Genomic DNA, 288,358 nt, shown 5'->3' with positions numbered 1-288,358 from the left:
CGATGAGTGGAAGACCGCGTTTAACACCAGGACCGGTCATTACGAATCCTTGGTTATGCCCTTTGGGTTGTGCAATGCGCCCGCAGTCTTTCAGGAATTCATCAACGATGTTTTCCGTGACCTGTTGCAGCAGTGTGTGGTAGTCTATTTGGATGACATCTTGGTATATTCTGAATCCATGGAGGCCCACATTCTGGATGTCAGACGAGTGTTGCAACGGTTACGAGAGAACAAGCTGTTCGGTAAGCTTGAGAAATGCGAATTTCACCGATCCCAGGTAACCTTCTTAGGTTACATCATTTCCGCTGAGGGGTTCTCCATGGATCCTGAGAAGGTTTCGGCTGTCTTACAGTGGCCCCAGCCCAGTGGTCTTCGTTCCCTGCAGCGCTTTTTGGGCTTCGCCAATTATTATCGGAAGTTCATCAGGGACTTTTCCATGCTGGCCAAGCCTCTCACGGATCTGACCAGGAAGGGCAGTAATTCCCAGGTCTGGCCGCTCGAGGCCATCCGAGCTTTTGAGGCCCTAAAGTCCGCCTTTGTGTCGGCTCCGATTCTGTCGCATCCCAACCCTGGGTTGCCCTTTGTCCTCGAGGTGGACGCGTCTGAGACGGGAGTAGGCGCCCTTCTGTCTCAGCGTAGAACACCAGAGGGTCCTCTGTTTCCTTGTGGGTTTTACTCCCGGAAACTGTCTTCCGCGGAGTGCAACTATCAGATTGGTGACAGGGAGTTATTGGCCATCGTGCAGGCCCTTAAAGAATGGAGGCACTTGCTCGAGGGTTCGGTGGTTCCGGTTCTCATCCTGACGGACCACAAGAATCTGACCTACCTTTCTGAGGCCAAGAGATTGACACCACGTCAGGCCAGATGGGCTCTGTTCTTGTCACGTTTTAATTACGTGGTCTCCTACCTACCCGGTTCCAAGAACATCAGGGCGGATGCCTTATCACGGCAGTACTCCGAGCTGTCCAGGGAGGAGTCGATTCCGACTTCGGTCATACCTCCGAATCAGATCCTGGCCGCCATTCGCACCAGCCTGACCTCTCCCCTGGGTGAGCAGATTTTGGCGGCTCAATCTGGTGCTCCCTCTGGGAGACCCAACGGCAGATGTTTTGTGCCTGAGGAGTTGCGCACTCGGTTGTTGCGAACCTACCATAACTCCAAGACCGCGGGGCATCCTGGAAAGAATCAGCTGTCCTGGGCTGTTTCACGTCTGTTCTGGTGGCCTTCCCTACGTTCCGACATCGCCGCATATGTAGCTGCATGCTCCGTTTGTGCCCAGAGTAAGTCCCCTCGGCACCTTCCGTTGGGCCTTCTGCAACCCATAGCCACCGGGGAGCGTCCATGGTCACACCTGGGGATGGATTTCATTGTGGACCTCCCTGCATCCCGAGGCCATACGGTCATTCTCATGATTGTGGATCGGTTTTCCAAAATGTGCCACTGTGTTCCTCTCAAGAAGTTACCCTCTGCACAAGAGTTGGCCACGATTTTTGCCAGGGAGGTCTTCCGGTTGCACGGTTTGCCTAAGGAGATTGTGTCGGATCGGGGGAGTCAGTTTGTGTCCAGGTTCTGGCGCGCCTTTTGCTCCCAGTTGGGGATTCATCTCTCCTTCTCCTCGGCCTACCACCCTCAGTCCAATGGGGCCGCAGAACGATCCAATCAGGCCTTGGAGCAATTCCTTCGTTGCTATGTCTCCGATCACCAAGACAATTGGGTTGACCTCCTGCCTTGGGCTGAGTTTGCCAGGAACACGGCAGTGAACTCTTCCTCTGGGACGTCTCCCTTCATGGCCAATTATGGGTTCCAACCTGCCGTGTTACCGGAGGTATTCTCTCCCCAGGATATTCCGGCTGTGGAGGATCACCTTTCCGTCCTACGTGCTTCTTGGGTACAGATCCAGAAGTCCCTTGAGGTCTCTGCGCAGCGCCAGAGACTCCAGGCTGATCGCAGACGAGCGCCTGCTCCTTCCTACCAGGTCGGAGACCGTGTATGGTTGTCCACCCGCAACCTCAACCTTCGAGTGCCCACTCCCAAGCTGGCGCCTCGCTTTGTTGGTCCCTTCCGAGTGCTTCGCAGGGTAAACCCGGTAGCCTATGCCCTTGCGCTTCCTCCTGGCATGCGGATCTCCAACGCGTTTCATGTCTCCCTGTTGAAGCCACTGGTGTGTAATCGTTTCACTTCCTCGGTTCCTCGGCCTCGTCCGGTCCAAGTGGGCAATCGTGAGGAATATGAGGTGAGCAATATCCTGGACTCACGCCTGGTCCGCGGTCGGTTGCAGTTTTTGGTCCATTGGCGTGGTTATGGTCCAGAGGAGCGTTCCTGGGTTCCCTCCGCAGATGTCCATGCTCCTGCCTTGCTCCGAGCCTTCCACGCACGCTTCCCTCAGAAACCGTTTTGTGCTCCGCGGAGGAGGGGCCCTTGAGGGGGAGGTACTGTCATGGTCTTACCTGCTTGCTGCTCTCCTTCGTTTGACATGTGCTGGCGGCCATCTTGGTTTCTGGGTTTCTTGTAGCCTTCCACCCTGCAGCTCCTCCTTCCCCTGGGAGGAGCTGGATGCCTAGCTCATATATATAGGAGGTCTGTGGCTTCAGTTCCTTGCTTGGTCCTCTTGTGTTCACATGCTTCTAAGACTGCTGCTGCTTCTGGTTCCTGATCCTGGCTTCGTCTGACTACCCTTCTGGTTCCTGATCCTGGCTTCGTCTGACTACCCTGCTGGTTCCTGATCCTGGCTTCGTCTGACTACCCTGCTGGTTCCTGATCCTGGCTTCGTCTGACTACCCTGCTGGTTCCTGATCCTGGCTTCGTCTGACTACCCTTCTGGTTCCTGACCTCTGGCTTCGCAAAGACTCTGCTCGGTTTCACCATCCGTTTGGACTTTTGCTTTACAGCTTTATTTTCAATAAAGCCTTCTTATTTTCACTTATCTCTTGTTGTACGTCTGGTTCATGGTTCCGTGACAGGCACAAACAGTTTACCCGAGGGGCAGGAGGCCGGGGCGTCCCCCTGAGCTTCCAACACCTTCCCCTCCAAACCTGAGTGTAATGCAGAGACCAGAGACCACCAGCCCCTTTTGCAAAATGGGCTCTGGTACATCAACATCACCAACTCCAGGAAAACTTCGGGACAATGCATCCGCCTTAGTATTTTTTGCCCCCGGGCGATAGGTTATTACAAAATTAAACCTAGTAAAAAATAACGACCACCGAGCCTGTCTAGGGGTGAGACGTTTAGCAGACTCCAGATATAATAGGTTTTTGTGATCAGTAATCACCGTGACGGGATGAACCGCCCCCTCCAAAAAATGACGCCACTTCTCAAAGGCCAACTTAATAGCCAAAAGTTCCCTGTTGCCAATATCATAGTTCCTTTCTGCAGTAGACAATTTCTTCGAAAAGAAAGCACACGGACGCCATTCACCAGGGGACGGGCCCTGAGATAGTACCGCTCCCACCCCCACCTCTGATGCGTCAACCTCTACAATAAAAGGAAGCGAGACATCTGGCTGTACGAGAATAGGGGCCGAGGTGAATCTCTCCTTCAGAGATGTAAAGGCAGTTTTGGCTGCATGTGACCATTTGGAAAAATCGGATCCCTTTCGGGTCATGTCCGTCAGTGGTTTGACCACCAAGGAATAGTTATTTATAAACTTTCTATAAAAATTGGCAAACCCCAGGAAGCGTTGTAATGCCTTCAGGTTCTCAGGCAGATCCCAGTCCATAATCGCCCGGACTTTCTCTGGATCCATGCGGAAACCTGAATCTGACAACACATACACCAGAAATGGCAGTTCTTTTACGGCGAACACACATTTCTCTAATTTAGCAAACAATTTGTTGGCCCTTAATATCTGCAGCACTTGTCTCACATGGATCTTATGTGTATCCAGATCCGGGGAATAGACCAGGATGTCATCAAGATATATCACAACAAATCTCCCGTTAAGGTGACTAAAAATATCGTTGACAAAATGTTGGAACACCGCAGGCGCATTAGTAAGACCAAATGGCATGACCAGATTTTCATAATGCCCTTCCGGAGTATTAAAAACCTTTTTCCACTCATCCCCCTCTTTGATGCAAACCAGGTTATAGGCTCCTCTAAGATCCATTTTGGAGAACCATTTAGCACCAGCAACCTGATTAAAGAGGTCGGGAATGAGAGGAAGAGGATAGGGATCTCGGATAGTTATCCGGTTTAATTCCCGGAAATCCAGGCAAGGACGCAGGCCCCCATCTTTCTTTTTAACGAAAAAGAACCCTGCAGCCACGGATGAAGAAGAGGGTCTGATGTGTCCTTTAGCCAAACTCTCCGAAATATAATCTTGCATAGCCTTCCTCTCCGGGCCGGAAAGATTGTATAACCGGGTTTTAGGTAGTTTTGCCCCAGGTAATAGATTAATCGGGCAATCATATGGGCGATGAGGTGGTAACCCCTGACAACCCTTCTCAGAGAACACATCCGTAAAATCTGACAGAAAGGCAGGTAAAGATGTTACAGAGAGTGTAGAGCACCTACTACTCAAGCAGTTGTCCTTACAATGTTCACTCCACTCCACAATCTCCCCGGCCTGCCAATCCACCACTGGATTGTGAGTCACCAGCCAGGGAAGCCCCAATACCATAGGAGCCGGAAGACCGTCCAGGACATAACAAGAGATATGCTCTTTATGGAGGTCCCCTACCTGCAGATGGATATTATGGATGATCTGAGTTAACTCTCTCTGAGTAAGAGGGGAGGAGTCAATGGCAAAAACAGGAATAGTTCTGCGTATCGGTTCCGGAGTAAAACCCAGAGCCTGAGCAAACCGTGAATCCACCAAGTTGACCCCCGCCCCACTGTCCAAAAAGACGGAACAGATCTCAGTCTTATTGCCCGCCTCAACGGTAGCGGACAACAAAAACTGAGACATGCTTATGGAGGAAACGAATACGCCCAGACTGTTATCCTCCGCACAATCTGGGGACTCTAGTTTTCCGGCGGCTCCTTTGTTTGTGGTCTCTTGGGTTCTGAGGGACAAACCTTTACAAAATGACCCCTCCTCCCACAACGAAAACAAACCTCTGACCTACGGCGGAACTTAGGAGGATTCACCCGTCTAGTGGCGCCCCCTATTTGCATTGGTTCGACTGGATCATAACAAACCGATCCCTGCCCTATAGAGGCCTCCGTAAAATGTAATAGTCTCTCCCTGAGTCGTCTGTCGATTCTTATGGACAGAGACATAGCAGCCTCAAGAGACCCAGGGACCTCGTATACCACCAGCGCGTCTTTTAATTTTTCAGACAACCCCTGGCAGAACTGACTCCTAAGGGCCGAGTCGTTCCATAACGTATCAGTAGCCCACCTACGGAATTCGGAACAATATAGTTCAGCAGACCGGTTCTCTTGCCGAAGTCTACATAACTTAGACTCAGCCAGTGAGACCCTGTCCGGGTCATCATATACGACCCAGGGCTTCAAAAAACTCCTCCACAGATCGTAAGGCTGGAGAGTCTGATGGTAGGGAGAAAGCCCAAGCCTGCGGATCTCCTTGCAGGAGAGAAATTACAATGCCCACCCGTTGTTCCTCACCACCGGAGGTTCTAGGGCGTAACCTGAAGAACAATTTGCAAGCTTCTCTGAAGGTTACAAATTGGTCTCTCCCTCCTGAGAACCTATCAGGTAAAGCCACTTTTGGCTCAGGAGTACCTTGGTTTCCCGTAGTAACGGTGGAACCCAAGGATTGCTGCTGCTGCAGCACTGTTGCTTTCAATCCTGCCACTTCAAGGGATAACCCCTGTAATTGTTTTCACCAAAACCGTAACTGGATCCATAGTGGAACAGAAAAAATACAAAGCAAAACAGGAAGCAAAAAAAAAAAGAAACGTCACTTTTTTTTTTTTTTTTTTTAAAAGGCCAGATATACTGTCACGACCGCTATCCCAGCAGCAGTCGTGTCGCACCAGACGGAGGGGAAGGGGGACCCTTATCTACGGATGGGAAATAGAATGGCCACCCCTGACTAACCCTAAGCTGGCACCTGTCTGCCCTGATACCCTAGACGGGGTGTGAACCCATGCGGCGAGCAGGATGCCTAAACCCTCAGTCGCCCTAACAAGACTAGATTGGGGAAAGGCAGATGGAAGCACTAGTCACCATCACTCACGTCTAGGAGAACAACAGGGGAAGACAGCAACAAACAAACAATCTATAGCAGAGATAGACTTATCCAGTCACGAGCAGAGAAGGTGATCCCAAACACGACAGTCCACGCCGGACAAGAGCTCCACAGCAACACCGTCAAACGATCTCCTTCAAAGGTCAGAGTAGCACTGGAAGTAAGGACTATATCTGGCAATGACTGCAAGTGAAACTGAAACTAATATAGTATCTGGGAGTGGCAGACAGGACTCACCTGAGAAGGATGCCTACAAACTCCCAGTCAGGACAAAAAGGTTCACAAGGCAAAACCCGGATGATATACCCTGAACCACGGAGCAAACTCACAAGCTATCGCGAGTAGCAAGTCGCTGCGACCTTCTCCTCCCAGACCTGTCTGGATCAGTCACAGTCGTGACACCCTGGTACCAATGACAGGGATGAGACATCCTGTTCTTCGTGACAGGCTCTGACCCAGACTGAAGCTCTGAGGCCTCTATTTAATCCCCAGTAAAGATCCCAATGACTAACGTAACTTTATTCTTTCATGAGTTATTTACAAGTTTCTGACCACTTACAAAATGTGTTCAATGTGCTGCCCATTGTGTTGGATTGTCATTGCAACCCTCTTCTCCCACTCTTCACACACTGATAGCAACACCGCAGGAGAAATGCTAGCACAGGCTTCCAGTATCCGTAGTTTCAGGTGCTGCACATCTCGTATCATCTGAAGACAATCGTCTATGCTGTGAAGATACAAGATGTGCAGCAACTGAAACTACGGATTCTGGAAGCCTGTGCTAGCATTTCTCTTGCGGTGTTGCTATCAGTGGGGGAGAAGAGGGTTGCATTGACAATCCAACACAATGGGCAGCACATTGAACACATTTTATAAGTGGTCAGAAACTTGTAAATAACTCATGAAAGAATAAAGTTACGTTAAAGCCAAGCACACCATTGTTTTTCTTGTGAAATTACCAATAAGTTTGATGTCACATGACCCTCTTCCTATTGAAAAAACAAAAGTTGGATTCAAAATGGCCGACTTCAAAATGGCCACCATGGTCACCACCCATCTTGAAAAGTTTCCCCCCTCACATATACTAATGTGCCACAAACAGGAAGTTAATATCACCAACATTCCCATTTTATTAAGGTGTATCCATATAAATGGCCCACCCTGTACTTACCTGGCTCCCTGCGCCGCTCCTGGCCCCCACACCGCCGCTGCTGCTTCTCCCCGTGCGCAAATGAAAACATCCGGTGTCGGGGGAGCAGCCAATGGCAGTGACGGGGGGAGCCTCCCTAGCATTGGGGGTGTCGCAAACAGGGATTTTTGTGACACATTGTATTACATCTTTCCTTCACTACTCTAAAACAACATCACAGAAGTAGACACATTTACCTATCCAAATGACAAACTGATAAATTTGACGTGAATGAAAAATGATGCAGGCACAATATTCTGGCGCAAAATATATATCTTAATATATTTGCCCCACTACATGCAGCATTCTTCTGTCTGGGTATGGAAGCACACAGTGCAGATAAATGTCATAAGTCTGTGTCTGGCTCAGGCATAGAAAAACATTGGCCAGACACAACTATGTGAATCCAAGATTAGACTTACTAGAAGTCAGATATCACAATAGTGTGTGTACAATGCATTTGGAAAGTTTTCAGACCCTTTAACCTTTTTTCACATTTTGTTATGTTGTGGCCTTGAGCTATAATAAAAATAAAATTCAACTTTCCCCACATCAATCTGCATTCAATACCCCATAATAAAAAAAAAAAGTGAACACAGAATTTTAAAAAGGTTTGCAAATTTATTAAAAAGGAAAAAACTAAACTTTTCCATGGACATAAGCATTCAGACCCTTTACTTAGTTTAGTTGGAGCACCTTTGGCAGCGATAACAGCCTCCAGTTGTAACCTGCTGCTTAGCTTCGGGAGCGAGGATCTGTGTTCGGCCTCGTTCCCAGGGCGGCTTTGCTAGCTGGGAGGCTCCCTGCTCCTAGGTCTGCCTTGAGCGCCGAGCTGATCACTCGGTGCTCGACTTGTCTGTCTATCGGTCATGTGACGCTGGCCACATCACATGACCCTCACTCCCCACTCTAAATACAGGCAACCTGCTGGCTACAGGTTGCCTGTGATACTGGTCCATTGGTGCTTCCTTGTTCCTTGGTTCTAGTCTGCAGCTGCTTGTTCTGATTGACCTCCTGACCTCGGCTCGTTCTTTGACCTCGTCTTCGTCTCATCCTTTGTACGTATTGCTCTCCTGGATTGACCTCGGCTCTGACTGTTGACTTTACATTTGCCCGCTCCATTTGTACTCCCTCTTCTCCTGGTTCTGACTCTTGGCTTGTTGACCTTCCGTATCTTTCCTCTGTGCACTTACGTAAGTAAGGGACCGTCGCCCAGTTACGCCCCGTCGCCTAGGGCGGGTAGTGTAAGTAGGCAGGGACAGGGGTTGAGGGTGGAGTCAGAGTGCACCCTCTTTCCTTCCTCTCTGTTCCCTGACAGAATCACAGGCCTAAAAAGTTTTTTACTATGGATCCCTTACAGAGCCTGACTGACCACGTGCAGAATCTGGCCCATATAGTTCAGGAATTGGGGGAGAGATTACAGGCACAAGAGATTGCTCGTGATCTTCCTGCGCCTCCCGTCACTGCCCAAGCGGCACCTGTTTTTTGGAACCCCACGTTAAGCTTCCTGACTGATTTTCAGGAGACCGTAGAAGCTTTTTGGCTTTTCAGGAAAGCTGTAAGCTTTATTTTCGCTTACGTCCCTATTCCTCTGGATCTGAGCAACAGAGGGTGGGGATCATTATTTCCTTATTTCAGGGGGATCCCCAGGACTGGGCATTCTCCTTGCCTTCCGATTCGCAATGCCTTAGATCCGTTGATGCATTTTTTCAGGCGCTAGGTGTGTTATATGACGAACCTGACTGTGCCATGGTAGCAGAGACCCAGCTGAAATCCCTCAGACAGGGTGACCATCCGGTTGAGGAGTACTGTACCTTATTCCGTAGATGGTGCGTTCCCTCCGAGTGGAACGAACCGGCCCTCAAGAGTCAATTTAAGTCCGGTTTGTCTAACACCATCAAGGATATGCTAGTGTGTTATCCACCCCCCGAAACCTTAGAACAAACCATGACGTTAGCCATTAGGATAGACCGACGGGTTAGGGAACGACAGCGAGAACACCTTCTTGTTCCACAGATGGTTCCCAAGATGGAGATGGGTCCGGTGATAGCAAAATCCGAAGGCTTCTTTGATGAACCCATGCAGCTGGGCATGACCAGGAAGGAGCAGCGTCGTCGTCGTGGAGTGTGCTTCTACTGTGGCGGTTCCAATCACTGGGTCCGACAGTGCCCTAAGATCCCTTCTTCTAGAGGTCCACCCAAACCAGAGGGCTCAACAGACAAGGTACTCCCTGGGGTGGTAAGAAAAAAGCTGCTGGTTCCTATTACTGTGTCTCTGGGGGGAATCATGGGTTTCGGTGACGCCTTTATTGATTCCGGGTCAGCATCTAATTTTATTGACCGTAAATTCGTTATCCAAATAGGAATTCCGATTTTAGCCCTTCCTCACCCAGTGAACATTGTAGCCATTGATTTCACTCCGCTGTCGGGTGGTACGGTCAAATTTTGTACCCCGGAGATCTCTCTTTCGGTAGGGGTGTGCCACACTGAGAGATGCTCATTCCTAATTCTTGAGAATCTACCCGTAAATGTAGTATTAGGTATGCCCTGGCTCCAATTACATAATCCGGTTATTAAATGGGCTACTGGAGAGATTGAAAGATGGGGTTCTCAGTGTAAGTCCTGTTTATCGGTCGTTTTAGCAGGGGTTCATACTGTATCCCAAACCCTTCCGCCATATATTAGAGATTATGCTGATGTGTTTTCATTATCCGAGCTGAATTACCACCCTATAGACCGTTTGATTGTGCTATTGAATTAGTATCCAGTTCCCGATATCCCAAAGGAAGAATTTATAATCTATCTGGTCCTGAACGAAATTCCATGAGGGAATATATTAAAGAGCGTTTGAACAAGGGGCACATTAGGCCTCCAATGGGTGCGGGTTTCTTTTTTGTTAAGAAAAAGGACGGAGGACTCAGACCATGTATTGATTACCGTGAATTAAATAAGATCACTGTTAAATAGCAATATTCCCTCCCTTTAGTTCCCGACCTGTTCAATCAGGTTTTAGGAGCTGCCTGGTTTTCCAAACTCGACTTGAGGGGAGCCTACAATTTAATCCGAAATAAGTAGGGGGATGAATGGAAGACGGCATTTAATACTGCTGAGGGACATTTTGAATACCTAGTTATGCCTTTTGGGTTTAGTAATGCCTCAGCCGTCTTCCAAAATTTCATGAACAACATTTTCAGGGAATTCATTGGGAAGTTTTTAATCGTCTATCTTGATATTCAGATTTTTTATCCCACCTGGGACTCGCATGTGAGACACATAAGACTAGTACTAGACATTTTAAAAGTTAAACAATTATCAGTTAAACTTGAGAAATGCATTTTTGGAGTACAGGAGATTCTGTATCTTGGTACACTCCTGATTCTTACAGCGCTTTTTGGGTTTTTCCAATTATTATCGTAAGTTTATTAAAAAAATTCCATTATCGCCAAACTGTTAACAGATCTTACCAAGAAAGGGGCGTATCTAGTCAATTGGTCTGAGGAAGCCATTGAAGCCTTCGAAAACCTTAAAAGAAGTTTTAGTAGTGCCCCAGTCTTAATTCAACCAAATCTGGAGGAACCTTTTATGGTGGGGATAGATGCCTCTGAGGATGGAGTAGGGGCAGTATTGTCCCAAGGACCTTCAAACTTCTCTAACCTCAGACCCTGTGCCTTTTTCTCCAGAAAATTTTCTCCTACAGAAAGGAATTATGATATTGGGAACCGTGAGTTGCTAGCTATTAAGTGGGCATTTAACCACCTCAGCCCCCAGTGCTTAAACACCCTGAAAGACCAGGCCACTTTTTACACTTCTGACCTACACTACTTTCACCGTTTATTGCTCGGTCATGCAACTTACCACCCAAATGAATTTTACCTCCTTTTCTTCTCACTAATAGAGCTTTCATTTGGTGGTATTTCATTGCTGCTGACATTTTTACTTTTTTTGTTATTAATCGAAATTTAACGATTTTTTTGCAAAAAAATGACATTTTTCACTTTCAGTAGTAAAATTTTGCAAAAAAAACGACATCCATATAGAAATTTTGCTCTAAATTTATAGTTCTACATGTCTTTGATAAAAAAAAAAATGTTTGGGTAAAAAAAAAAATGGTTTGGGTAAAAGTTATAGCGTTTACAAACTATGGTACAAAAATGTGAATTTCCGCTTTTTGAAGCAGCTCTGACTTTCTGAGCACCTGTCATGTTTCCTGAGGTTCTACAATGCCCAGACAGTACAAACACCCCACAAATGACCCCATTTCTGAAAGTACACACCCTAAGGTATTCGCTGATGGGCATAGTGAGTTCATAGAACTTTTTATTTTTTGTCACAAGTTAGCGGAAAATTATGATTTTTTTTTTTTTTTTTTTTTTCTTACAAAGTCTCATATTCCACTAACTTGTGACAAAAAATAAAAAGTTCTATGAACTCACTATGCCCATCAGCGAATACCTTGGGGTCTCTTCTTTCCAAAATGGGGTCACTTGTGGGGTAGTTATACTGCCCTGGCATTCTAGGGGCCCAAATGTGTGGTAAGGAGTTTGAAATCAAATTCTGTAAAAAATGACCTGTGAAATCCGAAAGGTGCTCTTTGGAATATGGGCCCCTTTGCCCACCTAGGCTGCAAAAAAGTGTCACACATCTGGTATCTCCGTACTCAGGAGAAGGTGGGGAATGTGTTTTGGGGTGTCATTTTATATATACCCATGCTGGGTGAGAGAAATATCTTGGCAAAAGACAACTTTTCCCATTTTTTTATACAAAGTTGTCATTTGACCAAGATATTTATCTCACCCAGCATGGGTATATGTAAAAAGACACCCCAAAACACATTCCTCAACTTCTCCTGAGTACGGGGATACCAGATGTGTGACACTTTTTTGCAGCCTAGGTGGGCAAAGGGGCCCATATTCCAAAGAGCACCTTTCGGATTTCACTCCTCATTTTTTCCTGAATTTGATTTCAAACTCCTTACCACACATTTGGGCCCCTAGAATACCAGGGCAGTATAACTACCCCACAAGTGACCCCATTTTGGAAAGAAGACACCCCAAGGTATTCCGTGAGGGGCATGGCGAGTTCCTAGAATTTTTTATTTTTTGTCACAAGTTAGTGGAAAATGATGATTTTTTTAAAAAAAATTTTTTTCATACAAAGTCTCATATTCCACAAACTTGTGACATAAAATAAAAACTTCCATGAACTCACTATGCCCATCAGCGAATACCTTGGGGTCTCTTCTTTCCAAAATGGGGTCACTTGTGGGGTAGTTATACTGCCCTGGCATTCTAGGGGCCCAAATGTGTGGTAAGTAGGTAAATGACCTGTGAAATCCGAAAGGTGCTCTTTGGAATGTGGGCCCCTTTGCCCACCTAGGCTGCAAAAAAGTGTCACACATCTGGTATCTCTGTATTCAGGAGAAGTTGAGGAATGTGTTTTGGGGTGTCTTTTTACATATACCCATGCTGGGTGAGATAAATATCTTGGTCAAATGCCAACTTTGTATAAAAAAATGGGAAAAGTTGTCTTTTGCCAAGATATTTCTCTCACCCAGCATGGGTATATGTAAAATGACACCCCAAAACACATTCCCCAACTTCTCCCGATTACGGAGATACCAGATGTGTGACACTTTTTTGCAGCCTAGGTGGGCAAAGGGGCCCATATTCAAAAGAGCACCTTTCGGATTTCACAGGTCATTTTTTACAGAATTTGATTTCAAACTCCTTACCACACATTTGGGCCCCTAGAATGCCAGGGCAGTATAACTACCCCACAAGTGACCCCATTTTGGAAAGAAGAGACCCCAAGGTATTCGCTGATGGGCATAGTGAGTTCATGGAACTTTTTATTTTTTGTCACAAGTTAGTGGAATATGAGACTTTGTATGAAAAAAAAAATAAAAAAAAAAATAAGCATTTTCCACTAACTTGTGACAAAAAATAAAAAATTCTAGGAACTCGCCATGCCCCTCACGGAATACCTTGGGGTGTCTTCTTTCCAAAATGGGGTCACTTGTGGGGTAGTTATACTGCCCTGGCATTTTCCAGGGGCCCTAATGTGTGGTAAGTAGGTAAATGACCTGTGAAATCCTAAAGGTGCTCTTTGGAATATGGGCCCCTTTGCCCACCTAGGCTGCAAAAAAGTGTCACACATGTGGTATCGCCGTATTCAGGAGAAGTTGGGGAATGTGTTTTGGGGTGTCATTTTACATATACCCATGCTGGGTGAGAGAAATATCTTGGCAAAAGACAACTTTTCCCATTTTTTTATACAAAGTTGGCATTTGACCAAGATATTTCTCTCACCCAGCATGGGTATATGTAAAATGACACCCCAAAACACATTCCCCAACTTCTCCTGAGTACGGCGATACCAGATGTGTGACACTTTTTTGCAGCCTAGATGCGCAAAGGTGCCCAAATTCCTTTTAGGAGGGCATTTTTAGACATTTGGATACCAGACTTCTTCTCACGCTTTGGGGCCCCTAGAATGCCAGAGCAGTATAAATACCCCACATGTGACCCCATTTTGGAAAGAAGACACCCCAAGGTATTCAATGAGGGGCATGGCGAGTTCATAGAAATTTTTTTTTTTTGGCACAAGTTAGCGGAAATTGATATTTTTAATTTTTTTCTCACAAAGTCTCCCGTTCCGCTAACTTGGGACAAAAAATTCAATCTTTCATGGACTCAATATGCCCCTCACGGAATACCTGGGGGTGTCTTCTTTCCGAAATGGGGTCACATGTGGGGTATTTATACTGCCCTGGCATTCTAGGGGCCCTAAAGCGTGAGAAGAAGTCTGGAATATAAATGTCTAAAAAATTTTACGCATTTGGATTCCGTGAGGGGTATGGTGAGTTCATGTGAGATTTTATTTTTTGACACAAGTTAGTGGAATATGAGACTTTGTAAGAAAAGAAAAAAAAAATTCTGCTAACTTGGGCCAAAAAAATATCTGAATGGAGCCTTACAGAGGGGGGGGGGGGGGGATCAATGACAGGGGGGTGATCAATGACAGGGGGGGTGATCAATGACAGGGGGGTTGATCAATGACAGGGGGGTTGATCAATGACAGGGGGGTGATCAGGGAGTCTATATGGGGTGATCACCACAGTCATTGATCACGCCCCTGTAAGGCTTCATTCAGACGTCCGGATGCGTTTTGCGGATCCGATCCATCTATCAGTGCATCCGTAAAAATCATGCGGACATCTGAATGGAGCTTTACAGGGGGGTAATCAATGACAGGGGGGTGATCAGGGAGTCTATATGGGGTGATCACCACAGTCATTGATCATGCCCCTGTAAGGCTTCATTCAGACGTCCGGATGCGTTTTGCGGATCGGATCCATCTATCAGTGCATCCGTAAAAATCATGCGGACATCTGAATGGAGCTTTACAGGGGGGTAATCAATGACAGGGGGGTGATCAGGGAGTCTATATGGGGTGATCACCACAGTCATTGATCATGCCCCTGTAAGGCTTCATTCAGACGTCCGGATGCGTTTTGCGGATCGGATCCATCTATCAGTGCATCCGTAAAAATCATGCGGACATCTGAATGGAGCTTTACAGGGGGGTGATCAATGACAGGGGGGTGATCAGGGAGTCTATATGGGGTGATCACCACAGTCATTGATCATGCCCCTGTAAGGCTTCATTCAGACGTCCGGATGCGTTTTGCGGATCGGATCCATCTATCAGTGCATCCGTAAAAATCATGCGGACATCTGAATGGAGCTTTACAGGGGGGTGATCAGGGAGTCTATATGGGGTGATCACCACAGTCATTGATCATGCCCCTGTAAGGCTTCATTCAGACGTCCGGATGCGTTTTGAGGATCGGATCCATCTATCAGTGCATCCGTAAAAATCATGCGGACATCTGAATGGAGCTTTACAGGGGGGTGATCAGGGAGTCTATATGGGGTGATCACCACAGTCATTGATCATGCCCCTGTAAGGCTTCATTCAGACGTCCGGATGCGTTTTGCGGATCGGATCCATCTATCAGTGCATCCGTAAAAATCATGCGGACATCTGAATGGAGCTTTACAGGGGGGTGATCAGGGAGTCTATATGGGGTGATCACCACAGTCATTGATCATGCCCCTGTAAGGCTTCATTCAGACGTCCGGATGCGTTTTGAGGATCGGATCCATCTATCAGTGCATCCGTAAAAATCATGCGGACGTCTGAATGGAGCTTTACAGGGGGTTGATCAATGACAGGGGTGTAATCAATGACAGGGGGGGTGATCAGGGAGTCTATATGGGGTGATAACCACAGTCATTGATCACGCCCCTGTAAGGCTTCATTCAGACGTCCGGATGCGTTTTGCGGATCTGATCCATCTATCAGTGGATCCGTAAAAATCATGCGGACATCTGAATGGAGCTTTACAGGGGGGTAATCAATGACAGGGGGGTGATCAATGACAGGGGGGTGATCAGGGAGTCTATATGGGGTGATCAGGGGTGATCAGGGGCTAATAAGGGGTTAATAAGTGACGGGGGGGGGGTGTAGTGTAGTGTAGTGGTGCTTGGTGGGACTTTACTGAGCTACCTGTGTCCTCTGGTGGTCGATCCAAACAAATGGGACCACCAGAGGACCAGGTAGCAGGTATATTAGACGCTGTTATCAAAACAGCGTCTAATATACCTGTTAGGGGTTAAAAAAAACACATCTCCAGCCTGCCAGCGAACGATCGCCGCTGGCAGGCTGGAGATCAACTCTCTTACCTTCCGTTCCTGTGAGCGCGCGCGCCTGTGTGCGCGCGTTCACAGGAAATCTCGCCCATCGCGAGATGACGCATATATGCGTGACTCTGCGCAGGGCTGCCACCTCCGGAACGCGATCCTGCGTTAGGCGGTCCGGAGGTGGTTAAGGAATGGAGACATTTTTTGGAGGGTGCAAAACAGAATTACCGTTCTTACTGATCATAAGAATTTGTTATTTCTTGAGTCCACTAAGTGTCTAAACCCTCGTCCAGCCAGATGGGCATTATTCTTTACTCGATGAAATTTTTCCATTACTTACAGGACAGGAAGTAAGAACATAAAGGCCGATGCCTTGTCAAGAAGTTTTTCTGCCTTTCAGTCTTCCGATACCCCTACGGAACCCATCCTTCCAGCCAATATCATCATGGCATCAGTATCCTCTAATTTGGCCTCTGATATCGAATCAGCTCAACATCTAGCGCCTGCACATACACCTTCAGATAAGTTATTCGTTCCCGCGCATTTTCTCCAGTTCCAGTTATTGGGTGAGTGTCATGATACAGTTTTATGTGGTCACCCTGGCATGGAAGGCACTCGTGAGTTGGTTTCCAGATCATACTGGTGGCCTACTTTGTTAAGAGACGTCAATGCATATGTATCTGCTTGTGAAGTGTACGCCAGATCCAAAACTCCTAGGACACGTCCTGCCGGAGAGTTACAACCACTACCCATTCCCAGTAAGCCCTGGTTTCACATTTCTATGGATTTTATTACTGACCTGCCGTCTTCTGAGGGTTTGGGTAGTGGTTGACAGATTTAGTAAGATGGCACATTTCGTTCCTTTGGGTAAACTTCCTAGTGCTAAGAGTCTAGCTACTGTTTTTATTGATCACGTTGTACAGCTTCACGGGATCCTGGAAAATATTGTTTCTGACAGAGGCGTTCAATTTGTTTCTAAATTCTGGAGAGTTTTCTGTCAGAAAATTGGGATTTCTTTGGCCTTTTCGTCTGCTTTTCACCCCGAAACTAATGGTCAGACGGAACGACTAAATCAAACTCTTGAGCAATTTTTAAGATCCTACATCTCTGAAAATCAACATGTGTGGGTAAAATATCTTTCGCTGGCAGAATTTGCTATATATAACCGTGTGAATTCTTCTACTGGGGTTTCCCCTTTCTTTTGTAACCTTGGAATACATCCTCGATTTAACTCTAGCTCGTTGTTACCTTCATCTAATCCTGAGGCTGATAGAGTAACTTCTGAGCTGTGCACAGTTTGGGCACGGGTCCAAGTGAACCTGCAAAAAGCCCAAGAACAACAAAAACGGATGGCTAATAGGAAGCGTTCTAAGGGGGTTCATTTTGAGCTTGGTGACAGGGTCTGGTTGTCTACTCAGAATCTACCACTAAAGGTGTCTTCTAGGAAACCCGGAGCCACGGTTTTTTGGGCCGTATGAGATTATTGGCGTTATTAATCCTGTATCTCTTAGATTGAGATTGCCGGACTCATTTCGTGCTTAAGAAATATATTCCACCCATTGTTCCGTCGCAGTCAGCTCCTCCTCCCCTACAAATTGACGATAAAGAGGAGTTTGTAGTCTCCAGAATTGTGGATGTTAGAAAGTTCCGAAACTCCTGGCAGTACCTTGTCCACTGGAAGGGCTATGGACCCGAGGAGAAGTCTTGGGTCCCAGCTACTGAGATCCACGCCCTGAGGCTCATCAAGAAGTTTCATGATGAGTATCCTCGGAGATTTGTTCCCAAGGGCTTGGGTCCGGTGGCCCCTCGTAAAAGGAAGGGGGGGGGGGTACTGTAACCTGCTGCTTAGCTTCGGGAGCGAGGATCTGTGTTCGGCCTCGTTCCCAGGGCGGCTTTGCTAGCTGGGAGGCTCCCTGCTCCTAGGTCTGCCTTGAGAGCCGAGCTGATCACTCGGTGCTCGACTTGTCTGTCTGTCGGTCATGTGACGCTGGCCACGTCACATGACCCTCATTCTTCACTATAAATACAGGCAACCTGCTGGCTACAGGTTGCCTGTGATACTGGTCCATTGGTGCTTCCTTATTCCTTGGTTCTAGTCTGCGGCTGCTTGTTCTGATTGACCTCCTGACCTTGTGACCTCGGCTCGTTCTTTGACCTCGTCTTCGTCTCATCCTTTGTATGTATTGCTCTCCTGGATTGACCTCGGCTCTGACTGTTGACTTTACATTTGCCCGCTCCATTTGTACTCCCGCTTCTCCTGGTTCTGACCCTTGGCTTGTTGACCTTCCGTATCTTTCCTCTGTGCACTTACGTAAGTAAGGGACCGTCGCCCAGTTACGCCCCGTCACCTAGGGTGGGAAGTGTAAGTAGGCAGGGACAGGGGTTGAGGGTGGAGTCAGAGTGCACCCTCTTTCCTTCCTCTCTGTTCCCTGACACCAGTCTTCTTGGGTATGATGCCTCTGGGCTCTACAGGCAGGTCTTTTCTTCTCATGGCTTGGTTTTTGCTCTTATATGAACCGTCAGCTGAGAGACCTCACAAGGTGTAGAAACATCTCAAAGATGGTGAAGAAAAATGGGTGGACCCCAGAGATAAATTTCAAGTGTCATAGCAAAGGGTCTGAATATTTATTTCCATGCAAAATTTTAGATTCTCCTTTTTGATACATTTGCAATCATTTCTAAAATGATCTTTTCACTTTCTCATTATGGGGTATTGAGTGCAGATTGATAGGAGACAACTTTTTTTAAAATTTTAGTACAAGGCCACAATATAACAAAATGTAAAAGGGTCTGAAAACTAATATATATATATATATATATATATATATACAGTACAGACCAAAAGTTTGGACACACCTTCTCATTCAAAGAGTTTTCTTTATTTTCATGACTATGAAGGCATCAAAACTATGAATTAACACATGTGGAATTATATACATAACAAACAAGTGTGAAACAACTGAAAATATGTCATATTCTAGGTTCTTCAAAGTAGCCACCTTTTGCAATGATTACTGCTTTGCACACACTTGGCATTCTCTTGATGAGCTTCAAGAGGTAGTCACCTGAAATGGTCTTCCAACAGTCTTGAAGGAGTTCCCAGAGATGCTTAGCACTTGTTGGCCCTTTTGCCTTCACTCTGCGGTCCAGCCCACCCCAAACCATCTCGATTGGGTTCAGGTCCGGTGACTGTGGAGGCCAGGTCATCTGGCTTTGCACCCCATCACTCTCCTTCATGGTCAAATAGCCCTTACTTTCAAAGTTTTCCCAATTTTCCGGCTGACTGACTGACCTTCATTTCTTAAAGTAATGATGGCCACTCGTTTTTCTTTACTTAGCTGCTTTTTTCTTGCCATAATACAAATTCTAACAGTCTATTCAGTAGGACTATCACCTGTGTATCCACCTGACTTCTCCTCAACGCAACTGATGGTCCCAACCCCATTTATAAGGCAAGAAATCCCACTTATTAAACCTGACAGGGCACACCTGTGAAGTGAAAACCATTTCAGGGGACTACCTCTTGAAGCTCATCAAGAGAATGCCAAGAGTGTGCAAAGCAGTAATCAAAGCAAAAGGTGGCTACTTTGAAGAACCTAGAATATGATATATTTTCTGGTGTTTCACACTTGTTTGTTATGTATATAATTCCACATGTGTTAATTCATAGTTTTGATGCCTTCAGTGTGAATCGACAATTTTCATAGTCATGAAAATAAAGAAAACTCTTTGAATGAGAAGGTGTGTCCAAACTTTTGGTCTGTACTGTATATATATATATATATATATATATATATACACACACTGCTCAAAAAAGGGAACACAAAAATAACACATCCTAGATCTGAATTAATTAAATATTCTTCTGAAATACTTTGTTCTTTACATAGTTGAATGTGCTGACAACAAAATCACACAAAAATAAAAAAATGGAAATCACATTTTTCAACCCATGGAGGTCTGGATTTGGAGTCACACTCAAAATTAAAGTGGAAAAACACACTACAGGCTGATCCAACTTTGATGTAATGTCCTTAAAACAAGTCAAAATGAGGCTCAGTAGTGTGTGTGGCCTCCACAAGCCTGTATGACCTCCCTACAACGCCTGTGTATGCTCCTGATGAGGTGGCGGACGGTCTCCTGAGGGATCTCCTCCCAGACCTGGACTAAAGCATCTGCCAACTCCTGGACAGTCTATGGTGCGTTGGTGGATAGAGCGAGACATGATGTCCCAGATGTGCTCAATTGGATTCAGGTCTGGGGAACGGGCGGGCCAGTCCATAGCATCAATGCCTTCGTCTTGCAGGAACTGCTGACACACTCCAGCCACATGAGGTCTAGCATTGTCTTGCATTAGGAGGAACCCAGGGCCAACCGCACCAGCATATGGTCTCACAAGGGGTCTGAGGATCTCATCTCGGTACCTAATGGCAGTCAGGCTACCTCTGGCGAGCACATGGAGGGCTGTGCGGCCCTCCAAAGAAATGCCACCCGACACCATTACTGACCCAATGCCAAACCGGTCATGCTGGAGGATGTTGCAGGCAGCAGAACGTTCTCCACAGCGTCTCAAGACTCTGTCACGTCTGTCACATATGCTCAGTGTGAACCTGCTTTGATCTGTGAAGAGCACAGGGCGCCAGTGGCGAATTTGCCAATCTTGCTGTTCTCTGGCAAATGCCAAACGTCCTGCACGGTGTTGGGCTGTAAGCACAACCCCCACCTGTGGACGTCGGGCCCTCATATCACCCTCATGGAGTCTGTTTCTGACCGTTTGAGCAGACACATGCACATTTGTGGCCTGCTGGAGGTCATTTTGCAGGGCTCTGGCAGTGCTCCTCCTGTTCTTCCTTGCACAAAGGCGGAGGTAGCTGTCCTGCTGCTGGGTTGTTGCCCTCCTACGGCCTCCTCCACGTCTCCTGATGTACTGGCCTGTCTCCTGGTAGCGCCTCCATGCTCTGGACACTACGCTGACAGACACAGCAAACCTTCTTGCCACAGCTCGCATTGATGTGCCATCCTGGATAAGTTGCACTACCTGAGCCACTTGTGTGGGTTGTAGACTCAGTCTCATGCTACCACTAGAGTGAAAGCACCGCCAGCATTCAAAAGTGACCAAAACATCAGCCAGGAAGCATAGGAACTGAGAAGTGGTCTGTGCTCACCACCTGCAGAACCACTCCTTTATTGGGGGTGTCTTGCTAATTGCCTATAATTTCCACCTGTTGTCTATCCCATTTGCACAACAGCATTTGAAATTGATTGTCACTCAGTGTTGCTTCCTAAGTGGACAGTTTGATTTCACAGAAGTGTGATTGACTTGGAGTTACATTGTGTTGTTTAAGTGTTCCCTTTATTTTTTTGAGCAGTGTATATATAGTATTCTCTTATTTGTCCATTTTTGGATTATGAATTGTGCTGTTGAGGGGGAAAGGCTGTTTGCATTTTTAGTGGCTGCTAGTTTATTTAGGAGCTATTGTATTCAAATGGTTATAATCAAAATAAATAATAGAATTTCCCAGTCTGGAAGCATAATAATAAAAATGTATATTGTTTTAGTGGTTTACTGTATCGGCCTTAACCCCCCTTCCAACACCTGGTGTACATTTGCAGCACATGTCGGGTCTTTAAAAATGCCATAGCTGTCAGGTGTTTAAAAACTGCCAAAGCTTGCTATGATCACTCTGATTCTCCCATATGCTGAAATGGGAAATCATTAAATGCATATAACAATTCAAATTACTGCTTGTCTCCATTTTAAAAAGAAACAATAAAAAATGTAAATCATTGGTAGCGCTGCATCCCAAGCTGACTGAGCTATTGAAATACAAAAGTATTTATAAAAATATTTACCATATTTTTCGCACTATAAGAATCACCTGCATATAAGATGCAACTAGGTTTTAGAGAAGGACAATAGGAAAAAATGTTTTTTCATTAGACCCCAATGTAAATAAGACCCTCAATCAGACAGACCTAATATCAGACTTCCAATGTTAATAAAACCTCAGATCAGAACAAACAGACCTCAGCTCAGACCCCAGTGTGAATGACCCCTATTCAGACCTCAAAAAAGAGCCCTCAGATCAGATCTCAGCCTCAGATCACATAAAATAAAAAATAAAAAAACGTACCTCTCCTGCTCCGGATACTCACCTCCAGTGCTCTTCTTCTTCCTGTCGCGGCTGTGCTGTGATCCGACATGCAGAGCGTGAGGTCAGAAAGCATCCTCACGCTGTGCGCAGTCACAGCACAGCCAACGGCAGAGGACTAGTAAGTGGTGAGGACCGAGCCCGGGGAGCGCTGCGTTCACCGCTTCCCTGTCCCCTGGTACTAATGAGCGCTTCCATAATGCAAGCACTCATTAGTATTCGTCCCATAAGACGCAGTGACATTTTCCCCCCACTTTTGGGGGGAAAAAGTGAGTTTTATGGGGCGAAAAATACAGTATCTCCGTATGGTGAATGGTATAACAGAAAAGAAATATCAAAATGGCTGATTCACTGTTTTTTGGTCATTTCAGCTCCCAAAAAATGTGTCAGTTATCAAAAAGTCATAACGCCCCAAAATGGTATAAATTAAAAATATAAATTACCATGCTAAAAAATTTGCCCCCACACAGCTCCATACTGGTAGTGCACAGATCTCATAGAGCTCCATAGCAAAATTCATAGCATTGCTAAGAGCTGAGCGCTGCGATTGGCCAGCGCTACAGCATAGGAGAAGGAGACGCCGGCAGGCTCAAATGGGTGGAGCCTAACTATGACTTTACCGGAGGCTATCACCGGAGAACGGAGCGGCGCCCGGGGATAATAGTAAGTGCAGGGGGGTCCCTGGGCGCCGCTCTCCATGTATGTATATTCAGTTTACATACTTGATTCTGATGAAAGGTCCTCTTTAAGGTCACAACTGGCTTCTCCCACTTTATTGGACTTCTATGTAAAAAAAAAAGTGGAACAGGTGCTTCATAAATTCTGGACACCATATATCTCAATGTAGTCATTGAAAAATCTTATACTTTACATTTATTACAAAGCTGGCTGCCACCACTAGGGGGAGCTCAGTGCATGGGAATGTATGCAGCTACAATTCACTGAATTAGAAGCTGTAATAATCTGTTTGCCCTGAGCTCCGTCTAGTGGTGGCTGCATATGACTGCAGGGGTTTTAAATCGGGAAGTGAAGGCATTTGGGCAATGCAAAGAAGAATACATTTTTTTAAAGTTTTTATCTTTTAAAAGTACTACAATAAGAGAAAAGCTATAAAAATGTGGTATTGCTGTATATGTACTAACTAGGAGAATGAGGTTAATATGTCAGTTTTACAGAATAGGGAATGCAGTGAAAACAAAACCTATATAAATATTGTGGAATTGCATTTTTTATCTAATACTACCCCAAATAGAATTTTTTTCCAGCTTCCCAACATATTGTACTGGTTCTGGTATTTTGTACACTAAAATAGTGTAGTTTGCAGTGCCATTCTTATGATCAAAAATACTGGAAATCTGACAGACTTTATTAGGATACATTTCTTCAGGGTACATTTGGATATTTTTTGAATGAATGAATGTCATGACAGTAGTCTGAAAAGAGCCTAATTCTCTGAATACATTTTACCTTGTTTTAATGTCGATCATGATAACCTTTATTCCTTATTATTCTGTTTTGTTTCTATTATAATGTACTAGTTTATCTTTTATTATATAAGTATTTTGATGTACTGTGCTTTATTGTGTTGTTTAACAGGGTTTAAAGGCTCACTAACTTTTTTAAAAACTTTTGATATGTCTCTATGATCATGAATGTCTGAGCACTAAGACCCCCACCGATCCCTAGAAAGAGGGTAGAGAAGCACAGCATAGTTCTCTCTCCTTGCTGCACAAGACGAGCTCCATAGAAGTCTATGGGCCTGTCTTGATTCTGTCCTCAGGATAGAGAGTGTGATATGCGCATGCTTCCCCTCGTTCTAGGGATCAGGGGGATCTCAGCGATCAAACTCCCACCGATCTTAACTTATAATATGTCTCTATGACAGGGTTTCTCCTGTCCTCGGAACCGACCTACCAGTCAGGATTTGAGAATATCCCACAGAATGAATACCTGTGGTAAGTCCTGATGTATGGACACTAATTATATCACCTGCTCAATACTAAGGAAATCCTGAAAACATGACCGTCAGGAGGGTCCCGAGGACCGGAGTTGAGAAACCCTGCTCTATGACATATGAAAAGTTAGTGACCCTTTAATGCAATACAGCAAAGATACTGTGAATATTTGTGTAAGTTGGAGTACAACATCTGGGATATACACTAAACCTAAGTACAGTAATTAGTCTCCATTATGGAACATTTATGGTATAGTTGTAATAGAAATCCACATAATGGTGTCCACTCATTTGGAACAAAATACCAAAAGCTTTCCACTTGTGCACAGCAGCCTCTGCTGGACACTTTATAATCTGCATAAACTGAAATGAGAATATGTTGTAAAGTCCTAACTTGTATTCGCTCAACTTTGTTATATATTAAAAATTATATTACGTTATTCTAAACCCCTATGACCTGTTTTCAGAATGAATGCTAACCGATTACAATATGCACCGTCCGAGTGGATCTGTTGCTGTTTTCCAAGTCAACTCCAAGAAGGTTGGACAGTACAAAGGCAATGTGTGGAAGACAGTCAGTGCCCTCTGTATTTTATATGCGCAAACAATAATGTGCTGGAAAAGGAAGATATAATACATTATACTACTTAGATCTTATTCAAACGTGATAAGTTTGTTGTACAAAAGTACATTACTGTAGGCTTCTGATTACTTCTGGACATACTATGAATTTCAAGTCCATCAACAAATTAAAAGTAGGCAGCACAACAGACAAGCTTTCGCAGTGGATGCACTAATGCAGTGGAGTTGATCTTTGTTCTCCAATATGTATCTATAGAACAGGCACAAGGCATCAGCATCCAGTTCCAATGTTTCCTTTATTCAAAGGCTTTGGACACCTTTGAGGGCATGTTTTATTATTGCATTCTACTTATTTGGGTCTAAAAAACTTTTTTTTTTCAGTTTGTTTTTATTGAAGCTTTTTTAACAGTTTGTCAATTATTTTAGTACCACCACCAATCAATGGAAATGAACGGAGCAGCAGGTCGGGCATGCAAAATGCCACTCCATTCATCTTTATGGGAGTTCCATAGAGAGCCAAGTAGCCAAGAGCTAAATTATTTGTGGACATTGATGAGTGGCTGTGTTTGACTGTATTGTGTGCTGGGATAACACTTTTTTTCCCCTTCTCCAGGGGTTACACAGGTGAGTAATTAGGGTGTGGCTGTTTAATTAGGGTGTGGCTGTCTAATTAGGAGACTATAATAATTCTGCAGTGAGAGCAGCACAGCCTTTTTGAATAAAGAGGGAAAACAAACCAGGCTGGTGTAGTGAGCTGCATTTATATTTATATAAGCAGATATATAACGCGAGTTTGACCGCGACGCGTGGTTGATTAAGTGTGGTTGCGTAAGTGTGTGACTGAAGATTAAGTGACTTTAGATTCAGGGACTTCAGTGGGGGACTGCAATTAGCCAGTTTCTTAGTACTACATTATATAGTATTTTTCGCTTTTGTGGCATAATCCCCATTTAGTATGTGTTGCACAATTGACAACGCAGTCCAGTGCACATCTTGCATGATGTATGCAGTCCTGGAACAGCCGTTCAAGATGTGAGCAAATTGCCCGTTTGGAATCGCAAATCGAGTCTCTAAATGGGCAAGTTGCAACACTGAGAGGCATTGACAATTTGCTAAAGAGTTTGCTTCTCACCGAGCAAGCACTCTTTGGGGTAGATGAGGGGGAGGGTGACAGAGAGGAGGCTGAGGAAAGTGAGGTAGCTAGCTGGGTAACAGTTAGAAAGCGGGGTAGAGGGAAGAGTGCCAGGGAGGCTAGCCCTGATCTGACATGCAGCATACGGGTAGGTTACCCGACACTGCTAGATTGTAATGTGTATTTCCCTTTAAGCCAGTTAGGCCTGTTGCAGGCAATCCTTATTCCAGCCAGCAGAGGGAGCCCCCAGTTCAGTATAAATAGGCTAGGGCCTAGCCTAGGAAGTTAGTTAGAAGTTTCTAGAGTCAGTTCTGGAAGATTCAGGGCTCAGTCAAGAGTGCAGAGATTGCACTACTGGTGTGGAGGGTCATACCCACCCAGCTTTCCAGGTTAATTTTACCTGAAGAACTTCAAAGATAGAGCCTGCCATCAGGAGGGAAGAAGACCTCTACCAAGTCCTTGCTCAAGGGTTATCACCAGGATTTAGGTGTCTGGACCTTGAGGGTATTGCTGCAAGTAGCATAAGAGGGAATCCCTGAACCTAGAAGGCCTGTCTCGAAGTTAACCTTGTTGTAAGTAAAAGCCTGAACCACTACTGTTAACTGTATGGTAAAGTGTGGAATAACTCTGGAACTGTATTCTCTGGCTGTTCATCCTGCTACCAATCCGTGCAGTAAAGTTGACCTGTTATATGAATATCTGGACTGCTCTATTATTCCACCTATCACTACACGGTGTGCCACCGTTTAATTGGCACTGGCGTCACGACATTTATCAACTGCCTGTTCCAGTATTGACCCGGATTGAAGACGACAGTGAATCCCAGGTTAGTGGGTTGCCCTGCACTACGACTCCCCGCATACCTAAAACTGTTCTATTGACCCCCTGGGATACTGCATCGCTCTTTTTGGCGTCACGAACAGGATACGCATGCTTCTGGAGTGCAGAGAAGTGTGAACTGTGTGCTTTAACTATTCCACCACCGTATTGCAAGGACTGTACCCTTTATTCCCAAGTCGGTGGATTACAATTGTGCCTGGGAGGAATCGGAGGCGCTGTGCTGTGTTGCGCTACCCCCAGGAAAAGAAAATCGTGTTTGTGGATTACAATTTATTCACTCGTCAACAACCCTGCTTGCTGTCAGGGAATGGTGACCAAGATGGCCGCCGGCCGCCTGGAGTAAAGTTTCCCGCGCTGCTGAGGACCTTCGTGGGCGGATCCCTTCAAAGACACAGAGGATGCCGCCCCTTTTCATCATCGCACCGCCGCGGCCCTGCTTCTTCTACGTCACCGCATACTCAGGACGTCCGGAGTCTCTCGAGATTTGGCCTGCGCAAACCCGGCGATACCGGTAAGGACTTGTAACCGGAGGGAAGGGGATTGTTCCGGCCCCTTTAGTCACCAGTGGCCACATCGTAATAAGCTAACATGTCAGAACCGGGAGTTCCCGAGCAGCCGGCCCCGGGAGAGCTTGCGGCTCCTAATCATCCTATAGCCCCCAGCATGATGCCCTTTACCATGCCTTACTATTTTGGGGCCCCATGGTTTCCCCGCTATAAAGGAGAGACCCATACCCTAAGAGAATTTAAAGAAAAGTTGCTGGCATTATTCAAACTGTACCCCATAAATGCCGACCAGCAAATGGAAATCCTGCTAGCACAACTGGAGGGAGCTGCCCGCAGAGAGGTATTATCCTGGCCTGCTGCTGAGCGGAGTACTCTAGAGCAGATATTCACCCGCCTCAGGGCCACTTTTGAAACAAGGACTGCCTCAGAGATAAAGATGCACTTCTTTGGCAAGAAACAGAAGTCCGGTGAGTCCCTCCGTGACTATGCCCTATCACTTCAGGAGGCTTTAGGGGCTGTAATCCAGATAGATCCCAAGGAGGCTGATAATCAAGACCAGACCCTGAGGGAACAATTTATCACCGGGGTGTCTAGTGAGCAAATAAGGACCCAATTAAAGATGCTGTCCGCCCAGCACCCCAACAGTGCCTTTCTGGACTTTAAAGAACTGGCTATAAAAATTCTGGGGTCAGCAGTATCTACGGAGTTGAGCACCCCACCTGAGTCATCAGCCTGCAGGCCAAAATCACTTATCACTAACCAAGCTGAGGCCGGTCAAGCTGTTCAAGCTTCAGCTACCGATACTATCGCCATGCTGACAGAGCAAGTAAATCACCTCACTAAAAGCCTAGAGAGAGTGTGCAGAAAAATAGAGGAATGGGAAAAACCCATAATGTCAGAGGAAGAGTTCCTGTCACCTCCTAGGCCGTTCCCACCTCCATACCAAGAGACTCACCCCAGGGATCCTGGGAGGCGTAATAGAGATCGCAAGCGGCCCGTGTGTAAATACTGTAAAAAGGTGGGACACACAGAATCCACTTGCTGGCAGTTAAACGGGCTACCCTCGAGGCTGAGGACCACCCCTCGGGAGGTAGAACAATAGGTCCAAAGGATCCAAATTGGATGCCCCGGTATGTAGGATCCCATCCTAAAATCAATATAGAGATCAATGGGGTCCCCTTTGAAGCCCTATTAGATACTGGGTCTCAGGTCACTACTATTCAGCTGCCCGCCTTTGAAAGATTCTGGGACACCAACCAGTTAACCCAGCCGCCTGAATCCTGGGTAGAGATTATCGCCAGCAACGGCAAACCGGTAAAGATTCATGGATACTGGGAACCCACCCTGCAGGTGGGAGAAGTAACCTTACCGCAACAAGAGGTGATAGTAGTACAGGCCGGCGACAGAGGAGGACACCCTGTCATTCTAGGCACCAACGTCTTCAAAAACTGTTATTCGGAAATACTGTCCGTATTACACCAGACTTTGCCCACTGCTTCCTCTGCATCCAAGAGGGTGATTCAGAAGACTATTACTGTATTAAGTGCCCAGCAGAGGTTTGCTAATGGGAAAGGAGAAATTTGTACTGCCAAAATTCGTGATATTAAGCCTGTGACTTTGCCTCCTAATTCTCAAACTCTTTTATGGTGTCGTGCTGTCCTGGGAGTCCAAGGCCGGGATTATCCAGCCCTGGTGGAACCAATCCAGATGGAGAACTACCCTTATGTGAGAGCTGCCAAGTGCCTGGTGAATGTCTCCCAAGGTAAAGTACCTGTCCGTCTGATTAACCTGAGTGATCATCCTGTTGCGCTTACTAAGCATTACCCTGTTGCTCAGCTGTCCCAGGTGTCCTTCCAAGACATCATTCGTCTTCCAGTGACAGAAAAGCTGCCAGCTGCAGTCAGCGGATGTTCGCCGGTGACCCAGCCACAAGTGCCCTGGTGGGAAGAGCTCCATGTAGGGGACGAGACTACCCCCCAACATCAACAAGAAGGGATTCTACAGCTTGTCAAAGAGTACCACCAGGCCTTCAGTAAGCATGCTACTGATTATGGAGAGGTTAGTGCCATACAACACACCATACCTACTGGCTCTCATCCTCCTATCAAGGAGAGATACAGACCTTTACCGCCTACTTCATATCAGACTGTAAAAGAAATGATCCAAGAGATGAAAGACTCTAATGTAATCCGGGACAGCCGTAGTCCGTGGGCTGCACCCCTGGTCCTTGTAAAGAAAAAGGATGGTGGTATCCGTTTCTGTGTGGATTATAGGAAAATTAACCAAATAACCCACAAGGATGCATACCCACTGCCCCGCATTGAGGAGTCACTAACTGCTCTGGGCTCCTCTGCCTATTTCTCCACTTTGGACTTGACCAGTGGCTACTGGCAAGTACCCATGGCCCCTGCAGATAGGGAAAAGACTGCTTTCACTACTCCCATGGGCCTGTTCGAATTCAATTGTATGCCGTTCGGGCTATGTAATGCCCCAGGAACTTTCCAGAGACTAATGGAGCGGTGTTTGGGTCACAAAAACTTCGAAACAGTGCTGCTGTATCTAGATGACGTCATTGTGTACTCAAAAACATATGAAGACCATCTGAAACATTTAGCAGAAGTATTTGAAATCCTTATCAAATATGGCTTGAAGGTAAAGCCATCCAAGTGTCACTTGCTCAAACCTGCAGTAAAATACCTGGGGCATGTGGTAAGCGGAGAGGGCGTGCAACCTGACCCTGATAAGCTAGCGGCTGTCCGTAATTGGCCGGTTCCTACTACCGTCAAGGAAGTGAGGGGTTTCCTTGGTTTTGCAGGCTACTATAGACGTTTTATCCCCCATTTTGCTCAAATAGCTGATCCTATCCAGGAACTCTTGAGAGGGCAACCCAAGAAAAGTCCTAGAACTCCTGTACCCATTGAGTGGAATGAGGAAAGAGAGATAGCGTTCCAATTGTTAAAAAAGAAACTGACCGAGCCTCCTGTGTTAGGTTATCCAGACTACAGCAAGCCCTTCCATCTGTATACCGATGCTAGCAAGCGAGGCCTGGGAGCTGTGTTAGCCCAGATCCAAGAGGGAAAAGAAAGAGTGATAGCTTATGCAAGCCGCTCCCTGAAAGGGGCTGAGAAAAATGACCAGAATTATAGTTCCTTCAAACTAGAGTTCCTGGCATTAGTGTGGGCAGTGACGGAGAAATTCAAAGACTATCTAGCCGCCACCCGTTCATTGCATTCACTGACAATAACCCTCTGGCGCATCTAAATACAGCTAAATTGGGGGCCTTGGAGCAGAGATGGGCCTCTCGCCTCGCCAACTATGATTTCTCTGTAAAATACCGTGCTGGACGTACTAATGACAATGCTGATGCTTTATCCAGGCTTCCCACAGAGACAGCTCCTGATGATGGGCGAGATGCTTGGGAAGATGTAGAAATGCCGGCTTTCTATAACAAATTTGCTCAACAGGATCAGGCTCGAGCTACCAATGACAGAGCTGCAGTTCCTTCACCCTCCAGTAAGCCTGAACCTAAAGAAGAAAGGTGGGTGAAACTACAGTCTGAAAGTAGAGTGCTGGGTGAGTTGTTGGACTTCATTACTAGTGGCAGAGCCCCTGAGAGGATTCGGCGTAAGAGTGCAGATCCCGAGCTCATCAAACTGTGGAGACAGCGCCATCAGCTCTTCATACAAAAGGGCCTATTGCTACGGAGAAGCCTAGACCCAGTGTCCAACGAGAGAGTGCACCAGATTCTCATACCCCGACGAGATGCAGGTATGGTGTTGGAGATGTACCACAATCAATCCGGTCACTTCGGGGTCCAAAAGACTGAGGCTAATATCCGCCAGCGGTTTTACTGGGTGGGCATGAGAGAAGACATTGAGAAGTGGTGTCGGGAGTGTGTAGCCTGTGCCTTAAAACGAAGTGAGCACCATGATCAGAGGGCACCACTGAGACCCATTGTAAGTACCCGTCCTCTTGAACTTGTCGCCATCGACCATGTGAAGCTGGAGCCTAGTCGCTCAGGGTATGCTTATGCCATGACTATTATTGACCATTTCACTAAGTTTGTTGTAGCGGTACCTGTGAGAGACCAGACAGCCAAGACTACAGCCGAACTGTTCTGGAAGCACTTCCTCCTGCCCTACGGATGTCCAGAAAAGATCCTCACCGATCAAGGACCTGCTTTTGAGTCCCATCTGTTCCATGAACTGTGCCGCTTACACAACTGTAAGAAGATCCGGACAACGGCCTACCATCCTCAAGGTAATGGATTGTGTGAAAAAATGAATCAGACCTTAATAGAGATGCTGAGGGCCGTACCTCCTGAAACCAGAGGAGATTGGCCTAATCTGTTGCCACAGCTCATGTTCACGTACAATCATACCATCCATTGTTCCACTGGATATACCCCTTTTTATTTGATGTTTGGGCGCCAAGGGACATTGCCTGCTGATCACTCCTTGGACATACACGTACCTGATTGCATCAACCCATTACCTAATACCGACTGGGTTGCTGAGCACCAAAGGCGATTGAATACGGCCAAAGCCATTGTTCAGGAACGTATGGATTATGCTAGAGACCGACAGCAGAGAGACTATGATCAAGCAGCCCATGCAGAACCCTTGACAATAGGGGCTGTGGTGTGGTTAAAAAATAACCGCCGTGCAAGTAAACTAGACAGTAAATGGGAGCAAAGTCCCTATGTTGTCACTGCAATCCCAAATGTTGGGACTCACACTTATGAGATCGCCCGGGAAGGCAGGGGATCCCAAATTGTACACCGAAACCGGTTAAAGCTCTGCCTGACACCAGAACCCAGTGCCGAGAGTTCTAGATCTGAATCCCCTGTGTCAGAGTCAGCAATACAGCCCGAGGATCCTATGCAGGCTGTCAGTAATCTAAGGTATGACTCTGATCCCATGCATTGGCTTCTGACACCATGGTTGAATTTGTTGGTGCCCGCTCCGGCACCTACTGTATCTTCACCTCCAAAAGAGCCGGTTCAAGATGCCACGGATCCAGTTCCCCCTCTAGTGGATCTAGTTGTTCCTGTTGTTCCTGTTGTTCTTGACCAAGGTCTCACTGATGGAGACCCTCTTGTTGCTCCTCTCTCTTCTACCTCGTTGCTAAGGGAAGAGGAGACCCCTGTGTTGAGAAGGTCCACCCAGGTGACCAGGGGACGTCCGCCAGTCCGTTTAGGAGACTTTGACTATGCTGGTGGTGTCTCCTCTCGAGCAGTTGCTACTGGTAATACCTTGCTTGACATTTGTGCGCAAGAATGGACTCCTCCACGTGAGCCCTTGCCTGTGATACACCCGCAGGAAACCCCTGGGTAGTTCCGTTATTATACTGCAACCAAAGAAAAATAGACTAACCTGGTTCCCCTTAAGTCCGCTGTGCCAGGTCAGCGGCCGTGTCTAAGAAGTAAGAAGACGCCCCTTTCCCTTGCGTCATTTGTTCATGAAGTTACCAATGTTATGTTTTTCTGTGTGAAATAATTATTTATCATATTTATAATGTAATGCTTAAGTTATGTACCATGTTATGCCGGTTCAGGAAGGTGTGTGTGAGTACGAGGCCTTACTCACGTTAAAGTCTGGGGGTGTGCAGCATACGGGTAGGTTACCCGACACTGCTAGATTGTAATGTGTATTTCCCTTTAAGCCAGTTAGGCCTGTTGCAGGCAATCCTTATTCCAGCCAGCAGAGGGAGCCCCCAGTTCAGTATAAATAGGCTAGGGCCTAGCCTAGGAAGTTAGTTAGAAGTTTCTAGAGTCAGTTCTGGAAGATTCAGGGCTCAGTCAAGAGTGCAGAGATTGCACTACTGGTGTGGAGGGTCATACCCACCCAGCTTTCCAGGTTAATTTTACCTGAAGAACTTCAAAGATAGAGCCTGCCATCAGGAGGGAAGAAGACCTCTACCAAGTCCTTGCTCAAGGGTTATCACCAGGATTTAGGTGTCTGGACCTTGAGGGTATTGCTGCAAGTAGCATAAGAGGGAATCCCTGAACCTAGAAGGCCTGTCTCGAAGTTAACCTTGTTGTAAGTAAAAGCCTGAACCACTACTGTTAACTGTATGGTAAAGTGTAGAATAACTCTGGAACTGTATTCTCTGGCTGTTCATCCTGCTACCAATCCGTGCAGTAAAGTTGACCTGTTATATGAATATCTGGACTGCTCTATTATTCCACCTATCACTACACGGTGTGCCACCGTTTAATTGGCACTGGCGTCACGACATTTATCAACTGCCTGTTCCAGTATTGACCCGGATTGAAGACGACAGTGAATCCCAGGTTAGTGGGTTGCCCTGCACTACGACTCCCCGCATACCTAAAACTGTTCTATTGACCCCCTGGGATACTGCAGACACACCCCAACAAGTTTACACGTTTGGCAGATGAGGGGGATGTCAGTCCAGGGACGGCACTGCTGCAGCCGGACACTTCCTTTGCCAGTCAGGGGAATGTCAGCTCCAGTAAGCAGGGGACCAGGAGAGCAGGGCAGGCCAGACAGGTGCTGGTAGTGGGAGACTCCATTATTAGGGGAACAGATAGGGAACCGTGATCGCCGAACAGTGTGCTGTCTTCCTGGCGCTAGAGTTCGACACATCGCGGATCGGGTTGACAGATTACTGGGGGGGGGGGGAATGGAGAAGATCCAGCGGTCATGGTCCATATCGGAACCAATGACAAAGTTAGGGGTAGGTGGAGAGTCCTTAAAAATGATTTAAGGGATTTAGGTCAAAAGCTTAGGGCAAGGACCTCAAAGGTAGTATTTTCTAAAATACTACCTGTACCACGGGCCACACAAGAAAGGCAGCGGGAGATTAGGGAGATTAACAAGTGGCTCAAGAACTGGTGTAGGAAGGAGGGGTCTGGGTTCCTGGAGAACTGGGCCGACTTCTTTATCGGCTACAGGCTCTATCGTAGGGACGGGCTGCACCTCAATGGGTAAGGGGCAGCTGTGTTGGGGAAGAAGGTGGCTAGAAGGTTGGAGGAGTGTTTAAACTAGGGACTGGGGGGGGGGGGAAATTACATTATAGGAGGGGAAGATAGTGCAGATAGAGACCGGGGGCAAGGTAGTGGGACTGGGGGAGGAATGGAAGGAGGGACTAGAACAGTTCAGAAGGAAAAGTGTAGGGTAAAAAATATACATAAACCTCAATGTATGTATACTAATGCCAGAAGCCTGACAAATAAAACTGGGGAGCTGGAATTAGTGATGTGTGAGGAGGACTATGACATAGTGGGAATAACTGAGACATGGCTGGATGATATCTATGACTGAGCAGTTAATGTACAAGGTTACAGTCTGTTTAGAAAGGATCGTCAAAACCGGAGAGGTGGAGGGGTTTGCCTTTATGTAAAGTCTTGTCTAAAGCCCACACTCCGTGAAGATATAAGTGAGAGACATGAACATGTGGAGTCACTGTGGGTAGAGATACATGGAGCTAAAAACAACAATAAATTACTAATAGGTGTTTACTATAAACCACCTAATTGTAACAGAACAGCCTGGATCGCAGCGGCTCCCTGTGACTCCGCCCACTTACCTCCGGGCCTTAAATAGAAGACAGGTGCTAAGCAGGGTGTTCCACTAATGGAGTGCGCACCCTGCTAGCTCCATTGCATCTGAGGACTCTGTCCACATATCCAGACCTGGATCCCTAACAACATTGTGAAGGACTGCCTACCTTCTTGCCACTGGCTTCCCCACTGTTGGCTTCCTAGCCAGGACCAACTAACTGCAAGTATATGCCTGTTACCTGCTCTGATTAAAGGGACACTGACAGGCGGAATCAGCATATATAGTTAGATATATCACATTACAGGTCTTATAGAGTCTTTTAAAAGGATATAACTATCCCCCCTGTCCACCTTATAAAGAGCGAAATATAAAGTTTTATAACCTGCATCTGCAGGTCAGCAATCTGCCCAAGGGGCGGCGTTTCATGTGAAAATGCGCCCAGCCAGCCTTCCCAACTGCCGTTCTTAAGCCCCGCCCAGCTCATCATTATTCACTTCGCTGGGCGGGGCTAGAACTCTCCCCAGTCCCGATCCTGCGCAATTCAATCCTCCGGGCATCGTTCATGCCCAATCTTCTGTGCCTGCGCCCCGCCGTGCCGTCGGACGCACTATAATTAACCCCTTATATGATGTGAGTGAGCAGCGCTCTGAAGCGCTGCTCTGAACAGTGCATGGCTGAGGCTGCAGCTGCCTCAGCCATGCACTGTTCAGAGCAGCGCTTCAGAGCGCTGCTCACTCACATCATATAAGGGGTTAATTATAGTGCGTCCGACGGCACGGCGGGGCGCAGGCGCAGAAGATTGGGCATGAGCGATGCCGGGAGGATTGAATTGCGCAGGCGCAGGATCGGGACTGGGGAGAGTTCTAGCCCCGCCCAGCGAAGTGAATAATGATGAGCTGGGCGGGGCTTAAGAACAGCAGTTGGGAAGGCTGGCTGGGCGCATTTTCACATGAAACGCCGCCCCTTGGGCAGATTGCTGAACGGAGAAGCAGGTTATAAAACTTTATATTTCGCTCTTTATAAGGTGGACAGGGGGGATAGTTATATGCTTTTAAAAGACTCTATAAGACCTGTAATGTGATATATCTAACTATATATGCTGATTTCGCCTGTCAGTGTCCCTTTAAGGTCCTGAAACTCAGAGTGGGGTGGTTCCTGCTGGTGTGAGGCGACATTCCCAAACCAACACTAAACTAACTCTGAACCTACTGCATATTATATACTAAACTGAGGACATGCTATACTAACTCTGAACCTGCTGCATATTATATACTAAACTGAGGACATGCTATACTAACTCTGAACCTGCTGCATATTATATACTAAACTGAGGACATGCTATACTAACTCTGAACCTACTGCATATTATATACTAAACTGAGGACATGCTATACTAACTCTGAACCTGCTGCTTATTATATACTAAACTGAGGACATGCTATACTAACTCTGAACCTGCTGCATATTATATACAAAACTGAGGACATGCTATATACTAACCCTGAACCTATGGCATACTATAGACTAAACTGAGGGCATACAATATACTAACTCTGAACTGTGCACAAGCTTATACTAACTTGTGACTCCTGTAATACTGGGGGACCTTCCTTTCAAGCAGTAACTAATTAGATGGATAGCGGTAAATGATTTTGTTACCCCAAACTCTCCGCCCAAGACTGAGAGAGACGCCTGGGGTACATACTGAGTAACCGCGAATCCCACAGCCAAAAACAAGGGCGGTGGGATAATAGTGGATGTCCATTGCTTCCGCAGTTGAGATCCTAACTGATCAACTAGGTGCGTTACACTAATATACCAGAGTCCACAGAAAATCTACTACTAAATGAGATAGACAAGGCAGCAAATCATAATGAGGTGGTTATTATGGGGGACTTCAACTACCCAGATATAGACTGGGAAACTGAAACTTGTATATCTCATAAAGGAAACAGGTTCTTGGCAATAACCAAAGACAATTACCTCTCCCAACTGGTTCAGGACCCGACTAGAGGGACGGCCATACTGGACTTAGTATTAACCAATAGGCCTGACAGAACAACAGATGTGCAGGTTTGGGGACACCTGGGAAATAGTGACCATAAAGTAATAACCTTCCAATTATCATTCAAAAGAGCGTTTTTTACGGGGAGGAACAAAAATACCAAACTTCAAAAAAGCTAAATTTAGCCAACTAAGAGAGGCCATAGGCCTAAGTAACTGGGACAAAGTCCTCAAAAATAAAAATACAGCCACAAAATGGGATATCTTTAAAAGCATCCTAAAATCTCATTGTGAGAGGTACATAGTGTATGGGAATAAAAGGTTAAGGAACAAAAAGAAACCAATGTGGGTAAATAGAACTGTAAAGAAAGCAATAAATGACAAAAAGAAAGCATATTGTCACGACTGTGACTGATCCAGACAGGTCTGGGAGGAGAAGGTCGCAGCGACTTGCTACTCGCGATAGCTTGTGAGTTTGCTCCATGGTTCAGGGTATGTCATCCGGGTTTTGCCTTGTGAACCTTTTTGTCCTGACTGGGAGTTTGTAGGCATCCTTCTCAGGTGAGTCCTGTCTGCCACTCCCAGCTACTATATTAGTTTCAGTTTCACTTGCAGTCATTGCCAGATATAGTCCTTACTTCCAGTTCTATTCTGACCTTTGAAGGAGATCGTTTGATGGTGTTGCTGTGGAGCTCTTGTCCGGCGTGGACTGTCGTGATTGGGATCGCCTTCTCTGCTCGTGACTGGATAAGTCTATCTCTGCTATAGTTTATTTGTTGCTGTCTTCCCCTGCTGTTCTCCTAGACATGAGTGATGGTGACTAGTGCTCCCATCAGCCTTTCCCCACTCTAGGCTTGTTAGGGTGACTGAGGGTTTAGGCATCCTGCTCGCCGCACGGGTTCACACCCCGTCTAGGGTATCAGGGCAGACAGGTGCCAGCTTAGGGTTAGTCAGGGGTGGCCATACTATTCCCATCCGTAGATAAGGGTCCCCCTTCCCCTCCGTCTGGTGCGACACGACTGCTGCTGGGATAGCGGTCGTGACACATATAAAACACTAAAACAGGAGGGTAGCGAGGAAGCACTGAAAAACTATAAGGAAAAAATGGAACATGCAAAAAACAAATAAAAGCGGCCAAACTAGAGACCGAGAGATTAATTGCCAAAGAGAGTAAAACTAACTCTAAAATGTTCTTCAATTATATAAATGTTAAAAAGTATAAATCTGAAGGTGTCGGCCCTTTAAAGAGTAATGAGGGGGGAGTCGCAGAGAGCGACGAGGAGAAAGCAAAGCTGTTAAATATTTTTTTCTCCAATGTATTCACTGAGGAAAATAAACTGTCAGATGAAATGCTAAATGTAAAAATAAATTCCCCATTAAAAGTGTCCTGTCTGACCCAGGAAGAAGTACAACACCGACTTAAAAAGATTAAAATAGACAAATCGCCAGGACCGGATGGCATACACCCCCGTATCCTAAGTGAATTAAGTAATGTCATAGCCAGACCCTTATTTTTGATATTTGCAGACTCTATACTGACAGGGAATGTCCCACAGGATTGGCGCATAGCAAATGTGGTGCCAATATTCAAAAAGGGTCCAAAAACAGAGCCTGGAAACTATAGGCCGGTAAGTTTAACATCTGTTGTGGGTAAACTGTTTGAAGGTTTTCTGAGAGATGCTATCTTAGAGCATCTGAACGGAAATAAGCAAATAACGCCATATCAGCATGGCTTCATGAGGGATCGGTCATGCCAAACTAATTTAATCAGTTTCTATGAGGAGGTAAGTTCTAGACTTGACAGTGGCGAATCAATGGATGTCGTATATCTGGACTTCTCCAAACCATTTGACACTGTACCACGTAAAAGGTTAGTATATAAAATGAGAATGCTCGGACTGGGAGAAAACGTCTGTATGTGGGTAAGTAACTGGCTGAGGGATAGAAAACAGAGGGTGGTTATTAGTGGTACACACTCAGATTGGGTCACTGTCACTAGTGGAGTACCTCAGGGGTCAGTATTGGGCCATATTCTCTTCAATATATTTATTAATGATCTTGTAGAAGGCTTGCATTGTAAAGTATCAATTTTCACAGATTACACTAAACTGTGTAAAGTAATTAACACTGAAGAGGACAGTATACTACTAAAGAGAGATCTGGATAGACTGGAAGCTTGGGGACATAAGTGGCAGATGAGGTTTAACACTGACAAATGTAAATTTATGCACATGGGAAGGAATAATGCAAGTCACCCGTACATACTAAATGGTAAAACACTCGGTAACACTGACATGGAAAAGGATCTAGGAATTTTAATAAACAGCAAACTAAGCTGCAAAAACCAGTGTCAGGAAGCTGCTGCCAAGGCCAATAAAATAATGGGTTTCATCAAAAGGAGCATAGATGCCCGTGATGAGAACATAGTCCTACCACTTTACAAATCATTAGTCAGACCACACATGGAGTACTGTGTACAATTCTGGGCTCCTGTGAACAAGGCAGACATAGCAGAGCTGGAGAGGGTCCAGATGAGGGCAACTAAAGTAATAACTGGAATGGGGCAACTACAGTACCCTGAAAGATTATCAAAATTAGGGTTATTCACGTTAGAAAAAAGACGGCTGAGGGGGAGATCTAATTACTATGTATAAATATATCAGGGGTCAGTACAGAGATCTATCCCATCATCTATTTATCCCCAGGACTGTAACTGTGACGAGGGGACATCCTCTGCGTCTGGAGGAAAGAAGGTTTTTACACAAACATAGAAGAGGATTCTTTACGGTAAGAGCAGTGAGACTATGGAACTCTCTGCCTGAGGAGGTGGTGATGGTGAGTACAATAAAGGAATTCAAGAGGGGCCTGGATGTATTTCTGGAGTGTAATAATATTACAGGCTATAGCTACTAGAGAGGGGTCGTTGATCCAGAGAGTTATTCTGATTGCCTGATTGGAGTCGGGAAGGAATTTCTTATTCCCCTAAAATGAAGAAAATTGGCTTCTACCTCACAGGTTTTTTTTGCCTTCTTCTGGATCAACTTGCAGGATGACAGGCCGAACTGGATGGACAAATGTCTTTTTTCGGCCTTATGTACTATGTTACTATGTTATTATGTGCTGCAGACAAATGCAAACTGAATGTGGACAAATGATACAAATGATCATATTAACATTCACTCGCCCCCATACACTTTGTATGCTAACAGTGTGTTACAAGCCACTGGTCTCTCGTGTGTGTTTCTCACTAAATTTGTTTGAGGCAGCAGAGGCATCTGAATTTGGTTCAGTGGTGTTTGCTGAGGTTTTTTTTGATTGTTATGCCTTTAAATACCTTTAGTTTCTGCATCTCTTTGCCAGGTATAGTGAACACTCACATTTTTTTTCCAGTACATGTTTCTCATCTGTTGCGTCCTTTATCCAGTTTTCAGTCATCTATTCTTGAGTTTATGGTTCTCAGTTGTTGCCTATCTGATACATGCTTTACATATCTTTAATGGTGACTGTCTGGTTGTTATGTAATTTTGCTCTAGTCAGGTCCTAGGGGGTATCTGAGTATCATGAGCTATAGTTAGGGATTGGGAAAGGCGACATCTATAGGTGAAGTTTAGTTCTGCAGCCTTGCAAACAAGCCATTACACAATAATTGGAATGTTTTAAAACAGTGCTTAAGCAAATGTCGATTGCCATGGTGTACTGTTGATCACAGGTTTTGCCCGTGTAAAAACTGCCTTTTGTCTACAGAAGAGTAACAGATGTAAGATATAAAAGTTAAACTTATTTTTTTAAATGCTTACAGTGTAGGCTGAAGCCTGTACCTGCTCTGTACTCATTACATTTTCTGTCACTTTCCTTTTCTGCCATTAACATAGTAACATAGTTTATAAGGCTGAAAAAAGACATCTGTCCATCCAATTTCGTATATAGTTTTGTATTGTTTTATATTGTTATGTATTTTGCCTTGTATTATATGGCCGTGTCTACTAGTAAGATATGGATGGCAAGGGTTAACCAGGAAAAGGGCTGTCCTCCCTGTTCCTCCCCTCCTGGTAGGAGCGGGTTGGTCCTACTGAGAGGGATAATTCCTGTGAGGATGTAGTGTAGAGAGGAAGCACAAGTCAGAGCTGCTGTTCCTGGAAAAGGTTCTCCAGAGAGATCAAGTATTATTCTGCCTTAAGTGAAGCCTTGAGAAATTAGATGGCAGAATGAACTGCTACAATCAGCATCTACAGACTCTGCTGTGAGGTGAGAGACTACGGCTAAGACACCCATCGCCAGACTGCTACTAGGCCAGTACTATATAGTGCTAAACTGCAGCTATCTAACCTGCTTCCATATCCTTACTGGTGCTACAGAACTGCACTTGGAATTTGCCGCTATTGAATGTATTAGAAGTTCTACGTTGGTGGTTTATCTTGATATATGAAATTGAAAAATTATTAGCGTCTGTTATATCTTGAATATTGGTGTTACATTTTGCTCTGACGATGAATGCAACATTTGAACGGATCTTCCATTATGTCGATCTGTTTTTGTAGTGTGCCCTACATATTATGTACTGTATATCTATTTATCGTTGTTTGAAATCGAGCATGTATTGTTAGTGCAACATTGATCGTAATTATATGCACATTGGCAATTGCTGTAGGGTTACCTTGGAGATGATTGCAGCACATGCGTGAATACACATAATTCGCCATCTTATCTGGTTACATCACCATGGCAACAATTGTGGTCCTTCTACACATGCACGGCAATGGAACTTGTGGAATACATCTTGCTTTTGTGATGGCTACGATATATGAGCACATGCCCGACATCTCTCTTAATCTTCTATCATGTCGATCGAATAGTATATTGTGCCCTACATATTATGTATATTTGCCTATCATTATTATTGGTGTTTAGTGCATTATTGACCGGAATTGTATGCATATTGACTTATATTACAGAGTTACTTTGGAGATGCTTGCAGCGCATGCGCTTATGCGTAAACTTCGCTGCCTTATCTAGTTATATTACCTTGACAATAATCGCGGTGCCTTTGTGCACGCGAGGCAATGAAACTCGCTGAATCACTACTCAAGCCTTGTTGTGAATGATACTCAAACCTCTCTTTCAGCATGTGTAGTGCGACTTAGTGCACGCCATTGCCATGTGCCTCTCTGGTATTTATATCCCCCCATGGTCAGTCGCAACCCCTGACGAATCTGCAGGCAGCGGTGATACGCGTAGGGCTTTGTTCTTTCCACTTCGGCTGACATGTGAGACCAGCACCTTTGCTAATAATAAGGCCTCATGCACACGGCCGTTGTTTTGGTCCGCATCCGAGCTGCAGTTTTTGCGGCTCGGATGCGGACCTATTCACGTAATGGGGCCGCAAAAGATGTGGACAGCACTCCGTGTGCTGTCCGCATCCGTTGCTCCGTTCCGTGGCGCCGCAAAAAAAATATAACATGTCTTATTCTTGAATAGGCAGTTATATCAATGGCTGTCCATGCCGTTCTGCAAATTGCGGAACGCACACAGACGCCATCCGTGTTTTGCGGATCCACAATTTGCGGACCGCAAAACACACAACGGTCGCGTGCTTGTGGCCTAAATTGTATGTTTTCTACACTATTTCTTCCAACGCTAATTTTTGCACTTGTTATTATATTTTTTTAGATAATCAGCATTGGACACTTGATATGGTGGTTGTTATAGTCATTTGTTCACTCGCACTTTATCTGCACTGGTCACTTAAGTCATATCTTTTTGTATAATCAGTTTACTTGGTACTTGGTCTCACTGAGATTCATTACCTTATCAGGGGCAGAGCGTGTGAAAAGAGAGAAGGGGAGGGTTATTCATTATTTTTACCATACACCTCCCATGTAATACTTTTTTTAATGGTTTTTAACATTGCTTGTGATCATGTTTTGGACATTAATATATTTTGAGATTTGATTATGTGACTTTTTAGTGCGCGCCATTTTCTTGCATGTGCTCTTTGTTGGAATTGAGTATAGTACGTTTGCACATAGGCAGCACCCTCTATCTTAAATTGATTTTGTGGTACCCGCTCTAGATCATTGTTGCACTTAGTAAAAAAGAGTTTGGGAGTCATTTATTAAGAGCAGTGTTTTAGATGCTGGTCTTAATATTCCCTATAGCTGGCAGTGGATCTGCCTGACTTATGTAGAGGCGCTGGCCTCTGCACCTACTCCTTTGGGGCTCTCTGGAAATACATTTTGTAAGATATTGGAATAATATAGTACCATGCATAATGACACGATGGGCTTGTGGTCACCCAGGAGGTAGTGGCTGGAGACCAAAATAGAATTAAAGTACCATATTTTGCAAAGCTTTTTTTTTGTTTGTTTTTTCGGGAGCTTGAGGAAATATTGTCAGAATAGATTATGTTCATGTCTTGTTTTTCTTATGTTCAAGCCTTTTGCCGTAAGTCAGCATACAGTAAAAAAAAAATATGAATATGGTAATAGACTAAGGTTATATTTTCTTTTTACTAAACTAGATACTCTTGCCTAAGCTGCAGTTATCAGCATTAAAATATATGCTTTACAGCACACACGACCATAGGAACCTGTGAACTGGAGATGTGTTATACGGCTTTCTGTGTGATCTGTACGCATTCACTATGAAGGGGAGGGGAGGAGATGGGCTCAGGCCAAAATAGATAATTTCCCATAGCTTTGTAAATTTATTCCAGGGCTAAATGTTCCCTTCTGTGATATCTTCTTCCTTGTATATCTGAATGAGCAAATACAGTTTCAGTAGGGCTTCACCATGAGTGCCAAGCATTATATTAGACATCTGAATGAGCAGTGACTTGTAGTTTTCCAGCATATTTGAAATCAATTAATTACCTATATTTACTAATTAAAAACAGATACTGATAATTATTTTGTTTTTATTTTCCTATGGATAGTTCTTTTTTTCTATTCTTGTACATGATTATGAGGGAAGCCATCTTGCTTAAGCAGATTTCTAAGGTATGCTTTACAGAAGCCACATGGATTATAGGAACCTGTGTACTGGGGAGGATTCATTGGGTTGGGGTGTAGTAAGAATAGCTTTTCCTATACCAGTCTTAATAGTAAACCCCATTGGCATGCAATGTGCCGCAATAACTAAGAGGTAATAATTCCGGTGCATGTTAGGAGTTGTGTGCCAGAAAAATAAATCTATGCCATCTATGAAGTCGACGGGGATTTCTGGCCTAATGTGCCAGTTTTCTCACTCACATATTGTTAAATAAGTTGTCCCTCCCACTGTCCAGCTCCCCTTGCCCACCCCTTTTTTTTGTAAACATGGTAAGGGAGGTGAATAGGTCAAAAAGTCACATTTTGTCCCCATTCATTGTCAATGGAGACAAAACAGAACGGAATGCTACAAAATGCATTCCGTTCCGTTAGGCTGCGTTCCCATACCGGACAGAAAACCACTATTGACTTACAATGCTTTTAGTGCCGGATTCGTCTTGGTCATTTTAGAGATAATGCAACCGGAAGATCCGTTCAGAACGGATGCAGCCGGTTGTATTATCATAACGGAAGCGTTTTTGTTGATCCTTGCCAGATCCAGCAAAAAACGCAGATATGAAAGTAGCCTTATATGGCAGAGTGTTCTAGGCATGCTATTGCTATTGGGCAAGGAGGAGGAGGTAAACTATGGCCATCACCTATTGTAAATGGTGGGATATTGGGTTATCTATATACAAGTGACACCGTTATGTTAATTCTGCCTATGATGATAATGTCATAAATGCTGAAAAGTGATCTCTACAGAACAGCTTATTATGATGCTTAGGATCGTCAGGTTGAAAACTGATTTCACAATTTTTGTTAAATACAGTACATAATTACACATTATAAAAACATAAAAAATGTGGAGATTTTTTTTTAACATGAAATTTAACTATAATAGGTCAATTTTTTTTTACAAATGTCCTTTAAATGATTATGGATAATGTAAGGGCTAGTCTTAGGGCTTGCATTCCTATCAGCTCCACCAGTGTGAAGGCAGCCAAAAAAATATAGTGGGTATTTGAGATAAAGAAGAAAATGAGCTATGGGTGTGGTACTTACTTAACCAGACTGACTGGTTTCACACAAGTACTTTATAAGAATAAAAGGACTGTGAACAAATGTGCATCACCCAGAAAGTTAGTTTAACCAATGAAGCTTTTAATGTTAGTCAGGGGGATGGTGAGGACTGGAATAATATTAAAAAATGATTACCTAAGGCTGCTTTCACATGTTAGTGTTTTGGTCAGTGTTTGATCAGTGATTATCTTCAGTGTTTATGAGGCAAAACCAGGAATGGAGATTACAGAGTGATATGGTATAATAGAAAGATTTTCACCTGTTCTGTGGTTTTGACTCGCACCTAACTACCATATTTTTCATTTTATAAGACACACTTTCCCCCCCTCCAAAGTGGAGGGAAAAAGCCACTGCGTCTTATAAAACAAATGCAGGAATATAGGAAGAATTGGACCAGTACTCGCAGATTTAATGCAATTCTTGGGTATTTATTGCCACATCGGAAGAATTGACACGTTTCGACTCACACTTGAGTCTTTTTCAAACAAGTTTGTTCTGTAATTGGCATGTGTTTATATTAAATATGACTATAATCCCCCTAATCCATAGGAATCTACCCATATACTGCAGTGTATGAGTGGATTCCTATGGGTGAGGGGGGTTATAGTTATTTAATATAAACACTGTTCAGGGACTGTTCTGTAATTGGCATGTGTTTATATTAAATATGACTATAACCCCCCCTCATCCATAGGAATCCACCCATGTACTACAGTATATGAGTGGATTCCTATGGATAAGGGGGTTTATAGTCATATTTCATATAAACACATGCCAATTACAGAACAGAGCCTGGATAGTGTTCATATTTAATCGGACTATAACTCCCCTCATCCTTGAGAATACACCAATGTACAGTACTTACAGTACATCAATGTATTCTTTATGATGATGGGTGTTATAATCACATAAGTGTCATCCACAGATCCCTCATAACAGTGCGTCATCCACAGATCCCCCATGACAGTGTCATCCACAGATCCCCATAATAGTGTCATCCACAGATCCCCATAAGTGTGTCATCCACAGATCCCCCATAAGTGTGTCATCCACAGATCCCCCATAAGTGTGTCATCCACAGATATCCTCCATAACAGGGTCATCCACAGATCCCCCATAATAATGTCATCCACAGACCACCATTAGTTCAAAACCCACCAAAAGCACACCTTTTGGTTCTAATTTTTTCTTTTCTTATTTTCCTCCTCAAAAACCTAGGTGCGTCTTATCATCAGGTGTGTCTTATAAAGCGAAAAATACGGTATGTGAAAGGCTGCTTTCACACCAGCGAGTTGTACACTCCAGACTCGGAGCGTGAGTATAACACAGCTCCCGTTCTAAACTCCTAGCACTGCCGGGGTGCATAGCATTATATTGATTTATGAAGCTATGTAACCCTTACCAAGGGCGTTGCTAGGGTCTCAAAAGATCTGGGGCTAAGCCCTAATGAATATGGCCCAGTTCTCTAAGTCATGCACACCGCATTTTACTGTACTTGCTATACAGCAGCACATACCTGTCACATTCAGTGTCTCCCAGGTGATGTCTCCTCTGATGTAGATCTTCTCTGTCATTATCTTCTCCATTAGGTTCGTATAACTTCTTTCAGCCGCCTCGTCTCTGCAGAGTGTGACACACAGACATCTTATCTTCCTCACATTTCTATCATCATCCCCCACTGCATATTACAGCTCTGACTGAATCAACTGTAAGAAAGTCAGATGATTAAAGACAGTGCAGTAAAGAAATCAAATACCGAAAACACCACTTAAAACATAGATTTAAACTGTATGCAAAAATCTTGGCTCTGAGGTAGGCGGAGATTCTTCCGGACATAGTCTATAAAGATCAGATGGGCTTTGTGAGGGGGAGACAATCAGTGGATGGTACTAGACGCTTTTTGGACTTGGTGGGTGAGGTAGAGGTTTGTCGAACTCCTACTCTGCTCCTATCTCTGGATGCAGAGAAGGCGTTCGACAGAGTTCATTGGGGTTACCTGGATAAGGTCTTAGAAAAATCTGGCATCCTTGGTGCAGCTAAATTAGCTATTATGGCCCTGTACACTGTGCCATCTGCTAAAGTATTATCTTCGGGTTTTATGTCTCAGTCGTTCCTGATAACGAATGGGACTCATCAGGGTTGCCCCTTGTCACCCTTGATCTTCACCCTGGTGATGGATCCATTAGCAGCAGCCATACAGGAGGCAGTAGACATTAAAGGTGTGGTAGTAGGGGGTACAGAGCACAAGATTGTTTTATTTGCAGACGACGTGATCATAGCAATGTCTGAACCTCGTTGCCGGCTGTGATGTCAAAATTAAAGGAGTTTAGTGCAGTCTCTTATTATAAACTGAACACCAATAAATCGGTTATTCTAAATATGGGAGTCAATCCAGTCGTGACTGCTCATATTGCGTCCCAATATCCGTTTAAATGGGCGACAGAGGGGATCTCGTATCTGGGGATCCAAGTGACATTCCCCACTAAAGATCTCTTTAAAAGGAATTACTTACCTCTACTCGACACAGTATCAGAGGATCTTAAAGCCTACTCATCCCTAGAAATCTCCTGGACAGGGAGGATAGCAACCATTAAAATGATGGTGCTGCCTAAAATACTGTACCTTTTTCGAAATGTGCCAATCCGTATCTCTAAAAAGTATATAATGAAGCTGCAAACACTTTTACTGAGATTTGTGTGGAAAAACTCCAGACATAGAGTAGCGGCCTTTACACTATACAAACCCATGGCAAATAGGGGATTTAGCTTTCCAAACTTGTTAGTTTATTACAATGCCACGCTCCTTGATCAGATGCGCAATAGGTTCAACACAGCGGACCCTCCTCATTGGGTATATATGGAATCTGAAACCATGGGGATTGGGGATCTTAAAAACCTCTTACAATGCCCTTTTATTGACCTTGTTAGTCAGCAGTTTAGATCTAAACTTGAACCCATTTCAGCCAGTTTTCCCTTACGGAAAGAAATTTTTTCCAAAAAAGTGGTTAGTGTGAAGATCCCTCAAATCTCCTTGGGAACTATAAAATATATGATCCCTGATATCTCCTTTACAGACTGGATAAGAAAGGGGATTTTGACAGTAGGCAATATCTGGGATGGATCGGGTTTAGTATCTTTCTCTACTATAGTATATAAATACAACATATCCAATAAGGAATTCTTTAAATATCTCAGATTAAGATCCTTATTGGGTTCCTTCCCCAAAAACCAGAGTTCGACCAAATCTCCCTTTAAATTATATTTCTTTGGTGCTGCAGGACAAAGTAAGGGTTTGTCTAGGTTATACAAATTATTATTGGAAATATACACTATAGCAAATATCTCTGGGGTAGAAAAATGTGATTATCTAGAATATACCACGAAGTCTCAGCACAATGCTGGAGATGTGATCAACATCTAGGTACTATCTTACATGATTTCCTGACCTCTTTCTTTCTGTGTACAATACCCTTTACACCAGCTATGTACTTACTTCTTACTGAATTAGACTCCTTCCCGAAACTATTCCGTACCATTATATTCCATGTCTTAACTGCCTGTAAGATACTTGTAGCCAAACACTGGAGGTCCACTACGATTCCCCAGCTTTTAGATGTAATTTGTAGAGTCAGCTATAACTGTGAAATGGAAGGTACTATGGTTTCATGCAAAGGTACCTTTGCGGTGTATTTAAGACTGTGGGAGAGTTGGAGGGACAAGTTTCCTCTTCTACCTGGTTCATAATCATTCTGAGGGCTCTAGTTGTTATTTTGGTATACAAATGCAGGGGGCGGCTACAACATGAGATCAGAGAGCTACTCAGACTTTTGGGGGAACTTTTACCTCATCACTTACCTGCACGTGTGTACTATTGCACTACTCTATAGCTAGCCACATCACACAGCAGTAGGTCTGTCGCTATCTGCTACTGAATCTCAACTTATTATTTGATAGGTATTAACAGTCTTCTGTATCCACTTTGTTTCCCTGAGTTAAAGGAGAGGACATGATAATATACTTATCCCCTGGCTCAAGTTTTAAATAGTACTAACTAGTTGTTGTTGTTGCTGATTTTACTCTATGTCCCTCTTCCCTAATTTTATAGCCAACATTTTTTTGTTTTGGACGGGATCTGTCAAGGAATTTCAACAATTTATGGCAACCAATTGTTTATTGAGGTGGGAGAGCTTCCATCCTAAACCATTGAGGAGGGGCATCCCTAAAGGTCAGTTTTTGAGAGTTATGCAAAATTGTTCCAGGAATTTGATCAGGAAGCGCCAAAATTGTTTTTCAGATTAGAACGGAGAGGGTATACGGATCAGTGTCTAAAAGAGGCGTGGAAATATGCACATGAAAGTAACCGTGTGGCACTTTTTCAACCGCAAAATAAAAAAGATGATAAGTTACTGAGCATAATTTGACACAAGGCATAATCAAGTTAGGGATATCCTGAGTCGTTATTGGTCCCTCGTAAAGACAGACCCTAATCTTATGGATTATCTATCTGACACCCCTTCTATTACTTTTCACAGAGGCCGGAATATTGGTGATACTCTTGTAATCATAGTCATTTTGAACCACCTAGGAAAGAAACCTGGCTCCAAAATCGCAAGAATGGTACCTTTAAATGTGAACATTGCAAAGTCTGTCCTTTGATTAGCACCGGTGATGCTCAGGAACGAAACTTTACCGGGTCCGACACTTTGTGAATTGTAATACCAGGGGTGTAATATACTTGATGCAATGTCATTGTGGGTCCCTGTATGTGGGGAAAACATGTACAGAGTTCAAAATACAAATTGTGGAACATTTAGGGGACATTAGAAATAGACGTGATAAACCAATTGTGAGACACATTCAGTCACAACACAATGGTGACTCGGGTGGCATTTCCTTCTCTATGATTGAGGTAGTTTGTGCATCAAATAGGGGAGGAGATATTGATCAGATATTAAAACAGAAGGAAACACGGTGGATTTTCCATCTCAACACGGTTTCACCAATGGGGTTAAATGAGAACATGGATTTTATTTGCTTCATTTAAAAACTGGTCCATATTCATTATATTTTGGGGAGGATTTGGGCGGCCTTTTATCAGGTGACTTTCATTTTTATTGATAGAGGGAGTGGCCTATTGGCCATTCCTTTATATCTACATTCAATAGTTTATATACGTACAGGATGTGAATTTTCCCCTTCAGATTAGATCATGTATTGTTTAGTCCTTAATAAATATTTATGGGACTATATATTAAAATGAAACCTACGGTATCTAAATTTTTTATTTTTTCTTGCACATATATTCTATTTGTAGCATTGCCCTTTTGCACTAATAGAGAATGTATGTGGTGGCACATTATTTCTACCTTAGTGTACTTTCACACTTGTGTCAAAGTTTTCCGGTATTGAGTTCCGTCCTAGGGGCTCAATACCGGAAGAAAACTGATCAGTTTTATCCTAATGCATTCTGAATGGAAAGCAATCCATTTAGGATGCATCAGGATGTCTTCAGTTCAGTCCTTTTACGGTATTTGGACGGAGAAAAAACCTTAGCATGCTGCATTTTTCTCTCCGGTCAAAAATCCTGAACACTTGCCGGAATGCCGAATCCAGCATTTTTTCCAATGGAATGTATTAAAATTGCCGCATTGATGTATCCGGTCTTCCGATCTGCGCATCCGCAGACCTTTAAAAATTTTAAAAAAATAAATACTGGACCAGTTTTTCCAGACACCGGAGAGACGGATCCAGTATTGCAATGCATTTGTGAGACGGAGCCGCATCCGTCTACAAATGGTTTCCGATTGCATACAGATTGCCGGAATCCAGCAGCGCAAGTGTGAAAGTACCCTTATATTAATGATGCTGACCTGTAATGGCACTAGGATTGTTTGTTTTAAATAAAGTTATTGCCTATACAAAGGATGGCAGAGCGGTGGAACGCACGCGCCGTGCGTCATGACGTCGGCGCTAACACGCGCTGAGGTCACGGCCGAAATCTTGCGATGGAAGCATCCATCTTACCTTTAAAAAGCACGCGATCTATGTGATATGCCGCTCCACACCGCGGATCGGCAGCTGCACGATCTTACAGCACAACAACTCCTACCACATTATCTACCATAATGCAACCACCCCTATCATCTATCCTCCCTTTAGAAAACATATGAATTTGATGATTTGTCTACAGAAGTGCAAGTATTGGACCCTGTGGGTCAACTGAGTGAATTACTTTTGGTGTCATTGCACTGGATATTTTATATGCACTTTGTGTGGGGGGTGGTCCCTGATTAAATTTAAACTATTGATTCATAGGGTGTTGCAAGATCCTTAATAACAGGGTATATAGGTCATTACTATACCTGACACAATTCAGGTTGTTACTATAAATGCAGGTCACCATTATATCTGATATAATTTAGGCTGCCACTATATATATATATATATATATATACACTGCTCAAAAAAATAAAGGGAACACTTAAACAACACAATGTAACTCCAAGTCAATCACACTTCTGTGAAATCAAACTGTCCACTTAGGAAGTAACACTTAGTGACAATCAATTTCACATGCTGTTGTGCAAATGGGATAGACAACAGGTGGAAATTATAGGCAATTAGCAAGACACCCCCAATAAAGGAGTGGTTCTGCAGGTGGTAACCACAGACCACTTCTCAGTTCCTATGCTTCCTGGCTGATGTTTTGGTCACTTTTGAATGCTGGCGGTGCTTTCACTCTAGTGGTAGCATGAGACGGAGTCTACAACCCACACAAGTGGCTCAGGTAGTGCAGCTTATCCAGGATGGCACATCAATGCGAGCTGTGGCAAGAAGGTTTGCTGTGTCTGTCAGCGTAGTGTCCAGAGCATGGAGGCGCTACCAGGAGACAGGCCAGTACATCAGGAGACGTGGCGGAGGCCGTAGGAGGGCTACAACCCAGCAGCAGGACCGCTACCTCCGCCTTTGTGCAAGGAGAAACCGGAGGAGCACTGCCAGAGCCCTGCAAAATGACCTCCAGCAGGCCACAAATGTGCATGTGTCTGCTCAAACGGTCAGAAACAGACTCCATGAGGGCGATATGAGGGCCCAACATCCACAGGTGGGGGTTGTGCTTACAGCCCAACACCGTGCAGGAGGTTTGGCATTTGCCAGAGAACACCAAGATTGGCAAATTCGCCACTGGCGCCCTGTGCTCTTCACAGATGAAAGCAGGTTCACACTGAGCACATGTGACAGACGTGACAGAGTCTGGAGACGCCGTGGAGAACGTTCTGCTGCCTACAACATCCTCCAGCATGACCGGTTTGGCATTGGGTCAGTAATGGTGTGGGGTGGCATTTCTTTGGAGGGCCGCACAGCCCTCCATGTGCTCGCCAGAGGTAGCCTGACTGCCATTAGGTACCGAGATGAGATCCTCAGACCCCTTGTGAGACCATATGCTGGTGCAGTTGGCCCTGGGTTCCTCCTAATGCAAGACAATGCTAGACCTCATGTGGCTGGAGTGTGTCAGCAGTTCCTGCAAGACAAGGCATTGATGCTATGGACTGGCCCGCCCATTCCCCAGACCTGAATCCAATTGAGCACATCTGGGACATCATGTCTTGCTCTATCCACCAACGTCACGTTGCCCCACAGACTGTCCAGGAGTTGGCAGATGCTTTAGTCCAGGTCTGGGAGGAGATCCCTCAGGAGACCGTCCGCCACCTCATCAGGAGCATGCACAGGCGTTGTAGGGAGGTCATACAGGCACGTGGAGGCCACACACACTACTGAGCCTCATTTTGACTTGTTTTAAGGACATTACATCAAAGTTGGATCAGCCTGTAGTGTGTTTTTCCACTTTAATTTTGAGTGTGACTCCAAATCCAGACCTCCATGGGTTGAAAAATTTGATTTCCATTTTTTAATTTTTGTGTGATTTTGTTGTCAGCACATTCAACTATGTAAAGAACAAAGTATTTCAGAAGAATATTTAATTAACTCAGATCTAGGATGTGTTATTTTTGTGTTCCCTTTATTTTTTTGAGCAGTGTATATATATATATATATATATATATATATATAAAAAGTAATTTGGGATTTACCTGGCCTGTCCAGACTGCCACAACATGTAATTGATATAATTACCTGACACAATTCAGGTGCCATTATATATATATCTGAGGCATTTGTGATTAACCTGGCCTGTCTAGACTGCCGCAACATGTAATTGATATAATTACCTGACACAATTCAGGTGCCAATATATATACACTCACCTAAAGAATTATTAGGAACACCTGTTCTATTTCTCATTAATGCAATTATCTAGTCAACCAATCACATGGCAGTTGCTTCAATGCATTTAGGGGTGTGGTCCTGGTCAAGACAATCTCCTGAACTCCAAACTGAATGTCAGAATGGGAAAGAAAGGTGATTTAAGCAATTTTGAGCGTGTCATGGTTGTTGGTGCCAGACGGGCCGGTCTGAGTATTTCACAATCTGCTCAGTTACTGGGATTTTCACGCACAACCATTTCTAGGGTTTACAAAGAATGGTGTGAAAAGGGAAAAACATCCAGTATGCGGCAGTCCTGTGGGCAAAAATGCCTTGTGGATGCTAGAGTTCAGAGGAGAATGGGCCGACTGATTCAAGCTGATAGAAGAGCAACGTTGACTGAAATAACCACTCGTTACAACCGAGGTATGCAGCAAAGCATTTGTGAAGCCACAACACGCACAACCTTGAGGCGGTTGGGCTACAACAGCAGAAGACCCCACCGGGTACCACTCATCTCCACTACAAATAGGAAAAAGAGTCTACAATTTGCACGAGCTCACCAAAATTGGACTGTTGAAGACTGGAAAAATGTTGCCTGGTCTGATGAGTCTCGATTTCTGTTGAGACATTCAAATGGTAGAGTCCGAATTTGGCGTAAACAGAATGAGAACATGTATCCATCCTCTGATGGCTACTTCCAGCAGGATAATGCACCATGTCACAAAGCTCGAATCATTTCAAATTGGTTTCTTTGAACATGACAATGAGTTCACTGTTATCAGCACCTTGTCGAATCAATGCCACGTAGAATTAAGGCAGTTCTGAAGGCAAAAGAGGGTCCAACACCGTTTTAGTATGGTGTTCCTAATAATTCTTTAGGTGAGTGTATATCTGAGGCATTTGTGATTTACCTGGCCTGTCCAGAGTGCCACAATATGTAATTAATATTTTTGTGTAGGTCATATTATTATTTTTTTGTTTCAATAATTTTTATTGATTTTCATATTATAAGTACAGGTTGAAATGATACAGTATATAACGTGTTTCAGAATACTTGAATCAGAGTTTTACAATGTAAAGCTAATAAGGAATATAATAGCTTGTCAGCAAGGTTATACAGATGCATACAGTTACATTGAAAAACAGCCAGTTTAACAGAATAAAAAAAAAAAAGGGTAACCAAAATCGGTAAACACATAACTTAGTAAATAGGTCTCAGATGGAAACTTGATTCACAATTGGAATTGGGCTATTCGGTATGGGTACAAATTTAAGCCAGGCTTGACACTGTTGGTAGAATTTGTCAGGTTTATGGTCTTTATAGGCCATCATCTTTTCATAATTGCAGTTTTGCTGTTCATGAGCAATAATTTCTCCCACAGTCGGGATTTTCATGGACTTCCAGTATCTGGTGATGAAAAGTTTAGTGACTATGAATAGGTGAGCAATAGGGATCCTATATGATATGGGAATGTCCTGCATATCCATAAAGAATAGAGCTCTGTGGGGGGAGGATTCTAGGGGTGTGCCACAGAATCTGGAGGCTAAGTTAAAGACACTATTCCATAAGCCTGTCAAACACTAAGACAGGACCAAAGGATGTTTAGCAGTGCACCTTTGGCTCCACATTCGCACCAACATAGATGGGAGGAACCAGGATATATTTTACTTAGCCTATCTGGGGTAAAATACCATCTAAGGCTGGTTTTAATGGCAGCCTCGTAGAGGGAGACACTAAAAAAGGTATTTGAAATGAAATGGAAATAGATGTATTCATTTCTTTGTCCCAGGTTGGGAAGGGGGTTGTTTTATGGAAAGATTGTTTGTCACCAAGACTCATGTATAGAGGTCTGAGAGTAGGTGAGTGTGCTGATTGTATGGGGGAAATCCACATCTCTAATTCTTGTCTATTAGCAATAATTTCACAAGGTTTGTAGACCTGTAAGAGGTGGCGGATTTGTAGATATTTATAAAAGTCCCTGCTGGGTAAGTCGTACCGTTGTTGGAGCTCTCGAAAGGACCAAAGTTGTCCTCTATCATATAACTGGGAGATCCACTGGATGCCTTTCAGTCTACAATTAGAAAGGTCTATGTCAGGGATTTTCCACTCTAATAATTGTAGAGGGGAGACGGATGGGATACTCATGTTTGTATGGATGCATCTGCGGTGGAAGGTGTGCCAGTGATGTAAGACCCCATGTAGAAGGTAGGGCAATTGCATGTGTGTTATAGTAGAGGGGTTTAAGCTATCAATAAGTAAGGCTGTTACTTATTGAGGTGAGGTGTTTTGAGGGGGCAAGGGAGGTCTTAATTTGGATCCATGGGATGGAGGTGTCTCCTCTCCACCAGTTGAAAAGTAGGTTAATTTGTGTTGCCAAAAAATAGGTTTGGGAGGCCTAGGCCTCCACCTCTTTTGGTTTTACATAGTAGCGTGAAAGATATCTGTGGTTTGCGACCTGCCCAAATAAAAGAGTTGAGAAGGTTTTGAGCTTTAGGGAAGAAATGTGAGGGCACTTTAATTGGGACTGTGCGGAAAATGAATATAAGTTTAGGCAATGTCATCATTTGGAAGGTGGCTATACAACCCACCCACGATATTTCAAATTTCCCGTAGTTGGAAATATCCTGCTTAATAGTGTCCAGGAGGGGAAGGTAGTTATACTGGAACAAGAGGTGAGTAGATGAAGTTAGATTGATACCTAAGTATTTAAAGTGGGTGAATTGCCAGTCGAAAGGAAATCTGGACTTTAAATCTGGTATTTGTTGGGGAGGTATGTGGAAGGGCAGGAGCTGAGATTTACTTTTGTTAACTTTGTAGTAGGATATACGGCCAAATTCAGCTAGGAGTGGTAGGATTATTTCTAATGAAGTCTGTGGGGAAGATAAAGTTAGCAGGATATCATCTGCATATAATGATATGCGGTGTTGTTTATTACCTATATTGATCCCTGATATATCAAGTTGCTGTCTGATGGCTTCGGCTAAGAGTTCTATAGCTAATACAAAAATGAGGGGAGAAAGTGGGCACCCTTGACGGGTTCCGTTATTGATTGGGAAGGTTGACGATAATGCACCATTTACAAATACACTTGTGGAAGGGACTGAATATAGGGCTTGGATGGCTGTAATGAGGTCATATCCAAGGCCTAATCTCCCAAGGACCGAGAAGGCGAAGGACCAGTTCAATCGGTCAAACGCCTTCTCAGCATCCAGCGTAACCAGGCAGGCAGGGATCTTTTGGCGATTGATATGGTCAATGGTTTAGTGCCCTTCTCGTGTTGTCAGTGAGTTGTCTCCCCTTGACAAAGCCCACTTGATCTATTCCAACTAGTGTTGGGAGAATTTTTGCTAGTCTATTCGCTAATTCTTTTGCATAGATCTTAACATCTGTGTTTAAGAGGGAGATGGGTCTAAAGTTTGGGGGTGTGTCTTGAGGTTTGCCAGGCTTAGGGATTGTCACTATTGTGGCCATCAACATCTCTTGTGGGAAGGAGCCATCAACAAAGGCCTGTTAGTACATTGGTAGTATGTATGGGACCAGGCTAGTAACAAAAGTTTTTTAGTAGGTATTTGAGAGGCTATCAGGTCCAGGGAATATATGTAGGGGCAGGGATTATATGATTTGTGATATCTCTATGTCAGAGACACTATTCCATAAGCCTGTCAAACACTAAGACAGGACCAGAGGATGTGTAGCAGTGCACCTTTGGCTCCACATTCGTGCCAGCATAGATGGGAGGAACCAGGATATACTTTACTTAGCCTATCTTGGGTAAAATACCATCTCAGGCTGGTTTTAATGGCAGCCTCGTAGAGGGAGACACTAAAAAAAGGTATTTGAAATGAAGGGGAGAGATAGCCATTGTTGATGTTAAGGTGTTAGGGAGGGGAGATTTAGGGAGGATAAGCTGGATTTTATCTCGGGGGGGGGAGGGGGGGGCTTGATAATAGGTATGTTGGGAATTGTTTAAGTTGTAGAGAGAGGAGTAGTACTCCATAAATTGGTTCGCAATGTCTTTCGGGTTGTATAGTTTGCTCTTTTTATCTGGGTGCAGTAGAAAGGGGATTCTGGATTTAGCTAGTCGTGTTTTAATTCAGTTAGCGAGCAGTTTCCCTGCTTTGTTATTTTGGGAGTAATAGCGAGCCTTCACTGAGTGTAGGTGTTTCTCATAGCGATGTAGTAGACAGTCTTTGAGTTGTACCCTCAGAGAGTTGATTAGTATTTTGCGCTCTTCAGTGAAGAAGGTTTTGTTTATGGATTCTAAGGTGGATAGCTTGGAAATAATGGAATCAATCTGTTTTTCTCTTTCTTTCTTTGCACGGTGTCCCAGTTTTATAAAGATTCCCCTTATAAAGGCTTTGTGTGCGTTCCAAAGACTAAATGGGCTAGACACAGACTCATTATTTAGAGATAAGTATTCAGTCAGATCCTTCTCCATCTCGGATTTATAGCTGGGATTTGATAGTAGGAAGTCATTGCAACACAGGCAATAGGTTGGTATGCTATTGAAGATTTAAAAGCAAGCATTACCCCTCTTTGTTTTTTGTGATAATGGGATTGTACAATATTTGGGAAGAGGTGGTGGTTCAATCTGTGGGCATCCTGCAGCACCACATGCGATTCCTGGACACAAAAAACGTGACAAAAAAATGGAGCTGTATTGCCTCCCTCCACATATAAGAGCGTTTTTGGGGGCTATTGAGGCCCTTAGCGTTTTAAGACACAAATTTAAGTACCATGGTGTGCTATGACTGAATGCCTTGTCTAAAGGAGCTAACGTTATGAGGGTATAAGACAGAATTGAAGGTGTAATTCTCTGTACTAAGACAAATAATGCACCATAGCAGAAGACCTATAAATTAACAAAAACATAAAAAAGAGATTCAAACATAAATCTTAACTGTGCTGATATCCAGAGCTAGGATGACATATCCAGTCCAATTTTCCTTTGGAAGGATGAGTAGGATTTAGGGGGTCAAAGTTTGTGCTGAAGTCACTAGTAAAGGTGACACTCCGTGGCACATAACCCTCGGTGGGCGTTGACTGTGGGCCATTCTGGTTCCAGGTGTTGTGGAAAGTTATTTTGGTTATTGGGGAGATCCTCGACCGCGATGTTCCAGGATTGCAGTAGTCGGCGGCCTTCTTCCACTGAAGAGATGATATAATGCTTCCCACTGTGCATGAGTAAGATTTTCACTGGGAATCCCCATTTGTAAGCGATTTTTTGATCTCTGAGAGCTAAGGTAATTGGGGCAAGATCTGGGCGCTGACGCATATTTGCAGCTGAGAGGTCTGCATACAGTTTAACCGTGTTATAAGGTGCAGGTAACTCAGGTTTTTGGCTCGCGTTGGCCAGGGCTGCTTCTTTTACGTGATAAAAGTGCAGTCTTGCTAAGTTATCACGTGGCGCTGTTTCTGGGAGATGTCGGGGCTTAGGAATCCTGTATGCCCTATCTATAGTAAAGTCCATGTCTGAACTGTTGGGGAGAAGCTGTTTCAAAAGAGCTTGCAAGTAGGTTTTCAGAGCAGATAGGATTATGTCTTCAGGGATTCCTCTGAATTTGATGTTGTTTCGCCTGGAGCAATCCTCCAGGTCAGTAAGTTTAGCTTTGATGTTATCAATATCAGTAGCCATTTCCTCGTGGGAATCTATAAGGAGGTTGTGGGATGATGCGAATTTTATTTTCCACGTGGGAGATGTGTGTCTCTACTGCCGCAATGGAGGAGCGGAGCGGGGTGAGTAATGCACAGAAATCTTTGTGCAGGGCCAAACTAAAGGCTACAAGCATATCTTTCATGAGGTTACCAGATGCTGGCTGGTCGGATGTGGGAAGGTCTTGGAGTATGTCGGCTAAGTGCTTAGCTGGGGTTTGCTCAGGGACTACGCCTACCTCATGCGTTGCTTCTCCCTGGAGCCATGGCCTCTGCTTTGCCGGGCTTCCCCTGGCTGAAGATGGCGGTGACTTTAGATGTGCCTGGGTTTCGGTAGGCGCTGAGAAGTCTGCCTTCTCCTGACGATCAGATGTAGGGGAGATCGCAGGTGAGTTGGCATCTCTAGCAGGAGAGGGAGATTTTGTGGGAGAGGAGCAGAGAGATGTCAGAGCCTGATGGCAAGATGGCGGCCGCGCGCCGGGGCTCGCGCTTTCAGCATCTTTGTCGAAATAGAACTCCAACTTGCCTTGCTTTGGCGGGAGTCTTTTTCCTCTAGGCATCTTATCTGGGTCTCCCAAGATGTTTCGGTGGGTACTTTGTAAGATTAAGCCGAGACATTTCGCTAATTATAGTGCTGTGTGCCGGAGCTGATAAATCAGGCAGCCATACCGCTAGGCAGCCAAGCCACGCTCCCCCTGTGTAGGTCATCTTTCACCATTGTGAATTTTTCTTTTCTTTGTATAATTTGTACTTATGTGGATATATTTCCATCTTTAAATTGTCCCCTGATGGGCTGGTGCCTGGTTGGCATGGTGAAACGCGTTAGGATTAAGTGTTATATTTTATCCATGGGTAATTTTTTATATCTTTTGTTTTTGTTTACATATTTAGTTTGGTGTGAAATTACCTACATTTGTGACGTGGCTACTGGACTGAATTTCATATCCTTGACACTATGGTGATAGGGCTTTTCTCTGTGTTAGGGACTTCTTAGGGTCACCAAGAGGTTCCTGACACGGGATCGCCCCTATCGGGGAAGCCATTCCGTTTTTAGGTAGGGATTAAATTGCAATAGGGAAAGGAGTAGGGAAAGATTTCTTCTCATTATTAACCCTACAATATATATGAACTAAAGGTGGTGATTAATAACTATTTTAGTGACTATTATAAAAAACTATGTTTAAGTGGTGTTTTTGGTGATATATCATAATCCCCCAACCTGGAGCCTCCACAGTGTTATCCTGCTGCTCGCTGTGCCCCCAAATACTATCCTGAAGAAAAATGAATGTCCCCGTAGTAATAGTGCTCCTCATAGTCCCACTAATAGTAATTCCCTTTTAGAATGCCCTCATTAGTAATACTGTCCCCTATAGTGCACCCAACAGTGATAACGCTCCCCAAGAATGCCCTCATTAGTAATACTGCCCCCTACAGTGCCCCAACCGTGATAACGCTCCCCAAGAGTGCCCCCATAAGTAGAAGAGCCCTCCAGTATTAATAATACCCTCACAGAGCCCAAAGTAGAAATAAGGCCCCCTATTGTTCCCCCATGGATAATAATAGTGTTCTTAGTAGAAATAAGGCAGATCTATAAGTCCCTCCTATAGAGCCCCCAGTAGTAATAAGAACATCTAATGTCCCCTGGATTTATAATACCCCTACAGTGCCCCCAGTATTTATACTGCCCCTTACTGTTATAATGCTCACCCTGAAGTGCCCCCAGTATTTATAATGCCCCTGCAGTGTCCCCTGTAGTTATATTCATCCCTCCACCATACAGTCCTATGTAAATAACATCACACCATCTCTCCTGCCCCCTCCAAAATACAGTCCTATGTAATTTCTCCCCTCCCTTCAGCCCCTCCAATATATAGTCCCATGTAAATAACATCCCTCTCTATCTACTGACCCCTCCAAAATACAGTCCCAAGTAAATAATATCACCCCCTTCCCAGCTGCCTCCAACATGCAATCCCATGTAAACATCCCCCACTCAACATTCAGTCCCATATAAATAACATCATTCCACCCCACCGGCCACCTTCAACATACTGTCCAATGTAAATAACATCACCCCCTCATCATTCAGTCCCATGTAAATAAGATCACTCCCTCAGACCCCTGTAACATTCAGTCCCATGTAAATAACATCACTCCCTCCCACAGCCGCCATCAACACACAGTTCCATGTAAATAGCATCCCTCCCTTCAGCTCTAACATAAATCCCAGTTAAATAACCACAACTCCCAGCATTGCTCTGCCTCTCCCTTCACTTACCTCTCCTCATGTAGCAGACATCACCACAGCTTCTTCCCCCAGGACTTCTCCTCTCCACTGCCGCCCTCTCCTGCACTGGTCACATGATGTTGACATCATCGCAGGTCCTTCCCAACCACTGCCTATTTTACTGGTCACATGACCTGTGATGTCATCACAGGTCCTTCAGCTCTTCCAGTGCATTAGATTCAATACAGTTGTATCTATCTGGCAGACAGGACATTCGGGGCCTGGGACAAAACATCAGGGACCTAGGCCCCAAATGTTTCAACCTAGCAACGCCCCTGACCCTTACAGTTCTAGAATACAGTGGATAACACTGACAGCATTATGTCACTGTTATGTAATACATTCTTGAACTTTAAGGGTTACATAGCATCATAAACCAATATAATGCTATGTGACCCTGGCAGTTCTAGAAGTTCAGGATGGGAGCTGTGTTATACTCACACTTCGAATCTGGAGTGTACAACTTGCTTGTGTGAAAGCAGCCAAAGCGGCCTAACAGAAATACAACTCATGATAACTGAATGATAATGGATATTTTCATTTAGACGTAATATTAAAAAAATATTTGCACATTTTTAATTTGTAGATATATTTTAAAATAAAGATTAAGGGCAAAAGCTACAGTTCCATACTATTGTTTATTCACATCTTGCAGTCATATCGTAATGCTAGCTGCAGTCTTTTCAAAATTGCACAAAGCGCCAGAGTTTTACAGCAATTTTACAGAAAATCACTGACAATAAAAAAAAAACTCCAAAACTCTCAGCACTTAAAAGAGTTGACTAGTGCCATGTATGCCACTCACTGCACAAATGGATAGAATGCCATTGGAAGGGGTTATTCTGCTTTCCACACTTTAACACAAGGCTGCAAATGAATTAAAGAGAATCAGTCACCTCTGCTGTTTTAGTAATCACCCACCTTGTAATAATAATTCTGGATTATTTATTATTTTGAATCTATGTTGTACAATTGCTAGCAGTTTGCATTGAAGGTCCATCTGTACCCAGTTGGGGAGGGGTGTTCCTGCACAGTCTGATACTATCCATTCAGCAGCGGCGTAGCGTGTGTGTGTGTGTGTGGGAGGGGGGGGGGGGGGACAGAGGGGCGGCTGTCCAGGGTGCCAAACTGGCGCAAATTCGCTGTATACAGAAGACCGGTACTAGTGATAAACCGCATAGGCAATATTAAAATTTGCGATATTTTGCAAATTTTTAGCTGAATATTCACCCTAAATTTGCAAATGTGAGAATTCGCGATTGCAAAAATCGGCAATGTAATATGCGCGCGCAATTTCATTACCTATAACAAACAATCACACAAAAGCTATAAGCTAAAAGCCAGACATGTGCAAGCCAACAACCTATCCATAAGACAGGTACAGTCAGCATACCTTACAATGGCAGCCTTGTGCACTATGAGACATAAAAAAACAGCTCTCTGTCCAAAAGGAGAGAGCCAGCAAGTCTCAATGTTGCCTGATTTGAGTTGGATGGCTTGGGGAACCTGCGCACCTAGATCGTCATCATTAGGGTGACAAAAATTGAAAATTTTATTTTGCATGCCAGCTAACTCTTCTCTCACGACTTAGGAGGGCTGCATTAAAATTTTCAGTTTTCTAATTGTTCTAACATTATATTTGAAACAATAAATTCTAAATATAAGTGAGGGACATGAACATGTGGAGTCACTGTGGGTAGAGATACATGGAGCTAAAAACAACAATAAATTACTAATAGGAGTTTACTATAAACCACCTAATATACCAGAGTCCACAGAAAATCTACTACTAAACGAGATAGACGAGGCGGCAAATCATAATGAGGTGGTTATTATGGGGGACTTCAACTACCCAGACATAGACTGGGAAACTGAAACTTGTATATCGCATAAGGGAAACAGGTTCTTGACAATAACCAAAGACAATTACCTCTCCCAACTGGTTCAGGACCCGAATAGAGGGACAGCCATACTGGACTTAATATTAACCAATGGGCCTGACAGAACAACAGTCGTGGAGGTTGGTGGACACCTGGGAAATAGTGACCATAAAGTAATAACCTTCCAATTATCATTCAAAAGAGTGTTTCTACAGGGAGGAACAAAAATACCAAACTTCAAAAAAGCTAAATTTAGCCAACTAAGAGAGGCCATAGGCCTAACTAACTGGGACAAAGTCCTCAAAAATAAAAATACAGCCACAAAATGGGATATCTTTAAAAGCATCCTAAAATCTCATTGAGAGAGGTACATAGTGTATGGGAATAAAAGGTTAAGGAACAAAAAGAAACCAATGTGGATAAACAGAACTGTAAATAAAGCAATAAATGACAAAAAGAAAGCATATAAAACACTAAAACAGGAGGGTAGCACGGAAGCACTGAAAAACTATAAGGAAAAAAATAGAACATGTAAAAAACAAATAAAAGCGGCCAAACTAGAGACCGAGAGATTAATTGCCAAAGAGAGTAAAACTAACCCTAAAATGTTCTTCAATTATATAAATGTTAAAAAGTATAAATCTGAAGGTGTCGGCCCTTTAAAGAGTAATGAGGGGGGAGTCGCAGAGAGCGACGAGGAGAAAGCAAAGCTGTTAAATTTTTTTCTCTCCAATGTATTCACTGAGGAAAATAAACTGTCAGATGACATGCAGAATGTAAAAATAAATTCCCCATTAACCACCTCCGGACCGCCTAACGCAGGATCGCGTTCCGGAGGTGGCAGCCCTGCGCAGAGTCACGCATATATGCGTCATCTCGCGATGGGCGAGATTTCCTGTGAACGCGCGCACACAGGCGCGCGCGCTCACAGGAACGGAAGGTAAGAGAGTTGATCTCCAGCCTGCCAGCGGCGATCGTTCGCTGGCAGGCTGGAGATGTGTTTTTTTGAACCCCTAACAGGTATATTAGACGCTGTTTTGATAACAGCGTCTAATATACCTGCTACCTGGTCCTCTGGTGGTCCCATTTGTTTGGATCGACCACCAGAGGACACAGGTAGCTCAGTAAAGTCCCACCAAGCACCACTACACTACACTACACCCCCCCCCGTCACTTATTAACCCCTTATTAGCCCCTGATCACCCCTGATCACCCCATATAGACTCCCTGATCACCCCCCTGTCATTGATCACCCCCCTGTCATTGATTACCCCCCTGTAAAGCTCCATTCAGATGTCCGCATGATTTTTACGGATCCACTGATAGATAGATCGGATCCGCAAAACGCATCCGGACGTCTGAATGAAGCCTTACAGGGGCGTGATCAATGACTGTGGTTATCACCCCATATAGACTCCCTGATCACCCCCCCTGTCATTGATTACACCCCTGTCATTGATCAACCCCCTGTAAAGCTCCATTCAGACGTCCGCATGATTTTTACGGATCCACTGATGGATAGATCGGATCCGCAAAACGCATCCGGACTTCTGAATGAAGCCTTACAGGGGCGTGATCAATGACTGTGGTGATCACCCCATATAGACTCCCTGATCACCCCCCTGTAAAGCTCCATTCAGATGTCCGCATGATTTTTACGGATGCACTGATAGATGGATCCGATCCGCAAAACGCATCCGGACGTCTGAATGAAGCCTTACAGGGGCATGATCAATGACTGTGGTGATCACCCCATATAGACTCCCTGATCACCCCCCTGTCATTGATCACCCCCCTGTAAAGCTCCATTCAGATGTCCGCATGATTTTTACGGATGCACTGATAGATGGATCCGATCCGCAAAACGCATCCGGACGTCTGAATGAAGCCTTACAGGGGCATGATCAATGACTGTGGTGATCACCCCATATAGACTCCCTGATCACCCCCCTGTCATTGATCACCCCCCTGTCATTGATTACCCCCCTGTAAAGCTCCATTCAGATGTCCGCATGATTTTTACGGATGCACTGATAGATGGATCGGATCCGCAAAACGCATCCGGACGTCTGAATGAAGCCTTACAGGGGAGTGATCAATGACTGTGGTGATCACCCCATATAGACTCCCTGATCACCCCCCTGTCATTGATTACCCCCCTGTAAAGCTCCATTCAGATGTCCGCATGATTTTTACGGATGCACTGATAGATGGATCGGATCCGCAAAACGCATCCGGACGTCTGAATGAAGCCTTACAGGGGCGTGATCAATGACTGTGGTGATCACCCCATATAGACTCCCTGATCAACCCCCCTGTCATTGATCAACCCCCCTGTCATTGATCAACCCCCCTGTCATTGATCAACCCCCCTGTCATTGATCACCCCCCTGTCATTGATCACCCCTCTGTAAGGCTCCATTCAGATATTTTTTTGGCCCAAGTTAGCAGAATTTTTTTTTTTTTTTTTCTTACAAAGTCTCATATTCCACTAACTTGTGTCAAAAAATAAAATCTCACATGAACTCACCATACCCCTCACGGAATCCAAATGCGTAAAATTTTTTAGACATTTATATTCCAGACTTCTTCTCACGCTTTAGGGCCCCTAGAATGCCAGGGCAGTATAAATACCCCACATGTGACCCCATTTCGGAAAGAAGACACCCCCAGGTATTCCGTGAGGGGCATATTGAGTCCATGAAAGATTGAAATTTTTGTCCCAAGTTAGCGGAACGGGAGACTTTGTGAGAAAAAAATTAAAAATATCAATTTCCGCTAACTTGTGCCAAAAAAAAAAAAATTTCTATGAACTCGCCATGCCCCTCATTGAATACCTTGGGGTGTCTTCTTTCCAAAATGGGGTCACATGTGGGGTATTTATACTGCTCTGGCATTCTAGGGGCCCCAAAGCGTGAGAAGAAGTCTGGTATCCAAATGTCTAAAAATGCCCTCCTAAAAGGAATTTGGGCACCTTTGCGCATCTAGGCTGCAAAAAAGTGTCACACATCTGGTATCGCCGTACTCAGGAGAAGTTGGGGAATGTGTTTTGGGGTGTCATTTTACATATACCCATGCTGGGTGAGAGAAATATCTTGGTCAAATGCCAACTTTGTATAAAAAAATGGGAAAAGTTGTCTTTTGCCAAGATATTTCTCTCACCCAGCATGGGTATATGTAAAATGATACCCCAAAACACATTCCCCAACTTCTCCTGAATACGGCGATACCACATGTGTGACACTTTTTTGCAGCCTAGGTGGGCAAAGGGGCCCATATTCCAAAGAGCACCTTTAGGATTTCACAGGTCATTTACCTACTTACCACACATTAGGGCCCCTGGAAAATGCCAGGGCAGTATAACTACCCCACAAGTGACCCCATTTTGGAAAGAAGACACCCCAAGGTATTCCGTGAGGGGCATGGCGAGTTCCTAGAATTTTTTATTTTTTGTCACAAGTTAGTGGAAAATGCTTATTTTTTTTTCTTTTTTTTTTTTCATACAAAGTCTCATATTCCACTAACTTGTGACAAAAAATAAAAAGTTCCATGAACTCACTATGCCCATCAGCGAATACCTTGGGGTCTCTTCTTTCCAAAATGGGGTCACTTGTGGGGTAGTTATACTGCCCTGGCATTCTAGGGGCCCAAATGTGTGGTAAGGAGTTTGAAATCAAATTCTGTAAAAAATGACCTGTGAAATCCGAAAGGTGCTCTTTTGAATATGGGCCCCTTTGCCCACCTAGGCTGCAAAAAAGTGTCACACATCTGGTATCTCCGTAATCGGGAGAAGTTGGGGAATGTGTTTTGGGGTGTCATTTTACATATACCCATGCTGGGTGAGAGAAATATCTTGGCAAAAGACAACTTTTCCCATTTTTTTATACAAAGTTGGCATTTGACCAAGATATTTATCTCACCCAGCATGGGTATATGTAAAAAGACACCCCAAAACACATTCCTCAACTTCTCCTGAATACAGAGATACCAGATGTGTGACACTTTTTTGCAGCCTAGGTGGGCAAAGGGGCCCACATTCCAAAGAGCACCTTTCGGATTTCACAGGTCATTTACCTACTTACCACACATTTGGGCCCCTAGAATGCCAGGGCAGTATAACTACCCCACAAGTGACCCCATTTTGGAAAGAAGAGACCCCAAGGTATTCGCTGATGGGCATAGTGAGTTCATGGAAGTTTTTATTTTTTGTCACAAGTTTGTGGAATATGAGACTTTGTATGAAAAAAAAAATAAAAAAAAAAATCATCATTTTCCACTAACTTGTGACAAAAAATAAAAAATTCTAGGAACTCGCCATGCCCCTCACGGAATACCTTGGGGTGTCTTCTTTCCAAAATGGGGTCACTTGTGGGGTAGTTATACTGCCCTGGTATTCTAGGGGCCCAAATGTGTGGTAAGGAGTTTGAAATCAAATTCAGGAAAAAATGAGGAGTGAAATCCGAAAGGTGCTCTTTGGAATATGGGCCCCTTTGCCCACCTAGGCTGCAAAAAAGTGTCACACATCTGGTATCCCCGTACTCAGGAGAAGTTGAGGAATGTGTTTTGGGGTGTCTTTTTACATATACCCATGCTGGGTGAGATAAATATCTTGGTCAAATGACAACTTTGTATAAAAAAATGGGAAAAGTTGTCTTTTGCCAAGATATTTCTCTCACCCAGCATGGGTATATATAAAATGACACCCCAAAACACATTCCCCACCTTCTCCTGAGTACGGAGATACCAGATGTGTGACACTTTTTTGCAGCCTAGGTGGGCAAAGGGGCCCATATTCCAAAGAGCACCTTTCGGATTTCACAGGTCATTTTTTACAGAATTTGATTTCAAACTCCTTACCACACATTTGGGCCCCTAGAATGCCAGGGAAGTATAACTACCCCACAAGTGACCCCATTTTGGAAAGAAGAGACCCCAAGTTATTCGCTGATGGGCATAGTGAGTTCATAGAACTTTTTATTTTTTGTCACAAGTTAGTGGAATATGAGACTTTGTAAGAAAAAAAAAAAAAAAAAAAAATCATAATTTTCCGCTAACTTGTGACAAAAAATAAAAAGTTCTATGAACTCACTATGCCCATCAGCGAATACCTTAGGGTGTGTACTTTCAGAAATGGGGTCATTTGTGGGGTGTTTGTACTGTCTGGGCATTGTAGAACCTCAGGAAACATGACAGGTGCTCAGAAAGTCAGAGCTGCTTCAAAAAGCGGAAATTCACATTTTTGTACCATAGTTTGTAAACGCTATAACTTTTACCCAAACCATTTTTTTTTTACCCAAACATTTTTTTTTTATCAAAGACATGTAGAACTATAAATTTAGAGCAAAATTTCTATATGGATGTCGTTTTTTTTGCAAAATTTTACAACTGAAAGTGAAAAATGTCATTTTTTTGCAAAAAAATCGTTAAATTTCGATTAATAACAAAAAAAGTAAAAATGTCAGCAGCAATGAAATACCACCAAATGAAAGCTCTATTAGTGAGAAGAAAAGGAGGTAAAATTCATTTGGGTGGTAAGTTGCATGACCGAGCAATAAACGGTGAAAGTAGTGTAGGTCAGAAGTGTAAAAAGTGGCCTGGTCTTTCAGGGTGTTTAAGCACTGGGGGCTGAAGTGGTTAAAAGTGTCCTGTCTGACCCAGGAAGAAGTACATCAGCGACTTAAAAAGATTAAAATAGACAAATCGCCAGGACCGGATGGCATACACCCCCGTATCCTAAGGGAATTAAATAATTTCATAGCCAGACCCTTATTTTTGATATTTGCGGACTCTATACTGACAGGGAATGTCCCACAGGATTGGCGCATGGCAAATGTGGTGACAATATTCAAAAAGGGTCCAAAAACAGAGTCTGGAAACTATAGGCCGGTAAGTTTAACATCTGTTGTGGGTAAACTGTTTGAAGGTTTTCTAAGAGATGCTATCTAGAGCATCTCAACGGAAATAAGCAAATAACGCCATATCAGCATGGCTTCATGAGGGATCAGTCATGCCAAACTAATTTAATCAGTTTCTATGAGGAGGTAAGTTCTAGACTTGACAAAGGTTAGTATATAAAATGAGAATGCTCGGACTAGGAGAAAACATCTGTATGTGGGTAAGTAACTAGCTGAGGGATAGAAAACAGAGGGTGGTTATTAATGGTACACACTCAGATTGGGTCACTCTCACTAGTGGGGTACCTCAGGGGTCAGTATTGGGCCCTATTCTCTTCAATATATTTATTAATGATCTTGTAGAAGGCTTGCATAGTAAAGTATCATTTTTTCGCAGATGACACTAAACTGTGTAAAGTAATTTACACTGATGAGGACAGTATACTACTACAGAGCGATCTGGATAGATTGGAGGCTTGGGCAGAGAAGTGGCAGATGAGGTTTAACTCTGACAAATGTAAAGTTATGCACATGGGAAGGAATAATGCAAGTCATCCGTACATACTAAATGATAAAACACTCGGTAACACTGACATGGAAAAGGATCTAGGAATTTTAATAAACAGCAAACTAAGCTGCAAAAACCAGTGTCAGGAAGCTGCTACCAAGGCCAATAAGATAATGGGTTGCATCAGAAGGGGCATAGATGCCCGTGATAAGAACATAGTCCTACCACTTTACAAATCGCTAGTCAGACCACACATGGAGTACTGTGTACAGTTCTGGGCTCCTGTAAACAAGGCAGACATAGCAGAGCTGGAGAAGGTCCAGAGGAGGGCAACTAAAGTAATAACTGGAATGGGGCAACTGCAGTACCCTGAAAGATTATCAAAATTAGGGTTATTCACTTTAGAAAAAAGACGACTGAGGGGAGATCTAATTAATATGTATAAATATATCAGGGGTCAGTACAGAGATCTATCCCATCATCTATTTATCCCCAGGACTGTGACTGTGATGAGGGGACATCCTCTGCGTCTGGAGGAAAGAAGGTATGTACACAAACATAGAAAAGGATTCTTTACGGTAAGAGCAGTGAGACTATGGAACTCTCTGCCTGAGGAGGTGGTGATGGTGAGTACAATAAAGGAATTCAAGAGGGGCCTGGATGTATTTCTGGAGCGTAATAATATTACAGGCTATAGCTACTAGAGAGGGGTCGTTGATCCAGGGAGTTATTCTGATTGCCTGATTGGAGTCGGGAAGGAAGTTTTTTATTCCCCTAAAGTGGGGAAAATTGGCTTCTACCTCACATGTTTTTTTTTTTGCCTTCCTTTGGATCAACTTGCAGGATAACAGGACGAACTGGATGGACAGATGTCTTTTTTCGGCCTTATGTACTATGTATGTTACTATGTATGTTACTATGTATATTCATTAAGCTTTCTGTACAATTTTGTCATGCAAACTCATTTGCATAAACTTGGGCATATGGGAAAGACATGCATAAATGGAAAATACTTAGAATAAAAGTTTATTAATGATAGGTAAAATAATAAATATAAAGAAAGGTATGGATCATAGATAGCATAAGGCCTCATGCACACGACCGTTGTGTGCACCCGTGGCCGTTGTGCCGTTTTCCGTTTTTTTTCGCGGACCCGTTGACTTTCAATGGGTCCGTGGAAAAATCGGAAAATGCACCGTTTGGCAGCCGCATCCGTGAGCCGTGTTTCCTGGCCGTGAAAAAAATATGACCTGTCCTATTTTTTTCACGGTCAACGGTTCGCGGACCCATTCAAGTCAATGGGTCCGTGAAAAATCACGGATGCACACAAGATTGTCATCCGCGTCCGTGATCCGTGTCCGTTTTTTCCTATCATTTCAATGGCAAACTTGACTTAGTTTTTTTTTTCATTTTTGATGTCCGTGGATCCTCCAAAAATCAAGGAAGACCCACGGAAGAAAAAACGGTCACGGATCACGGAACAACGGAAATCCGTTTTGCGGACCGCAAAAAAAAAACGGTCGTGTGCATGAGGCCTAATAAGGATTAAGAGAAGCTATATATACCTGTAATAAGTGACAAAAGATTATAGGTTTATCTGCTGATAATAAAAAAAATTCGCTATTACGAAGATATAGCATTATATTCTAGATCTTTGAAAATTCGCAATCACGATAAAAATTTGCAATTAGAATATTCGCACTCAACACTAGTACTCGCTTCATGGAGGATTATTACTGTGGGGACCGAAATAGAGTCTGCTTGGCAGGCCCATGGGAATTTTACTAGTACTACTCAGAGTCCATTTTGGTCCCCACAATAATAATCCTACTTATTAACACAGTTGCGTAACTACAATTGACTAGGCCCCACAGCAATTGTTTTTAAACGCGCTCCCCCCAGCAACTTCTTTGCAACCCCTAACTCATGTGCAAACCCCACTCCTGTGGTTAATCAATTCTGAGCTCTCAGACAAGGCCCAGTAGCCGCTCCGTCCGTTTCCTACAGTGTCCTCTGTATATAATGTCATTGTATAATACTGTTGAGGGGAGCCAGACAATAAAATCTTTAAGTCTTCCTCCTGAGGGTGTCCCTTGTGGGTCTGGGCCCCAAAGCAGCCGCTTCCCATGCTAACCTTATATCTATTCCACTGCACACAACAAAAAAGTACAACCACATTGCATGTGTCGCACCAATGTAGCATGATATTTTTGTAATGGTAGTCAATGGTGTCGCACTGCAACATGCGACATGCTGTGACTGCGAAACGACAGTCGCACAGAAATCCATGGATCCATATCCTAGCAGTACGCCATAAATGTCCCTGATGGCAATATCCCTTTAATAAATTTCCTCTCTGGAGTTTATTGGTTACCCATCCTTCAAGGGTTCAGCCCTGGACCCGTTCAATACACCACTGGGATATCTAGGCACAGGAGAAATGGCGCAATTTAGTATTTAAGAAAAAACAAAACACAAGAATCATTTTTTAAAGAAACACACACAAAAACCTTTATTTATTATAAAATGGTCTTGGATTTCTGTGGCTCTGACCCTTGAACAGAGGTGGAGGGTGGACGCTCCTTCTTCACTTTCTCCTGGGGTTCTTCCATAGGAGTGGGTTGAGTGTCGCACCTTAGGCAGATTTTCGGAGGTCAGAGAGGGTCACATGCAGCTCTCACATTTCATGTAAGAGAAAGATAATTAAGATCAGCAAAACAATTCCCAAACACGAGGAGAAAAGGTGCCAAACTTACCCAATCTGGTCCTGTGCTGCACGTCAGAGGACCCCTAATCGTAAGAGCCAGCCCAGGAGACTGAGGCTTGTGTCAGTGCGTCACCTCACTTTATACCCCATTATGACATCACAAGTAGGTGAGTCATCTGCCAGGATTCTAATGATGACATCACAAGCCCAACTAACGTGCAAACCCCATTCCTGTGGCTTGTCAGGACTGAGCTGTCAGACAAGGCCCAGTAGCCACTTTGTCCGTTTCCTACAGTGTCTCTGTATATAATGTCATTGTATAATACTGTTGAGCGGGCCCCAGCCTTGACAATAACATCTTTTAGTCTTCCTCCTGAGGGGGCCCCTTGTGGGTCTAGGCCCCAAAGCAGCCACTTCCCCTGCTTCCCCTATAGCTACGCCCCTGTATTAACATAATAATGACTAGGGCCTAATGCACATGACCATATGTATTTTGAGGTCCGCAAAAAACGGATCCGCAAAAAATACGGATGACATCCGTGTGCATTCCGTATTTTGGGGAACGGAACAGCTGGCCCTTCATAGAACAGTACTATCCTTGTCCGTAATGCGGGCAATAATAGAACATGTTCTATTTTTTTGCGGAACATAAATACGAACATACGGAAATGGAATGCACACGGAGTAACTTCTGTTTTTTTTGGGCGGACCCATTGAAATGAATGGTTCCGCATAGGGTCCGCAAAAAAATCAGAACGGACACGGAAAGAAAATACGTTTTGTATGCTTGAGCCCTAACTGTCAGGCATGTTTAGCCCTTGGTGTTGGGCTTTAATCCAGAAACTGACAGGACTCTAATAGCTTTAGCTAGGACTCCCAATGCCCTATTGAAGCCAGCAATGTAGAAGACTTGACGGTTCACTCTTATAGGTGACAAGCAGTTGTGGGGGAGGACTCGGGGCTCGAGCCCTGGTTGCGGCTGAGACCTTCATGCAATATGATTCTCAGCTTGGAAATACATTATGTTTTTCAAAGTGCTCCGAGTGAACCTATCACCTGCTGTGAGAAGCTGACCATATTACAGAGGCTACACCATTGGATAAAAGCAAAGATGGTTGGATTAAGTGACAGTGTTGTGCAGAATAATAATTGGGTGATATGGCCTAGAATTAAAAGCTCATTTTTTTCCAACTTTAGGATGAATCTCGATATTATTCTCAGCGTTCTTTTTTCTTTTTTGTTGCTCTCCAGCCATCCCATATACCTGTATAATGAATGGAGTGGCAGGGCACATGCTTGACCTGCCACTCCATTAGGATAGTGCAATGGGACCATTGTTCTCTGGACTTGTGGGGGACTTCGTTCAACAAAGTCAGCAATCAGTTAGTTATTCCGTATCCTGTGGATATGGGTTACCTTTAACCCCTGAAGTACCAATCCTATTTTGGCATTAAAAGGGTTTTCCAAGCTCCTGATATTTATAACCTGTCCTCAGGATAGGTCATTAATATCCAATTGATCAGGGTCTGACACCACGTATCCTCACCAAATAGCTGTTTTCTGCAACCTCCGATGCTGGAACTAGCTCTTTGAATGTAACAGGAAGCACTGCTCCATTCAAAGTGTAGTGGTCATGCTGGGGTACTGCAGATCAGCTCCAATTGAAGTGAATGGGACATCAGGAATTTAAAAGGAGCCTGTCATCAACTTTATGCTGACCATACTGAGGGCAGTATAAAGTAGTGACATAAATGCTTATTTCAGCGGTGTGTCACACATCAGCTAAAAGCAAAAGGTTGCCGAGAACCAGCATCATAATTATTGCAGCCCAGGCCTTGAAAAGAGTCAAATCTACCTGAGAAGAGTCATGATTATTCCTAATCTCCTGCTCTCCCGCCCACCTGCTGATGATTGGCAGTTCTCTCCTAGAGAGATAGGGAGAAAACTAGGTAGAAGACTGTCAGTCATCAGCAGGTGGGCAGGGAGAGCAGGAGATTAGGAATAACCATGACTCTTCTCAGGTAGATTTTACTCTTTTCCAGGCCTGGGCTGCAATGATGATGATGCTGGTTCTCGGCAACCACTTACTTTTAGCTGATGTGTGACACACTGCTGACATCAGCATTTCTGTCAGTACTTTATACTGCCCTCAGTACGGTCAGCACAAAGTTGATGACAGGTTCCCTTTAAGGAAAAAAATAAGGGGTTGGGTCAGCACAACCTGCCTGTAGGTGCAGATCACTATGGCGAAATACATATATAAATGGAAAATGCAAATGTGATCGCACACTACATCCAGCACTCTGCCCTCCATGCTGGATGAGACATTGGTTTATATTTTGGCCAAAGCATAGTAAGCCACTCACCGCGTCAAGGTCGTCTCATGAGTGGTCCCTAACTCTTGTTCCTACCTGTTCATGGGCCATGACAGCCACATAAAATCCAGGGAATGCAGGTCAGCATGCAAGCCAAGTACACTTTGCTTGTAACCCCGTCCGGTGCCATTACAGCTTTCATCGGATCCAGGGATGCAAGTACCAACATGCATGCTGAACCCACCATATACTTCTCCTGGAGCCAGATGGCTAATGGTAGGTTCTATACAAGCAGACTCAGTTTTATACTGACTTTAAAACCAGCCTCAAGGACAGATTAACTGGTCAGGTGTGCAATGACTCCAAGGAGATCGCCACGCCTCCAATATATACTACAAAGAAAAAAAAAGAAAAGAAAAAAAATAAAAAAAAATAAAAAAAATAAGGGGTTGGGTCAGCACAACCTGCCTGTAGGTGCAGATCACTATGGCGAAATACATATATAAACGGAAAATGCAAATGTGATCGCACACTACATCCAGCACTCTGCCCTCCATGCTGGATGAGACATTGGTTTATATTTTGGCCAAAGCATAGTAAGCCACTCACCGCGTCAAGGTCGTCCCTAACTCTTGTTCCTACCTGTTCATGGGCCATGACAGCCACATAAAATCCAGGGAATGCAGGTCAGCATGCAAGCCAAGTACACTTTGCTTGTAACCCCGTCCGGTGCCATTACAGCTTTCATCGGATCCAGGGATGCAAGTACCAACATGCATGCTGAACCCACCATATACTTCTCCTGGAGCCAGATGGCTAATGGTAGGTTCTATACAAGAAGACTCAGTTTTATACTGACTTTAAAACCAGCCTCAAGGACAGATTAACTGGTCAGGTGTGCAATGACTCCAAGGAGATCGCCACGCCTCCAATATATACTACAAAGAAAAAAATAAGGGGTTGGGTCAGCACAACCTGCCTGTAGGTGCAGATCACTATGGCGAAATACATATATAAACGGAAAATGCAAATGTGATCGCACACTACATCCAGCACTCTGCCCTCCATGCTGGATGAGACATTGGTTTATATTTTGGCCAAAGCATAGTAAGCCATAGTAAGTCAAGGTCGTCTCATGAGTGGTCCCTAACTCTTGTTCCTACCTGTTCATGGGCCATGACAGCCACATAAAATCCAGGGAATGCAGGTCAGCATGCAAGCCAAGTACACTTTGCTTGTAACCCCGTCCGGTGCCATTACAGCTTTCATCGGATCCAGGGATGCAAGTACCAACATGCATGCTGAACCCACCATATACTTCTCCTGGAGCCAGATGGCTAATGGTAGGTTCTATACAAGCAGACTCAGTTTTATACTGACTTTAAAACCAGCCTCAAGGACAGATTAACTGGTCAGGTGTGCAATGACTCCAAGGAGATCGCCACGCCTTCAATATATACTACAAAGAAAAAAATAAGGGGTTGGGTCAGCACAACCTGCCTGTAGGTGCAGATCACTATGGCGAAATACATATATAAACGGAAAATGCAAATATGATCGCACACTACATCCAGCACTCTGCCCTCCATGCTGGATGAGACATTGGTTTATATTTTGGCCAAAGCATAGTAAGCCACTCACCGTGTCAAGGTCGTCTCATGAGTGGTCCCTAACTCTTGTTCCTACCTGTTCATGGGCCATGACAGCCACATAAAATCCAGGGAATGCAGGTCAGCATGCAAGCCAAGTACACTTTGCTTGTAACCCCGTCCGGTGCCATTACAGCTTTCATCGGATCCAGGGATGCAAGTACCAACATGCATGCTGAACCCACCATATACTTCTCCTGGAGCCAGATGGCTAATGGTAGGTTCTATACAAGCAGACTCAGTTTTATACTGACTTTAAAACCAGCCTCAAGGACAGATTAACTGGTCAGGTGTGCAATGACTCCAAGGAGATCGCCATGCCTCCAATATATACTACAAAGAAAAAAATAAGGGGTTGGGTCAGCACAACCTGCCTGTAGGTGCAGATCACTATGGCGAAATACATATATAAACGGAAAATGCAAATGTGATCGCACACTACATCCAGCACTCTGCCCTCCATGCTGGATGAGACATTGGTTTATATTTTGGCCAAAGCATAGTAAGCCACTCACCGCGTCAAGGTCGTCTCATGAGTGGTCCCTAACTCTTGTTCCTACCTGTTCATGGGCCATGACAGCCACATAAAATCCAGGGAATGCAGGTCAGCATGCAAGCCAAGTACACTTTGCTTGTAACCCCGTCCGGTGCCATTACAGCTTTCATCGGATCCAGGGATGCAAGTACCAACATGCATGCTGAACCCACCATATACTTTTCCTGGAGCCAGATGGCTAATGGTAGGCTCCTTGGAGTCATTGCACACCTGACCAGTTAATCTGTCCTTGAGGCTGGTTTTAAAGTCAGTATAAAACTGAGTCTGCTTGTATAGAACCTACCATTAGCCATCTGGCTCCAGGAGAAGTATATGGTGGGTTCAGCATGCATGTTGGTACTTGCATCCCTGGATCCGATGAAAGCTGTAATGGCACCGGACGGGGTTACAAGCAAAGTGTACTTGGCTTGCATGCTGACCTGCATTCCCTGGATTTTATGTGGCTGTCATGGCCCATGAACAGGTAGGAACAAGAGTTAGGGACCACTCATGAGACGACCTTGACGCGGTGAGTGGCTTACTATGCTTTGGCCAAAATATAAACCAATGTCTCATCCAGCATGGAGGGCAGAGTGCTGGATGTAGTGTGCGATCACATTTGCATTTTCCGTTTATATATGTATTTCGCCATAGTGATCTGCACCTACAGGCAGGTTGTGCTGACCCAACCCCTTATTTTTTTCTTTGTAGTATATATTGGAGGCGTGGCGATCTCCTTGGAGTCATTGCACACCTGACCAGTTAATCTGTCCTTGAGGCTGGTTTTAAAGTCAGTATAAAACTGAGTCTGCTTGTATAGAACCTACCATTAGCCATCTGGCTCCAGGAGAAGTATATGGTGGGTTCAGCATGCATGTTGGTACTTGCATCCCTGGATCCGATGAAAGCTGTAATGGCACCGGACGGGGTTACAAGCAAAGTGTACTTGGCTTGCATGCTGACCTGCATTCCCTGGATTTTTTGTGGCTGTCATGGCCCATGAACAGGTAGGAACAAGAGTTAGGGACCACTCATGAGACGACCTTGACGCGGTGAGTGGCTTACTATGCTTTGGCCAAAATATAAACCAATGTCTCATCCAGCATGGAGGGCAGAGTGCTGGATGTAGTGTGCGATCACATTTGCATTTTCAGGTTCCCTTTAAGGCCACAGGAATTTTTATTTTTATTTTTTTGCATCGTCATATTCAGACAGCCAAACTGTTTATTTTTTTTATTTTTTACATTGCCAGTATGAGGGCTAGTTTTGCTGAATTTGTTGTATTTTCAACTGCACCATTTTGGAGTACAAATAACTTATTGATTACGGTAACATTTACTAACTCTTTCTCAGCAATTTCATGTTTTAAATTTTGTGCCATTCGTTTGTGTCCCACTAGGAATGTCCTGGCTCCTGCTCCTCAGGATGTGAAGGAAACATCAAGACCAGAGTATAACATGACATTGAATCATATTGTTTACGTCTGTAAATACCTCCTGACAACAGAGGATGCAAAGATTGCTGTTCTAAAAATCACATCAGGACCCAGAACCGAGACAGGCAAGCCTAGAGGTGCCTAAGAGCCGAGGAAGACTGAAACAAGAAAAACTGCCTCAACTTAACTTCACACCTGTCAGCCATCACTGTTCCATTAAATTGACAGGTGTGAGTGGCACATCTTCATGTCATTCCACCTATGCCCACAGCATGGCCAGACCTTCTATTATGATTACTGCAGCTTAATAAAATATCATAAAGCAGTAAAGTATTGAGTCACTTATTATAAAGCTGTAGAAAGTAGAATACAGTATGTAGTTAGGCGCATAAGACAACTAACAGGAAACATCTACATTACATAGACATCTATACATACTATACCTAGATGTTTTCAGGGGAATTGTTGTTACACTCTCTACATACATCCCAACTACCATTCCAGTGCTTGGCCAAGAGTGACATTAAAGGGATTTTCCAAGAGTGTTTTCTACTGATGACCTATCTTCTGGATAGGTCATCTGTATCTGATCGGTGGGCTTTTCCTAGGCCGTGTGACATCACGTTCATTGGTCACATGGCCTAGGCCAGTGATGGTGAACCTTTTAGAGACCGAGTGCCCAAACTGCAACCCACTTATTTATTGCAAAGTGCCAACACGGCAATTTAACCTGAATAGTACACTCCAATATAGTGTATCGTCCATGTACTTTATCCTTTATATATATAAGAGTCGGCCTTCATTCAGTTCACTGCTCATGCCGTTAATAGCGCGCCCTACGCTGATGAATGGTGGGAAAAGTCTAAGGCATATTGGTACATCATAGACTTTTTCCAGGGTGCGGGTGCCCACAGGGAGGGCTGTGAGTGCCGCCTCTGGCACCCGTGCCATAGGTTCGCCACCACTGGCCTAGGCGCAGCTCAGCCCCAATGTACAACGCTGTAAGCAAAGAGAAGGCCGTGGCACTATTGCAAGCATGGCTGCCTCCTCAAACAGCTGATCGTGGGGGTCTCGGGTGTCGGACCCCCACCGATCAGATACTGATGACCTATCCGGAAAATAGGTCAGTAAACTATACAATCTCTAATGATGCCCCTGTTATAATGGGAGAAATACTGGTTAGGGCGGGTTCAAATCCCCATTATGGATTCCGTTTTTGTTTTAGTTATAACTGAAAATAATGGAATCCATAAGACGGAAGAAGTCAAAACGGAAGCCTTTAAGAGGCATTCCGTTTTGATCCTTCATAATGCAAGTTTATAGGCAGCATAACGGATCCGTCATGGTTTCGATTATGCAGGAGTCCAGTCCTGCATAACGGAAACCAGGGCGAATACGTTATGCTGCCCATAGACTTCTATGATGACGGAATGCAAAACGGAAGCGTTTAAAAGGCATTCTGTTTTGCTTTCCGTCATAATAAAAGTCTATGGGCAGCAAGGGTGTTGCTAGGTTAAAATATTCGGGGCCTGATGTTTTGTCCAAGGCCCCGAATGTCCTACCTGCCAGATAGATACAACTGTATTGCCATCCTCAGGACGGCAATACATTTGAATCTAATGCCCTGCAAGAGCTGAAGGATCTGTGATGACATCACAGGTTATGTGTTCAGTGCTAAACGCAGTAGCTGAAAAGGACCTGCGATGATGTCACCATCATGTGATCAGTACAGAAGAGGACTGCTCAGCAGTGAAGAGAAGTTCTGGGAAGAAGCTATAGTGAGGTCTGCTACATGAGGATAGGTAAGTGAAGGGGTAGATTACTCAGTGTGAAAGGCAGAGCAATGTTGGGAGTTGTAGTTATTTAACTGGGACAGTATGTTAGGGCTGAAGGGAGGGAAGTTATTTACATGGGAGAGTGGGGTGGGGTGATGTTATTTACATGGGACTGAAAGTTGAGGGGGTGATGTTATATACATGGGAATGTATGTTGGAGGTAGCTGGGGCAGGGTGATGTTATGTACATGGGACTATATGTTGAAGGCGGCTGTGGGAGGGAGTGATATTTACATGGGACTGAATGTTCAGGGGTATTGTTAATTACATGGGACTGCATGTTGGAGGTGGCTGGGGAGGGGGTGATTTTATTTACATGGGACTGTATGTTGAAGGTGTCTGGGGGAGGGAGTGATGTTATTTACATGGGACTGAATATTGAGGGGGTGATGTTATTTACATGGGACTGTACGTTGAAGGCACCTGGGGAGGGAGTTATGTTCTTTATATGGGACTGTATGTTGAAGGCGGCTGGGGAGGGAGTAATGTTATTTCCGTGGGACTGTATATTGGAGGGGGCAGGAGAGATGGTGTGATGTTATTTACATGGGACTGTATTTGGGGGGGGGGCTGTAGATAGAAAGATATGTTATTTACGTGGGACTGTATATTGGAGGGGGCTGGAGAGATGGTGTGATGGTATTTACATGGGACTCTATGGTGGAGAAGAGAAATGTTATTCACATGGGACTGTATGGTGGATGAGTTAAGGAATTATGATTTCTGAGGACAGTAAACGGAGGAATATAACTACAGGGGTCATTATAAATACTGGGGGCGCTTCAGGGAGAGCATTATAACAGTAGGGGGTGCGATATAAATACTGGGGGCACTGTGGGAGCATTATAACAGGGGGTGATATAATAACTGTGGCACTTCAGGGTGAGCATTATAACAGTAGGGGGCATTATAAATACTGGGGGAACTGTGGGGGCATTTTAAATCCAGGGGACATTAGGAGTTCTTATTACTACTGGAGGCTCTATAGGAGGGACTTATAGATCCACATTATTTCTACTAAGAGCATTATGGGGGGACTTATTACTACTGAGGGGTCAGTAGAAAGCTTTATTACAATTGGGGGAACAGTAGGGGGCCTTATTTCTACTGGGGGCTCTGTAAGGGCACTTTTAATACTGGAGGGCTCTTTGTCATGGACGTTTCCGTGGCAGGTACCAGGAGATCGGAGAGACTGGCAACTCGTGGGTTTTCATCCTCAGTCGAACGGACAGACGGAGCGCACTAATCAGAGTCTGGAGACTTACTTGAGATGTTTTGTATCTGAGAACCAGGAGGAGTGGTCTTCCTTTTTGTCTTTGGCAGAGTTTGCCATAAACAATCGTAGTCAGGAGTCCACTGGTGAGTCACCATTTTTTGGGGCCTATGGATTTCACCCGCAGTTTGGCACATTTTCTGGTTCTAATACTTCTGGTATCCCTGAGGAAGAACGTTTTTCGTCATCATTGTCATCGATATGGTGAAAAATTCTAAATAACTTGAAAAATATGGGCAACAAATATAAACGTGGGGCTGATAGGAAACGTATGAATGGTCCAGACCTAAGTGTGGGTGATTCTGTGTGGCTGTCCACAAGAAACATTAAGTGATAATGTGTTCCATAGGTCTTTGTTAAAAAAATATGTGGAACCTTTACAGCCATCTTCCTTGCCACCCGCTCCGGTCATGGTGGACGGTAATTTGGAATTCGAGATCATGAAAATAGTTGACTCTCAAGTTCTCCGTGGATCCCTTCAATATCTTGTCCACTGGAGAGAGAGGTTGTGGACCGGAGGAGAGGATGTGGGTGCCGGCATCCGACATTAATGGCAATCGTTTAGTGAATGCCTTTCATAGATCTCACCCAGATAAGGTCGGTCCTGGGTGCACGGAGGTCACCCGTAGAAGGAGGGGAGGTACTGTCAAGGACATTACCGTGGTAGGTACCAGGAGATCGGAGAGACTGGCAACTCGTGGGTTAAATTGACAAGTTCACTGTGGATCTTATTGTGCCTGTATTTTGGTGAATGCCACACCCCTTGTTTCAGGTGTTGCTTGTTGGTAATTTACCTTTCCCATAAGTAGCCGCTTCTCACTCTTGGAGGTGCAGTTTATAGATTTTCTTCCTGCCTTCTAACTAGCTGGTCGGTTGTACTCTGTGGTGCTTCTGGAGTTGCCAGTTTTCTACTTTCAGATAAGTCTTGTCTTTTCTTATTGTTTTGTATTTGTTATATTCCCTGTTGTCTGTATCTGGGCCTGAGACAGAGACTTCCATTCGTCCATCCGGGGAGGAATGGGTTGTCTCTGGTCCTAACCTCATTCCAGGGCCTTATAGGGATATAAAGGCCTAGGTATACAGCATATGAATATTCCTACCTTCAAGGTCTATTCATATTGATAGGTAGTTAGGACCCGGATTAGGATTGTTTAGGAGGTGACCTGTTCCTTCCCTAGTTTCCAGGCCCAGTTACTGTTCCCCTTCCCTCCTGTGTTTAGTGTGGAGTTTTTCCCCCACACTGATCGTGACACTCTTCTACTAATGGAGGCACTCTTGGGGAGCATTATCACTGTTGGGGGCACTGTAAGGGGCAGTATTACTAATGAGGCAATTACTATTGGTGGGACTATGAGGAGTACTATTACTATGGGGTCACTTACTTTTCAGCAGGATAATATTTGGAGGTACAGAAAAGTGAGGAAGCTAAGATGTCTGTGTGTCACACTCTGCGGAGACAATGCATGGCTGAGAGAAGTTGTCCGGACGGAATGGAGAAGATGATGACAGAGAAGATCTACATCAGAGGAGACGTCACCTGGGAGGCACTGGATGTGAGAGGTATGTGGTGCTGTATAACTGTATAGCAAGCACAGCAAAATGTCTTCAGTGCTAGTGTTTGCGGGGGTTGGGGGTGGGGGGGGGAGTTAGGGGTTGGTTGGTCGACTTAGAGAATTGGGCCATATGCATTGGGGCTCGGACCCCAGATCTTTTGAGACCTTAGCAACGCCCCTTATGGGCAGGCATAACGGATCCATCTGTTTTCCGCTATGCAGAACAGAAAAAAAGTCCTGTCTTGCATAAGACCAGACGGATCCGTTATGCCTGCCCATAGACTTCTATTATGACGGATCAAAATGGAATGCCTCTCAAAGGCTTCTGTTTGAACTTCCGACTTATGGATTCCATTATAACCATGTTATAATGGAAAACAAAAAATGGAATCCATAACGATGATGTGAACCTGCCCTTACATAGCCAAACTAAAAGCTTGTGGAGTTTGGGGAAGAGATGGGTGGGGTCCCAAATTCCAACTCACATGGTGGAGATACTGCAATTTACCCCTTCCGGACCAAGCAATTTTCATTTTTTTGGGGGTCCGGCTACACTGTTTGCAGCCAGGATCACAGAGTGGTGGTGATCCCATAGAAATGAATGAGATTGCCGTGTGACTCGCAAGAAATCCAACACTGCTGGATTTCTTGCTACTGGAGTGGAGATCCCATTTACCGTATATCTATGGAATAACAGCTACACTGCGATCTGGCTGCGACAGCTGTCGCACAACCAGTGTCTCCGTGAATCCAGACCCCTACTCCTGGCCTTCCCAGAGCTATACCATTTACTTTTCTGTCCACATAGTTGTATGGGACTTATTTCTTGCGAGACAATTTGTACTTTCTAATGGCACTAATTAATACTGCATACAATTTAGTAGGAAGCTGGAAAAAAATTCTAAATGGGGTGGAATAAGAAAAGAATTCCACAATAGTTTTATGGATTTAGTTTTTACAGTGTTCCCTATGTGGTAAAAATGACCTGTTAACTTTATTTTCCGTATCAGTATGATTATAGTGATAACATATTTGGAATGTGCATGACTTTTTGATCACTTTACGTCATTCACCATAGGCTACTTTCACACCTCCGTTTCTGGGTCCGCCTGTGAGATCCGTTTCAAGGCTCTCACAAGTGGCCCCAAACGGATCAGTTTAGCCCCAATACATTCTGAATGGATAAGGATCCGTTCAGAATGCATCAGTTTGGCTCCGTTCAGCCTCCATTCCGCTCTGGAGGCAGACACCAAAACGCTGCAAGCAGCGTTTTGGTGTCCGCCTGGCGATGCGGAGCCAAACGGATCCGTCCTGACTAGAGATGAGCGAACTTCTGTTTTAAGTTCGGCGTCTAAAGTTCGGCTTCCGGTTAGCGGAGGATCCCGATTTCGATTCCGAATTCCGTTGTGGTCCGTGGTAGTGGAATCAATAATGGCCGATTATTGATTCCACTACCATGGACCACAACGGAATTCGGAATCCATATCGGGATCCTCCGCTAACCGGAAGCCGAACTTTAGACGCCGAACTTAAAACAGAAGTTCGCTCATCTCTAGTCCTGACTTACAATGTAAGTCAATGGGGACGGATCCGTTTACATTGACACAATATGGTGCAATTGTAAACGGATCCGTCCCCCATTGACTTTCAATGTAAGTCAGGACAGATCTGTTTGACTTACACTTAGACTTAGATTTATTTTGGACAGAATAATGCAGACGGATCTGTTCTGAACAGATACCAGCGTTTGCATTTAAAGGTGCGGATCCGTCTGTGCAGATACCAGACGGATCCGCACCTAACGCAGGTGTGAAAGTAGCCATACGTGATAAATACTTTTATATTTTATATTCTGACATAAAGAAAAAAGTGTACAGTCGTGGCCAAAAGTTTTGAGAATGACAAAAACATTAGTTTTCACAAAGTTTGCTGCTAAACTGCTTTTAGATCTTTGTTTCAGTTGTTTCTGTGATGTAGTAAAATATAATTACACGCACTTCATATGTTTCAAAGGCTTTTATCGACAATTACATTACATTTATGCAAAGAGTCAGTATTTGCAGTGTTGGCCCTTCTTTTTCAGGACCTCTGCAATTCGACTGGGCATGCTCTCAATCAACTTCTGGGCCAATTCCTGACTGATAGCAACCCATTCTTTCATAATCACTTCTTGGAGTTTGTCAGAATTAGTGGGTTTTTGTTTGTCCACCCGCCTCTTGAGGATTGACCACAAGTTCTCAATGGGATTAAGATCTGGGGAGTTTCCAGGCCATGGACCCAAAATGTCAACGTTTTGGTCCCCGAGCCACTTAGTTATCACTTTTGCCTTATGGCACGGTGCTCCATCGTGCTGGAAAATGCATTGTTCTTCACCAAACTGTTGTTGGATTGTTGGAAGAAGTTGCTGTTGGAGGGTGTTTTGTTACCATTCTTTATTCATGGCTGTGTTTTTGGGCAAAATTGTGAGTAAGCCCACTCCCTTGGATGAGAAGCAACCCCACACATGAATGGTCTCAGGATGCTTTACTTTTGGCATTACACAGGACTGATGGTAGCGTTCACCTTTTCTTCACCGGACAAGCCTTTTTCCAGATGCCCCAAACAATCGGAAAGAGGCTTCATCAGAGAATAGGACTTTGCCCCAGTCCTCAGCAGTCCATTCACCATACTTTCTGCAGAAGATCAATCTGTCCCTGATGTTTTTTTTGGAGAGAAGTGGCTTCTTTGCTGGCCTTCTTGACACCAGGCCATCTTCCAAAAGTCTTTGCCTCACTGTGCGTGCAGATGAGCTCACACCTGCCTGCTGCCATTCCTGAGCAAGCTCTGCACTGGTGGCACTCCGACCCCGCAGCTGAATCCTCTTTAGGAGACTATCCTGGCGCTTGCTGGACTTTCTTGGACGCCCTGAAGCCTTCTTAACAAGAATTGAACCTCTTTCCTTGAAGTTCTTGATGATCCTATAAATTGTTGATTGAGGTGCTATCTTAGTAGCCACAATATCCTTGCCTGTGAAGCCATTTTTATGCAACGCAATGATGGCTGCACGCGTTTCTTTGCAGGTCACCATGGTTAACAATGGAAGAACAATGATTTCAAGCATCACCCTCCTTTTAACATGTCAAGTCTGACATTTTAACCCAATCAGCCTGACCTAATGTTTTCCAGCCTTGTGCTCGTCAACATTCTCACCTGAGTTAACAAGACGATTACTGAAATGATCTCAGCAGGTCCTTTAATGACAGCAATGAAATGCAGTGGAAAGTTTTTTTTGGGATTAAGTTAATTTTCATGGCAAAGAAGGACTATGCAATTCATCTGATCACTCTTCATAACATTCTGGAGTATATGCAAATTGCTATTATAAAAACTTAAGCAGCAACTCTTCCAATTTCCAATATTTATGTAATTCTCAAAACTTTTGGCCACAACTGTACATTGCACATCCACGTGTGTGTCAGCACTCCTCCCATTTGGCTAAGAGTACAGCCACACAGACTTCTGCATGCAGTTTTGGAAGCCGAAATCAGGAGTGGATCATAAAAGGAGAGAATGCATCGCTACCCTGAAGTGTAGCAGCGCATGCACAGTTGTTGCTCTGGCAGCAACAGCACTCAGAGCAACTGCACAGGTGTGAGATTGTCAGAACTGGGAGAGATGTCCTGCCGTGTCAATCCAGTGGCAGGGGGCTCTCTTGGGCAGGGGGAACTCTGCTTGATGAATGAATCAATTCGTACAAATCGATTTGCTCATCTCTAGTCTGGGGACAATAAACAGGGGAGAATTTGGTCTATATACAGGGGGGGTCCAACCTGGGTCTGTATACAGGGCTGAGGTCAGGGCTGGGAGAGCTCGTCACCAGATAATACACAGCAGGTGGCGGCACGAATAGTAGCGGCCTTTTTAAGGGGTGTGTCTTACAAAATAGAGCATCAGTCTATTTATAATATAGTAGTAGGATAGATATGGTAACCTGGTTACGAGTAAGGACTAACAAGTCCGAAACATGTCAACCTAGCGGTGGAGGGAGAAGCTGCCCATGTATGTGAATTGTGACCATTGTGAATAAAGAAAACATCTAGGTTTTATCCTGAATGCTGGAACTTCTCTTTTTCTTCGTGTTTCAAGTGAGCATTGGTCGGGTCTGTTTCGTGCATGGGAAAAGATATGGTGAGCTGGAAAAACATGCTTGTATATGCTTAATAACATATATACAGCACCAGAACCAATCTACTTGTAATAACATAAAAACGGCAGCATAGCCAAGATCAGTACATATATAAAGCACCAGAACCAAGCATGGTCCATAAACTGATCCACACAGGTACAATTTGCCTAGTCAGGTTTTTCCCTTCCATATAAGTTTGGACAGTGGGAAACTACAGATCCCAGTATTACCTGAACAGTTGTTTCACAAAAGAGAATACTGCCACCCAGAATCATGCTGTAGCCCATGCAAGTGACCGCACCACTGATTAGACGCAGTCAGTGGCAGAATACTGACTTGCAGTTGACGTATCATGCACAGTTGTTCCCTTTATTTTTCTTTCCATCCAGTTCAGACCACCATGATCACATCTCTCGGCCACTACTTATCTTTGCCAGTCTTCACTTTTCCACTGCACCTTCACCCCCTGTTTACTAACACAAACTCCTCTTAGTGCCACAAACTGTGACCTGACTATCATAGCAGCATACAATGTGCCTGAGATTACAATTATGTGAAATATTATGCCCACACTCTGTGCCCCCTGCCAAGCTCCTGGTACATGTTCTGTGCCCTCTGTTTATAGTGCCACATGCTCGTTGTCCATTGTATATAGTGCCATACGTTCAATGCCCCGTGTATATAGTGCCAAATATTCTTTGCCCCTGTATATAGTGCCAGATCCTGTGCCTCCCTGTATGTAGTGCCAGGTTCTGTGCCTTTTGTATATAGCGCCCAGTATATATAATGTCAGTTATGTGCCCCCTTGTACATAGTACCAGCGCCTGTGTCCCTGTATGTAGCGCCAGGTTATATGCCCCGGTATATATAGTGTCAGTTCTGTGCCCCCTGTATGTAGCGCCAGGTTCAGTGACTCTTGTATATAGCGCCAGGGTTTGTGCCTTGGTATAGTGTCAGTTCTGTGCCCCCTGTATATAGTGCTCACACACTCTATACTCTCCAGTGATGTCACCCAATCATGCAGGCCTGGCCTCTTCTGGACGGGCCTACTCATCAATACATTGCAGGTGGCATGATGATGTAATTGTACCTCTTACATCACAAAAAAGCTCCAAATGGTGGAAAAAGGAGCTGGGTTCCCTTGTCTTGCCAGTACTGAGGCAGTTGTATCTGCATGGGGTCCAAAACTAGGTGTCCCCGAAGACTGGGAGTGCCTGGGAGAGGGTGCTCAAAACCTGGGTGAGTCCTGGGAAAACCAGGATAGTTGACATATCTGAGGTGTTCAAATGCACTACTTGTGATGAAAATGCCTTATGTTGTGCACATGTCCTATATAAGGGTACGGCTACGCTTTTTATTTTTTTTTGCCGCGTGAAATCTTTTGTAATTGAAGTCTATGGTGTTGCACTGCGACTGCTACACGACAGTCGCACAAGAATCCATTCAAGTTGTAGCATTACAGTGTAGTGCATGTCGCAGTGGAACACCATAGACTATCATTACAAAAAATGTTGCGCGACAGTACTGCAACAAATGTCGTTCTCAGGGGCGTAGCTATAGGGGGTGCAGAGGTAGCAGTCTGAGGAGCCCAAAGACCATTGTGCTGTATAAGAAGACACTGCTTTTATAGAAAGTGCATGCTGGTCAAATTACACCTCTGGATGGAGGAAAGGGGTTAGGCCAAGAATTTGGCATGGGGGGAGGTGCCGTTTCAATTTTAGCCTCAGGCAGCATGAAGGCTATGTGCTCCCCTGCCCCTGGCCACAAAGCACTGAGGGAAGGGGGGACCAAGCTCATGGGCGTAGGAAGCGGGGGGGACGGATCCCCCCCAGGAAATAATGCGGGGGGGACAGGTTTGGTCAAATCCCCCCCAGCGGCAGTGTGTGCGGCGGCGGGGCAGGCACTGAGATGAGCGCTTCCATTGTGGAAGCGAAGCGCTCATCTCCATAGTGATCTGTTTGTATCGCCGTCCTCAGGACATCGATACAAACAGAAGGCTGCGGAGGAGCAGGGCAGGGAGGTGTGTCCCTTTCCTGTTCCTCTGATAGGCTGCCGGCACTACTAGGCCGGCAGCCTATCAGAGGCCGGCGCAGGCGGCGCGATGACGTCATCGCGCCGCCTGAGCCGTACAGCGCTGGAGTCGGGACACAGGCCGGAAGAGGCCTGCATCGCATCGCTCCAAAGAGGTAAGTATAAGTGTTAATAATTTTTTTACTGGCACATAATGGGGGGGCCCTATTACTGGCACATGATTGGGGGGGGCGGCCTGTTATTACTGGCACATAATGGGGGGGCCTGGTTATTACTGGCACATAATGGGGGGGCCTGGTTATTACTGGCACATAATGGGGGGGCCTGGTTATTACTGGTACATAATGGGGGGGGCCTGATTATTACTGGCACATAATGGGGGGACCTGGTTATTACTGGCACATAATGGGGGGGGGCCCTGTTATTGCTGGCACATGATTGGGGGGGGGGCCCGTTATTACTGGCACATGATTGGGGGGGGGGCCTGTTATTACTGGCACATGATTGGGGGGGGGGGGCTGTTATTACTGGCACATGATTGGGGGGGGGGGGTCCTGTTATTACTGGCACATGATTGGGGGGGGCCCTGTTATTACTGGCACATGATTGGGGGGGGGGCTGTTATTACTGGCACATGATTGGGGGGGGGGCCTGTTATTACTGGCACATGATTGGGGGGGGGGCCCTGTTATTACTGGCACATGTTTGTCATGAGGAAGGACCCACATATCCAAGAGGTCTGAAACGCGTCGATTTACACTTGTGTACGGATTTTACTACGCTGGAATAAAGTTACAATACTTCACCTGAACTGAGCCGGATTTTTCTTCATTATTTTCTGGATCTTTACCGCATCCAGGAGAGGCATCCATGCACAACAGGTGATCTAACCACCGCAGGTGAGAGCTGCCTTACAACTTTACTATGATTGGGGGGGGGGGGGGGGGGGGGCACATACTGGCACATGATTGGCGGGGCCCTGTTATTACTGGCACTTGATTGAGGGGGGGCTGTTATTACTGGCTGATGAGAGGCGCTGGGGGGCTGATGAGAGGCACTGGGGGCTGCTGGAGAGGCACTGGGGGCTGCTATGAGGCATGGGGCTCTTATCTGAGGTCTGATTGGGGGTCATTCATATTGGGGTCTGAGCTGAGGTGTGATCTGAGGTCCTATTAACATTGGGGCTTTTAGCTGAGGTCTGATTGGTGGTCTGACCTGAGGTGTAATACAAAATATTTTTTTCTTATTGTGCCCACTTCCAGCCCGGAGCCCAGAGCACTGATCCGGAGCAGCTTGGAGAAAAAGGCCTCACAGTCTCCCACACTCCTTCTGCTTGGCCAAGCCAGCACCCCTGAGTCTTCAGAACTGTAAGTTTATACACGGCGAGCAAAAATGCTGTCCCCCCCCCCAGATTTTTGTGGGTTCCTACACCCATGACCAAGCTGAACTCTTGCACCAGGGCCCATGAGCCTTTAGCTACGCCCCTGGTCCTCGTGTAGGCCTAGCCTAAATGGGCAGGGCATAAAAATAAAACTTTGTTAGGGTACTTTCACATTAGCATGTTTTGCAAAACCGTCATGGATCTGCAAAAACGCTTCCGTTACCATAATACAACCGCCTGCATCCGTCATGAATGGATCCAGTTGTATTATGTCTTCTATAGCCATGACCGATCCGTCATGAACACCATTGAAAGTCAATGGGGGACGGATCCGTTTTCTATTGTGTCAGAGAAAACGGATCCGTCCCTATTGACTTACATTGTGTGTCGGGACGGATCTGTCTTGCTCCGCACCACATCGCAGACAGAAAAACGCTGCTTGCAGAGTTATTCTGTCCGCGAAGGGAGGGAACCAAATAGAACGGAATGCATTTTGGTGCATTCCGTTTCGTTCAGTTCAGTTTTGTCACTATTGACAATGAATGGGGACAAAACTGAAGCGTTTTCTTCTGCTATTGAGATCCTATGACTGATCTCAATAGCGGAATTGAAAACGCTAATGTGAAAGTAGCCTAAGGCTACGTCTACACGACGACATTTGTCGCTCAACAATAAGTCGCGCGACAGATAGGGCACAACTACACTGCAACATGCTGCGACTGCGACGCAACAGTCACGGAAAAATCTATCTCAAATGGATTTTCTGCGACTGTTGCGTCGCAGCATGTTGCAGTGCGGCACCATAGACTGCCATTATAAAAATTGTTGCGCGACATTAGTGCAACAAAATGTCGCGCGACAAATGTCGTCGTGTAGACGTAGCCTAAGGCTACTTTCACACTAGCGGCACGGACCTCCGGCAGGCTGTACTGTCGGGTGAACAGCCTGTCGGATCCGTCCTGCCGCTAGTGACCATGTGCCTCCGGACTGCCGCTCCGTCCCCATTGACTATAATGGGGGCGGAGTTCCGGTGAGAGGCTGCCGGAATAAAACTACGACATGTCCGACATTTATTCCGCCAGCCTCTCGCCGTGCCTCCGCCGGAACTCTGCCCCGCCCCATTATAGTCAATGGGGACAGAGCGGCAGTCCGGGGGCACACATTCACTAGCGGCAGGACGGATCCAACAGGCTGTTCACCCGACAGAACAGCCTGCCGGAGGTCCGTGCCTCTAGTGTTAGAGTAGCCTAAGGTGTGCTATGCACCTTATTTCTTCAAACTCTCCCTAATCTCCCTTCTCAAAATGAATCAAGCCGCCCAAGCCCCCATCTCTGCTGCTGGCTGGGTACATAATGTGGTAATTAACGCTGTGAGAACCAAGGACTCATGTACCCCACCAGTGACTGCACATGCCCTCCTGAATTCAACTGGTGCGGCCCACATCTCACCTGCTAAGCCCTCTGCTCCATATCTTAATCAGAGACAACTGGAGGAGGAGAAGAACAGAAAATGGCAGCTACCGATGGCCAACACACAGGGAAAGCCTTTGGGGCAATATATTGGGCTGCAGTGTGGTATCTGCTATTTTGCGCTATGGTCTTGCTGTCCCCTCCTACCTATGTTGCTCTGCCTCCTGTCAATTTAGACCAGGGGTGCACAACCTGCAGTCCAGGGGCCACATGCGGCCCTCAATACTATTCTGTGCGGCCCCCAACCATCTGGTAACAGACATGTATGTCTATGTCTTGTGACTGCTCACATGCATTCTAAATGTATTCTCTCATTAGATGGGAGTACTAGAAGTGTAACTAGACATTTATGATATATACTGTATGTTCAATATGCCATAAAAATAGTATTTCAGTTGAATACCCCTTTAAGTTTTATTTTCGGCCCTTGGAATTGCTTCAGGCTGACAATGTGGCCCCTAACCAGAAAAGCTTGTGCCTCCCTGATTTAGACCCTCCGACAGCATAGGGACACTTTTAGTTGTTTTTTTTCCCAGGGCCATTTTAAGTTCCCAATCCGCCCCTGATCAAGTTAACTATAGCCCACCACAAGTAACTTCCAGAAAATGTTTTATTACATCTGAGGGACCCCATAGGTCCCATTAACTGGCCCCCTCCAGAAATCCAGTCACAGTAAAGTACAGCAGTAATAACCCGCTCGGAATCTTGTGTCACGTGACTTTCCCAAGTCAGAAAGTCAAAGGGGAACTACACTACAGTACCGGGACTGGCCGGTAGGCGTCAATAGGGAGGCGGTCACCGAAGCCAAGCCCGGAAGTATTCTCCGGTCTGAAGCGAAGATCATGGCGCCAGTCGTTCGGGTGACGGCCGTGGTGTCAGGGACAACTAGCTGGGAGATGTTGTAATGTAAACTGCGGCCATTAAGACTTTTCCTACTTGTGTTTTGCCCGCTGGCCCAGGTAAGTGAAGCGAAGGGGCGGACTGGGCTTGAACCTGGGTCTGTGGGAGTGGGCTGTGGTAGTCTTTCCATTACATATGAGCTGTCTCCAGCCCTTCTCAGCAGTTACTGCTTATCTGAGTGCAACAAGTGGCACCTGCCCACTGCATGTAGCAGAGCCGACTGTGTATGTGAACTTTTGTTTGTGCACTGATACCTTTGGGCAGTTTACCTGCAGTCCTATGTAAAATCACTAAAAGGACTTGTGCCAGCAGTTGTAATGTTGTGGCGGTCCATTTTACCTTGTGCTCTTTGTCAGCAGGTAATGCAATGTGGCTGGGCGGTTTGTTTGTGGGGATTAGGTTACCTGACATTGCACTCAGCAACCAGTGTCCTCTTACACCCAGGATGGAGCTGGCACATGACGTTTACTCACAGCCGGCCATGTACAGTATGTACACAGCGTGACACCAGTCTGAGGTGCCAGCCCTGTCCGCTGTGCAGGGGCGCATACTGATCAGCACCTTGTGGCCTTAAAAGCTGCTGTTATTTGCACATAGAAGGCTGCAGGTGACACAAGTGACATCAGGCGTCGCCTCAAGCTACTGGTGTGTTCCTGTATCTCCCATACACTTCTGGTTGTAAGAAATGATCAGGATAGGGGATAACTAGTGCTGAGCGAACTTGTGTTTCAAGTTCGGCGTACAAGGTTCAGGAGATCTAGTAATCCCATTATGGATTCCGCTACCACGGACCATAACTTATGGTCCATGGTAACGGAATTCTTAGATAACCCGAACCTTATACGCCGAACTTGAAACCACAAGTTTGCTTAACACTAGGAATAACTATTAGATCTTTGGGGGTCCTACCACCCACGATCATGAGAATGGGGACCCCTTACTCCTCAGGGCCCCCTGAAATGAATGGAGTGGTAGGCGTGCCATGCGCGCGGAGGCTCCATTTATTTCTGGGAGAGTTCTGGAAATAGCTGAGCCCTGTACTGAACTATCTCCGGAACTCCTGTACAGATAAGTGCGCATTCACACGACTGTGCCGTGTTTTGGGCTCCACAAATTGCGTGTCCGCAAAACACAGATGGCACCCATGTGCGTTCTGCAATTTGTGGAACTCAACGGGCGGCCCGTTATGGAAATGCCTATTCTTGTCCGGAGAAGAATAGGACATGCTCTATATTTTTTGTGTGGCCGTGGAACGAAACAACAGATGCGGACAGCACACAGTGTTTTGTCCGCATCTTTTGCAGAAAAAATGCAGAACGCATGCGGACCTATTAATACGGTTGTGTGAATGAGCCCTAAATGGAGCAGCAGTGCTCGTGCCTTACCTGCCGCTCCATTCATTTTAGGACCCCAAAGCTTATGGGGTCCCACTTTTCTTGATCACTTGAATGATAAGCAACTTTGTTTTTTTTGGGATGCGGAGACATTGACAGTATTTTTTCTTGATTAAAATTGTGAAAGGGAGTGATTTGAATGTTAATATTTTTACACTTTTTTTATATTTTTAGAAACTTTTTTTTTTTTTCTTGACTGTCATTTTTTTTTTTTGTATACTTAGGGTCCCTATTTTTGTTGCGGAATAGATGTTTTTTTTCCACAGATATCCCCCTTTATTGGAAAAGGGTGAACGCAGCTAAAACTGCAAACCTAATTCACAGGCTGTGGATTTGAAAGTCCACACAGCAGGTCAATTTCCACACACCGATTTCTGTGCGTTTCTGCACCAAAACCATGGTTTACTTGCATTTTATTTTTTTTTTTACAGATCTCACTCTTCCATTGAAAAGGGTAAAACCCGCACAAGCAATTAGGCCCCTTTTACAAGGGCGAGTTTTCCGCGTGGGTGCAATGCGTGAGGTGAACGCATTGCACCCGCACTGAATCCGGACCCATTCACTTCAATGGGGCTGTTGAGATGAGCGGTGATTTTCACGCATCACTTGTGCGTTGCGTGAAAATCGCAGCATTTTCTATATTCAGCGTTTTTCATGCAACGCAGGCCCCATAGAAATTAATGGGTTTGCGTGAAAATCGCAAGCATCCGCAAGCAAGTGCGGATGCGGTGCGATTTTCACGCATGGTTGCAAGGAGATGATAGGGATGAAAGCAACCCCGGACCCCATTAAAGTCTATTCACTGTATTATTTTCCCTTATAACATGGTTATAAGGGAAAATAATAGCATTCTGAATACAGAATGCTTACTAAAATGTGGATTGAGGGGTTAAAAAAATAAAATAAATTAACTCTCCTCATCCAATTGATTGCGCAGGGAAAATAATAAAATGAACAGAACACCTAACCCAAACTTCAGTGAAGTAGTTCGGGTCTGGGTACCACATTCAGTTTTTTCTCACATGCGTGCACAACGCGCGGACAAAACTGAACATTGGAGCGCAATCGCAGTCAAAACTGACTGCAATTGCGTGCCTACTTGCGCGGGTTTTCCGCAATGCACCCACGACGCATCCGGAGCAAATCCGGAACGACCGTGTGAAAGAGGCCTTAACATGCTGTGGATTTCAAAATCCGCACAGAAGAAATAAGTAAAGTCTACGCAAGATTTGTTCAATCTCATAAACTGTATTACGCTTTTCTGTGTGGAAAAACCACGCATATTCCGCAACGTGTGCAGGTGTTTTTAGGGGCTTTGATCATCTTTTCACCTAATTACTTGTACCATAGGCAGCACCAGAATACTATTGCAATCTAGGGTTGTTTCGGGTATCGAATTTTCGATACACAATCGATACTTTTGCCTGGTATCAACCTCGATACCAGGATTTGCCTTTTTTTCGATACTAGGCTTTGCTATTGCGCAGTCTAGTATCAGAGAACAAGGAGCGCGCGCTGTGTTCTCCTCAGCAGCACGGGGAGAAGGAGTCACCGTCTCCCTCCCCCCTGTGCTGCTGCTGCCACCAAGAAAAAAACCTGGGAGAAGGAGACGCCCAGGAGAACAAGGGCAGTCTCCGAAGATGCCGAACGGAGCGGCGCCCAGGGATAATAGTAAGTGCAGTGAGATCCCTGGGCGCCGCTGTGCATATCATGATACTTAGTTCAGAATTTTTTGCCAGATGAAAGGTCCTCTTTAATTCAAATCCCGGAGGCGGGTGCTGGCGGGGAGCTGCAATTAGCAGCAGTTAACCCCTCAGGTGCCACACCCGCCTCCTGTATTAAATGTTAATTTATATTATCATTGGTGGCGCAGTGCGCCCCCCTCCTCCCCAGTATTAAAATCATTGGTGGCAGTGGCCACAGGGTCCCTTCCCCTCCTCCTCAGTGGCAGTTCTGATTGGAGGCCCCAGCAGTGTAATCCTGGGGCTCCGATCAGTTACCATGGCAGCCTGGCTGCGACTGAAGCCCTGCTGCTGTGTGCACAGAGCACAGACCAGCAGGGACAGTGTGAAGTCCTATTCACCCTGATAGAGCTCTATTAGGGTGAATAGGACAAGGGATTAAAACAGTGGTCCCCAACCTTTTTTGCACTAAGGACCAGTTTCATGCAAGACAATTTTCTGAGGGACCGGGTGGGGGTTCTGGGGCGGGGCTTAGGGGGTGCTAGTCGGCGCTGACTGATTCACGCGCATAACAAAACACAAGGTGCATATTAAAATATATAACGACTATATAAACTGACTAGGGTCTCTGCTGCACCTGGTCTCTGCTGCACTGTACTGTATTTTTTGCCCTATAAGACGCACCTAGGTTTTAGAGTAGAACAATAAGAAAAAATATTTTTCATTACACCTCAGGTCAGACCAGCAATCAGACCTCCAATCAACCCCCAAACTTTAGCCATCTATCAGCCCCCCATGTCAGCCATCAGCCATATGTGAGCCATCAGCCCTTATGTCAGCCCCCAGGGCAAATAAAATGAAAAAAAAAATAAAACACTTACCTCTCCTGCTCCTGGTCACCATCGCGATCCTCTTCATCCTGCTGTCGGCTGTGTATCGCGGCGCACAGTGTGAGGTCACAGAGCGACCTCACGCTGTGCGCAGCCCTGCACAGCCGATAGCCGTGCCAAGGAAGCGGTGAGTACAGATCCTTCACCGCTTCCTTGTCCTCCTCTACTAATGAAGCGCTTCCATAATGGAAGCGCTTCATTAGTACTGCGTTAGTACTGTTTTGCGGACAAGAATAGGCATTTCTACAATGGGCCGCCCGTTCCGTTCTGCAAATTGCGGAAGGCACACGGGCGGCTTCCGTTTTTTGCGGATCCGTGGTTTGTGGACCGCAAAAAACGGCATGGTTGTGTGCATGTAGCCTAAAACGGATCAGTTCCTTTCTGGTATAGAGCCCCTAGGACGGAACTCAGTGCCGGAAAAGGATAACGCAAGTGTGAAAGTACCCTTAAATTTTTTTTTTTTTTTTACTGATGACCTAACCTCTGGATATGTTATCAGTATCTGATCGGTGGGGATCTGACACCAGAGACCCCGCTGATCAGATGTTTGAGAAGGCACCAGCGCTCCTGTGAACGCCGCTGCCTTCTCTGAGCTTTCACTAGGCCGAGTGACGACATGTTCATCAGCTCAGCACTATAGAAGTGACTGGGGCCGAGTGCAATACCAGGTACAGCTGCTATACAATGTACGGCGCTGTGCTTGGTGAGCACAGAGAAGGCAGAGATGCTCACAGGAGCGCTGCTGCCTTCTCAAACAGCTGATAGGTGGTGGTCCCGGGTGTCAGACCTCCACCGATCAGAGGATAGGTCATCAGTATAAAAACCCCTTTAAACAGATCTGACAACCCCTACAATGTCTTAACCCTCATCAGTCAGCAGATTTGTAGCTATGACACTGGCTGACCTGTTACATGTACACTTGGCAGCTGAACACATATGTGTTGGTCCCATGTTCATATGTGCCTGCACTGCTGAGAAACATGAAGTTTCTATATATATGAAAATGAGCCTCTAGGAGCAACGTGGGCATTACCTTTACACCTATAGCAGTGGTGGTGAACCTATGGCACGGGTGCCAGAGGCGGCGCTCAGAGCCCTCTCTGTGGGCACCCGCACCCTGGAAAAGGTCTATGGTGTACCAATATGCCTTAGACTTTGCCATTCATCAGCACAGAGCGCACTATGAAGAGCACAGGTAGCACAATGAATGTAGGCAGGTTATTATAGCTAAATGATAAAGTATGTGGAAGATATACTATATTGGACTGTAGTATTCAGGTTAAATTGCCGTGTTGTCATTTTGCGATAAATAAGTGGGTTTTGGGTTGCCATCACTGACCTAGAGGCTGTGCTCTCTCTTCAACTGCCGTGCCCTCTCCACTTTGACAGGGCCAGGAATGATGGCGTTTTCCCTGCTTGGCCCTCAGAATGGAGAGGGCGCAGCAGTTGCAGAGAGAGCAGAGCCTCTAGGTGTAATGACAACGCCCCCATTGCTCCTAGAGGCTCATTTGCATATATAGAAACTTCATTTCATCAGCAGTGCGGGCACATATGAACATGGGACCAACACAGATGTCTTCAGCTGCCAAGTGCACATGTAACGGGTCAGCCAGTGTCATAGGAACAAATCTGCTGACAAATACCCATTAACATTAAAAAAACATTATAAACTCCCCCCTCAGCGGCTTACAGCTGATGACAGTGATCGGCTGCAGCGGTGCTGGATCTAGGCACGTCACCGCTGGTCTTGGCAATCAAACAGCGACTGGAGTACTGGTGCTGGAGAAAGGGGTGAACTTATTGTGGTTTATTTACATTGTAGTGGGTATCTTCCCATTAAAGAGGTTGGGTCATCCAAGATGAGTAAAAATCTCAGACATCCCCTTTAATGGAAAGTTGCCCTCTTCTTCACTGGAAACTGAGAACGAGGCCTACAACTAATGGGAGTATCACAGATCTGACCTTTATGGTACATCAGATTGTTATGCCGTAACTCAGGCTGGAGAAAAGTTTCTAGTGAGTTTAATATCATCCTTGATGATGCCACTTTTGATCTCCGTATTGGGAGGCTGTCAGCCTGTGCGCTCAGTATCCACCTCTAGCTCTTCCTCCACACACTGGCTGTAGTATAAAGGACGGGACTTCTGAGAGAAAGGCAGCTTATGTGATTTCTTGGGGAGTAAAGATTGGCTGTAATGATTAGGGAAGTGAAGGAAAAAGTAGGGCACACCGTTTTCTACAAAAGGGGAAATAGAGGGGGCACACAAGTGTAGCAGTTCTGATTACCGCAGGTAAGGCCAGACTTATGCATCCTAGGCTGCTGGATTGTGCAGAACCGGTCCTGAAGCTTTTTGTTGCTGGCTCCTATATCTGGATAAGATTTGTCCAGGCCTGCTGTACCCTCTTGTCATGGGAAAATCAATTTAAACCGTACTTGTTTTGCCTGCAACGCCAAAAGGATATTTGTTTTGATGACAGTCCAAAAAGAATATTTTCACAACCATTCTCACCTTGGAGAGCATTTCTGATAATATATTAAAGATGCACTCTAGCAAAACCCATTTTTTGCCTCTGTTGTGCAGGGTATATTTTTCATCTTGGGCTTTGCTGAGACAGAGGAGGTGGAGATTCTTCACATGAAGTGCAGCAAGTGATCCATGACATAGAACTGCTGTCCCATATTCATACTGCAGTCTCGGTGTACTTCTATGTGATGCAGCTTTAGCCCGTCCCTCCTGCTTATGATTGATACTGTCAGGAGGAGCAATGTGAAGCTTTATCTCATAGCAGTACACTGTAGACTCTGCACACAATGAACAGTATAGACCAGGGGTGGGCAATTATTTTTTCGATGGGGCCACATGAGAAACTGAAAATATTTTGGAGGGCCGGGCCAAAAGGCTAAACTCAATACTGCATAAAATCACCGCGTCCTGGCACAGGCGGGCGTGATGACATCATCATGCCTGCCTGCGCTGGGATTTCACTACCAAATAGACCTCAGGCCTGTAGCCTATGACAAGTCTTGTCGCCATCTGCAAATTTTAAGGCGCATTGGCGACCATTTTGGTTGCCATCTGGAGCGCTGTATTGCATCAGTGACATGAACACTCTCCACATAGAATGTTATATTACATCAGTGACATCACCGCTCTCCACATATAAGTGATATTTTACATCAGTGACATCACCGCTCTCCACATATAATGTTATATTACATCAGTGACATCACCGCTGTCCACATATAGGCGATATATTACATCAGTGACATCACCGCTCTCCACATATATGTGATGAGCGGTGATGTCACTGATGTAATGTATTACTTACCGGTATATGTGGACAGCAGTGATGTCACTGATGTAATATATTACTTATGTGTGGAGAGTGGTGATGTCACTGATGTAATATATCACTTATAAGTAATATATTACATCTGTGACATCACCGCTCTCCACATATAAGAGGCATATTACATCAGTGACGTCATCCCTTGGCGCTGGGGTGCGCAGCCAGGGCCGGCCTTAGGTGTTCAGGCGCCCTGTGTGAGCTAACCTTGTGGTAGTGTTACCTGCAGTCCTATGTAAAACCACAGATAACACTAGTGCTAAATAATGTAGTAGTGTTACCTGCAGTCCTATGTAAAACCACAGATAACACTAGTGTAGATCATGTGGAAGTGTTACCTTCGTCCTTAGTGTGCCTCCCTGTGTCTATCGCACAGACTCCATGCTGGCGCTGCCTCCTCTTCCATCTTCTTCCCCGCACAGAACGTTCTGAAGCAGCTGCGTCAAGACATAGGAACACTGTGGGCAAGGTGATACACACAGGGAGAGACATACACACAGGGACGGGGACACACACAAAGGGACAGACACACTCACACACACACAAAGGGACGGACACACACAAAGGGACAGACACACACGGACGGACACACACAGGGACGGGGACACACACACAAAGGGACAAACACACACACACAGGGATGGACACACACACACACACACAAAGGGACAAACACACACACACAGGGATAGACACACACACACAAAGGGACAGACACACACACAGGGACGGACACACACAAAGGGACAGACACACACACACAGGGACGGACACACACACACTGGCACACTCAACATCAGCAGCAAGTCCAACCCTTAATGACCCCCACAACCCCGGGGGGGGGGGGGGGGGTGATGTAGTAGCAGGCAGGAAAGCACACACTGTCCCCCTGTCCTATATGAGCCCCCCCCACCCCCACCAAATACCTGTAAGTTCTGTTAGTTGCTTGGCTCAGGCTGTGTCTGTTGTGGCTGCCGGCTGGTGCTCCGCCTCCTTCCTCTTTCTGCCTGTGCGGCAGCTGCATCACGCTCCAGCAGCCACTGGTCTGCTCTGTTAAAGAGACAGGCAGGCCAGGCAGCAGAGCGGAGCGCAGAGCGGCCGCGGGCCCCGCCCCCTCCTCACTCCGGACAGTGACTCCGTGCTGTTACAGGGCCGGCGGCGGCGGCAACAAAAATGCCGGGGGCCGGATTAAAAGGTCCGCCGGGCCGTATACGGCCCGCGGGCCGTAGTTTGCCCAGGTCTGGTATAGACGGTAGTGTAAGGATTTACCCACTATATAACTGCACTATATGGCTGCCTCACTCTGTGTATGGAGGAACATACAGTGGAACAAGTGGGAGATGTCTTAGAGCAGTGCGGCCTGACAGTTAGTGATGAGCTGCATGCAGATTCCGCATTGTGTGTGGGCAGCCGTACACAGAACGATTTGGAGATTTGATAATTGGCTTGTGTACGGTTATGTTCACACAGTGTTGTGTTTTTTTGTTGTTGTAGATTCTGACATGGATTCCATAGCAAAAAAGGCATGCAGCTCTTCCCTAGCGATATGCCATCAAGCTCCCAGATGAGCCCACTCCTTTAAGGCCGGGTTTGCATGTTGCTTTCTAAAAATGCAGAAAAAAACTGGTAAAAACGTGTGCATTTTTTTGATGCAGTTTTGTAATGCATTGTAAAAAGCAACGGACAGGAGTGGATTAAAAAAAGAGAAGTAGTATCTGTCCTTGCTTTTAGCTTCTAAACTGCATCAAAAACCTGAACATGTAAGCCTACTGCTTAATTTCCCTTGTGGTGGCCATGCAGGGAACAGGATGACAGCTTATCACCTATCCAAGTGTATGATCCGTAGGGCTCTGAGCAGTGGGGCCTCCTCTGATCACAAAATGGCACACTGCCACTCCAGTCACTTCAGCTAAGTACAGCACTCGGCTATGTCAGCAGTCCCATAGCGTTTAAATGGAGCAGCATTGTGTGTGCTCTAAAGACAAGGGACCCCACGTATCCTGTGGAGACTATCCAAAATGTGATATATTAGGGCTCATGCACACAACCGTATGTATCTTGCGGTCTGCAAAAAAAAACTGATGACATCTGTGTGACATCCGTATTGCATTGTTTTTTTTTTTTGCGGATTCATTATAACAATGCCTGTCCTCCGCAAAACGGAGAAGAATAGGACATGTTCTATTTCTTTGTGGAACGGACATACGGAAACGGAATGCACACAGAGTCATTTTTTGCGGACCCATTGAAGTGAATCGTTCTGCATAAGGACCTGTAAAAAAACGGAACGGAAACGGAAAAAAAATACGTTCGTGTTCATGAGCCCTTATGGAGACATATTTCGGTGGCGAGTGGTGAGGCCCCCAGAGATCGCTAGAATGAGGAGAGAGAAGTGCTCACTTAGGCCTCATGCACACGACCGTTGTTTTGCGGCTTGGATGCGGACCCATTCACTTCAATGGGGCCGCAAAAGATGCGGACAGCACTCGGTGTGCTGTCCGCATCCGTTGCTCCGTTCCGTGGTCCGCAAAAAAAATATAACCTGTCCTATTCTTGTCCGTTTTGCAGACAAGAATAGGCAGTTATATTAATAGCTGTCCGCGCCGCTCCGCAAATTCCGGAATGCACACGGACGCCATCTGTGTTTTGCGGATCCGCAATTTGCGGACCGCAAAACACACAACAGTCGTGTGCATGAGGCCTTGGGGTGTTGTTTCTCTTTGTTGCAGGAGATGGGCTCAATAAAAAGTCAGTTTTGGTTCTGTCTTCAGCAGCGAGGGGAGGGAGCGCTCTGTGCTAGCACTTCTGTCTTTGTTCTAGTTTTGGTGGGGGCTCAGCACTAGGGTTGTTTTGATACCAAAATTTTGATTCGGTTTTGATACCATAAAAAAGTATTGCGATACTCTATACCATTCGATACCACGCGTGCATTCCGCATTTTATGGAACGTCCGGCCCATAATAGAACAGCCCTATCCTATTTTTTGGGGGGACAAGGTGACCAAAAAAAAAAAGTAGAATTGCGCAGTCTTTCTTTTCTTAAACCGAATTTTTTTTTTCTATATTTCGGACTTTTCGGACGTGGCGATATGTAATATTTTATTTATTTATTGTTTATATATTTTATATGTAAAATTGGGAAAGGGGGTGATTTATACTATTTTGGTGTAATTTTTTAAACTTTTTTATTTTATTTTTTATACAGTTTATTTAATAACTACTTCCCCCCTTAGGGGTAGAACCTGGGATCTTTTAATCCCTTGTCCTATTTATTCTAATAGATCTCTATTAGGGCTCGTTCAAATGAATGTTTTTTGCGTTCCGTATATGGGCTGTTTTTTGCGTTCCGTTCACGGAACCATTCATTTCAATGGTTATGCAAAAAAAACGGAATGTACTCCGTATGCATTCTGTTTACGTTTTTCCGTTCCATTGAAAGGTAGAACATCTCCTATTATTGCCCGCAAATCACGTTCCGTGGCTCCATTCAAGTCAAAAGGGTCAGTCTTCCGTATCCGTTCCGTTTTTGCGGAACCATCTATTGAAAATTTTATGCCCAGTCCAATTTTTTCTATGTAATTACTGTATACTGTATATGCCAGGGCTCGACAAATCCCAGGCGCCAGGTCGCCATGGCGACCAGGAATGTAGTCCTGGCGCTTGGGTATTTGTCAGCCCGTTTTCAAAGGTGCCCGGGCGATGGGTGCGGAGCTGCCGTTCTGTCCAGAGGCAGCACCGTGTGAAACAGCTCCGTCACAGCACACAATAGCAGAGACGCTGGCAGCAGGGAGGGGAGGGGCTCGGGAGGAGTGTAATCTGATCCTAGAGTGGAAGCTGCTTCTGCCAGCCCCTCCCCTCCCCGCCCACCAACCAATCAGAGCTGAGGCAAGGCAAGCTCCAGCAGCTCTGAGCCGTCTGTACAGGGAGTTAGAATAGAAATGAATCGAATGAGTCACAAGTTAAAAGAATCTAAAGATCCGATAGAGACTCATTCGATTCATTGAGTTAAAAGAACAGACAGTCAGTCAGACTCTAGAACAGTTTACACTGAGGCTGTGGCTGATGCTTTTGCAGCAGTGATGTGACAGTGACAGGACACAGTTCAGATTACAGTGTGAATTAACCCTTTAGGATCAAATTGGCTTCTCAAGGAGATCTATATGTTAAAGGCATCCCTTCTTCTGTCTCATTCAGTAGCTATAGAACTAAGGGTACTTTCACACTTGCGGCAGGATGGATCCGGCAGGCTGTTCACCCTGTCGGATCCGTCCTTCCGATGTTTCGCCGGACCGCAGCTTTGTCCCCATTGACTATAATGGGGGCAGAGCTCTGGCGCAGCACGGCAGTGCATGGTAAAAGTCCTGCATGTCCAACTTTTTAGTCCGGCGGCCTCTCACCGCGAACTGCCATGCTGCGCCGGAGCTCCACCCCCGTCCCCATTATAGTCAATAGGGTCCGGGGACGGAGCGGCAGTATATGTAACATGGTATACAGCATTATTGGGGGGGCTCTATGGAGAAGTGGGGGGGGGGGGCACTATGCGGGCACCTACTGGGGGCTTTATGACACGGCTCCGCCTGGCTCCTAACTTTTTTAGCTGGCTCCTAGATTCCAAGGTAATTTGTCAAGCCCTGGTATATGCCATACGGAAAAACGGAACAGAAAAGTGTAATGGAACCGGAAAGACTACTGAAAAAACCCCCCCCTGAAAAACGGATCCAGGAAAAATGGCCCGCAAAACACTGAAAAAGACATACGGTCTGTGAACGAGCCCTTAGGGTGAATAGGATCTTACACTGTCCCTGCTGCACTGTGTTCTGGGCACACAGCAGCAGGGAGCTGACCATGGCAGCCAGGGCTTCAGTAGCGTCCTGGCTGCCATGGTAACCGATCGGAGCCCCAGGATTACACTGCTGGAGCTCCGATTACAACTGCCACCAATGAGAGGAGGTGACGGGACTCTGTGGCCACTGCCACCAATAAGAGGAGGTGACGGGACTCTGTGGCCACTGCCACCAATAAGAGGAGGTGACGGGACTCTGTGGCCACTGCCACCAATGGGGGGAGGGCTCACTGCACCACCAATGATAATTAACGTTTAATATACAAATACAGCCGGCGGCAGAAACACATTGCCGGCAGCCGACCTCTGACAAGGCGATGCGATCATCGGCAGTTAACCCTTCAGGTGCGGCACCTGATGGGTTAATTTTCGCGGATCACAGCGCCCTGTCAGAGGCAGGGTGCCGGCAATGTGTTTCTGCCGCCGGCTGTATTTGTAATGTATTAAATGTTATCATTGGTGGCGCAGTGGCCACAGCTCCTCCCTTCCTCCGCCCCTCTGTTCTCTCATTGGTGGCAGCCGCACAGGGGGGAGGGAGAGACTGCTTCCTTCTCCCCGTGCTGCTGAGGGAACATGGCTGCGCTGAGAGTTCGATACCTGAAACAACCCTACTCAGCACTCAGACCCCCACCAATCAAAACCTTTGATATATCAAACACTGCAGGCTTAGCTCAGACGACACCCGGCACCCCTGCCAATCTGCTGTTTGAGAAGGCACAGGTGCTCACAGTAGCGCCACGGCCTTCTCTCAGCTTATCAAATACAGTTCCGTACATTGAACAGCGGCTGTGCTTGGTTTTGCTCTCAGCTCCATTCACTTCTATGGGACTGAGCTGCTCCGAGGCCACGTGACTGATGAATAAGACATCACATGGCCTAAGCAAAGCTGCGAGAAGACCGCTGTGCCTTCTCAAACAGCTGATCGGCAGGGGTACCAGGTTTTGGACCCCCACCAGAGCATAGGTCATCAGTAAAAAAGTTTTGGAGAACCCCTTTAAGGCCTCTTTCACACGGGCGAGTTTTCCGCGCGGGTGCAATGCGTGACGTGAACGCATTGAATCCGGACCCATTCATTTCTATGGGGCTGTGCACACGAGCGGTGATTTTCACACATCACTTGTGCGTTATGTGAAAATCGCAGCATGTTCTATATTCTGCGTTTTTTCACGCAACGCAAGCCCCATAGAAGTGAATAGGACTGCGTGAAAATCGCAAGCATCCGCAAGCAAGTGCGGATGCGGTGCGATTTTCACGCATAGTTGCTATGAGACGATCGGGACCCGATCATTATTATTTTCCCTTATAACATGGTTATAAGGGAAAGTAATAGCATTAATACAGAATGCTTAGTACAATAGGGCTGGAGGGGTAAAAAAAAAATAAAAAATTATTTAACTCCCCTTAATCCACTTGATCTTTCAGCCCGGCTTCTCTTCTGTCTTGCTGTGCAGAGGAAAAGGACCTTTGATGACGTTACTGCGCTCATCACATGGTCTGTCACATGATCCATCACCATGGTAAAAGATCATGTGATGGACCATGTGATGAGCGCAGTGACGTCATCAAAGGTCCTATTCCTCAAAGAAGAAGACGGAAGAGAAGCCGGGCTGCGCGATCAAGTGGATTAAGGTGAGTTAAATAATTTATTTATTTTTTACCCCTCCAGCCCTATTGTACTTTGCATTCTGTATTAAGAATGCTATTATTTTCCCTTTATAACCATGTTATAAGGGAAAATAATAAAATCTACACAACCCCTAACCCAAACCTGAACTTCTATGAAGAAGTCCGGGTTCGGGTCTGGGTACCAAACATGCCGATTTTTCTCACGCGCGTTCAAAATGCATTACAATGTTTTTGCACCCGCGTGGAAAAAAACGCAAACGTGGAATGCAATCGCAGTGAAAACCGACTTGTTTTAGTGTCAAAATCGCACCATTTTCCCTGAACGCATCCGGCCCCAATCCGCAACACCCGTGTGAAAGAGGCCTAAGATTCACAGAGAACACTGAAGCAGACTGAAGGAAAACATCTTTCCTGACAGAACTCGCACAAGTTTAAAATGGTTCATGTGCATGAGCCCTTAGGCCTCTTGCACACGACCGTATGGCTTTTTCAGTATTTTGCGTTCTGCAAAAAACGGATCCGCAAAGAATACGGATGACGTCCGTGTGCATTCCGTTTTTTGCGGAACAGAACAGCTGGCCCCTAATAGAACAGTACTATCCTTGTCCGTTATACGGACAATAATATGACATGTTCTATCTTTCAACGGAAATACGGAAACGGAAGGCATACAGAGTACCTTCCGTTTTTTTTGGCGGATCCATTGAAATGAAGGGTTCTGTAGACGGAACGCAAAAAACGCAACGTAAACGAGGCTTTAGACTGTGTAGGCTTCACCCCCAACCAGACACCACTTTTTCCCGACAGGTTGCTTTCACATATAGGTGTTTTTTCTTTTCTTTCAAATCTTTGTTTATTAAGGCAAGGTTATACAGGGTAAACATTCAAGTTGGCGTACAATACAGCACATCTATATATCATCTTCCTTAACATTGTTACTTCCCTATACAACATCTACCTGACATATCTTGAAAGGCAATAATAACCATAAAAGACATACAGACAAACAAACATACATACATACATACATAACCTGGATCACAGATAGGTGCGCAAAGCAGTATCACTGTATCTGGCAGGGTGAAGCTAGATGAGCAATGTTACTAAGACAAATAGAGTTAAGGCCGGGTTATCATTATAAAGGGGCTATTGGCTAGAACTATCAAAAGACCATAGCAGTTGGAGAGGTCTAGGTGAGAGTGCAAAGGAAGCAAGTAATTTTAAGGTAATTTAAGGTGCGGGAGTCAACCCATTAGAAACACACCAAGTAAACCAGGGAGCCCATTGTTTGAGATACCTATCATGAGTGAAAGTTTCCCAGCTGGATAGCTCCTACATATGGGTGTTTTCTGACCCAATGAAAGGACAGACTTGTGTGTCTGATCTCTTTTGTATCCACTCCTGTGTTTGGCTACAAAAAATTGCATAAAAATGCTCAATCCATACAATAGAAGTGCATTAGTTTGCTGCAAGTGGTGACTGACTCTTTACACTGCACAGTTATGAGAACTATGGGAGTCCACGAATAGCTACTCTGTATGGTACACACTTGTGTGAATATAAGCAAATTAAAGCACACAGAGCAGCAGATTTTCTAATACTCTGCAACTGTGCACTGTCTTAAAGGGAACCTGTCACCGGGATTTTGTGTATAGAGCTGAGGACATGGGTTGCTAGATGGCCGCTAGCACATCCGCAATACCCAGTCCCCATAGCTCTGTGTGCTTTTATTGTGTGAAAAAAACGATTTGATACATATGCAAATTAACCTGAGATGAGTCCTGTATGTGAGAGGAGTCAGGGACAGGACTCATCTCAGGTTAATTTGCATATGTATCAAATCGTTTTTTTCACACAATAAAAGCACACAGAGCTATGGGGACTGGATATTGCGGATGTGCTAGCGGCCATCTAGCAACCCATGTCGTTAGCTCTATACCCAAAATCCCGGTGACAGGTTCCCTTTAGGCCTCATTCACACGTCAGTGTTAAAATCAGTCAGCAGGTGGTCGTTGATGCATCCGTGAAGGATCCGTGTTGGGTCCGTGTGTCCGTTTTTTGCTGTCTGTGTTGCATCCGTGTTTCACTGACACTAAGGCTCCATTCACACGTCCGTGGTGTGTTGCGGACCCGCAACACACCCGCCCGGCACCCCGATAGAAATGCCTATTCTTGTCCGCAAGCTGCGGACAAGAATAGGACATGTTCTATCTTTTGCGGAGCTGCTGCGGACCTGAAGATCGGGGGCCGCGCTCCGCAAATGCGGATGCTGACAGCACACTGTGTGCTGTCCGCATCCATTCCGTCCCCATAGAAAATTAATGGGTCCGCACCCGTTCCGCAAAATTGCGGAACGAATGCGGACCCATTTGCGGATGTGTAAATGGAGCCTTAACAGCTGAAAAATAATTTTCAAAGCACCTCTTATTAATGATCCGTGAAACATGAATGGCATCCGTGGTTTTCACGGACCCATTGACTATGATGGACGTGATGGATCCGTGAACACGGACAAAATAGAGCATGCATCCGTGCTAAAAACACTGACCCACGGACCGTGCTAAACCACTGATGTCTGAATACAAACATTAAAATGAATAGGGACGAGTGCTGTCCGTGGAGAATACATACAGCACACGTCCGTGAAACACTGACGTGTGAATGAGGCTTTACAGTAAGAATCCCAGTCAATATAAGACAAAATTACGATTCCAGTGCACAGATCTTTATAGATTTGGCGTTTCAGAATTCCCATGCCAGATTTATAGCAGAATTCTGTTTGTGAGCTAAAAATTTGTCTGTGCACCAAAATGTGTTTCAAAACCGTGGTACTTTTGCCTCCAACTGAGGAGACAGCAGGGAAGCTGACAGAGTGAAATGTTTCACCACAATAAACCATACGGCGCCATTAAATAGGGTTTCCTTAGGCCTCTTTCACACTTGCGTTGTCCGGATCCGGCGTGTACTCCACTTGCCGGAATTACACTCCGGATCCGGAAAAACGCAAGTGTACTGAAAGCATTTGAAGACGGAACCGTCTTCCAAATGCTTTCAGTGTTACTATGGCAGCCAGGACGCTATTAAAGTCCTGGTTGCCATAGTAGGAGCGGGGAGCGGGGGAGCGGTATACTTACCGTCCGTGCGGCTCCCGGGGCGCTCCAGAATGACGTCAGAGCGCCCCATGCGCATGGATGACGTGATCCATGCGATCACGTGATCCATGCGCTTGGGGCGCCCTGACGTCACTCTGGAGCGCCCGGGGAGCCGCACGGACGGTAAGTACACTGCTCCCCCGCTCCCCGCTACACTTACCATGGCTGTCAGGACTTTAGCGTCCCGGCAGCCATGGTAACCACTCTGAAAAAGCTAAATGTCGGCTCCGGCAATGCGCCGAAACGACGTTTAGCTTAAGGCCGGATCCGGATCAATGCCTTCCAATGGGCATTAATTCCGGATCCGGCCTTGCGGCAAGTGTTCCGGATTTTTGGCCGGAGCAAAAAGCGCAGCATGCTGCGGTATTTTCTCCGGCCAACAAACGTTCCGTACCGGAACTGAAGACATCCTGATGCATCCTGAACGGATTACTCTCCATTCAGAATGCATTAGGATAATCCTGATCAGGATTCTTCCGGCATAGAGCCCCGACGACGGAACTCTATGCCGGAAGACAATAACGCAGGTGTGAAAGAGCCCTTACTACATGGATCTGCTTCAGGTATTGTAAATGGTAAGGATGACAGAGTCAAGGGCAGGCTCTGAAGAAGGGTACATAATAGAACAAAAAAAAATACGGACAAACGCTCGTTAGCGATATTCTGCCCGATTTTCAGACACTGTAAAAAAGCCTTTAGACTAGACCCTCTTAAACTGTACCAGATTTATCACAGTTGCTGATGCTGGCTACTAAATGTCACATCTTTAGACTGTCTAGTCTATACCCCCTTTAAGTTGACTTGGCTTTACTTAGAAAATGTGCCAAAATTGTGGGGCATTTTTTGTTGCATTGATATGTAGTTGTCATGCGCAAAATGGCCAATGATCGGCTTATCATGCCATACATTTATATTCTTGGCGGTTCTGTAGACATAAGTCTTCCGTGGTTAGTATTAGATTTTTGTACAATGGTCCACTGAAGTGGCCATTCTGAACCATTACAGTGGACTTATATCTCATAGAAACATAGAATGTGTCGGCAGATAAGAACCATTTGGCCCATCTAGTCTGCCCAATATATCCCAATATATCATGTATGGGTTGCTTTAGTTCTAGGTACATTTTCAAGAATTTGGAGCTGCTGCAGCTTCTAGTAAGTTTTCTATCTCACCCTAGTACTGGGTTAGGCCTCTTTCACACGGGCGTTGCGGGAAAATATGCGGGTGCGTTGCGGGAACACGCACGATTTTTCCGCTAGAGTGCAAAACATTCTAATGCGTTTTGCACTTGCGTGAGAAAAATCACGCATGTTTGGTACCCAAACCCGAACTTCTTCACAGAAGTTCGGGCTTGGGATCGGTGTTCTGTAGATTGTATTATTTTCCCTTATAACATGGTTATAAGGGAAAATAATAGCATTCTGAATACAGAATGCATAGTAAAATAGCGCTGGAGGGGTTAAAAAATAAAATAAAATAAATTTAACTCCCCTTAAAGGGTTTCTATCACTTTGTTTCACCTATTTAGCTTTCAGACACTAGCGATCCGCTAGTGTCTGCTTTATCTAACCATCCTAATATAAGAGCTTATTGTCCTGCCGTTTTGCTAAAAAAATAACTTATATAGATATGCAAATGAGCCTCTAGGTGCTATGGGGGCGTCATTAGCACCTAGAGGCTCCGTCTACCTTAACAAACTGCCGCCGCCCAGCGCGTCCCTCCAGCCCGCCCATCTCCAGCTGAAGCGATCCTCTCCGTGCGCGTCTCTGTTCTGCGCATGCGCAGTGAATGTCTGATCGCTTCCCTGCTCAGACATCTCCACTGCGCCTGTTCCTCGGAGCACTATGACGTCATCGGCGCAGGCGCAGTGGAGATGTCTGAGCAGGGAAGCGATCAGACATTCACTGCGCATGCGCCGAATACGAGGAGCATCGCATTCCGGAGGAGATGGGCGGGCTGGAGGGACGCGCTGGGCGGCGGCAGTTTGTTAAGGTAGACGGAGCCTCTAGGTGCTAATCACGCCCCCATAGCACCTAGAGGCTCATTTGCATATCTATATAAGTTATTTTTTTAGCTAAACGGCAGGACAATAAGCTCTTATATTAGGATGGTTAGATAAAGCAGACACTAGCGGATCGCTAGTGTCTGAAAGCTAAATAGGTGAAACGAAGTGATAGAAACCCTTTAATCCACTTGATCGCGGAGCCGGCATCTCCTTCTGTCTTCATCTTAGCTGTGTGGAGGAACAGGACCTGTGGTGACGTCACTCCGGTCATCACATGGTCCATCACATGATCTTTTACCATGGTGATGGATCATGTGATGACCGAAGTGACGTCACCACAGGTCCTGTTCAGCAAAGGAGACAGAAGGAGATGCCGGGCTGCGCGATCAAGTGGATTAGGCTACATTCACACGTCCGTGGTGTGTTGCGGACCCGCAAATTGCAGGTCCGCAACACACCAGCCCGTCACCCCCATAGAAATGCCTATTCATGTCCGCAAGCTGCGGACAAGAATAGGACATGCTCTATCTTTTTGCGGAGCTGCGGACCCAAAATCGGGGCCGCGCTCCGCAATTGCGGCTGCAGACAGCACACTGTGTGCTGTCCACACCCATTCCGTCCCCATAGAGAATGAATGGGTCCGCACCTGTTCCGCAAAATTGCGGAACGGATGCGGACCCATTTTGCGGACGTGTGAATGGAGCCTTAAGGCGAGTTAAATTATTATTATTATTTTTTTAACCCCTCCAGCGCTATTTTACTATGCATTCTGTATTCAGAATGCTATTATTTTCCCTTATAACCATGTTATAAGGGGAAATAATAATGATCGGGTCTCCATCCCGATCGTCTCATAGCAACCGTGCGTGAAAATTGCACCGCATTGCACTTGCTTGCGGATGCTTGCGATTTTCACACAACCCCATTCATTTCTATGGGGCCTGTGTTACGTGAAAAACGCACAAAGAGGAGCATGCTGCGATTTTCACGCAACGCACAAGTGATGCGTGAAAATCACCGCTCGTGTGCATAGCCCCATAGAAATGAATGGGTCAGGATTCAGTGCGGGTGCAATGTGTTCACCTCACGCATTGCACTGTGCGGAATACTCGCCCGTGTGAAAGGGGCCTTAGGCTACTTTCACACTGGCGTTTTGGTTTCTGTTTGTGAGATCCGTTCAGGGCTCTCACAAGCGGTCCAAAACGGATCAGTTTTGCCCTTAATGCATTCTGAATGGATAAGGATCCGCTCAGAATGCATCAGTTTGGCTCTGTTCCGCTTTGGAGGGTCATCAAAAAGCAGCGTTTTGGTGTCCGTCTGACGAAACTAAGCCAAACCGGATCCGTCCTGACACACAATGTAAGTCAATAGGGACTCAGTTTTCACTGACACAATCTGGCACAATAAAAAACGGATCCGTCCCCCATTGACTTTCAGTGGTGTTCAAGAGGGATCTGTTTTGGCAATGTTAGGCTGGGTTCACACGGGCGTTGTTGGAAAATGTGCGGGTGCGTTGTGGGAACACCCGCGATTTTTCCGCGCAAGTGCAAAACATTGTAATGCGTTTTGCACTCGCGTGAGAAAAATCACACATGTTTGGTACCCAAACCCGAACTTCTTCACAGAAGTTCGGGCTTGGGATCGGTGTTCTGTAGATTGTATTATTTCCCCTTATAACATAGTTATAAGGGAAAATAATAGCATTCTGAATACAGAATGCATAGTAAACTAGCGCTGGAGGGGTTAAAAAAAATAATTTAACTCACCTTAGTCCACTTGATCGCGTAGCCCGGCATCTCCTTCTGTCTCCTTTGCTGAACAGGACCTGTGGTGAGCATTAATTACAGGTAAAGGACCTTTGGTGACGTCACTCCGGTCATCACATAATCCATCACCATGGTAAAAGATCATGTGATGGATCATGTGATGACCGGAGTGATGTCACCAAAGGTCCTTTACCTGTAATTAATGCTCACCACAGGTCCTGTTCAGCAAAGGAGACAGGAGGAGATGCCGGGCCGCGATCAAGTGGACTAAGGTGAGTTAAATTATTTTTGATTTTTTTTTTAACCCCTCCAGCGCTAGTTTACTATGCATTCTGTATTCAGAATGCTATTATTTTCCCTTATAACCATGTTATAAGGGAAAATAATAATGATCGGGTCTCCATCCCGATCGTCTCCTAGGAACCGTGCAAATCGCATCGCATCGCATCCGCACTTACTTGCGATTTTCACGCAGCCCCATTCACTTCTATGGGGCCTGTGTTGCGTGAAAAACGCAGACTATAGAGCATGCTGCGATTTTCACGCAACGCACAAGTGATGCGTGAAAATCACCGCTCATGTGAACAGCCCCATAGAAATGAATGGGTCAGGATTCAGTGCGGGTGCATTGCGTTCACCTCGCGCATCCCATCTGTGCGGAATACTCGCCTGTGTGAAAGGGGCCTTACAGATAATACAAACAAATCCGTTCTGAACGGATGCATGCGGTTGTATTATCTGAACGGATGCGTTTGTGCAGATCCATGATGGATCCGCACCAAACGCGAGTGTGAAAGTAGCCTTACACTGCGCATTATTGCTGTATAATATCAGCCATACTGCTGCTGCTTCTGAGAGTGCTACACGGAGATTGGGAGAGTAGTATCCAATACGAGAGACCTCATAGCAGCTAGTCTCCACCTACTAGCTCAGGTAAAACTGACAGAAATGGAGCCTGCAGAGAGAAAAAATGGTGGAAAAACTTATAGCAACTGTTCAACCCACCAATTTTTGCCAGTGGTTTCAATGGTTTTTCCAGGATTTTCATATTGATGGCCTATGCTCAGGATAGGTCATCAGTATGAGATCGACAGGGGTTTGTCTCCCGGCACCCCTGCCGACCAGCTGTTTGAGCACCTTGGCCTCCTTGCAGCTTACCAAGCACAGCGCCATCTATTGGATAGCGGCTTTGCTTGGTATTGCAGCTCAGTCCCATTCTCTTAAATAGGTCTGAGCCGCTCCTAGGCCTTGTGATGTAATGTTCATCGGTCACTAAGCGCACACTGAGCACCACGACCTCTTCAAACAGCTGATCAGCGGGGGAATTGGCCATCACTATCAAAATCCCGGACCCCTCTAATAATAGTCATGTGTAAAGCTTTAAGAGCTACACATAACACGTGCTTAGATCCTTATCTGGGTCTCTGCAGTTAATAGAGATATGGGAAGTGATTCTAATCACTCATAAATTCCATTCTACAGAGTTGAGGCTGGTCATTTGACCTAAGTTTTTTCATTATTTTACTGTACTGTAGAAACCATTCAAGTTGATCTGGGTGTGTCCTAGCTAGATAAATGCATAGTAACATAACATGAATACTTTGAGGTAGGGAATAAGATAATATTGTGTTAAAGGGGTGGCCTAGTGGTGGTCATTTTCATATATGGCTCACAGTGGGTTAAAAATAAAAAAGAAGCCATAATTGCCCTCACCGATCTCCCACCACAGGCTTGTTATTACCCATATTGCTTCCTTTTCTGGCTGGATTAATTCTTCTATCACATTATACACTGCTCTTTTCTATGGTTACGACCACCCTGCAATCCATCAGTGGTGGTCGTGCTTACACACTGTATGAAAATGTGCCGGCCTTTCTGGTGGCCAGGACAGTGGGAGCACACATAGGCCAGTGCTTTTTTCTACAGTGTGCAAGCACGGCCACTGCTGCTGGATTGCAGGGTGGTCATAACCATGGAAACAAGCAGTGTATAATGTGATAGAAAAATAAATCCAGCCAGCAAGGAGGCAATATGTGCAATCACAATATATTAGTAAGTGCCTTGTATTAACTACATAATAAATGCTATTTGCTGAAGTGAGACAACCCCTTTAAAGTGTTCTTTTACCCAGGTTAATTTCAGCCTGGAATGAACATTGATCAACAAAATACCAAATTGGTCGGCGCTCATTTAACCCCTTAGGGACCCATGATGTACCGGTACGGCATGGTTCCCGAGTCCTTAAGGACCCATGACATACCGGTACGTCATGTATTGTTCCGATCACCGGCGGGCGGTGATCGGAACCCGGTGCCTGCTCAAATCATTGTCGGCGATCGCCGCAAACCGCAGGTCAATTCAGACTTGCGGTTTGCGGCTTTTACCTGGTGCGGCGGCGGTGGTGCCATCGGGTCCCCATGGAGCTGTGGGGGGGACCCGATGGCATGGAAGGCAGCGCGATGCCTTCCTGAGGCATCTGCGCTGCCTTCCGGTGACGAGCCTGTGAGATCCAGCCCCCTGGATCTCACAGGCCGGAAGCTGCACTGTATGAGTAAGGCCTCATGCACACGACCGTTGTTGTGTTCCATGTCCGTTGTTCAGTTTTCCGTGATTTTCTGCGGACCCATTGACTTTCAATGGGTCCGTTGAAAACTCGGAAAATGCACCGTTTGTCATCCGTGTCCGTGATCCGTGTTTCCAGTCCGTCAAAAAAATATGACCTGTCCTATTTTTTTCACGGACAACGGTTCGCGGACCCTTTCAAGTCCATGGGTCCGTGTCCGTTTTTTTCCTATCATTTTCAAGGCAAACTTGACTTAGATTTTTATTTCACTTTTTATGTCTGGTGATCCTCCAAAAATCAAGGAAACACACTGAAACAAAAACGGATCACGGAACAACGGAACCCCGTTTTGCGGACGTGAAAAAATACTGTCGTGTGCATGAGGCCTTATACACACAGTATTACTCATACAGCCAATGCATTCCAATACAGAAGTATTGGAATGCATTGTAAAGGATTAGACCCCCCAAAAGTTCAAGTCCCAAAGTGGGACAAAAAATAAAGTTAAATTTTTAAAAAAAAAATAAGGTTCCCCCCCCCAAAAAATTAAGTTTCAAGTAAAAATAAACAAAAACGTTATTTTCCCCAAATAAAGTAAAAAAAAAATTGGTAAAAGATAGAAGGAAAAAAAAGTATACATATTAGGTATCGCCGCGTCCGTATCGACCGGCTCTATAAAAATATCACATGACCTAACCCCTCAGATGAACACCATAAAAATTTTTAAATAAAAACTGTGCTAAATAAACCATTTTTTTGTCACCTTACATCACAAAAAGTGTAATAGCAAGCGATCAAAAGTCACACGCACCCCAAAATAGTGCCAATAAAACCGTCATCTCATCCAGCAGAAATCATACCCTACCCAAGGTAATCGCCCAAAAACTGAAAAAATTATGGCTCTCAGACTATTGAAACACTAAAACATGATTTTCTTTGCTTCAAAAAGTACGGCATGGTTCCCGAGTCCTTAAGGACGCATGACATACCGGTACGTCATGTGTTGTTCCGATAAAAAGTATACATATTAGGTATCGCCGGATCCGTGACAACCTGGTCTATAAAAATATCACATGATCTAACCTGTCAGATGAATGTTGTAAATAACAAAAAATAAAAATGGTGCCAAAACAGCTATTTCTGGTTATCTTGCCTCACAAAAAGTTTAATATAGAGCAACCAAAAATCATATGTACCCTAAACTAGTACCAACAATACTGCCACCCTATCCCGTAGTTTCTAAAATAGGGCCACTTTTATGGAGTTTCTACTCTAGGGGTCCATCAGGGGGGCTTCAAATGGGACATGGTGTCAAAAAAAACAGTCCAGTAAAATCTGCTTTCCAAAAACCGTATGGCATTCCTTTCCTTCTGCGCCCTGCCGTGTGCCCGTACAGTAGTTTACGACCACATATGGGGTGTTTCTGTAAACTACAGAATCAGGCCAAAAATGTTGAGTTTGGTTTGGCTGTTAACCCTTGCTTTGTAACTGGATAATCTGCCAAAAAAGGAAATTTTGAAATTGTATTTCTATTCCATTAATTCTTGTGGAACACCTAAAGGGTTAACAAAGTTTGTAAAATCAGTTTTAAATACCTTGAGGGGTGTAGTTTCTAGAAGGGGGTCATTTTTAGGTGGTTTCTATTATGTAAGCCTCGCAAAGTGACTTCAGACTTGAACTGGTCCCTAAAAATTGGGTTTTTGAAAATTTCTGAAACATTTCAAGATTTGCTTCTAAACTTCTAAGCCTTGTAACATTCTCAAAATGATCCAAACATGAAGTAGACATATGGGGAATGTAAAGTAATAACTATTTTTGGAGGTATTACTATGTATTATAGAAGTAGAGAAATTGAAACTTGGAAATTTGCAATTTTTTACAAATATTTGGTAAATTTGGTATTTATTTATTTTTTTAACTTCATTTTACCAGTGTCATGAAGTACAATATGTGACGAAAAAACAGTCTCAGAACGGCCTGGATAAGTCAAAGCGTTTTAAAGTTATCAGCACTTAAAGTGACACTGGTCAGATTTGCAAAAAATGGCCAAGTCCAGAAGGTGAAATAGGGCCGAGTCCTTAAGGGGTTAAAGGGCCTATGCAAACTATGGGGCATGAATGATCACTAATGCAAAACAGCTGGAGCAAGTAAAAAAGTGACCCACCATTTTGCTAAGGTGATCTGTCACTAGTTTATGTTGCTTTTAGTTAGGACACCATAAAACTGCTGACAGATTCCCTATAGTAGAAATATGGTGCACTTATTGATTGTTTGCTTGCACTTGTATTATAGGCGGCCATCTGAAGATATGATGGAAGATAAAGGTCCCCGAGTAGCAGATTACTTTGTGGTGGCTGGATTGACAGAAACCTCTAAACTTCTGGACCATGATGCGGCTCGCTTGGAGACCAAAGCAGATCGCCCCAAAGCTCCAATTACAGATATTGCCATCATCAATCGGACAGCTGGTGAGGCAGTACCAGAGGGTTACACAAGTATCGAGCTCACACCAAGTGGCCTTCAGGCAAATCTCAATCATGGGAGTCTAAAGAGTCCAGAGCTGTTCATTTGTTACAAACGAGAGAAAGGGAAGGCACCACTGATCGATATTGGGTGAGTCATGTTAAAGTAGAAACACAGAAGAACATTCTTATACCATTGAGGAGTTTAAAGGGGTTGTCCGCTTTATTTATATTGATGACCTATCCTCAGTATCAGGTCATCAATATCAGATTGGAGGTGGGCCGACACCCGGTATGTGCGCTGCCTTCTCTTCGTTGTTTACCAGCTCGCTGTTGCAACCACATCGGTGAGCAGGTGTAATTACATGTCATCTGTCCCATTCACTTCAATGAGAAGGCTCTTTCCTATCCACTTGAACAGTAGCAGTAAATGACATGGCTTAGGTGTAATTACACCTGCTCACTGCTGCGGTTGTGTTTGTGAGCAGGTACGAGCACTGCCTTCTCTTCAAACATCTGATCATCGGGTGTGTTGGGAGTCGGCCCTTGCCAATGTGATATTGAAGACCTATCCTGAGGACAACCCCTTTTCAGGATATTGAGATACTGAAATGTGTGGTGGTATACCTTATAGTTCACTTTTGGAAAAAAGTGATTGTGTACTATGAAGCACTTGCTTTATGTTATCGTCCTGGAAACCTTTAGTACTACATTTGTAATGTATTTGCTTGAAAAATTAAGAGGGAAATGTGTTCTGATAAAGCTACAGGCCTGAGGCTGCCTGACTGCACAAGCGCAGCGCTCGCCCGGTAAGTAAAAAAAAAAAAAAGAATCGTAATGTTCTTCTTGTAAGACTTGCCAGAGATGTGATAAAAACAAAACCTAATAACCCCTTTAATCACATGCAATAATCAAGTGCCAGAATCTCTCAGGATGCATTTCAGTCAGCTCTTGTTAACACCTTCCTCACCTGCATAGAAAATAGGCCCTCACATGCAGTCCCTGTGATTCCACCAATAAATGGCACTATAGTATATAATGAGCCCCCCCCCCGAGCTACAGTTTGCTTCTCCACTGTCTAAAGAGATATTTAGCGGTCTATTTCTATGAATTTATAAGTAGAGAGGAATGAATGAATGAAATGTCTGGGCTGCTTCATTAGGGTACTTTCACACCAGCGTTTTTGTTTTCTGGTATTGAGTTCCGTCCTAAGGGCTCTATACCGGAAAAAACTGATCAGTTTTATCCTAATGCATTCTAAATGGAGAGCATTCCGTTCAGGATGCATCAGGATGTCATCAGTTCAGTCCCTCTTACGTTTTTTGGCCGGAGAAAATACCGCAGCATGCTGCAGTTTTCTCTCCGGCCAAAAATACTGAACACTTGCCGGAATGCTGGCAATAATTTACATTGAAGTGTATTAGTGCCGGATCTGGCATTAAGTGTTCCTGATCCGGCACTAATACACTGCATGCGCAGACCTTTAAAAATGCAAAAAAATGTATACTAGATCCGTTTTTCCAGATGACACCGGAGAGACGGATCCGGTATTTCAATGCATTTCTCAGACTGATCCACATCCGGATCCGTCTGACAAATGCCATCAGTTTGCGTTTGGATTGCCGGATCTGCCTGCTGGAATCCTCTGCCGCAAGTGTGAAAGTACCCTTATGAGATCACTGTGCTGGCATTGAGAGGAGGAAGAGAGCAGGGAAAATACTGACCATATTCTACCACTGATTGCAGAAGAAGATGAACCAGAATGTGGGTGGAAGGAGAGACCTTTAGGCCTCTTTCACACGGGCGTTGCGGGAAAATGTGCGGGTGCGTTATGGGAACACCCGCGATTTTTCCGCACGGGTGCAAAACATTGTAATGCATTTTGCACTCGCGTGAGAAAAATCGCGCGTGTTTGGTACCCAAACCCGAACTTCTTCACAGAGGTTATAAGGGAAAATAATAACATTCTGAATACAGAATGCATAGTAAAACAGCGCTGGAGGGGTTAAAAAAATAATAATAATAATTTAACTTACCTTAATCCACTTGATCGCGTAGCCGGCATCTCCTTCTGTCTTCATCTGATCTCTGTGCAGCAACAGGACCTTTGGTGACGTCATTCCGGTCATCACATGATCCATCACCATGGTAAAAGATCATGTGATCCGCTACCTCCAGTTGAGACACACTTGTGAAAAGCAATTTAAATCCCTGTCTTTGAACTTAGATTGCGGCCCACTGGAATCAGTAGCCAGGAGGGAGCAACCGTATAAACCAATGTCTTCCTTTTATGTAGAAATTGTAAAGATGCAAGAGTCTCCTATTCGGCGATCCTTTGTCAGATGGTCGGCGGATATCCCTGAGTTGGAAGACTCTCATCTGGAGGAGTGGCGTTTAGGGTGGAGGACGTCTGTTATAAGCGCTCGTGACCAGCTCATTCAGGTTAAATGGATGCATAGGGTATATTTGACCCTGCTGCGTCTTTATCATATGCGGCAAATATCGGATCCGGGGTGTGGCAGGCTAGGGGTTCCTTCTTCCATATGGTTTGGCTATGCCCGGTAATGCAGGTATATTCATTAACATAATGTTGGGGCATCCAGGGATTTGTGATCCTATGGTATGTGTGCTGGGGCTGGTTTCTGAAGCGACTCCTTCCAAGTATAGTAGAGCACTGTTGCGACTGTTAATGTTCTATGGGAGGAAGAACATACTTTTGAACTGGAAACCGCCTTAATGTCCTACCGTGAACCAGTGGTTACACCTTATAAACAAGGACCTTCAGATGTACAAGTTGACATGAAGCAAGGGGGTACCGGATCGATTCGACAAAATTTGGGGCCTGTGGGTGCAGGCTGAGGGCACGGCTTGAGGGATTGTTGGAGGTGGAGACTGTACTACCTAAGCGTCTATATGGGTGTGTGTATGTGGAATGAGTGGGTTCTGGTGTCAATCTTATGACGACAGTGATGTTTTGCATTAAAGTCACTTTTATGTTTCCTACTGTCAAGGAATATTTAAACAATGGACCTGACCAGAATTGCTTATACTGGTGATTGTGCTATGTTAATTGATCCCTTTCCCTTTGGGAATGTTGTACTTAATGCAAAAGTGTTAAATAAACGCTATTAAAAAAAAAAAGATCATGTGATGACCGGAATGACGTCACCACAGGTCCTATTGCTGCACAGAGATCAGATGAAGACAGAAGGAGATGCCGGCTACGCGATCAAGTGGACGAAGGTGAGTTAAATTTATTTTTTTATTATTTTTTAACCCCTCCAGCGATGTTTTACTATGCATTCTGTATTCAGAATGCTATTATTTTCCCTTATAACCATGTTATAAGGGAAAATAATAATGATCGGGTCTCCATCACGATCGTCTCCTAGCAACCGTGCGTGAAAATCGCACCGCATCCGCACTTGCTTGCGGATGTTTGCGATTTTCACGCAACCCCATTAATTTCTATGGGGCCTGTGTTACGTGAAAAACGCACAAAGAGGAGCATGCTGCGATTTTCACGCAACGCACAAGTGATGCGTGAAAATCACCGCTCATGTGAACAGCCCCATAGAAATGAATGGGTCGGTATTCAGTGCGGGTGCAATGCGTTCAACTCGCGCATCGCATCCGCGCGGAATACTCGCTCGTGTGAAAGGGGCCTTAGGGTCAATTCACACGTCCGTACCATTCATTCTCTATGGGCCCGGACGTGAAGCGGAGAGCACACTATGTGCTCTCCGCTTCCGCATTTGCGGAGCGCGGCCCCGATCTTCCGGGTTTCGGCCCCGAACTTCGGGTCCGCAGCTCCGCAAAAGATAGAACATGTCCTATTCTTGTCCGCAGCTGCGGACAAGAATAGGCATTTCTATAGCGGGTGCCGGCCAGGTGTGTTGCGGATCCGCAATTTGCGGGTCCGCAACACACCACGGACGTGTGAATGGACCCTTAGGGGGTTATGTATGTTAAAAACCCAACAGTATTTTATTTTATTTACATTTCATGGGATAACCCCTGTGAGTTGTAGGCCTGAGAAATGTTAATAAGGCCTCTTTCACACGACCATATGGGTTTTTCAGTGTTAAGCGGTCCGTTGTTCTGTTTTTTGTTTCTGTTCCGTTTTTCCGTATGGCATATACAGTATACAGTAATTACATAGAAAAAATTGGGCTGGACATAACATTTTCAATAGATGGTTCCGCAAAAACTGAACGGATACGGAAGACATACGGATGCATTTCCGTATGTGTTCCGCTTTTGTTTTTTTTGCGGACCCATTGACTTGAAGGGAGCCTTGGAACGTGATTTGCGGGCAATAATAGGACATGTTCTATCTTTCAATGGAAATATGGAAACGGAATGCATACGGAGTACATTCTGTATTTTTGGCAGAACCATTGAAATGAATGGTTCCGTATACGTAACACAAAAAAAGGCCCGTAAACTGAAAAAAAATAAAAACGGCCGTGTGAAAGAGGCCTAAGAACGGTTTCTAGAGACATACTTCCTGACGACCCCATTAAACATTGGCCCAAATGTACTAATGCTAAAGATGGTGTAAGCTTAGGCTAGTTTCATGCTAGCGCTAGAGATCAGAAAACACAGAGGTAGTGTTGAGCGAACTTGTGTTTTAAGTTCTGCGTCTAAAGTTAGGGTTCGGGTTATCGAAGAATCCCGTTATGGATTCCGCTACCACGGACCATAACGGAATTTAGAATCCATAATAGGATTCTTCGATAACCTGAACTTTAGACACCGAACTTAAAAAAACAAGTTCCCTCAACACTACACAGAGGCTACACAGAGGCTCAGGCTGGATGAGAAATCTGGTGCAGGGATAGACGCTTTACCAGCTATTCGATTTTTACGCCAGCAATGTGGTGCATCTTTGGACACGCCCCCTATCTTCTAAGCGCCTCCATCAAGCATGTTGGAAAAAGTGTAGAAACCCTAGATGCTACAAATTGGGCCCGTTTGAGCCCCTTCTTAGACAGATGTTTGGCACAGACACATAAGTAAATCTGGGCCATTGTCTTGTTGTTAGGAAGTGTATACAGTGGTGGCCAAAAGTTTTGAGAATTACATAAATATTGGAAATTGGAAAAGTTGCTGCTTAAGTTTTTATAATAGCAATTTGCATATACTCCAGAATGTTATGAAGAGTGATCAGATGAATTGCATAGTCCTTCTTTGCCATGAAAATTAACTTAATCCCAAAAAAACCTTTCCACTGCATTTCATTGCTGTCATTAAAGGACCTGCTGAGATCATTTCAGTAATCGTCTTGTTAACTCAGGTGAGAATGTTGACGAGCACAAGGCTGGAGATCATTATGTCAGGCTGATTGGGTTAAGGCCTCTTTCACACTTGCGTTGTCCGGATCCGGCGTGTACTCCACTTGCCGGAATTACACTCCGGATCCGGAAAAACGCAAGTGTACTGAAAGCATTTGAAGACGGAACCGTCTTCCAAATGTGTTCAGTGTTACTATGGCACCCAGGACGCTATTAAAGTCCTGGTTGCCATAGTAGGAGCGGGGAGCGGGGGAGCGGTATACTTACAGTCCGTGCGGCTCCCGGGGCGCTCCAGAATGACGTCAGAGCGCCCCATGCGCATGGATGACGTGATCCATGCGATCACATGATCCATGCGCTTGGGGCGCCCTGACGTCACTCTGGAGCGCCCCGGGAGGCGCACGGACGGTAAGTATGCTGCTCCCCCGCTCCCCGCTACACTTTACCATGGCTGCCAGGACTTTAGCGTCCCGGCAGCCATGGTAACCATTCAGAAAAAGCTAAATGTCGGGTCCGGCAATGCGCCGAAACGACGTTTAGCTTAAGGCCGGATCCGGATCAATGCCTTTCAATGGGCATTAATTCTGGATCCGGCCTTGCGGCAAGTGTTCCGGATTTTTGGCCGGAGCAAAAAGCGCAGCATGCTGCGGTATTTTCTCCGGCCAAAAAACGTTCCGTTCCGGAACTGAAGACATCCTGATGCATCCTGAACGGATTTCTCTCCATTCAGAATGCATTAGGATAATCCTGATCAGGATTCTTCCGGCATAGAGCCCCGACGACGGAACTCTATGCCGGAAGACAAGAACGCAAGTGTGAAAGAGCCCTAAAATGGCAGACTTGACATGTTAAAAGGAGGGTGATGCTTGAAATCATTGTTCTTCCATTGTTAACCATGGTGACCTGCAAAGAAACACGTGCAGCCATCATTGCGTTGCATAAAAATGGCTTCACAGGCAAGGATATTGTGGCTACTAAGATTGCACCTCAATCAACAATTTATAGGATCATCAAGAACTTCAAGGAAAGAGGTTAAATTCTTGTTAAGAATGCTTCAGGGCGTCCAAGAAAGTCCAGCAAGCGCCAGGATCGTCTCCTAAAGAGGATTCAGCTGCGGGATCGGAGTGCCACCAATGCAGAGCTTGCTCAGGAATGGCAGCAGGCAGGTGTTAGCACATCTGCACGCACAGTGAGGCGAAGACTTTTGGAAGATGGCCTGGTGTCAAGAAGGGCAGCAAAGAAGCCACTTCTCTCCAAAAAAAACATCAGGGACAGATTGATCTTCTGCAGAAAGTATGGTGAATGAAGTCATATTCTCCGATGAAGCCTCTTTCCGATTGTTTGGGGCATCTGGAAAAAGGCTTGTCCGGAGAAGAAAAGGTGAGTGCTACCATCAGTCCTGTGTCATGCCAACAGTAAAGCATCCTGAGACCATTCATGTGTGGGGTTGCTTCTCATCCAAGGGAGTGGGCTCACTCACAATTTTGCCCAAAAACACAGCCATGAATAAAGAATGGTACCAAAACACCCTCCAACAGCAACTTCTTCCAACAATCCAACAACAGTTTGGTGAAGAACAATGCATTTTCCAGCAGGATGGAGCACCGTGCCATAAGGCAAAAGTGATAACTAAGTGGCTCGGGGACCAAAACGTTGACATTTTGGGTCCATGGCCTGGAAACTCCCCAGATCTTAATCCCATTGAGAACTTGTGGTCAATCCTCAAGAGGCGGGTGGACAAACAAAAACCCACTAATTCTGACAAACTCCAAGAAGTGATTATGAAAGAATGGGTTGCTATCAGTCAGGAATTGGCCCAGAAGTTGATTGAGAGCATGCCCAGTCGAATTGCAGAGGTCCTGAAAAAGAAGGGCCAACACTGCAAATACTGACTCTTTGCATAAATGTCATGTAATTGTCGATAAAAGCCTTTGAAACGTATGAAGTGCGTGTAATTATATTTCACTACATCACAGAAACAACTGAAACAAAGATCTAAAAGCAGTTTAGCAGCAAACTTAGTGAAAACTAATATTTGTGTCATTCTCAAAACTTTTGGCCACGACTGTACAGAGGACTAAATTCAAATGTGATTCAGCTGTTCAACCCCCACACCACTACCTGACATAAATAAAAGGGTGGGTTCACACACACAGGTTTTTGTAGCAGTTTTTTAACCAAAGAAAGTGGATTGGAAGGGAAAGAACAATATAAAGGAAGGACTTACACTTCTCCTTCCTGCTGGATCCATTTCTGACTGTGGCTCAAGACCTGCCTCAACCTATGTATGAACCCATCCTTATCCGCCAAAAAGTAAAGGATGGATTGTGTCCTGTAAAGACGTCTGCTCAGTGCTGGGACTGCCTTGAGGACTGTGCAGGGAGTTGCTTGCTACGTATCCTAGCCTATTTAATGTTTTGGTAGCTGTCTGATAAGACTAGTACCATGCTTCAGTATTGCATTCCTCAAGGCAGATGTAATCTAGTAAGATTTGTCATTAGCTCTTCACAGCATGCACTTCCAAGTCAGAGGAAGAGTTCAGTTTATCCTGCTCCTAATAGACCAGGAGGAAATCGGGCCAAATTCCTTTAAAAGCACAGCCAAGTATTTATACCAGCAAAGCCCTAAATTTCCGTATTTCTGTGCATATTTCAGAACAAAGGTTTGTAAACTCACAGTTCATCTGACAGTATTTTATAAGACTCCGAAGAAACAATAAAGTGAAACATATAAGACAGAGGGGGAAATTTATCTCATCACAGACGATGGGTGCATATCGCTAGGATATGCCCCCATGATCTGATAGGTGCCGGTCCCAGCAACCCGGAGCCCCGAAAGTGGCGGATTGTGCACTCAACTTGCTCAGCTATTTCCATCGGGCCCATAGAAGTGAATGGAAGCGGTGGCTGGTCATGCGCGGTGCGCTCCCATTCACTTCTATAGGGAGAGTACTTGGTGGTGACCAGACCGGAGTCCTCCAGTCACCACTGGAAATAGGTGCTGGTCCCAGCGGTGGACACCCCACCTATAAGACAATAGGGGCATATCCTAGCGATATGCCCCCACTGTCTGTGATGAGACAACCCCTTTAAGGTTACTCATACTTGCTGTAAAGGTCACACAAACTTACAGAGTAATATGAAAAGAGACTTATAGTCTGCAAATATTGACAGCACATCACTGCCTTTGATAAATACTGTGTTACCGGACAACTTATGTCAAGGAAAAATGAAAACCAGTCATGAGAAACAAAAAGAAAGTCTTACCACGTTTTTAGTGTCTAGCCTCTAATAGCTGTATTTGCAGATTACTACTTTGTTACACCAGTGGTTGTATTTTCAGTTGTCAGTGTACAAAAAAAGTGATCTAAAAAGGATAAGAAATAACACTAAGTTGAAGAGAGAGAGAGAGATAGCAGGCCTCAGATTTTCATCCAGTGGTATCCCATTCACTAACCTTCCTCTGGATTAAAGGGGTTGGCCACTTTCTGGCCCATATGCATGCAAGATGATTAAATGGCTAATATAGCCTGGGCTATATTCAGGACTATTTTCTATATTTCATAAGGTATGTTCTCTTGTTGGACAAATAGTAGGGTCATGTTTCCTCCATTCACACACCCTGCACTAACGCCCAACTGTGCAAGTGCAGTTGGCAGGTACAGTGTATGTGAATGGAGGAGGCTGAGTGATTTGCCTGGTGACATGACCCTCCATCAGCAACCATTCTGTGGAGCGGACCTCTGTGTGGACAGCACAAAAAACTTGGCCAACAAGAGAACATACCTGGTGCAGAATTTCAAGTGAAGGCTACAATATTAAGGGCCGTATAATCATCTTACAAATACATTGTTCAGCAGTGGCCAGCCTCTTTAACATATTTATCAAGCCCTGCACTCCAGAATTCTGTCTCCAAAAAGTTGCAAAATATGGCTTTGCGACTTTTTAGGCTTAATTGTGCAAACATTTACCCCACTCCAGTTTTGAAAAGAAGTGAGAAAGTCGACTGGTTAGACTAATTTTACATCTGCGACAGCGATTCTCCGGATACGGCACTGCCATATGCAACCGCAATGCCCGCCGGGCAGAGATCCTTGCGCATTCCAGCAAAAATGCTGAGATTCTTGCCATTTTTGCCAGATCAGGCAGCTGGATCTCCGTGCTGCAGATGTGAAAGTAGCCTTAGCCTGCTAAGCTGATTAGATCCAGATTTATCAACTGCGACTTAAAAAAAATAATAATCGGTAGCGATTGTTGCATTCTTATTCCCCTAAAGGAGTAGTGTAGAAAGTGGAGTAACCTCTTAAGACAGAAGTGTTAAAATTTAAAGGGGTTGTCCAGCTTTTTGGAAATTTTTAACTAATGAGAGCACCTTGCTCTCTACCTATTGGGGAAACAAAATCATACTTGCCTGGTTCCCACCGCTCCATTCCAGCTCCCTGGCTCTCTTCACTGGCCTTCCGGGGCACATATGTAAACTTCCAGATGGACACGGTTATGTGCCCCTCTATGGACAATGACTGGCCTCAGCAGTGACCTGTGCCCAAGCGGCTGTGACGTACTGCTTGAGGACATGTCACTACTGAGGCTAGTAATTGGCTGTAGCGGTACATGCAATCCCTTGAATCCATAGTTTACACCTGGGTACCAGAAGACCGGTGAAGATGGCAAAGGAGCTATGTTGGTTGCCTCCCCCGATGACATCACATATACAACTGAGACATGGCAAGGCTTGTAAGGCTGTGTACTGTAGACACATCATCAGTAACCTTGCCTCTCAGGACGGTGTTCTGCACATTCTCCTGGACCCTGCCCTGTAGACATGATATTAGCAATCGCTCCAGTTTTTATTCACAGTTTACCAGTCACCTTAAGTAATATATGTTCACTATATTGTACGGGTCATTATGATTACAAGGATAACAAATAACAAATATAAAAAATAAAAATAAAAGTTAAACTATAAGAAATAATCCCACCTTCACAGTAGAGCTTGAGTAAAGGGTACAACAGCTGTTCACTGTACAGATGGTCTGGGCTTCAAATCTCACTGAACCTAAAACACTAAAATAACCTTTAATGTAAGAGTTTTATGGTAAAAGTTACAATTTTCTGCAACGTTATTGTTACAAAATTTTTTATGGTTTTTGCTTCGAGATTTTTTTTTGTAGCATTCTTAGTATGTAATATAACAAAACAATATTTGGTAACCCTGTGATCATAATAAGCTGTACAATATAGTGAACAGATTTTATTTATGGTGATAGGAAAAAAATGAGCCATCTACCATTCATTTCAGTAATATACTATATATTTGGTGTTGTGCCTGTGAAGAGAATTGCTTTTTAAGAACAGAAAATGCAGCCCTTCCAAAAGAGCAGGTCTGTAGTCTAATGGTAACTCTTTGTTCTGTCTGACATACAGAAGGTCTGGAGTTCAAATCCTGATGAACTATTAAATAATTTCTTTAGTAATGGTCTATGTGCTGGAAGAGGGCCCCTCCCCAACCCATATCCAGCACAGCTTTATTAGTATTCACTGCATTGAAGTGAATACTAATGAGGCTGCCCACCCTGCTTGGATCTGTGATGTGCCAGCTGGGAGGGGAAGGAGAGGCAGAGACCTAATGCTTCAGAAACACCCCGTGAGTCTTGCACTGGGATGTAAACACAGGGTGTGGGTGACAGATCTCAATTATGCTGGATGAGTCAAAATGCATTCAGAATGTTATCTGTAGTGAGGTTTACTGCTGGTGTGTTTTTTTTTTTTTTTTGTGTAACGAGAAAACCCCTTTAACAAATAATAAATAATGGAAACCCCCTTAAAGGGAGTCATTGTAGAGTCACCATGAAATTCACCAAATGCTGGGTTTAAGGGCAATTTCAGACAAGCGTATTCAATGCAGGAAATACGCTCACTCCAGGTGACAGCAATATTTTCTGGATTGAACACTGCACCTGTGACACGAACTCACAATGCTGTGTGTTTTTCTCTGACTTCATCTGTGCTGAACTGTACTCGCATAATGCTGTCAGTACAATTCAGTACAGGCAAGGTTGGGAACACACAGCATTATAAATCATTATCAGTTTGCTTCTGTAGAGTCTGTACAACTCCTGTATATATCTGCCTGCTTCTGCACATAGCTCCTGACTGTGTGGGCTTTCTCTTTTCTCCCCCTTCTCTCAGTGGCCATACAAATAAGGGCTTATGCGCACAAATGTGTGTAGCCCGTGGTCGTACTCAAACAGCGGGTCCGCAATGTACGGTCTCCGGCCGTGTGCAGTCCATATCATGGATGCAGACTCTCTTCACTGGAGCAGAAGCACTACGGAGCACTTCCGTTGGATTTCGGTCCGTGTTTCCGCACTGCAAAGAAATAGAACAAAAATAGAATATGTTTCTTTCGGTATGTACGGCTTCTTTTGTTAGGCTACTTTCACACTGGTGTTTTGGTTTCCGTTTGTGAGATCTGTCATGGGCTCTCACAAGCGGTCCAAAAACAGATCAGTTTTGCCCTAATGCATTCTGAATGGATAAGGATCCGTTCAGAATGCATCAGTTTGCCTCCGTTCAGTCACCATTCCGCTCTGGAGGCTAACACCAAAACGCTGCTTGCAGCGTTTTGGTGTCCGCCTGATGATGCGGAGGCAAGCGGATCCGTCCTGACACACAATGTAAGTCAATGGGATCTGTTTTCTATGACACAATAGAAAACTGATCCGTCCCCCATTGACTTTCAGTGGTATTCAAGACGGATCTGTCTTGGCTATGTTAGGCTACTTTCACACTCACATTTGGTGCGGATCCGTCATGGATCTGCACAGACGGATCCGTTCAGATAATACAACCGTGTGCATGCGTTCAGAACGGATCTGTTTGTATTATCTTTAACATAGCCAAGACGGATCCGTCTTGAACACTATTGAAAAGTTAATGGAGGACGGACCCGTTTTTGTATTGTCATTTGGCTAAGTTTCGTTAGACGGATGCCAACACGCTGCAAGCAGCGTTTTGGTGTCCACATCCAAAGCGGAATGGAGACGGAACGGAGGCAAACTGATGCATTCTGAGCGGATCCTTTTCTATTCAGAATGCATTAGGGCTAAACTGATCCGTTTTGGACCGCTTGTGAGAGCCCTGAACGGATTTCACAAACGGAAACCAAAACACCAGTGTGAAAGTAGCTTTACAGATAATACAAACGGATCCGTTCTGAACAGATGCAGATGGTTGTATTAGGGTACTTTCACACTTGCGGCAGGACGGATCCGACATGCTGTTCACCATGTCGGATCCGTCCTGCGGCTATTCCGCCGTGCCCCCGGGCCGCCGCTCCGTCCCCATTGACTATAATGGAGACGGGGCGGAGCTCCGGCGCAGCACGGCGGTGCACGGCTTAAGGCCGCCGGACTTAGGCTGGTTTCACACTTGCGTTGTCCGGATCCGGCGTGTACTCCATTTGCCGGAATTACACGCCGGATCCGGAAAAACGCAAGTGAACTGAAAGCATTTGAAAACGGATCCGTCTTCAAAATGCGTTCAGTGTTACTATGGCACCCAGGACGCTATTAAAGTCCTGGTTGCCATAGTAGTAGTGGGGAGCGGGGGAGCAGTATACTTACAGTCCGTGCGGCTCCCGGGGCGCCCCATGCGCATGGATGACGTGTCCATGCGATCACGTCATCCATGAGCATGGGGCGCCCTGACGTCACTCTGGAGCGCCCGGGGAGCCGCACGGACGGTAAGTATACTGCTCCCCCGCTCCCCACTACACTTTACCATGGCTGACAGGACTTTAGCGTCTTGGCAGCCATGGTAACCATTCAAAAAAAGCTAAACGTCGGATCCGGCAATGCGCCGAAACGACGTTTAGCTTAAGGCCGGATCCGGATTAATGCCTTTCAATGGGCATTAATTCTGGATCCGGCCTTGCGGCAAGTGTTCCGGATTTTTGGCCGGAGCAAAAAGCGCAGCATGCTGCTGTATTTTCTACGGCCAAAAAACGTTCCGTTCCGGAACTGAAGACATCCTGATGCATCCTGAACGGATTTCTCTCCATTCAGAATGCATGGGGATAATCCTGATCAGGATTCTTCCGGCATAGAGCCCCGACGACGGAACTCTATGCCGGAAGAAAAGAACGCAAGTGTGAAAGAGCCCTAAAATTACTGCATGTCAGGTTTTTTAGTCCGGTGGCTTTCTCCGTGCTGCGCCGGAGCTCCGCCCCCGTCCCCATTATAGTCAATGGGGACGGAGCGGCGGCCCGGGGGGACGGAGCGGCGGCCCGGGGGCACGGCGAAATAGCCGCAGGACGGATCCGACATGGTGAACAGCATGTCGGATCCGTCCTGCCGCAAGTGTGAAACTAGCCTTATCGGTGCGGATCCATGACGGATCTGCACCAAACGCGAGTGTAAAAGTAGCCTTAAGGCCTCTTTCACACGAGCATGTCCGGATAAGGTCTGGATGCGTTGCGGCAAGCCAGCGCGAGTAGGTACCCAATTGCAGTCAGTTTTGACTGCGATTGCGTTCTGTTGTTCAGTTTTTATCGCGCGGGTGCAATGTGTTTTGCACGCGCGTGATAAAAAACTGACTGTGGTACCCAGACCCGAACTTCTTCACAGAAGTTCAGGTTTGGGTTCAAGGTTGTGTAGATTGTATTATTTTCCCTCATAACATGGTTATAAGGGAAAATTATAGCATTCTGAATACAGAATGCATAGTATAATAGGGCTGGAGGGGTTAAAAATAAATAAATAATAATTTAACTCTCCTTAATCAACTTGTTCGCGCAGCCGGCATCTCTTCTGTCTTCTTCTTTGAGGAATAGGACCTTTGATGACGGACCATGTGATAAGCGCAGTGACATCACATGATCTTTTACCATGGCGATGGATCATGTGACGGACCATGTGATGAGCGTAGTGACGTCATCAAAGGTCCTATTCCTCAAAGAAGACAGAAGAGATTCCGGCTGCGCGAAAAAGTGGATTAAGGTGAGTTAAATTTTTTTTTTTTTTTTTTAACCCCTCCAGCCCTATTGTACTATGCATTCTGTATTCAGAATGCTATTATTTTCCCTTATAACCATGTTATAAGAGGAAATAAAGATCGGGTCCCCATCCCGATCGTCTCCTAGCAACCGTGCGTGAAAATCGCACCGCATCTGCACTTGCTTGCGATTTTCACGCAGTCCCATTCACTTCTATGGGGCCTGCGTTGCGTGAAAAACGCACAATATAGAACATGCTGCGATTTTCACGTAACGCAAAAGTAATGCGTGAAAATCACCGCTCATGTGCACAGCCCCATAGAAATTAATGGGTCCGGATTCAGTGCGGGTGCAATGCGTTCACCTCACGCATTGCACCCGCGCGGAAATCTCGCCCGTGTGAAAGAGGCCTGACTGTTTTAAAACAATAAAACTTTTCTGATTTAAAAACAAACCAATATTAGCACTAGTGACATCCTGAACACATGAGCCTCACATTCTGCATGTCTTACTTGGGATACTTTCACACTAGCGTTATTCTTTTCCGGCACCGAGTTCCAACCTAGGGGCTCAATACTGGAAAAGAACTGATCAGTTTTATCCCCATGCATTCTGAATGGAGAACAATCCGTTCAGGATGCATCAGGATGTCTTCAGTTCAGTCTTTTTGACTGTTCAGGATGGAGATAATACCGCAGCATGCTACGGTTTTATCTCCGGCCAACAAAACTGAAGACTTGCCTGAATGCCAGCATTTTTTTTCCATAGGAATGTATTAGTGCCGAAATGCCGGATCCGTCCTTCTGGATCCATTTTTCCGGATGACACCGGAAAGACGGATCCGGCATTTCAATGTATGTTTCTGACTGATCAGGCATTTTTAAGATTGATCCGGATCCTGATCAGTCTTATAAATGCCATCAGTTGGCATACGTTTTGCCGGATGCGGCAAGTGTGAAAGTAGCCTTAGAGGGACACCTCCACCTGAGAAAAGTGTAAAACTAGTATAAGGTTTAAAACTGCATCTGAAAATGGATGAAGGAATGAAGATTGCAGACTGAAGCATAACATGTAAGTATCATTTTTCCACATGTCAAAGGTATCTATATCCTTGAATTTCCACAGGGATACTGTATAGTGGGGCCAAAACATTTTATATTAAATAGCATTATATGCTACATGAAAATCAGTTCGATGTGTATTCCATTGTGCACAATCTTCTGATCGTTAAAAAGCTGAAAATAAAGCAGAGTTTCCTGTGGAACAAACACCAGGCCTTTTCTGCATGCTGTAATGTTTAGAGAGGAAGCTTTCAATTTGTTCCATCGCAAGACTTCCTCTGTCAGACTAGAGCTGTTTTTGGCTTATTATCACGTACGGCATCTTAGCCAGTGTAACTGTCAGAGCCCTATCAGCTGTATCATCTGTATCATCTGAGTTTGTTTGATACATTTTTGTAAATATTTTTTTTTGCCACAGCTTGTGTATACTGCACTATGATAATTAATATTACATTAAAGGGGTCTCTAAGGGAATTAAATAAATGAAAATACTTAAATATTACTTAATTACAAATATATTCCCAAATACCTTTTATTAGTTATAATGTCCCGTTTTATCCGGGGAGCAATCATCAGGAGAAATAAAATGGCCGCCATCCTATTTACAAAACCTGTCCTAATCATACAGCATGACAAGGTACTTCACAACACTGAGCTAAAGAGCTGCCTCATCCTCCTCTCTGCTTGTCAAGGATCATGATCCTGAATACATGAGACATGAAGTACAGAAAGGATTGACAGGACAGACAGTGGTAATGTGGGGATGTGGTAATGGAGACTGCATACAAGTGCTGCTGCCCATTAGCCAGATCGCCTCGTCCTCTCTTTACTTCATGTCTTCTTATGAACTCTTTTCCTACAGAATTTCAGCTAAAGTCCTTATCTGTATTCAGGATCATAATCCTTGACAAGTAGAGCAGAGAGGAGGATGAGGAAGCTCTTTAGCTCAGTGCTCTGAAGTAACTTGTCCTGCTGTGTGATTAAGACAGGTTTTGTGTATACTAATAGGATGGTGGCCAGTGGTAATCAATATTAAAATCCCAGACAACCACTTTAAGACAGCTTATTTCCTATCCACAGGGGAACAATCTATAATGGCTGCCAGCAACCTGTCCTAGAATGTAAGCAGGACTGGTTGCCACCACTTGCAGAGATGCTTAGAGGAGTGAGGGGACGAGGCCTCGCTGCACAATACACTCTGACACTTGCATATACTACACATTGGTGAGTTTTCCTGTCAGTTTGCTTAGCCATGATGGCATAACATAGGCAGGATCACATCATTACCATCTATTGTAGAGCAGTGTAGTGAGGTGCCACTCCATCACCCCCTTAGATGGTCTGCAAGTGAAGGCAAGCAGTCCTATTCACATTCTATAACGGTTGCTGACGACCATTTTAAATCGCTCCTGGAGAACCCCTTTAAGCATCAATATCTGATCAGTGGGGACCTGATTGCTTGTCGAGCACCAGCTGATCGGTGGCAGGAGTCGGACTCTCTCCCATATGATATTGATGACCTAAGTATTGGACAACCTCTTTAACCACCTCAGCCCCCAGTGCTTAAACACCCTGAAAGACCAGGCCACTTTTTACACTTCTGACCTACACTACTTTCACCGTTTATTGCTCGGTCATGCAACTTACCACCCAAATGAATTTTACCTCCTTTTCTTCTCACTAATAGAGCTTTCATTTGGTGGTATTTCTTTGCTGCTGACATTTTTACTTTTTTTGTTATTAATCGAAATTTAACGATTTTTTTGCAAAAAAATGACATTTTTCACTTTCAGGTGTAAAATTTTGCAAAAAAAACGACATCCATATAGAAATTTTGCTCTAAATTTATAGTTCTACATGTCTTTGATAAAAAAAAAATGTTTGGGTAAAAAAAAAATGGTTTGGGTAAAAGTTATAGCGTTTACAAACTATGGTACAAAAATGTGAATTTCCGCTTTTTGAAGCAGCTCTGACTTTCTGAGCACCTGTCATGTTTCCTGAGGTTCTACAATGCCCAGACAGTACAAACACCCCACAAATGACCCCATTTCTGAAAGTAGACACCCTAAGGTATTCACTGATGGGCATAGTGAGTTCATAGAACTTTTTATTTTTTGTCACAAGTTAGCGGTAAATGATGATTTTTTTTTTTTTTTTCTTACAAAGTCTCATATTCCACTAACTTGTGACAAAAAATAAAAAGTTCTATGAACTCACTATGCCCATCAGCGAATACCTTGGGGTCTCTTCTTTCCAAAATGGGGTCACTTGTGGGGTAGTTATACTGCCCTGGCATTCTAGGGGCCCAAATGTGTGGTAAGGAGTTTGAAATCAAATTCTGTAAAAATTGACCTGTGAAATCCGAAAGGTGCTCTTTGGAATATGGGCCCCTTTGCCCACCTAGGCTGCAAAAAAGTGTCACACATCTGGTATCTCCGTACTCAGGAGAAGGTGGGGAATGTGTTTTGGGGTGTCATTTTATATATACCCATGCTGGGTGAGAGAAATATCTTGGCAAAAGACAACTTTTCCCATTTTTTTATACAAAGTTGGCATTTGACCAAGATATTTATCTCACCCAGCATGGGTATATGTAAAAAGACACCCCAAAACACATTCCTCAACTTCTCCTGAGTACGGAGATACCAGATGTGTGACACTTTTTTGCAGCCTAGGTGGGCAAAGGGGCCCATATTCCAAAGAGCACCTTTCGGATTTCACAGGTCAATTTTTACAGAATTTGATTTCAAACTCCTTACCACACATTTGGGCCCCTAGAATGCCAGGGCAGTATAACTACCCCACAAGTGACCCCATTTTGGAAAGAAGAGACCCCAAGGTATTCGCTGATGGGCATAGTGAGTTCATGGAAGTTTTTATTTTTTGTCACAAGTTAGTGGAATATGAGACTTTGTATGAAAAAAAAATCAAAAAAAAAAATCATCATTTTCCACTAACTTGTGACAAAAAATAAAAAATTCTAGGAACTCGCCATGCCCCTCACGGAATACCTTGGGGTGTCTTCTTTCCAAAATGGGGTCACTTGTGGGGTAGTTATACTGCCCTGGCATTCTAGGGGCCCAAATGTGTGGTAAGGAGTTTGAAATCAAATTCAGTAAAAAAATGACCTGTGAAATCCGAAAGGTGCTCTTTGGAATGTGGGCCCCTTTGCCCACCTAGGCTGCAAAAAAGTGTCACACATCTGGTATCTCCGTACTCAGGAGAAGTTGAGGAATGTGTTTTGGGGTGTCTTTTTACATATACCCATGCTGGGTGAGATAAATATCTTGGTCAAATGCCAACTTTGTATAAAAAAATGGGAAAAGTTGTCTTTTGCCAAGATATTTCTCTCACCCAGCATGGGTATATATAAAATGACACCCCAAAACACATTCCCCACCTTCTCCTGAGTACGGAGATACCAGATGTGTGACACTTTTTTGCAGCCTAGGTAAGCAAAGGGGCCCATATTCCAAAGAGCACCTTTCGGATTTCACAGGTCATTTTTTACTGAATTTGATTTCAAACTCCTTACCACACATTTGGGCCCCTAGAATGCCAGGGCAGTATAACTACCCCACAAGTGACCCCATTTTGGAAAGAAGAGACCCCAAGGTATTCGCTGATGGGCATAGTGAGTTCATGGAAGTTTTTATTTTTTGTCACAAGTTAGTGGAATATGAGACTTTGTATGAAAAAAAAAAAAAAAAAAAAAAAATCATCATTTTCCACTAACTTGTGACTAAAAATTAAAAATTCTAGGAACTTGCCATGCCCCTCACGGAATACCTTGGGGTGTCTTCTTTCCAAAATGGGGTCACTTGTGGGGTAGTTATACTGCCCTGGCATTTTACAGGGGCCCTAATGTGTGGTAAGTAGGTAAATGACCTGTGAAATCCGAAAGGTGCTCTTTGGAATGTGGGCCCCTTTGCCCACCTAGGCTGCAAAAAAGTGTCACACATCTGGTATCTCCGTACTCAGGAGAAGGTGGGGAATGTGTTTTGGGGTGTCATTTTACATATACCCATGCTGGGTGAGAGAAATATCTTGGCAAAGACAACTTTTCCCATTTTTTTTTATACAAAGTTTGCATTTGACCAAGATATTTATCTCGCCCAGCATGGGTATATGTAAAAAGACACCCCAAAACACATTCCTCGACTTCTCCTGAGTACGGAGATACCAGATGTGTGACACTTTTTTGCAGCCTAGGTGGGCAAAGGGGCCCAAATTCCTTTTAGCAGGGCATTTTTAGACATTTGGGTACCAGACTTCTTCTCACGCTTTGGGGCCCCTAAAATGCCAGGGCAGTATAAATACCCCACATGTGACCCCATTTTGGAAAGAAGACACCCCAAGGTATTCAATGAGGGGCATGGCGAGTTCATTGAAAAAAAAAAAATTTGGCACAAGTTAGCGGAAATTGATTTTTTTGATTTTGTTCTCACAAAGTCTCCCTTTCCGCTAACTTGGGACAAAAATTTCAATCTTTCATGGACTCAATATGCCCCTCAGCGAATACCTTGGGGTGTCTTCTTTCCAAAATAGTGTTATTTGTGGGGTGTTTGTACTGCCCTGGCATTTGAGGGTCTCCGCAATCATTACATGTATGCCCAGCATTAGGAGTTTCTGCTATTCTCCTTATATTGAGCATACGGGTAATGAGATTTTTTTTTTCCGTTCAGCCTCTGGGCTGAAAGAAAAAAATGAACGGCACAGATTTCTTCATTCGCATCGATCAATGTGGATGAAAAAATCTCTGCCAAAAAAAGAAAAAAGGAGGGGAAAGGCGTCTGCCAGGACATAGGAGCTCCGCCCAACATCCATACCCACTTCAGCTCGTATGCCCTGGCAAACCAGATTTCTCCATTCACATCAATCGATGTGGATGAATAAATCATTGCCGGGATTTTTTTTTTTATATATACAAAGTGTTTGCCAAAGTATATGAACACCGCCACCTCCTCAGCTCATATGCCTTGGCAAACATATCTTTTACTGCAGAGGAGAAATCTCGTCTTGCAGCGCCGCATACACCGACTTGCGTGTAATCTGACAGCAGCGCAATGCTTCTGTCCGAATGCACATCAGTGCTGCAGCTGGTCGATCGGATGGTCCACCTGGAAGGTAAAAAAAACAAAACAAAAAAGAAAAAACCAGGCCGCAAAGCAATAACTTTATTAACTTTAGAACAGAACATATTAACTTTTTTAAACTTTTTTAACTTTTTTACTTACCGGTAATTTTTTTTTTGTTTTGTTTTTTTTACCTTTATAGAACAAACCTCTCCTTCCCCATGGGACAATGTGCAAAGCGCAAATCGCCCAAAGATGTGGCGAAGTACGTTATGCACTTTATCCCAGGTGAAAGGAGAGGTTTGCAGCAGCTGTGAGAGAAAGGGCCCTAATAGCCCTGTGTGCCTGTCCTGGTGAGATGTGATCCCTATGCTAGGTGTACCTGTGTGTGGTACTTCCGGAAACACTCTCCTAAGCATAGGGCAGGGTGGTCCGGACAGTCAGGACAGAAATAGCGGGTGTCACGCCTTATTCCACTCCTGCTACAGACACGACATTTTTTTCGGGGTGGCGGTTGGGTTGAGGTACCAGCAACGACACTGGGGAAATGTCGCTCGTGTAGACGGCTAACTACACTGGTGGATGGGGCCACGGAACCTCCTGGGTAAAGGAGGTTCTCGATGATCTCTTCCTGGAATTTGAGGAAGGATCGTGTTCTCCCAGCCTTACTGTAGAGAACAAAACTATTGTAGAGCGCCAATTGAATTAAATATACAGACACCTTCTTATACCAGCGTCTGGTTCTGCGGGAAACTAAATAGGGAGCCAACATCTGGTCATTGAAGTCCACCCCTCCCATGAGCGCATTATAGTCGTGGACTGAGAGGGGCTTTTCAATGACACGGGTTGCCATTTGAATTTGTATTGTCGTGTCTGCGTGAATGGAGGAGAGCATGTAAACGTCACGCTTGTCTCTCCATTTCACCGCGAGCAGTTCTTCGTTACACAAGGCAGCCCTCTCCCCCCTTGCAAGACGGGTGGTTACAAGCCGTTGGGGGAAGCCCACGCGACTAGTTCGCGCGGTGCCACAGGCGCAAATCCGTTCTAGAAACAAATGCCTAAAGAGGGCCACACTTGTGTAAAAATTGTCCACATAAAGATGGTACCCCTTGCCGAATAAGGGTGACACCAAGTCCCAGACTGTCTTCCCACTGCTCCCCAGGTAGTCAGGGCAACCGACCGGCTCCAGGGTCTGATCTTTTCCCTCATAGATCCGAAATTTGTGGGTATAGCCTGTGGCCCTTTCACAGAGCTTATACAATTTGACCCCATACCGGGCACGCTTGCTTGGGATGTACTGTTTGAAGCCAAGGCGCCCGGTAAAATGTATTAGGGACTCGTCTACGCAGATGTTTTGCTCAGGGGTATACAAATCTGCAAATTTCTGGTTGAAATGGTCTATGAGGGGCCGAATTTTGTGGAGCCGGTCAAAAGCTGGGTGGCCTCTGGGACGGGAGGTGGTGTTGTCGCTAAAGTGCAGGAAACGCAGGATGGCCTCAAATCGTGTCCTGGACATAGCAGCAGAGAACATGGGCATGTGATGAATTGGGTGCGTTGACCAATATGACCGCAATTCATGCTTTTTTGTCAGGCCCATGTTGAGGAGAAGGCCCAGAAAAATTTTAAGTTCGGAAACTTGGACTGGTTTCCACCGGAAAGGCTGGGCATAAAAGCTTCCCGGGTTTGCGGTTATAAATTGTGTGGCATATTGGTTGGTCTCTGCCACGACTAAGTCCAAGAGCTCCGCAGTCAAGAACAGCTCAAAAAATCCCAGGGCCGTACTGATCTGAGCCGTCTCAACCCGAACTCCAGACTGGGCGGTGAAAGGGGGAACTACTGGTGCGGCTGAAGTTGGTGACTGCCAATCAGGGTTTGCCAGCACCTCAGGGATTCTAGGGGCTCTACGGGCCTGTCTGTGCGGTGGCTGCGACGGGGTAACTAGTGCACGTGCCACCGTACCAGCTTCAACTGCCCTTCTGGTGCTCGCTACTTCACCATGTTGTACGGCAGTGCTGGTACTAGGTCCAGGAAGGGCTGCGCTGCTGGTGTATGCCTCACCACGTGATCCGGCAGCGACAGCCCCACTCTGCTGCTCTTGAAGCGGATCCTGCATAACCTGTGGTCTAGCGACACGGGGCCGGGTACGCCTGGTGCTGCCAGGGACCTCAACCTCCTCGTCCAACTTTGGGTCAGAGAGCCACTGCTTTCTACAGGTTCATATTCTGACCCGCTAGATTCATCAGATGAGGGTTCCCACTCCTCATCCGACTGGGTCAGAATCCTGTAGGCCTCTTCAGAAGAATACCCCCTGTTTGACATTTGGACTACTAAATTTAGGGGTATTCCCTGAGACTACCCAAGAAAAAAAGCAAGCCTGTCTTACAAAGGGGAGGCTAGCGAAGTACCGGAGGCCGCTGCGGTTGATAAAAAATATCAAAACTGATTTTTTTATCGCCGCAGAGCGTGTAAAGTGAATGTGCAGTGATCAAAAAAAAAAATTTTTTTGTCACTGCGGTGGGGCGGGCGTGGGTGAACGCACGTGTGGGCGACCGATCAGGCCTGATCGGGCAAACACTGCGTTTTGGGTGGAGGGCGAACTAAAGTGACACTAATACTATTATAGATCTGACCGTGATCAGTTTTGATCACTTACAGATACTATAAAAGTACAAATGCTGATTAGCGATACGCTAAACAGCGAATAAAAGTGACTGCGGTGCGGTGGGGTGGGCGCTAACTGACGCTAACTACCTAACCAAGGGGCCTAAACTATCCCTAAAACCTAACAGCCAATACTAGTGAAAAAAAAAAGTGTCAGTTTACACTGATCACTTTTTGTCTTTCACTAAGTGATTGACAGGGGGCGATCAAGGGGTTAATTTGGATGATGGGGGTGATGGATGGTGATCAGGGGCTAAGGGCAGTGTTTGGTGTGTACTCACAGTGATGTCTGCTTCTCTGCTGGATCCAACCGACGAAAAGGACCAGCAGAGAAGCAGAGAAGCCATATAACAGATCATATTTACTAATATGATCTGTCATCTGGCTTGTGATTCGATTTTTTAAAAATCAGCAACCTGCCAGCGACGATCATTGGCTGGCAGGTTGCTGATGAAATACTCCTCTAACTTTTGCCGGCCCGCGATGCGCATGCGCGGGCCGGCTGTGACCGAAATATCGCGTCTCGCGAGAGGACACGCCGGCGCGTCCAGGAGGAATGAATCAACCACCTCCAGGACGCGTCTGTGCGTACAGCGGTCCGGAGGTGGTTAATATCCCGTATATCGGTAAAAATGCATTTCTTAATTTGAAAACAAGTCTCTGCCAAGCCACCACAGAGAAGGGACATAGGAGCACAAAGCATAGTGGGGAGCAGAGAAGCCACACTGATATCAGGAGGTGAACTACAGTATATTTTTTGTTATACTGCTATTATCTCTTTCCCCTCAGTGTGCAGCTGACTACAGCTGAAATTGTATTGTCCGTTTCCTTGTCCTCTGCTCCACATATTGCTGCAAAGGCTCAAACGGCGAAGACTGGAGATTGCTGAGCACTAGATTAAGATCCCAAGGATTCAATGGAGGACAGAAATGGGGCGCAGCGTGCACAATCCCCTGCTCAAAGGTCAGAACCGCAGAAAGCGAAGCCAAGTTCCGCTGAAAAAGAATGGAAAAACCCAAAACTTGCCCTTTGAGGGAGCGGAGAGCCAGCACCAAGTCCATGCCCGACTGCAGGAAAGACTAGAGTTGCGGCAACGAGAAACGAATGGGAGACAGCTGGTGACACTTCACCAACTAAGGTAGGACTTCCAGGTCCGGTGCTATATTCGGGAAGACGAAGGCTTTCTGGCACGAATCATGGTCTGGACAACAGCATCTGAGAAACCCAGAGACCTTATTACTGCGGCTTTAACAGACATGCTGTTAAATGTGGAGATCCTAAATTCGGGTGGTATATCGGTCCCTGCGACGAGAGGTCCTCCCGAAGAGGAAGACGCCAGGGTTCATCGGCAAGGAGGGTGACTAGAGATGCGTGACCAATCGGGGTCTACGAGAATGACGGGCAGACCTTCGGACCTGATCTTCCAGAGGAGGCGCGGAAATGAGAGGAAGAGGAGGGAACACGTAATCAAATGTGAAGTGATTCCACTGAATCATTAGGGCGTCGCACGCCAGGGCCATCGGAACCCTGGACCGCGCGACAAAGTTCTCGACCTTGTAGTTCCATGAGATCCACGTCTGGCCGATCACAGATGGCTAGAATCAGAGCTGTTTTCACCATGACTGCCGGGCTCCGGGTGCCGCCCTGGTGATTGAGGTACGCCACAGCCGTGGAGTTGTCGGACTGAACTCGAACCGGACATCACTGAAGATGGTCGGTCCAATGCAGCAGAGAGAGACGAATCTCTCTCAATTCCAGAATGTTGATTAGGAGGGAGCGCTCCTCGCGTGACCACACGCCTTGATGGATAGATTTCCCAACAGTCGTCGTCCCCCCCCCAACCCTGGAGGCTTGCGTCCGTTGTCGGCACCATCCAACGGAGAGGATGGAAAGAGCGGCTTTGACGTCCGCATCGGGGAAACTAACCACCATCTGAAGGCTTGGCAGGTCGGGGCAGAGAGACGTATGGTCCGATCCAGGGAGGCTCGGGAACGGTCCTGATTGGTTAGAATGGCTCACTGAAAAGTCCTGGTATGGAACTGAGCATAGGGAACTGCTTCAAAGGCAGAGACCATGTGACCTAGAGCCTGCATGCAGTAACAAATGTGAAGAAGACGGGGCCGCAATAAGGGGAATATCTGAAGACTGAGAGTGGATAGCTTCCCCGGGGGCAAGAGTACCTTGGCCTGAAAGGTGTCGAACATGCTCAGAAAGGTTAGCCGCTAAGATGGATAAAGACATGACTTCTGCAGGTTCAGTATCCATCCGAAGCGTTCCAGGGTGTCTAGGACTATGACCAGAATGATGGACCCTTTATCAGGATATCGTCTAAGTAAGGGATCACCACTATACCCCTGGCATGGAGCAGGGCCATGACTGCCGCCAGAACCTACGTACAGACTCTGGGAGCTGTGGCCAGGCAGAGCGGGAGAGCCACAAACTGGTAGTGAAAGGGACCCACTGCGAACCGTAGAAGTTTTTGGTGACTGACGTAGATGGGAACATGAAGATAAGCGTCCTTGATGTCTATCGAGGACAGGTACTTCCCCGGTTCCATGGATGCAATGGCAGATCTCAGGGACTCCATCCGGAAGTGGCAGAGCCGAAGGAAGCGGTTGAGTGCCTTGAGGTCCAGAACGGGACGGAACGTCCCCTCCTTTTAGGGGACCACAAAGAGATTGGAGTAGAACCTGGGAAAACAGTCTTGCGCAGGAACCGGGACGATCACTCCCTGCTGCAGAAGTGTGTGAATAGCCTGGAAAAAAGGAATTTGCAGGCAGAGGGAGAGGTCGCAGGAGATGAGCGAAAAAATCAGGACGAGGGGAGGACCTGAATTCCAGCTTGCAACCCTCTGCGATGACCTCTCTCACCCAGGTATCCGAGACGGGAGCCAGCCAAACATGGTGAAACAGATGAAGCCGGCTGCCCACTCGATCGGAGGGCGCTGGAAGCTGCATGTCATGCAGAGGAGGTCTTGGGGTTATAGGACTTGGAGCCCTGTTGAAGGGGACGCCAAGAAGGGCAAAGTTTGAAGGAAGGCTTGCGCTTCTGATCCGGTGCAGACTTGTCGGTTGGCCACTTTGGGCTGGAAAAACTCTGAAAAGGGCGAAAAAGAGGTTTAAGCTTTTTTGACGTGGTAAATGAGTGCTTTTACCACCTGTAGCATCAGAAATAATCTCGTCCAGGCGTTTTCCAAAAAGTTTGCTGCCGGTAAAGGGGAGGGCCATCGGGGTCCGCTTTGAAGCATTATCTGCCACCCAGTTGGAGAGCCATAGGGTACGGCGAATAGCCACCAAAAGGGCTGACAAGGGGGCCTTAAGCCTGGCCGCGTCCAGAGAGGCTTCACAAATATTCGCACTGGCATGGGAGAGCTGCAGGGAAATATCTGAGAGTTCCCCCGAGGAGAGACCCTGACGTAGATTATTTGCCCACTCGCCCATAGCTTTGGCCACCCATGTATAGGCAAAAACCGATCGCAGTGCTGTGCCCACTGCTTAAAAGGAAGATTTAGCTAAAGATTTCAATTTTTTATCCCTGATATCGGAGAAAGAAGCCCCATCGGCAAAGTGGTATGTTTTGCCAAGCGGGATACTGGTGGGTCAACTATAGGTGAGGACAACCACTTCTTAGCCCAATCCTCAGGAAATGGATAAAGAACGTCTAAGCATTTTGGCAAGGCAAAATGTCTATCAGGAAAATTCCACTCCTTGGAAAGAGAAATCAAAATCCTGGTGGTTGGGGAAACATTTGGGCGAGCAACGGGACCTCGGGATAAACCTGAGCCGGCCGATGAGGGTGTGGGGTCCTCAACCTGTAAGGTCTCTATAACCGCTGTAATGAGATTGTCCACCATGGAAGACCGCTTTGAAGACTGATCCTCATTTAAAAACCTCTCCTCAGAACATGCCTCTTTTAAGGAGGATACGTCGAAGTGAGGCTCTCTGGGAGCTGGCGGTGAGGCAGAGGAAACAGGAGACGCAGACACCCTTTTGGGGGAGGATGGTCTGGCACATTTAGCCAGACGGCCATGATTGGAATGAGCCCCAGGATCCCGAGTCAGATTGATCAGAGGACGGCCTTGCGGACAAATGCCCCAGTATTTCCATAATGGCTTTGTTGGTATGGGAGACGACCTGTACCATCTTTGACAGGGAGTGCCCCCACTCCGGCTCTACCATAGGCTGGGCAGTAGGGGCGACTGGGACAGGGGAAGAGCCACTTGGCTGATGGAGCAGAGCACGAAGAGCAGAGGGAATCTAACTAACTGACCGGATGGAAATTTTGAGTGACAAGAAGCACAAGCAAAATGGTGCACACCTCTGGGATTGAAGTCATCTCCGATCCCAGTTATTGCAACAGGTCGTCAGCAGTGTTACACCGCCAGAATCTGCCATGTATGGAGCAGACTTCGCTCCATACTTCCCCTACATGCAAATGCTGTAAGACACCCTGCACTCCTGACAATCAGCTGTTCCACTGTGGCTCCAGAACCCCAACTGAAGTGAATGAAAGCAGCACTGCTGAAAACAGCTTTGTCCACAACACGCCAAGCTATGGCAAAACAGCTGATTGGTAACCACTGTGTCAGAATATATCATAAGCGCAATTTCACACAAACCTAATCAGTGCAGGAAATATGCTGTGTGACAGCAGTATTTCCCAGACTGAATACTGAACACTGCTCTTGTGACACAAACTCACTGCATTATAATGATTTTTAATACTGTCTGTTCCTGCAGACCTCAGGTGTACTAAACTGTACTTGCATAATGCCGTCAGTACAATTCGGTACAGCTGCAGTTTGGCAGGAACACACAGCATTATAATTCATTATAATGCAGTGAGTTTGTGTCACAGAAGCAGTGTTCAGTCCGGGAACCACTGCTGTCACACAGAGCATATTTCCTGCACTGAATAAGCTCGAGTGATATTACCCTAAGGGTTCCTATTAAATGAATGTGAGCAGAAATCTTGAGAACTGCAAATAATTCCATCTAACCTGTTCCTGCAAAGCCAAGTCAATGGCTAATCTGCAGCACAATGGTCTCCAGGGTTATACACTGCAAAAATAACCCACAAATGAGGAGGATGACTTACAGCAAAGCAATCCCTGTCCAATGCTTGGTTTCCAGGAAACAGGGGTTAAAGGGTCTGCACACAGCAGGTGCACACCCAATTACTCTGGATCCCAGCCGTGTGACATGGGAGGATGAGGAAAATGACTCTGTGAGCTGTAGAATTGCGATAAGAGAGCTTTTTGGGTGGGATTATGTAGTGAAGTAACTGAAAAGCAATAATACTAGTCTTTTATGTGACCGTAGAGTATATTATGTTGGATATTTGCAAACAGGAATCTTTACGCCAGGATCAATACACACCATAGATCAGGAGTAAGCTTTCCAAATGTCTCATTCACCAAAGTGGAGAAATATGTGACACTTGATGTTATACTATGTTGGTACAAATAATCCAGAGACAATATTAATGTTGTGAAATGGTATAACATTTATGGCATATCCACAGGATATGCTATTAAAGGGGTTCTCTGGGAATTAGGAAAATGAAAATGCTTTAAATATTACTTTATTTTAAATATATTCCAAAATACTTTTCATTAGTTATAATGGCTCGTTTTGTCTGTGGACATTTGCAGGACGCGTTTCGCCCCCCCCCCCCCCCCCCCCCCCCCCCCCTTCCCCCAGCCTTTCTTAACAGCAGTTGAGAAAGGCTGGACGGGCCGAAACGCGTCCTGTAAATTTTGTAGTTTAAATAAAGAGCATAACCTGCTGAAAACAAGAACGCTTGCTGGGATTTTTTCGTTGAACTAATCACACAGCAGGACAAGTTACTTCAGAACACTGACCTAAAGAGCTGCCTCATCCTCCTTTCTGCTATACTTGTCAGGGATTATAATCCTGAATACAGATAAGGCCTTCAGCTGAATCTCTGTAAGAATGTTCATGAGGAGACAAAGTACAGAGAGGAGGTGGGGATGTGACTGAGCAGCAGCATTGCATGTAGTCTCCATTAGCACAGCCCCACATTACCACAGTCTGTCCTGTCCATCCTCTCTGTACTTCATGTCTCCTCATGATCTCCATTCCTACAGAGATTCATCTAAAAGATCTTATCAACTGTATTCAGGATTATAATCTCTGGCAAGTATGAGAGGAGGATGAGGCAGCTCTATAGCTCACTGTTCTGAAGTAATGTGTCCTCCTGTGTGATTAGGACAGGTTTTGTGTGTACTAATAGGATGGCGGCCATTTTATTTCTCCTAATGATTGCACCCTAGACAAAACAAGCCATTATAACTAATGAAAGGTATTTGGGAATATATTTATAATAACGTAATATTTAACCCCTTAGGGACCCATGATGTATCGGTACGGCATGGTTCACGAGTCCTTAATGACCCATGAAGTACCGGTGTCAAATCATTGTGCAGACACCTCGGCTAAATGCGCGGGGGGGTCCCGTGACCCCCCCCGTGTCGGCGATCGCCGCAAACCGCAGGTCAATTCAGACCTGCGGCTTTTCTAAGTTGCGGCGGCGGTGGTGCCATCGGGTCCCCATGGGGCTGTGGGGGGGACCTGATGGCATGGAAGGCAGCGCGATGTCTAAGGAAGGCATCGCGCTGCCTTCCGTTGACGAGCCTGTGAGATCCAGCCCCCTGGATCTCACAGGCCGGAAGCTGTATGAGTAATACACACAGTATTACTCATACAGCCAATACATTCCAATACAGAAGTATTGGAATGCATTGTAAAGGATTAGACCCCCAAAAGTTCAAGTCCCAAAGTAGGACAAAAAATAGTGGAAAAAATAAAGTTTCCCCCCCCCCCAAAAAATTAAATTTCAAGTAAAAATAAACAAAAACGTCATTTTCCCTAAATAAAGTTACAAAAAATTTGGTAAAAAATAGGGGGAAAAAAAAGTATACATATTAGGTATCGCCGCATCCGTATCGATCTGCTCTATAAACATATCACATGACCTAACCCCTCAGATGAACACCGTAAAAGATAAAAACTGTGCTAAATAAACCATTTTTTTTGTCACCTTACATCACATAAAGTACAACAGCAAGCGATCAAAAAGTCGTTTGCCCACCAAAATGGTACCGATCTAACCGTCACCTCATCCCGCAAAAAATGAGCCCCTACCTGAGACAATCGCCCAAAAAAAATAAAAAATATGGCTCAGAATATGGAGACACTAAAACATGATTATTTTTTTTTTTGTTTCAAAAATGATATTGTGTAAAACTTACATAAAAAAAAAATACATACATATTAGGTATCGCCGCGTCCGTATCGACCGGCTCTATAAAAATATCACATGACCTAACCCCTCAGATGAACACCGTAAAAAATTTAAAATAAAAACTGTGCTAAATAAACCATTTTTTGTCACCTTACATCACAAAAAGTGTAATAGCAAGCGATCAAAAAGTCACACGCACCACAAAATAGTGCCAATAAATCCGTCATCTCATCCCGCAAAAGTCATACCCTACCCAAGGTAATCGCCCTAAAACTGAAAAAATTATGGCTCTCAGACTATGGAAACACTAAAACATGATTTTTTTTTGCTTCAAAAATGAAATCATTGTGTAAAACTTACAGAAATAAAAAAAAAGTATACATATTAGGTATCGCCGCATCCGTGACAACCTGGTCTATAAAAATATCACATGATCTAACCTGTCAGATGAATGTTGTAAATAACAAAAAATAAAAACGGTGCCAAAACAGCTATTTCTTATCTTGCCTCACAAAAAGTGTAATATAGAGCAACCAAAAATCATATGTACCCTAAACTAGTACCAACAAAACTGCCACCCTATCCCGTAGTTTCTAAAATGGGGTCACTTTTTTGGAGTTTCTACTCTAGGGGTGCATCAGGGGGGCTTCAAATGGGACATGGTGTCCAAAAAACTAGTCCAGCAAAATCTGCCTTCCAAAAACCGTATGGGATTCCTTTCCTTCTGCGCCCTGCCGTGTACCCGTACAGCAGTTTACGACCACATGGGGTGTTTCTGTAAATGACAGAATCAGGGCTATAAATATTGAGTTTGGTTTGGCTGTTAACCCTTGCTTTGTAACTGGAATAAAAATATTAAAATGGAAAATCTGCCAAAAAAGTGAAATTTTGAAATTGTATCTCTATTTTCCATTAATTCTTGTGGAACACCTAAAGGGTTAACTACGTTTGTAAAATCAGTTTTGAATACCTTGAGGGGTGTAGTTTATAGAATGGGGTCATTTTTGGGTGGTTTATATTATGTAAGCCTCACAAAGTGACTTCAGACCTGAACTGGTCCCTAAAAATTGGGTTTTTGAAAATTTCTGAAAAATGTCAAGATTTGCTTCTAAACTTCTAAGCCTTGTAACATCCCCAAAAATAAAATATCATTCCCAAAATGATCCAAACATGAAGTAGACATATGGGGAATGTAAAGTAATAACTATTTTTGGAGGTATTACTATGTATTATAGAAGTAGAGAAATTGAAACTTGGAAATTTGCAATTATTTACAAATATTTGGTAAATTTGGTATTTATTTATTTTTATTATTTTTTTTTTTTACTTCATTTTACCAGTGTCATGAAGTACAATATGTGACGAAATAACAATCTGAGAATGGCCCGGATAAGTCAAAGCGTTTTAAAGTTATCAGCACTTAAAATAACACTGGTCAGATTTGCAAAAAATGGCCAAGTCCTTAAGGTGAAATAGGGCTGAGTCCTTAAGGGGTTAAGTATTTTCATTTTCTTAATTCCTGGAGAACCCCTTTAATGTCTGAGACACGCGGTTCCCACACTCACTGCATGTCTAGAACAGGACCACCACCAGTCGGATGCTTTTACCCTATCCTGGGGCTGTCTGATAAGTTTATATCTTGAAACAAAAAACTTTCAAGGACCACTAATACATTTTATCAAATACTGTAAGTTACAAAGTATTACATAGAAAACAAAAAATCACTAGTGAATTGGCTAATGTAATAAAACATGTACTTTCAGTAAACCACTAACTTGTATGTTGCAGGTAGGTCCTGGAATGATCTGAGGTTTCCTTATGCATATGGATAAACCAGATGCACTTGTCCTCAAAAACAGCCTGCAGCTAGGCTAGTTTCAGATGAGCGAGTTCATGCTGGGAAACATGCTCTCTGTGTGTAAGCGTTATTTCTTGGCCTAAACACTGACATTATAATACTTTATAATGCTGTGAGTTCCTGCCTGACCTTGCTGTAATGAACTGTACTGATAGCTTTATGTAAGTACCCTTTTTTACAGCGGCGGTCAGGTAGGAACCAACAGCATTATAATGCCGTGAGTCCGGTCATAGGAGCAGCATTCAGGACGGGCAATAATGCTCACACAGAGTTGTGGCAGGTCATCTTTATTCCACAGCAGAGAATGAGCATGTACTTGTACAGCGTAGACGGCTCGGATAAGTAATTGCGGTGTTGGGAGGGACGGGAGATGACAAGTATGTGGAAATGTTAGGGAAAAAGTGGAGAATGGTTGAAGCATCAATTCCATGGTCTGTAGGTGCTCGGAGGTATCCCAGTGACTTCAGCTACACCACCTGGGTCCTGCAGGATTTGTGAAAATGATTTTGTCTCAGACATAGATCAGTAGAGAAACTATGGGGGTCATTTATCAAACTGGTGTAAAGTAGAACTGGTTTTGTTGCCCAAAGCAACCAATCGGATTCCTCATTTTCCTAAGGAGCTGTAAAAAAAAAAAAAAAAGATAGGTGGAATCTGATTGGTTGCTATGGGCACCTTTACACCAGTTTGATAAACGACCCCCTATATCTTGGAAGACAACTGGGTCTAAAGTGAATTCATCAAGATTCAATGAACATTTATTTGCTGCTGTTGTTGGTTTATGGCAAACTGTGTGCATAAACAACATGATGCCTTCCGTCCCCTCTACAGGCTCGATTTGTGTCCCAGATTATTTGTATTCTATAGATTTGCTTTGTATAACTATCCTTATTCTTTCTAGAGTGCTGAATGAGGGAAAAGAACGCCTTATGTCTGGCTGTGAAACCATTCAGGCAACTCCATACGGACGCTGTGCTAACGTCAATAATAGCTCAGCCAGCTCGTCCCGAATATTCATCACTTATCGCCGGGCACCGCCAGATCGCACTCAGAACTCTTTAGCAGTTACAGACATCTGTGTGATCATCACTAACAAGGGAGAAACTCCCCCTCATACCTTCTGTAAGGTTGACAAGAACCTCAACGGTGGAATGGTAAGAAAGCAAATAGAACTGGGCATGCTATACCGGCTGTCATTAAATGTAATCACATCAATGTCTATGCTACATTCTGAATATAGCAAAACTAAGGCGGGAAAGTGGTTGCGCAGGGGTTTTATATTGATGACCTATCCTCATGATAGGTCATCAATGTCTGATCGGTGGTGGTCTGATTCCCGGCACCCTTGGCAATCAGCTGTTTCAAGAGAAGGCCGCGCTCCATGCATGCACTGCTTTCTCTTCAGTACACTTCACGTTGTCTCGGAAGTTCAGTGTAATGACAATTACTCGCTCTATTCACTTGAATGGAGCAATTACACTACATTACCGCTACAGGGTAGATGATGTGTATTGTAATGAAGAGGTAGCAGCGCTTGCATAGTGGCCACCTCCTCTTCAAACAGCTGATTGGCAGGGATGCAGGTGTCAAGACTCCCATCGATCACATATTGATTGATATCCTCAGGGGGAAAAAAACCTGGACAACCCCTTTAAGTGCTTTACAGTCACCACTCCAGGAGGTGCCTGGTAATTTCACACGTGTGTGGACAGATCATTGTTACATGCTTTAGTACTTTGCCTCTTTTCTAAAGACTTTTGTGCCCCAAAACAACTGATTAGTTGGTGCTCCTAGATAGTTCTACTTTCTAAAATGATCACAGCTCTAGCATGATAGAAATGAGGCAAACTGACTTGTCTGACAATTGAATATGTACAGTGATTACGTTATTTAGCAGTTCCTGTAGCTGACATGACTCCCAGTCCAAATGTTGTGGCCAAAATGTCCACAAAATAAGTAAAAAAATGTAACATGGGTGTGGCAGGTCTTGAGTTTTGTAAAAAGGTGAATGGGACTATTTTGCCTAAACTTGTCTTTGGTATTGTACTTCATGTTTTACTACATATTTTTTATTTATTTTTTTGCCTATTTTTTATCTGTGATGAAATGTTATCATGGAAATGTTCATGCCATATTAACCCCTTTGCGACTTGCGTGTTCTGCGGGCGCTATAGCCGCTGGGTTTCTGCTGTTTCAAATATCAGAGACCCACAGCACATGTATGCGATTAACCATAAGACTGATACCATACATTACACCCCTCAAATGCCGTGGTCAAATGTGACCATGGCATCCGAGCAATCCGGAAGCGGGAGCCGTGCCCTCCTGCTACTGAAACGACATGGGAGGCACATATGCAAACTGTTGTAATTCCTACACCGTTCACCTGATTTCGATGTATACCCTCAAATTAAAGCTGACAGTCTGCAATTAAAGCACATCTTGTTCGTTTCATTTCAAATCCATTGTGCTGGTGTATAGAGCCAAAAATGTTAGAATTGTGTCGATGTCCCAATATTAATGGACCTGACTGTAACTTACAAAAAAGTCAACATTCAACACTATTCTCTACTAATCTTGATTTTACAGTATGTTTAAACGGGTTGTCTCACTTCATCAAATGGTATGTAGAGAAATTTATACAAGACACTTACTAATGTATTGTGATTGTACATATTGCCTTCTTTGCTGGCTGGATTCATCTTTCTATCGCATTATACACTCCTTGTTTCCATGGTTACAGACCACCATGCAATCCAGCCCCTGGATAAGAGCCGTGTATATTATGATGGAAAATGAATTCAGGCAGCAATGTGGACAATCACAATACATTAGTAAGTGCCCTGTATTAACTTTCTCTTCATGATAAATGCCGGTTGCTGAAGTGAGACAACCTCTTTTCATATCTGTGTGATGGTTTCTGGCGCAGTGCCGCATCCATCACATGAAGGACACCAAACAGCAACCGATGGCACCAACAGACAGACCTCATTGACATATAATGGGGGCTCTTGGGGTTCTGTAATGATGTTCATTATTTTGACAGGAGGAGTAGTTCTGCGTGCTGTACTGTTCTTCCTGTCAAACACAAGGAACCTGTGGTGGAGGCCACTGGCAATGCCACTTGTAGTTGTGAACACAGCTTTACTGTAGTCTTGCACAGAACTACATTGTTACAGTGCTGCGGGCCACTAAGCTCACATCTTTCAACAACCCCTCATGTTTCAAAGTGTGTTTTGCTGATATGCATTCAGCAACTTGTAGTCCTTGCATAAAATAAAATGTAAAATTAAGCATATAAACATTTGGGGCAAATTTAATATTTACATTTTTAAATGCATTTTCCTATTTCAGTGGGGATCTAGTGTATTCCTGTGTTACAAGAAGTCTGTCCCAGTATCAAATGCCATAGCGTATAAAGCTGGTAAGTATTCTCCAGTGCCCATCTCCATAAGACCATGTCAGAAATGGAAGGTATTTTGAATATTCCACATTTGCCTGTATATTAGAAAGATTTTTTTTTTTTAGCATGTTGTCAAAGAGTAAAAGTGGAAGGCAGCAGAGGAAAGTATTATATAAATAGGTTTTCCAGTTTCAGCGATTAAAACTTGATAAGTGTACACTGTATAATCATAAGTGATATGTTTTCTTACTTATTTGGTATATTAAATCCTTATGGTTTTCAAGCTCTCTGCTGTTATTCAGCAGGAACCGTCATTGTTAACCTCCGGTATGTAGTGAACACTCAAGTGCACGTCTCATTAGAGTAGTTGTGTAAGGAGCGTGTACCAGGGTGTCCATCACATGTTCAGGAGATATTTGCATGCCCTGGAAGTAAATTATAATTATAAAAATGACTATACATACTGGTAGTTACAATTTCTGTATTCATAATGAACATAAAATAAAGTTTAATTATTTATTACCGCACAGTAAATAGCTGGAAAAAAAAGAACACAGATAATTAGGCTACATTCACACGTCCGTGGTGTGTTGCGGACCCGCAAATTGCGGGTCTGCAACACACCATTCCGTCAACCCCATAGAAATGCCTATTCTTGTCCGCAAGCTGCGGACAAGAATAGGACATGCTCTATCTTTTTGCGGAGCTGCGGACCCAAAATCGGGGCCGCGCTCCGCAATTGCGGCTGCAGACAGCACACTGTGTGCTGTCCGCATCTATTCCGTCCTCGTAGAGAATGAATGGGTCCGCACCCATTCCGCGAAATTGCGGAAAGGATGCGGACCCATTTTGCGGACGTGTGAATGGAGCCTAATGGTATCTACTGTTAGACGTTGTGTTACAGGGAGACAGCTGTGATCGCTGCAGCAGAGAGGACACTCCCCCTGAGCTGCCAGCATAAACTAAATCTAGTGTCCATGTGAGGTTCAGGCCTGGTTCAAGCATGGTTAGAAAAGGATTGTTTTGTACAATGTCGATGTGTTTTTTTGTTTTGTTTTTTACATTAATCATGGGATAACCCCTTTAAGTGACAAACAGTCCTTGTCGTTGAAGGGTTAAAGGGAATCTAAAAAACAGGAACCCTTTTAATTTAGGTCACTTAACAGATGCCCTAAGAAGAACAAACCAGCAGGTTTAGTTCCTCCGCTTCATTTTTCTTTGTTGTGATCGCCTTTTGTGTTGGTACGAGTAGTAGTATTTGTGATTTGCCTTGATAAAATGAGGTGTTGCACCAATATGGTAGCTTCAGGTTTTTTGGACAGAAAAGTGGTAGTGGATGACTCCAGGTCCAGTCCAGTGATAGTCACTGGCATGCACTGGATATCCCAACTAGCATTTACCTGTATGACAGACTTCATAGATATGCCAAAATAACTGTTGTTTTTTTATTTTGTTATTTCTGGCAGATATGATCTTCAGATATCCAGAAGAAAATTATGAATCGTTTGCTCTACCCGAATCTGTCCCTCTTTTCTGCCTTCCTATGGGAGCCACAATTGAATGCTGGGCTCCCAAAATAAAGTACCCCCTTCCTGTGTTCTCCACTTTTGTCTTAACCGGTTCTAATGCTGACAAGGTATTGTCTTGGGTATATTTTCGTTTTGCTTGAGGTTGTAGACTGTATAACTTGTGAAATATTTGTAGCAAAAGTATAGAAATTCTGCACTTTTGATATTTTAACTAGCTTTTGTAAAGACAAAGATTTTGCGTAACTTTTACATACAAATTCATTTTACCATTTGTAAATGCATAGAGAGCTGGAGATCATCAATGGGCTGTCTATAGCTAAATATTACTTAAAGTGGTGGACTCATCTGAGACAATGGGGTCATATTGCTAGGATATTCCCCCATTGTCTTATAGGTTCAGGTCCCACCTATATAAAAAACGGAGTGGGCCAAAGTGGTGGCTGGAGAACTCCGGTTTGGCCTCCACCAAGCGCTCTCCCCATAGAAGTGAATGGAAGTGGGACCGCACATGACCGGCCACCACTCCCATTCACTTCTATGGGCCTGACGGAAATAGCCAAGCCAGAGGTCCCATAGAAATGAATGGAGGACGCATGCACATTGTGCCCTTCACCACTTTCGGGGCTCCGTTTAGGAGATAGGTGCGGGTCCCAGTGGAACTTGCACCTATCAGACAATGGGGGCATATCCTAGCGATATGCCCCCATTGTCTCCGATGAGACAACCCCTTTAAAGTTGGTTTTTCAGCGGGTAAAGAATTGTTGGCAGCTGACTCAGTAGGTTAAAAAATATAAATGAATTGATTCACACCAATCTACAAGAGACCTGTCACCGCTAAAGCCAGAAGATGTACACGTGGGAGCCAGCAAGCAGGACCGGAGTGGCAGGGAGCAGGTAAATATGATTCTTTCCATAGGGAAGGCAGCTGTGACATCAGTTAAAACTTATGTATTCCCAGACAGCTCCTTTGAGTTCAGAATGAGCAAAGGTTTAAATGTATAAATTGCAGGTTTTGCTGAATCTTTTCCATCTGCTCAGCTCCTCCTGCTCTATAACGTGCTGCCTGCAGATTGCACTGCATGTCGTGGTGACAGGTTGTCTTTAAAGGGTTTCTACCATCAGAATTTCTGTTATGTAGCTGACTGACATTAGCGATGTGCTAATGTCAGCACTACATAACAGTGTGTTTCTAACATTAGTCCCTGCAGCCGTTCTGCTAAAATACACACTTTTACAATATGCTAATGAGCCTCTAGGTGCTATGTGGGCGTAGATTCAGCACCTAGAGGCTCCGTCTACTCACCCTTTATCCCGCCCAGGTCCTCTGTTCTGCCCGCCCCGCTCCTCTTGATTGATGTCCAAGTTCCATGCATCGTTGAGGAAATCCCGTGCCTGCGCCGTTCACTTCTGTATTCAGCGCAGGCGCAGTGAGTGAAGGCTGCGCTCCTGGTGCCGGCTTCCTCACTGTGACGGCGGCGCAGGCGCAGTGAGGAAGCCGGCACCAGGAGCGCAGCCTTCACTCACTGCGCCTGCGCCGTTCACTTCTGTATTCGGGATTTCCTCAACGATGCATGGAACTTGGACATCAATCAAGAGGAGCGGGGCGGGCAGAACAGAGGACCTGGGCGGGATAAAGGGTGAGTAGACGGAGCCTCTAGGTGCTGAATCTACGCCCACATAGCACCTAGAGGCTCATTAGCATATTGTAAAAGTGTGTATTTTAGCAGAACGGCTGCAGGGACAAATGTAAAAAACACACTGTTATGTAGTGCTGACATTAGCGCATCGCTAATGTCAGTCAGCTACATAACAGAAATTCTGATGGTAGAAACCCTTTAAGGTTGGGATCACAGATTGCGAACAAGCTGTGGCTATAATGCAGCTGACAATTGTGCCATTATGCAAATTGGCGCTGTTTTACAGTTGATTGCGGCTATAAGCTTATCTGTTAATGGCTATGTCGAAGGAAGCAAACACTTGCTTTATTAGAAATAACACACACAAAAAAATAATATAAATTAGTAAAGACTGCTAATACAGCTTTTCTGCAATTTTGTCAATGCAAAAATGTTTTGATCACTGTTACTATCTTGTCTATGTAATTTTTTGTTTTTGTTCCTGAATGACTTGCTCTCTTACACTAGGTATATGGCGCTGCTATTCAATTTTATGAGCCCTACCCCCGAGAAATGCTGACCGAGAAGCAGATGATCCAGCTAGGGCTCATTACAGCAGTTGAGAAAAAAGTGATGACCTCTAACATTATCAACACCAACAAATGTATCTGCCTGCTCTCCCACTGGCCTTTTTTTGAGACGTTCCGCAAATTCTTAATGTTCATCTACAAGCTCTCAGTATCCGGCCCACACCCCCTTCCCATTGAAAAGTATGTGTCTCGTTTTGTTCTTTTTGTCTCTTTACTAGGGATGAGCGAATAGACTTTGGATGAAGCTCAGTACAGTATTAGAATGCATGGGCTCCGATGAGCCAAAGTTATTACTTTGTGAAATCTCGCGAGACTAATAAATTCATAAATTAATTTGTACTGTAAATACGATTTCCCAAACTCTGGTTCGGTTCCAAGTGGTACCTTGGAACCAAACCAGAGTTCGGTAGCAAGGTTTTTTTACAGTAGAAATTAATGTATGAAGTTATTACGCGAAGTCTCGCGAGATTTCACAAAGCAATAACTTTGGCTCATTGGAGCCAATACATTCTAATACTGTACGGAGCTCCTGCTCTGTACAGTATTGGAACGAAGTTTTATGTGAATCGACTTCAGATGTTTCATCCAAAGTCCTAGCTCATCCCTACTCTTTACGTTGGGCATTTCTTGTTGGTCTGCGTTTTTTCTCTTGTTTGGTATGCAGTCACATGGTTCTTACTAAATGGTTCTAGCTCTAAATAAATAGTATTTTAATATTTTAAAGGCTATGCCTCTGGACTCTTTACTTGTAATATTATGTGGAAGACATAGCATGAAGCCCTAATCTACATTACATTTCAAAAATGGCAGCTGGATCTTTTTGCATTAGACAACTCTTCTACTTTCTGTCTGTCCTAGCTTTTATAAAAGAGGTGCTGTGTTAGAAGAACCTACGCTATTGTTTGCATGCTGATAACCTTGTGGCACTACATGTTTATAGTGTGTTTTAATGTATTTCTGTTTCATTAGACACATATCCCACTTCATGCACAATATTCCCTTCCCATCACCTCAGAGGCCAAGGATCCTTGTTCAGGTAACGGGCCATTTTTTATATAAGCTGCATATGACTACTAAAATATATAATATGTAATAGTATTTATATAGCGCCAACATATTCTGCAGCGCTTTTAGCATAACAATTTGGTGATCACACTAACCATACAACACATCTACACGTTGTGTATTGTCTGGGCTATCTACTGAATGTCCCTCCTCATTATGAAGGCTGCATAGACATGTCGACTCTAGATTGTCCACAGTATAAGGCTACTTTCACACTGGCGTTTTGGTTTCTGTTTGTGAGATCCGTTCAGGGATCTCACAAGCGGTCCAAAACGGATCAGTTTTGCCCTTAATGCATTCTGAATGGATAAGGATCCGCTCAGAATGCATCAGTTTGGCTCTGTTCCATCTCCATTCCGCTTTGGAGGCGGACACCAAAGCGCTGCTTGCAGCGTTTTGGTGCCCATCTGACGAAACTGAGCAAAACGCCTAGAAAGGCGCTTTAGGCTCAAAACAATTTAAAAAAAAAAATTTATGAAACAAGTAGAATTTTGAGGCAGATACTGCATCTTAAATGTCAACATGCTAAGACCTTTTCCGTTCCGTTTTTGCGGGTTCCGTTTGCGGTCCGTATGTGACACCATTCACTTCAGTGGGTCCTCAAAAACAGCGGAAGGTACTCCGTATGAATTCCGTTTCCGTATTTCCGTTCAAAGATAGAACATGTCCTATTATTGCCCGCAAATCACGTTCCTTGGCTCCATTCAAGTCAATGGGTCCGCAAAAAAATGCATCCGTATGTCCGTATTTCAAGTACCACTCACTCCAATAAATTACCTCAAAGTGCCCCTAATGCTATGATCTAACACTGTACTGCAGTGACTCATCTCAGGGACAGGACTCCTCTCAGGTTAATTTGCATATGTATGAAATCGTTTTTTTTACACAATAAAAGCACACAGAGCTATGGGGACTGGGTATTGTGGATGTGCTAGCGGCCATCTAGCAACCCATGTCCTCAGCTCTATAGACAAAATCCCGGTGACAGGTTCCCTTTAATCTATTCAGGACACAGGGCGTACCGGTACGCCCTGATGTCCTGGTACTTAAGGACACAGGGTGTACTGGTACGTCCTGTGTATTTCCGATCACTGCCGCCTGGCGGAGGCACCTTGGCTAAATGTGCGGGGGGACCTTGGCTAAATGCGGCTGCAATTCAGACCTGCGGTTAGCGGCTTTACCTGCGGTTTGCGGCTGCTGGCGGCGGTGCCATCGGGTCCCCATGCGGCTGTAGGGGGGATCCGATGGCATGGAAGGCAGCGCGATGCCTAAGGAAGGCATCGCGCTGCCTTCCGGTGACGAGCCTGTGAGATCCAGCCCCCTGGATCTCACAGACTGGAAGCTGTATGAGTAATACTCACTGTATTACTCATACAGCCAATGCATTCCAATACAGAAGTATTGGAATGCATTGTAAAGGATTAGACCCCCAAAAGTTCAAGTCCAAAGTGGGACAAAAAATAAAGTAAAAAAAAAAGTTAAAAAAAATTGTTTTCCCCCCAAAACATTAAAAGTTTCAAGTAAAAATAAACAAAAATAGTCCGTATCGACCGGCTCTATAAACATATCACATGACCTAACCCCTCAGATGAACACCGTAAAAAAAAAAAAACTGTGCTAAATAAACCATTTTTTGTCACCTTACATCACAAAAAGTGTAATAGCAATCAATCAAAAAGTCACATGCACCCCAAAATAGTGCCAATAAAACCGTCATCTCATCCCGCAAAAATCATACCCTACCCAAGGTAATCGCCGAAAAACTGAAAAAATTATGGCTCTCAGACTATGGAAACACTAAAACATGATTATTTTTTTCTTCAAAAATGAAATCATTGTGTAAAACTTACATAAAAAAATAAAAAATAAGTATACATATTAGGTATCGCCGCATCCGTGACAACCTGGTCTATAAAAATATCACATGATCTAACCTGTCAGATGAATGTTGTAAATAGCAAAAAATAAAAACTGTGCCAAAACAGCTATTTCTTGTTACCTTGCCTCACAAAAAGGGTAATATAGAGCAACCAAAAATCATATGTACCCTAAACTAGTACCAACAATACTGCCACCCTATCCCGTAGTTTCTAAAATGGGGTCACTTTTTTGGAGTTTCTACTCTAGGGGTCCATCAGGGGGGCTTCAAATGGGACATGGTGTCAAAAAAACCAGTCCACTAAAACCTACCTTCCAAAAACCGTATGGCATTCCTTTCCTTCTGCGCTCTGCCGTGTGCCCGTACAGCTGTTTACGACCACATATGGGGTGTTTCTGTAAACTACAGAATCAGGGCCATAAATATTGAATTTTGTTTGGCTGTTAACCCTTGCTTTGTTACTGGGAAAAAATTATTAAAATGGAAAATCTGCCAAAAAAGTGAAATTTTGAAATTGTATCTTTATTTTCCATTAATTCTTGTGGTACACCTAAAGGGTTAACAACATTTGTAAAATCAGTTTTGAATACCTTGAGGGGTGTAGTTTATAGAATGGGGTCATTTTTGGGTGGTTTCTATTATGTAAGCCTCGCAAAGTGACTTCAGAGCTGTAGTGGTCCCTAAAAATTGGGTTTTTGAAAATTTCTGAAAAATTTCAAGATTTGCTTCTAAACTTCTAAGCCTTGTAACATCCCCAAAAAATAAAATATCATTCCCAAAATGATCCAAACATGAAGTAGACATATGGGGTATGTAAATTAATAATTATTTTTGGAGTTATTACTATGTATTGTAGAAGTAGAGAAATTGAAAGTTAGAAATTTGCTAATTTTTCCAAAATCTTGGTTAATTTGGTATTTTTTTTTATAAATAAAAATTATTTTTTTTTACTCAATTTTACCAGTGTCATGAAGTACAATATGTGACGAAAAAACAATCTCAGAATGGCCTGGCTAAGTAAAAGCGTTTTAAAGTTATCACCACATAAAGTGACACTGGTCAGATTTGCAAAAAATGGCCTGGTCCTTAAGGTGAAATAAGGCTGTTTCCTGAAGGGGTTAAGGAACACTGCCATGTTGCTTCTTCTGGTAAATCCATGTTAAGTAGAGAAGGCCTTCTCCGGAATTATATTTTCATACGCTTCATTATCTGTTCTCAGTTGTCCATTGATGAGTGAATGTCCTCTACGATATTTATTTTTTTGCAGAGTGCCTTCCAGCTCTAATTTGCACAGCAACATATTTACAATAACTGAAATGTCATAATTGGTGCACTGTGCTCAGATACTGGCTGAGGGTGAATGACTGAGATTTCTTTCTTTTATAGCTTGTCATCTCATTTTTTTTTCCCTTTCTTCCATTGCACAGCTATCTGCACATGATGCTCTGGTTCTCTCTCAGCCTCTGTCAACCCCTTTGCCTTTGAGGTAAGTATTGCTTAAATTGCTAGTTTTTTGGTACCAATGCTTCTACTGTGTGGTCTGTTAAAGAAATGTTTTCTTTCTGAAAGATTTTCCTTAAAATATTCTTATCGTGGTAGGTGACTCTTTAGAATACGCTGCAATATGTGTGTACATGAGTGATAGCACTATATCCCACAATTATACAATTTTTATCTGGCATTATTTAGCTGTTTTCTCCTATGCAGGCTATTCTCAGTTGTCTCTGTGCTTGTTGGTGGAGACTAGCTGCTGTCATGTCTACTCATAGACTACACATGGAGTCTGCTCCCTTACTCTCTCTCATTCACTCAGAACTGTATAGGACATTATAGAGAAACACTGAGCAGTATAGATGTGAGTAAAGCACTTGGAGAGAGTTATAAAACTGATATAAACTTATGTCTCACTCTTCTGTTCACTGCTCTTCCCCGTCCCCTCTCTATAGACTTCTATGGGATGATTTAATCAGTGAGCAGACAGTTTGTTTTGTTCTCTCAAGATAGATTTATCACAGAATTCAGAGAGAAAGTTTAGAGGGGGGAGAAAACTGCTGAAAAACTAGAAAAAGACATATGTCTGATAAGACATATTGCAAAGCTTCATATATTCCCCTGTACTATTAATTTATGCAAACTTGTATGAAACGACATTAACCATTTAAAGTGAAAAATAACACATGCAGAGTAAAATGTTGTATTGCTGCAAAACTCAGCAAGCAGTTATGTCTCTTAGTCTAAACACTGAGGGGGTCATTTATCCCTGCGCTACATAACGTCGACGAATCTACTGCCGCTTCTAAATCTAAAACAGGCGTAGGAAATAATGAATGAGAAATGCAAGTAAAACATTGTGTAAATTGAAAACACCATCCCAATAACGCATTCATTTTATGGTGTTTTTAAGTATGGCAGCACTGTAAACAATGGCTGTGATTTATATTTAGTGTATTGGTGTATGTATTGTTTGTAGCATTTAAAGGGGTTGTTCAAGACTGATTAGAACAAGAAGTTGCCAGGGTGATGGAAATGGTGCACAAAAAAAACCCTGACACTGTCCTGAGTGTCCTGGTTTCAGCACCACAGCTCCTGTACCCGCTGGGTGAGACATGTGATGTGCCATATACATGCATATAACCGCTGTCTAATCGGTGGCCTCCGTGTTGATGTGTGCAGGAAGGGCACGTGACCACTGAGTCTTAGTGCATGTGTACAGCACCTCACACATCTGTCCCAGCAGGACTGGAAGCCGCAGGGATGAGAGCCTTGGCCCTGGGACCAGGATGCTCTGACATTGTAAGTGTTGTTGATTTTAAATTTTTTATTTTTTACACTATGTTCAGCTCCCTGGCAATTATTTATTTTTTCCTTTTCTTTCACTTTTGTAGTGGTGCGAACTTCAGTACATTAGTGATGAGTTTGGGACCAGAAAACTGTGCAACGTTGCTGCTTTTTGTACTGTTAGAAAGCAAGATACTACTACACTCTCTTAGGCCAGCCGTTCTGACTGGAGTAGCTGAGGCCGTTGTAGCGGTAAGCAGTTTTCTTTTACTCTTTCTTCTGCCCATATTATGTGTTTTAAAACTATCCAGCAATCTTGTCAACCTGCTTTAGCCTGAAAGTATTTCCAGACCTGAGTGCAGGGGATTCTTATGTGTCACATGAATTATGGATTATGGAATTGTACTTGCCAGCTTCTTTCTGATCTGTTCTCAGTGGTTTCTGAACAGAATAATGCAAGATTATTGTTTTGTGTTTTTTTTTATTCTCTCCGCTAATTCTGGTCAGTCTTTTTAGTTCATAGAAATGTTCTATATAACATCGTTTGTAATTATGTTTTGCATTTTACTTGCAGATGATATTCCCTTTTCAGTGGCAATGCCCTTATGTTCCTCTGTGCCCATTATCTCTGGCAGGAGTGCTCAATGCCCCAATCCCTTTTATTGTCGGAGTAGATTCCCGATACTTTGATCTCTCTGACCCTCCACAGGATGTAGTCTGCATTGACTTGGACACAAGTATGATCTACATGTAAGTGCGTCATACATGCTAGTCCAATGAAAAGGAAACATTGTAAGATTTTTGGTGGAATATGTAATGTATTATAAAGTATGACTTGTTTCTCTTATAGCGTGTACTAATAGATCAGCGATCAGCAACCTCTGGCACTCCATCTCTTCAGAAACTACAACTCCCAGAATGCTTCAGTCACATCTGTAGCAGTTAAAAGAACAGCCAAACATGTTTGCTTGATCGGAGTTGTAGTTTCACAGCAGCTGGAGTGCAGAAGGTTGCTGATCCCTGTAATAGATCTTTGTACTAGATACATTGGAAGAAGGTAAGCAAATGAGCTCTGATGCTACCAGATGTAAGGCAGCTATCTGGTGGCATCAGAGGCAGAGCTTGTTAAGAGCTCATTTGCATACCTTCTTCCCAGAATTCCATGTATGCCCTATAAGCCTCCTCTCACTGATTAAGGCGCTCTCCGTAAGGAGAGAGAGTTCCTCCCAAGTACTAGATACTGTACCTTGAAAACCTTGTGAGTAAAGATATCTTTCCTGTTACATGGTAGGCTCTGCACTAGGCACATGCAGTAGTTGCCCATACACATTAGATATGGGCTTAGATTGATGGTTGAACAGCCATTAAAATATGGTTTCACAGACTCGGCATTGGCCAGCACAGGCATTCAGATTGGCAACACATGTTCAATGACACTAGACGGACTTTCTGGGAACCTGGGAGGATGGCTGGATCTGCCATCTCTTGTTTTACAGGCTGTAAATCAACTATAAACTTGCTGATAGATGATTAATGGTGCTTTTTGTCAGAATTCATATTAAAGGGGTTGTTCTCCTTTAGGCCTCTTTCACATGGGCGTCTTCTTTCTTAAGGACCTAGGTAAAAGACCTTTGATGACATCACTGCGCTCATCACATGATCCATCACCATGGATCCATCACCATCCCTATTTTACTAAGTATTGTGTATTAAGAATGCTATTATTTTCCCTTATAACCATGTTATAAGGGAAAATAATAATGATCGGGTCCCCATCCCGATCGTCTCCTAGCAACCATGCGTGAAAATCGCACCGCATCCGCAAGCAGCCCCATTCACTTCTATGGGGCCTGCGTTGCGTGAAAAACGCACAAAATAGAATATGCTGTGATTTTCACGCAACGCACAAGTGATGCGTGAAAATCATCGCTCATGTGCACAGCCCCATAGAAATGAATGGGTCCGGATTCAGTGCGGGTGCAATGTGTTCACCTCACGCATTGCACCCGAGCGGAAATCTCGCCCGCGTGAAAGGGGCCTTAGAGGACCTTCTGCCAGACCTGTGGAGGGAAGCATGCTTACCAGCTCTCTGACTCTGGGTTCTGGCTCCTTTAGTCCGCTGCCTTGCTCCGGTCCTTGCCTGTCAACATCCTATTTGAGCAGTTCACCTGGCCGCAGTGGTGGTGTGTCCTCTATACCTCATATGACCCAGTAACCTAGCACATGCTTCCATTTGCAGTTCCTGGAATTTGTGTGTTGTGGGGTGGGGATTCTGTTTCAGTAATGCCCCCCAAAGGTGAACACAATCCCTTTAAGTCCACATTATTTTGCTTAGCCCTGTGTTATTTTTGTAGGTCAGAGGATAAGAGAAACGTAAGCTGGAAACAGCTTCCAAAGAAACCAGTTAAGAACCTCCTCAGTACTTTGAAAAAGATCTATCCCCAACTATTGACAGGTAAATGGTTGTTTTCTTTCATTTTTTTTCTGTAATTTTAAGCAGGGTTGTTGTGTGCTGTGGTGGATGAATTGCACTTATCTTGGTTTTATGTTTAAGACTTCAGAACGTATGAGATCGTATCTTGTGCTCAAAGGATTATTCCTATCTCAGACTTATATGGCATATACTGAGGAGTCCGATATATGCAGATCCCACCTTTGGGACCTGCATCTGTTTAAAATAGGACCCCATTTGGCAGCTGCAGTGCAAGTTCTGAGCACAGAAGGGAGACCTGCATCTATCAGACTTTTACAGTATAAAGGATGCATTCATGCGACCGTGGTGTTTTGGGGTCCACAAAACACGGATATCGGCCCGTGTGCTTTCCACAATTTGCGGACCGCACATGGCCGCCACTATGCGGACTCATTCATATGGTCATGTGAATGAGCCCTAACCTGTGCACATGCTATTGAAGTTCCAGGTGGGATTACAACTTTAAGACTGTTTGTAAAGATACAAGAACAAAAAATCTTGAGCACAAACCTTTGCTCATCTTCCCTGAGTAGTAGTAAAATCAAGTGCAATACAGTATATGCTTCATGTTCCCAGCCCTAAACATTTGGTGGGGTGGAGGTGTAAGTAAAGCATGCATGATCTCGGGAGACTGTTTCTACTAAAAGGCTTGTTACTAATGTTCCAGTCCACCGACAAACTCAGGAGAGTGCAATAGAGATGACTCCTATCGAAGCAGACTTTTCCTGGCAAAAGAAAATGCGTGAGCTTGAAATAGAAATTCAAGAGGCATTTCTCCGCTTTATGGCATTAATACTGAAAGGCTACAGAACTTACCTGAAGCCCATCACAGAGGCACCATCAAAGAAGGCCACTGCTGTAGATTCACTTTTTGACCGCCAAGGTAAATAACAAAGCGCATACATGTTTCAATGGTATCGTCATGTATTCTTTTAAACATATGGATTCGTTTAATTATTTATTTGGACACATATGCATTCATCAATTTCTTTTTCTGTTGTAGACTGTGTGTGTGTATGTATGTATGTGTGTGTATATATATATATATATATATATATATATATATATATATATATATATATATATATATATAATTTATTTATGGAGACTTTGATTGTTATTAGTTGTTACTGCATACATTTTCTACCTACCATCACAGGTTTTCAGAAAAGCAGGGATCGTGCTTACATGAAGTTTTACACACAACTAATGAAAACGCAGATCTTCATCCGTTTCATTGAAGAGTGCAGCTTTGTCAGTGACAAAGACACCAGCCTGGCTTTTTTTGATGACTGCATTGAAAAGGTACAAAAATGTGGCATTGAGGTACACAGTACAAAGTAAAAATAATGCGCAGTATGTTCTATCATCATACTGTGGTGTCTCATATAAGGAGCAGTATAGATCAGCTCTTCCGTTAATCCAACAGCTCAAAAACCTATTGTTGGTTTGGCTAAGTCCAATAAAGAATACACTGCACACAACCATCAATCATGGAAGGGGGAGCACCTCTCTCGTGAGAAGGTTTTCTATAAGATTTTGGAGGGTCTATGGAAATTTATGCTCATTAATCCAGAAGAACATTTGTGAGGTTGGACAGTGATGTCTCACTAGAGGGCCTGGCTCGCAATCTCCGTTCTAGTTTATTCCAAAGGTGTTTGATGGAGTTGAGGTCACAGCTCTGTGTGTGCAAGTCAAGTTCCTCCACACCAGTCTCACCCAACCATGCCTTTATGAACCTTGCTTTGGACACTGGGGCACAGTTATGCTGAAACAGAAAAGGGCCTACCCCAAACTGTACCCACCAAGTTGGAAGCAAACAATTGTCCAAAACGTTTTGGTATGCAGAAGCGAAGCATTAAAGGGATTGTCTCACTTCAGCAATTGGCATTCATCATGTAGCAAGGTTAATACAAGGCACTTAACTAATGTATTGCGATTGTTCATATTGCTTCATTTCCTGGCTGGATTAACCACATGATACACTGCTCATTTCCATGGTTACAACCACTCTGCCATCCAGCAACAGTGATCATGCTTGCATACTATAGGAAAAACCGCCGACCTCTCTGGTGGACGGGACCGTGAAAGCGCACATAGGCTAGTGCTTTTTCCTGTAGTGTGCAAGCATGGCCACCATTGGAGTTTAAAGAACCAGAGTTTAAGACAAGGAGCAAGAAACTAAGGTTTGCTAGATTTTCCTCGTGTGTTGTTGCCTTGATTCTAGCTAGTCCTCCAACTACAGCAGACAGGGTCTAATTCTAACTCATATTTAATGTTTTCCTACTTTACTGTTCATCCCCATTTAAACATGTGCTCTATGGACAATGCCACTAAGTGTGTGTCCTGTGCAATGTATGCGTGCCTTGAAGAGCCTTTCAAGGGTGAATACATTTTAGGGCTGCAGCTAACTATTATTTGAATAATCGATTAGTTGTCGATAATTTCATCGATTAATCGGGGGAAAAAAACACCTAAATGGAAAAAAAAAGGGGTTTATATGATTTTACTTGAAAAAATATGTTCGAACGCCATATTAAAGCAAATTGTGGATGGTACTGTTATGGGGGATCTGTGGATGACGCACTGTTATGGGGGATCTGTGGATGACGCACTGTTATGGGGGATCTGTGGATGACGCACTGTTATGGGGGGATCTGTGAATGACGCACTGTTATGGGGGATCTGTGGATGACGCACTGTTATGGGGGGGATCTGTGGATGATGCACTGTTATGGGGGGGATCTGTGGATGACGCACTGTTATGGGGGATCTGTGGATGACGCACTGTTATGGGGGATCTGTGGATGACGCACTGTTATGGGGGATCTGTGGATGACGCACTGTTATGGGGGATCTGTGGATGACGCACTGTTATGGGGGATCTGTGGATGACGCACTGTTATGGGGGATCTGTGGATGACGCACTGTTATGGGGGATCTGTGGATGACGCACTGTTATGGGGGATCTGTGGATGACGCACTGTTATGGGGGGATCTGTGGATGACGCACTGTTATGGGGGATCTGTGGATGACGCACTGTTATGGGGGATCTGTGGATGACGCACTGTTATGGGGGGATCTGTGGATGACGCACTGTTATGGGGGGGATCTGTGGATGACGCACTGTTATGGGGGGATCTGTGGATGACGCACTGTTATGGGGGAATCTGTGGATGACGCACTGTTATGGGGGGATCTGTGGATGACGCACTGTTATGGGGGGGATCTGTGGATGACGCACTGTTATGGGGGGGGATCTGTGGATGACGCACTGTTATGGGGGGATCTGTGGATGACGCACTGTTATGGGGGGGATCTGTGGATGACGCACTGTTATGGGGGGATCTGTGGATGACGCACTGTTATGGGGGGGATCTGTGGATGAGACACTGTTTAGGGGGGGGGGATCTGTGGATGAGACACTGTTTAGGGGGGGGGGATCTGTGGATGAGACACTGTTATGTGGGGGGATCTGTGGATGACACACTTATGTGGGGGGATCTGTGGATGACACACTTATGTGGGGGGGATCTGTGGATGACGCACTGTTATGTGGGGGGGATCTGTGGATGACACACTGTTATGTGGGGGGGATCTGTGGATGACACACTGTTATGGGGGGGCGGGGGGGGGGGGGATCTGTGGATGACACTATATAGCATCTTATGCTATATGTGTCATCCACAGATCTCCCCCATAACAGTGCCATCCACAGATCCCCCTCCCCATAGCCCCGGCCCCGCCGCTCACAGCAGTAGACTATTCCTTAACTGGCAGTAACTTTTACTTCAACTTTAAATCAGCGCATCTTTATTACCTTACAATGAAGCTCCGGTAACAGGCAGAGCGGGCGGCGGCGTTACGTCACTCACTCACTCACGTGATGTGCCTGCTCCGCCCACTTTATGAATGAAGCAGGCGCGTCAATAGTTAGTAGCTTAACTTTCTCTACATGATGCTATTTGCTGAAGTGATACAACCCCTTTAATATTCCCTTCACAGGAACTAACTGGCCTGGCCAACCCCTGAAAAACAACCCCATAGCATTATCTCTCCTACAAACGTTACATTCGGCACAATGCTCCCAACACACAGTTTTCATGCTGTTATTGAGTCCGCAGAGCGTTGGTGACTTTTATGCACTATGTTCCTCGGAACTCTGCAATCCCATTCTATAACTTTACATGGTCTGCCACTTCTTGGCTGAGTTACTGTGGTTTCCAAAAGCTTCCACTTTGTGTTAATACCACTCACAGTTGATTGTGGAATATCTAGGAAGGAAGAAAGTTCATGGACTGACCTTTTACATTGACATCCTATTACAGGACCACTATTGAATTCAATGAGCTTGAGCTCTTTAGAACAACCCTTTCTTTCACAAACATTAGTAAAGGCAGACTGCATGGCTAGGAGCTTGATTTTGTACACCTGTGGCAATGTGAATCAATGAAGCATCTGAATTCAATGATTAAAGGGGTAATCCGTTTGTTTGTAACTGATGACCTATCCTCTGGATAGGTCCTTAGCATCTGATTGGTAGGGTCTGACACTCTGGACCCTGCTGATCAGCTATTGTGAGCACCATGGCCTTTTTGCTGATTACCCTAGTGATGTTACGACCATTGCTCACATGGCCTAGGCACAGCTCAACCCAATTCTGAATGGGGCTGAGCTGAACCTAGGCCAGACCATGTGACCAATGGTCATGACGTCACTGGCCTAGGGTAATTAGCAAGAAGGCCACAGAGCTCACAGTAGCTCCTTCTCAAGCAGCCGATCAAATACTGATGACCTATCCAGTTACAAACAAATGTATATCCCCTTTAAGAGGTGTGTCCCAATCCTTTTTTCCATATAGCTTATCTGCTGTATTATTCATTACATTTCATAGATACCATATACGTATGCATCTCTTCATGTAGAGCTCTATGGATATTTTGGAATACCCTTTTTAACACTATGCATATTAGAAATTTATAGTCATTGGTGTAACTTGTATTTCATTCATGTAACCCCATTTCTACCCCGGGCCAGTTTTCGCCCCCTCCTGCCCAGGACATTTTTTGCAAATCTGACGTGTCATTTTATGTGGTAATAACTTTGGAACGCTTTTACTTATCCGGGCCATTCTGAGACTTTTTTCTTGTCACATATTGTACTTCAGGACAGTGGTAAATTTGAGTAAATATATTAAAAAAAAAATCCAAAATGTACCAATTTTTTTAAAAATTCACAATTTTCTCAATTTCAATTTGATTTTAAAGGGCTTCTGTCAGCCCACTTAGGCTACTTTCACACGAGCGTTCGGAGCGGATCTGTCTGACGTTTCATCAGACGGATCCGCTCCGATAATGCAGACGTTTGCATCCGTTCAGAACGGATCCGTCTGCATTATTACTTAGAAAATTTTCTAAGTCAGAAAGTAGCCTGAGCGGATCCGTTCAGACTTTATATTGAAAGTCAATGGGGAACGGATCCGCTTGAAGATTGAGCCATATGGTGTCATCTTCAAGCGGATCCGTCCCCATTGACTTCCATTATAAGTCTGGACGGATCCGCTCGCCTCCGCACGGCCAGGCGGACACCCGAACGCTGCAAGCAGCGTTCAGGTGTCCGCTCGCTGAGCGGAGGCTGAACGCTGGCAGGCGGATGCATTCTCAGTGGATCCGCCTCCACTGAGAATGCATTAGGGCCAGACGGATGCGTTCGGGGCCGCTCGTGAGCCCCTTCAAATGGGGCGCACGAGCGGACACCCGAACGCTCGTGTGAAAGTAGCCTAAACCGTTTTTTTTTGTTTACTAATGATCCCTATACTGCGAGCTCTGCATACATAAGTTAAATAATCATTTTGGTTCAGTAGAATTTGATAAAAAGCTATTTTTAAAATATGCAGATTATCTTGCTACCAGCAAGTAGGGCGGCTACTTGCTGGTAGCAGCCGCATCCTCCGATCCTAATGACGCCCCCTCCGCATTGTGATTGACAGGGCCAGGGAACGGAATCGTTCTCTTCTGGCCCTGCCTGTTAGCATTCAAAATCTGGCGCCTGCGCCGCGGCCGTACCTATCTTCAATCTGCGCAGGCGCACTGAGAGGCGGCCACTCGCTCGGCCGCTCCATCCTCAATGCGCCTGCGCCGATGACGTCACATCTACACATTGAGGAGCGAGCGGCCGCCTGTCAGTGCACCTGCGCAGATTGAAGATAGGTACGGCCGCGGCGCAGGCGCCAGATTTTGAATGCTAACAGGCAGGGCCAGCAGAGAACGATTCCGTTCCCTGGCCCTGTCAATCACAATGCGGAGGGGGCGTCATTAGGATCGGAGGATGCGGCTGCTACCAGCAAGTAGCCGCCCTACTTGCTGGTAGCAAGGTAATTTGCATATTTTAAAAATAGCTTTTTATCAAATTCTACTGAACCAAAATGATTATTTAACTTGTGTATGCAGAGCTCGCAGTATAGGGATTATTGGTAAACAAAAAAAAAAAAAACGGTTTAGTGGGCTGACAGAAGCCCTTTAAAACAGAAAGTGATCCCTCATAAAATATTTGTTACTTATTGTTCCCCATAAGTCTACTTCATGTTGGCGTCATTTTGTGAATGTCATTTTTGTTTTTAGGACGTTAGAAAGCTTAGAATTGTAGGAGCAATTCATTTTTAAAGAAAATTTCCAAAACCCACTTTTTAAGGACCAGTTCAGGTCTGAATTCACTTTGTGGGGCTTACATAGTGGAAACCCCCCATAAATGACTACATTTTAAAAACTACATCCCTCAAGTTATTCAAAACTGATTTTACAAACTTTGTTAACCCTTCAGGTATTCCACAAGAATTAAAGTGACGTCCGATCAATACGACGTAATAAGAAGTCACCTGCCGCTATAATGTACTGTTGCGTCATTGGTCAGGACTGGGTTAAATCTCTGTTCATTCTGAGCTTTGAAGTCAATGACGTGGCCCTATCAGTGATTGACAGCTTTCCCTCTATGACTACATATCAATATCTCTTTCTGCTGTATAACATGCCAGCAAATTGTGACATTTTCATTGCGACAGGTTCACTTTGAATAACTTGATTGTTTGTTTGTTTTTTTTTGACCCAGTGGTTAGAGTTTTCTAGATCTGAGAGCATCTTAATAGGTTCTTACATAGAAAATGTCAAATACAAATCCTTTCTTGCCTGTCTTACATAGCTGCCATCACAGTTATGCTGGTTGTTTTAGAAATAGTAATGTCTTGTTAAACAATGCATGTTTTACAGCTGGATATTTTGTAGTTGTTGAACTTTGACATTAATGATGGCAAATAAATTGACTTTTGTCACATTAACACACATGACTTAATTTGTTTTTAGCTGTTTCCTGACAAAGGCAATGAAAAGGGGGACAAGGTATGTGTCACTATCCTAGCATGAATTTCAGTAAGTGCCTCATTTTTCTTTGTGTTCATCCATTTTATACTGTAAATTGGCATAATTATCTGTCTCACAGGTAGACCAGGAATTCCCTGAAGATACCCGCTTGATAGAGCTGGATGAGTCGCAGAAAAGTGAACACACCGTGTTTATAATGCCACCTGAGCCTCTGCCAGAGGATGGGCCTGATCCAGGTCCAAAATATAGGTAAAGCATTTTCTTGTCGACAGTCACGAGCCTCAGCTTTCTGCTGCTTACATGTTGCCATTTCCCATCCGGCAATTTTAACTGCTGGGTTGTCAATATCATCAATAGGGATCTGACGCCCAGCAATCCTGCCGATCAGCTGTTTGAAGGGGCCTTGGCTCTGGCGCAGTGCTGCGGCTCTTTCTTGTCCTTTAAAGGGTTTCTACCACCAGATTTTCACCTATTTAGCTGTCTGACACTAGCGATCTGCTAGTGTCTGCTGTACCTAACTATGTTCATGTATTACCTTTGCCTGGAGCGGTTAGGCTTAAAAACATAGTTTTATTGATATGCAAATGAGCCTCTAGGTGCTATGGGGGCGTCTTTTCAGCACCTAGAGGCTCCGTCTACTCACTATTTCTGCCGCCTTTGTTTTTAAGCTTAACCGCTCCAGACAAAGGTAATACATGAACATGGTTAGGTACAGCAGACACTAGCAGATCGCTAGTGTCAGACAGCTAAATAGGTGAAAATTAGGTGGTAGAAACCCTTTAAATTGATTACATGGCCTTTCTGCAGTTCAGTCCCATCACATGAATGGAACTGAGCTGCAGTACCAAGCACAGCTGCTATACAGTGTACAGCACTATGTTTGTGCCAGAGCCCTTCAAACAGCTGAATGGCAGGGGTTTTGCACTGATCAGATATGGATGACCCCTCCCAAGGACAACAACAGAGTCCTGGACAGCAGTTTTAACTACGTGCAGACCGCCGATTCACTATAAATGTTTGGTTGGTCCGCATTTAACTCCGGAAAGATGTTCCTGACCGTCGTTGCATGGAGATTGTGCAACTGCGGGAGCAGGGAGCTCACTGTTGGTGACACCTTGGCTCCCGATAAAGAAGGAAGGGACTTTTTTTTTTTTTTCCCTCTGCCTTCTCCAGCCTGCAAGAGTTCACCGGATTCAGCCTAACTGGATACTGCCATTCTCCTCTGGACCCTATTGGCTATTATGAGATCTGGGCGATTTCTGCCATGAGTGCTGGGTTTTGGCTGGACAAAGACTCTTGCTTCCAACTTTTTTTGTCCGACTTAAAGCCAGAATTTTTCTGGAACAGCCGGGATCCCATCATAGTCAATAGAGTCCAATGGTTAATGGCAGTATCTGGCAAAGCCTGTTCCGGTGAACTCAGACAGGCTATTCACCGCCGTAACAGCCAGCTGGATCTGTTCGATGCAAGTGTGAACCTACCCTTAGCTGGATACTTTTCTTCTTTTTTCAGTTTTCATGTATGCTGTAATAGACATTGGTGTGGTTATATCATTTGTATTAAATTAATGACACTTTCTAATATATGTGAAGAAATGTTAATTTATACTTGCTGTCATTTAGCTACAAAAGCTTTCCAAGGCTTGATTATGCCCTTTTTGATCGGACACGTGAGCAGTATCTCACATTCAATGGAAATCCAAAAGCCAATCGAGTATCAAGCAGCCCTACCTTTATTGCTAAAAGGACCAAGCAGGTAAGTTCCCTCAGAATGTATAAAGTACATGTCTTTTCTGTATTTCTTGACACCTTGCTCATTTTTCAGCTTTCCTCTTGTCACTCTACATTTATTGAAGTGTCCCTGGGGTTGTTCATGAAACTAGTTTCTTAATTACTTTTAAAGGGGTATTCTGTTTATATAAAGTTATCTCATATACACAGAGTAGGGGATAGCTATTAGATTGGTGGAGTCCAACCCCCTTCCCCCACGAACCTAACTGGGACCTTGTACCCCATGGAGGCTCCCTAAAATGAACGGAGTAACCAGTCAGTCATGCATGTGGCTGCTCCATTCATTTCTATGAGAGTTGCAGAGACAGCCGAGCGCTGTGCTCCATTCATTTTGGGTGTGCCTCCACAGGATATGGGGTCCCCATTCTTGTTTGGTCCCGCGTTGATCTAATATTCCCTATCCTGTGGTTATCGGATAACTTTACATAACCGGAATACCCCTTCAAGGGAGATATAAGTTCCATTCTAATGTAGAATTTGTTTTCTATATTTATATTATAGGAGATTAAATCTGCACATAAAGTGGCCAGGAAATACAGCACCAATGCCAGCAACTGGCCCAAATGCTTATTCAGCCATTGTTTTAGTCTGTGGTTCGTCTGTCTGCCAATTTATGTCAAGGTTTCTCATTCAAAGTCTCGAGCACTCCAGAAGTCTTATGAGGCGTTAGTAAAAATGAGAAAGACTGAGGTGGATCCACTGGATGAGGTGATTACATATAAAATGCTCATTTTAAATGAAATGTTACCCTGTGAGATTAATGAATCTTCCAGTGTTTAAAATGACTTAACAACTATTTTTTTGTTGAATTAGTAAGTTGCAGGACCCTCTTCATATGAATTGTATAACTTAAAAAAATATGTTTTTGGGGCAACAGTGTGAAAAAACAATACAATGCTGCCACTGTTTTTAGGGTTTTGATTTTATGTTTTTCGTTATCACTGTGCAGTGATAATGACATTTAAGTTTTTAGTAATAGATTAAAAGGGTCTCGATGTAATGGTTACCTTCAGAAAGTGGATTTGCATTAGTGATGGAGATCTTGGCCAAGATCAATGTACTTATCTGTTGAAACTGAAGTAGATTATTGGCATGTTTTATGTTCGTTTGATCCTTGGTGTTTGGGTAGGTGATAAATGAAGGGGCCCATATGTCTCTTTGCGGAGGAGAATGGAGATGGGTACTAAAATTGGAGAGTATTGATGGATAACCCAAGGGAACAAATTATGCATGAAGTGTTTGTGATGAGGAACGTTGGTCCAATCAGAAATTGCTGTAAATGTAAATCAATCAATGGCTATGTATAATAATGTTGTAATCGGTGTGTAAAACATTGAAGTCTATGTACTGCGGCATACTGAAGAAGACTTTAAGGGTATAAAAGACTGTGTTTGGGGACTTAAACCGAGCACTACCTTTTGCCACTACTGCTACACGCTTCCATCTACCTCTTATGCCATAATCTGCCTGACTTTTATATTTATTTCAACGCTGTCTTGCTGCTCTTGTCTCTAAATCAACAAAAGAATCTTCTCAAGAAGAAGTTACCTCAAGAACTGTTGTGCTGCTGTGTCCAGTGTGCAGCACAGACATTGATGGCTTATCCTAAGGCTAGGTCATCAATATTTGGTTGTGTGGGTCCAACACCTGGCACCTCCACTACTCAACCGTGGCTCCAAAAACTATACAGTATATGGAATGTAAGCTCTGTACATGTCATTTTTGGTGTGCTGCAGTTGAGTTGAATTGTTGCTGAGCTGCAGTACCCTAGCACTGCCATTTCACAGTGTACAGAGCTGGGCATAATAATGAAGGTGTTTTATACACCCTGTGTAGTAAAAATAATTGTGACCTACGCTGTGCCACAGACAACGAGAGTGACGGAGTGTAGTAGGCCAAAACACTTTCCCACTGGATGTCTGTTAGGGGCCCAACATCAGTTTCCCATTTATCTTTCAGTCCATGTAACGGGTCCCCAACACACTTTGGCAAGAGATCACCATAAGTAAAGGAGATCAATGATTTAGAGATAAGGGCCATAACTATCCTACCCCAGTACCAGAGATAAGTAAACATGTCGTGCGCCCCTGAGAATGAATAGCATGCCGCAATTGAAGGTACTGATAGAACACAGAGTGTTGTAGTCCAAATTCAGTCTGCAGAGTCTGAAAGGTTTTAAGCGTGTCAGTCTCAATTAACTGGTGAATGTATTTTTCCCAGGCCTCAAAACCTTCCAGCACTTGGTACAACCCTGAACACCCAATAAATCCTTACATTTCCACCAAACTGTATGTAGGAGAGAGAAAGTGGGCAAGGATGGTGTGATTAGTTTAAATCTATGAGCTTCCAGAGACCCCACCAAATCGGTCGTACTTAAATGGTGTTGTAAGATTTTCTGCCTAGAGTCCCGATTTGCTGGTATGCCCCATCCCTGTAGATGTTGCAATTGTGAAGCTAAATAATACGCCCAGGGATGAGGCAGTGCCACCCCTCCTTTCTCCTTATCTAATTGGAATTTCTCAAGTTTAATTCTAGGGGTTCCCTTACTCCAGAGAAGGTCCCTAAATGTACAGTCTATCTGCTTAAAAAGATATAGAGGAAGCCATAAAGGAGCATTATACAGAATGTAGAGTATTTGCGGAATCCAAATCATTTTAATCAGGTTAGCACGACCCATCACTGATAATGGGAGCTTGTTCCAAGCTTCCATTTTAATTTTCAGTCTGTCTAATAGAGGCATCTATTCATCTAATCACATTCGTAGGGAGTGCTATACTTGCATCTTCAGAATGTAGCATCATCAGTGCTGATTTTCCCCAATTTATGTAAGCCCTGAGTATTTACCAAACTGTTCAATAATAATCATAATACTAGGGAAGGAGTGAGGAAGATTATCCACTAACAACAAAAGATCGTCAGCGTATAATGACACTCTCTCTCCTCATGTGCCCAGTATTGAAATCCTGTCAGTCTCCCCAGAAGATCGAAAAATGGCAGCCAAGGGTTCAGTCACCAAAGAGCAGTGGCGAGAGAAGGCAGCCCTGACGTGTTCCTCTTCCCAGTGCAAATGAGGGCGATAAGGCATTATTTACGAGAATTCTTGCCCTAGGGGCAACATACAATAACTTTACTCACTGAGAAAAAAGGGAACCAAACCCCAAGTTCTCCAGGACCGCCCATAGGTATTCCCACTCCACGCTATCGAATGCCTTAGCCGCGTGAAGCGACAAAATAGCCTTACCCCTTGGACCACCCGGGACCGCCTGGAGATTAAGATATAACCTACGCAGATTTACTGCAGTAGATTTAGATGGCCTAAAGCCTGATTGATCAGGGTGAATCACAGACCCTATCACTGTACCCAATCTATCCGCCAGAACCCTAGCAAGGATCTTCATTAGGGATGAGCGATTCTACTTCGGATGGTACATCCGAAGTCGATTCGCATAAAACTTTTTTTTGCTCCGTACAGTATTAGACTGTATTGGCTCTGATGAGCCGAAGTTAAATACGACTTGGAACCGAACCCGAGTTCCGGAAATGTTTTTTTACAGTCTAAATCTATTTCTGAAGTTACTATGCGAAGTCTCGCAAGACTTCACGCAGTAATAACTTCGGCTCATCGGAGCCAATACATTCTAATACTGTACGGAGCGCTCTCTCCGTACAGTATTGAAACAAAGTTTTGTGCGAATCGACTTCAGATGTTTCATCCGAAGTCGATTCGCTCATCCCTAATCTTGATGTCACTTGTGAGGAGAGAGATCGCCCTATAGGAGTCAGGAAGCTCCAGGTCCTTCTCCTGCTTAGGTAAGACCACAACTGTGGCATTGTAAAACGAGGAAGGGAGAGATCCTTGCGAATATGCATCCTTGAAAACATCCAGTAGGTAGGGAAGGAGGTCCTCCCCAAAAGTTTTCTATACCTCAGCAGGAAGACCATCAGGTCCCGGGGCCTATTCATTCGTCACAGATCTCACAGCAGCCTATAACTCCTCTATGGTAATGGGAGCATGAAGCCGATCCCTCTCCTTAGAGGACAGAACAGGGAGGGCAATGCCTGTCAGATAGGTGCATGCTATCTTAGACTGGTACAATGGAGGACATTAGCAAGGGTAGGTTCCTGTTCAATCGGCTCCTCAGCAGAACATGGCCGTTCAGGAGTAGTAGTAATAGGCCGAGGCCCAGAGGGTGTAAAGTCCGCAGTGCACAAAGCAGGCATAGATGTTACCTCATCAGTCTGAAGACTATCAGTAGGCTCATCATCAGTGGTCGCATTAGGCGATGGAACTTGAGCAAAGCACTCAAGTCTGGCCGCGACTGCCTTCTGTCTATTTATCAGAGGCTCTTCCCGCACTCCGACTTCGGCGCCATCTTGGATTTCCGCGCCACTCCCTCCTTCTCCTGTTTTGCAACGGTTCCTACCCTTGACCATCGTCAATACAGCGCCAGACACCGGTCGGTAAGAAGTAGAAGGGTTTTATACTTTATAGTGAGCCAAAGAAATCAAATCTAAGTGGTATAGCTAATAATATCAGGATAACTGTAGCGGGAGCTCCACTTTGTGTGACTGCTCACACAGCGCGCTAGTCCACGCCCCAAAAAGATGCCGTAATGTATATGTGACAAATAGGGCTGAAACGATTACTCGATTATATAGAGTAATTAGACACAAAAAATCCTTAATGCAAATTTTTTGCATCGAGGATTCGTTTGTGTCATGTGACCACGGCGCGGGAGTGAAGCGCTTGCTATTACTTACCGCTCTGTGATCACCCACCGGCCCGCAGTGCGCTGCACTTTCTTCCTGACACATCCTCAGGTCATAGTGCACATAAGCGCGCACTATGACCTGACGCTGTGTGACGTCAGGGCGACAGTGCAGCGCGCAGAGAAGAAGATGGAGGAACTGGGGAGCGGCGCCCCTACAGGAAAGGTAAGTACTGTCGCTGGGGGGGCAGTTGGGGGCAAGCTGGGGTACTGGGTGGGCAAGCTGGTGGCACTGGAGTGGCAGCTGGTGGCACTGAGGGGGCATCCTGATGGCACTGAGGGGGCATCCTGATGGCACTGAGGGGGCATCCTGATGGCACTGAGGGGGCATCCTGATGGCACTGAGGGGGCAGCCTGATGGCACTGAGGGGGCAGCCTGATGGCACTGAGGGGGCATCCTGATGGCACTGAGGGAGCAGCTGATGGCACTAGGGGGGCAGCTGATGGCACTGGTGTGGGGAAGAGCTGAATGCACTGGGGGGCACTGAGTTTTTATAAAGGAAAACAGTCTATTAATTCATTTTTTTCTTATTAGATTACTCGATTAATCGTAACAAATAATCGATAGAATACTCGATTTCTAAAATAATAGTTTACTGCAGCCCTAGTGACAAATGCGTCTAACGTTTGTCAATTCCAAGACCTTGGTCATAAAGTTACTAGTAGGAGAAAAAGAGAACAAAATACATAAGTATACTTAATTGTAAAAGATTGCTGAATTCATAAAGGATTATTAGTCTACTTTCACACTGGCGTTTTGACTTTCCGTTTTGTGAGATCCGTTCAGGGCTCTCACAAGCGGTCCAAAATGGATCAGTCTGTCCCTAATGCATTCTGAATGGAAAAGGATCCGCTCAGAATGCATCAGTTTGCCTCTGTTCCGTCTCCTTTCCGCTTGCAACGTTTGGTGTCTGTCTGACGAAACTGAGCCAAACTGAGCCAATCTGACACCCAATGTAAGTCAATGGGGACGGATCCGTTTTCTATGACACAATCTGGCACAATAGATAACGGATTAGTCTCCCATTGACTTTCAATGGAGTTCATGACGGATCCGTCTTGGCTATGTTACAGATAATACAAATGGATCCGTTCTGAACGGATGCAGACGTTTGTATTTGAACAGATCCGTCGGTGCAGATCCATGACTGATCAGCACCAAACGCGAGTGTGAAAGTAGCCTAAAATGAATGCTATACAAGTAGGGAAGTACAGGTCAAGGCCTGTGTCATGGCTACCGAGTATGTATGGGGTCAATATGGGTAAGTTACACAATGTTAAGTCATCATTAGAGCTGCAGAGTGCACTTATAGTTGTAATAGAGAGTAAGATGGTATGATGGAGGGTATGGGGAGAACTATGTGTAGGTGGCTGGAATGTAATAGAAGTTTGGCAGGGGTATAGTGGTATGGTTAGAAAGGAGGACTAGAGCTGGTGGTGTAATGTGATAGAGATAATGGCAGAAGGGGTGTAATGTGAACATGACATGGAGCAAAAATATGGCAGAAGAGGGGTATATGATGGCCCGGCAGTGGGCTGATATGAGATGTGTTAACAGAAGTATGGTAGAGGATGATGAGGAGATGGCATAAAGGCTAATAATGAGATATAAGACACAGGCCTTGACCTGTACTTCACCACTTGTCATTCATTCATTCATTTTATAATCCTTTATCAATTCAGCAATCTTCTACAATTAAGTATACTTACGTATTTTGTTCTCTTTTTCTCCTACTAGTGACTCGGTGACCAAGGTCTTGGATTTGACCAAAACGTTAGATGCATTTGTCACATATCTTTTTGTCAATTTATTTGGAGGATATTTAACCACTTCACATCTGGGCCATTTGCCCCCTTCCTGACCAGGCCTAATTTTGCAAATCTGACATGTCACTTTATGTGGTAATGGCTTTAGAACCCTTTTACTTATCCAAGCCATTCAGAGATTGTTTTCTCGTGACACATTGTGCTTCATGATAGTCATAAATTTGAGTCAATATATTTCACCTTTATTTATGAAAAAATCCCACATTTACCAAACATTTAGAAAAATTAGCAATTTTCTAAATTTCAATTTCTCTGTTTTTAAAACAGAAAGTGATACCTCATAAAATATTTATTACTTAACATTCCCCATATGTCTACTTTATGTTGGCATCATTTTGGAAATGTTATTTATTTTTTATTTTTTAGGACATTAGAAGGCTTAGAATTTTAGAAGCAATTATTAAAAATTTTTAAGAAAATTGCCAAAACCCACTTTTTAAGGACCAGTTCAGGTCTGAAGTCACTTTGTGGGGCTTACATAGTGAATACCCCCCCAAAAAATGACCCCATTGTAGAAACTACACCCCTCGAGTTACCTAAAACTAATTTTACAAACTTTGTTAACCCTTTAGGTGTTCCACAAGAATTAAAGGAAAATGTAGATCAAATTTTTAAATTTCACTTTTTGGGCAGATTTTCTATTTTAATCCATTTTTTTCTTTAACACATCGAGGGTTAACAGCCAAACAAAACTCAATATGTAGTACCCCGATTCTGCGGTTTACAAAAACACCCCACATAGGGTCGTAAACTGATGTATGGGGACATGGCAGGGCGCAGAAGAAAAGGAGCGCCATATGGTTTATGGAAGGCAGATTTTGCTGAACTGTTTTTTTTTATGCCATGTCCCATTTGAAGCCCCCCTAATGCGCCCTTACAGTAGAAACTCCCAAAAAGTGACCCCATTTTGGAAACTAGGGGATAAGGTGCCAGTTTTATTGGTACTATTTTGGGGCACATATGATTTTTAATTGCTCTATATTACGTTTTTTGTGAGGCAAAGTAACCACAAAATGTCTGTTTTTTTACAACATTCATCTGACAGGGTAGATCATGTGCTATTTTTATAGAGCAGGTTGTTACGGACGCAATGATATCAAATATGTCTACTTTCTTTGTTTCAGTTTTACATAATCATTTTTGAAAAAAAAATATGTTTTTGTGTCTCCATTTTATGAACGCCATATTTTTTTTTATTTTTCTGCTGATCGTCTTGTGTAGGGGCTCGTTTTTTGCAGTAAGAGTGGATGTTTTTAATGGTGCCATTTTTGGTTACATATGTTTTTTTGATTATTCATTTTAATACTTTATGGGGCAAGGTGACCAAAAAATTTGTTGTTTTAGCACAGTATTTATTTATTTTTACAGTGTTCACCTGAGGGGTTAGGTCAGGAGACATTTTTATAGAGCAGATCGTTAAGGACGTGGCGATACCTAATATGTATACTTATTTATTTCACTTTAGCACAATAATAGCATTTTTGAAACCCAAAAAATGATGTTTTAGTGTATCCATAGTCTGAGAGCTATAGCTTTTTATTTTTTGACCGATTGTCTTAGTTAGGGTCTCATTTTTTGCGGGATGAGGTGACAGTTTGGTACTATTTTGGGGGGAATACGCCTTTTTGATCGCTTGGTGTTGCACTTTATGTGATATGTGTTTTTGTTTTTTTTTACATGTGAAACCTTTTATTTATTTTTTTATTTTAACACTATCTTTTTTTATTTTGTACTTTGCGTCCCCCCCATAAGGTCATACAAGACCTCTGGGAGACATTTAACTTCACATAAATTTTTATTTTTTTCCACTATTGATTTCTCCTGTAACTGGGGCTGACATAGTAGCCCCAGTTACAGGGGAAATACACCCCCAAGAGAGGCTGTACAGCGGTATACTGCGCTGTACAGCCTCAGTGCAGGGCTGATCGAGGTCTGTAGAAGACCCAACAGCTCCTGCACTCTCCCGGCTGTATACAGCGATCTAGAAGGCAGGGACACCTGGGCACTGTCCCTGCCTTCTCTCTGGGTTGCCCTGCTGTTACTGACAGCTGGACCCCTGCTCTGCAGCTGCAGGATTAGCGTGCAGCTGCCATCTCTGAATGGGCGTTCAGAAACATCCATTCAGAGATGGAGATCCACCTCCCGGACGTTAAAATAAGATATTTTACTTGCATCTAATTTCGAGTGTGCAGTGGTATTTCATTAATAATCTGAGGATAGGTCATCAATGTCTGTAGCCCCGACTAACCAATTTTAGTACCATGCACATGGCATTAGGATCTCTGTCCCAAAATCTATGGGCACATACTGGAAAATTGTAATCTGTTAGAAAAAAAATTATGGAATTCTCCACCGAAAGTAGGTAGTTGTATTTATTGAATTTGCGTTTTCATTTGGTCTTCTCATCACTTATCGGGAGGGATGGGTTTTGCCTATTTTCTGGATAGGTCATCAGTATCTGATCTGTGAATGCCCAGCACCTGGGACACCTGGCGAGCAGCTGTTTGAGAAGGCACAGGTGTAAGCAGTAGCCCTGTGGCCTTCTCACTGCTCATCAAGCACAATTCTATACATTGTATAGCGAATCTGCTTGGTACCACAGCTTAGCACCAGTCACTTGTGGCCAAAGAATGTGAGGTCACATGGCCTAGGGGGCAAACACTAGGTCTGCACTGAACACTTCCTGGCCCTTGCCCTCTGCTCTGTGACAGCTCTAGCAGTTTCGTGGTGTCACAAAGTAAAGGGGGAGGGCTGGGAAGTGTTCAGTGTCGAGAGGCCAGATCAATCAATTTCTCTGTCATACAATCTGCATGACCAGAAGTCTGGATATGTCTGCACTGCTCTCCCTGTCAAGATCTACTTCTGTCAGGTCTCGTTAATGTCCATACATTTTATATCTTATTATGTCTATTTATTTACAAACTCCTGCTCATTTATCTATATAGTAGAGTAGTATTTAGTGTCAGATTTGGTTTGCATCAGTATCATACTTTATTCCTTCTTTTTCCATTAGGTTTGTTACAGAGTTGTAATGCAGCTGTGTGGTATTTGGGAGAACCCAGCTTTGGCTGTAAAGGTCTTGTTTGAAATGAGAAATGCTAAAATTCAACCCAATGCTATCACATATGGCTACTATAACAAGGTATGCAAAATGTATGTCACCTACCTAAAGGGGTTTTCCAGGAATAAAGACTTTTATCTAATGCTCACAGCCTGCCCGCTCTCCACCGCTCTGGTCCTCCACACTGGCTCATGCCGATGCGCCGCTAAATGTAAACAGTCTGGAGACCAGAACATGGACATGCGGGAGCCAGCATGGCGTATCGGAGAGATGGGGAGCAGGTAAGTATAAATCTTCAATTTTCAGAGGCAGGCTACGGGTATAAGATAAAAAAAACTTTATTTCCGGAACACCTTTTAAATTGTTGTGAGAGTTAAAGTAACTTTGCCTTATGCTAAGAAATTGGATAAAATGAAAAATAATCCTATACTCACCAGTTCCTCCCACATCATTCTCAGCACCACACCTCTGGTCCCCCTCCCGCTATTTGTATACAAGACTGTGGCAGTGTCATCAAGGTGTTTGGCGGGTGACCACTGTAACCTGTCACTCAACTCAGTGGTATACAGCACAAGACCACTGAGCTCACTGATAGGCTGCAGCAGTCATGTGCTGTATACCTTGACATCATCGTTGCAGTCTTGTATACAAACAGCAGGAGGAGGACTGGAACTGCGGGCTGAGAAAGGAGTGGAAGAAACCAGTGAGCATAGGATTATTTTTTATTTTATGCAATTTCCTGACATGGGGCAACGCTTACTATATTTTGGACATCCCCTTTAACTAGTAAATTAAAATGCATCAATGTTGTAAAATGGAAAGGCTCATTTACAGAAGTGACCTTGTGACAGTTTATTTTTCTCTTTAATATTAAAGTCTATATATGCAGTTGCTTAATGTGTTTTTACTCTCCATATTTTTTTTTGCATATTTGAAAAGTTTTCTGATATGTTGGCAGGTTACACCTGCCAACACAGCAGTTTTTTGGGGGAAATAGTGAGAAAACCATTTAAAAATGTGCTCCAATACTACCATTTTAAAAAAAATAATGTACGGAAGATGTGACTACTAAATGCTCCATATGTATGAATCTTTAAGATATATAGCTTCATTATTGTTAGAGTACGACCACACGGTACAGTTGTGTCGCGGTTGTGAACTGCACAGCCATATAAGCCGCAGTGGGCTTTAATTAAATTAATGAGGACCGCACTGTTTAGTCGGCCTGCATTGTTAATGGCCGCACGCTATTGTGGATGCTGCATGGCCATTAACAGCGCAGACTGACTAAACTGTGCGACCCTCATGGCTATGCAGTACTTGATCGCAACTATGACATGATCTCGCTGTGTGGCTTTACTTTTATGGTTAGATTGCTGTAACTGTGCACATTTTTGGTTCAAGGTTGTACTAGTGAGTCCATGGCCGAGCAGTAAACGCAGTGGAAATTTCCTATGGACAAAGGTCCGGAATGTGGTACAAGGTTTAGCTCAGTTTCGAAAACCGGTGAAGACAAAACTGGTCCCTAAAGCTGTGTCAGTACCAGGTAATGAGGCATTTACTTGCTAATTGATCTGCTCATCCTCGTGTTTATTTTTTATATGGTACATATTCAAATGTTTTTATTTCTTCTTGCTACTTTGTCTACTTTTTTCTGTTCTTCTTGTAAGTGACATCATTGTCTATAAAAAAAAAAAGACATCCAGGATGACTCCTGGATCAATACCTTGATAAAGGCGCTGGCACTCTTCATGTCGGCAGCGCTAAATAAATACAGTTCCACTGATGATCACACCTAGTAGTTGATATTTTTGCTGTGTATGTTTCTTGATTCAAGAAAGGAGTGATCTATCAGAACAGGCTGCTGCAAATTCTTTCTGGGTTCTATGGCTATCCTTTCAGATATTGTATTAACTACAGCCAGGGTGCAACACTTTGCTACAGATTTGGACGGGGTGTGACGTAATTGATGCATGCACGTTTAAACACTGATGGTCTTGATTTTGTGGCTGCTTTAAGATTTTTGACACCATAAAAGACAACTGGCTAGCCCATGTCAGTGCTTGCACTAGTCACATAGGGCCATTTTTAGTTTTTTTTGCATTCGGTGTACTTTAACAAATTATGCCGTTGTGATAATATAAAGTTTGGCATTTTAGCTCACTGTTCTACTAATATGCCATATACGTGATAAACATGTTTTCATACAGAGAAGAATGGCCCTTTGTTTTAGCTGCATGTAAAAAATACTATTACATTTAATCTATGTTCGAAAGTAAAAATGTGGCTGGACGGGTTTCTGATGGTGTGCTGTGTTTTACTGTCGCAGTCAGGTATGGCTTCGCTCAGCCTTCTGACCTCTTACTCTAGTACAAAGTAGTTACAGCTTGGAAATGAAAGGATTTTGCTTTCACCTCTACTCTTCTGTTTTACATTTTAGGTCCATTAGGTTTTACATTGAAATAAATTCAGTGATTGACCTAATGGAGCCCAGACATCAGTTAAAAAAAAATGTTATTAAGGGTACCTGTAGCAGAACTTCTAATCTGCCTACTTCCCTCAATTGATGCCATGCCCTTGAGTAATTCAATGATTTTTTTCTCTATGCCCCAGTTTCCAAATGATCAGGATGGGTAGTTCCATCACTCACTATGTAAAGGTGGCAGAGTTTAGTGAAACGTGCGGTCCCTGGCACTCAGTCTTAAAGGGAGAGTGATCTAAACTGGACTGACACTGGTCACTTCCCTTGAGTACTGGGGACTGCCCCCTTGGCTAAACCCCACAACATTTTCATATCTGGTGCCAGAACTACCAACCTCGATAATTTAGGGAGAAGGAAGCAATCTAAAAAAAGCACCATCTTACTCCAAAGAGTGGCACCAATAGAGGAATGTAGGCAGATTGGACAATTTTGCCCAGTGAGATGTCCTCTTTAATACAATTTCTTCTCTTTATGAAGTATTTGTACTAAAGAGTGGGCCTGATTTACTTTTGCATGAATGTTTGTTTGTTTTAACCCGTGTTGTCTCTCCAGCTCCTCACAGTGCTACAAGTAACAGTGATGTGGATATGGTGAGCCATCTTGGCGTGGATAATTCTAATGATGCTAACTCTGGGGAGCACACTGTCGTCGTGCGGGATCTAATCAGGCTTGATTCTACTGATAACCACCCTAGTACAGGTATTCTCCCAGAGCTACTAACCTCACCCCACCCCTCAGCATTCACCTTATAATCTCTATCAGATAAGGAGCTCCTAACAGTATGGCAGCATGATCTCTTGTCACATGTTTTTTTTTTTTTATTTATTTATTTCAGGTTGTACAGTCTCTTTACTTAAAGGGGTTGTCCAAGTTATATTTATTGATGACCTATCCTTGGACAACCCCTTTAAAGGAAATGTCACTGTAAAATATGGCCCTGAACTATAATAATGCTTGGATAGCCGAAGATACACAGAAACCAACAATGTAATTGTCGTCATCTCAGAACTCACATTGACTCACTGCAAATGGCCTATCATCTGAGCAGTTAGACGGAGGGAGATCCCGCTGTTTTCTGATTGGCACTCCACGAGCGCAGTCACAGGCTGCCAAGTAATTGTCATGGCAGCCAGTGGCCTTTCATCATTGCCTCTGGAGAGATGTAACAGAATGTCTGTAAATATCCCTTTACACAGAAATACAAGTATTGTAGTGTATTGTACACGTGAGCAAACAATTGCAGGTTCAAATACCCTAAGGGGACTTTAAAAAAAATGCAAACAATAGTTAAAGGGGTTGTCCGGGTTCAGAGCTGAACCCGGACATTCCTCCATTTTCACCCCGGCAGCCCCCCCTGACATGAGCATCAGAGCTAAATCGCACAGGGCAAAGGCATTTTTTGGAGATCCGGTGACGTACCGGGGCTCTCCATGGAGCTGCCAGGAACCCTGGTGATGTCACCGGCACTGATGGGCGGGATTTAGTGCTGGCCTAGCCAGTAAGACGGCTAGGGCAGCGCTAAAGCCCACCCATCAGAGCCGTTGATGTCACCGAACACACTGCCGGGCGGAAGTTTCCACCCAGCCGTGTGTTATTGAAAACAAAAGAGCCCGTGCCCTGCGCGATTTAGCGCAGGGCAAGGGAGCGCATCGGAGCATGAGATGCTCCAATGCTAGCCTCAGGGGGCTGCCTAGGTGAAAATAAGGGTATGTCCGGGTTCAGCTCTAAACTCGGACAACCCCTTTAATATTTTTTTTTAATGAGCCCTCACACAGCTTATTATAAAAACAAAAGATATGGGTGTCAGAATATGGTAACACAAAGCACATTTTTTGAAATTAGTAAAACATAAGAAAAGTATATACATTTGATATACCGTATCCACAATTGTACTGGCCCACAGAATAAAGTTAACATTTCATTTTTACCACGTAGTGAGCACCCTAAAAATAGTGTCATGATTGCTACCCCAAAATGGTGGCATTCAAATACAGTTAGTCCCTCCAAACAGCAAACCATCATACGGCTATAATAATTACATAATTGCACTTTGACTTTTCAGCTATCCAAACATTACAGTAGTTCAGGGCCGTTTTTCATTGTGACAGGTTCTCTAATGTTTCTGTTGTGTTTACTGTTTAATTATATAATTCACAGTTGATCTGTCGTGGCATATCGAGGTCATAGGATACAGTCACATGAAAATAAAACGGCCATTAAAAAGGAACATGCTGTCAGTTTTTCATGGTCATTTTACATTTATGTGTGCATCCATTTTCTGGCCATCTGGCCATTTTACATCTGTTACCACGAACAAGCCGATGTGCAGGTAATTTTGAAACGGAAGCAGCGCTTGCATGAGCGCCACTACCACTTCAAATAGCTGATCGGTGTGGGTTCTGGGAGTCAAACCCCCACTGATCTTATATTGATGACCTATCCTGTGGACAGGACATCAGTAGTGTAGCTCTGCACAACAAATATTAGTAATGTTTGGTAGAGGATAAATAATGGCCTTCTTTAGTTCTGTCGAATTGAATTCTTAAAAGGGTTTTCTGTTTGGACTCAATATCCTTTAAAGGGGTTCTCCGGGCTTTTAATATTGATGACCTATCCTCAGGATAGGTCATCAATATCAGATCGGCGGGGGTCCGACACCCGGCACCCCCGCCGATCGGCTGTTGAAAAGGAGCGCCTGATAGTGGGACATGGCCATGTTCCGTGCCCACTTCCCTGGACATTCACCATGCGCCCCTCCAGGAGTACTGTAAGTACCTTTCCTCTCTTGTTATCTAGTGCACACTGTGCAGGATCGGTTTCCTGATGGAGTCTGTCCCTGTATTTTTATGTATGTTTCAGGTGATACTGTGGAGCAACGCCATACGCCTCGCTGCAGTTATAACCAGACTAGCTTTAATCTGCGGAGTTGTGCCATATGCCTCCCTCCAACAGTCAGTAGCCAGCCCAATTTTAAGCCCTATGTCCCCTGACGATTCACCTTTTTTTTTATTTTTTGCATAAACCTATTGTTCTCCTGATATGTTCATTTTATGAAACGCGTTGGAACACGTGAATATATCGCGGCCTACTTATTATACGCACTTTACCATTGCCCTGATCAGGTATCCAGTTTAGCCTCTAGAGAATTCCCTGTAGGGCCTTATAGGGATCCTAGATCAGGGTGAGGTTCCGGACTGGGCCACCCCTTGCGGGGCACAGACCCTGTATTAGGAGGTTACTAGGGCTTGATAGGTCAAGTAGGATGCAACAGGGACAGATTTCTCTCCCTGAGGCTTCCCTACTGCCAAGACTGATTACCTGAGGACTTGATGCCTGTACTATCCTCCTCCATCTGGACATCAGGTATCTAAAGCTCACAAGCCTGAAGTGACCGCTTTCTCTTTGAATAGTGAGGTTTCTGTACTGAAACTGGTAACATTCCTTGTTTTCATAAAGCGTCCTGTTAGACCCAGTATTAGCTTACACCCAGTATCAGCTTACGGGATTCAGACGTAGGGACCTAACCTAGTGTGTGACCCTGCTTTAACACTGCGGAACACAGGTCTGGAGTATTGTGTCTTGTCAGACCCAGTACTAGTGTTTGGGTCTTTTATGTTGGAACCTAATCTAATGTGTCGCTGCACAATTTTTAAGTCCTGCACTTGTTCGTCTGTCTATGTTTGTAAGGGGTTCCTTTCTCCCGGTTTATGTGAGGTCTTACCTAGTATAATTAAAAGCTAAGTTTTATTGTGTCCCCCCCCCCCCCCCTTTTTTTTATCTTTTGTATTTTCAGGATAGGTCATCAGTATTAGAAAGGCGGGGGTCTGGCACCCAGAACCCCTGCCAATCAGCTGTATGAAGAGAAGGCATGCGTGCGCCATCTCCTGTCTCTCCTCCTACCCACCGCTGCTGTGTCGACAGCGAACAGGAAGAGAGACAGGAGACGGCATGCGTGTGCCTTCTCTTCATACATCTGATCAGCGGGGGTGCTGAGTGTCGGACCCCCCCCTCCCCAATCTGATATTAATGACCTATACTGAGGATAGTTCATCAATAAAAAAAAAAAATGGAAGCTATTCTGTGTTAAACCCCCTTGAAAAACAAGGGGTCACTCCCTACGACTGGAGAAAAAAAGATGGTCATAAGAGGCTACAAGCATTCTTTATAGTAAGGGCTTTGAATCTCTGGAATAGTCTGTCACAGGAGCTGGTCACAACAAATACAGTAGATGGCTTCAAAAAAGGTTCAAAATAACATTGAAGCTTATGACGATGTATAGAAATCCGGTTCTACACACCCTTTCCCTTTGGCCCAACCCCTTTTTAAAAGGAAGACATTGATCCAGGCATCGATATAGCAGGATTACAGGTTGGATTTGATGGACTTTTGTCTTTTTCCAACCTTAACAACTATGTAACTAATACTAAAAGCCTGGAAAACCCGTTTAACATGATCATTTATGAAGGTAGGTGTAATTTTGTAATCTGTTTCTTTTACCTTTATTGCTCCTATCTTCTGTTCTGGGCTGTGGTCACATGGCCTGGTCCATGCAGCTCTTTCTTATTTCCTGTGATGTTATGTCTATACAGGGGCAGTGATAGGGGAGTGTCTATGTAACTAGCTGGTGGGAGGAGCTGTAAACTAACTGGGTGTTAGGGGCAGTGATAGGGAAGTGTCTATGTAACTAGCTGGTGGGAGGAGCTATAAACTAACTGGGTGTTATTACGGGCAGTGATAGGGGAGTGTCTATGTAACTAGCTGGTGGGAGGAGCTATAAACTAACTGGGTGTTATTACGGGCAGTGATAGGGGAGTGTCTATGTAACTAGCTGGTGGGAGGAGCTATAAACTAACTGGGTGTTATTACGGGCAGTGATAGGGGAGTGTCTATGTAACTAGCTGGTGGGAGGAGCTGTAAACTAACTGGGTGTTAGGGGCAGTGATAGGGAAGTGTCTATGTAACTAGCTGGTGGGAGGAGCTATAAACTAACTGGGTGTTATTACGGGCAGTGATAGGGGAGTGTCTATGTAACTAGCTGGTGGGAGGAGCTATAAACTAACTGGGTGTTATTACGGGCAGTGATAGGGGAGTGTCTATGTAACTAGCTGGTGGGAGGAGCTATAAACTAACTGGGTGTTATTACGGGCAGTGATAGGGGAGTGTCTATGTAACTAGCTGGTGGGAGGAGCTGTAAACTAACTGGGTGTTAGGGGCAGTGATAGGGAAGTGTGTATGTAACTAGCTGGTGGGAGGAGCTATAAACTAACTGGGTGTTATTACGGGCAGTGATAGGGGAGTGTCTATGTAACTAGCTGGTGGGAGGAGCTATAAACTAGCTGGGTGTTGTTAGGGGCAGTGATAGGGGAGTGTCTATGTAACTAGCCTGTGGGAGGAGCTGTAAACTAACTGGGTGTTATTAGGGGCAGTGATAGGGGAGTGTCTATGTAACTAGCCTGTGGGAGGAGCTATAAACTAGCTGGGTGTTAGGGGCAGTGATAGGGGAATGTCTATGTAACTAGGTGGTGGGAGGAGCTATAAACTAGCTGGGTGTTAGGGGCAGTGATAGGGGAATGTCTATGTAACTAGCTGGTGGGAGGAGCTATAAACTAGCTGGGTGTTAGGGGCAGTGATAGGGGAATGTCTATGTAACTAGCTGGTGGGAGGAGCTATAAACTAGCTGGGTGTTGTTAGGGGCAGTGATAGGGGAATGTCTATGTAACTAGCTGGTGGGAGGAGCTATAAACTAGCTGGGTGTTAGGGGCAGTGATAGGGGAGTGTCTATGTAACTAGCTGGTGGGAGGAGCTATAAACTACCTGGGTGTTGTTAGGGGCAGTGATAGGGGAGTGTCTATGTAACTAGCCGGTGGGAGGAGCTATAAACTAGCTGGGTGTTGTTAGGGGCAGTGATAGGGAAGTGTCTGTAACTAGCTGGTGGGAGGAGCTATAAACTAGCTGGGTGTTAGGGGCAGTGATAGGGGAGTGTCTATGTAACTAGCTGGTGGGAGGAGCTATAAACTAACTGGGTGTTATTACGGGCAGTGATAGGGGAGTGTCTATGTAACTAGCTGGTGGGAGGAGCTATAAACTAGCTGGGTGTTGTTAGGGGCAGTGATAGGGAAGTGTCTATGTAACTAGCTGGTGGGAGGAGCTATAAACTAGCTGAGTGTTAGGGGCAGTGATAGGGGAGTGTCTATGTAACTAGCTGGTGGGAGGAGCTATAAACTAACTGGGTGTTATTACGGGCAGTGATAGGGGAGTGTCTATGTAACTAGCTGGTGGGAGGAGCTATAAACTAACTGGGTGTTATTACGGGCAGTGATAGGGGAGTGTCTATGTAACTAGCTGGTGGGAGGAGCTATAAACTAGCTGGGTGTTGTTAGGGGCAGTGATAGGGGAGTGTCTATGTAACTAGCTGGTGGGAGGAGCTATAAACTAGCTGAGTGTTAGGGGCAGTGATAGGGAAGTGTCTATGTAACTAGCTGGTGGGAGGAGCTATAAACTAACTGGGTGTTATTACGGGCAGTGATAGGGGAGTGTCTATGTAACTAGCTGGTGGGAGGAGCTATAAACTAACTGGGTGTTATTACGGGCAGTGATAGGGGAGTGTCTATGTAACTAGCTGGTGGGAGGAGCTATAAACTAGCTGGGTGTTGTTAGGGGCAGTGATAGGGGAGTGTCTATGTAACTAGCTGGTGGGAGGAGCTATAAACTAGCTGGGTGTTGTTAGGGGCAGTGATAGGGGAGTGTCTATGTAACTAGCTGGTGGGAGGAGCTGTAAACTAACTGGGTGTTATTAGGGGCAGTGATAGGGGAGTGTCTATGTAACTAGCCTGTGGGAGGAGCTATAAACTAGCTGGGTGTTAGGGGCAGTGATAGGGGAATGTCTATGTAACTAGGTGGTGGGAGGAGCTATAAACTAGCTGGGTGTTAGGGGCAGTGATAGGGGAATGTCTATGTAACTAGCTGGTGGGAGGAGCTATAAACTAGCTGGGTGTTAGGGGCAGTGATAGGGGAGTGTCTATGTAACTAGCTGGTGGGAGGAGCTATAAACTACCTGGGTGTTGTTAGGGGCAGTGATAGGGGAGTGTCTATGTAACTAGCCGGTGGGAGGAGCTGTAAACTAGCTGGGTGTTGTTAGGGGCAGTGATAGGGAAGTGTCTATGTAACTAGCTGGTGGGAGGAGCTATAAACTAGCTGGGTGTTAGGGGCAGTGATAGGGAAGTGTCTATGTAACTAGCTGGTGGGAGGAGCTATAAACTAGCTGGGTGTTAGGGGCAGTGATAGGGGAGTGTCTATGTAACTAGCTGGTGGGAGGAGCTATAAACTAGTTGGGTGTTGTTAGGGGCAGTGATAGGGGAGTGTCTATGTAACTAGCTGGTGGGAGGAGCTATAAACTAGTTGGGTGTTGTTAAGGGGGGCGCTGGATACAGCAACAGGAAGTACTACATACAGGATGGAAAAAAAACAGAGTGATTTCTTTACATGTTGAAAACGGGTTAGGAGAGTCCAAATCGGGAAAAAAACAGCACGGGGATGATGTACATAAGGTTAATACTACATATCTGTTAAAAGCCATAGTAATCCCGGAAAAGCCCTATAATGCTGTTGCATACAGTGATATTCTGAAGTACTTTGTGCTGTTCTCACAACCATTTAGACCTGGCCCTTTCCTTTTTTGGCATGGCAGTTCTTTGTTTATTTAACAAGATTTATTTTTTAAAAAGTGTGGAAAAACGTGGCTGGTTGGCACAGAGTATTGACCTCAACACCATCAAACTGTTTTGGGATGACAGTGAACTACCACTTTGAGCAACACCGGATCATCATGTGAGGGCAGCATAGACACAGACCCTGATTCAGATGCAGGGTCACTTACTTTTAAAAAAAAAATCTGTGGTGAGAAGGACCGAGTGCTGGAGTTTTGATATTCATGAGCTGAAGCATCCCCCGCAGATAATTGTCAGTATTATTCAAATACCTGTACTTTGTAGTGATGGCTGAGAGTCTCGGATTTTATCATTAGAGTGAGGGCTTAGTCCATATACATGTATTATGTTTGCATTTATTGTTTTGGTGTATTATTTTCTGGGACTTTTTAAAAGACCCCAGCAGCGTGTTGTACATGTTGAGAAACTCATACTCACCTGCTACCGACAGCTATGTTCCAGCTCGCTGTAAACTTCTGGACAGATGGGGTCACATACACTGCTACAGCCAGTGACTGACGTCAGCAGTGACATGTCTCCAAGCAGTTTGGGGACATATCACTGCTGAGGCCAGTCATTGGCTGTATTAGCATACATGACCCCGCCCATCTGGAAATTTTACGGCTGGGGACTGGAAGACTGCTGAAGATAGCCAGGGAGTTGGAACATAGCTGCGAGGAGCAGGTGAGTATACGTTTTTCAACAGGTACGACATGCTGCAGAGTCTGTTAAAAAGTCCGGAAAGCTAGGACACTCCATTAAAGTTGTTGTGACCGAATTGATCCAACATAATCTAAAATCTAGTGGAAAGCATTTTCAGAAAAGGTAAAGTAGGAGGGGACAACTGCTAATTCATGCCAAGGTATTTGCAATCACATATTGTACAACCACATATGTTTGTATACTTTATAGTGTTTGTTTGATTTAATGTTGCATTTTTAATACCAATATCATTTGAAACACTTTATTATGTTGAGTTTCCTATGTGCATCTATTGCCACGGTCATATTTTGTTATTTCTGTTTGGACAGCATACCAAAAAAATATTACTGATTTAGCCTCAGCCAGTAGTGATAGATTCTTGTATAATGGGGCTTTACACCCTTTAGATATTGACCTATTCTTAGGATAGGTCAACAATATCAGTTCATGGGGGATCGCACCACCGTCACGTCACCCCAACCAATCAACTGCTTTTGGCCAGCATTGGAGACACAACAGTGGATGGATGCTGAAGCAGAAGTCTTCGCCTACTGTGTAGTGGCTGGGTTGGTGTACTGTTGCTCTTTCAAGTAAATGGTAACGGTCGCTATACAGTGGGCAGAGCCTTCTGGTTCCATCCACTGTTTTGGTCCTGGTACCTGCTGAAAACATCATTTTGCCAGGGCAGCAGTTTGTCAGACCTACAGTGATCAATCATTCATTTTTGTTATGCATTAAACACCAGACTAAGGGCTCTTTCACACCTGCGTTCTTGTCTTCCGGCATAGAGTTCCGTCGTCGGGGCTCTATGCCGGAAGAATCCTGATCAGTTTTATCCTAATGCATTCTGAATGGAGTGAAATCCGTTCAGGATGCATCAGGATGTCTTCAGTTCCGGAACGGAACGTTTTTTGGCCGGAGAAAATACCGCAGCATGCTGCGCTTTTTGCTCCGGCCAAAAATCCGGAAGACTTGCCGCAAGGCCGGATCCGGAATTAATGCCCATTGAAAGGCATTGATCCGGATCCGGCCTTAAGCTAAACGTCGTTTCGGCGCATTGCCGGACCCGACATTTAGCTTTTTCTGAATGGTTACCATGGCTGCCGGGACGCTAAAGTCCTGGCAGCCATGGTAAAGTGTAGCGGGGAGTGGGGGAGCAGAATACTTACCGTCCGTGCGGCTCCCGGGGCGCTCCAGAGTGACGTCAGGGCGCCCCAAGCGCATGGATCACGTGATCACATGGACACGTCATCCATGCGCATGGGGCGCTCTGACGTCATTCTGGAGCGCCCCAGGAGCCGCACGGACTGTAAGTATACCGCTCCCCCGCTCCATGCTCCCACTATGGCAACCAGGACTTTAATAGCGTCCTGGCTGCCATTGTAACACTGAACGCAATTTGAAGACGGCTCCGTCTTCAAATGCTTTCAGTACACTTGCGTTTTTCCGGATCCGGCGTGTAATTCCGGCAAGTGGAGTACACGCCGGATCCGGACAACGCAAGTGTGAAAGAGGCCTGAACAAAGTAAAGAAAGAGCAGCAAAGTGGATGAGACTCAATCACGCTCCATATAAGAAACTAACATGTGTGGATCCTAAATCTGCAGCATGTCAATTTGTGGCTCTAACCTTATATGTCAATGTAAGGGCACTTTCACATAAGCACTTTTTACAGTATTTCAGTTCTTCTGCTCCTATGATGGAAGTGCCGGATTCCGCACATAATTGACAGGAATAGAGCCTAACAGATCCCATTGACTATAATGGAATCCATTAGGGAGAATGTTTTTTTAGCAGAGAAAAAAGTCCCTCAGGACTTTTGTTCCCGCTATTTTTGACGGACTCTGTAACGTAGGCCCCAAACGGACCCTCCTACACAGATGTGAACATAACCTGAAATTTCAGGTTATCACCAACAGAAGTATTATTATAACACATATGTAAGTGTAAGCATTTTAAGATGCCAGGATTTGTGCTAAAGTAGAAAACTCGATAAGCATAATAAATTTGTATCATTCTTTAATCACATTTTGTTCCCTATAATGACTGTGCTCTGCAGGTGATCAGGTCAGTGAGGAGATGGGACCCAAAGATGAACTTCATAAAAAAAGCACTTTAAATCACGAAGACCTAGAAGCTATGACAGAAACCTCTTCTTCACGGTTGAAGCACCATCCAGTACAAAATGGAAGTACACTTCAATCTGCTGATGTAATAGGTAAGCGCTTTAAAGGGAACCTGTCGTCAACTTTATGGTGTCCTTACTAACAGCAGCATAAAGCAGAGACAGGTGAGTTGATTTCAGCGATGTGTCATTTATAAGTTAAAAGTAAGTGGTTGCCGAGAACCAACTTCACAATCATGGCAGACTGGGCCTGGAAAAGAGTCCTGGCCACCTGAGAAGAGTCCTGGTTATTCATGAATTCCTGTTCTCCTGCCCACCTGCTGATGACTGACAGTCTTCTACCTAGTTTTCACCCTATATCTGTAGGAGACAACTGCCAATCATCAGCAAATGGGTCAGAGTGCAGGAGATTAGGAATATCCATGACTCTTCTCAGGTAGATTTGACTCTTTTCAAGGCCTGGGCTGCAATGATGATGATGCTGGTTCTCAGCAACCACTTACTTTTAGCTCATGAGTGACACACCGCTGACATCAGCATTTCTGTCACTATTTTATGCTGCCTTTAGTGAGGTCAGCGTAAAGTTGATGACAGGTTCCCTTTTAACCTGCATTTTAGCTCTTGTCTAAGGGTTACGGCCACATGGGGCAGAAATTCCACTGCAGATTTTGCAGCAGATTTGCCAAGGATTTCACACTATGCATTGCAAAGGGTGAAACCGGGTGGGTACCCGCAACATAAATTGACATGCAGCAGATTTACTGGGCAGATTTATTTTTGCAGCGTGTGGATTAGATTTCTTAAATTTACTAATATATGTATCTTGTAAACTGCACAGATGGCCCAATGTTAGACTCCCATCCATAGTCCTGAATGTGTAGCTTCTCCTGTGTAATGTGATGTTCCGACACATAGAGAGTCTTCTCCCCCTCTCTGTGTCATTGATTTGATGAAGGGGGCTGGCTATCTGGCAAAGTTCATTAGCTAAGCTAGCTCCCTTCTTTGTCTCTGCATCAGCCATGAGGGAAAAGGGGGCTGTTTTAGCCGATAAGCTGTCATACAGAAGCACTCTTCATCAAATCAGTGACACAAAGAGGCAGAGGAAAGGCTCTGCTTGTGGCAGATTCTTACAGTTTACAGAAGTTCCTCTTCTGGGTCCACACGGACAAGGACTGAACTCAGACCATTCATGCACTTTAGAATTTACTGTATTTCTCGGACAAACCACAGCATTTTTTACGTATTAAACATTCCCTGGTGGGTTAATGAAGTGGAGGGATCAAGGTCACTAACTTTGTGGTCTAGCATAGAGGGAGCTAATGTTTAAAGGTTTTGTCCACTTTTTTATATTCCACACACTAATAAATATCACTGGGGCAGCAATGTATTAAGTAGTTTCCCGTACCAACATTCATATGTAGCACCAAAAAGAGAAACTGTCACCGGGAATGCAAATAAATGAAACTTTATTCAATATATGAAAATTAACATACAAGTAAAAAATTCATAATGGTAGTATCAAGCATGTTCTGTAGTAACTAACAAACCAGAGAAAACCCCAGTCAAACTCAGTATTTATATACCTAATTATTGCACATCGTCCCAAAATCACAATGGCAGCTCCGAATAAAAAATTGCAAGTGCCTTCCAGTAAACATGAGCATGCTAAAGTGGTAATCCTCTATAGCAGGAATGGCCAACCTGCGGCTCTCCAGCTGTTGCAAAACTACAGCTCCCAGCATGCCTAGACTGCTTACAGCTATCAGCCTACAGCAGGGCATGGTGGGAATTGTAGTTTTACAACAGATGGAGAGCCGCAGGTTGGCCAGCCCTGATCTATAGCTTACAAGTATAGCCGAATGTGCAAAGTCAAGACATAAAAGAAAATACCAACCAGGATTCCCCGCGCAGATTGTCCCGCAAAAAAAGTTATGGGGTTCAGAATACAACAATAAAATAAAAAATTCTGTATTAAAACACAAGAAAAACTTATACATATGTGGAATCGTACTGACCTGGTGAATGAAGAGTAGAAGTCAGTTTTACCTCCTAGACAACACAGTGAAAACAAAATCCGTAAAGCTGTGGTGGAATTGCGTTTTTGTACAAATTTTTTCCTCGCTTCTCACTGTATTGTATGCAACATTAAATAGTGACATTAGAAAGTACAACTTGTCCCACAAAAAACAAGCCCTCTTACAGAAAAATAAAAAAGTTATGGCTCTGGGAAGTGGGTAGTGAAAAACGAAAACGCAAAAATTGAAAATCTTATCAGGATAGGTTTAATGCACAAAGACACATGAAATTCTTTGAAAAAAATGAATAAATATAAAATGCATTACTGCTATACTTACTATATGAAAATTAGAAGGTCCATTGCAGCCATGGCAGTGTGCATCTGAACTATATAGAATTTGGAGCTGCTGGTTTATGGCCTCTTTCACACGAGCGTGTCCGGATGCGTTGCGGCAAACCCGCGCGAGTAGGTACCCAATTGCAGTCAGTTTTGACTGCTATTGCGTTCCGTTGGTCAGTTTTTATCGCGCGCGTGCAAAACACATTGCACCTGCGCGATAAAAACTAATCGATTCTTAGGATATGCAAATGACGCTGTAAGGAGCCCAGAGGGGCGTTTTTCTTTCTCCACGGTGCCCAGGAACGCCCCTCTGAAGTGCCGTGCCCGCCTAAATATGAAAACTACTAACGCCTCCATGTTTAGCTGAATCGCCTCCCAGAGGCGCGGCTAAGTCCTCAACACCCCCCCTCCTCCTCCTCAGCGCCGCGCTCTGCGAACACCCGATCCTCCTCTCGTCGGCGTCCCAAATCCCGCGCAGGCGCAGTGCCGGCGATTGCCTGCGCTCTGATAATACGGCTGAGGGCAACAGCTTCAACATCGTCACTGGGCATGCGCCGAGCCCAGTGACGATGTTGAAGCTGTTGCCCTCAGCCGTATTATCAGAGCGCAGGCAATCGCCGGCACTGCGCCTGCGCAGGATTTGGGACGCCGACGAGAGGAGGATCGGGTGTTCGCAGAGCGCGGCGCTGAGGAGGGGGGGGGAGGAGGAGGAGGGGGGGGTGAATGTTGAGGACTTAGCCGATTCAGCTAAACATGGAGGCGTTAGTAGTTTTCATATTTAGGCGGGCACGGCACTTCAGAGGGGCGTTCCTGGGCACCGTGGAGAAAGAAAAACGCCCCTCTGGGCTCCTTACAGCGTCATTTGCATATCCTAAGAATCGATTTTTAGAAGAAAGGACAAGACTGACATGGAAAAGAAGAACACAGATGGAAAAAAGGTACTTTATTAAACATGGATCCATGAAAAAATTTTTTTTAAACATTGCTAGTGACAGATTCCCTTTAATGCTGGGGGGCTTGGGGGGGGCGCACTGCGCCACCAATGATTAATACTAGGGGGCTTGAGGGGGGGGGGGCGCACTGCGCCACCAATGAAGATACCTCTCTTTCACATACAGGAGGCGGGAGCTGGCTGCAGAATCACATAGCCGGCTCCCGACCTCTATGAGCGGTAGCTGCGATCCGCGGCACCTAAGAGGTTAACTACCGCGGACCGCAGCTGCCGTTCATAGAGGTCGGGAGCCGGCTATGTGATTCTGCAGCCAGCTCCCGCCTCCTGTATTTGAATTAATGAAAGACTCATCTTCATTGGTGGCGCAGCGGCCACAGCCCCTCCCCTCCTCTTGTCTTCTCTCCTCTCATTGGCGGCAGCAGCATCACAGGGGGAGGAGACACTGCTTCCTTCTCCCCTGTGCTGCGGAGGGAACACAGAACGCGCTGAGAGCAGCGCGTTCTGTGTTCCCAATACGTTATCGGTATATCGGCAAAATAGATGCCGATACCGATAACGTTCAAAATCCTCAATATCGGCCGATAATATCGGCCAAACCGATAATCGGTCGATCCCTAGCGCAGATGTGTCGTCCTTGTGCCACAACTCTTCCTTACCTAGGTGAGGGTGTTCGCTGACAATCTGCAATGGCAACTACAGAGTGTTTTTCTAAACAGGGGAAACTTTCAAACTAGGGCCGGAGATCGTAGTCACGGCAGTGGGACAGCCCCCTCGGGTAAGGGTTCTACCCTGGCACTGCTTCGGCCGTCGCTCCGGTTCAACCCCCGTTTATTCATGGAGTGCCTCAGGATGGCTTTACTTACCCAGAAGTAGCATGGTAACATGCTGTCTCAGTTATCCTTAGCCATCTCCCTCGATTTTTCGCTGGCGGAGCATGCTGTAGCTCTTACTGTACAAGGGGTATGTGCACCCCCACTACATACTAGGGTTCCTACTGCACAGTTCCTTCGTCAGATGACGGTTTCTACTGACTCTGGAATCGGTATCCTCTATGGTGCGGCCTCCTCCTCAGCCGGAGTATGGCTTTAGCATTGCCCTTGTGGCTTCCCTTGTCCGGGCTCCTCCTCAGGCGGTGTATTGCATTACCAAGAGATCCTGTAGAGTGCCAGTCTCTTATGGCAATGGGCTTTGGCCCTGGCCTCTTAATGGTCTATACTTCCGTTAATAACAGAAGAAAGTGATCCAGCTTCCAAGATGGCAGTAATAAACGTGATATTCCTTATTTCATGGGTGCAGAATAAAATCCAACATATACTTCTACGTGTTTCGGATCGTCAGGTTCTGATCCTTACTCATGACAATAGTAAATACTGAGTGCAGGTATAGAAAAAAGAGGCCGGACATCTCAGGTGGAGATCATTAGCAATAACCACTCCTTCTTACATGCAAATTAAAATATCCTGGAAAACCAGTAAAAGACGAAAAATATGTGCTGGGAACAGTAGTGTAATATCAAATCCTGCCTGCGATTGAGTCCCTTTGGTATGCGTGTATCCATAAAGAAAATCCTATAGGATTCTCTATTTAGGAGGGCACGCCTGTGGTCGCCACCTCGCTTGGGACAGTTAACTCTCTCCACTGCTTGTACTTTTAAACCAGTAACATCACCCGCATGACATGCCGCGTAGTGTGCACTGACCCATTTCTGGATAATACAAAGGGTATATCAGAGATGTGTCTGCGTATCCTCACCTTGAGATTGTTGGTAGTACAGCCAATATATTGTAGTTGACATAATGTGCAAGTAATGCAATAAACCACAAATGTGGTATTGCAATTAACATACTGTTTCAAAGTTTCTCCTGAGATGTGTGAACTCGCCCCTAGGAATATTTCTTGTAACATGACCTGGATGACAGGAGGAGGCTAGCAAGGTTTTATTTCTCGCAGTGTCTTTATGGAAACTGTGAGTAATAACCTTATGGGCAAGATTGTCCCCAACTAACTTTAAATCCAAAAAAGAGGTGGAAGCCCTATCAAAATGGATGGTAAATTTGAGTTTAAGGGGATTCTCACTTAGAAATTGTCCAAACAGTGGTACGGCGTCATGGTCGCCTGACCACACCAGCAGCAAGTCATCAATAAACCGTCCGTACCACTGTATAGAAGTAGCCCATTAGTTATTCGCTGAAAACAGGTATGTATGATCCCACCATGCCATATATATGTTTGCTAATGAGGGAGAAAATTTCACCCCCATAGAAACTCCCGACCGTTGTAAGTAGAAGCTGTTATTGAACATAAACGCATTATGGAGTAAAAGAAAATGAACCACATCACAGATGAAATTCTGAAATGCAGGACCATAGTCTGAATACACATTAAGAAACCATTTCAAAGCGTCAATGGCCAGTTCATGTGGAATTACTGTATAAAGTGAGATAACATCCGCAGTAATCCAGACAAAATGTGGCTCCCAGACAAAATTGTGAAATGATTGTAAAACAGTTGTAGTGTCTAACAGGAAACCAGGGATTGTCTGGACCAATGACTGCTGAATACTATCCACCCATGCTGACAATCTTTCGGAGAAAGATCCGATACCTGCGACAATTGGTCGCATAGGAGGGGGGAACGCAGGTTTATGAATTTAGGGTAGTGAGTGGAAAATAGGGATCACAGGATGAGGTATGTAAATATAATCTGCCTGTTTTTGATCCATGAATCCACTCGTCACACCAACGGATAATAAAGACAATAGATCTTTCTGATAGATGGGGGTGGGGTCATGTGATAGCTCCAGATACGTGTCCGAGTCCCCTAACATGAGGAGATTCTGAGACCTGTATATGGAGCGATCCATGACCACCTTTATCAGCCTGCTTGATAATGACATCTGTCATGTTCTCCAATTCCCTTAATGCGGTTCTCTCTATAACAGTGAGGTTATCAATATAGGTGGAAGATGACACATGAGTGGCGTGTTTTAACTCAAACAAGTCCCTCTCCACCAGCTCCTGGAATCGATCAAGAGCCGGCGAGCGGGACTGTATGGGATAAAAGTCGCGGTTGTGCGTAACAAAGTTATGGAAAAAACTAGACATGGAATCATTTGAAGGCCGACATTCCTGTAGTTGCGAGATGAGCGACAGTTCCGAAAATGAAAACACTGACAATGGAGCAATGACTGCAGAAGCTGACGGCGAAGGCAGCGAACCGATGGGAGCAGTTTGCATGTCCCCCTGAGTAGCTGCATTCTGGAAATGTTTTCTCAAGGTGAGATCACGAGCCAGTTTGTTAACATCAAGTATGGTTTTGTAAAGGTCAAAATGACACGTAGGTGAAAATGTAAGTCCTTTAGAAAGAACATTAATTTGAGATTGAGACAGTACCTTAGCCGAGATGTTGACCACCTGGAGATGATTTACGTTTTCAGATGAGCTCCGCCATACTCCATTGTATACTTCCGTTAATTGTCTGTTGAACTGACAACTGTTGTTCTGGTGTTGTCAACTCGGGCTTTTCACTGACGTACATGCCATAGCTATCAGCACCTTACTTTGGGTGCGCTCTTCTGGGTAGCTGAGTCCTTGCGGCACTCGTCTACCACTACAGTGATACCTTTCTTCAGAAATGATTACTGTCTGTGTCTCCTCAAGCCGTTGGTGGTCTTTCCTTTCACTGCTCATTCCGGGGGTGCACTGCGGGTCCCCCCACGCCGGGCAGAGCGGGTGTCTTCACACCTTGCCACCACTGGTGGGGGTTTCGTTCCTGGAACGGGACACCCCTTTTTTCTTTCCTGTCCTTCCTCTAGCTGGATATGGCTGGCCATCTTTCCCTTCGATCTACTTGACAGTAGCACTGGGCTGTACGGCTCGGGAATCCGGAATCTATTTCTTTCCACGAGGAGTATTCTCGTTTCTTGGTTATCTGCCCGTCCAGGCAGTGTCCCGCATGGTCAATATATATCACTTATGGGGCTTTCCATCACCGGTGATGCTCACCTCATTTTATTTATATTTTTTATTTTTTTTGCTTCTATCTTTATCCGAGGTATTGATTCTTGACCTACAGTTGGGCACACCTGGCTCAGGATTTTTTTAAAAATTTTTTCTCAGTAGCTTTTCTCGCTAGAAGTCTCACCACAAGCCCGAAGGCTCTAGGGACATTAGTCTACCAAGTTACCATTTTCTCAGGGGTGTCCTTTTAACCAGAGGAGGACCCTGCAGACCTGTATTTTGGTTCTGCTTCCGCAGTTGTGGCCAGCAGCCGGCTTCGTCCCAGCCACCTCTAGGACTTCTTCTTCTCCTTTTTTATTTCTAGGAAGGCGGAGTTCCGGGTGGCAGAATCTTCCACCCGGCGGCTTTCCGAGTTGATAGCGCCTTCTTGTACGTACTTTTTTCCAAGTCCTCTACATCCAGGGTTGGGGCCAGGTACCTGGTTTCGTCCAGTCGACCAATGGGTCGTTTGGTGGCGTTTCAGTGAGGAACATGTCCCCTCTCTGTGAGTCTTCTTCCCCTCTTTTTATTCTGGGAAGGTGGCATTCCTGGGGGCGGGCTTTTCCACCCATTGAATTTGGGAGCTGGGAGTACCTTCTTGTAAGTACGTTTTTCTTATCAGGTATTCACATATGGCAGTGCTCCGCCCATTACCTTCTTTTTGCTGATGGTAGTCGCCGCCTTCCATGTTGACAGAACATTGTTTTCCCTTCTTTTTCCTTCGCCCTCGCACTCGAGAGAGTGAGCTCTCCTTCAGAATGTATTCGGGCTCTGAGTTCTGCTTGTCCATGACTAGCTCTTTCCGGCGTGCGTATTTTTACCTGGTCATTCCTGGAGGTCCTTGGAGGCGCTCGATGGTCTCCAAGGGGTGTTCCAGGTGAATCTGTTGGCAGCTGCTTAGGCATTCCGCTTCCGGGGCAAGTCACCGCCCAGCGGAGTTCGGGACATCTGACCAGCGGCCAGCTCTTCGGGGGATACGTGTTTCACCCTGCATCAGCTTCAGGTTGTATACGGCAGCGCCTTGGTCTTCCTGGCGCACGTTCACCAAGTTTTTTCTGCCAGGTGCTCCTAGGCATCGCCAGTGCGGCTCTGGGCTTCCGGGTCTCTCAGGCAGCAGTTCATTTAGCATTCTCGTGGGTGCTATTGCATGGGCGTAAATCTTTTTCCCTCCCCGTGGACTGCTTTAGGACGTCCCACGGTCCTGTGTCCCCCAATGATACCAGCGAGAAAACGAGATTTTGTGAAACTCGCCTGTGAAAATCTCTTTCTCGCGGGGTTCATTGGGGGACACAGCACCCACCCAGTATTTATCATTGTTGCATCTCTTTTACTTGGCACATGTTTTCTACTGCTCCTACTGCTTGTGCACAAACTGACATGCTCTCTCCAGGCTGGAGGTGGTATAGCCTGCAGGGGAGGAGCTAAGTCTTTTTTCAGCCTAGTGTCTCCTCCTAGTGGCAGCAGCAAGCTATACCACGGTCCTGTGTCCCCCAATGAACCCCGCGAGAAAGAGATTTTACAGGTGAGTTTCACAAAATCCTGTTTTTATACAAAGACTTCAGTGCAATGCACACACAATATTAATACACTAAAGCACGTTATATACATACACACTGTTTTTCTGCATGTATACTATTGCATACACACACACACACACACACACACACACAGTGCTCCGCTGCATATGCACAGACACACACATAAATCTTTAATAAAAACTCCTATTTCTCCTGTTCCTGGTCTGGCTTCTCCCACGATTGAAATCATTAAAGGTCCTCAAGCTGCAGTTGGTAGGAGCTTTCTTCATCTTCACTGCAGCTTGTGGACCTTCATCATGGAGAGGAGTGAGTTTCTCACAGCCTGCACTGATTATACAGATTGGTTTCAGGCTGAGAGATAGAGAATTGTGCAGACCTCTCTCATTGGTCCAGCAAAGCGCTGTATGAGCGCAGTGCTAGATCAATTAAGGAAGCAGTCAGGGTGGTCTGGCACTGCAGACTATTAGACACTTTTTAGGAATGTTTTTTTCTTGCTAAAAAACTGCGTCTTATAGTCCAAAAATATGGTAATTAAAGAATATTAGTAACTTTATTTAACATTTAGAAAACAATTAGCATCTGTTAACCCTTTCAAGAAGGAGCAAATGCAGTATAATATCATACAAAGTTAAAGGCATATATTCTTTGATTTTATGGAAATCTCTTTAGTAATAGATTGGTAACTTTCGTTCCATTTCTTTGCATAGCAGTACATTCTGATGGCCAAAGTGAAATGCAGTTGACAATCCCTGAGGTTAGAAGTCCACCAGAATCTCCTCCCTGTGGAAGCAGCATTGTTAAAGTGCCCTCTGGAATATTTGATGTTACTGGGAGAAAAAGCAGCAGTGGTGAGTTGTAATATTCTAGAGCGTCATATTTTAAAGGAAATGTATCGTCAGAAAATAACATTTACAGTAAATAAGGTTTTTTATTATACCCACGTGAAATTGTGTTTTTTTTATTCTTTGTGTGACTCTCCACAGCAATGTAGGTGTTGGTTACCCTGTCAAACCCCTTAGATAACACATTCACTATTGAGCTTGGCATCTAAGTGTTAGATGGCTGGGATCAGATTTCAGCTTGTTATAGTTGCTTCCACAGCAGATGGCATGGACATAGCTCCTGTTTCCATGCCATCCTATAGACAGACATAACGGTCTATGGGTTGTCTATTTGCGGGAACACAGCACAGCAATTGATGTGCATTTACATCCATGTGCGGCAGGCAAACAAGACAATGGACAGCTTGGCAGGAAACTAGCTAACAAGAAACTATTGGTCAGGCACCCTCCCACAGGGGTAGGTGTCTTATATACCCTTAGGTGGCCAGCCATAGGGCAAGAAAGATTAAAGAGGTTCTCTAGTTTGCATCAAGATCCTTTAAATAAAAAAATTATGAAGGCAGCTGTAATTTTGTAATATATTTCTTTTACCTTTATTGCTCCTATCTTCCATTCTGGGCTATGGTCACATGTCCATGTCAATGCAGCTTTTTTTATTTCCTGTGAGGTAGTGTCCATGGGCGTGTCAACAAGGGCAGTGTTAGGGGAGTGTCTATATAACTGGGTGGGAGGAGCTATAAACTAGCTGGGTGGTGTTAAGAGCAGTGATAGGGGAGTGTCTATGTAACTAGCTGGGGGAGGAGCTATAAACTAGCTGGGTGGTATTAGAGGCTGTGATAGGGGAGTGTCTATGTAACTAGCTGGGTGGGAGGAGCTATAAACTAGCGGGGTGTTATTAGGGGCAGTGATGGGGGAGTGTCTATGTAACTAGCTCATGGGAGGAGCTATAAACTAAGCTGGGTGGTATTAGCGGCTGTGATAGGGGAGTGTCTATGTAACTAGCTGGTGGGAGGAGCTATAAACTACCTGGGTGTTGTTAGGGGTGCTGCTGGACCTGGAGAAGAAGTGGAGTGGATAGAGCAAGAGCAGCACTGCTCTGTTGGCTAGGACCACCAGGAGGGAGTTGCAAGATGCCGGTGGCCCCAGACTGCTGAAGATATAGTAGGGGATTGCCTCTGAGAATAGTGAGATGGCGGTAACGGACCGCCGTTATAACAATAATCTATTACAACTTGAACTAAATGAACTACATTGCACTACACAAGTCTATAATATATTGATTACAAGTTTAATGAAATTAAAATACTGTATTCACATAGTTGCATAGCCAACCTGATTATTTGTGCACATTTGTGTACATAGCTGCAGGTATATGTTTTTACCTACCTAATCCATTTTCCCTTGTTGCAGGGAGTGTACACATTCCACCGCCCACAGTTCAGGATTCTGGAGATGACTTCGTGTTTATCAATGATGCTCAGGCTAAGAAGTCTGGAGATAAAGCCCAGAAGAGACAAAAGATGTTCGCTGAGAGGAGCTGCAGCTTTAGTACAGACAGTCGTGCAGGCATGATGCTAAAGAAGGGTAGTCTTGAAATGTCTACTAATGAGATTGCAATGAAGATGGGAGCCGATGCCAAGATACTAACTGCAGCATTATCAAAGACACCCCCCCATCCACAGACTGGCAAGGAATTTAGTTTTGATGGCATTGACAGCCCAGCTCCTAGTCAGAAAGCTGATTCAGGATGCCAAGCCACAGAGACTCCAGAGAATGTCTTGGGTCGGGAAATGTTTGACCCCTTAGCTACTGTTAAGGAAGAAACAACATCTGAATCATCAGAGTGTACAAATAACACCGAGACCCAAAACCTGACTTCTTCTGTGAAGGACACAGATGAACCAAACAAAAGAAACAGTTCTTATGGCCTTCCCAAAGCAGTAGAAAGAGAAGGAGTGGAGAAAGGGCTTGATCCATTATCAATGCTGGCTTCAGCATCTGTGGAAGACGTTTCTTCCCCTGCTGAGGAGAAGATCATTTCCCCTGTTGTAGCACGTAACCTCGCTGATGAAATTGAAAGCTATATGAATTTGAAAAGTCCCCTTGGGAATAAATCCTCTAGTATGGAACTTAGAGGCAAAGATCCTGCTAAGGAAAATGCGAGTCCTAGCCAAGGCACAACTGAAAGGAGATCTAGCTTGCCTGCTGACTCCACACCCCCTTCCGATGTGCAGGGTGAAAATCAGAAAAACTCAGTATCCAGGTCCAAAACATTTACTGCAACTCCAAAACACCACCTAAAAAACCAAAAGGAGCGGTCTGTCTCACTAACTGCACTTGTCCGCAACACTCAGCACGGTTCACTGGGTTCAGTGGTGAACTCCCTTCCTGGACTTAAGTTTGACAACCTTTTAACCGGGCCCAAAATGGATGTGCTCAAGTCTAGTATGAAGCAAGCAGCCAATGTAGCCAGCAAGATGTGGGGGGCAGTGGCATCTGCATACAACTACTCTGATGATGAGGTGATTGGTGTATTTAAAATCTTATCATAGTCATCTAAAGGTCCCTTTACATGGGACGATGTACCAGCAGATTGTCGAGAGGGAAGTGTTCCTTTCCGACAATCTGCTGATCGTTAATGGAGGGGACCGCTGCATTTATATGCAGCGATCTCCTCCAGAGATGGGGAGAAGAGATCGCTAATGTCATTGCTCTTTCCCATAACCGGCAGCAGATCGTGATTACACAGCATGATCTGCTGTCGGAAAACGAGGATTTTTGTGTTTGCATAAACGATCCAATTACCTGATGAACGCTCGTTCAAGTAAAGGGTCCTTAAGAAAGATATAACCGGTCATAGAAATATAGCTTTACAGACAAATAAAAAGGGCGGCATACATTCAGCTATTTTCAACAAGATAAACAGTAGCCTGCATTCTGATGATGGATTCAGAGAGTAATATGATCTAAATCTTTCACTTTATAATAAGAGTCTCCTGAAATTGAACTGATTAAAAGAGAATTCCAGTTGTTACAAGTTATCCACAGGATAACTGTTAGATCGGTGTGGTCCTACCATTGGGATCCCCACCGATTTATGAGAATGAGGACTCCGTTCACCTCAGAGCCCCACAAAAATGAATGGAGCGGCAGGTCGGACATGCACATTGCCGCTCCATTCATCTCTATAGGAGTTCAGGAGTTCTGGAACTACCTGAGAGGAGGTCCCTATTCTCGTGATCGGTGGGGTCCCAGCAGTATTCCCCATCCTGTAGGTAGGGGATAACTTGTAACAACCTGGAATACCCCTTTAATTTTAATGGATTTGACTTCAGTGCGTTTGCTTATCTGTTAAAATGATTGATAATACTTCGTCTGCATGGCTGAAAATGTATATACCACCACGAAATATCAGTTTTTCCAACTGTACAGTTGATCCATTATGGCTTTATACAGATGTGAAGCTTTCCTACATTTGGCATTTAACACTTTAAGGCCCCACTATCGTTTTGAAAGCATTGGAGCAGTTGCCATACCAATTAAACAAAAAAGAAAAACATGAATGCATTTTTACTGGGGGAAAAAGATGCATACCCTAGAAATCATGTGTTTCTGTGCCACATATTGTAAGCCTGTAGCTTAGTTATTTAATTGGTGGAATAAATGGGTCTTCTGGGTCCAGGACATAGATTGTCTGCAGGATATGCCATCAATATCGGCAGCTTCCACTTCCACTAGGCAGATGTTTGAAGGGGCAGCAGCACTCCTGTATTGTATACCTCGGTCCTGCTACCTGCACCCTGTCTATGCATCGGACCTACTAAGTAGGCAACACACAGGTAGAAAGACTCAGAAAACCCCTTTAAACTAAATATCTCTGTCTTCTGATGTATTAGGCTTGTTTCTAGTACCAGAACCATGAAAATAACAAAACAGCATTTCCATCAAATGACTAAAACAAACAGCTCTTGACTATAATGGGATCTTTTTGGTTTCTATTAGAAAAGCTGTCATTTTACTGTAAAAATTAGAGCTGTTTTGTTCTGTATTTTTGATGGAATCTGCGACAGTTGCGCCCAACCTAGCCTCTGACGCACAATTGAACGAAGCCTTTCTCAGAACACTTGGTATTATGAAAAAAAAAAAGATAGAAAAGCATTTAGGCTGAAAAAAAAAACCTGATCCCGAGATCCATTTTTTTTTAGACTGGAAAAAAAAAAGTACTGCATGCAGGATTTTTTCTTTCGTCTAAAAAAACGGATATCAGGCGGAAATGGCACAAACGGATGACAACTGATGCAACAGGATACGTTTTTTCCCCACAGGAGCCTATATATTTTTTTTCCCTCTCTTCTGATGGATCAGAAGAATGGAAAGCTAAACGGTCATGTGAACTTAACCTTACATGTATTGAAATGCTAGTAGGATATCTAGTAAGATGGTATTCTCAATATTAGTATTAATATTATTTCAGGTTATATGTGATTAGACCACATAAATGTGACTACAACATAATAGGGTCTGCTCGCAATGCTACTTACCCTTCCCTATTACCTAATGTAGGAAGAAGTTAATAAAGATGAATATCAGTTTCCTTTGAATATTGAAGAACAAGAGATCGGCGACAACTTTGCTTCCAAGACAGGCTTCCAAAGACTTTCTTCAAGCAGCTTGAATCAGAGCAACACCAGCCTGGGCAGCAGCAGCAGTGGCGGCACAAGCAAACAGAGCTGCACTAATAGTATGGGCGTTTCATTCCTATTACTACTGTTGTTTAAGTGCTTCATATCTGTAATGTCTTTATTTAGGGAGGAGGTGACGTTGAGCTTGAGGGTATATAGTGTTTCATGATTTACTTCAGTACATTCATGTAAAAAGCTGCTTATATCAATATCTTTAAGGAGCATATGTCAGCATGATCAACCGTAATAAACCAGGCATACAGCATGGTATGGTTGATCATGCTGACAAAAACGATATCCTGATTATGTATTTCTGTTCGATTCCTGAGATATGTAAATGAGCTTACTGGAACACTGAAGGCTGGCCAGAGCCTGACTGCGCAAGCGCTGAGACAGATTATATAAAAGTTCTGTGTTAAGTGCTATGTGCCTATGTTGATAAAGTTTTGTCAAGACATGACGTCAATAATCATTGTTGCATTTGAAGGTGAACCTGCACTAGGTAGAGGGATACGAGGTTTGGAGTCTGAGAAGTCAGAACATGGGTCGTCTCAAAATACCAGCTTATCAAGTATCTTTCAGAACTGTGCAATGGAGGTAAGTGAGCGGCCCTTTTGCCTTCTTTTACATTAACATCACCGGTATGGCGTTGTTTCACTGTTAAGATGTACAGTAATAACCGATAGAAGGGGGCTTTAAAAAATTAAATAAAAATTATACAGCACACAAGAAAGAGGGAGTGGAAATGTACACACCTTAAAGGATATTTTTTTGTAAATTCTAGACAGATTTGTCAACAAAAAAGTTTTGTATTCAATATTTTTTTATAGCTGTCCCCAATTTCTGTGTGCCATTTTGCGCACAAGCAGTTGCACAGCAATTATTTAAAGAGGGAGCTGCTTTGGACAATTACCATACTATTTGATGAAGGATCCCCTCACTATAAGCTGATCAGATAGTGCCCTCCTGCTGGGACCCCCAGGGATCATTTGTAATCTGTGAGGAAACCTGGCAGTATATGTTCACTTTCTTAAGGGCTACAACAGGAGAAATTCAAATCAATGGGCTGAGTAACGCAGGGCAGGTCCTCCAAGAGTGAGAGGCGCTCATTTTATTAGCCCTTCGCTGAATGGATCCCCATCTATTTAGTAAGAATTCTCTAACAAGGTATATGAAGATGGGTTTTCTAAACTAGGTGACTGCTTTAGAGGAAGCAGTACAGTAATTACCATTAAACATGGGGATTATTCAATGAAAAGTGTATTTTTAGGTTTCTGTTGTGAAGGATTACATTGTGTCGTTGCAGGTCCTGATGTCTAGTTGCTCGCAGTGCCAGGGCTGTAAGGCCTTAGTTTTTGATGAAGAGATCATGGCAGGATGGACTGCTGACGACTCAAATCTAAACACCACATGTCCTTTCTGTAAAGTCATCTTTCTGCCTTTTCTAAACATTGAATTTAAGGACTTGCGTGGCTCCACCAGGTTTGTTCATTTTTATTTTTTTCTAGTGCTAGTTCACTGTGTCTTTTGTGAATCTGATGGGATGATGTACATGAATTTGATTAAAAGGGTTATCCCATGATTAACGTAAAAAATGAAAATCAGACATCATATAGTACATAATCACTTAGCCCTGTACCTCATGTACCCAGAGATCTCCACATTCCTTGCTCTGCTAGATTTATATTAAGCTGACGGCTTAAAGGGGTTTTCTTCAATAAATAACAGGTCGGCACTACCTTTTTGAAGTTGTGGTGCACGTGTCAATGGATTGGCGTCCGTTGAAACAATGTAGCAAGAAGACCGGCACTTCGCGGATTTCAATCAGGAATTAAATTTATTGGTCACATATTATTCCATAGTGACGCGTTTCAGCACCAATGTGCTTTCTTCAGACTACATACAAACATCTCACATGCAGACTTTAAATAGGCAAATGAAATACAAAGGAACTGGCATCAGCAGGGCTCCTCCCCTTCATTGACGATAATGACCATATAGTGAAAATTATATAATGGGAAGCAATAGAATAGAAAAAAGACAAAGTACCTTGTCTTCTCCCAGACAGGGTACATTTCCCTTTCTCAACTGTGTGAATTGCTCTAGTGTTATCAAGGGCCCATGTTTTTCTCATCCACATTCAGGTGAAAGGATTTCGATAAGGGGCACGTTTACATGTGATAGTAGATTTTTGATTTATATTCTTAAATGTCCATGCGGATTATTATATATGGGGGAAACCTCCATGAGAATGAAGGACAGACTAAGTAAACACAAATCTACTATCAGAAAAGGCAATTTATTGCTCCCAATACCCGTTCATTTTCATGAAAAAAAAGCATAACATTGCACAGCTACGGTATCAAATTATTGAGGGAGTTTCGTTACCCCGTCGAGGGGGCAATGGAAACAAATTGTTATTAAAGAGAGAGGCCTACTGGATCCATCGTTTACAAACGATGGAGCCCAGGGGCCTCAATCGTGAATACAATGTGTCTTGCTTCCTGTGAGGTATCCTGCTTATATATAGTTTACAAATGTATTTTTCTTTTTTTCTAGCGGGATTGATTACCAAATATATTGGATTATATCCCATTATATAATTTAACTATATGGTCATTATTGTCAATGAAGGGGAGGAGCCCTGCTGATGATGTCAGTTCCTTTGTATTTCATTTGCCTATTTAAAGTTTGCATGTGAGATGTTTGTATGTAGTCTGAAGAAAGCACATTGGTGCTGAAACACGTCACTATGGAATAATATGTGACCAATAAATTGAATTCCTGATTGAAATCCGCGAAGTGCCGGTCTTCTTGCTACATAGCTTAAAGGGGTTGTCTGAGTTATGTAAAAAAAATGCAGCACTGTAAATCTGATGGTTCTCAATATATACATAAGCTAAGCAAGTTTTAGGTAAAAAAACAAAAAAATCTATTTCCTCATTTCCCCAGTTCTGTCCTGGCTCTTTGTTTACCTGCAATAACCATCATCTCTGAGGTTTTCATCATGAATGCAAAGCCTGCCTTTTCCCCTTTCACTGCTCTGCAATTGTAGTGAATAAAATTGCTGCCCTGAGTGAAATGCTTGACTGCTGGTATACTCATGTTGTATGTGTAGGACTACAAGTCCTAGCTGTACAGTACGAAGACATTGCTGATACACACAGAATCTTCCCCCTACCTGTTCTTGTACAATGCTCTGCAGAGCTCCTCCAGTGTGTCAGCTCTGTGTTTGCAGGGTAAGGAGGGAAGATCCTCTGCCCAGCATTTGTCTCTTCACTGCTCAACAATGACTCCAACCCTGAGTATGTGCTGCTGATGGTAGAAGGGGTTAAACTTTGCTAAAGAATCCAGTGGGAGAGGAGACACAGGGCAGACGGCAGCAGATATCAGTGCAGGGGTGTGTGGCCAGCACAGTGACGTGTCGTGCACAGACACAGACCTGCTCCTCAGGCTTGTTCACGAAGCATCATCAGAGCAGGCAGAGAAGCTGACATCACAGGTCATGTGACCCTCAGTGAAATATGAGAAAGGAGCCACTGCAGATAAAGTAAGTGAATTGTAAACCCCTTTCATTTGGTTAGGTAGAAACATGCAAAGAACAAAAAATAACTTGGACAACCCCTTTTAAGGGGAGTGTCTTTTTTACTGCAGCTAAGGTGGTGTGACCATTCTGCTGCAGCTCTCTCCCAATCACAGCTCAGGAGGCAGTTGTAGGATGAAACTGCGCATGTGCAGCTATCTCAGTGAGTAAGACAAAGAAATAAGAAAATAACAAACAGCAGGTGGCACTATACAGATACATTTTATTGAATAACTCAGAGGCTATACATAATTTTTAATTACATGCAATTACAAGAGTATTCAGATCCAGGTGCTGGGTTGAAAACTGTAGAATATTTTTTGTGGGACAACCCCTTTAACTGAGTTATAACTTTGGTAGAGGTTATTTACTATCATTGTGATAGTATATGAACAATAGGAAAGACTGTGAGTAGAAATGTCAGTAACCTTTTATTTATCTTTATTTTTAGCTGTTCTAAATGGCCTATTAATTTTTGTAATGTACTTTGTTATTTTTACTGTTTTAATGACAGTCTAGGCACCTGAAGTTTGGGTATCTATAGCACTTTTGAATCGGTATGCCACTAACCACTGACATGTATGAGATGCACGGGTGTACAGATTACACAGTAAAGCAGGATGCATTATTATCTTGCTGATAAAATCAACGCTATTTAAAAAAATATATATTACTGGCTCCCACTGAGATCAGTGGCAGGCAGAAAAAGTGTAAAAATCGGCAGCAAAAAACTTCATGTGAGCATATCCTACAGGGGTTGGTTCCTATACTCCAACTTCTACAAATGTGCTGGAAACAGTACAATGATCAACTTACTAATATACTGTTATAAGTAGAATGAGCATATTTCTTCTAATTCGTTTCAGGTCTGATTTATACACTTTCTTTTATTTGAATTAGTCGTCAGATTCGATTCAGAATAAAGTCCCCAGTTGCACTGAAAAGTGATGTAGGACACTCTGAGGTGTCCTAGGACTGTATCCAACCCTTTTCAAGCACCTTACCTCCAAGACAGCACTAGATAGCATTGGCAAAGTGACATTGACCTGTATGGCTATGGGTAAACGGATGATGGCCGGTAGTAGCAAACAGTAACTCACTGCACTGTCAGATTTAAAAAAATAAAAAAATCCAAAAATGATCCCTGTTTGGTGGCAGATGCCCTCTTCTTTGTCTTCTTACTTGCTTACTTAGAAATTTGTCTGAAATGAATTGCAAAAGTTGCAGATTTGTTTAGAAAGAATTTGCTCATCTCTAGTTATAACCTCGTAAGTGGTGTTGTCCCCCATTAAGCAGTGCCGCCCCCTTATGTTATACATTTGGCTCCACTCTTTACAGAGCTCCCCAGTCCCAACATGGCAGCTGATGGAAAGGCATGTGACCAGACATGTCAGTGCCTCCACTGAATAATATATGGCACTAGTTACCCATGCCATGTGCAGTGTCAGGCTACTTTCACACTTGCGATTTCCCTTTACGCTATTGAGATCCGTCATAGGATCTCAATAGAGGAGGAAAACGCTTCCGATTTGTCCCCACTCATTGTCAATGGGGACAAAACTGAACTGCATGAAACGGAGTGCACCAGAATGCAGTCCGTTCAGTTTGGTTGTGTCCCCATCGCGGACAGAATAATGCAAGCAGTGTTTTTCTGTCCGCGATGTGTTGCAGAGCAAGACGGATCCGTCCTGGCACACAATGTAAGTCAATGGGGACGGATCCGTTTTCTCTGTCACAATAAAAAACTTATCCGTTCCCTATTTACTTTCAATGGAGTTAATGACGGATCAGTCATCGCTATTTTAAAGATAATACAACCGGATCCGTTCATAACAGATACAGACGATTGTATTATAAGAACGGAAGCGTTTTTGCTGATCCATGACAGATCCAGCAAAAATGCTGGTGTGAAAGTAACCTTATTCATTGGAGTCCGCTGATGGACTGGTCTGGTCACATGCCCCTTCATCAGCTGCCATGTTAGGACTGGAGAGCTGTGTAAAGAGGGGAGCCGACTGTACTGCAAGGGGGTGGCGCTATTCAGTAGGAGACAATGGTGCTGATGGGCTTATAACAGTATATTAGCAAGCTGATCATTGTACTGTTTCCAACACATTTGTAGAAGTTAGGTTGAAGTGGCTAAGCCCTTTAAAGGTGTTTTCCTGACAAAGGTTTATCCCCTATCCTGTGAATAGAGGTTAAGTCTTTGTTATGGGACAACCCCTTAAGGACTCAGCCCTATTTCACCTTAAGGACTTTGCCATTTTTTGCAAATCTGACCAGTGTCACTTTAAGTGCTGATAACTTTAAAACGCTTTGACTTATCCAGGCCATTCTGAGACTGTTTTTTCGTCACATATTGTACTTCATGACACTGGTAAAATGAAGTAAAAAAAAAATTTTTTTTGCATAAACAAATACCTAATTTACCAAAAATTTTGAAAAATTTGCAAATTTCAAAGTTTCAGTTTCTCTACTTCTGTAATACATAGTAATACCCCCAAAAATTGTGATGACTTTACATTCCCCATATGTCTACTTCATGTTTGAATTATTTTGGGAATGATATTTTACTTTTTGGGGATTTTACAAGGTTTAGAAGCAAATCTTGAAATTTTTCAGAAATTTACAAAAACCCAATTTTTAGGGACCACTACAGCTCTGAAGTCACTTTGCGAGGCTTACATAATAGAAACCACCCAAAAATGACCCCATTCAATAAACTACACCCCTCAAGGTATTCAAAACTGATTTCACAAACTTCGTTAACCCTTTAGGTGTTGCACAAGAGTTATTGGCAAATAGGGAGGAAATTTGAGAATTTCATTTTTTTTTGCCTAATTTTCCATTTTAACCCATTTTTTCCACTAACAAAGCAAGGGTTAACAGCCAAACAAGACTGTATCTTTATTGCCCTGACTGTCGTTTACAGAAGCACCCCATATGTGGCCGTAAACTACTGTATGGCCACACAGCGGGGCGTAGAGTGAAAGGTGCGCCGTTTGGTTTTTGGAAGGCAGCTTTTGCTGGACTGGTTTATTTACACCATGTCCCATTTGAAGCCCCCCTGATGCACCCCTAGAGTAGAAACTCCATAAAAGTGACCCCATCTAAGAAACTACACCCCTCAAGGTATTCAAAACTGATTTTTACAAACTTAGTTAACCCTTTAGGTGTTGCACAAGGTTTAATGAAAAATAGAGATACAATTTCAAAATTTAACTTTTTTGGCAGATCTTCCATTTTAGAATTTTTTTCCAGTTACAAAGCAAGGGTTAACAGCCAAACAAAACTCATTATTTATGGCCCTGATTCTGTAGTTTACAGAAACACTCCATATGTGGTCGTAAACTGCTGTACGGGCACACGGCAGGGCGCAGAAGGAAAGGAATGCCATACGGTTTTTGGAAGGCAGATTTTTCTGGACCGGTTTTTTGACACCATGTCCCATTTGAAGCCCCCCTGATGCACCCCTAGAGTAAAAACTCCAAAAAAGTGACCCCATTTTAGAAAACTACGGGATAGGGTGGCCGTTTTTTTTTTTTTTGTACTAGTTTAGGGTACATATGATTTTTGGTTGCTCTATATTACACTTTTTGTGCGGCAAGGCAACAAGAAATAGCTTTTTTGGCACCGTTTTTTTTTTTTGTTATTTACAACATTCATCTGACAGGTTAGATCATGTGGTAATTTTATAGAGCAGGTTGTCACGGACACGGCGATACCTAATATGTTTTTTTTTTTTTTTATTTATGTAAGTTTTACACAATGATTTCATTTTTAAAACAAAAAAAAAGTTTTAGTGTCTCCATAGTCTAAGAGCCATAGTTTTTTCAGTTTTTGGGCGATTTATCTTGGGTAGGGTATGATTTTTGCGGGATGAGATGACGGTTTGATTGTTCCAATTTTGGCGTACATGCGACTTTTTTGATCACTTTTATTACCTTTTTTGGGAAGTAAGGTGGGCAAAATTTCAATTTCATCATAGTTTTTTCTTTTTTATTTTTATGGCGTTTACCGTTCGGGTAAAGTAACATGACCGTTTTATAGATCAGGTCGTTATGGACGCGGCGATACCAAACGTGTAGGGAATTTTTTTTTCGTTTTTAATCGGTGATAAATGTGTTTTTTGATTTTTACTTTTTTTTTCACTTTTTTTTACTTTTTTATTTTTGTCCCAGACCCACTTGGTTCTTGAAGATCCAGTGGGTCTGATGTCTGTATAATACAGTACAGTACACCATATAGTGTTTTGTACTGTATTTTACTTACACTTTGTCTGAACAGATCTATGCCTTTAGCACAGATCTGTTCAGCACCATGGACAGCAGGATGCCTGAGAAGGCGTCCTGTTGCCATGGGAACCTTCCCCGTCTGCTCAGTAGTGGCCAGAACTGCGCAGACGGGGAAGGGTAAGGAGGGGGGCTGTCTGGGGGCTCTCTCCATCGGGGGGCTGCAAAGGCACAGCAGCCCCCCAATGGGAGAGGGAGGGAGCTCCCTGAGCTGTTAACCTTTTCCATACAGCGGTCCGTACGGACCGCGGTATGGAAAGGTTTAAATGGCTGACATCGCATCACAGATGTCAGCCGTTTATACCAGGGTGTCAGCAATGTGCTGACACCCTGGTATACCCACTAGCCACCAACGATTATTCAAGGGGCGGCGGGCGGGGGACCGCGATCCCGCCTCCCACATCACCCCCCCTGCATCTCCCACCGGGATAAAATCATTCAGGGGTGAAACATATATATTTTAGGAATACTAAAGTCTCTGATCCCCGCGGTCAGGGACCGCAGGGATCAGAAAGCGCAGCAAACCGCAGGTCTGAATTGACCTGCGGTTTGTTGCAATCGCCGACATGGGGGGGTCACGGGACTTCCCTGCGCATTTAGCCGAGGTGCCTGCTCAATGATTTGAGCAGGCACCTTGTTCCGATCACAGCCGGCCGGGCGGCAGTGATCGGAACAACACATGACGTTCCAGTACGTCATGGGTCCTTAAGGACTCAGGAAACATGCCGTACCGGTACGTCATGCGTCCCTAAGGGGTTAAGATCTAGAGGCGAGATCAGATAATTCTAAGGTGCAAACAGACTGAGGGGGGAACTTTGTCAGCAACAAACATACAGTTCTGTTCATGTTTTGTGGGTTTAGGAAATGTGTGCCACTGACCTAAAACTATGAAAGGGGTTGACCCTGCTGGGATAATGGATATTGTCTGGAAAAGAGGTTTCAGACTATGACCATATAGTATTTTTATTTTTTTCCCTTTATTTTGCTATCACAGCTTCTTCCTCAAGCCAAGTAACTCAGGTGACAGCCTACAAAGCAGTAACCATCAGTCGACCACGGAGACTTCTCAGCATCAGAAGACATTGGTCCCTCCTTCCAATGATCTGATTAACTTGTCAGACTCTTCACTGACGGCAGCAGCACATTCCAGCAAACCTACTGAAAACAGGTAATACGCCTCTCTTGTGTTGTATTGCAAGGGAATGTTTTCCAAAGCCACTCATCTGAAAACATGTATCCGTAAGTTGCGTTTCTTATTATTGAGTAAATCTACAGAAGTCAAATGAAAACTCTTCTGGATGTCTTGCTAGGCCTTGTTTATCCGTAATTTCTGGGAGAAAATGGCATAGGCCATCAGTATTACAAGACTGGAAAACCTAATTCAAAATACAATCTATAACTGATATGTTGCTGTGAACATAGAATGGAAATCTGTGCCATAGAGATAAATGTTGTATTGTTTCAGTGATTTGTGTAATTTATTTGTCATGCATGTATTCTAGTGATGGTGAGGACAAACTGAAGCATTTGGCCAGTGACAGTGCGACAAAGAGAGGTGCATCATTGACAAGGAGTCACAGCGTGGGAGGACCTCTCCAGAATTTTGACCTACCCAAGAAACCTTTGCATGGGGTGTCAACTGTCAGCTTACCGAACAGCCTGCAGGAAGTGGTGGTATGTTATTTCACTTGTGGCTGTTGCTATTATAATAGTTGCTGTTTTTTGCTTTTATACCATGCAAGTAGCTCGATCTCTTGGTTTTTCTGATATTTACGTTTTGTTCAATCATTTTTGCGATGAAAATATATTAAATTACTCAGTTCATACCCTTCCTTTTTCCTGTTTCTATTGTCTTTCCCAATCCCCCTAACACTTTTCCTATTTTGAGTACTGTTAGGGTCCATTCACACGTCCGTTGTTTCTTTCCTGATCTGTTCTGTTTTTTGCTGAACAGATCTGGACCCATTCATTTTCAATGGGTCCTGAAAAAAAACGGACAGCTCAATGTCTGATTTTTTTTTCAGGACCCATTGAAAATGAATGGGTCCAGATCTGGTCCAGATCTGTTCAGCAAAAAACGGAACAGATCAGGAAAGAAACAACGGACGTGTGAATAAGGCCTTACACTTACAGTTCTGCTTTTTTTTGTCTTTGGCACATGTCTCCATAATCACTATAAAAAAAACTTTTCATATTTTTTTAGGATCCTTTGGAAACGAGACACAATCCTCCCCCTGTTTCTGTCCCATATCTTAGTCCTCTTGTTCTCCGAAAAGAACTGGAATCTTTGCTGGAGAACGAGGGTGAGCAGGTTATTCATACATCAACTTTTATAAACCAGCATCCGATCATCTTCTGGAACCTGGTATGGTACTTTAGGAGACTGGATTTACCAAGCAATCTGCCTGGACTTATCCTGACATCAGAGCATTGCAATGGAGGGGAACAGGTATGCTGCATCCTAACATATTAATGATGCTAACTTAATGGGGTTGTCCAGCGAATAGGAATTTCTTTGAAAAAGGGTAGAATGGGTAAAATAAAAATAAAAAATCAAGCAATACTTACCTCGCCTAATCTCCACCACTGACATTATGATGGTTTCCAGATCCTCTCTACAAGATTGGTGGGGTCAGTATTAGTTTTATAACCACCTCTGCCCCCTTTCTAAGACATTTATATGTGATGGACCACCCCTTTAAACTATGTTACTTGTAGGAATGGTCAAATATGATGTTTATAGAACAAATTTTGTGCTTGAAGATTAATGACTGGACATTTTGTAGGTGCCACAATCATCCCTATCACAAGACAATAAACTCGTTTACATCCAGTTGTTATGGGATAATGTCAACCTTCATCAAGACCCTGGAGAGGCTCTTTATATAAAATGGCGCACCTTAGGTAAGTAGAGGGGTCCCCCAAAGTCTGCATTCAGAAAAATATCACAGATGTTACTTTAGCAATGAGTACAGTGATATCATAGTCGGCCCACATTATCTGCGTTGCACTTGTTGCCTGTGTTATTTAGCCTTTTGGAGGGATTGGCCACGGCTAAATGCATTCTAAGTCATCAGCTGAGGTTTTAATTTTTTTTTTTTCTACAGAGGATAATGCAGCAAAGTGAACTGCTTCTTACATTTTATATTTCTGTACCAGAAAACGATACACATTATGAGTAAGAGTCATAGTAGTTGGTATCATAGCGTTTGTCGGAGCAGTAGTTGTCATTTTTGCTGTTGTAGAGGTGGTTGTTGCAGCGGCAGGTGTTGCAGAGGTTACAGCAGTAGCTTTTACATAAGGTAATATTATGAGAAGATTATAATTCTACTTCCATATTGTTAGTGTTGTTTTAAAAGAAATGTATATAGCTTTAAAGCATGAATTCATGCACTTCAGTTGTTTGGCTTTAAATGATAAAGAACTACAAGCGCCAGGAATGGGCATTGAAATTGGATTGGATGTCCAAAGATGGCCCACTCTGATATTTAAACACTAATAACAAATGGAACATCATCTACTGACCTTTTAATATTTGTCTTGTCGGGCAGAATCTATAAAGAAGACAGGAGCTGCCATACCAAAGGAGTTACAAGATATCAATCACTTACTGGAGAGCATCACTCTCAGTATCCAGCACAATGATGTTCTTAGACCTATCAGTTTGTTGCTGCAGAAATATACTTCGGCCAGCAAAAGGCAAAGGTAAGCATGGCTTGTCGCATGTGGCACTTATTTGTAGTATAGTATTCTTACTAGAATCTTACTGTGCATGTATACACATTTCTGTTTATACAGGAGTATCTACAGAGAAGTACTGTACCTGTCTTTGGTCGCCCTGGGTCGAGAAAACATTGATATTGGTAGGTACAGTTATATTTCCTAATAAAATGTTGCTTGTAACATATGATGAATAACTGAAACATTTATTCATTTTGGAGTGCTACTGCTTTTTCTATATATAGTAATATTAAGCTTTATACAGCACCAACATAGTCCTCAGCTCTGTATAAAGAAAATCAAGAGGAAAAGTGAGGGCCCTGCTCGAAAGAACTTGCAATGTATGGACATATAGGGGTGGCACAAATGTGTTTTTGTACAGTCAACTCCAGAATGCATACCGTCTCATCCATGATATTCATAGGACTAAAATGGTATAGCATAGAATGTCTGCATTTTGAGATGCAGTATATTTTATTGGACCCTTTAATGAGGACCTGTCACCAGTGTTCTCTGTAAGCTGCGCAGGCAGGCGGCCGGGCAGCTTCCTTTATGCCTCTGCAGGCTCGCTCACTGCCGCAGCCCAGACTTCATGTAATGGTGTATGCCTGTTCCGTACTCTGGGGAAGCCCACCCTGGCAATGCACACAATTTTCACTGTGTGCATTGTTGTAGTGGGTGGCCCTAGAACTCGGAACAGGCACCCACCATACTGCCCACAGTTCCCTTAACGTCCTGACGTTATCCAGTGTCGGGAAGGTCTTGTGCGGTGCTCCAAGCTGGCCTGTCTCCTTCCTCATGCGCTGCTGCTACTGGAAGAGGAGAACATGTGCAGCACGGGAAAAGAGGAGGGGATGGCATGTTCTTAGACCTAGCCCCCCAGCCAAAGTGTTGAAGTGGCTTCCGAGATCCCCAAGGGCCAAGCCAAGTAATTGTAAGTTTTCATGTGGAATATGTTTGTTATGCACATATAGCATACACTGTGCCACACAATATACAGAATACCTCTACACTGTGTAGGGGTTATACTGTATATTGTACAGCATGGCGCAGGGGTTATATTGTCCGGCATGGTGTAACCTCCATACATTTGCTGTACAGTATACATTATACTCCTTGCACCATGCTGTACAATGTACATTATAATCCATACACCATGCCGAACAATATACAGTATAGTTCATACACCATGTTGTACAGTATACATTATAATCCCTGCACCATGCTGTACAGTATACATTATAATCCCTGCACCATGCTGTACAGTATACATTATAATCCCTGCACCATGCTGTATAATATACATTATAATCCCTGCACCATGCTGTACAGTATACATTATAATCCCTGCACCATGCTGTATAATATACATTATAATCCCTGCACCATGCTGTACAGTACACAGTATAGTTCAGACATCATGCCGTACAATATGTATTATAACACCTACACTGTGGGGTTATTGTGTATATTGTACGGCATGGTGTATGGATTATACTGTATATTTTACGGTGTATGGATTATAATGTATATTATACGGCATGGTGTATGGATTATAGTGTATGTTGTACAGCATGGTGTATGAACTATACTGTATATTGTACGGCATGGGGCATGAACTATACTGTATATTGTACGGCATGGGGCTGGGATTATAATGTATATTGTACATCATGGTGTATTAACTATACTATATATTGTACGGCATGGTGTAGGGATAATTACTGTATATTACACAGCATGATGCAGGGATTATACTGTATTGTACGGGATGGTGCAGGGGTTACACTGTATGCTCTTTGAGACAATTATCTTAGGTTTTCCTATCGCCCACGTTTGGCGCTGTGCCCAGCTCTGAGCCAACCCCGATCAGCAGCTGCCAAGGCTTAGAGGGAACACTGCCTGTCGCATCTTTTTTCAAATATAAATACTTGCATAATCAATCTTTTCTGAGAACTATCCATTGTTATTTAACCTAGAAATTTATGAATAAATTAACAACTGGGTTGGGGGCATGTCCCTACACAGTCTGACACTGACCAATCAGTGCTGATATTGTTAGACTGTTAAAGAAGCCCCAGTTGTGAATTCATGCATACATTTCTGTGAGGAATAACAGGTGAGTGGTTGTAAAAGATAATCCCAAATGTTTCTTTTATAAAGAATACAAAAAAAATCCAACAGAGCCGAAAGGCACATTTAAGATGTGTGTGTAAAGAGGCAGCTCTTGGGGAAAGGCTTTTGACTTCCAGGCTCATGTTTGTAGGCTTTGAGAAAGCATTTCTGCTAACATGTTTATTCCTTGGTGTTGTTCATTTAGAGGCCTTTGACAATGAATACAGGCTTGCCTATGAGAAACTCCCTTCTGATCTGTTAAAGAGAATGCAGAAGATTGATATGCCTCCAGCCAAGAGTGTTGAGTGCTGTCGGAATGTCTTTGGGGCACCCTTGATCTGATCACAACTTTCAGAAGAATTCTTGGTTATCATTCCATGGGGTTCATTCTAGCCTTACACATTATACCACTGCAAGTCATAAATAATGTGTGTCTATCAGCCCCCAACTGGGAGGACTGGATACACTTCCATGGACGCATGTGATCCCTCCACTGTTGTTTTTATTCTAGCTGTTGCATTATGGACCTAGGTGGAGTTGTGACTACTTCACTGTTACTTTTGGCACCTTACAGTTTGTTGGTTAGGATTACATATTTACCATGCATTTCAAGTGTTGGATCATCTTCAGAAGCACTGCAACCAGTGATTGGTACGCCCTACTAGGAGTACATGTCTGCATGAACTTTTTTGTTTAAATATGTGCAAGCAAATTAATGCTTAGGTGTAACCGGTGAAATGTAAGTTATCTGCCACACTGCCAACTTTGCTCACCACATGTATACATGAGAGCCTTGAGTAAGTATAGAAAACTTGAACACGTCTGAGTTCTCAACTCAACATGTGCTTTCCATATTGACTTGTTTGAAAATGCTTCTTTTTCATAAATGGTTTTATGTAATTCTGCCAACTCTATAGAACCTCCCAAAATGTCTTTATACATGGCACTTTTTAGAGGGACATGTTCTTCCTATCTTTGACAATCTTCCAAACACTTGATGAATATCCTGGTACACCCATTTTAGAGCAGGGACGTTTTATTCTTTCAGGTGACCCAAACAGAGAATTTTCCAGAGGAGTATTTTCTGTCTTGCATTGTAACATCATTGTTTGAACTAAACAATTTATTATTTTTATTTTTATTTTATGAAGATCATTGTTTAAATTAAATCGCATTATCATGTTTAGTACATGATGTTTTAATGACTGTCGTGCCTTATATCTCCTGCTGTCTATTAGCAGGGGGCGCCCACCAAATTACTGACATATCCAAAAATTCTAAGCACAGTAAGGTTATTGCCAATTTATGACATGTAAACAGGGGGGAAAAGTTACTGTTGGCCATAAAGTTCCATGGTTTTTGGCAGTCTATGATCTAATTCTAAGCAATCCTCTTGTTGACTGTAGAAAGCACCATATTGGGATATTTGGTTGATGCACTGTAATAAGTGTTTTAATAGCAAAATATTTTTTTCTGATGCATAGGTCAAAATTGCTTAATAGTTCAGGCTGATTTTTGGGGCAGTTTGTTAAAAACTATTCTAATCATTAATGAAAAAAACATCTGATTATTCATTCTCTTTAAAAAAAAGAGGAGCAGATTTTATAGCCTATGAACGCATTAGGCTGGAATCTCACATGCAGCTTTTGTTGCAATTTTTTAGGCAAGTCCAGAAGTGGATTCAAATGAAAGGGGAATAAAAAGGAATGGCTTGGACTTCTCCCTCCTGCTGGTTCCTCATCTGACTTTGGCTAAGAAGATCTGCATCAAAAACCGCATGTGTGTTTCTAGCCATATAGCCAGTCAGGGGTAGAGTAAAGCTGCCCATAGACATGCTTAGCTTGGATGAAAGAGAATATTAATTCTGTTGAGCAGGGGAAGAGGAGTATGTTGCCAAACAGTTTAGGTGCTGCCGGCAACCATCTCATCAGACAGAAAAATAGAACTTGTCCAATGTATTTTCTCTCACAACTAAGGGTACTTTCACACTTGCGGCAGAGGAATCCGGCAGGCAGTTCCGTCGCCGGAACTGCCTGCCGGATCCGTCAAGACGTGTGCCAACTGATAGCATTTGTAAGACGGATCAGGATCTTGATCCGTCTTACAAATGCATTGAAATGCCGGATCCGTCTTTCCGGTGTCATCTGGAAAAACGGATCCGGCATTTTTTTATTTTTTTCCACATTTTATTTCCGGTCGGCGCATGCGCCGACCGGAATGACGGATCCGGCAGTGCAGTATTTTGAATGCCGGATCCGGCACCAATACATTCCTATGAAAAGAAAAAAAAAATGCCGGATCCGACATTACGGATTTTTGGCCGGAGATAAAACCGTAGCATGCTGCGGTATTATCTCCTTCCTGATCAGTCAAAAAGACTGAACTGAAGACATCCTGAACGGATTGCTCTCCATTCAGAATGCATGGGGATAAAACTGATCAGTTCTTTTCCGGTATAGAGCCCCTAGGACGGAACTTTATGCCGGAAAAGAAAAACGCTAGTGGGAAAGTACCCTAAGGGAGTCCTGAAAGCTGTGGTCAACAGGTCCCCTTTAACGTCTGGGTGACTTGTCATGGAGTATAAAATATGAGATTCAGTGCAGATGATATATACAAGTGCATGGAACATTTTCAGGAATGGTATCCTTCATACCTTCTTCACCTAAGTAATCAGTAATCGAATATCACTAACTGACATTTTGGTAAAGAAAACAGAACATTGTTGCTTTAAAATACTCTTAAAAATGGACTTTTTTATCCTAGGTTATAATAATAGCATTATAGAGCCCCCGAGGAATGGGTGGCTTGAACTTCTATGAATTCTGTAATTTTTTACATGTGCTGTAGCTATACACATAACACAATGGTTATAGAAAGGAAGTGTGAGAGTAATCCCAGTCTGCATTTATTACTCTGCCCTGCGGGCTTTCAACCACACACTACAAACTGCCTAGTCTTTCTGTGGACACTACAGGAATTTGCTTACACTTATTTCTGCGATATTCAGTGAATTACAGGAAAATCTACATTGCCTACTAAATGCATCTTATACTAGTGCACCTTTTATGTTAAACTTGACTATTGATGGATTTATGGTCCAGAGGTAGTTTACATACTATGAAAACTGTGTGCTACATCACAGCTGGCTTACTTTATTTTTAGGTCTTAAGCATTACATACCATCAAACGCATTATGGTTTTCCATCTTTTCTTTATATACATATTTTTTTTCTCCCCATAATGAAATTATATATATCAATAAGGCCGGAGATGCACATAGATTTGACACAAACAACATCAGTAGAAACTTTTGTTATTATTCTGTTTTTTTGTAGTGGCTTGAAGATAAAGATGGCCACACAGTCTAAAATTAATGAAAAATGGACGATTAAAATCAAATTAACAACTAATAATCCCTTCATCAGACTGACGACAGACTGTCATTGTCTGGAAAGAAGTTAAAAAGTTTCGTCCAGTAGTTCACAAACTATTTTTGTACCTCAAAAGATCTTTACCCTTCACCCGGTGTTATTGAACAACTTTAATTGGCCACTCTGGACAAAAATGTGTATGGCTGCATCAGCGTAATGATCGTTTAATGGTTGTTCAACCATCAACCTATTTCTATTTGTGTAGGGCCACCTTATAGAGGTTCTCCAGGAATTAATAAGTTACAATTACTGAAAATACCTAAATATTACTCTATTATAAACACATTCCCAAATGGCTTTTTATTATTATAATTGCTCATTTTTAGTGTTGAGCGAACTTGTGTTTTAAGTTCGGCGTCATCTAAGAATCGCGTTATGGTCCGTGGTAGCGGAATCCATAACGCGATTCTTCAATAACCCGAACTTTAGACGCCGAACTTAAAACTCAAGTTCGCTCAACACTACTCATTTTCTCAAGGAGGAAATCATAAGAGGTAATAAAACTAATCCTAATCACTGTTACTTCAAAGCAGTGAGCTAAGGAGCTGTCTCAGATCTTCTTACTCTTAGGGCTTATTCAGATAAATGTAAGGGCTCCATAGCTGTAAAATGCGGTCCGCAGTGCACAAGCACCAGCCATGTGAACCCCTTTTTGCAGTGTGGAACCATTCACTTGAATGGGTCCGCGATCGGCAAAAGATAGGACATGTCCTATCTTTTGCGGTACGTAAGCATGGACATAAAAGCCTACAGAAGAGCTTCTGAGTGTTTCCGTGGGCTTCTTATCCATGCCTCTGCTCCGCAAAAGATATCTTGAGGATCGTGGACCCATTCATGTCAACATCCGCAGCACACAGCAAGTGCCTGTATATTGCGGACCCGCCGTTTGCGGTCTGTAATACGGGCACGGAGCCCTTAGGCTTCCATGAATCGTGATCCTACATACAGCTGATGAGATATTCAGCTGCGTGTGTAGGAACAAGTAAAGTGAAAGTGAAGAGAGGATGGACAAGACTGTTGTGGGGCTGTGGTAATGTAGCAGACTGCATACAAGCGCTGCTTCTCATTAGCCACACTCCCCCCACTGGTCCTCTCTGCACTTTTCACTTTGCTCCTTCCTACACACACAGCTGATATCAGCTGTATGTAGGATCGGAATGGAGGACAGCTGGAGCAGTGAGGAGGATGAGGCAGCTTTTTAGCTCACTGCTTTGAAGTAACTTGTCCTGCTGTGCAATTAGGATGGGTTTTGTGTGTACTAATAGGGCAGCGGCCATTTTTTCCCTTTATGATTACTACCTAGAGAAAATGATCCATATAAACAATGAAGCTGTTTGAAAATTTATTTATAATACAGTACTATTTCGGTACTTTCAGTAATTTAATGAATTCCCAGAGAACCCCTTTAAGTCTTTGTGTAGCCCAGCTTCAGTTTTGATGCGTGATATCTTTTTCGCAAACTTTATTTTATTTGTGTAGAAGTTTTGAAAAGTGACAAACACGTGTAACTGAATAATTTTCTATGGAAGCTTTATTCACGTGGCCAAAGTTGCCACATAGCTTAAAAATATTTTTTGCTTTACTCAACAGTTGATTCCTTTGGCAATTCAAGATTTAGACTTGTAAAATTCCCAAGAACAGTATATTTCATCCTTTTCATTTTGCTCCTAAATTTACTGACATGAGTCTAAACATATTTTATTAAAGGGGTTTTCATTGTTGGTTTTCCTCAGGATAGGTCATCCTTATGTGATTGGTGGGGTCCAGCACCCCCAGCATCTGTGTGAAGAGGCAAACCAAGCACAGAGCCATATCTTTTATAGCAGCTGTGCTTGTTATTGCACCGCAGGCCTATGGACTTGAAAGGGACTGAGCTGCAAGTAACCCCTGTGACATCACTGGCCTATGAAGAGGCAGAAGCACTCACTGGAGTGCCACAGCCGCTTCAACCAGCTGATCAATAGGTGTGCCAGGAGTTGAATCCCTACTGATCAGATATTGATGACCTAGTCAATATTTTACTCCTGGAAACCCTTTTAAGCTGCATTATATATTTTTCTTGTATGTTTGTGAATCAAATATTGCCTGTTGCGTCTTTTATTATAAACACATTATTAAATTGTCAGCCTGCTTCCTCCACAGTAATCCTTTAATTAATCCTGCAGTACTAATTATGTACAGCACACATGGTCATGTTAATTTCCTCCACCTTATTACATTTTATGCTTCTTGCACAAGGCTGTATTTCCAGATGCAAATTGCACACGGACTCATTCATTTCTGAGGGGTCATGCACAACTGTATTTTTTGAACATCCTTGTGACAGGTATGCAAATTATAGAATGTCCTCTTCTTGTCATATTGCCTTTATGTGACTTTTTTTTAATGGATGCCACAACCAAGAAGGCCACCAAATAACTAAATTGAAATTTGATTGCAATTTTACTGGTCTTCCAAAAAAATAAAAATTGTTGACATCCAAAGAATTGTCATTGTGCACGACATGTAAATATTGCCTTATCCCAAGTTGTAGAATATATGAGTGACAGTTGTTTCAGGCTGAATCCCGGTACCCCAAATACCTAAGCATTATGCATCAGTACAGAGTGCCTACTGTATATTGCGTCTGTTAATTGTTCATATCTGCATGTGTAAAGTCTATAGTGCCTTGTGAACTACACCTTCCTCCCTTTCCACCACAGTGCCTGAAGCTGTTGCGCTCTTAAGTCATTTATCCCCTTTAAAATTGGACTGTTTCTCACTAATGTGACCTCCTGAAATGCACTGTATAGTACCTAGTTTTGACGTCATTTCCTTTGAGGAGAAGACTATACAAACTTATATGAAATCATATACAAATATGCAGTGTATTCTGTGTTGTGGAACTAAAAGGTTAACTATTGGCAAATCAAATTATTTTAGTTTTTTTTAAGCATGTAAATAACGTACGCACCAGATATGCCTTGGAATAGGAACATGCAGTGTGTTATACACTGCATGACTAAATGTATCCTCTTTCTGATTTTAGATTGAGAAATGTATTTGTTTTTGTACATTGCAAAAAAAAAAAAAAAACTTGTGTATTTTGAAGCTTAACTTTTGTCATCAGAATTTTGTATAGAGTTAAACTATATAGAAATAAGACAAAATTGTGTTCTTTGGAAAAATAAAATGAAAAATAAGTAACATTTGCAGGTATTTGCTTTATCCATAAATGCCAAGTGTCATCTCATTTTGTCAGACCAACGTAGAAAAATAAAGTAAAATACATCCTTTTAAATGTTGAGTTAATAAATGAAAGAAAAAACCCTGGCATATGTGAATAACCTGACCATTGCAAAGAAAATAAACTTTTTGTAATAGAGTGCACCTAAAACCAGTTTGATAATAAATAGTAGCACAGTATTGTACATATTAGCAGCAATACTGTGTGGCCAGTAACAATCAAATTGCTTTTAGCTGGGATTGCTTTTAAAATTGCGCCAACTTGCATATGTGCAGTCCAAGAACGACTGATGAATGATGTTGCCTTTTCTGCGTTTTGGCCTCTCCTCCCACAGAAGATTTAGGGGGAAAAAAGGCCATGTTTGCCTTTGCAGAAGTGCCTTTCCAACTTTGACATCCGATTTCACCAAATATGCCCTTGAATTAAAAAAAAAAAAAAAAAAAAAGCAAACATTTGCACTACTTTGCAATGACTCTGTGTTCTTCAAAATGGGGGCATACACTGAGACTAAGGCCCCTTTCACACCCATTCATTTCAATAGGGCTGTGTACATGAGCGATGTTTTTCACACATCACTTGTGCGTTGCGTGAAAATTGCAGCATGTTCTATATTCTGCGTTTTTCACACAACACAGGCCCCATAGAAGTAAATGGGGCTGCGTAAAAATCGCATAGTATCCGCAAGCAAGTGCGGATCCTATGCGGTTTTCACGGATGGTTGCTAAGGAGATGATGATCCTAAATAGGGATGAGGTCCATTCACAAAATCCGTGAGGCCTGTGTGAAAGAGGCCTAACTCCGCCTCTGCCAGGGACAGGAAACACTCTAAAAAGTAAAATTTTTCTCTCCATCTCCTTGGTTATTAGCCAACAACCAGTACAGGATTAGAAAAAAACAAGGAATACCTAAATATCTCAAAATGTTAGATTAAATTAAAGGGGTTGTCCAAGTTATGAAAAAAAAATATATAGCACTGAAAATCTGATGGGCAGCAATATCTAACAAAGCTAAGCAAGTTTTATGCAAAAAAAAAAAAATATATATATATATATATATATATAATTTCCTGGTTCTTTTCTGGCCCTTTGTTTAGATGCAATAAAAACAATCTCTTCCCCTCCCCCTTCTCTGCTAAGGGAGTGAATACAGGAGCTGAGTGACATGTCTGCCTGCTGGGAGACTCAGCAGCATGTTGTATGTGTAGGACTACAAGTCCCACCTGTATAATGACACTGCTAATACACACAGGATCTTCCCCCTACCTTGTGCAATGCTCTCTCTAGTCTGTCAGCTCCAGTGCCTAGCATTGTCTCCTCACTGCCTGCAGCAAGGGGTTAAGAATCCTAGGACAGAGCAGACGGCAGTGAAGGGGGGCGTGGCCAGCACAGTGATGTCTGGCTTGTAAACCAACTTTATCAGAGCAGGGAGAGAAGCTGACATCACAGGTCATGTGACCCTCAGTGAAATCTGAGAAACCAGCAACTGGAGATAGTGAGTTAATTGGAAAGCTGTTATATTTGCTTAGTTAGGAACATAGAAAGAACAAAAAAATAACTGACAACCCCTTTAAGGAAAACATTTTTTTTAGGCCTCATGCACACGGCCGTTGTTTTGGTCCGCATTCGAGTCGAGCTCGAATGCGGACCCATTCACTTCAATGGGACTGCAAAAGATGCGGACAGCACTCTGTGTGCTTTCCGCATCCGTTGCTCCATTCCGTGGTCGGCAAAAAAAATATAACATGTCCTATTGTCCGCGCTTTGCGGACAAGAATAGGCAGTTATATTAAAGGCTGTCCGTGCCGTTCTGCAAAATTTGTGGAACGCCCACGGAAACCATCCGTGTTTTGCGGATCCGCGGACCCCAAAACACACAGTGGCAGTGTGCATGAGGCCTTAAGGAAAGGAAAATTATGGGTGCCGTCATGGAGACTTCCAGGAAAACCAATTACAGGTAAAGGCAATTGCACTTTTCCCTAGTCATCTCCCCGACTTCACCACTGAGAATTACCAAAGTATAATAGCATTAGGGTGGGACTACCGCTTGGAGCACCTTGTTTGGCCAAGGCCAAAACTGAGTTAGATAGTACATCCAAGCGATAATGTTTTGTAAATGTATGGGCAGTTTTCCACGTTGCTGCGCTTCATATCTGTTCCATAGAGACAGATGCTTTCTCTGTCCAGGACGTTGCCATGGCTGTAGTGCACAACCTTTTTTGGTCTGGGGGCCGCAAATAAAAAGAAATGTTGATCGGCGCTCATCTGCTTATTACACAAGCCAGTGCAAAGTGACTAGGGAGGAGTGATCGATGCCACAGTCATTCCGCCTTCATTTAGATTACACAGGGAGATGTGCTGCAGATAATTATACATCTTTCATCCTGATAAAATATGCAAATAAGCCGACAAATGAGCAATTCCTTGTTTATCGACTGATCAGCTGCACGATTATACTGGCCAGATATAAGCGCTCCTATGAACACTTTTTCCCAGTAATTGTCCCTAATATCGTGTTGCAGCATGGCCCCTGAAACCAAAGAGTTATACTTACCTGCTCCCCGCCGCTCCGGTCCTTTGCAGTGCCGCCACTGTTTACACCTGGCAGTGCATGGACATGATCATACACCACTCCAGCCAATGACTGGCTTACGTGGGGATGTGGCCACAAGCAGCATGTCACTTCTGAAGCCAGTTATTGACTGGAGCCGTGCAAGTGACTATGGACATGCACTACCAGGTGTAAATGGCACGGGGACCAGAAGATGGGGGCAGCACAGAGGACCAGAGTGGTGTGGAGCATGTAATTATGAATCTTCTATTTCAGAGGCCATGCTGCATGAACTTGTTTAAAAACATTTTTACCAGAAAAGTGGCGACATTTCCTTCCATCCTGCCTCCTATTCATAAATCAGTGCTTTCCTTCACTGCAGAGGACGGAGCTCACTGGTTATTACCATCTCCTGCCAATCCAGTTATAGGCGCCCTGCAGTAATCACTTTACCTTAATAGTGGGGAATGTGCTTATTGGTTAACACTTTAATGACCAGGCTTAAAGAGGACCTTTCAATAGAATAAAAAATCTAAACTAAGTATACAGACATGTACGGTAGAGCGGCGCCCAGGGATCCCCCTGCACTTACTGTTATACCTGGGCGCCGCTCCGTTCGCCCGGTATAGCCTCCGGTATCTTCACATGTTAGGCTCCACCCAGGGGAACCTGCCGGCGTCTTTCTCCCATGCTATAGCGCTGGCCAATCGCAGCGTTCAGCTCATAGCCTGAGAGAGAAAAAAAAAACTCAGGCTATGAGCTGAGCGCTGCGATTGGCCAGCGCTACAGCATGGGAGAGAGAGACGCCGGCAGGTTCCCCTGGGTGGAGCCTAACTATGAAGATACCTGAGGCTATACCGGGAGAACGGAGCGGCGCCCAGGTATAACAGTAAGTGCAGGGGGATCCCTGGGCGCCGCTCTACATGTCTGTATACTTAGTTTAGATTCTCTATATTAGTGAAAGGTCCTCTTTAATGACCAGACACTTTTTTTGTGATTTAGCGCACGTGGTGGTTCCAACATTTGTAACTATCTATTATTTGTTGGCCTACCAAAATAATTTTTGCAACAATTTTTATTTAGGGGAAACTGTACAAAACGTTTAAAAAGTATTTATTTTTTTCAAACTATGGCTCCTTATTCTTTAAATATGCAAACTGACACCAAATTTAATTATAATTAGTTCCCTATTTTGTGTAGGCCGCTTTGTTATATAATATATATAGTTTTACGTGAATGGGGCGGTAATGGTGACATTTTTGGTTGATTTGGGTGTTTTTTTCTTTTATGTATTTAATTTATTTTTGTAACTTAATTTTTAATATATTTCTGCTATATAATATGTCCCCCAAGCCAAACGGATCCGTCCTGAATTACAATGCAAGTCAATGGGGACGGATCCGTTTGACGTTGACACAATATGGTGCAATTTCAAACGGATCCGTCCCCCATTGACTTTCAATGTAAAGTCAGGAGTTAATATACCATCGGATCGGAGTTTTCTCCAATCCGATGGTATATTTTAACTTGAAGCGTCCCCATCACCATGGGAACGCCTCTATGTTAGAATATACCGTCGGATTTGAGTTACATCGTGAAACTCAAATCCGACAGTATATTCTAACACCGAGGCGTTCCCATGGTGATGGGGACGCTTCAGGTTAGAATATACTAAAAGAACTGTGTACATGACTGCCCCCTGCTGTCACTTACCAGTAGGAGGAGCTCCCGGCCGGATGCAGACATCGCAGCTCGCAGGTAAGTATAATGGTTCTACAAATTGCTAAGTAACCATGGCAACCGGGACTGCAGTAGCGTCCTGGTTGCCATGGTTACCGATCGGAGCCCCAGCGATTAAACTGGGACTCCGATCGGTACACTCCGCTGCCACCAATGATAGGGGGGGGAGATTTTAATTAGGAGGGGGAGGGAGGGGAGAAGGCCCACTGGCCACCAACGAGTTAACTACAGGGGAGGGAGGGGGGCCGGCCGCACTGGCCACCAATGAGTTAACTACAGGGGAGGCGGGGGGCCGGCCGCACTGGCCACCAATGTGTTAACTACAGGGGGGGAGGGCAGCAGGGGGCAGTCATGTACACAGTTCTTTTAGTATATTCTAACCTGAAGCGTCCCCATCACCATGGGAACGCCTCTGTGTTAGAATATACTGTCAGTTCTGAGTTTTCACGAAGTGAAAACTCAGCTATGAAAAAGCTTTTATGCAGACGGATCTTCGGATCCGTCTGTATAAAAACTAACCTACGGCCACGGATCACGGACACGGATGCCAATCTTGTGTGCATCCGTGTTCTTTCACGGATCCATTGACTTGAATGGGTCCGTGAACCGTTGTCTGTCAAAAAAATAGGTCATATTTTTTGGACGGACAGGATACACGGATCACGGTCTCTGCTGCAAAACAGTGCATTTTCCGATTTTTCCACGGACCCATTGAAAGTCAATGGGTCCGCGAAAAAAAACGGAAAACAGCACAACGGCCACAGATGCACACAACGGTCGTGTGCAGGAGGCCTAATAATGTTCTATTTTTTTGTGCCACATTTTATTTCTCATTTATATTTTATTATATTTATTTAAAATAATTTTTTTATTACTATTGTACTATTTCCAAAGGAGCCCCAGTTACAGGGAAACCAGCCTGCTGGGGGTTGGGGAGCTTTGTACCAGGGCTGTGGAGTCGGTAGATAAATGGTCCGACTCTGACTCCTCAGTTTTTGGTACTCCCGACTCAGACTCCCCTGTATTTAATATGCAAATGTGTTTTATACATTCCTTGAAGGAAAGAAAGGCAACATACATGTCATTACCACAGAACTACTGGCTAGGAAGCTGCTGCCTTCTCCTTTGTGTGCTGATCTTCTGCTGAAGATCGGGCAGACTTTCAATGAGTCAGTGGAAAAATCGGAAAATGCACCGTTTTGCAGCCGCGTTTTCTGTCCGTCAAAAAAATATGAGCTGTCCTATTTTTTTGACAGACAACGGTTCACGGACCCATTCAAGTCAATGGGTCCGTGAAAGAACACGGATGCACACAAGATTGGCATCCGCGTCCGTGGCCGTAGGTTACTTTCATACAGACTGATCCGAAGATCCGTCTGCATAAAAGCTTTTTCAGAGATGAGTTTTCACTTCGTGAAAACTCATATCTGACAGTATATTCTAACACAGAGGCGTTCCCATAGTGATGGGGACGCTTCTAGTTAGAATATACTACGAACTGTGTACATGACTGCCCCCTGCTGCCTGGCAGCACCCGATCTCTTACAGGGGGCTGTGATCCGCACAATTAACCCCTCAGGTGCTGCACCTGAGGGGTTAATTGTGCACATCATAGCCCCCTGTAAGAGATCAGGGGCTGCCAGGCAGCAGGGGGCAGACCTCCCTCCCTCCCCAGTTTTAATTTCATTGGTGGCCAGTGCGGCCCCCCCCCCTCCCTCCCTCTATTGTATTATTTTCATTGGTGGCACAGTGTGCGGCCCCCCCTCCCTCCCTCTATTGTATTATTTTCATTGGTGGTACAGTGTGCGGCCTCCCCTTACTTGGCAATATTAGAAGCATCATACTTACCTGCTGCGCTGTCTGTGACCGGCCGGGAGCTCCTACTGGTAAGTGACAGATTATTAAGCAATGCACCGCACAGACCTGTCACTTACCAGTAGGAGGAGCTTCCGGCCGGTCACAGACAGCGCAGCAGGTAAGTATGATGCTTCTAATATTGCTAAGTAACCATGGCAACCAGGACTGCAGTAGCGTCCTGGTTGCCATGGTTACCGATCGGAGCCCCAGCGATTAAACTGGGACTCCGATCGGAACTCTCCGCTGCCACCAATGATCGGGGGGGAAAGGGGAGGCCGCACACTGTGCCACCAATGAAAATAATACAATGGAGGGAGGGGGGGCCGCACACTGTGCCACCAATGAAAATAATACAATGGAGGGATGGGGGGCCGCACACTGTGCCACCAATGAAAATAATACAATAGAGGGAGGGAGGGGGGGGCTGCACACTGTGCCACCAATGAAAATAATACAAGGGAGGGAGGGAGGGGGGGGCCGAGGGGGGTCCGCTGCCTGGCAGCCCCTGATCTCTTACAGGGGACTATGATACGCACAATTAACCCCCCTCAGGTGTGGCACCTGATGGGTTAATTGTGCGGATCACAGCCCCCTGTAAGAGATCGGGTGCTGCCAGGCAGCAGGGGGCAGTCATGTACAAAGTTCTTAGTATATTCTAACTCATATCCGACAGTATATTCTAACATAGAGGCGTTCCCATGGTGATGGGGACGCTTCAAGTTAAAAAATACCATCGGATTGGAGAAAACTCTGATCCGATGGTATAATAGGGACTCCTGACTTTACATTGAAAGTCAATGGGGGACGGATCCGTTTGAAATTGCACCATATTGTGTCAACGTCAAACGGATCCGTCCCTATTGACTTGCATTGTAATTCAGGACGGATCCGTTTGGCTCCGCACGGCCAGGCGGACACCAAAACGACTTTTTTTTTCATGTCCGTGGATCCTCCAAAAATCAAGGAACACCCATGGATTCAAAAACGGTCACGGACCTACGGATCCCGTTTTTGCGGACCTTAAAAAAAAAAACGGTTGTGTGCATGAGGCCTTAGCTGAATGACAGCAGTTTTTCAAATGGTTTACAGCTTCAGTCTTGAGCTATTGACTATCCATTCCCTTCACTTATACAAGTGTCTCTAGTCCTGCAAAAAACATATTTACTTAATCAGTTATCAGTGAGAGGCTAGGTTAACCATGGGCGTTGCGTTCCCTGTAACAGTGGAACACAACACAATGGAAAGTATAAGTATTGCCGCTCCTTAACTGTGCGTTGCGTGCCATATAGTGAAGCATATGAAAAGCATGCTTCTTCATGGTCACTAAACATGTTCGTTTTGCGGTAACGTGATGCACTGCATGCATTGGCCTTTATTCTTACAGTAGAGAAGTACCGTATTTTTAGCAAAAGTGGGGGAAAAATAGCAGTGCGTCTTATGGGGGGCGAATGCTGCGACCGTCCGGTGAATAGGCTGAGAGGGAGGAGGGGCTGGGGGGGCCGGCATCTGTTTCTGTAATGGCAGCGGGGCCCTGTGAAGTCACTGTATTCTACTACACTGGGCCCCGCTCACTGTAGTATACGGTAATCATATCTAACTTGTGGGTATTGTTAAAGTATTCCAATCATCTTAAATCTAGTGCTGTACTACTAACTTCTTGGCAGTCAGGAGGCCGGGTGGGTGCTCGTAGTGTAGCTCACTATGTCACGCGCCTGCTCCGCATACTTTATGAATGAAGCAGGCACCGGGTCCCGCTGCCATTACAGAAACAGACGCCGGCCCCCATTCACTACACAGGGATACTGTTATGGGGGGGGGGGGGTCTGTGAATGACACATAAGATGCTATATATGTGTCATCCACAGATTCCCCCACAATGATCCCCCATACCAGTGCCACCCGCAGATGCCCCCATACCGGTGCCACCCGCAGATGCCGCCATTAGTTCAAAACCCACCAAAAGCACACCTTTTGGTTAAAAAATTTTTTTTCTTATTTTCCTCCTCAAAAACCTAGGTGCGTTTTATAGGGCGAAAAATACGGTAATTAATTATAACTTTTTGTGAATTGGGACATTAACTTTTTTTTTTAATTATTCCAATTTAAATCTAGTCTGAGTCGGTTAATTTTTTTGCCGACTCCAGGTACCCAAAATTGCCTCAGACTCCACAGCCCCTGCAGCTCTGCCCCCAGCGATCACGTCATCGCCGGGTCCACACTGCAGAGCGCTCAGAGAAGGCAGAAGCGCTGATAAAGCGCTTCTGTCTTCTCCTCGGCTTCCCCGCTCTAATAGCCCGGACCCTTTAAACAAAGCTGATTGCTGTCTTTCTGCCCAGCAGGACGGAGGCCACAAACCATGGCTCTGGGGGCTGCAGGTTGTGCACCCCTGCACTAGTGGAATGAGCTCTCAACTTTTGTGGAACCTTTTTACTAGGGATCGACCAATATTGTTTTTTTAGGGCCGATACCGATAATTTGTGAACTTTCAGGCCGATAGCCGATAATTTATACCGATATTCTGGGAATTTTCATTTTTGAAAAAAAAAAATTTCCTACACAAATCTGCTGAAAATGAATATGTTTATTGTTAACGTGTATTTTTATTTTTTTTGTAAATCTTTCTTTTTCATTTATACTTATATATATATATATTTAATAACTTTTAGTCCCCTTAGGGACTCACACTGTCCCTGCTGCACACAGCAGCCGGAAGCTGAACATGGCAGCCAGGGCTTCAGTAGCGTCCTGGCTGCCATGGTAACCGATCGGAGCCCCAGGATTACACAGCTGGGGCTCCGATCGGAGAAGCAGGGGAGAGGGGATCCTGTGGCCACTGCCACCAATGATTAATACTGGGGGGGGGGCGCACTGCGCCACCAACATTTTTAATACTGGGATGGGGCTGGGGGGCGGCACTGCACCACCAATGAAGAGAAATCTCTCATTCAGGGCTTTTTTTCTGGCGGAACGCACCGGAACGGCGTTCCGCCACCTTTTGACATCGCAAGCTGCGATGTATCAGCGGGGAGGGACTGGGAGGAGGAGCTGGGGGCCGGTGCGTTCACTGTGCTCCGGCCCCGCAGCTCCAGTAGAGACTTATAAAATGTTTAATGAAATGAATAATGATTCCTGCTGCCCCTCAGTAGTATAACATTCAATGTATTTGTACTCACAGCCGGCTACTGACATCGTAATGCAGGCGGCCGGGCAGACGAGCGGCAGCGTCACTGACTGACGTCACCTGCCTGGGCCGCCTGCTTCATTCATAAAGTAGGCGGCGCACTCACGTGACGTCAGTCAGTGACGCTGCCGCTCGTCTGCCCGGCCGGCCTGGATTACGATGTCAGTAGCCGGCTGTGAGTACAAATACATTGAATGTTATACTACTGAGGGGCAGCAGGAATCATTATTCATTTCATTACACATTGTATAACTGTAGTGGAGTGGCAATGGGGGGTCTGTGGATGACACTGTTATGGGGTGGGGGGGGGTATATGGATGGCACTGTTATGGGGTGGGGGGGTCTGTGAATGGCACTGTTATGGGGTGGGGGGGGGGGGGTCTGTGGATGGCACTGTTATGGGGTGGGGGGGGGGTCTATGGATGGCACTGTTATGGGGTGGGGGGGTGTGTGGATGGCACTGTTATGGGGTGGGGGGGGTTTGTGGATGGCACTGTTATGGGGTGGGGGGGTTTGTGGATGGCACTGTTATGGGGTGGGGGGGTCTCTGGATGGCACTGTTATGGGGTGGGGGTGTCTGTGGATGGCACTGTTATGGGGTGGGGGGGTCTGTGGATGGCACTGTTATGGGGTGGGGGGGTCTGTGGATGGCACTGGTTTGGGGTGGGGGGGTCTGTGGATGGCACTGTTATGGGGTGTGTGGATGGCACTGTTATGGGGTGGGGGGGGTCTGTGGATGGCACTGTTATGGGGTGGGGGGTCTGTGGATGGCACTGTTATGGGGTGGGGGGGGTCTGTGGATGGCACTGTTATAGGATGGGGGGGGGGTCTGTGGATGGCACTGTTATAGGATGGGGGATCTGTGGATGCCATCCCCAGATCCTCCACCCCATAACAGTGCCATCCTCAGATCCCCCCATTAACAGTGCCATCCCCAGATCCAGTGCCATCCCCATCTGGGGGGTTTCTTTGCTGGGCTGGACTTTTATAGCCCCCCCCCCCCCCCAATTTTACTTGCGGTCCTAGGGTTGGGTAGAGGGGGTGGTCCTAGGGGTGGGTAGGGGGCGGTCTTAGGGGCGGGTAGGGGGCGGTCCTAGGGTTGGGTAGGGGGCGGTCCTAGGGTTGGGTAGGGGCGTGGCCAGGGGAGGGGGGGTGAGTTCCACCACCTTTTCTCTGAGAAAAAAAGCCCTGCTCTCATTAATTCATATACAGGAGGCGGGAGCTGGCTGCAGAATCACATAGCGGCTCCCGACCTCTATGAGCGGTAGCTGAGATCCGCGGCACCTAAAGGATTAACTACCGCAGATTGCAGCTACAGCTCATAGAGGTTGGGAGCCGGCTATGTGATTCTGCAGCCAGCTCCCGCCTCCTGTATATGAATTAATGAAAGACTTATCTTCATTGGTGGAGCGGTGGCCACAGCCCCTCCGCTTCTTTTGTCCTCTCTCCTCTAATTGGCGGCAGCAGCAGCACAGGGGGAGGGAGACACTGCTTCCTTCTCCCCTGTGCTGCTGAGGGAACACGGAGAGCGCTGAGAGCAGCGCGTTCTGTGTTCCCAATACGTTATCGGTATATCGGCAAAATAGATGCTGATACCGATAACTGTCAAAATCCTGAATATCGGTAAAACCGATAATCGGTCGATCCCTACTTTTTACCTAGAGAATTGTAAGCTTGAGTAATAGGCTTCCTAATCCAGCTAGAACTTGAACTTTTAGCTGCTCTTTTGTCTGAAAAACTGAAGAAATAAGTTCTTATCCCTTCCTCCAGCCCTGTGGTTCTTTCTATATAAGAATTAACTGTTATACGAGTGTCAAAGTTATGAAATTCAACTCTCTTTTGACCGAAAGATGGAATAATGATATCTTGTGACCTATGGAAAGAAGATACTTCCTTTGGGAGAAAGGAAAGATCCAGCTTGAATATTATTATGTCCTCATATTGTTGAAAATATGGTGGGATTGTAGAAAGCGCCTGGATTTCACTAACCCTGTGTGCTGAAGAGATAGCAACTAAAAATACCATTTTTAGAGGTAGCATCTTAGGGTACTTTCACACTGGCGGCAGGACTGATCCGACAGGCTGTTCACCCTGTCAGATCAGTCCTGCTGCTATTTCGCTGTGCCGCCGCTCCGTCCCCATTGACTATAATGGGGGCGGAGCTCCGGCGCAGCACAGCGAAAGGCCGTCGGACTAAAAGTACTGCATGTCCGACTTTTTAGTCTGAAGGCCTCTCGCCGTGCCGGACCTCCGCCCCCTCCCCATTATAGTCAATGGGGACAGAGCGGCAGTCTGGCGCCACGGCGAAATAGCGGCAGGACAGATCCGACAGAGCGAACAGCCTGTCGGATCTGTACTGCCGCTAGTGTGAAAGTAGCCTTAATTGGGGTTCTTCTAAAGGTTCAAAAGGATCCTTTGGAAGCGCATTAAAGGGGTATTCCCATCACAGACAATTGGAGCATATCGCTAGGATATGCCCCCATTGTCTGATCGGTGTGGGTTCCACCTCTGGAACCTGCACCTATGCAGAGAACGGAGCGGGGAGAGCTGGGTCCAGCCACTGCTCTATCCATACAAGTGAATGGGAGCACACCGCTCAGCCTCAGCTCCCATTCATTCCTATGGGGCTGACGAAAATAGCTAAAACCAGTGCTCTGCTATTTTTGGCGGCCCCAAAAGAAATGAATGGAGGGTGGCTGCGCACTGTGCCCTCCACCACCTTTCCCCGCTCTGTTCTTGGTGTATGTGTGGGTCCAAGAGATGGGACTCGCACCTATCAGACAATGGCAAATTCTAGCGATATGCCCCCATTGTGTCTGTGATGGGAAAGCCCCTTTAAGGACTACATTAAGATTCCAGGAAGGAAACATTTGTTATTTTAGATCTTAATCTGAAGCTTTCAAAAACCGTATAATAAATTACTGGACAATATTGTATCAAACAAAACACCTACTGTAGATATCTGAACCCTGAGACTATTAGGTCTAAGACATGAATCTTATCCTTGCTGCAGAAATTCCAATAGTAATGGTATATTATACTAGCGTTCCTCCAGTTGTCTGATCCCAGCACAACTACAATATTTTTTCCTAAACCTTTAGATATTTGACATTAGCAGTCCTCTTTCAACTCAAGAGTAAAGTATCTATTACTCTACAGGAAAGCCCTTTTTTCTGTAACAGTCGTTCAGCATCCAAACTCTAAACATTCTGAGATTTGGATGAAAACTGGACCTTGTTTAAATGTTTAATCTTTACCATTTGAATCATTAATGGCTCTGAGGTGGACATTTCCCGCAGAAGGCTGAACCAAGCTTATCTTGGCCAAAAGGGGACTACTGCTATCACATTGGCCTTCTCTCTGTGCATCTTTGAGAGCACTCTTGGTATTAGAACCGTGGAGGGAAAAGCATAAGATATCCATAATTTCCATTTTATTGCAAACACATGTATGGGCTGATCTCTTGGATTCAGGAAGCAAAAGTTGTGGACCTCTCGATTAAGGCCTCTTGACCACACACGTTTTTTTTTCCATTTATGTTGTGTTTTTTGCGTTCCGTATAGGAACCCATTCATGTCAATGTATCCGCAAAAAAACCGAAAGGTACTCCGTATGCCTTCCATTTCCGTTCAAAGATAGGACATGTTCTATTATTGTCTGCATATACGGACAAGGATAGTACTGTTCTATCATGGGCCAGCTGTTTTGATCCGCAAAAAAACGGAATGCACACAGACGTCATCCGTATTTTTTGCAGACCGCAAAATACTGAATAAGCCATACGGTTGTGTGCAAAAGGCCTAACAGATCTCTCAGGATTCCTCCATTTCTGTACTGAGATATCTTCTCTAATAAGGTCCATTATCCTTGATCTGTCTTCTGCTCAAAAAGTCTGCTTGAACAATCTGAGGAGATACGCGATTTTCCGCCCAACATAATATCTTGGTTGTTAATTTTAATAGATGTTTTCTCTTTGTTCCTTCTTTGTCTCCGCATATTTTTACATGAAAACCTTTTAACCGGCAGATTGCTGCCTTTAGAGATTGTTTTGAGCTCCCTGAAATTCAAGGTGGTCAATTTTACTTTCAGGGAACTTGGAACAGAGCAGTACAGAGTCCACATGAGCTCCCCATTCCTTTAGACTGGCATCTTTAAAGATTGTCTTTGCTGGTTCCAGTATCCAAGCAACTCCCATCTGCAGGTTCTCTCTTTCTTCAGCCACCAACATAGGGATATTTTCACCTCATGTGGAATAGAGGTTATTCAATCCAAAAGTATCGATCTTCTGTCCCAGTCCCTTAACACAAGCTTCTGATGAGGTCTAAAATGATGCTGGGAACAGCTAGAATCCATGCATTAGATGCCTTATTGAGGATCTCTTCCTCCTCTGAAAGCTGATGATCAATTCTCTTTTGCGGAATCCTCAACCCAAGAGAAATCCACACCAGCGAAACCTCAATGGCCTGGATTTCTGCATAAAAAAAAAAAAAAAAATCACCCACAGAGCAATCAAACTACATGGCAGACTTGCAGCACCCAATGTAGGGGTAGATGGGGCCTGCATAACCACACAGGAAGAAATTGACTCCTGGAAACACACTAGGACCAGCTGAACGCTTCCATTCGGTGTCCTGCTCCAGCGCCATGTTAAGAGCACAGTGCCACCTCCAAAACAGATGCACCCTGTGTGGCTTACCAATAGTTTTCAGCCCCCACTGGATGTAATCCTAGCAGCTTCTCCTGTGACGTGGCCAGGACTTCAGGGATGGCTTCCTGGAACATCGGGTATCACAATACTGAGTATTAGGGATGAGCGATGCACCATCTGAAGTCAATTCGCAAAAGAGTATTACACTCACCGGTAATCCGGTTTCCTGGAAGTCTCCATGACACCAAGTCCTGAGATTGACTTCCTTCTGATTGGACAAGAAAAACACAGATGTTAAAAACCCCACCCCCTCCCTTCATCGCCAGTGTATTATAACGAAAACCCCAGGATATAAGGATCATCGATATTGACAGAAAAAAAAGGTGGGATGTATGTGGTGTCATGGAGACTTCCAGGAAACCGAATTACCGGTGAGTGTAATACTCTTTTCCCCAGTCGTCTCCATGACACCAAGTCCTGAGAAAATAGCAAAGATACAATTAGAGGGAGGGGGGGGGGGGGGAGAGACGGCAGAAAGGACTTTACGTCCAAATCTTAGGTCATCATTAGCAACTAAATCTAGTCTGTAGTGTTTAGTAAAAGTATGAACTCTTTTCCAGGTTGCTGCCCTACAAATCTGTTGTAAAGAGGCTGAAGCTTTTTCCGCCCAGGAGGCAGCCATGCCTCTCGTAGAATGTGCTTTTAGGGAAGCAGGGACATCTTTTCCCTGAGCTTTATATGCTTCGGAGATGGCCAGTCTAATCCATCTGGAGATGGAACTTTTTGCCGCTTTTTTCCCCTTATTAGGACCTGAAAACTGGACAAACAGATTTCTATCTACTCTCCAAGGATTGGTAGCCTCCAGGTACTTTAAGACCGCTCTCCTGACATCTAGTGTGTGGTAGGCGATTTCCTGATCATTTTTCGGATGGTCACAAAACAAAGGAAGAACAATGTCCTGGGATCTATGGAAGGTCGAAACTACCTTGGGGAGGAATACCGGATCTAATCTGAAAACTAACTTGTCCGGAAATACTGAAAGGAATGGTTCTTGGATGGACAAGGCCTGTAGCTCACAGACCCTTCTGGCAGATGTTATTGCCACCAAAAAAAATTGTTTTAACGGTAAGCCATTTGATGTGGGTAGAGTCCGAAGGTTCAAACGGATCGGAGGTTAGACCCCCTAGTACCGTATTGAGATTCCATGGTGCCACCATGTTTTTAATCGTAGGTCTGATCCTATCTGCTGCCTTAAGGAATCTAGATATCCAGGGATGTTCTGTTAGCTTGGTATTATAAAGTGCTCCTAGAGCAGATACCTGGACCCTAAGGGTATTAGGGGATAGACCTAAATCTAGCCCTTACTGAAGGAAATCAAGGATTAGCGGGATATTGGCCCTGAACTGGTTGAAGGAGGATCCAGACCAATCAGCAAATTTTTCCCAAATTTTTAGATACTTGTCATTGGTACTTTGTTTCCTGCTAAGGAGTAAAGTGTTCACTACTTTCTTAGACAAACCTAACTTTAATAAGTTGGATTCTTCAGAATCCAGGCTGTTAATTTTAGCATTTTTAGGTCTGGGTGAGTAATGGGTCCCTGGCTTAGAAGGTCCGGCCTCCGAGGTAGAAGGAGAGGGGCTTCTATGCTGAGGGCTTTTAAGAGAGAAAACCAACTTCTCTTGGGCCAGAAGGGGGTTATTAGGATTAGCGTACAATTTTCTTTCAAGAACTTTTGCAGCACTCTGGGGATGAGTGGAAACGGAGGAAACGCGTAAACCAGGCTTGTTGACCAATTCTGGTTGAAGGCGTCTACTGCCAGAGGATGATCCCTGGGGTTGAGGGAGAAGAACTGGTCTATCTGATGATTTCTCCTGGATGCAAACAGGTCTACCATCGGCCTGCCCCATTTCTTCGTGATCAGATGGAAGGTTTCTGGTGCTAACATCCATTCCCCCGGGTCTAGCCTGTGCCAGCTCAGGTAATCGGCCTGAATGTTCAAAGCTCCTTTCAGATGAACCGCTGATAGCGACTGTACGTTTTCTTCTGCCCAGGAGAAAATTTTGCTTGCCAGGTTCTGTAGTAGGCGATGCCTTGTGCCTCCCTGGTGTTGGATGAAGGCCACAGCTGTAGCGTTGTCCGAGTAGATTAGGACATGACGACCCGCTGACAACCGACTCGTGTTTCAGTGCTTCCCACACTGCCCTTAGTTCTTTGAAATTTGAGGATTGTTGTTTCACGTAACTCCATGTTCCCTGGTAGGAGTTTCCCTGGACAACCACTCCCCAACTGTGGAGGCTGGCATCTGTTTTGATTACTAGAGGGAGATCTTGTGCCCAGAATATCCCATTCTTTAGGTTGGATTTGATGAGCCACCAATTTAGTGACTTTCATGTTTGAATCTAGGAATATTTGTCTCTCTAGGGTCAATTGCGATCTGTTCCACTTGTCTAAAATGAATTTTTGGAGGGGCCTTAGATGGAACTGTGCCCAGGCTACTGCTGGGATGCATGCTGAAAGACTCCCTAACACTTTCATGGCCTGTCGTATGGAACAGAATTTCTCCTTCTTGAATTTCCTTAAGGTTGTTTGAAGTTTTACTATCTTTTGAGGTGGAAGAAAGGATCTTTGGGAAACTGTGTCTAGAGTTATGCCCAAAAATATCTTCCGTTTGGTTGGGATTAAATCAGATTTTTCCCAATTGATGAGCCAACCTAGGCTCTGTAGATGGTCCAGGACCAACCTGAGATGGATTTCCAGGGTCTCTATGTTGTTTGCCACTACTAGAAGATCGTCCAGATAGGGGATCACACAGATGGCCTTTTCCCTCAAGGTCGCCAAGGCTTCCGCCATTATCTTTGTAAAAACCCTTGGGGCAGAAGAGATCCCGAAGGGGAGACACCTGAACTGGAAGTGCTGGATGTTTCCCTCCAACTCTATCGCAAACCTTAGGAATTTCCTTGATGACCTGTGAATTGGGACATGATAATAGGCATCCCTTAAATCTATTGTGGCCATCACTGCATCCTTCTTTATAAGTTTCACTGCCGACTTCAGAGTTTCCATTTTGAATTTTTGGTATCTGACATATTTGTTTAGGTATTTCAAATTTATTATCACTCTGGATTTCCTGCTTGGTTTCCTTATGATGAAGAGACGGGAATAGAATCCCAGCCCCGTCTGATTTTCTGGGACGGGTTCTATCGCGGCCAAACTTAAGTTCTTTGTGTCTTTTTTTAAGGTAGCAATTTGAGATGGGGGAAGGGTAGTGACCACATATTTCTGTGTAGGGGGAGAGAGTAGATCTATTAAATAACCCTCTTCTATAATATTTAAAATCCATGAGCTGTTTGTTACATGCTCCCAAGATTCTAGGAAGGAGCCGAGTCTTCCCCCCCACTGGTATGGCGTCATTGTTTGCTGTTGGATGTGGAGGCTTCAGCACGATTCGGGTTGAAGAGGAAATTTCTCCCCCTGCCTCCCTTCGCATAGCTCCACTTCCCGGCCTTTCCTTTATCTTTTTTATTTTCTGGCTAAAAAAAAAAAGTCACGAAAGGGCTGCCTTTGTTTATATCTCGCCTCTGGGAAACCCCTTTTTTTATTTGTCGCATTTTCCAGGATTTTATCTAAATCTTCCCCAAAAACGTACTGACCGTGGAAGGGGAGTGCGATTAATTTATTTTTAGACGTAATATCACCTGACCACGCTTTAAGCCATAGTGCCCGTCTCACTGTATTGGAGAGAACAGCTGTTCGGGAAGACAGTTTGATTCTGCTGCTGCGTCTGCTAGAAAGGAGGTTGCCATCTTTAATAAAGGCAAGCTCTCTAAAATTTGATCACGCGGTGTCTTATTGACCAGATGTATCTCCAGTTGCTCTAGCCAGAAGTTTAGTGTTCTGGCTACACACGTAGAGGCAACGCCCGGTTTGAGAAAGGCCGTCGTAGTCTCCCAGGTCTTTAAGAGACTCTCTGCTTTCCTGTCTAGAGGATCTTTTAACTGTGCCGAGTCCTCGAAAGGTAGAGCCGTATGTTTCGCCACTGGTGCGTCTACTTTCGGTATGGTCTCCCAGTCAGTGCAGTCCTCTTGGCATAACGGGTAGCGCCTCTTAATTCCCCTTGGAATAAAGGATCCCTTGTCCGGTTTCTCCCACTCTGATCGAATTTCTGGACACTATCTGGTACTGGGAAAACCGCTTTCTTCCTTTCTCCTAGTCCCCCAAAAATTTCTTGTTGGGTAGATTTTGGAGTCTTTGGCATCTCCATCTGAATGGTAGCCCTGATAAGTTTGTCAATGTCTTCTGGATTAAACAGGAAACGCTTGTATTCCCCCTCTTCATCAGAAGATGCAGGGTGTTTTTGAACTTGCCAGCCCCTCAGAGTCTGAATCCAGGATTAGTGATTTATTGCTACGGGAGTCCTGAGGAGGAGTAACTTTTGGGGGGGGGGGGGGGGGGGGGGGGAGTAGGTTCCTTGGCGGTTAAGGCTAGCTGAACCTCTTCCTTAACTACTTTCCTAATGTCTTCAATTAGGCTGGAAGATTCGGACTGGACACTGGATGTACACCCTTTACACAAGGGCTTAGATCCAGTGTTAGACAATCGTTTGCAGCAGATACCACATTTTCTAGTTTTTTTTAGTGGTAGACGCCGAATCCTTTTCTCCCTGAAAGGGTAAGGGAGGAAAGGATGAGCAGACTGAACCATTAATACAGAGCATGTGCCTGAGAGCAGGCTACTCACGGTCCCAGGGTTTGATGCAGGCTCGGTTCCAGAGCCCGGCGTGAGGGGGGTGCTCAGTCTGACTCCCGACCGCTCCAGAGATGCTCCACAAAACACGTGAGCCGCGCTATGCAGGGCGCCATTGCACCGGTCCTGTGAGGTTTTATAGCGTCCTCTAACCTTCAGGACCTGTGGCGCATGTGGATGACGTCAGTCGCTGACTCCGCCCCCGGCGTCTGACGTCACTTGCCTGCTGGAAGGGACACATCTCAGTGCCGATCCGCCTCTTTCCCCTCTGCATTAAGCCCTCCGGGGCCGCCGCAGAGGGAATCTTCACAGGGGGCAAACTGCTTATGCCCCGAGCCCAGGCCTAACCGGACGGAGGAGGGAGAGCTGCGCTGCAGATCCGACCTCGGCCTGAAGATGAAAAAAAAAATCCAGGTGAGCCCCGATTCGAGCTCCATGCACCTCTCCTGCTTCCTATCCTGATGGGACAGGAAAAACACTGGCGATGAAGGGAGGGGGTGGGGTTTTTAACCTGTGTTTTTCCTGTCCAATCAGAAGGAAGTCAATCTCAGGACTTGGTGTCATGGAGACGACTGGGGAAAAAAGTTGTTGTAATACTGTACAGTTGCCACTGTACAGTATTAAAATGTATTACTACTGTAAGGAACCTTAGTACCACACTCTGGTTTGGTTCCTAGTGGTAACGGAACGAAACCCAAGTTCGGTACCATGGTTTTTAACAGTAATAATTTATTACTTAAGTTACTACACGAAGTCTCATGCGAATTCGCAAAGTAATAACTTGAGCTCATCGGGGCTAATACTGTGCAGAGCGAGAACTCCGTACAATATTACGTCTTTTTTTGCAAGTCTGACGAAGCGTCCAAAGTCGATTAGCTCGTCCCTACAGAGTATAACAAAGTGGCAAGGAGCTACTGGCTATGCCACCTTCCCATTCTGACTGCTCCAATGTTGGCTGTGCTGAACCCATCCCCTAACCTCTCCTGTATCTTGTGCTGCAAAGGAAAACACTGATGAAACCTCTAGTGTCTCCTGTCCCTGGCAGAGGCAAAGTTGGTCTCGGTGGTGCCATTGGGGAGACAAGGAAAAACTAATTCCAGTTCATAATATTCCTTGAATATATACACCATTTGCAAGCTCTACTGGCAAATGCACTGGAAATATGTCAACCGCAAGCCTCCAGGGCTTGGCCAGGTATCAAAAACCATAGTTTCTTCCAAAAACAGTGCCAGTTTATGGGTTATAAATGGTATTGCACTTCAGCACCATAGACGTGAATGATGCTGAGCCACCATAAGGCCTCCTGCACATGACTGACTTTTTCAGTATTTTGCGGTCTGCAAAAAATAGGACATGTGTGCATTCCGTTTCTTGCTGAACAGCACAGCTGGCCCCTGATAGAACAGTATTATCCTTGTCCGTTATGCGGCCAATAATAGGACATGTTCTATCTTTGAATGGAAAGTATACGAAGTACCTTCCATTTTTTTGGTGGACCCATTGAAATTAATGGGTCCGTATACAGAACGCAAAAAACTGAACGGAAATGGAAAAAAACTAAAACGTTTGTGTGCATGTGGCCTAATACACAGCATTCACTAAGGCTGGGTTCACACTTGAGCGTTTTACAGCGCGTTCAAACGCGCTGTAAAACGCTCAGCACATGAAAACCAATGCTTCCCTATGGCCCTGGTTCTCACTTGAGCGTTTTACAGCGCGTTTGAACGCGCTGAAAAACGCCCTACGCTCAAAGTTCTTGAGCTTCTTTGGGGCGTTTTGACGTGCGTTTGTGGCCATAGGACATTGCAGTCAATCACACAAACGCGCGTTTACTATTGCTAAAAACGCACGTTAAACGCGCATATCAAATACGCTCAGGTCTGAACCCAGCCTAAAGGGTTGTGTCTTTGGAAATTGTTAAGTACCACCAGTGATATGGTATACCTCTTCAGGTACACATACAAGACAGACCAAGCAAGATTAATAATTTTATAGAAGATTTAGAATAAGGTGCCATTTCATTCTTTTAAACAGATGTCACTCAGCGCCACCATACATTGGTCATATGGCCTAGTTGCCAGTCAGTACACCTGAGCTGCAATACCAAGCACAGCCGCTATACAATGTACAGCAGGTGCTGTGTTTGGAAATCTGCTGGAGCTGGCTATGCTCACCAGAGCTCCAGTGAGCATGGTGGCTCCCTGAACATGCTGATCGGCGAGGGTGCCGGGAGGGGGACCTCCTCCAATGTGATATTGATGACCTATCCTGAGGATAGGTCATCAATTCCTGGATTACTTTAACATTAAAGGGCTTTACAGGAATTACTATTTTTTTGTCTTTTAACAGCAATTAAGGGACCTTAGGCTAGGCCTCTGCCTTTTTACAGCAGTCATTAACTGACCTGGCCATCCAGTTATGCTGCACTGATTAGCACACACTTTACAGTCTGTATGTACTACAAGTGGTTGAGAACCTTCATCATAATTGCATCACTTATGCAAACTTCAGTTTTCAAAAAGTCAGAATGTTCACTACCCTCATTTTGCTCAAACCCTCGAAGTTGCAATGATACATTTCCAGTACAAGTATGAATTTTGAGGGGAAGCAATAGTGTTATCATAATGCATAATCTTCCAACTCTTAAAAGTAGTCTAAGTGATTCTTAGTGCAATGTTCAAAGATTAAAAAATACACAAATGGTCTTTTACAAGAAAATGTCTTTATTTAAATCATAAGGATTACTTCTGGCTGGATTCAGATTTTGATGTGGAGGCTCTCAGAGACGATAGTCTCCGTCTCTTGGCGATCTGCTCCTGGCGCTTCTCCTTAGCCTCCTAAATAGTAAAAGAATTACATTATAAAGTGTTTTAAAATAGTGCACATACCAAATGGAAACATCAAAACTCTAAATTAGGAATGAAACTATTACTCGATTCAATCGAGTAATTCGCAAGAAAAAAAAACAATGCAAATGTTTTGAATCAAGGATTCATTTGTGTCATGTGACCACAGAGCGGGAGTGAATCGCTTGCTATTATTGACCGCTCCATGGTCGCACGCACCACACTTTCCTCCTGACATAGTGCATGTAAACATGCACTATGACCTGACTGATGTCAGGACAACAGTGTAGCGCGCAGAGAAGATGGATGAGCTGTGGAGCGGTGCCCCTACAGGAGAGGTATTTTATGTCACTGGGGACATGGCTAGGAGGGGGAGATCATGGCACGGGGATGCTGATGTTTTTATAAAGAAAAATGTTCTTTTAGTTTTTGTTAGCGTACTCTATTAATCCTTGGATTAAATCGATCGAATATTCTACTATTTTTGTAATCGATAGCTGCAGCCCTACTCTAAATACTAACAATGTGCGTTATTGGAACAATTTCATAATTTTGGAAGGATTTTAATGAAATAAAAATGGTGATCATACCTTTGTTCTCTTAGCCAACAGCTTGGCATATTCTGAAGCCTCCTCTTTATTCTTCTTTGTACGCTGCTTTTTCAGGGCGATACGTCTACGTTTGTGTTGAAGCACTCTTGGAGTTACCAGACGCTGGATCTTCGGGGCCTTGGTTCTTGGCTTCTTGCCTGTTTACACAAGTCACATTATTACGCACCAATGGTTTAGGTGTATTCTGAGAGTAGGCATGATTAAGATGATCCTAAACGGGTATTCAGTTCCCAAAATATGACTTAACCTCCCGACCGCCTAACGCAGGGATGCATCCTGCGGGAGGCCGGGTTATTCCTCCTGGACGCATCGGCGCGTCATCTCGCGAGACTTCCTGTGAACGCGCGCTCACAGGATTGCAAGGTAAACGAGTTGATCTACAGCCTGCCAGCGGCGATCATTCGCTGCAGATGCTATTTTTTTTTAACATAAGAAAGGTATAAGACGCGTCTAATATACCTGGTCCTCTGGTGGTCCCTTTTGCTTGGATCGACCACCAGAGGACACAGGCAGCTCTGTAAGTAGCACAAAGCACTACACAACACTACACCCCCCCCCCCCCTCCGCAGTCACTGATTAGCGTCATCGCTGTCGCTAATCAGCACTAGTACTATATAGTATCTGTAAGTGATCAAGACTGATTGCAATCAGATCTATATCAGTACATTAGGGTCACCTTAGGGCTCTTTCACACCTGCGTTATTGTCTTCCGGCATAGAGTTCCGTCGTCGGGGCTCTATGCCGGAAGAATCCTGATCAGGATTATCCTAATGCATTCTGAATGGAGAGTAATCCATTCAGGATGCATCAGGATGTCTTCAGTTCCGGTACGGAACGTTTGTTGGCCGGAGAAAATACCGCAGCATGCTGCGCTTTTTGCTCCGGCCAAAAATCCGGAACACTTGCCGCAAGGCCGGATCCGGAATTAATGCCCATTGGAAGGCATTGATCCGGATCCGGCCTTAAGCTAACCGTCGTTTCGGCGCATTGCCGGAGCCGACATTTAGCTTTTTCAGAGTGGTTACCATGGCTGCCGGGACGCTAAAGTCCTGACAGCCATGGTAAGTGTAGTGGGGAGCGGGGGAGCAGCATACTTACCGTCCGTGCGGCTCCCCGGGCGCTCCAGAGTGACGTCAGGGCGCCCCAAGCGCATGGATCACGTGATCCATGTGATCACGTCATCCATGCGCATGGGGCGCTCTGACGTCATTCTGGAGCGCCCCGGGAGCCGCACGGACTGTAAGTATACCGCTCCCCCGCTCCTACTATGGCAACCAGGACTTTAATAGCGTCCTGGGTGCCATAGTAACACTGAAAGCATTTGGAAGACGGTTCCGTCTTCAAATGCTTTCAGTACACTTGCGTTTTTCCGGATCCGGCAGGCACCTCCGGCAACGGAAGTGCATGCCGGATCCCAACAACGCAAGTGTGAAAGAGGCCTTAGGCTCTACAAAAAAAACGCAGTGTTCGCCCGATCAGGCCTGATCTTGTGCGCACACTTGCGTTCAGTCCGCCCCACCGCAGTGACAGAAATGCTTTTTTCTGATCACTGCAAAAACACCGTAAAATCGCTGCAGCGCTATAAAGATCACTTTTGAGCTTTTTAAATCTTTATTAGCGATCACAGCTTTTTTGCACATTTTTTGGCAGAGATTTTTTCATCCACATTGATCGATGCGAATGAAGAAATCTGTGCCAATAATTTTTTCTTTCAGCCCAGAGGCTGAACGAAAAAAAAAAAAAATTACCCGTATGCTCAATATAAGGCCTCATGCACACGACCGTGCCGTTTTTTGCGGTCCGCAAACCACGGATGGGCAAAAAACGGAAGGCGCCCGTGTTGACTTCCGCAATTTGCGGAACGGAAGCCGGCAATATAAATGCCTATTCTTGTCCGCAAAGCGCGGACAAGAATAGGACATGTTATATTTTTTTAGCGGGGCCGCGGAACGGAGCCACGGATGCGGACAGCTCACGGAGTGCTGTCCGCATCTTTTGTGGCCCCATTGAAAAGAATGAGTCCGCATCAGAGCCTACAAAACTGCGGCTCGGATGCGGACCCAAACAACGGTCGTGTGCATAAGGCCTAAGGAAAATAGCAGAAACTCCTAATGCTGGCCATACATGTAATGATTGCCGAGACCCTCAAATGCCAGGGCAGTACAAACACCCCACAAATGACCCCATTTTGGAAAGAAGACACCCCAAGGTATTTGCTAAGGGGCATATTGAGTCTATAAAAGATTGAACTTTTTGTCACAAGTTAGCGGAAAGGGAGACTGAGAAAAAAAAAATGTGGGGGATTGGGTCAGCACAACCTGTATGTAGGTGCACATCACTATGGCAAAATACATATACAAACGGAAAATGCAAATGTGATCGCACTCTACATCCAGCATTCTGCCCTGCCTCCATGCTGGATGAGACATTGGTGTACATTTTGGCCAAAGCGTAATAAGCCACTCACCACGTCAAGGTCGCCTCATTTGAGTGGTCCCTAACACTAGTTCCTACCTGTTTATGGGCCATGACAGCCATGGCCCGTACACCAATGTCTCATCCAGCATGGAGGCAGGGCAGAATGCTGGATGCAGAGTGCGATCACATTAGCATTTTCCGTTTGAGAAAAAAAAAAAAAACATTTTCCGCTAACTTATGCCAAAAAAAGAAAAAATCTTCTATGAACTCGCCATGCCCCTCACGGAATACCTTGGGGTGTCTTCTTTCCAAAATGGGGTCACATGTGGGGTATTCATACTGCCCTGGCTTTTTAAAGGCCCTAAAGCGTGAGAAGAAGTCTGGAATCCAAATGCCCTCCTAAAAGGTACTCAGACTTTCAGCCCCTTTGCGCATCTTGGCTGCAAAAAAAAAAGTGTCACATGTGGTATCGCCGTACTCAGGAGAAGTAGGGCAATGTGTTTTGTGGTGTCTTTACACATATACCCATACTGGATGAGAGAAATCTCTGTAAATTGACAATTTTTTTTTTTTTTTTAACAAAGGGAAAAGTTGCCATTTACAGAGATATTTCTGACACAAACTTGTATAGAAATGTAATTATATTTGAACAATTTAACCAGAGAAAGTTAAAAATACTTTTGAGAAAATTGCGACCTATTTTGATTAATATCGGAAAAACGAAAAATCTTAGCAGCAATAAAATACCACGAAAAGGAGGTAAAATTTATTTGGGTGGCAAGTTATATGACGAGCAATAAACCGTGAAAGTAGTGTAGTGCAGAAGTGTAAAAAGTAGTCTGGTCATTAAGGGGGTTTAAGCTAGGGGAGCTGAGGTGGTTAAAAAAGGTATGGGGTAAAAAGTAAGACAATATGTAGTAAACCCAGAGGTATATATTTTTTTAATTAATTTTATTTACTGAGGCAGATCTTAAACAGGCAGTTATAGATCACCTACACAACAGACCATAACAGCTCCATTATGTTTTGTAGGGCTACTGAGAAAGCACATGCAACTTTTGCTGCAACTGTAGTAAAACCACAAAAAACGGTATTTACATGAGGTTCAGTGGTGCAACTATTCCGAATCATCACGGTCCTGTGTGAATGGAATAGAGGGGCACTGCTTTAACTGCCAATAGTAGCCCTATTCTGACTGCTGGAGGGGTAAAACCTAGTAACTTAATGCCAGGCTTGCAAGTTGCCGTTTGGACCAGACCTCTCATTGGACAAGACCTAGCTAAGATTTGTCCAGGCCTGACCTATGGATATTGTAGGTTTCACTGCATATAAAATGTATTCACAAGGCATGCTGTAAACTCGAGTAGGTACTACACAAGCACTACCATCAACAACTAGACCTACACCACACATTTACCTTCTTTAGTGAGAGGCTTCCTGACCACATACTGGCGGACATCATCTTCTTTAGAGAGGTTGAAGAGCTTGCGGATTCTGCTGGCCCTTTTTGGACCCAGGCGACGAGGAACAGTCTTGTCAGTAAGGCCGGGAATATCTTTCTCACCTAAGACAATTTAAAAAGCCAAATTACTACATTTAAATATTTAGTGTAAGGTGCATTTCATAAAAGAAACACCATTTCATAAGCACCCTCTGCTACTAAGGCATATTGGTTTGAAGCAGTAATATCACTACAGCCCAATGAGAACAGTGGTCAGGGCATGGCGGGTGCTAAAGTCCGATCAATTCACTGGAGTAAAATCTTGAAAGGTTTCCATGCATCCCAATGTCCCCATGACAGCAGCCAATCCAGTTTAAGTCACCACATGCCCCAGTAGTAAACCAAGTGAACTGGTAGATTCATTAGTCTTATCGAAAATTTTTGTCCCCATGCAGATCAGTGCCTTTCGTGATATACAAGAGACATTTGGTTCAACGAAGACCTCACTGTTACACCTCGCTGCCCCAAATGCTCCAGTGTGTTGTAGATATCCCGGCCCCCATCTGAGTAACAGGGCAGGACTGGTGTAGTCTCACCTGGCCCTGTGTTCTCATGCATGTGCTTCAGGAAACCACACACTGTACAGACTACTTACAGTGCCTTGCAAAAGTATTCACCACCACCCCTCCCCCCTTGACTGTTATGGTACATTACAGCCTTAAATTCAATGTTTTGTTAATCTGAATTTTATGTGATGGATCAGAACACAATCTAAGATGAACAGAAATAAATATATATATATATCTATATCTCTAAAAAAAAATAAAGGGAACACTTAAACAACACAATGTAACTCCAAGTCAATCACACTTCTGTGAAATCAAACTGTCCACTTAGGAAGCAACACTGAGTGACAATCAATTTCACATGCTGTTGTGCAAATGGGATAGACAACAGGTGGAAATTATAGGCAATTAGCAAGACAGCCCCAATAAAGGAGTGGTTCTGCAGGTGTTACCACAGACCACTTCTCAGTTCCTATGCTTCCTGGCTGATGTTTGTCACTTTTGAATGCTGGCGGTGCTTTCACTCTAGTGGTAGCATGAGACGGAGTCTACAACCCACACAAGTGGCTCAGGTAGTGCAGCTTATCCAGGATGGCACATCAATGCGAGCTGTGGCAAGAAGGTTTGCTGTGTCTTGTCAGCGTAGTGTCCAGAGCATGGAGGCGCTACCAGGAGACAGGCCAGTACATCAGGAGATGTGGAGGAGGCCGTAGGAGGGCAACAACCCAGCAGCAGGACCGCTACCTCCGCCTTTCTGCAAGGAGGAACAGGAGGAGCACTGCCAGAGCCCTGCAAAATGACCTCCAGCAGGCCACAAATGTGCATGTGTCTGCTCAAACGGTCAGAAACAGACTCCATGAGGGTGATATGAGGGCCCGACGTCCACAGGTGGGGGTTGTGCTTACAGCCCAACACCGTGCAGGACGTTTGGCATTTGCCAGAGAACACCAAGATTGGCAAATTCGCCACTGGCGCCCTGTGCTCTTCACAGATGAAAGCAGGGTCACACTGAGCACATGTGACAGACGTGACAGAGTCTGGAGACGCCGTGGAGAACGTTCTGCTGCCTGCAACATCCTCCAGCATGACCGGTTCGGCATTGGGTCAGTAATGGTGTGGGGTGGCATTTCTTTGGAGGGCCGCACAGCCCTCCATGTGCTCGCCAGAGGTAGCCTGACTGCCATTAGGTACCGAGATGAGATCCTCAGACCCCTTGAGACCATATGCTGGTGCGGTTGGCCCTGGGTTCCTCCTAATGCAAGACCTCATGTGGCTGGAGTGTGTCAGCAGTTCCTGCAAGACGAAGGCATTGATGCTATGGACTGGCCCGCCCGTTCCGCATAGCTGAATCCAATTGAGCACATCTGGGACATCATGTCTCGCTGTATCCACCAACGTCACGTTGCACTACAGACTGTCAAGGAGTTGGCAGATGCTTTAGTCCAGGTCTGGGAGGAGATCCCTCAGGAGACCGTCCGCCACCTCATCAGGAGCATGCACAGGCATTGTAGGGAGGAGGCACGTGGAGGCCACACACACTACTGAGCCTCATTTTGACTTGTTTTAAGGACATTACATCAAAGTTGGATCAGCCTGTAGTGTGTTTTTCCACTTTAATTTCGAGTGTGACTCCAAATCCAGACCTCCATGGGTTGAAAAATTTGATTTCCATTTTTTTATTTGTGTGATTTTGTTGTCAGCACATTCAACTATGTAAAGAACAAAGTATTTCAGAAGAATATTTAATTAATTCAGATTTAGGATGTGTTATTTTTGTGTTCCCTTTATTCTATATAAATAATACTATTGTTTAGAAATAGAAAACAGAAAATTGGCCTGTGCGTATGTATTCAACTCCTTTGTTAGGAAGCCCATAAAAAGCTCTGGTGCAACCAATTACCTTCAAAAGTCAGAGAAATGATGTCCACCTGTGTGTAATGTAAGTGTCATATGATCTGTCATTTCATATACACACCTTTTTTGAAAGGCCCCAGAGGCTGCAACACCTAAGCAAGAGGCATCACTAACCAAACACTGCCATGAAGACTAAGGAACTCTCCAAACAAGGGACAAGTCAGGGTTAGGTTAGAAAAAGTATCCAAATCTCTGATGATGCCCAGGAGCATCATCAAATCTAACATAACCAAATGGAAAGAACATGGCACAAGAGCAAACCTGCCAAGAGACGGCCACCCACCAAAACTCACGGACCGGGCAAGGAGGTTATTAATCAGAGGGAGCACAGAGACCTAAGGTAACCCTGGAGGAGCTGCAGAGTTTCACAGCAGAGACTGGAGTATCTGTACATAAGACAATAAGCCGTACGCTCCATAGAGTTGGGCTTTATGGCAGAGTGGCCAGAAGAAAGCCATTATTTTCAGCTAAAAACAAAGGCATGTTGTGAGTTCGTCAAAAGGCATGTGGACTCCCAAAATGTATGGAGGAAGGTGCTCTGATCTGATGAGACTAAAATGTAACTTTTCCGCCAAAGAAAGGCCTCTTTCACACTTGCGTTGTTGGGATCCGGCGTGCACTTCCGTTGCCGGAGGAGCCTGCCGGAGACGGAAAAACGCAAGTGTACTGAAAGCACTGAGTACTGAGCCTTTCAATGTTACTATGGCAGCCAGGACGCTATTAAGGTCCTGGTTGCTATAGTAGGAGCGGTATACTTACAGTCCGTGCGGCTCCCGGGGCACTCCAGAATGACGTCAGAGCGCCCCATGCGCATGGATGACGTGATCCATGTGATCACGTGATCCATGCGCTTGGGGCGCCCTGACGTCACTCTGGAGCGCCCGGGGAGCCGCACAGACGGTAAGTATGCTGCTCCCCCGCTACACTTTACCATGGCTGCCAGGACTTTAGCGTCCCGGCAGCCATGGTAACCACTCTAAAAAAGCTAAATGTCGGGTCCGGCAATGCGCCGAAACGACGTTTAGCTTAAGGCCGGATCAATGCCTTTCAATGGGCATTAATTCCGGATCCGGCCTTACGGCAAGTCTTCAGGATTTTTGGCCGGAGCAAAAAGGGCAGCATGCTGCGGTATTTTCTCCAGCCAAAAAACATTCCGTTCCGGAACTGAAGACATCCTGATGCATCCTGAACGGATTTCTCTCCATTCAGAATGCATTAGGATAAAACTGATCAGGATTCTTCCGGCATAGAGCCCCGACGACGGAACTCTATGCCGGAAGAAAAGAACGCTAGTGTGAAAGAGCCCAAAACGCTATGTCTGTCGCAAACCCAACACATCAACCAAACACCACCATCCCCACAGTTCCTTCTCATCTGTGCTGCTGAGGAGAACACCTTGTTCTCAGATACTAGACTGCGCAATAGCAAAGCCTAGTATTGAAAAAAGGCAAATCTCGATACCAGGCAAAAGTATCGATTGGGTATCGAAAATTCGATACCCGAAACAACCCTAGTGGTGGCAGCATCATGCTGTTGGGATGTTTTTCAGCAGCCGGGACTGGGAAACTGGTCAGAGTTGAGGGAAAGATGGATGGTGCTAAATAGAGGGATATTCTTGAGCAAAACCTGTACCACTCTGTGCGTGATTTGAGGGTAGGACGGAGGTTCACATACCAGCAGGACAATGACCCCAAACACACTGCTAAAGCAACACTTGAGTGGTTTAAGGGGAAACATGTAAATGTGTTGGAATGGCCTAGTCAAAGCCCAGATCTCAATCCAATAGAAAATCTGTGGTCAGACAGAGGACCTTTCATGGGTCCGAACATTGTAAAATAACTATCTGGACATGTAGCCCGGCGCCCAGGGATTTCACTGCACCCATTATCCCTGGGCGCCGCTCCGTTCCCCCGCTGTGGCCCCGTTACCTTCTCCCGCGCTGTACGGTAATTGCTACTATCGGTAAATCAGGGAAGAGTCTGCCCCATTTCTCCCTTGTCCTATTCATCCTAATATAGATTTATTAGGGTCATTAAGGATTTTTACACTGTATGCTGAGCTATGCCTCATGCATAGTACAGCAGGCAGACTACCATTGCAGGCCTGGAAGGCTTCAGCAGAAAGGCTGCCATGGTAACAGATCAGAGACTCGAGATTTCACTGCGGGGCCCCCAATCGGAAGTCAGAGGGAGCTGCATCCCTCTGCCCAACTCCACAGATGCCGAAATCAGTGTTGATCGCACCATCTGAAGAATTACATGACAGGGTTCAGCAGGATCGCCATTCCCCATCATTGCAGCTGGAAACCAGACAACCCCCTTAACCCATTAAATGGGTACTTTAGCTTTTACATACTGGTCACCTATCCTCAGCCCACTAATTAGATGCGTTTGGTACTTTGTGTAGTGGCTTAACGCCTTCAATACCGAGCCACTTTTCACCTTTAAGGGGGTTTGCAGTTTTTTTAAACTGATCTATCCTCTGGATAGATCATCAGCATCTGATCGGCGGTGGTCCGACACCCGGGATCCCCACCGATCAGCTGTTTGAGAAGGCAGTGGCGTTGGCAGTAGCGCCACGGCCTTCTTGTTGTTTACCGCAGGCCCAGTGATGTCATACTGGCCTGGCCGTGGCTAAGCTCCATTCAAGTGAACAGAGCTTAGCACCGCCCAGGCCAGTGATACTAGTAGTGACGTCACTGGGCCTGAGAGAAACAGCGAGAAGGCCGCAGCACCGCTGCCTTCTCAAACAGCTGATCGGCAGGGGTCCCAGGTGTCAGACCCCCGCCGATCAGATGCTGATCAATTCAGAGGATAGATCAGTTTAAAAAACTGCAGGACCCCCTTTAAGGGAACTTTCACACTTGCGGCAGAGGATACCGGCAATCCAGACGCAAGCGGATGGCATTTGTCAGACGGATCCGGATATTTTGACATGCCTTAATGCCAAATCCAGCAGAGTGTTCCGGCAAAACTGATCCATTTTTGCGGTTTGCGCATGCTCAGACCACAAAAAAAAAAAAATATGATAAAAAAATTTAAATACATGCCGGATCCGTTTTTCCGGATGACAGAGACGGATCTTGCATTTTAATGCATTTGTCAGACGGATCAGGATCCTGATCCGTCTGACAAATGCCATCAGTTTGCATACGTTTTGACGGAATCCTCTGCCACAAGTGTGAAAGTACCCTAGCAAAGCAAGAATTAACATCCAAACAAAACTCAATATTTATTGTCGTTTACAGAAACACCCCATATGTAGGGGCTCATTTTTTGATGGATGAGATGACTGTTTGATCGGTACTCTTTTAGGGTGCATATGACTGATCGCTTGCTATTGCCACGATGCCTAACGAAGGCATCGGGCTGCTTTCACTGCCATGGGGTCCCCGTCACAGCAGCACGGGGACCCCATGGACACCGGCACCCGCGAGGATACCGCATATGCTGCGGTCAGCGTGGAACGCGGCTGTGCAACGGTTAATGCACCGGCAGTGTTTTCACCGATGCCGGAGCATACAGCAGTAGTCTGGCTATCAGTGACTGCCGGACCTCTGCCTCTGATAGGGCGGACGCAGGAGCTGCGTCCGCCCTATCAGCACACCGTACCTGTACTACGCCGTACATGTATGATGCTGGTAGCGAACGGGTTAACTAGCATAGTGTAGTTTAGCTCTCTCCAGGTGGGTAAATTTAAAGCTGAAGTACCACTTTAGGACGCATCCATTACCTTATTATCCTGTCAACATTGTTGCACCAATTGTATTTAATGGCATTTTGAGGTACATATAACGTATTAGGCTAGTTTCACACTTGCGGCAGGACGGATCCGACATGCTGTTCACCATGTCGGATCCGTCCTGTGGCTGTTTCGCCGTGCCCCCGCTCCGTCCCCATTGACTATAATGGGGATGGGGGCGGAGTTCCGGCGCAGCACGGCGGTGCGCGGAGAAAGCCGCCGGACTAAAAAACCTGACATGCAGTAATTTTAGTCCGGCGGCCTTAAGCCGTGCACCGCCGTGCTGCGCCAGGGCTCCGCCCCCATCCCCATTATAGTCAATGGGGACGGAGCGGCGGCCTGGGGGCACGGCGAAACAGCCGCAGGACGGATCCGACATGGTGAACAGCCTGTCGGATCCGTCCTGCCGCAAGTGTGAAAGTACCCTTAATAAACTTTATTTTTGTGGTAAACCATAAGTGTTTGTAGGGAAAATATAAAAAAAACCTTTAGAAGTCTGATCGGCAATGACATCAATCAGGAACATTAACCCCACGAATACAGTGGTCAATTGTGACCACTGCATCCTAGAGGTCTTTTTCTAGGAGTGCTGTGTTTCCAGGGGAACGAACAGCATCCCCCACACCGAGGGGGAGCCGTTCGGTTGCCATGACAGCCGTTTCATAAGGCTGATCACATTTCACCCCTCAGATGCAGTGGTCAAATGTGACCACAGGATCTGAGCAGTCTTGAAGCAGTAGCCACACGCTCCCACAAAGCGTTCCCCTGCTGAGATCAGAGTCTGTTACACTGTACTAATAGCCACCAATGAACACAATGGCCAATCTAATGAAGAATTGCGTAACAGGAAAAAAATAAAATTTGTCACTTGCACTCCCCAAAATTTGTCACATCAAAATGGTATCACTGAAAAGTACAGGTCGCCCCACAAAAAAAGCTCTGCATGAAGAAAAAGGAGAAAAAGAAAAAGAAGAGCTGTGGCCGAATTGCATTTTCCCCTCTTAATTCCACCACATTTACAATTTTTCTAGCTTTCTGCTACATAGTATACAATATAAAATGGTGACATCAGAAACTACAATATGTCCTGCAAAAAACAGCTTGCATGAAAATTGTAAAATAAAGTTATGGATCTGAAACTGCAGGGTGAAAAAAAAAAATAAAAAAAAATGCTGTTTGTGCACTTATGTCTCGTGGCATTTTTGGCAGTAAAAACACCAGCTTCAATGTTAGGCTACTTTCACATTAGCGTTTAAAGAGGACCTTTCACTTGTAAAAACAATGTGAACTAAGTATGCTGCCATGTAGAGCAGCGCTGGGGGATCTCACTGCACTTATTACCCCTGGGCGCCGCTCCGTTCTCCCGTTATGCCCTCCGGTACCTTTGCTCTGTAAGTTATAGTAGGCGGTGTCTGCCCTTGTCCTGTGGGCGTCTCCTTCTCCTAGGCTGCAGCGCTGGCCAATCGCAGCGCACAGCTCACCGCCTGGGAGAAAAAAAACCTCCCAGGCTGTGAGCTGCGATTGGCCAGCGCTGCAGCCTAGGAGAAGGAGACGCCCACAGGACAAGGGAAGACCCGCCTACTATAACTTAAGGAGCAAAGGTACCGGAGGGCATAACGGGAGAACGGAGCGGCGCCCAGGGGTAATAGTAAGTGCAGTGAGATCCCCGGGCGCCGCTCTACATGGCAGCATACTTAGTTCACATTGTTTTTACAAGTGAAAGGTCCTCTTTAATGCCGCTATTCATATCAGTCATAGGATCTCAATAGCTGAAGAAAACGCTTCAGTTTTGTCCCCATTCATTGTCAATGGGGACAAAACTGAATGCACCGTTTATAGTTGTGCTCCCATAGCAGACAGAAAAACGCTGCAAGTAGCATTTTTCTGTCCGCGATGTAGTGCAGAGCAAGACGGATCCGTCCTGACACAATGTAAGTCAAAGAAGAACAGATCCGTTTTCTCTGACAATAGAAAGCTGATCCGTCCCCCATTGACTTTCAATGGTGCTCAAGACGGATTCGTCATGGCTATAGAAGACATAATACAACTGGATCCGTTCATGACTGATGCATGCCGTTGCAGTGCTCCAAATGGCGACCAAAATGGTCGCCAATGCGACTTAGAAAATGGCGACAAGACTTTGTAGTCTTGTCGCCATTTGCGCCTAAACCCTCTGCTGCTCTGTCTCTTTAAGGCTGCGCGCCGGCTTTTTCTTCCGTGGTTCCTTTTACACTTAGCCGACGCTCTCTGGTGTCAGGAGAAAGCCCCGCCTACCCACTTCGCCATTGGCTGCCAGGTATAACCCGGGAACTACAATCTGCTGGTCTAGTTAGTAGGTGAGGAGAGCTCCTCCCACTGATTCGTCAGAGCCACCCGTTCACTGGAGACATGTCAGGGAGCTCCGGAGTCCTGTGTCCACTCTGCGCCGTGCATTATAATTCATGTATAGTGTAATGCTCCCCCTGACACATTGCCTCAGGACTGTGCCTCTGCCGAGCATGATGCGGCCTCCACATATCAGGTAACGAGACTGACGAGCAGAGACTGGGCTCTTTTTAATGGAATCTCTGTCTCCTCTGTCCTGAAATATGTCATGAAGCCGCTCAGCTTAGACTTCATGCTGGCTCTGACACAGTGGTTTTAACCTTCAGCGCTGATGTCACATAGTAAGTCTGCCTTGTAGCTGAAGATGAATGGATCCTGTGAAACCTCCCACATGACAGCAGTGTGATCTCCAGGTCAGGTTTAGACCATGTACTGCAGAGGCTGCTGGGGGGGACGGCTGTTGTTGAGTGGTTAATTATAACTACACTTTTTTATGTATGTAATTCTGCTCTCCTGGAGATGTAACTTTTTTTTTTTGTATTTTACGAAGTGTATTTTTATTTTATAGTACCCCTTTACAATCCTGGGTGCATCATAACTGCCATGTGTTACAGCAAAGAAGGAGTTTTCTCACACTGGGGTCCCCACCAGTCCATAGACCCAAGGGGCCACAGTGCTAGGTAAAGTGTCCCACTGAAGTTTTCTCTGAAAGGTTCCTCTGACAACCCCTACTGTGCTGGATACAGCCAGTGGGGCGGAGGTGACGTTCCATCAGGAGTGTTCGCTGTGTTTGGGGACCTGGTGACAGTCCCTACAGTCAGCCACCCTCTGCCATATCTGATCGTCCGGTGACAGCCATAGCCACCCTCTGCCCTGTCTGATAGTCCGGTCACAGTCGCTGTATCGAGTGACACCCCTCTTCAGGACTAAGGTCCTCATACACATTAGATGCCAGTGGCTGCACACATGGACTCCTGTCTGCTTCCCTTGCATTATGTTAAATGGTCATGTGATGCAAGGAAGGCAGATCTCCACTGTGGCCAGTAATTGTCTTGATGGCACTGCAGTCTAACGTTTTCATAGAAAAACCCAAGACAAGCAGCGGAGGCTGGGAAGTGAATGAGCCAGGACCCAGCCCCTAGGGATTACCAACGTCAATCTGCCTAGTCTGATAGGTCATGGGAAGGAGTGCACAACCCCTTTTAACTGCGTGGGCTGTAACCTAGAAAACCCCATGCCTCTAGTCCTAAGCATCCCAGCTATATTATATGCATTTTAAATTTGGCGACTAAAAATTTCATTTGGCTCCTAAATTTTTCAGGTTAGGAGCCAATGGCTTCTTGATATTTTTTTTTGTCTGGAGCCCTGCGTTGTATTATTTTAACGGAAGCGTTAAACTACTAGTGTGAGAGTAGCCTTAGATGACAGCCTAATTTTTTGCTACTGTGGCTTATTGTTAGATTTTTTTTAATGCAGCATAATGTTTTTGGCTTTTCTGGCATTTTGACATACTTGTAGGGAAAAAAAAACACCACTTACAGCCTAAGCCCTCATGCACACAACCTTTTTTTTGCGGTCCGCAAAAACGGGGTCCGTGATCGTGTCCGTTTTTTCTTCCGTGGGTCTTCCTTGATTTTTGGAGGATCCACGGACATGAAGGAAAAAAGTAGTTTGTGTCCGCCTGGCCGTGCAGAGCCAAACGGATCCGTCCTGACTTACAATGCAAGTCAAAGGGGACGGATCAGTTTGACGTTGACACAATATGGTGCAATTGCAAACGGATCCGTCCCCCATTGACTTTCAATGTAAAGTCAGGAGTCCCTATTAATATACCATCGGATCGGAGTTTTCTCCAATCCAATGGTATATTTTAACTTGAAGCGTCCCCATCACCATGGGAACGCCTGTGTTAGAATATACCATCGGATTTGAGTTAGATCGTGAAAACTCATATCCGACAGTATATTCTAACAGAGGCGTTCCCATAGTGATGGGGACACGTCAAGTTAGAATATACTACGAACTGTGTACTTGACTGCCCCCTCCTGCCTGGCAGCACCCGATCTTACAGGGGGCTGTACAATTAACCCCTGAGGGGTTAATTGTGCGTATCATAGCCCCTTGTAAGAGATCAGGTGCTGCCAGGCAGGAGGGGGCACACCCTCCTCCCTCCCCATTTTTAAATTCATTGGTGGCCAGTGGCCACCAATGAATGTACAGTAACACAGGGGAGGGAGGGGGGGGGGGGTCGCACTGGCCACCAATGAATGTAATACAGGGGAGGGAGGGGGGCACACTGGCCACCAATGAATTTAAAACTGGGGAGGGAGGGGGGTGTGCCCCCTCCTGCCTGGCAGCACCCGATCACTTACAGGGGGCTATGATCCGCACAATTAACCCCTCAGGTGCGGTAACCTGAGGGCTTAATTGTGCGGATCACAGCCGTCTGTAAGAGATCGGGTGCTGCCAGGCAGCAGTCATGTACACAGTTCTTAGTATATTCTAACTTGAAGCGTCCCCATCACTATGGGAACGACTGTTAGAATATACTGTCGGATCTGAAAAAGCTTTTATGCAGACGCATCTGCGATCAGTCTGTGTGAAAGTAGCCTACGGCCACGGATGCCAATCTTGTGTGCATCCGTGTTTTTTCACGGACCTATTGACTTGAATGGGCCCGTGAACCGTCTTCCGTCAAAAAAAAAAAAAAAAAAAAAAAAAAAGGGACAGGTTTTATTTTTTAGACGGACAGGAAACACGGATCACGGCCGCGGATGAACAACGGTGCATTTTCCGAGTTTTCAATGGACCCATTGAAAGTCAATGGGTCTGCAGAAAACGGAACGGCCACGGATGCACACAACGGTTGTGTGCATGAGGCCTTAAAGAAAGAATTGCCCAAATTTGCTATGGATTTTTTTACAGCTTAAAATAAAGCCATAGAAATGGCTTGTGATATTTTTAAGGGCATTTTTGCAGTAACATTTGAATGGCTTTCCATGGGTTGTCCTCCTACAGAAGAGTAGATAAAAAATAAAAATTGCTTCAATACGCTGTGTTCCAAAAAAACTAAAACAAATCCAAAATGAAGAAACACCAAAAACACTTAAACACTTGTGTGTCCTGCATCTATGGGGATCTGGATCCATTAGACATTTACAGCATATCGTGTGCAGAAATGTAAGATTAGAATACCAACATCAGTTTCCAGCAGATATCTGCACATCATGTTTGCTGACAACTAAGGCTACTTTCACACTTGCGTTCGGAGCGGATCCGTCTGGTATCTGCACAGACGGATGCGCACCTATAATGCAAACGATGGTATCTGTTCAGAACGGATCCGTCTGCATTATATTTCTGAAAAAAAAAAATCGAAGTCTAATTATTAGTCAGACGGATCCGTCCTGACTTTGCATTGAAAGTCAATGGGGGACGGATCCGTTTGAAATTGCACCATATTGTGTCAACGTCAAGCGGATCCGTCCCCATTGACTTACATTGTAAGTCTGGACGGATCCGTTTGGCTGCGCACGGCCAGGCAGACACCAAAACGCTGCAAGCTGCGTTTGGGTGTCCGCCTGCTGAGCGGAGTGGAGGCGGAACAGAGCCAGATTGATGCATTCTGAGCGGATCCTTATCCACTCAGAATGCATTGGGGCTGTACGGATGCGTTCGGGGCCGCTTGTGAGAGCCTTCAAACTGAACTCACAAGCGGAACCCCGAACGCAAGTGTGAAAGTAGTCTTAGTATGTGCTTGACTAGCAGTTGTGGATCTGAAGAAAGTGTCAGGGCTGGGGTGGGAGAGGAGATTAAGGCCACCTATTAACCACACACTGAAAATCCACAACATCAGTGCTGTAAAACGCACCTGAGCAAGGCTTCTGTGAAGATTTGGGCTCAGATTCTCAAATCTAAAGCATGTCCCCTAACAGATTTCTTTCCGTTGCAATGCAAAGGGGGACATCTCCTACAAAAGCCACTGATTTTGCCACAGATTTCAGGCCATTTCCATAGCGTAAAAATTTTAAGGCGTATTCCAGTTTGACGTTATCCCATCGAGCATGCGCATTGCTGCTCCATCTAAAGACTATTTACAAGGATCTCTTACACAGTATGGCAGATACAGACGCACTGCACTAAGTCAGCCATTAAACAGAGTGCCCACTGAGCAGCAACATCAAGAATAAGGCAGAGAAATTCCCTCAAAATGACACGCACCATTACTGGTCTGTTGGGACAGACCTGGAGTCAGTCACAGAACAGATTGAGCACTCCATTTTACTGCTCCTGGGACTGCACAGAAAGCCCAAACTAGCGGCAGGTGGTCACTATGGCATCAGTGTAAACTAACCCATTGGCTTTGGATGTTCTGCAGTCACAGGAGCTTACTTGTTTGAATCCTATTCCGCAAGCATCAAGGGGCTATGGAGAGCAAAGCTTTAATCCAGAAAGAACAGACCATGGAGAAATGTACTATTACAACAGCTCGGTGTACAAGTCCCATATTACACATAAGAGACGGTGCACATGTTGTTATCAGCCTTCAGCAGTCTGAACATGACCAGCAACTAAATTACTGGCAAAGCCACTGCGTTTTCCTAATGGCAGCCTTATATTTCAGACTTTGGGCCCCTTATACATGAGCAGATTACAGCCAACCAGCAGTCATTTAATGGGGTTTTCCAAGATTTTTTTTTTTTTTTTACTGGTGACCTCTGGATAGGTCATCATTACTCTGGTCTGACACCCAGGACCCCCCCCCCCCCCCCCTGATCAGCTGTTCGAGAAGGCATCGGTACTCCTGTGAGCACCCCTGCCTTCTCGCAGCTTACCAAGCACAGCACATTGTACAGCGGCTGCGCTCAGCTGCTCCTAGGCCATGCAACTGATAAACTGGCCTAGAAAAAGCTGTGAGGTCATAGCACTACTGCCTGAAGACAGGTCATTAGTAAAAAATATTTCAGAAAACCCCTTTAATGAGCTTTTACAAGGGGGATAACTGCCTGAATTAGTGGCCACAATGGCGTTTCTGCAGCAGTTCACATTGTTGGCATATGCTGCCATGTTTATGTGAAGCAACGATCTCGCCCATCATTGGTCTGTGGAAAAGATCTGTCAAGGAATATGCGCATGGTGCGGAAAATCTCAGTGTAATGCAGTACTAGACAGGGCTCATGCACACAAACATTTTCTTTGCAGACCATATGCGGACCCATTCATTTCAATAGGTCCGCAGAAAGAAGAAAAAAAAAAGTTATTCTGCGTGCATTTTGTTTCCATATGTCTGGAGCAAAATAAATAAATAAATAAATAGAACATGCCCTGCGGACAAGGATAGGACTGATCTATTAGGGGCCAGCTGTTCTGTTCCGCAAAATATGGAATGTACACGGACGTCATTCATATTTTTTTTCGGATCTGTTTTTTTGCGGACCACAGTGCAGGTGTGATTTTTCAAAACCTCATGTACATGGTGCAGATCAATTTCTGCATGAAGTTATTTTGAAATCCACAGTGTCCATGGTTTGTGCGGATTTTGAGTGGAAATTTTACCATTTGCAATGAAAACAAAACCTGAGGCAAATGTGCAAGTAAACCCGCATAAAAATAAGCATAAACTACACTGCTGCGTGTGCACACCCTTTGACTGAAGGATGGACCAACTAGCATTGCTAACCTGTATCAAAAATACATTTTAATTTCTAAGCGACTTTACAGCAGATTTTTGCAAAAGTCAAACTGCAACAGCAACTCACCTTTCCTGACAATAACCAGGTTCAGCACACTTAAGTTTGCATCCACAATACAACCACGCACAGACTTGCGTTTCCGCTCGCCAGTCCTCCTAGGGCGGTAGCAAGAGTGACCTTTGCTGAGGAGCAGACGGACACGTCCATGAGTGAGGACACCCTGTTTCATGGGGAACCCTTGCTTGTCATTTCCTCCGCTGATACGCACAACGTATCCCTGTGTAAGAATATGGAAAAAAATAAATCAATGCCGCCTCACAAGGACAGCTCAACACACTGCACCGCAACGCCACAAGTCAACTGTCTTACCTTCCATTCTTCACCCAAAGGATCAGCAGAGACCTCCGTGGCCATACGTTTTTCATAGAAGGTCCTCAGTTTGCGCTCATCATCCACCTCAATGAGCTTCTGGCAGCCAGTGGCTGGGAAAGAAATATTGAGCTGCAGAAAGAAGAAGAAGAGGTACCATTATAAACAGGTACTGACAACAAGGAACAGAAGCGTATAGAAGAACTGTCCAACCAGTGCCATAATGGCCTGTCCTGTAGGTAAAGGGGCTCTCCAGTCAGGTAAGGGTAACAGCAGCTCTTGCCAAGAAGGATTTGGGCTGAACAGGACTTGCATGGATGTGCTGGCGGCTTAAAGGGTTCTCTCCATATTTACGGCATATCCAGTTTAGGGGACCTGCACCTACCTTGACAAGGGGCAGCCCTGAACCCCATCTTGTGGAGAGGTCACCACACGCGTGGCTCCTCTATGGGAGTTCCAAAAACAGTAAGCATGTCGCAGCCCTTTACAGAACTGTTATAAAAGTGAAGAGCCACCCACTCCACGTATAGCAAGACCCCTGTTCTGAAGGAAGGCAGGGGTCCCAGATATTTATGGCAAGTTCTGAGGATATTTAAAAAAGGGCCCATATAGGAATAACCCTTTAAAGGGGATGTTCAGCTTTCAAACTTTTGGGTAGCTCTCAACTCTTCATTGGACCAATAGAGTCTGGAATAGATTTGGGGGGACGACGACACACAGACACATGTGCTGTCGCAGTGGTGAAGTGTCCCCCAAGCAGCACATCTTGGGGGACGGGCCATGAGTGCATCAGGACACATGACAGCCAACCACCACCCATTGTTGACAAGCGGGGACCAGAACCCAGACAACAGAAGCAGCAGGTAAGCATGTGTCCTGCCATAAGTCTGGTGAGGAGGGGGGCTGCCCAGCTGTAAGAGTTCAGAGGCCCCGCTGCCGACTCTGTCCTACGCTTCTGCTATGAATGGGGTCTACTGGAAAGGAACAGATCTGCAGGTAAAGAGCAGCCTGGATAACGGGGCCACTATTACAGACCCCTACAGGGATTGCCTCCAACATAGGCAATGCTTCCAGCGCCGCACACAGGCCAGGAGGAAAGCCATGGAGCCCGCGTACAGTCAGCGGACGGAGACACGTAGAAGCCAGTCCAGCGGCAATCCGCAACCATCGAGCTCCTGACAACCCACTGCCCACACTCCACGCCCACCGCCGGGCTCCTCACACCCCATGCTCTGCAGCCCGGGCGGTATTTCCCCGGAGACGGCGCTAAAAGGCTTCGATTAATGCTTCATTTCCCGGCTCACCTTCATGGCCGCCAACCAGCCTGCCTTAGGTTCCCTGCCGGAAAGAGGCCGAACTTCCGTTCCGTGATCTCATATAGGGAGGAGGAAGAGATTGTCCTGCAGTCAGGAGAACATAGTGAGCGGAAGCCAAGGCGCCACCTGGCGGCGGGAGGTTAGTATGCCGGCTTCCCGTCACTTGTATGAGGAAGGTTAGACAGTGCTACCTGAGGCAGTTTATAATGAGGTCTGGACCGTGCACATAGCAGCCATGTCTTTTTCTCATGCTTTGCGTCCTGACAACACAAAGTGAAAGAAGAAGGGTCATCAGCCCAGCACTGTGCTACCAAGTAATGGGATATCAAGATGGCTATTATATTAGGACATTAGTATATGGAGAACCTCTACAATTATTCCATCACATTTATACAATAGTTTGATTTATTTTTTGTAATTTTTTCGAATAAAATAAAATAATTAACATACAGCCGAGCAGACTGAGGATGAAAGGCAGCAAGTAGGGATGAGCGAAATTGTGTTTTCAAGTTCGGCGCACAAGGTTCGGATTATCTAAGAAGTCCGTTTTGGATCCCGCTACCACAGACCATAACTTAAGATCCATGGTAGCGGAATCCATAACGGAATTTTTAGATAACCCGAACCTTGTACGATGAACTCGCTCAACACTAGCAGCAAGCAATAATGGGGTCCTTATTATGGGGGATTTTAACTATCCCAACATCAACTGAAACATTGGGGGTCATTTATCAAAGACTGTCATTTTTGATAATCAGAACATACCAGCACTCTCAAAACTCTAAATGCAAAATCTGTATATAAACTAATACCACATTTGATATCATAAAAAGAAATGAGGTTCTTAGCAAATATATTTTGATCACAAAATGTCTGAGACCTCCTTCCAGGCAGTAACCGTCTCTATGCCAGTGGGCCAAGCCCTCACGTATACTGCATTGCTGCTTGTTACCTCTGTGAGAGGCAGAGCAAACCCCGCTATATGTATCACCTCATGGAAAGCAGCCTGTGGGATAATAGGAGCGCATTCACACTTGGAGGCAGCCACACCTGCAGTTATGTACTACAGAGAAAACAAAGACCCTAAAATGATAAAAAAAAACATCCTGCACAATATGATAAATATATATTTGGATGTACATAGCGACAATTAAATGGCTAGGATATGCCCCAATGTCTATCTTTAGAACGGAGCCCGCAAAGTAAAAGGAGGGGGTACTGCGCATGAGCAGCTGCCCTCCATTCATTCCTATGGGAGCGCCGAAAATAGCTGTGCTGCACTCTCGGCTATTTTAGGTAGTCCCATTGAAATGAATGGCGCGTGCACTGCCTAAGAGCGACCACCGCCAGGGTTACCAACCGTCCAGAAATTTCTGGACAGTCTCCGTAAAAATTGGCAACTTTTTTCCTGTGCCCATGAAAAAAATTGATGTGATTTTTTTGAGGCCGTTGGTACTTAACTAGATTATTTTGGCGGTAATTATTAGGGATGAGCGAATTTCATATTTTGAAGTTCGTGTGCGGGTTTGTGTTGTGGTATTTACTGAATTGCGTTACAGATTCTGTTACCACGGACCATAACGCAATTCCATGACGGAATGTATAACGGAATGCCTTTAGAGGCATTCCGTTATTCATTCCGTCATAATAGAAGTCTATGGCCTGCATAACGGATCCGTCCGGTTTCCGTTATGTAGGAGAGGACTCCTCATGGCATTCCGTTATGCGTTCCGTCATGGAATTGCGTTATGGTCCGTGGTAACTGAATCCATAACTCCATTCAGTAAATACAACAACACGAACCGGAAACGAATTTCAAAATATGAAATTCGCTTATCCCTAGTAATTATCATCATTTTACAGCTCACAGTAAATGGTAATGAGTTCTTATATTGAGCTGCAGACGTGTATTACTAGTAATCGTTATCATTCATTATGGTTTTTCAAATTGTCCATAAAAATGTTGACTGTCTGTAATTTTAGGATAAGTTGTCCAGAAAAAAGAAAAATCCTGGTTGGCAACCATGACCACGCACTATTCACTTCTATGAGGCTGACGGAAATAGCCGGGCCAGCGCTTGCATGCGCGGTGCGCCCTCCTTCACTTTGTGAGCACCGTTCTAAGGCCTCTTTCACACGGGCGTGTCCAGATTAGGTCCGGATGTGTCCCGGTGCATTGCGGCAAAACCGCGCGAGTAGGAACGCAATTGCAGTCAGTTTTGATTGCGTTCCGATGTTCAGTTTTTATCACGCGGGTGCAATGTGTTTTGCACGCGCGTGATAAAAAACCGACTGTGGTACCCAGACCCAAACTTCTTCACAGAAGTTCAGGTTTGGGTTCGGTGTTCTGTAGATTGTATTATTTCCCCTTATAACATAGTTATAAGGGAAAATAATAGCATTCTGAATACAGAATGCATAGTACAATAGGGCTGGAGGGGTTAAAAAACTTTGATGACGTCACTGCGTTCATCACATGGTCCATCACATGATCCATCACCATGAGCGCAGTGACGTCATCAAAGGTCAAACTATTGCTCACAGATGATGACAGAAGAGAAGCCGGCTGCGCAAACAAGTGGACTAAGGTGAGTTAAATTATTATTATTTTTTTTAACCCCTCCAGCCCTATTTTACTATGCATTCTGTATTCAGAATGCTATTATTTCCCCTTATAACTATGTTATAAGGGAAAATAATAATGATCGGGTCCCCATCCCGATTGTCACCTAGCAACCGTGCGTGAAAATCGCACCGCATCCGCACTTGCTTGCGGATGCTTGCGATTTTCATGCAACCCCATTCATTTCTATGGGGCCTGCGTTACGTGAAAAACACACAAAGAGGAGCATGCTGTGATTTTCACGCAACGCACAAGTGATGCGTGAAAATCACCGCTCGTGTGCACAGCCCCATAGAAATGAATGGGTCATGATTCAGTGCGGGTGCAATGCGTTCAACTCACGCATCGCATCCGCGCGGAATACTCGGGGGCCTAAAGGGGCCTAAAGCATTCACCAATGGCGGACAAGAATAGGCATTTTCTATTAAGTGCCAGCAATGTGCGGTCCGCAAAATGCGGAACGCACATCGCCGATGTCTGTGTTTTGTGGATCCACAAAAAACACACGGACGTGTGAATGGACCCACAGGCACATAAACAGTCTTAGGGCTCATGCACACGACCGTATGTATTTTGCGGTCCGCAAAAAATGCGGATGACATCCGTGTGCATTCCGTATTTTGCGGAACAGAACAGCTAGCCCCTAATAGAACAGTACTATCCTCGTCCATAATGTGGACAATAATAGGACATGTTCTTTTTTTTTTGCGGCACTGAAATACAGACATACGGAAACAGAATGCACACGGAATAACTCCCTTTTTTTGCGGACCCATTGAAATGAATGGTTCCGCATACAGTCCGCAAAAGAAACGGAACGGACACGGAAAGAAAATGCGTTCGTGTGCATGAGCCCTTATCTCTACTCCACTCCTGACCAGGCTTATTTTTCCCGTCTGTTTTGAGGGTGGACTTGCGCAATTTTCAGCATTGAAAGAGATAGAGATGTGACTTTTTTCCCGTCCCTTGCACAAGTTTTTTCATGCACAAACTAATGAGACAAGTCTAGTTCACACTTGAGAGTATTTGGCCTGGTTCACACTTGAGCGTATTTGATACGCGCGTTTTTGTCGGACGTTTTCACAGCGCGTCTTTGGAAATAGGAAACGCGCGTCGTTGAGCGTTTTACAGCCCGTAGGAACGAGCTCAACAGGGTTTTCGCCTGTTGAGCGTTTTACAGCGCGTAGGAACGCACTGTAAAATGCTCAACCGGCGAAAACCCATGTTTCCCTATGGGCATGGTTCTCACCTGCGCGTTTTACAGCGCGTACGAACGCGCTGTAAAACGCCCTACGCCCAAAGAAGTACAGGAGCTTCTTTGGGTCATACTGTCGCGCGTAACACCTCTGTTTTTCATTGGACGCGCGTTTCCTATTTCCAAAAACGCGCTGTGAAAACGTCCGACAAAAACGCGCGTATCAAATATGCTCAAGTGTGAACCAGGCCTTAGTGAATATGAAACTGTCCTACAAGAACACAACCACTAGAGGCCAGAATTAAACCAAAAGAGAAAGGGATAATTAAGGGATAATAAATGAGATTCAAGTTAAAGATGGGCGTTGGCAATACACCAGTTGTTTTTTTTAATCCAAAAAAGAGGCGAACCTGATAAATGTGCCCTACTCTTTTTAATACATCCCTTTTTAGCTACGTTAGTTTCCTTTTCTTCCTGAGAATTTTGTTTCCCTTGGGTATAAAGTTGCTACAGGATTCATGTCATATCTCTTTAAAAACACTCCCATTTAGCTTCAGTATCCATATTTACCAGAACAAAAGCCCAGTCTATAAAGCCTCATTTAAATGGCACTGTTTTGGTCAGTGATTGTGAGCCAAAATCAGGTGCTGCTCTAAACCCAGAATAGGTGCAGATCTGTCCCTTATGCCTCTTAGCCCCCTTTCACACGGGCGAGTATTCCGCGCGGATGCGATGCGTGAGTTGAACGCATTGCACCCGCACTGAATCCCGACCCATTCATTTCTATGGGGCTGTTCACATGAGCGGTGATTTTCACGCATCACTTGTGCGTTGCGTGAAAATCGCAGCATGCTCTATTTTGTGCGTTTTTCACGTAACGCAGGCCCCATAGAAATGAATGGGGTTGCGTAAAAATCACAAGCATCCGCAAGCAAGTGCAGATGCTGTGCGATTTTCACTCACGGTTGCTAGGAGACGATCGGGATGGAGACCCGATCATTATTATTTCCCCTTATAACATGGTTATAAGGGAAAATAATAGCATTCTGAATACAGAATGCAAAGTAAAATAGCGCTGGAGGGGTTAAAAAATTTTTTTTTAACTCACCTTAATCCACTTGATCGCGCAGCCGGCATCTCTTCTGTCTTCTTTCTTTGCTTTGTGCATGAAAAGGACCTGTGGTGACGTCACTCCGGTTATCACATGGTCCGTCACATGATCTTTTACCATGGTGATGGATCATGTGATGACCGGAGTGACGTCACCACAGGTCCTGTTACTGCACAAAGCAAAGAAAAAAGACAGAAGAGATGCCAGCTGGGCGATCAAGTGGATTAAGGTGAGTTAAATTTTTTATTTATTTTTTAACCCCTCCAGCGCTATTATACTATGCATTCTGTATTCAGAATGCGATTATTTTCCCTTATAACCATGTTATAAGGGAAAATAATACAATCTACAGAACACCGATCCCAAGCCCGAACTTTTGTGAAGAAGTTCGGGTTTGGGTTCCAAACATGCCGAATTTTTTCACGCGAGTGCAAAACGCATTACAATGTTTTGCACTCGCGCGGAAAAATTGCGGGTATTCCCGTAACGCACCCGCACATTTTCCCGCAACGCCCGTCTGAAAGAGGCCTTAGGCCCCTTTCACACAGGCGAGTATTCCGCGCGGATGCGATGCGTGAGGTGAACGCATTGCACCCGCACTGAATCCTGACCCATTCATTTCTATGGGGCTGTTCACATGAGCGGTGATTTTCACGCATAACTTGTGCGTTGCGTGAAAATCGCAGCATGCTCTATATTCTGCATTTTTCACGCAACGCAGGCCCGATAGAAGTGAATGGGGTTGCGTAAAAATCGCAAGCATCCGCAAGCAAGTGCGGATGCGGTGCGATTTTCACGCACGGTTGCTAGGAGACGATCGGGATGGAGACCCAATCATTATTATTTTCCCTTATAACATGGTTATAAGGGAAAATAATAGCATTCTGAATACAGAATGCATAGTACAATAGCGCTGGAGGGGTTAAAAATAAATAAATAATAATTTAACTCCTTTTAGGGCCCTTTCACACTTGCGTTGTTCTGTTCCGGCATAGAGTTCCGTCGTCGGGGCTCTATGCCGGAAGAATCCTGATCAGTTTTATCCTAATGCATTCTGAATGGAGAGAAATCCGTTCAGGATGCATCAGGATGTCTTCAGTTCCGGACCGGAACGTTTTTTGGCCGGAGAAAATACCGCAGCATGCTGCGCTTTTTGCTCCGGCCAAAAATCCTGAACACTTGCCGCAAGGCCGGATCCGGAATTAATGCCCATTGAAAGGCATTAATCCGGATCCGTCCTTAAGCTAAACGTCGTTTCGGCGCATTGCCGGATCCGACGTTTAGCTTTTTCTGAATGGTTACCATGGCTGCCAGGACGCTAAAGTCCTGGCAGCCATGGTAAAGTGTAGTGGGGAACGGGGGAGCAGTATACTTACCGTCCGTGCGGCTCCCGGGGCGCTTCAGAGTGACGTCAGGGCGCCCCACGCGCATGGATGACGTGATCGCATGGACATGTCATCCATGCGCATGGGGCGCTCTGACGTCATTCTGGAGCGTCCCGGGAGCCGCACGGACTGTAAGTATACTGCTCCCCCACTCCCCCCTTCTACTATGGCAGCCAGGACTTTAATAGCGTCCTGGCTGCCATAGTAACACTGAACGCATTTTGAAGACGGATCCGTCTTCAAATGCTTTCAGTTCACTTGCGTTTTTCCGGATCCGGCGTGTAATTCCGGCAAATGGAGTACACGCCGGATCCGGACAACGCAAGTGTGAAAGAGCCCTTAGTCCACTTGATCGCGATGCCCGGCATCTCCTTCTGTCTCCTTTACTGAACAGGACCTGTGGTGAGCATTCATTATAGGTCAAGGACCTGTGGTGACGTCACTCCGGTCATCACATGATCCATCACATGATCTTTTACCATGGTGAAAGGAGACAGAAGGAGATGCCGGGCATCGCGATCAAGTGGACTAAGGTGAGTTAAATAATTTTTTTTTTTTAACCCCTCCAGCGCTATTTTACTATGCATTCTGTATTCAGAATGCTATTATTTTCCCTTATAACTATGTTATAAGGAGAAATAATCCAATCTACAGAACACCTAACCCAAGACCGAACTTCTGTCAAGAAGTTCGGGTTTGGGTACCAAACATGTGCGATTTTTCTCAAGCGAGTGCAAAACGCATTACAATGTTTTGCACTCTCGCGGAAAAATCGCGGGTGTTCCCGTAACGCACCCGCACATTTTACCGCAACGCCCGTGTGAAAGAGGCCTTAGGCCCCTTTCACACGGGCGAGTATTCCGCGCGGATGCGATGCGTGAGGTGAACGCATTGCACCCGCACTGAATACCGACCCATTCATTTCTATGGGGCTGTACAGATGAGCGGTGATTTTCACGCATCACTTATGCGTTGCGTGAAAATCGCAGCATGCTCTATATTCGGCGTTTTTCACGCAACGCAGGCCCCGTAGAAGTGAATGGGGTTGCGTGAAAATCGCAAGCATCCGCAAGCAAGTGCAGATGCGGTGCGATTTTCACGCATGGTTGCTAGGTGACAGTCTATTCACTGTATTATTTTCCCTTATAACATGGTTATAAGGGAAAATAATAGCATTCTGAATACAGAATGCTTAGTAGGTGATCAATTGAGGGTTAAAAAAATTTAAAAAATTAACTCACCTTCTCCTCTTGTTCGCGTAGTTCCCGGTCTCTTCTTTACTTCTTAAAAGATGAACTACCGGCTAGGACCTGTGGTGACGTCAGATCACATGCTCCAATCACATGGACCACGGTAATGGACCATGTGATTGGAGCATGTGATCTGACATCACCAAAGGTCCTTTAGCCCACAGCTCATCATTAAAGAAGTAAAGAAGAGACCGGGAACTACGCGAACAAGAGGAGAAGGTGAGTTAATTTTTTTATTTTTTTTAACCCTCAATTGATCACCTACTAAGCATTCTGTATTCAGAATGCTATTATTTTCCCTTATAACCATGTTATAAGGGAAAATAATACAATCTACAGAACACCGATCCCAAGCCCGAACTTCTGTGCACTCGCGCTGAAAAATTGCGGGTGTTCCCGCAATACACCCGCACATTTTCCCGCAACGCCCGTGTGAAAGAGGCCTTAGGGCTGTTTCACGCGAGCGGATGCCGTGCGTGGCATCCACTCCGTGAAAGAGTGCCAAGACCCGATGCAGACTGCAGAGGCACGGAGCATTAACATGACTGATAATGCTCCGTGCCTCTCTGTGATCTCTTTACTACGAAATCACAGTGACAACAGTCATGTTAATGCTCCGTGCCTCTGTAGTCTGCATCGGGTCTTGGCACTCTTTCACGGAGCGGATGCCACGCACGGCATCCGCTCGTGTGAAACAGCCCTTAGGCCCCTTTCACACGGGCGAGTATTCCGCGCGGATGCGATGCGTGAGGTGAACGCATTGCACCCGCACTGAATACCGACCCATTCATTTCTATGGGGCTGTACAGATGAGCGGTGATTTTCACGCATCACTTATGCGTTGCGTGAAAATCGCAGCATGCTCTATATTCGGCGTTTTTCACGCAACGCAGGCCCCGTAGAAGTGAATGGGGTTGCGTGAAAATCGCAAGCATCCGCAAGCAAGTGCAGATGCGGTGCGATTTTCACGCATGGTTGCTAGGTGACAGTCTATTCACTGTATTATTTTCCCTTATAACATGGTTATAAGGGAAAATAATAGCATTCTGAATACAGAATGCTTAGTAGGTGATCAATTGAGGGTTAAAAAAATTTAAAAAATTAACTCACCTTCTCCTCTTGTTCGCGTAGTTCCCGGTCTCTTCTTTACTTCTTAAAAGATGAACTACCGGCTAGGACCTGTGGTGACGTCAGATCACATGCTCCAATCACATGGACCACGGTAATGGACCATGTGATTGGAGCATGTGATCTGACATCACCAAAGGTCCTTTAGCCCACAGCTCATCATTAAAGAAGTAAAGAAGAGACCGGGAACTACGCGAACAAGAGGAGAAGGTGAGTTAATTTTTTTATTTTTTTTAACCCTCAATTGATCACCTACTAAGCATTCTGTATTCAGAATGCTATTATTTTCCCTTATAACCATGTTATAAGGGAAAATAATACAATCTACAGAACACCGATCCCAAGCCCGAACTTCTGTGCACTCGCGCTGAAAAATTGCGGGTGTTCCCGCAATACACCCGCACATTTTCCCGCAACGCCCGTGTGAAAGAGGCCTTAGGGCTGTTTCACGCGAGCGGATGCCGTGCGTGGCATCCACTCCGTGAAAGAGTGCCAAGACCCGATGCAGACTGCAGAGGCACGGAGCATTAACATGACTGATAATGCTCCGTGCCTCTCTGTGATCTCTTTACTACGAAATCACAGTGACAACAGTCATGTTAATGCTCCGTGCCTCTGTAGTCTGCATCGGGTCTTGGCACTCTTTCACGGAGCGGATGCCACGCACGGCATCCGCTCGTGTGAAACAGCCCTTAGGCCCCTTTCACACGGGCGAGTATTCCGCGCGGATGCGATGCGTGAGGTGAACGCATTGCACCCGCACTGAATACCGACCCATTCATTTCTATGGGGCTGTACAGATGAGCGGTGATTTTCACGCATCACTTATGCGTTGCGTGAAAATCGCAGCATGCTCTATATTCGGCGTTTTTCACGCAACGCAGGCCCCGTAGAAGTGAATGGGGTTGCGTGAAAATCGCAAGCATCCGCAAGCAAGTGCAGATGCGGTGCGATTTTCACGCATGGTTGCTAGGTGACAGTCTATTCACTGTATTATTTTCCCTTATAACATGGTTATAAGGGAAAATAATAGCATTCTGAATACAGAATGCTTAGTAGGTGATCAATTGAGGGTTAAAAAAATTTAAAAAATTAACTCACCTTCTCCTCTTGTTCGCGTAGTTCCCGGTCTCTTCTTTACTTCTTAAAAGATGAACTACCGGCTAGGACCTGTGGTGACGTCAGATCACATGCTCCAATCACATGGACCACGGTAATGGACCATGTGATTGGAGCATGTGATCTGACATCACCAAAGGTCCTTTAGCCCACAGCTCATCATTAAAGAAGTAAAGAAGAGACCGGGAACTACGCGAACAAGAGGAGAAGGTGAGTTAATTTTTTTATTTTTTTTAACCCTCAATTGATCACCTACTAAGCATTCTGTATTCAGAATGCTATTATTTTCCCTTATAACCATGTTATAAGGGAAAATAATACAATCTACAGAACACCGATCCCAAGCCCGAACTTCTGTGCACTCGCGCTGAAAAATTGCGGGTGTTCCCGCAATACACCCGCACATTTTCCCGCAACGCCCGTGTGAAAGAGGCCTTAGGGCTGTTTCACGCGAGCGGATGCCGTGCGTGGCATCCACTCCGTGAAAGAGTGCCAAGACCCGATGCAGACTGCAGAGGCACGGAGCATTAACATGACTGATAATGCTCCGTGCCTCTCTGTGATCTCTTTACTACGAAATCACAGTGACAACAGTCATGTTAATGCTCCGTGCCTCTGTAGTCTGCATCGGGTCTTGGCACTCTTTCACGGAGCGGATGCCACGCACGGCATCCGCTCGTGTGAAACAGCCCTTAGGCCCCTTTCACACGGGCAAGTATTCCGCGCGGACGCGATGCGTGAGGTGAACGCATTGCACCCGCACTGAATACCGACCCATTAATTTCTATGGGGCTGTTCACATGAGCAGTGATTTTCACGCATCACTTGTGCGTTGCGTGAAAATCACAGCATGCTCTATATTCTGCATTTTTTCACGCAACGCAGGCCCCATGAATGGGGTTGCGCGAAAATCGCAAGCATCCGCAAGCAAGTGCGGATGCGGTGCGATTTTCACGCATGGTTGCTAGCTCACGCATGGTTGCTAGCTCCCTCTTGTTCGCGTAGCTCCCGGTATCTTCTTTACTTCTCAAAAGATGAACTATCGGCTAGGACCTGTGGTGACGTCAGATCACATGCTCCAATCACATGGTCCATCACCACGGTGATGTACCATGTGATTGGAGCATGTGATCTGACGTCACCAAAGGTCCTTTAGCACATAGGTCATTAAAGAAGTAAAGAAGAGAACGGGAGCTACGCGAACAAGAGGAGAAGGTGAGTTAATTTTTTATTTTTTTTTAACCCTCAATTGATCACCTACTAAGCATTCTGTATTCAGAATGCTATTATTTTCCCTTATGACCATGTTATAAGGGAAAATAATACAATCTACAGAACACCTAACCCAAGCCCGAACTTCTGTGAAGAAGTTCGGGTTTGGGTACCAAACATGCGCGATTTTTCTCACGCGAGTGCAAAACGCATTACAATATTTTGCACTCGCGCGGAAAAATTGCGGGTGTTCCCGCAACGCACCCGCACATTTTCCCGCTACGCCTGTGTGAAAGAGGCCTTAGGCCCCTTTCACACGAGCGAGTATTCCGCGCGGATGCGATGCGGGAGGTGAACGCATTGCACCTGCACTGAATACCGACCCATTCATTTCTATGGGGCTGTGCACACGAGCGTAGATTTTCACGCATCACTTTTGCGTTGCGTGAAAATCGCAGCATGCTCCTCTTTGTGCATTTTTCACGTAACACAGGCCCCATAGAAATTAATGGGGTTGCGTGAAAATCGCAAGCATCCGCAAGCAAGTGCGGATGCAGTGCGATTTTCACGCACGGTTGCTAGGAGACGATCGGGATGGAGACCCGATCATTATTATTCTCCCTTATAACATGGTTATAAGGGAAAATAATAGCATTCTGAATACAGAATGCATAGTAAAACAGCGCTGGAGGGGTTAAAAAATAAATAAAAATCATTTAACTCACCTTAATCCACTTGCTCGCGTAGCCGGCATCTCCGTCTGTCTCTTTTACTGTATAGGACCTGTGGTGAGCATTAACTATAGTTCAAGGACCTGGGATGACATCACTCCGGTCATCACATGGTACGTCACATGATCTTTTACCATGGTGATTCACCATGGTAAAAGATCATGTGACGTACCATGTGATGACCGGAGTGACGTCATCCCAGGTCCTTGAACTATAGTTAATGCTCACCACAGGTCCTATACAGTAAAAGAGACACACGGAGATGCCGGCTACACGAGCAAGTGGATTAAGGTGAGTTAAATGATTTTTTTTTTTTTTAACCCCTCCAGCGCTGTTTTACTATGCATTCTGTATTCAGAATGCTATTATTTTCTCTTATAACCATGTTATAAGGGAAAATAATACTATTTACAGAACACCGATCCCAAGCCCGAACTTCTGTGAAGAAGTTCGGGTTTGGGTACCAAACACGCGCGATTTTTCTCACGCGAGTGCAAAACGCATTACAATGTTTTGCACTCGCGCGGAAAAATCGCGGGTGTTCCCGCAACGCCCCCGCACATTTTCCCGCAACGCCCGTGTGAAAGAGGCCTTAAGGCCCCTTTCACACGAGCATGACGGATTAGGTCCGGATGCGTTCAGGGTGCGTTCAGTGAAACTCGCACTATTTTGCAAGCAAGTTCAGTTAGTTTTGTCTGCGATTGAGTTCAGTTGTTCAGTTTTTTCCGCGCGGGTGCGATGCGTTTTGATGCGTTTTTCACGCGCGTGATAAAAAACAGAAAGTTTACAAACAACATCTCTTAGCAACCATCAGTGAAAAACGCATCGCACCCGCACTTGCTTGCGGATGCAATGCGTTTTTCACGCAGTCCCATTCACTTCTATGGGGCCAGGGCTGCGTGAAAAACGCAGAATATAGAACATGCTGCGATTTTCACGCAACGCAGAACTGATGCGTGAAAAACAACGCTCATGTACACAGACCCATTGAAATGAATGGGTCAGGATTCAGTGCGGGTGCTATGCGTTCACGTCACGCATTGCACCCGCGCGGAAAAATCGCTCGTGTGAAAGGGGCCTTAGTCTTTCACATGAGCTTGATGGATTAGGTCCGGATGCGTTCAGTGAAACACTGAAGCCCCATTCACTTCTATGGGGCCTGGGCTGCGTGAAAAACGCAGAATATAGAACATAGAAGTGAATGGGTCTTCAGTGAAAAACGCATCTGGAAGCAAGTGCGGATGCAATGCGTTTTTCACTGATGGTTGCTAAGAGATGTTGTTTGTAAACCTTCAGTTTTTTATCATGCGCATGAAAAACGCATCAAAATGCATTTCACCTGCGCAGAAATAAACTGAACAACTGAACGCAATCGCAGACAAAACTGACTGAACTTGCTTGCAAAATGGTGCGAGTTTCACTGAACGCACCTTGAATGCACCCTGAATGCATCCAGAGCCAATCCGTCGTGTGAAAGAGGCCTTAAGGGAACACCCGCGATTTTTCAGCGCGAGTGCAAAACATTGTAATGCGTTTTGCACTCGCGTGAGAAAAATCATGCATGTTTGGTACCCAAACCCGAACTTCTTCACAGAAGTTCGGGCTTGGGATCGGTGTTCTGTAGATTGTATTATTTCCCCTTATAACATGTTATAAGGGAAAAAAATAGCATTCTGAATACAGAATGCATAGTAAAATGGTGCTGGAGGGGTTAAAAAAAATTAAAAATAATTTAACTCATCTTAGTCCACTTGATCGCGCAACCCGGCATCTCCTTCTGTCTCCTTTGCTGAACAGGACCTGTGGTGACGTCACTTTGGTCATCCCATGATCCATCACCATGAAAAACGCAGAATATAGAGCATGCTGCGATTTTCACGCAATGCACAAGTGATGCGTGAAAATCACCGCTCATGTGAACAGCCCCATAGAAATGAATGGGTCGGTATTCAGTGCGGGTGCAATGCGTTCAACTCACGCATCGCATCCGCGTGGAATACTCGCCCGTGTGAAAGGGGCCTAAGGCTGTCTGTGCCGTGCCGCGGACTGCAAATTGCCGTCCGCAATGCACGGGCACCCACCGCGGGCCAGCCGCATGCGGATTGCGACCCCATTTACTTGAATGGGGTCTGCGATCCGTCCGTTCTGCAAAAAGATAGGACAAGTTCTATCTTTTCGCAGAACGGAAGCACGGAACGGAACCCCACGAAAGCAC

At 44.7% G+C, this 288,358-nt stretch overlaps 2 protein-coding genes across 5 annotated transcripts; one reads left to right on the top strand and one right to left on the bottom strand.

Annotated features, from left to right (window-relative positions):
• The first annotated feature begins 92,488 nt into the window (after positions 1 to 92,488).
• Positions 92,489 to 227,396, top strand: DENND4C (DENN domain containing 4C). Of its 4 annotated transcripts, XM_040417229.1 has the most exons (34): positions 101,123 to 101,127; positions 108,373 to 108,375; positions 118,149 to 118,469; positions 151,432 to 151,684; positions 153,885 to 153,954; positions 155,400 to 155,569; positions 157,607 to 157,848; positions 158,638 to 158,704; positions 162,040 to 162,098; positions 163,498 to 163,642; positions 163,965 to 164,140; positions 165,745 to 165,845; positions 166,531 to 166,746; positions 167,023 to 167,168; positions 173,220 to 173,255; positions 173,356 to 173,486; positions 174,860 to 174,992; positions 175,529 to 175,735; positions 184,637 to 184,765; positions 186,089 to 186,230; positions 187,719 to 187,865; positions 197,633 to 197,791; positions 207,250 to 207,390; positions 208,795 to 209,906; positions 211,948 to 212,125; positions 212,554 to 212,663; positions 213,373 to 213,548; positions 220,936 to 221,109; positions 221,444 to 221,615; positions 222,145 to 222,390; positions 222,728 to 222,845; positions 223,493 to 223,646; positions 223,740 to 223,804; positions 225,982 to 227,396. In XM_040417229.1, the coding sequence occupies exons 3-34, from the start codon at positions 118,165 to 118,167 to the stop codon at positions 226,116 to 226,118; spliced, it is 5,817 nt and encodes a 1,938-aa protein (XP_040273163.1). In that variant the 5' UTR covers positions 101,123 to 101,127; positions 108,373 to 108,375; positions 118,149 to 118,164; the 3' UTR covers positions 226,119 to 227,396. The 4 variants fall into 4 exon arrangements, with proteins under 4 accessions (XP_040273164.1, XP_040273162.1, XP_040273165.1 ...); XM_040417230.1 differs by lacking the exons at positions 101,123 to 101,127; positions 108,373 to 108,375 and adding an exon at positions 92,489 to 92,647 and having other exon boundaries at positions 207,253 to 207,390; XM_040417228.1 differs by lacking the exons at positions 101,123 to 101,127; positions 108,373 to 108,375 and adding an exon at positions 92,489 to 92,647.
• A 26,455-nt stretch (positions 227,397 to 253,851) lies between these two features.
• On the bottom strand, positions 253,852 to 274,502 carry RPS6 (ribosomal protein S6). Its single transcript, XM_040417227.1, has 6 exons — positions 274,378 to 274,502; positions 273,074 to 273,205; positions 272,771 to 272,981; positions 258,442 to 258,588; positions 254,586 to 254,743; positions 253,852 to 253,986 (listed from the first exon to the last, which is right to left on the bottom strand). Exons 1-6 carry the CDS (start codon positions 274,381 to 274,383, stop codon positions 253,891 to 253,893), a joined length of 750 nt encoding a protein of 249 aa, XP_040273161.1. The 5' UTR covers positions 274,384 to 274,502; the 3' UTR covers positions 253,852 to 253,890.
• Between the last annotated feature and the right edge of the window lie 13,856 nt (positions 274,503 to 288,358).

This window comes from Bufo bufo, chromosome 2 (genome assembly GCF_905171765.1).
Source record: "Bufo bufo chromosome 2, aBufBuf1.1, whole genome shotgun sequence".
Taxonomy (NCBI): domain Eukaryota; kingdom Metazoa; phylum Chordata; class Amphibia; order Anura; family Bufonidae; genus Bufo; species Bufo bufo.
Note: the sequence above shows the minus strand (reverse complement) of the source record. Positions and strands in the feature narration are given on the sequence as shown.

Bases quoted from the DNA above. Each gene is read 5' to 3' on its own strand.
- DENND4C (XM_040417228.1), top strand. From the start codon at position 118,165: ATGATGGAAGATAAAGGTCCCCGAGTAGCAGATTACTTTGTGGTGGCT. The intron at 165,846-166,530 runs GTAAATGGTTGT...CTAATGTTCCAG, and splicing joins CTATCCCCAACTATTGACAG to TCCACCGACAAACTCAGGAG. The intron at 213,549-220,935 runs GTTTGTTCATTT...TTGCTATCACAG, and splicing joins GACTTGCGTGGCTCCACCAG to CTTCTTCCTCAAGCCAAGTA.
- RPS6 (XM_040417227.1), bottom strand. The intron at 254,744-258,441 runs GTAAATGTGTGG...TTGTGTAAACAG, and splicing joins GAAGCCTCTCACTAAAGAAG to GCAAGAAGCCAAGAACCAAG. The intron at 253,987-254,585 runs GTATGATCACCA...TTTACTATTTAG, and splicing joins TGTTGGCTAAGAGAACAAAG to GAGGCTAAGGAGAAGCGCCA.